The 288,358-nt window shown below is 35.6% G+C and overlaps 2 long non-coding RNA genes across 9 annotated transcripts; one reads left to right on the top strand and one right to left on the bottom strand.

Annotated features, from left to right (window-relative positions):
- Positions 1-117,897: 117,897 nt before the first annotated feature.
- LOC144579402 (uncharacterized) lies at positions 117,898-257,796 on the bottom strand. Its single transcript, XR_013526838.1, has 3 exons — positions 257,492-257,796; positions 162,219-162,323; positions 117,898-124,943 (listed from the first exon to the last, which is right to left on the bottom strand). It is a non-coding gene; the product is annotated as an uncharacterized LOC144579402 (long non-coding RNA).
- Positions 142,843-176,793, top strand: LOC118155321 (uncharacterized). Of its 8 annotated transcripts, none has more exons than XR_008481889.2 (11): positions 142,843-142,927; positions 146,260-146,316; positions 154,681-154,797; positions 160,203-160,259; positions 161,404-161,519; positions 161,631-161,653; positions 161,753-161,867; positions 163,687-166,362; positions 168,233-168,424; positions 171,505-171,658; positions 172,184-176,793. It is a non-coding gene; the product is annotated as an uncharacterized LOC118155321 (long non-coding RNA). The 8 variants fall into 8 exon arrangements; XR_008481891.2 differs by lacking the exon at positions 161,631-161,653 and adding an exon at positions 145,429-145,470 and having other exon boundaries at positions 172,184-176,792; XR_004745674.3 differs by lacking the exon at positions 161,631-161,653 and having other exon boundaries at positions 166,286-166,362.
- Positions 257,797-288,358: the final 30,562 nt, after the last annotated feature.

Genomic DNA, 288,358 nt, shown 5'->3' with positions numbered 1-288,358 from the left:
AAGGTGTCAGGAAGGGGTCCAGTTTCTGCTTTCTGCACATGGCTAGCCATTTTTCCCAACACCATTAATTAAACAGGGAATCCTTTCCCCATTGCTTGTTTTTGTCAGGTTTATCAAAGATTGTATGGTTGTAGATATGTTGTGTTGCCTCCGGTGCCTCTGTTTTGTTCCATTGGTCTATATCTCTGCTTTGGTACCAGTACCATGTTGTTTTGATTACTGTGGCCTTGTAGTATAGTTTGAAATCTGGTAGTGTGATGCCCCCACTGTGTTCTTTTTGCTTAGAATTGACTTGGCTATGCAGGATCTCTTTTGGTTCCATATGAAGTTCATGGTGATTTTTTCCAGTTCTGTGAAGAAAGTCAATAGTAGCTTGATGGGGATAGCGTTGATTCTGTAAATTACTTGGGCAGTATAGCCATTTTCACAATATTAACTCTTTCTAAACATGACCATGGAATGTTTCTCCATCTGTTTGTTTCCTCTCTGATTTCGTTGAGCAGTGGTTTGTAGTTTTCCTTGAAGAGGTCCCTTACATGACTTGTGAGTTGTATTCCTAGGTATTTTATTCTTTTTGTAGCAATTGTGAATGGCAGTTTGTTCTTGATTTGGCTTTCTTTAAGTCTGCTATTGGTGTATAGGAATGCTTGTCATTTTTGCACATTGATTTTATATCCTGAGACTTTGCTGAAGTTGCTTATCAGTTTCAGGAGGTTTGGGCTGAGGCGATGGGCTCTTCTAGGTATACTATCAAGTCATCTGCAAATAGAGACAATTTGGCTTCCATCTTTCCTATTTGAATACCCTTGATTTCTTTTTCTTGCCTGATTGGTCTGGCTAGAACTTCCAGTACTATATTGAATAAGAGTGGTGAAAGAGGGCATCCTCATCTAATTCCATATTTCAAAGGGAATGCTTCTAGTTTTTGCCCATTCAGTATGATATTGGCTGTTGGTTTGTCATAGATAGCTTTTATTACTTTGAGATATGTTCAATCGATACCGAGTTTATTGAGGGTTTTTAGCATACAGGGCTGTTGAATTATTTTGAATGCCTTCTCTGCGTCAATTGAGATGATCATGTGGTTTTTGTTTTTGGTTCTGTTTATGTGGTGAATTACATTTATACATACTTGCATATGCTGAACCAGCCTTGCATCCCTGGATGAATCCTAATTGATCATGATGGATAAGTTTTTTGATTTGCTGTTACAATCAGCTTGTCAATATTTTATTGAAGATTTTTGCATCTATGTTCATCATGGATATTGGCCTGAAGTTCTCTTTTCTTGTTGGGTCTCTGCCAGGTTTTGGTATTAGGATGATGTTGGTTTCATAAAATGATTTGGGAAGGATTCCCTCTGTTTGGATTATTTGGAATAGTTTCAGAAGGAATGGTACCAGCTCCTCTTTGTGTGTCTGGTAGAATTCGGCTGTGAACCCATCCGGACCTGGGCTTTTTTTGTGTGGTAGGCTCTTAATTGCTGCCTCGACTTCTGCCCTTGTTATTGGTCTATTCATGGTTTCAGCTTCCTCCTGGTTTATGCTTTGGAGGACACAGGAGTCCAGGAATTTATCCATTTCTTCCAGGTTTACTAGTTTATGTGCATAGAGTTGTTTGTCATATTCTCTGATGATGGTTTGTATTTCTATGAAATCTGTGGAGATTTCCCCTTTATTATTTTTTATTGCATCTATTTGGTTGTTCTCCCTTTTCTTTTTTATCAGTCTGGCTAGTGGTCTGTCTATTTTGTTGATCTTTTCAAAAAACCAGCTCTTGGATTTATTGATTTTTTGAAGGGTTTTTCGTGTCTCTATCTCCTTCAGTTCTGCTCTGATCTTAGTTATTTCTTGTCTTCTGCTAGGTTTTGAAGTTTTTTGATCTTGCTCCTCTAGGTCTTTCAATTTTGATGATAGAGTGTCAATTTTGGATCTCTCCATTCTCCTCATGTGGGCACTTATTGCTATATACTTTCCTCTAGAGACTGCTTTAAATGTGTCCCAGAGATTCTGGCATGTTGTGTTTTCGTTCTCATTGGTTTTGAAGAACTTCTTTATTTCTGCCTTCATTTCGTTGTTTATCCAGTCAACATTCAAGAGCCAGTTGTTCAGTTTCCATGAAGCTGTGTGGTTCTGGGTTGGTTTCTGAATTCTGAGTTCTAACTTGATTGCACTATGGTCTGAGAGACTGTTTGTTATGATTTCAGTTGTTTTGCATTTGCTGAGGAGTGCTTTACTTCCAATTATGTGTTCAATTTTAGAGTAGGTGTGACATGGTGCTGAGAAGGATGTATATTCTGTGGATTTGGGGTGGAGAGTTCTGTAAATGTCTATCAGGTTTGCTTGTTCCAGGTCTGAGTTCAAGCCCTGGATATCCTTGTTGATTTTCTGTCTGGTTGATCTGTCTAATATTGACAGTGGAGTGTTAAAGCCTCCCACTATTATTGTGTGGGAGTCTAAGTCTCTTTGTAAGTCATTAAGAACTTGCCTTATGTATCTGATTGCTCCTGTATTGGATCCATATATGTTTAGGATCGTTAGCTCTTCTTGTTGTATCGATCCTTTTACCATTATGTAATGACCTTCTTTGTCTCTTTTGATCTTTGTTGCTTTAAAATCTATTTTATCAGAGATGAGAATCACAACTCCTGATTTTTTTTGCTCTCCATTTGCTTGGTAAATCTTCCTCCATCTTTTTATTTTGAGCCTTTGTGTATCCTTGCATGTGAGGTGGGTTTCCTGGATACAGCACACTGATGGGTTGTGGTTTTTTATCCAATTTGCCAGTCTGTGTCTTTTGATTGATGCATTTAACCCATTTACATTTAGGGTTAATATTGTTATGTGTGAATTTGATACCGACATTTTGATGCTAGCTGGCTGTTTTTCCCGTTAGTTGATGTAGATTCTTCATTATGTTGATGCTATTTAGCATTTAGTGTGATTTTGGAATGGCTGGTACTGGTTGTTCCTTTCTATGTGTAGTGCCTCTTTCAGGAGCTCTTGTAAAGCAGGCCTGGTGGTGACAAAATCTCTGAGTACTTGGTTGTTCACAAAGGATTTTATTTTTCCTTCAGTTATGAAGCTCAGTTTGGCTGGATATGAAATTCTGGATTGAAAGTTATTTTCTTTGAGAATGCTGAATATTGGCCCCCACTCTCTTCTGGCTTGTAGAGTTTCTGCTGAGAGATCTGCTGTGAGTCTGATGGGCTTCCCTTTGTGGGTGACCCGACCTTTCTCTCCTGCTGCCCTTAGTAGTTTCTCCTTTATTTCAACCTGGTGAATCTGACAATTATGTGCCTTGGGGTTGGTCTTCTTGCAGAATATCTTTGTGGTGTTCTCTGCATTTCCTGCATTTGAGTGTTGGCCTGTCTTGCTAGGTGGGGGAAATTTTCCTGGATAATATCCTAAAGAGTATTTTCCAGCTTGGATTCATTCTTGTCACATTCTGGTACACCTATCAAATGTAGGTTCGGTCTAATCACATAGTCCCACATTTCTTGGAGAGTTTGTTCATTCCTTTTTGTGCTTTTTTTCTCTAATCTTGGTTTCTCGTTTTATTTCATTGAGTTGATCTTCGACTTCTGATATTCTTTCTTCTGCTTGGTCAATTTGGCTGTTGAAACCTGTGCATGCTTCGCAAAGTTCTCGTGTTGTGTTTTTCAGCCTCTTCAATTCATTGATATTCCTCTCTAAGTTATATATTCATATTATCATTTCCTCGAATCTGTTTTCAAATCTTTGTTCTAGGTTCTTAGTTTCTTTGCATTGATTTAAAACATGTTCTTTTAGGTCACAAAAGTTTTTCATTATCCACCTTCTGAAGTCTAATTCCGTCATTTTGTCACAGTCATTCTCCGTCCAGCTTTGTTCCCTTGCTGGTGAGGAGTTTTGGTCCTTTCTAGGAGGCGAGCTGTTCTGGTTTCGGGTGTTTTCCTCCTTTTTGTGCTGGTTTCTTCCCATCTTTGTGGATTTATCCACCTGTTGTCTGAGTAGTTGCTGACTTTTCAATTGGGTCTCTGAGTGGATGCCCAGATTGCTGATGATGAAGTATTTCTGTTACTTTGTTTTTAGCTTCCAGTCTAGCCCCTCCACTGTATGACTGCTGAGGTCCACTCCAGGCCCTGGTTGTCTGTGGTGCACCTATAGCAGCTGCGGAACAGTGAGGGAGGCTACCAGGTTTTTCTTTTGCTATGTTTGTCCCAGAATGATGCCTGCCAAATGTCAGCCTTTTGGATATAGAGGGGTCAGGGAGATGCTTGAGGAGACAGTCTGTACTTTATAGGAGCTCAGGTGCTGAGCTGTGAGCTCTGTTGTTCATTTAGGGCTGTTAGGCTGCTACATTTAATTCTGCTGCAGCAGAACTCATAAAGAAAAACCCTTTTTTTCTCAGATGCTCTGTCTCGGGGGGTTGGGGCTTTCATTGTGAGTGTCCGTTGCACTGTCCTGCCCAGCTAGGAGTCAGTCTAGTCACTATTTGCCTGCCGAGGCTCCGCCCTGCTGGTGTGAGGTCTGCCCTGTTGCTGTAGGCTCTGCCCTGCTGCTGCAGTCTCCACCCTACTGCCATGGGCTATGCCCTGTGGTGGAGTCTCTCTGTTGTGGCGGGTTGCCTCGGCAATGGCTGGCTGCATCAGCAATGGAAGTGTACCTCAGTAGGGGTGGGTTGCCTTGGTAATGGCAGACGCCCCTCCCCCACGGAGCTGCACCATCCTGGGTTCTGCTGTGCTCGCAGTGAAACTCTCCACCCGGAGCACTTGGAATCACCGTTTTCTTTGTCCCACTGTGCTGGCCCAAATGCCATTTCCCTGGAATCTCCTGGTCTGCCTCACTGTCCAAGTCCCGTTCAATCAGATGGATATGCCAATCTGCCCTCCCAAGTCTCAGATTGCCGGTTCAGCAGGGCACCCAGACCAGTGCACTTTGTGCGGAGCACTGTGGAGTGCCACTGCTCTGCGGCGCCAGCCGCCGGCTGCATCAGCCAAAACCACTGCGCTGGCATCCCGCGTCTCTCCTATACCTCGGAATTTCTCCGTTCTGTGGGCAACAAAGATCCGTCTGGAAATCCGGCCCTGACTCACCCTCCGCATGTTCACTGAAAGCTTCAATCCGGGGTTGTTCTCACTGCACCATCTTGAGTCCTATTCTTAGTTTTTCTTCTAATGATTTCATAGTTTCAAAGTTGCTTTTAAGCCTTTAGTTTATTTTGAGTCCATTTTTTAATGTAGAAGATGAAGTTCTAGTTTTATTCTTCTACATATAGATATCTAGTTTTCCCAGCACAGTTTGTTAAAAACACTGTCCTGCATTGGGCACAGTGGCTCAAGCCTGTAATCCCAGCACTTTGGGAAGCCGAGGCGGGTGGATCATGAGGTCAAGAGATTGAGACCATCCTGGTCAACATGGTGAAATCCCATCTCTACTAAAAATGCAAAAAATTAGCTGGGCATGATGGCACGTGCCTGTAATCCCAGCTATTCAGGAGGCTGAGGCAGGAGAATTGCCTGAACCCAGGAGGCGAAGGTTGCAGTGAGCTGAGATCGTGCCATTGCACTCCAGCCTGGGTAACAAGAGCAAAACTCCATCTCAAAAACAAAAACAAACAAACAAACAAAAAAACACTGCCCTTTCCCTGCTGTATGTTCTTAGTACTTTTGTTGAAGTGAGTTTTCTGTAGGTGCATGGCTTTATTTCTGCATTCTCTATCCTGTTATATGTTTCTATATGTCTGCTTTTATGCCAGTACCATTTTTGTTTTGGTTACTATTGCTTTGGAGTCAATAGTGTGCTGCCTCCAGTTTTGTTTTTTTGTTCAGTATTTCATTAGCTATTCAGGGTCTTTTATGGTTCCATACAAATATTAGTATTTTTCTTCAATTTCTGTGAAGAATGTCATTGGCATTTTGTTAGGGATTGCATTGAATATGTAGCTTGTTTTGAGTAGTATACATATCTTAAAAATAGAATGTTTAATTTCACTGGCTTACAAAATGTATTCTTCCCTCTTTCAACTACCAATGCATGTTTTCTTCTTCGTAGGGGAGGTGGTTTCTTTCATGATTTCAATTGAATTGGGATGGGGATTAATGATAGTAATTAGAATTAAATGTTTAGACCAAATTACTAATTATAAACAAGTAACTTATAACCAAAGTCTTCTTAATGGCTTGTATTGATTAATATAGCTAATCTAATGCATCAAGCATATTCATCTTACATATTTTGTTGCAATTTTAATATATTCACAAAACATATTTTACTATAGAAATCATATCCGTTTCAAAGTTCTTACTACCTGATACACTGATAACATGTGGACATCATTAAGTTGGTTATGTGAAGCAGCAGCTCTCCACCCCCAATGAAAAGAAAAGAAAGATGTTTTATTTTTTGCATTCATGCTTATTCAATTGCAGGAACAGGGAAATGTTTACAAGCTTAGTTGCTGTAATAAGGCACGTATGAGTTTGAAGCTTGTCTCTCCCTCTCATTAATTATCAAATATGCTAAGCTTCTATTTTATCTGAAGTAAAGGGAAGATCATAATTGAGCTCTTCTATAGAATTATTAAAAGAAAAAACAGAAAGAAAAGAAATAGGGGGAGAAGATTATAATAGTAATCATGCTCTATTTGCACATATGAATGTTATCCACAATGTGTTCCAAGCATTATCAATAATGTGCTTCTCATTCCTACTTATAGCTAAGTAAGAAGCTGTGGCCCATATTCCCAGTGAGTCATCTTGTTGCACATGTAGAGGTGAGAAGATTAGGGACCAGTTGAATGGACTACTACAAAAGCAAAGTTTTTCTGACATCTCATGATTTTACTTCTCTTTGTGTATCATGGTTTTATCTAAAATAATTGATTTGATGTTTGATTAAGAATGTACTTTTATTCTTATTTTTCACTAAGAACCATTTCCCCAGGAAGAAAGAAAAACAAATGAAGTATCATTTGACTCAAATATAAGCCAAAGAATCTGAGTTTTCAAAACAAGTTCCTCATTCTCCATGAAAAATAAGGCAAGGACTGCAGGAAAGTAACAAAAACAGAAGGGTTAATACACAAGAGAAAGGATAGAACAAAAAATAAGAGGAATATCTGAGATGAACAGACGTTTTAGTCAGTATTCTCTCAAGAAACAGAATATATTATAGATTGATAATCAGAAATTTACTATGATGCATTAAATGGCTCACATGATTACAGAGGCTGAGGAGTCTTGTGATTTTATACCTGTAAGCTGGAGGCTCAGGAAAACCAGTGGTATAGTTTCAGTCCAAACCCAAAGGCCTGAGAACCAGGGAAGCCAACAGTGTAAGTCCTAGTCCAAACCTAAAAATCCAAGCACAAGGAGCACCAATGTTCAAGAACAGATAAAGATGAAATCCCAATCCAACAGAGAGGAAATTTGCTCTCCTCACCCTTGGGTTCTATTCAGGTCCTCAGTGGATTGGATGAAGTGATGTCTGCCCAGATTAGTGAGGGAAATCTTCTTTACTCGGTCTTCTGACTCCAATTCTTCTGGATACAGTCTCACAAAACGTACTCCATAATAATATTTTACCAGCTATCCGGGCATCTCTTATCCCAGACAAGTTGACATATGAAATTCACCATCACTGAAGTAATACTGCCCAACTTGATGATCACTGATAGAAGTGCTAGATATGGGCTGGGCATGGTGGCTCAAGCCTGTAACCCCTGCACTTTGGGAGGCCAAGGCAGGTGGATCACGAGGTCAAGAGATCGAGACCATCCTGGTCAACATGGTGAAACCCCGTCTCTACTAAAAATACAAAAAATTAGCTGGGCATGGTGATGCATGCCTGTAATCCCAGCTACTCAGGAGGCTGAGGCAGGAGAATTGCCTGAACCCAGGAGGCGGAGGTTGTAGTGAGCCGAGATCATGCCATTGCACTCCAGCCTAGGTAACAAGAGTGAAACTCCGCCTAAAAAAAAAAAAAAAGAAATGCCAGATGTGGGTGAAGGGGAGGAAGACAGCAAATCACACTGCCATGTGTGTACCTATGCAACTATCTTGCATGTCCTGCACATGTACCCCAAAACTTAAAATGCAATAAAAATAAATAAATAAATCCCACAGTCCACCCTTTGGAACATACGTATACTAAAAGTTGGCCCCACACATAGGTGGGTTTGCATCCCACAGAGGTTTTATTTGCTTGGTTGAAAAAAAATATGAGTATAAATAGACCTATGTAATTGAAACCTGTGTTGTTCAAGGGTTATCTGTATATTTATTACTATCTTTATTTTACTGTAATCATTTGATTAAATGTTTAAATTGGGAAGACCTTGATCTGAATTCTCTGTCTCATTTTCTGCAAATTGGGATGCTAACATTTATCTCATGGAAATTTTCAGAAATAAAAGGGATAAAATGTAAAAAAAAAGAAAGAAAAAAAGAAAACAACTCTGGAAAATAAGGTTTCTCAAACATGAACTCTGACCAGCAGCACCGCTAAATAACCATGGAGGACTTGTCAGTGTACCTGTCACCAACTCTCACCCTTTTACCCTCAAACAAAAATGTCTGAAGGCTTATACATTTTGTGTATATTGGGACATGAGTTGAGAAACACCTCATTGAACAGAAGAGAAATAAGAAAAACAAGTGTTCATCTCCTGAGTGGAACAGTGGATACTCTGTACCCTGGTACTGTAATGGACATTCATTATGTATGCACTTTTCCCTTTTCCTATCCTTTCTGTTTGAAAAGGAGAAACTGATGGTAACTTTTCATTAACATTCTACATGCTCTATCCTGGTATCTGGATACCAGGTACAAGTACTAAAATACACTACCACTTCGGCTTCATTGGCTCAATTAAATGAATTAAATATTAATATGTCAGGCAAGTTATGTTGCCTTTTTGATTTTCAGATCTGATTCTATTCTGGGCCTTGCCTCCCACAGTAGTCTGTCTTCCTGCTTTTTGTGTATAAATCCTATAATCTGGTAGAAATATTAAAATTTTATTGTTCTGTGTTTATGCCCTGCTGGCAGGAATGTAAATTAGTTCAACTATTGCAGAAAGCAATTTGGCAATTTCAGAAAGAACTTAAAATAGAATTACCATTTGACCCATCAATCCCATTATTGGGTATATACCCAGAGGAAAACAAAGTCATTCTACAGTAAAGACACATGCACTCATATGTTCACTGCAGCATTATTCACAAAAGCAAAAATATGGAATCAACTTAAATACCCAACAACAGTAGACTGGATAAAGAAAATGTGGTACATATATACCATGGAATACCATGCAGCCATAAAAAATAATTAGATCATGTCCTTTATAGCAACATGGATAAATCTGGAGGCCATTATCCTAAGCAAACTAATACAGGAACAGAAAACCAGACACTACATGTTCTCACTTATAAGTGGGAGCTAAACATTAAGTACATACAGACAAAAAAAGGAAACAACAGACACTGAGGCCTACTTGAATGATGAGACCGAAAAGAAGGTGAGGATCCAGCACGAGTACTAACACTTACCTAGTGGGTACTATACTTATTACCTAGGTGATGAAATAATCTGTACATCAAATCCTAAGACATGCATGTTACCTACATGACAAACCTGCACATGTACTCCTGAACCTAAAAGTTCAGAAAAAATTTTTGTTCTGGCATAATCAGAATCTCCCTATTTTTCTTCTTATATGGACCATAGTAAAAATGGAAAATTTCTTTATGATCTTAGATCCAATGCAGCCATTATGCTTATAACTTAAAGAACAGAAACTTGATACCTAGAAGTCTAGGTATATTCTCTGGATTACTCTAAGATTGTTCATCTATAGAGTGTTGCCATTGAAATTTAGACAAATATTCTGCTTTGGACAATATTGGAAACCAAATAATAAAAAAGATCTGCACATACTAGGAATGTATAATCTGCATAGAAATGGTATAATCTGCATAGTAGCTCTTGTAAGTCAGCAACAGAGTTCATTTTTCATAAGGCCAGAGTAGTTTATATAGGAATAACCTCCCCAAATAAAATAAAATAATAAACTAAAAGTTTTAATAACATATAAAAGTTATTTGAAGCACTGTGGAATTATGAAAACTAAGCAGAAAACCATGTAAGGGAGTTGTCTTAGAAAGAAGGGAATGTGTTTTCTATGGTAATACAACAAATTACCACAAACTTAGCAGCTTAAAAAAATCCATTTATAATTTCATGTTTCTGGAGGTCAGAGTTCTGAGCAAAACATGACTGAGTTCTCTTTTCAGGTTCTCACAAGACTGATCTCAAGATGTCGTCGGCCAGCTATGTTATCTTCTGAAGGTCAGTGCCCTCTTTCAGGTCTATGTCGATACCGTTCCATTTCTTGCTAGCTGTCATCTGAAAACTCCTCTGAGCTTCAAATGCTGCCTTATGTCCCTTCCACAGAAATCCCTTCATCTTGAAGACAATGTCGAGCATTTTGTACATAAAATCCTACATACACATCAAATCTGTTTCTCTAGGAAAAGCTCAAGTCTTTTTAAAAGATTCACCTGATTAGGTTATGCCCTCCAAGATAAATAATCCTCTCTTAAAGTTAGCAATACTATGTAACATAACCTAAGCACAGAAGTGATATACGATGATAGCTTCTGTGCCAGGTACAACGCAGGGCATATACACAATGGGGCAAGAATCTTGGGAGCCATCTCAAGTCTGCCGATCACAGAACCACTCTGTATAAATGCTCATTTATACAGTTCCTCTTTTTTTCCCCCATGAGAGTAATGTATAGAACCCAAAAATGTTGGGTAGTTATATCTCAAGTAGAATATCAGATATTTTATTAGCTTGAAGTATGAAAGAACAGAGTTCAGAACTCTTTGTATGATAGATATTGAAGAAGTAATTTTCAGAAAAAAGAAAATGGCCCACAGAAAGGAGCAAAATATATACATATAAGCTCCTGTGAAATTTTTAGGTGAGCCTTTGTTTTGCCTGTTGATATGGTGAATAGTATTGATATAGATTTTCAAATGTTGGATTATCCTTTCATTCCTGTGACAGACTTCACTTGGTCATGATATATTATCAAGTTCATATATTTCTGAATTTGATTTAATAATACTGTGTTGGGGATTTTTTATGTATGATCATGAATGACACTGATCTACAGTTTTTTGAAAAATTGTATTCCATTTGGTATTATGGTAATATTGACCTCATCAAATGAGTTAGGAATTGCTTCCTGTTTGTCCATTGTCTAGAAAAGATTATGAATAATTGGTGTCATTGATTTCTTAAACTCTTGGCAGAATGTACTAATGAAGTCATATTGACCTTCGGTTTTCTTTTATAAAAAAATATTTTTAACTACAAATTCATTCAGAATGCCTCAGGTACTTAATCAGTTTTCTCAATTCTGGCTGATTGAAAATCAAATAACTTTCAGCACTGAGCCACCTATTGTAATTGCTCAGTTTATAATTCCTTAGTACTTGTTTCTTCCCCAGTCTGATAGAGTCATACACACTCAGCTTAGAATTCAGCCAACTACTCCAGGAGATTCAGATTGAGATTTCTAGGGTTCATTATTTGTGTAGCATCTTATTCTCTGATATTCTGTGAAAAATTTCTAATACCTCAGGCTCCTCAAATTCTCAACCTTGTCTCTCTAGTTCAGCAAGACCCCTGTACTCTACTTGGGATCTCTTTGCAAAGGTTGGACTTCAGTAGTTACACCCAGGTAAAAAACATGAGCCACTGTCCGATATAAACCATTTGCTTCTCTAAGTCATCATATTTCATAGTTGCTTGTTGCTCAATGTCTGAAAATATGTTTCATGTAGTTTGTCCAGAGATTTAGCTATTTATGCAAATAACTTAAATATAATACCAATTGCTATTTGATGGCCAAAAGAGAAAGTTTCTTATTGATTTGTAATATTTTCAAATAGCCTAAGTCTGTCTATTAACATAGCATTTGATAATTGTAACTATAGCATTAAATTTAAATGAATATCAAGTGGTAGTCCTGCATAGTTGAATTGAGCACCCCTCCTCTAGGCTTAAAATTAAACTTTCTATATTGAGGGCAAGATCAATGCACTCTTGCTCTTAAACCCTCATTTGGCATAATTCAGAAAGAACTCCTAGAACTTGAACCAAAGACGAGTCTTTTTCAGGCCTATGTACATCTCCTACTGTCCAAGACAATACACTACCAAGGTCAAGAGGCAGCATTTGGAGGAAAACCACTCATCCCATAGCCTTCACATCTGAAAAAGCTCCCAGCTTCCTTTAGTCCCCGCTCTGCTAACATTAGCACCAATGTTATTACTCTCTGCTATGAAATTTGCAGTATTAATCTATTCATACCCTGCTTTTCTGTTTAAATATTACCCCCTGAAACCCCAAACTCCTTTGTCAGTCCTCTTTCCCTATATTCTAATTCTCCTGTGATTCTGTAGACTATCTTTTCTGATTCATTTCCTACCCTTTGAAAATTACTGCAACTTCTCTTTCATGTTCTCTGGAACTCACAGTTTATTATTGATGAAACCCCCAATATTCTTATTTCTCTATGATCCATTTAGCTTTTCATGTTACCTGAGAGCTAGGTATTTCTTGAAGATACTGTCTCCACTATAGCCCTGCTAAGTATTCAGTATTTTTATTTCCATACCACATTTTTTCACTATATTTTAAGGTAGGAAAATGTATTATTACTCCTTATCCTCATTTTTAGCTCACATTATTGCCATCCTTTCTCAAAACTTTCCAAAGCTTTGAATTTCATGTCATGGGATTAAGATAACAAAATATTTCTAATTTTGGTCATCATTAGAATTTAGGCCCTTCTCCTCTTCCTTTTCTAAATATATTAACTCCTAAATTACAGTCACTGTCTCCTACATAACACCAGTTCTATTTCTCATGATATCAATAAATACTTAGATGATCTGTCCAATACTCTGGCCTATTTGATCCTTGAACTTCTTTCCTCCAATGATTTTATTCTCTGCCTAATTTCAGCCTTTATTTTCATGATCATACAGTGGATGGTATCATTTTCAATATCTTCAATGATTCCTCAACCTCAGTTTCCAACATTCAGTATGTGCGCACCACCTCCTCTCTATCTCAGTAGAAACACTCAACTCTACTTAAACCTGCAATGTGACCTTTTAATTCTCCCTCATCCCCTTATTTCCTCCTCCTTACAGAATTAAATTCAATAATTACATATTTCAAGGTCTTTACAAATAAAGTATTCCTCCCTGTAGTCACAGAGGATATTGTTTAAGTCTTGGAATAGGCTCAGTGCTTTCTAGCACAACACGATGGTGTCAATTGGAACATCTTTCTGTTCATGTCTTCTACCTTCTAATTTAATGTCTTTACCACTTTAATTAAACCCTTGCCACACACTGTGACCATAATGTCTTCAGTTTGTGGTGCACCAGCAAAACAAACACAGATTTGTTTCTCTTTTTCACAATTTAATGACTGCATTTGTTCTAACTGTAGATAGTAGTAATCTCAACATATGATTGTTGTTTTCTTAGTAAGTCAAGAATTTTCACAATTTCAATTAAAGAAAGCACTTCACTCAGTTTCTCTTTGGCATATCCAAATTGAAAAAGTTACCACTCTTGTGGTTTGAGGCCATTATTAGGTAAAATAGGGATTATTGGAACATAAGCACTGCAATATCACAATGGTTGATCTGACCGAGACAGCTAGTAAGTGACAAAGTAGGTAGCACAGACAATGAAGATCTGCTGGAAAAAGGAAGGATTCACATCCTGGGCAAGACAGAGAAGGATGGTGTGAGATTTTGTCTTACATTACTCATAATGGTGTACAATTTAAAGTTTATTAATTATTTCTTGAATTTTCCATTAAAAAATTTTAGACTACTGTTGTGGGTAAAGGGAAATGGAAAGTGAAACCAGACATAAGGGGGGATTACTCTATCCCCAACTCTCTTACCCTTCCCTTTCTTCATCTAACTGTGCTGACAAAACCACTTCTTGGGTTAAATCCAAATCAACAAACCATTGTAGATAAATATCCCTGGAGGAAAGCAAAAGTCATATTGACTAGTCTTGCTTTGGATTAATGAACGTGGCCTTTCTTGATAATTGCTATGGGAATAAGTGATGACCGCCAAAGATAAATTGGCTCTGCCCTGGGCAAACTGGGATGTATGGTCACTCAAACTTTTTATGATTTGTCCATGCTACTGCCTGGGTCAACTGGGCCTCTTTTGTTTAATTAACCTCACTTACTCAAGTCTTCACTGAAATAATACCTCTTCCCTTCCAGATAATTTTCCCTATATAGAAAACTGTTATTTCCAACGACCTTATGTTAGTAAATCCAATGACCAGTTATCACTGTCCTTATTGTTGTACTTATCAGCAGCATTCGACACATTGGCCATTCTCCTTTTTGAAAAACATTTTTTTCGTGTGCCATCCAGAACACTGCACACTTATGGATGTCTCCCTACCTCACTAGCTACCTTTTTTTTTTTTTTTTTCAGAATCATTTGCTAGTTCCTCTTCATCTTCCAGACTTCTCTAGTTTAGAAGTTTGCCCTATGGTCCTCTTACTTTCTCTACCAACATGCCAATATTTCATTACTTTATTCTGGTTCTTAGTGTTAAGCATAACCTAGATGTTGACAATTTCACATTGGTGCCTCCATATAAGCTCTGTCTCCTCAAATCTAAAAGCTATTCTCTCTACTAGGACGTCAAAATGGCATCAAAAGTTAACATTAATATTTTCAAAGCTGAGCTCTTGATCTTCTCAAAACTGTTATCACTCAATTCCTGTCTTTGTTAATAAAAATTTTTTATTTGTTCACACCCAAAAACTTGGTTAATGTTTAACTTTCTTTTTCCCTTTCATTCCATTTTAAAATCCATCACAAAGCCATATTCGCTCTAACTTCAAAACATATCCAGAGTGTGATCAACTATTGCCACCCACACTGTTACTATCCTGTCCTATCAGTATTATTTCTAGTCTGGATTATACCAATAGGCCATCCTGCTGCCTTCCTCTTCACGACATGGTTTATTCAACATAGAATCTTCACAATTTTTTAAACCTAAAACATTGTCAATATTCTGCTCAATATCTTTTTCTTTTTTTTATTGTACTTTAGGTTCTGGGATACATGTGCAGATCATGCAGAATTGTAGCATAGGTACACACATGACAATATGGTTTGCTGCCTCCACACCCCCATCACGTACATCTGGCATTTCTCCCCATGTTATCACTCCCTGACCTCCCCACTGCCCCGCTGTGTGATGCTCCCCTTCCTGAGTCCCTGTGTTCTCATTGTTCAATACCCACTTATGAGTGAGAATATGCAGTGTCTGATTTTCTGTTTTTGTGTCAGCTTGCTGAGAATGATGGTTTCCAGATTCATCCATGTCTTTACAAAGGACATGAACTCATCAATTTTTATGGCTGCATAGTATTCCATGGTGTATATGTGCCACGTTTTCCTGGTCCAGTCTATCATTGATGGGCATTTGGGTTGGTTCCAGGTCTTTGCTATTGTAAACAGTGCTACTGTGAACTTATGTGTGCATGTGTCTTTATAACAGAATGATTTATAACCCTTTCGATATATATACCCAGTAATGGGATTGCTGAGTCAAATGGAATTTCTATTTCTAGCTCCTTGAGGAATGGCCACACTGTCTTCCACAATGGTTGAACTAATTTACACTCCCACCAACAGTGTAAAAATCCTATTTCTCCACATCCTCTCCAGCATCTGTTGCCTCCAGATTTTTTAATAATTGCCATTCTAACTGATGTGAGGTGGTATCTCAATGTGGTTTTTATTTGCATTTCTCTAATAATCAGTAAGGATGAGCATTTTTTCATATGTTTCTTGGCCTCATATATGTCTTCTTTTGAAAAGTGTTTGTTCATATCTGTCATCCACTTTTAGATGGGTTTGTTTTTTTCTTGTAAATCTGTTTTAGTTCTTTGTGGATTCTGGATATTAGCCCTTTGTCAGATAGGTAGATTGCAAAAAATTTTTCCCATTCTGTTGGTTGCTGGTTAACTCTAATGATTGTTTCTTTTGCTGTACAGAAGCTATGGAGTTTAATTAGGTTCCATTTGTCTACATTGGCTTTTGGTGTTTTAGTCATGAAGTCCTTGCTTATGCCTGCAATATCTTTTGAAAGATTCCTTTTTGACTCAGAGCAAAAGTTGAAATCCTTAGGATTCTCAGTCATCTCCTTCAGTGGTCTTGCTGCCACCTGCCATTACCACTCTGACATTACTAATGTCCCCAGTTATTCCAGTTCAGTTACAATTGCTGTTTCCCAAACATATTCAGAATCCTTCTCCTTCACAATGCTTTCACTTGCTTTTCCCTTTACAAGGAATCATTTTCTTCCAGATATCCACATACATTTTTTTTTAAATCACCTTCCCATATTTGCTTACATTTCATTCTTTCTGGAGATACATTAAAAATATAGTTTCCTTAATAATATTTTTGCATTGTTTTATTTCCAGTAACTATTAAGTTCTTAATAAATACTCATTGAAGAAAATAAATAAATGAGTTTATTAATTCAACATTTTTCTGCCTCACTGAAAATCCTGAGAGCCTCATGATCTTATCATATAAAACAATAGTTGATCTATAATAGTCAACAACATAGTCTAAACTTAGTCGAGAATACTTAAAACGTATACTTCAGAGTCCAAACAAAAGTATGTTTTTTTGGTTATATGGGCTATTTTTTGGCTCCACATGAAATTTAAAGTAGTTTGTTTCTAATTTTGTGAAGAAGGCAATGGTAGCTTGATAGGAATAGCATTAAATCTGTAAATTACTTTGGGCAGTATGGCCATTTTCATGATACTGATTCTTCCTATCCATGAGCATGGAATGATTTTCCATTTGTTTGTGTTCTCTCCTTATTTCGTTGAGCAGTGATTTATAGTTCTCCTTGAAGAAGTCCTTTATATCCCTTGTTAGTTGTATTCCTAGGTATTTTATTCTCTTTGTAGCAATTGTGAATGGAAGTTTACTCATGACTTGGCTCTCTCTTTGTCTATTATTGGTGTATAGTAATGCTTGTGACTTTTGCACACTGATTTTGTATCCTGACACTTTGCTGAAGTTGCCTGTCAGCTGAAGATGTTTTGGGGCTAAGACAATGGGGTTTTCTAAGTATATACTCATATCATTTGCAATCAGAGATAATTTGACTTTCTTCCTATTTGAATACATGTTTTTATTCTCTTGCATGATTGCCCTTCCCAGAACATCCAATACTATGTTAAATAGGAATGGTGAGAAGGGGCATCCTTGTCTTCTACCAGTTTTCATTGGGAATGCTTCCAGCTTTTGTCCACTTAGTATGATATTAGCTGAAGTCTTGTCATACATAGCTCTTATTATTTTTACCTACATTTCATGAATACCTAGTTTATTGAGTGTTTTTAGCATGAATGTGTGTTGAATTTTCTCAGAGGTCTTTTCTGCATCTTTCGAGATAATCCTGTGGTTTTTGTCACTGGTTCTTTTAATGAGATGGGTTATGTTTGCAATCCTAAGCAAAAAGGACAAAGCCAGAGGCATTATGCTACCTAACTTCAAACTATACTACAAGTCTACAATAACCAAAACAGCATGGAACTGGTACCAAAACAGATATATAGACTGATTGAACAGAAAAGAGGCCTCAGAAATAACACCACACATCTACAACCATGTAATCTTTGACAAACCTGACAAAAACAAGTAATGGGGAAAGGATTCCCTATTTAATAAATGGTATTGGGAAAACTGGCTAGCTATATGCAGAAAACTGACACTGGACCCCTTTCTTACACCTTATACAAAAGTTAACTCCAGATGGATTAAAGATTTAAATTTAAGACTCAAAACCTTAAAAACCCCAGAAGAAAATCTAGGCAATACCATTCAGGATATAGGCATGGGCAAAGACTTCATGACTAAAACACCAAAAGCAATGGCAACAAAAGCTAAAATTGACAAATCAGATCTAATTAAACTAAAAATCTTCTGCACAGCAAAATAAACTATAATCAGAGTGAACAGGCAAACTACAGAATGGGAGACAATTTTTTCAATCTATCCATCTGACAACGGGCCAATATCCAGAATCTACATGGAACTTCAACAAATTTACAAGAAAAAAACAAACAACCCCAGTATAAAGTCAGGGAATGATATGAACAGACACTTTTCAAAAGAAGACATTTATGTGGCCAACAAACATATGGGAAAAAAATGCTGATCATCACTAATCATTAGAGAAATGCAAATCAAAACCACAATGAGATACCATCTGATGTCAGTTAGAATAAAAAGTCAGGAAACAACAGATGCTGGAGAAGATGTGGAGAAGCAGGAGCACTTTTACACTGTTGGTGGGAGTATAAATTAGTTCAACCATTGTGGAAGACAATATGGCAATTCCTCAAGGATCTAGAACCAGAAATAACATTTGACCCAGCAATCCCATTACTGAGTATATACTCAAAGAATTATAAATCATTTTACTATAAAGATACATGTACATGTATGTTTACTGCAGCAATATTCACAATAGCAAAGACTTGGAACTAACCCAAATGCCCATCAATGTTGGACTGGATAAAGAAAATGTGGCACATATACACCGTGTAATACTATGCAGCCACAAAAAGGAATGAGTTCATGTCCTTTGCAGGGAAATGAATGAAGCTGGAAACCATCATTCTCAGCCAACTAACACAGGACCAGAAAACCAAACAAAGCATGTTTTTACTCGTAAGTGGGAGTTGAACAATGCAAACATGTCAGCACAGGGAGGGGAACATCACACATCAGGGTCTATTGGGGGTAAGGGGAGGGATAGCATTAGGAGAAACACCTAATGTAGATGATGGGTTGATGAGTGCAGCAAACCACCCTGGTATGTGTATATCTGTGTAGCAAACCTGCGCATTCTGCATATATATCCCATAAGTTAAAGTCTAGTTTTTTTTTAAAAAAAAGAGCATAATACTAAAAATAAACATACTGACTTTGTGTATAAGATCATGAACCTAATGAATCTCAGAAAATAGTAACTTTTTATATTAACAAATATTTCCCCCCTCAAAAAAATGTTTTACTTTTGGAGGGATTGGAACAAAGAAGTTTTATTGGAGGTGACAGTCTATTGTTTAACATAGCTCTTACTTGTTTTCTCCTATCTTCATCAGATAAAAAATCAAGGGTCAAATTTCAAATATAAGGCTTATACCCAATGCAAATCAGATCTGATGACTGTGTTTGATCCATTTTAAGTTCTGAACCAAAATTGAATGAATAGAGCATTTACTTATAATATATGAATGCCAGATTAAGCAACCATAATGCCAGGCATTCTCATTGTTAATTGCACAAGAATCCTTTTTTTGGTTATTCAAAATTTGGATTTTCTGATGCCACCTCTAAGGAATTTACTCAGTCAATTTTAAGCAGAGACCAGTAATCTACATTTCCAACAATCAACTCAGTTACTTCTGATAAGCCAAAGAGTACAACAATCAAGAAAGTCTGTCATAAGGGTTTGAAAATAGAATCCAATACCAATAAATAGTAATTATTTAGTGAGTACGTCTTTTATTGTTCTAAAGAATCCATGGTTATAGCACACAGCTAGTTAAAGACAAAGAAATTGTTTGCTCATCCTTGTATTTTCTATTAGAGACATGTTTGGCAATAACATGATACATAATTGCCAAGAAAAATGTTAATTTTCTTCATTATCATTTATTTATTTAATGACTAATAATAATTAAAAATCAAATCAACCCACTTTTCTAAAGTGATATTTCTATATAGCAGCTCCACTCAAAAGTATAGCACTTAGTCTGAAGCACAACGAGCCATATACCATTCAATTATCCAATGGGGTAATATTACACTGAATTAGAAAGTGGGGTATTATTGATAATCAAAAAGATTATTTTGTAGTAGTAAACTATTGAGATTCAATATGGAATATCAAAAAAATAAGGAGCTTCAATTAGTAGTGTTGGTTTTGACACTGACATTTTCTCTGTAAAATCAATAAGCTTGACTAAATATTTCCTAAGATTCCATCCTTATTCAAGGATTTGTCTTCAATATAATATGTTTACAAACCAAGAAAATAGATTCATGAAAAATTTTATCAAAATAATAGAATAAACACTGGTATATAGAAGAAATAGTTTTAAAAATCCAAAGGATTATTTCTCAGGAAGTTTCATTTCATTCCTTATAATTCTGAGTACAGAAGACCTCATGATATAATTATACAAACAAATTAATAGTATAAGCTTATATTCTTCATAATTATAGACATTTTCCAGAGAAATAAAATGTATAATAACCTTTCTGATATTTCCAGCAACCTAGCATTGATTCTGAGAGACCGTAAACCCTTTGAATCAAAATGTTTAAATATATTTCACTTCAGAACCAAATCAGTCCCTGTTTATTTTAGAAAGCCTGATCTGTGTACTTGACCTTTAGATAAGAACTTGTAAAAATCTGTTCAACTGATTGCATTAAAAAATAAAACAGAGGAAATCAATAACCCTAACTACATCAAACCTGAATCAACATATAGTTTATGCTAATATGATTCCTATGTATATATTGAACATAAAATTTAAGAAAATCTCTATGTGAGTCTCCTTAAAATAATATATTGCATTTTTATTTTTCACTTCTAAATTCCTAATGACTCTACTAGGCAATTATTAATGGTGATTATGCATTAATGAATTAGTATCCAATAACCACCAAGGACCATTATTTTCCCTTTTTCGAAACAAAGAATTTTTGGCAAAATTGTCAGAATTTGGAGCTTTTCCTTCTCTCAGCACTCTCTGACATATGAGTTGGTGAGGTAATTTGGAAATAATTGGAATGTGATATCTAAAAATCTATAAGACATCAGTTTCTAATTGTTCCCAAAGTAAAAATTTGTAAAAGCAGTGTTGAGTTGGCAGGGTGCAGTGGCTCACATCTGTAATCCCAGCACTTTGGGAGGCCAATGCAGGTGGATCACAAGGTCAAGAGATAGAGACCATCCTGGCCAACATGGTGAAACCCTATCTATACTAGAAATACAAAATTTAGCTGGGCATGGTGGTACATGCCTGTAGTTCCATCTGCTTGGGAGGCTGAGGCAAGAGAATTGCTTGAATCCGGGAGGCAGAGGTTGCAGTGAGCTGAGATTGCGTCACTGCACTCCAGCCTGACAACAGAGGGAGACTCCATCCTAAAAAAAAAAAAAAGAAAGAAAAGTAGTGCTGAAGTAATCCAGGTGGCCCTAATTATTTCATGATTTCCTTTAGAGTTCTAAAGCAATTTGGAAACTATAGTGAATTTAAAGAACTCATCTTCCTATGAGTTATCTGAACTTTTGCTATCATTCCACATGCCAAAAGCTGTTTCTGGAGTCCTGACAGCAATGAGCTTCATTATCAATGAGGCCTCCTCCTTTCTGTTACAACTACATAATCATTCAGTAACTAAACAGATATTGATCATAATTTAATTGAGATGCCCATAACATGTGTAAAGGTTAATTAACTCTGATACTTACAATTGAGGAAGCATGATTAGATTTTTATTATAAATTATATAATACAATACTATGTCTCAAAAAATTGCTTCGAATAAATTCATTGCTAGTTTAGAGATAGGAATTACACATTTCTCTGGGAATATTTGCCTAAGGCATAGCAAGAATTTGACTCAGGTCTTAAAAGATGAGTACATTTTGAACTCATTAGAATTGGGTGAGAGGTAGGTCAAAAAGAACAGACAGCAAAGTAGAAAAATAAGAGAATAAAGAGCAGTTATGTATAGAATAATAGAAAAAAATAAGGAAAATCATGAAAATGCAGTGCAATTTCAGTTGAATGTTTGAAAAAAATTGAAAAGTCACAACAGGGCAATATCAAGCAAAGAAGTTCCATGAATGGCAGAGTAAGAAGAAACTTGAGATTTGTGCAATTAGTGACCTGAGATTTAACAATTTGTGTCCAAATTCAAGAATTCAAGTGGCCTGTTTATCCCATATGTCCCTATCTTTTTACTTCTTGTCATTATAAAGAATCAAACCAAGATATGTCAGTTTGTCATGATTACAACTGCTACAAACAATTTGGCCTATTTACTTGGCTGTCATGTCAAAACTTAGAAACACTGATTTGCTTTATAAATGTCCACTGAAGAATGGAAAAGGTGAAAAATATAGAATTGATAGTTTTCAGTTTCTCATACTTCTTGTAGCTCAAGAGCAGCTTGTTATTTTTGTTGTTGTTGTTGTTGTTTGAAACATTTGCTTCATGCTGTGAACTGACAGGCAGTCTTCAAAGTGCAATTCTTCTTAGATTAGGACAATTCAAGATATTTCTCCTTTTGGCAAGGAATCAATAGTGCATTAAATTCTAGAATGTGCTTTCTGTTAGGAAACCATTAAATTTTATTGTACTAATTTAGTTTTATGGCAATATCTAAAATCTGCAGGGATGAGATGTCTTCTGTCTTAAATTAGGCAAAATTAAGAGATTTAATCTAGCTTTAGAAATGGATAATCCTGTTCTTAGTTTACCTATCCCTGAAAAGTCTGGAAATTCCAGAGATCATTAAGAAGCTACCTCAGGATCTGTGTGTGTGTGTGTGTGTGTGTCTTATCTAGGAGGAAAATATCACTAATAAAATAGAAAAAAATATTGGGATATCTATTTGTTGCTTACCTTGCTGAATGAGGAGGTATGGAGAAAGGACAAGCAGGCTGTTAATATCTATGCCATCTATGTCTCTTGTTATGGGTAACAGAAAAGGGTTTTCTTAACAGGCTCTGTTGGGAGCCCTCCCGTGTGAAATCTTGCAAAGTGAGTTTCACAATACGGGAGGTTTGATCCCAGACACAGAGTCTCCATGAAGAAGGAACTTGAGATTAGAGGATCAGGACTGCAAAGGAGAATCTAGTTAAAAGATAACCATATGGAGGAACAAGGATCTGATAAATGGAAGTTCATGAAATCATGAGGTACAATGCTTTACGATCACCTATTGTTTACCTGTCATCTATATTGTGAATGGTATGTGATTTATCTACCTGTTTTTCTTCTTGCAATGACGTAAATAAGAGTCTGGAAAATGGATATATTCCGAACCTCTGAGAAATAAAGTTGTTGGAGCACTGACTCCTCAACCCTCCTGACCCTGCTTGTCTGTCTCCTTTTCTTCTTGTGTACCCCCAACTCAGGTTGGAATCCTCTTGCTGGTTGAGAGTTCTCAGCAAGGCACTTTGTATTTTAGGTGCTGTCTTGAAAAGAAACCTTACTCCGACAATTTAGGTGAGAGAAAGACATTGAGAAAAGAGGGGATAGGTCAGGTGGCTCATGCCTGTAATCCCAGTACTTTGGGAGGCTGAGGCAGGCAGATCACTTGATGTCAGGAGTTCAAGACCAGCCTGGTCAACATGGAAAAACCCTGTCTTTACTAAAAATACAAAATTTAGTCTGATATGGTGGCTGGCACCTGTAATCCCAGTTACTCAGGAGACCTAGGCAGGAGAATCACTTGCACCCTGGAAACTGGTTGCAGTGAGCTGAGATTGCACCATTGCAGTCCAGCCTAGTCAAAGAAGCAAGACTTCATCTATCTCAAAAAAAGGGGGGCCTAGAGAGTGGCTCTTTGAGGTCAAAGCTAGAATACATCAAAACTAAAAAATGGAAATATTCGTGGAAGTGAAATAGACCTTTAGAGAATTGGAGAAGACAATAATTACATGTTTAACTTACCATAGCAGGAAAGACAAGTGTGAAGTGTGGCTCAGGTACACATTTGCAGACACCTGGGAGATGGTGTGAATGAGGATTTATATAGGAATTATAAGCCAATGTCTGATTGATAAGGCTGTTAAATATTTGGGTCTATCACACTTGCCACCATCCTTCCCTTTGTCTTTCATATAAGCATAGTGAAAAAGGCATATTATAGTCTCCCTATGCAGAACAATAGGGTACAATACTATAGATAAAATAAATTAGACTAACAGATGCTTAAAATGACATGAAAAATGTTCTAAAACTCTAGATTGACTATATATCTCATGTTCATATATGAGACTCTCATATTTTTTTTACTCCTTTTCAATTTTCATGTTAGTTAACAAACTTCTCCCCTAAAGGTTATTTTATCAATTTTAGTCTTTTGTTTTTGGTTGTAAAAATGCATGCATGTAGGTCAATAATTTGTTAGTTTCTGGGCAATATATTGATCTTTTTATTTGATTTTTTTTGTCTTTGTCTGTCTTCCAATATTCACTCATGTACTTGCATAACATTTTCTGGAGTAAATGAATATGCTCTAACAAGAGTTTAATTATATCTATGTTAAATAATGGTTTGGGCAGTTTATCTGCTTGAACTCAAAGTGACTCTGAACCTTTAAAGCTCTTGTTGAGACCATATTGCTGATGAAAGTAGAAATATGCATCTCTTGCTAATCATTAAAAACAAAGCAAGCATTTTTAAAAATCATAACTAGAAATTCATAATCAAAAAGCTCATTAAAATCCCTATGTATAGTGTCAACATGACTATTAATGGTATAATATCCTAAAAATTCAAGTCCTTTTAAAAACACCACAGTGCTTCACAGATAGAGTAACTTAGAAAAAAAGGATCTTTTAAAATTAGAAATAAATTAATTACAAAACTTTACACAGGGTAATTTTTGTAATTAAATCCTGTTGGTTCCAATTTATTAATGGATCTACATACAAAGAGAAAAAGAACTGTACCATTCTGGTAATGGTGGGGAATAGCTAGCTATTATTAGGCTAATAGCGCTTCATACAGCAATTTAAAAACCTAGAAGAAAAGCTTCTTTGAAACCACCAGAAAATAAGCAAAAGCAAGCAGAAATTGGAAGGAATCTGAATCAGAGAAAAGGAACCACACTTGTAAAAGCCACATTTACACACATTTTTAACTGAGGGAAATCATAACATCGATGGGGTACTTTAGCCATAGCATTCAAATCAATGGCTGCTGTTATATAGGTTCTCTTACATCAGCGGAGATTGGGACTGTCTAAAAATTGGCACTGCTTAAATCAGGATGAGAACAAAGCTGTAGCACATAGCTAGGTTAAACTATCATCATATCACTAGAGTCGTTAACACTTAAAATAATAATACTTAAAGTAGAAACTTACCATCACAAAGGTAATTGGTCACAAATTCTATTAAAATTGAAGTATTAAAATTAGAAGCTGAAGTGACACAAGACATTCCATGGACATACCTACTGTGCACAAATAAAAGCCGTATTACTGTAAAATTCAAAGTTATCACCCCTTCTTGACATAAATTCACATAAGAACATAGAATAATATAATGTCTCTTAATTTGTTTCATTCCAGTTTCTACTGGAATGAAGCTACACTGGTCCATCAGAGAATCAGCTAGCTTATTTACACAATCATTCACTTAGATAAAAATTCAAAAGTGGCAGAAATGATTATAACTGTCATACACTTCTTTGTTGAAAATATTGACTTTCAAAACTGCTTTGAACAAATCTGATTAGGATATGGTTTTTTATATGCTATTCCTTTAACACATGGTAGGGTAAAGCAAAATTTCCAATCTTCTCAAGTGAGTAAAATTATTAGTGTATAAAATACGCAGTTCCCAAATTTAATAATAAATAAGAAATCCAATTAAAATTATCTATTGAGTAAAGAGGACACACATAAACCTTATTCTAGTAAGAAATCATATTATAAAGCAAAAACATGATTTTTAGTCTTTCTGTTCATTACTTCAAAAGCTCAGTGACTCCATCTTAGATAACCATCTACAGCAGAAAATTACACATTTTCACTGCTCATTCTCAAACATACAAAATATGTATTCCATTTCCTTTTACAGAAACAGATTTTAATAATTATGGGATAGTTTCAAAAACTCAAAAATAAACATTATTTTCTCCTAGTTTACATATAAGCAATATGACATTTCACAGCTCAAAGTTACATTGTACTATACAGTGTTGTTGAAATTTTCTTTCATTTTTGGTTAAACCATTAAAAAAGTAAGCAGAAGTAGGCCAACTTTTGATAGAATGTAAGGATCTGCATTAACTTTGAGTAGTAAGTATTTATGTTGCATTTACCCTTAAAAGTGGGTGGTAACAAGACAATAATGTATTTATTAAATAAACATGCCAGAGATATGAGTAACCTTATCACTTCTATACATTGCTCTTCTTTATAAAGTCCATATTTTTAAAGACCTCAAATTGTATAACTGTTTTATGTGTATGTAATTTATTGAGCACTGATAGGAGTTTCACTGACATATTAAGTAAAGAAGAGAGAGAGAGCCAAGAAAGGAAGGTATATATATGATAATGATAGAGACAGGAGTCAGAGAAACTCTAGGCAGACAAGGGTGAGTCCCTGGCAAAATTCCACTTTTGAGCCAAAATGCCTGGAACCAGCAGCCCATGGTGAGAACTTTCATCCGTGTATGCCCACTCTTTCCTGATTAGTTCTTTCTGAATAATGTCTTTTTAAAAATTAAATATTGTCTTTTCCAACACTATCTATGACCTGCCTTGTACTCAATCTTGTGCCTATAAAGACCCTAGACTCAGCCAGTAGAGAGGAGAAGCAGCTAGATGATGGGAAGAAGTGGCTAGATGAGAAGAAGTGGCTTGACTCCAGAGACAACAGCTGGACATTGGAGAGAGACGATCTTATTTCAGTGGAGAGCAACCTTCCCTTCCAGTCCCCTTTTCAGCTCCCCTACCTGCTGAGAGCCACTTTCATTGCTCAAGAAAATTATCTGCATTTACCATCTTCTAATTTGTTCATATGACCTTATTCTTTTTAGGCATCGAACAAGAATTCAGGACCCACCAAATGTGGGTACCCAGAAAGGCTGTCACACTGTCCCTTTGCCCTCACTGGCAGAGGGCATCTGCCTCACTCAACAAGGCAAAGGGATCATTGAACTGATAACACACTGCTGTCCATGGACCACAGGGGTAAAAGAGCACTGTAATATGCCTCTGAGGCCTTGGAGTTGCGGGCACCCTAACCTGGATGCTGCAGCAGTGCCTGCACAGAGTTTGCTCCTGCCAGCACTAACATACCTGGCTGGTTCCTGCACTTGTTCATCTCTGTGCTCCCTCCTGAAATGGGGTGAGCAGGGGAGGCTGAGTAAATCAGGCCCACCTATTGTGAGTCCCACAAAGGGGTCAAGAAAATATGCTGCATCACTAGAGTAAGTGAAAAATCATTAAACCATGATCCTCAATCTGGAACACTAAATGAAAAGTCTCCAAATACAGACATTCTTCTGAGAGTGGGATGACTGTATTATTTATATTTAATCAGGTGGTGCTACATCCCTTCGACGTTCATAATCCTAGAGGAGTATGTGAAAAAGATTGTGCCTGTAGGAAGATTAACAAGACACACTCCATTTGGAGTGTTCTACTACAAGGACAGTGATGAAAAGAAAGAAAATAACAGCCACAACAAATAGAAAACATCCTGCATCTTGTAGCTGATGATGCTGCATGTTCACTCTCAATGCAGTCAGCTGAAAGTTGATTCAGTGAGTAGCTGCCATGTGAAATTGGGCCTAAGGATATTAAGGCAAGGGTGAAAAGAAAATCTTCAAATTACTTAAAGCTAGTGGTTTCATACCAGATGAAATGCTGTTTGATTCTTAGAGAGTTTCCTTATACAATCAGAATATGGCATACCATGGGGGGGGGCTACTGATAATTAGGTGGAGTTAATATTCAGAGAAACATTTTTATCTTAAAGACAACTGCATCATGGATTTTAGTTAAAAGAAAATGGGACTTTGGGTGGATCGCAGTCCTGTTTTAAAAATGTGTTATCCTGCCTGGAATGGTGACCCATGCCTGTAATCCCAGCATTTTGGGAGGCATTTGAGGTCAGGAGTTTGAGACTAGCCTGGCCAACATGGCAAAATCCTGTCTCTACTAAAAATACCAAAATTAGCCAGGCATGGTAGCAGGTGCCTGCAATTCCAGCTACTCAGGGAGTTGAGGGAGGAGAATCACCTGAACCCAGGAAGTACAGGTTGCAGTGAGCCAAGATTGTGCCACTGCACTCCAGCCTGGAGGACAGAATAAGATGCCATCTCAAAAAATAAAAATGAAACAAAAATGTGTTTCCTAAAAATCTTGGTACTTCTGAGGTGAGAAGCCACTCTGTGTAGGATACACAGTAGTAGAGTACACATACTATGGGCCTATTCCAAATCTAATGACTGCTTGACAACAAATTACAAAATGCCTACTTTTTGCTAATGTCATGACTTGTATTTTCAATATAGATCCTTGCCACCTTTTTTTTTCCTTCTATGTATAATGCTTCATCACCCATAATTTATAGGAGTTTTGTTTTATTTAACTTTCTTGAAAATCCTGAGCTGGTGAAGGCTTAATTTTCTTCTAATTCCTGGAGAAATTTACAAATATTCTTTTCATCAGTTACTATTACTATTATTAATTATGTTCATTATTTGAGTATAAATTTGTGTATGCCTAATCATTTTTGAATTCAGAGTTATGTAGTCAGTCCTATTTCTTATCCAGAAATATTAAGAGTATATATTGCTTTGTTCTGGTTCAGTTTCTTTAATCCAGGAACTATGTTTCATATAATCTCCTTCCTAGTACAGATCTATATTGAAGTTGGACACCAGAGGAATTTGCATTAATATGGAGTTTGAAAGTGAAATAATGCCTTATACTCTCTGAAGTTGACCTCCCTTACTTTCTGTGTAGTCAGACATGGTAGCAGACAGATGTGCTCAGTGGTGTTTGCTTTCTCTCTTCTACTCTGCATCCAGTTTTTCCAAAATACTAGCAACTGCTCTCATTTTCTGTGTTCCCCTGCCCAGGCCACCTCTCTACAAAGGTGGAAGCTATGGAGGGAACCATATTTCAGAAATCTGTCTAGAAACTTTCTATTCACAACTCCAATTCAGGGGTGACTTGCCTGGCTTCTCAGATAAATAGTTGGTGACTCTTCTTATCCTTCAGCAACTCCTCAGGGACCTTTGCTTTCTAAGATCCTCTTACAATTTGTGTGTGTTCTATTTTCTGTAATAAATCTTTTATTCCTACACAATATAGTGCTTTCTCCCTACTTACTAAACACTGGTCAGTACAGAGTACAATTTTCTTTACCATATTTGTTTTCTTCTGAGCAATATTTGAATTCTGGTTTTTGTAAAATGGGTATAAAATGACTCCCTTCTACTATTCTGTCTACCTGATAGTGGATAGCAATAGCCTCAAAATTGTATCTCTGAATTTCTTGATACTATTTTCCTGGTAAGCAATTAATGTGAGTTGAAAATGTGCTTCCATTTGTTTTTCTCAATTTTCACTTAGCTGAACACATTAATGATAAACTGAGTTACTGCGGTGGTTCTTCATTAAATATGAGTGTGTATAAAATCAAAGTCGAAGCTAGTTAAAAATAAAGACTAGTAGGCCCAATGCTTATGATTCTGTAAACTTTAAATTCAGTTCATCTCTATATGTTATCAGTTTTGAATGAAAATTTAAGTCAAAAGAATAAAAATGGTATAAACTGTCATATTGCTATTTTTAAACTTGTTCTATCCATCTTAGCTGGGGAAGTAGGCCCCACATGTGCCCCACATGTCTCCAGAACTTACCCATAAATCCAGTTTCAATCACAGGGAATCTCAGAACCCATCTACATTCATCTAAGCTTTTAAATTAATATAGATTTATTATAAGTGTGTAATATAATCATTTCAATGGCTAGAATAATGCCATTAACATCAAAATGTCTCTCATTATTTAAAACTCATGATAGAAAATATAACAAACTAATGAGAGACACAAAATTTAAACTATAGCTTGAAAGAAATGTGTATTTAAAGAAAATTATATTATTTACATTTATAATGTAATTTGAACATAAATTTTTTTATTTCACAGCATAGGAATAGTTTAAATATTGCTATAGACATTATTAGAAATGCTTTTCTTACTGAAAACGAAGAAATGGTGCTGTTATAAAAACACTGATAGTCCTTCTATTAGGCCATTCTTGTGTTGCTATAAGAAATACCTGAGACTGGGTAATTTATAAGAAAAGAGGCTTAATTCACTCACAGTTCTGGGGGTTGTACAAAAAGCATGGTAACCAGCATCTGTTTGGCTTCTGATGAAGCCTCAGGAAATTTACAGTAATGGAGGAAGGTGCAAGATGAGCCAGCATATCACATAGTGAAAGTGCAAGCAAAATAGAGAGAGAGTGGGGAAGTGCCACACACTTTTAAACAAGGAGATCTTAGGAGAAATCACAATCACAAAGACAATATCAAAGGGATAATGCTAAGGCATTCATGAGGGATACAACCCCATTATTCAAACACCTCCCACCAGGCCCCACCTGAAGCAATGGGCATTACATTTCAACATCAGATTTGGCAGGGATGCAGATTCAAACCATATCAAACCTACGGAACAAAATAAATATTTTGTGTATATATTATTAGCATATATTAATATTACCCAATAAGTACTGCTGTAAGAATGGTTTAAATATTTGCCAATAATCATGTTGAATTCACTAGAAAACAGATTAATTCAAAAATTGGAAAAATAAGTTTATACATATATTTAAAAGTATGTGCATATAAACTAACTCAAATTTCAGAGAAATTGGACTGGTTTTTGATAATATTTCTTTTATTGTTACAGTTCTTAAAGTAAAACATAATCATCTTAGAGATGAGATAACTGAGGTTCACAGAGACTTTTTCCAAGCTATCTAGCAAGTAAGTGGGATAGGTAATATTACAATCTAGTTCTACAGAACTTACTCATGCAGGTTTTTTCTACTGTATAATTCCATTGACCAAAATATTTTTAATAGTTTATGCTTATTATATAGATGGTTGCTAAATATGAATATTTGAGGTAAAATATTGTGTAGAGCTAAAAGCTGTCAAACTTCTGATGTACTTTACTGATTTTTTGAATTCAATACTTAAATATTTTCCATATACATTTCACAGAATTGTTTTGTAGATATCAATGTATATTAAGTACAGTACTGTTGTAGACACCATAGTTTTAAATTTGTAACAGCCACAATTAATATTTGGAGTAATTTTTAAAATGGACACTTAGGAGGAAATTACATATTTATGAGTTTGTTTACCATAAATTCAAAATTTCTGTTTCCACCTAAGTAGAAGTAGAATGAATATTTACCCAGATGGAAAAAAAAAATCTTTCCTCTCATTACTGCAGCTAATGTTGAGAAATATTCTTTACTTCTTTGTATAGAACTGCTCTGGCCAATGAGTCTACTGAACACTTAAAATGTGGCTAGTCTGAATTGTGTGGTAATTGCAAAATAAACAGAAAATTCTGAATAATAGAAAAAATTACATTAACAGATGTTATATTGTTTACATGTTGAAATAGTAATACTTTATAGAGTGACCTAAATTAAGTACATTTATAATTAATTTTATTTATTTCAATATTTATTTTTCTGAAGCAAGCTCTCACTTTGTCACCCAGGCTAGAGTACAGTGGCATGATGATAGCTTTGACCCTACAGGCTCAGGTAATTCTTTTACATCAGCCTCCCATTAGCTAGGACCACAGGTGCACTGAGCCACAAAATCACAATAATTTGTGTATTATTTGTAGAGATGGGGTCTCACTGAGTTGCCTAGGCTGGTCTATAACTCCTGGGCTCAAGGGATCCACCCGCCTCAGCCTTCCAAAATGCTGAGATTACAGATGAGCCCCAGAAACTACCCTAAAAATCAATTTTACTTCTTTATTTTATTTTTTAGTTTTCTAATGCAACTACTTAGAAATTTCAAATTAGATATGTAAATCACATATATAGTATGATGGCTCATAATATTGTTCTAATGCATTAACACACTCATCCTTATAATATTTTATTATTTATGTATGAATATGATGTCTTATAGATAACATTTTCATCTCTGATAGATATCTGAATTTATTAAAAACTGCATTATTTAATATGGCTAGTTGTATTTTAAGTCTGCTCATGATCAATGCTGCATCTCATTTTTCTTGCATATTGTGTAATAGAATTATTTAAAATTTATATATGTACACATATGTATACATATTTAAGATTTATATATGTATATATATTTAAAATTTATGTTACAGATGTATAAATAGTAATATATACACACATACATATGTATATATATTATATATGTATACATATATAAACATGTACGTAAAAATTTATACCTGTATACATATGTATACTTAGTAGCAATATATACATGCATACATGCAAATATATAAATAATATATACACATATGTGTGTTATGTATACATAACATAAAATGATGCACAAAAACAAGTGTTTGGCATTTTTTGAAGGAAAACCCATTTTAGTTGCCAATTTTGAATACACAGAAGTCAGATATAATTAGACAGTACAACAAAGACAAATCTATGCAGATGAAATAAGTAAATTAGTAAAGAAAATCTAAGACACTAGTAATCTAGTAAATAAAGAAAAAATTATAGTTTAAAAACTCATTGAATAACTCAATATTTAAACGTGTAAAGGGTTCCTGAGTCTGAAACATTTGATAAGTATTCATCTAAACCTTTAATCCCATGCCTTACTCTGTTCTACAACATTTAACACGTTTTAGCAATTTCTGCCAAATTCTTTCTCTCAGAGTTTTATAGGTTGTAGTCTGCATGGAGACAGGGTTTGGGCTTCCATCTAGGTGATATTGCTACAGCACAGTGGCTGCTGCTAAGCATGTGACCCATAAATGCTCATTCTTGTTTCCTTACAGCAGGGAGAACACATAACCTATTATATCACAACAAATGTCTAAGTAGCACTCAAAAGCAACTACTTTGGTGGCTAGACAAAATCAACATCAGAGAGAAGCAAAACTTTCAGAGAGAAAGCCAAATGATTTAATTAGAAAAGAAGACCATACATGTGTCCATCTGCAACTACCACTATGACTCGCTAGGTTTCTCAGGTGAGCTTCCTGTATGCAGATCAAAGAAGCCTGCAGAAAATTACGCTGGTGTAGGTAAAACACTGAGTGACATCTGGAGCCCTTCAATGCCTAAATGGTTGGTGTGCACAGAAATGTTGCTGTAGCTTCAAGGGCAACAAATTAAACTGCAAGGATGACATTATGAGGAACAGTGACAAGATATAAATGTTTGTTGGAAAAACATATTCATTGGTTTATTAACAGAGCACTCAAATGTTGACATAGGGTTGGTAATGTACCACATAAAGTAATCTAATATTTCAAGATGCATGATTTGCTATAATAATTGTATTTAGTTAAAAAAAATATTTAGCTCAAAAGCCATTTGTATATACTGTATTACTTTATATATTTATATAAGTGAATGTCATGATATGTACTGGTCATTAAGTTAGTTTTTTTAATTTATAAGTATAGCATAGATCTTGTATTTACTGGTCATGTAACATATTCCATGAATTAAATAATTTTTTTAAAAAATCCTGAGGTGTGAGAAATTACACATAGTTTTACATAAGATAGTATTATAATAAACTTCATAACTGTCACTAAGTCAACAAATATTACTAAGTTAAGTCATTTTTATAAAGTAGCTCTAATATTAAACCCAAATTTTTCTATTTAAGTCACAGTTTCATATATTTCATATATTTAGTATTATGATTCCCAACACATAATTCTAAGATACAGCCTTCCTAATGTAAGACTTATGAAAGAAAGGTGTGTGTGTGTGTGTGTGTGTGTGTGTGTGTGTGTTCACATTTAAGGAGCACAGTAGAATTCGGCATTATGCTCTATTTTTCACATGCAATGTGTTGTCTAATCTTCATGTAAAATCCTTAATTAAAGGAGGTGCAGTTATTAAAGGAAGAGAGCCAGAATTTATTCTGGGAATTCAGACTCTGTATCTATCTCTGTCTTGCTAGACTTCTTCCTGAGAACATTGATGTCTCTACCCAACAATAATATTAGTATCTGCTAAAAGAAATATCAATCTTTTCTTATAATATGATAAATACATCAAATTATCACCCCACAAATATTTGTTGAATGTATTCATGCTAGGAACTGTAAATATGATGCTCTTGAGCAGAAAGTGATGGACAAGTCCTGTCTCTAGTCATATACCAGTGATTATGCTTATTGAAATAATGGCATAAAAGGGGACAAAGAACCATCCCTTTTAAAATCCCACACCTGAGTTGGAGGGTTTCCAGTATATGTAGTAAAGCTAATAAGAACAACTGCTTTATTCCTTGTATCTGCATCCAGTACCACATTAAAAACAAAATGAAACAGAACATAAACTACCAATTATGTTATTTATTTAATTATAGCATTACCTCTAGCAGTGTGAACAATTTAAGGCATGTTACCTGTGTAAAGATGTAAAACTTGATTGAACAAGAGGTTTTTCTGATACATAATTTGTTTGTAATTTAAAAGAACAAAAGCACTCTCATTAGACTTAGAATACTGCTTAGGACTCCTGGTCTCTTCCATGGCCAATTTTTGTTGATTCACAACTCATTCATGCTACTGAAAACTCACATTCAGCCTTGCAGTTTTTAGAAATTCTACATAACAGGTCTAATTAAAATAGATTGACTTATATGGTTAGCATGTTTCTATTAGTCCATGTATTTACTTAAAAACAAAATTTTCCTTTCCTGTGTGAGTATTTCAACAGCTCTCTTTGATCATCTGGAAAACACTGATATTGGTATTCTTTTGTTTCTATTGATTGTATGATTCCTAGCTCAGATGAACAACATTTATTCTCACATGATAGTTCTGTTCTCTGTAGACTGAAGTTGGGAAGAGAGAAAATTAAATATTCTCCTAGCCAATTTTTTTTTAATTTTAAAGAAAAATGTCATGATACCCTGAGGCTATGAATCCATCTTCCATGAGGGAAAGTCCAGAATGTTTTTCTAATAATTGAATGTATTAAATTGGTAAAGTTTGTGATATCAGTAAAGACAGTCAACTCAATCATGGTCATGGAACCCACTGAAAAATCTATAGAGTGTCCTTTATTTCCAAAGACCTAGCAGTAGGTAAGTTAAAAAGTTGCACCAGAAAAATTTACATATAGATGCGTATTCCAATCATGAACAACTAGAAGAGGGCTAAAAACATCACAAATCTCATTTCTAGCAAAATGAATTGGAAATGACCTGAGAGAATAGCACATAGTGAGATAAAAATGAACAAACCGGTATAAATTGCCACCAACTTTGATATTAAGGCTAATGTGATTTCTTTCTAAACTGCTTTTATTTCATAAAAAAATCAGTTTTATTTAGTAAAATAAGTGCTTCTTTGGTGTTTTTTTGAAAATCCAATTTGCCATCAATATTGATCCCATTTACTGGCTGCCCCTAAAATCACATGAATAAATGCCAGAGGATTTGGAATTGAATTGCATCATTTTGCAAAGTGCACATAGTTCAAAGCAAGTTCTTTTCAAAGCTCTTTGCTAGCTCCTTGAAGTTCTTTCTAATTCTGATACTTTGGAACTTCAATGCTTTCTCATAGCTGACCCTTTTGCATCAATTTTATATCACAAAACGTATGTATTACCTCACATCAGTCACAAATCTTTTAAACCTCGTTCTTATTTGTATCCCTCTTATGTTTTGTACACCACAACAATATTTCATTCCCACCTTCACAAATAAAAGTCAACATCTTATAAGTCAGCTTGTCCTTTCATCTTTTAATTCTGCAGTCCTGTATAACAAGTTAGACGCTTGTACATATAAAATATGTTTCCACCAATTCTCCCACTCCACAACTACCACTGCTATATCAACTAATGATTGTCAATTTAAAGCAGAAAATTATATTTGCATATAATTATTAGTTAAAATATTCAAAATGACTCTGTAGTATATGATCTCGGTGATTGATTTATGTGACGTTATTGGTTAGTAGTAATAGCAAGGATAATTTTTTTTCCTGAACATAGACCAAATAACCTTTAATTATTTGGGTCACAGGAAAATTAGGTACATGTGATGGTTAATTCAAATAAAACTAATCAACATTATTGGTAACAATCAGTGTATACATTTATAGACATATAAGCCAGACCTAAACTATATTTACTCTTCTCATCTGTTGTTTCTACAGTATCACACCAGCTGGATGTCAAATACATTCTGGAATGCTTCTATGTAAAGTGATCTTAATACATCTTCAAACAGTCTATTTTAGAGAGTTCAAATCTATTACAAAATCCCTGATCATCTGAGAGCCAAAACACATAATACTTTAAAAGAACTCATTTTTTCACTAACGAGCTTTTAATTTAAGAAAACAATTCAAAATAAATAACCAAATCTCCAAATAGTAAGTTTATTTATAAATCACCCAGGTTAAACAAACATAAAAGAGAGAATTTAACAAGTACATTTCTATAAGTGGAAAACAGGAAAACCATAAGTTTGAACAAGAGGCATTTAAACCTAGATGAAAAAACCCAGAGATATGAAAAAATGATGTTGAGAGAATATCTAGTACTAATTTTAGAATTTAAATAAGAAATTGAATAAAATAATTAAATGGGGAGAGTAAACAAATCTCCCATGTAGGAGAATTTTAAATAATTTAAAAAGATATTTCAGCCTAGGGAATGAAGAGCATAACTCCCTATTCATTAACTTAGTGTGGGTTTCACACAGTGACTTTTTCCAAAGAGTGTAGCATGAAAATAGAGAAAATAAAAATTAATTTTATAGGAAAAAAAGTCTGATGAACACTATCTTAGGTAATCAAGTAGTCAAGTTAATAGTATGAGCCTACATGGCTCCATTGTGTCTCCCCAAATTTGTATGTTGAAAACATAAGCCCCAGGACCTAAGTATACCACTGTAATTGGAGATACAGCTTTAAAGAGGTGGTCAATTTAAACAGTGGCCCTTCAGGTGGGCCTTATTTCAATCTGTCTGTTGTCCTTATAAGAAGAGAAATTTATGGACCAGGTGCCGTGGCTCATGTCTGTAATCCCAGCACCTTGGGAGGCAAGGTGGGCAGATCACGAGGTCAAGAGATCAAGACCCTCCTGGCCAACATGATAAAACCCCGTCTCTACTAGAAATACAAAAATTAACTGGGTGAGGTGGCCCACGCCTGTTGTCCCAGCCTGTTGAACCCAGGAGGCAGAGGTTGCAGTGAGCCGAGATCGGCCACTGTACTCCAGCCTGGGAACAGAGTGAGACTCTATCTCGTGAAAGAAAAAAAAAAAAGAGGGAAGAGAAAATTTGGACAAAGAAGTCAAAGCAGCTCAGGGATGCACACGCACGGAGAACAACCATTTGAAGACAAAGGAAGAAGAAAGTCTCCATCTTGCTCATACCTTGATCTCAAACTTCTAGCCTCCAGAACTACATGAAAATACATTTCCATGATTTCAGTCACCAGTCTACAGTATTTTGTTACAGCATGCCTAACAACTCAAAGTCCATGATATGGTTTGATATGGTATGATGAAAATGATGTTTTGCCATTATGGTCTTCCTTTAAAAACCCATGACCACAGCCAGACTGTGTGAAACACATTAGGAAATTCCAAATCAAGAAAAATTCTACCAAATACCTGACCAGTAATCCTCAAAACTATCAAGTTAATCAAATAAAGTCACAGCCAGCCAAAAAGAATGTATTGCAACATGATAACTAAATACATTTTAGATGGAAAAGAAAAGAAAAAGGACATGAGGTTTAAAAGAAAAAGGACATGAGGTTTTTTTAAAAAGTAAAAAAAAAAAGCTAAATAAATTATAGACATTAGTTAAAAGTAATGTATCAATATCAGCTCCTGATCTGTAATAAATGCATCATACTTATGTAGATGTCAATAATAAAGAAAATCAAGTTGAGGTATATAAGAATTTTCTGTACCATCTTCACAATTTGTTTTATAAACCTAAAACTGAAATAAATACTGTATTAAAGACATTAATCTAGATTAAAAAGTATGAACAGATATAGCTGATTGGTGTAATGAGTGAAACATGATTGGATCATGAATTTAAAAGAAAGTTCTCAAGATATTTTTAAATTTAAAAGGAGTTACATTTAGGTATACCATATAGCAAATGATATTATTTATTTTTAAATTTCAACTTATATTTTAGATATGGGGGGTACATGTACAGATTTATCACATGAGTATATTGAACCCAGGTAGCAAGCATTGTAGGTAGTTTTTTAACCCACACTCTCATCTCTCCCTCCCTGCTCTTGTAGTCTATAGTGTCAAAAAACATCATAATTTCTTAGGTGAAATGTTTATGTAGAAGATAAATTTTTATGTGGAAGAATATCCTTATTAAGAGATGCACATTTAAATTTTTAGGGTAAATGTGACTGCAACTTACTTTCAAATGATCTATCTATCTATCTATCTATCTATCTATATATATATATGTATATATAAAATATGTATATATATAATTTTTTCTTTTTTTTTTTTTCACAGGGAGTCTTGCTCTGTCACCAGGCTTGAGTGCAGTGGCGCAATCTCGGCTCACTGCAACCTGTGTCTCCTGGATTCAAGCAATTCTTGTGCCTCAGCCTCCTGAGTAGCTAGGATTACAGGCACGTGCCACCATATCCAGACAACTTTTTTTTTTGTATTTTTAATAGAGACAGGGTTTCACCATGCTGGTCAGAATCGTCTCAACCTCTTGACCTTGTTATCTGCCTTGGTCTCCCAAAGTACTGGGATTGTAAGCTACCACGTCAGGCTTATTTTTAAACTAGGTATTGAGTTATACATACATGGCAAAATATAATCAACTATTAAATCTAAGTGAAGAATAAATGGGTATTCACTGAACTGTTCTTTCAACTTTACTGTGGACTATACAATTTTGAAAAATAAGAATAAATAATTAAATTAAGCAGGGAAGTTCTGAAATATTTCTTATTTTTGAAATAGGCTCCCCTGTGACTTTTCTTCATTTCAAAGTCCTTAATATCTAGAGAGGCAAAATGTTTTAATAAAAACTTCAAAATACCCGAAACCTTACCAGCCTGTGATCACTGCTCTGCAGAAATGTTTAGTCCTTCTAGAAATTGTCACATAAAAAGACACAACTATTTTGGGGCCAGAAGTGATGGCTCAGGCCTGTAATCCCAGCACTTTGGGAGGCCAAGGTGGGCGGATCATAGGTGAGGGGTTTGAAACCAGCCAGCCTGGCCAACATGGTGAAATCTTGTCTCTACTAAAAATACAAAAATTAGCCAGGTGTGGTGGCAAGTGCCTATAATCCTAGATACTGGGAAGACTGAGGCAGAAGAATCGCTTGAATCCAGGAGGCAGAAGCTGCAGTGGGCTGGGATCACACAACTACACTCCAGTCTGGGCAACAGAGCAAGACTCAGTCTCAAATTAAAAAAAAAAAGCACCACTATTTTAAAAATCAGCATAATAGGAGACTTGTTTGTTTAAGTGCCCAGTATTCTGTAAATATGTGTAATGTATACTGTTTGTTTCTTTTAACTTTAATTCACTGAAGAATCTGCCACTTGAGAATTAGGTTGAATTACTTAATGTCTTTGCAGGTCAAAATCTCCTTATACAAATCTTACTGGAGACAAGTTTTATTTGCTGTCAACATTAATACTTGGCTACCTAACTGCTAAGAGATCCCCAAAACATTGAAACTAAAGCTAAGATTACATCCATCTATGCCATTTTTCCTAGTAGTTTGCTTGGCTTTACCCCTTCCATTCTGGAAAGGTGCTCAGCCCCAATCCCCTGCCAAGTCTTCACTTAGCCTTGTAGTTAACCTCCCTTTTTTGACTTACAGAACCTACCCAGGATTACAGAAGAGTATCCACCTAATAAGATAGACTGGCAGTTTCCTAGTTTTGTATCTTTGGTTCAATAGAAATATCTGAAAGTGGTTAAGTAACCATTTGATGCAGAGTCTGGGTTTCTCTATAATAAATCCCTTTGCCAAATTCATGAGTTGCAGACTTGCTACTGGCAAGAGTGAAGCAAGTGGGTGAGTAAAACTATTTTGATGTGGGAGCATTTTTGGATAGGAGTTTAATCTTGATGAAAGTGTCCATGCAGGAATTGGACTCCGAGGAGGGTTACAGTATCTCCTAATGGGATATGCCACCCACATCTGGGCAATAATGTTGGCATTTGAGGTTTGGGTGACTAGCTGAGCTAGACAGGGGAAGTTGAATGATTAAATCGGATTTTTTTATTTGATCATTTAATCATTGGATTAAATGATTCTTGGTAAACCAAAGATTTTATTTGGGAACCAAAAACCTTATAAAATAGTCTTTTCATCGCTGATCTGTATATTTCCCCTGAAAAGTATATATTTTTCCTCAGCAAAATTGTGTTGGGGTTATGTTACTGAAGAATGAACAGAGATGAATAAGTGGAGGTGTTATGTAAAGGCATCCTGTACTCGAAATCTGAAGACCTGCTGCAGATTTAAATTCCAACACTTGTTATAACTGTTTAAAAGACTGTGACAATATCAAAATTTACATGAATCAAGTTTTAATATACTGTATGATGGGTGGATGAAGCTGTCCATTGTACCACCTGTTTGAATTCTCAGGTATGGGTTGGCAGTGCAAAAGCTCTGTAACATTAACAAATTCAATAAAAAGTAAATATATGGGGAAAAAACCCTCCTTTTTCTTTCAGTCCCCTTATTTCAGATGCTTTCCAGAGTTCTACAATATCTTATAAGCTATGGCACTCTTCAAAGTGTTTTTAAGTTTCTAAAGAACATTCTAGAATGCTCTCACTTGCAGGAGACTCAAATACTTCTTCCAGATATTATTTTGCTACTTTTATAAGATGGCATGACGTTTTCTTGCTCCTGCATATATGACTCTCTTGACCTTTTCAGCAACAACATCATTCTGAATCCTGGACACGAGTTGCTGTTTTTATTTTTCAGCTCATCTCACAGCTTACTGTCTGCCTCATGGGTATATTTAGACCCTTCTACTTATTTTTTTCTCACCATATTTGTATGTGTTTTTAAAATTTCCTTTTTATACCTCCTATTCAATAACCACTTTTTCCTTCAGAAGAATGCAAGATGTATTTGTGTGTGTATATATATATACATGTGTATACATAAACTGTTTTTGAGAAGAATATACATATATTATATACATTTTTCAGAAGAATACAAAGAATAGTGAGATGCCTACAACTCCTTTTTACTTTTTAGTCCCACTTGGATATTACATTTTCAAACCTTGGTTGCTGTAAGTTTAAATCATGAATCAAGTATTTTGTTTTGCAATGCCAAGGAAAACTAAAAAAAGCACATGTTTCAAAACAGGTAGACCTGAATATGAGTCCAGCTCTGCCACTTGAGAATTTGGTTGAATCACTGACTTTTTCTTCTGTATACCCTGTATCATTAGACCTGAAAGTAAGATAGATTACATTCTTATTCCTCATTTCTACTTCCACAACATTTCCCTTCTTCCTCTCAAGTCTTAGAGCTTTAATTCGCACTTTTTCAGATGTTACTCCTTCCTCTCTGTTCTGGGTGTCTAAATACCCCAAAAGGTGTTCAATTTTTTGTTATTTCTTGAATACTTTAGCAGCTGAGTCACTCTCAGTCTTCACTCTTGTCTGTATAATTATTTTTATTTAAAACTCATGCTCTATCTAATGAATACTCTTGTCTTCATTTTCGGTGATTTTCATATCCACTTTGATGAGGCTTCCAATATGCCAAACTTTAATGTTAGGAACTTGTCCTGCAATGACTTCGTTTTGTTCTCTACATTAATCACTCTCATTTATGGTTACAACTCACCATTTTCTTACTATTAAAACCAATAACCTGCCAATATACTAGTTCGTGCACAACAGTTTTATTTTCATGTAATACTTCCCATCTCCCTAGCTGACTACCTCTTGTCCTATAACATGAATAATTTACAAACAGCATTTAGTCTCATCATTCATTATCCAACTGTCTTGTCTTCCCCTTTGGAAATAACACATATTTACATTCTTTATCTTTCTAGTGTTTTTAGTTTCTTCCTTAAACTGTTTCAAATATATTGTCCTTAACTAAAATCACTCTTTTGCATATATATTCAAAATTTATGTTCTATTCTGGCTTTGTCACAACCAACTTTGTCAGGAACAGCTCTCCAGATCTTATGCATCTACCTTAACAGCTGAATATAGGTGGAGAGTAAAATACAATCATATGGATTGCCCCTTCTTTTAACTGATGACAAATGACACCAAATGGGCCTTATTTCTGCAAAACATTCACAATACATTTCCTTCTAGTGAAAGGATATGAAGGATATGATTATTTTAGTCGTGGATGACTATTTAATAGTATTTCACAGAGCCATAGTGTTTACCAAGGCTGTATGACATAGTTGCTAATATTCTAGATGTCTATTTAAAACATTCACTTGAAGGTCTACTACCCAGTTTGAGGTTTTCATCTACCAAAATTAACTCATCATCTTCTCCTCCAAACTAGTTTCTTTCTTTACATCTTACTAAAGGCCCAGATGGCCAGCCTGCCTTTCCCACACTGAGGACATTTCTATCATGTGCTCACTTTCCTCTACTCAGGCTAGACTGCTTGCTTTTCACAAACATCAGCTTGATCCTAGGGGCAACTGGTATTGCTGGTCTTTCACATTAAAACATTCTTCTCCAAAATATTACTTTTCATTTTCAGGTCTCAGTCAAATATCACCTTACATAGAACTTCCATGATCATTCTATTAAAAATTGAATAACATCCTTCCTGCCCAGCTTAAAATACCCACACCCTTAAAAATACATTATTTTTCTTCATGGCACTATCACCATTTGACATAGTGTACAGGTTATCTATTTTACAATAATTACTTTCTGTCTTTTTCACTAACATGTAACCTATAGGCTAGAACTTCACTGACTATTTTGTTTATTGCTGCATTCCCAAGAACTAAAAGAACAATAGACTAACAGCAGTGCTCAATTCATACTTGTTAATTAAATAAATGAGTGAAATGACACACATGGATACTAAAAGAAATTTCTTTATCCTATAGTTAAAGCTATAGAAAGCATGAAACTCATACCAAATTCTAGACATATTAATATGAAACCTCATTATGTATTCAATACAATGTTCACTATTTATAATTGTTTTAAAATTCATATTCCACAGGATTGGAAAATGGTATATAAAGTTACTAGGATTGTGTCTACTGATATCCAACCAAATTGATGATATCTCTATCTTCTTTGATTTTTCATAGAGTAGGTGATATGGTTTGGATCTGCAGCTCTACCCAAAACTCCTGTTCAATTGTAATCCTCAATGTTGGAGGTGGGGCCTGGTGACAGGTGACTGGATCATGGGCATGGATCCCTCATGAATTATTTAGCACCATCCTTTTGTTGTTTTCATGATGGTGAGTGGGTTCCCATGAGAGCCGATTGTTTAAAAGTGTATAGCACCTCCGGCCTCTTCTTCCTCCTTCTCTGACCATGTGAAGTGTTGGCCCTGCTTTGCCTTCCACTATGATTGTAAGCTCCCTGAGACTTCCCCAAAAGCTATGCCACCATGCTTCCTGTACAGCCTGCAGAACTGTGAGCCAATTAAAACTCTTTTTTTAAAAAAATAAGTTTCACAGTCTCGGTTGTTTCTTCATAGAAGTATGAGCATGGACAAATACAGTAGGTAAGCCTAGGATCTACCACCAAACTTAAACTTATAACTTATGAAGCCTGGGGTGAAATCAAAGCAGTCTCAGTCAATTATTTAATGTGTTAACATTATAAGAAATCACCTCTTTTAAACTGCAAGAACCTATAAAACTTTTACATTAATGTGAACACAACTCAATTTTCAAGTCTCAAATTGTATCTTAACTATACATATAATATATAACTTCTGAATAATTTCTTGAGAAATATTTTTCAGGACTGTATTGTGGGTGACATTACCAGGCAAGATGTTTGCCAGAAAATATCCTCTAAGCAAGAAAAGAGCAAATGATTGTCAAGGGAAGATCTAAAGCCAGAGATACCAAAACTGAAAGAGTATCCATGAGAAAGAATCAACTTAAGACCAGACAGACAACAAAGGAGGGCAAAAGAATCTTAATACAAAATCATGGTATAGTTGAGTTTAAATTATTTGATATAGGATCTAAATTAAAAAAAAGATGGCATACAATGGTTGTTACTTTTATACAGGACTAGGTTTACCTTTTCATTATTGATAGAAAACCTAGAAAGGAATAACTAGGCTACTTATTATGTATCATACAGAGATAAAATAAAGATTCAGGAACTAATTTAGACATTAAGTGAACATTATATCAGTGTACATTTACCTGAAAATGATACCAAAAGGATCATTTTAAGCATTATCATTAGTAGAGGTAAGTTATTGTTTTTGTAGTTTTCAGAGAGATAAAAACTACTGAATAGTACCAATCTGACAAAGGTAATCATGTATGGAGCTAGAAAAGGGGTTATGAATTTAGATATGAGGATCAGTCCTCCTAAATGCCCTCCAGTGCTGAATTTCTAAACAGAATCACAGAAACAAAGGAATGATCCAATGATCAAAAATACACACAGTGGTTATGCACACAACGTTATCATGAAAATTAATGAAGCAATATATAGAATCTGAAGCTTGAGAAAAAAATTTGCAAAAATTTGAATTTTGCTTGTAATAATCTTACCTTTCTAACTTCCGGGGGAAAATCCAACATAAATTGTTTGGATCAGTCAACATATTTACTGAAAGCTTATTTTTGTACATTTCATTCCCATTTAATTAATGTTCTAAGAATATCACTTCCTTGTGACTTACAGAGACAGAGTTTAAATATTGGCTGATAAATTAAATTCTGTTATTTTCAGATCTCAAGTAGAGATTACAATGTGCTGCAGAGGCTGATAATACTGCTTCTTACATCCAATACAGAGGTGAGAATAGTGAAGTTAGCTCTAAACATGTTAAATAATATTTTCATTTTTCATAGGCCTCTTTCCCTTTGTAATATTTTTGCACTGTATCAACCACCACTTCTTTACCACTTGGCATCTACTGCTGCTGTTTGAGTCTTTATCTTATGAATAAGTGTATGTAAAGGCCACTTAATTGGTCATCTTTTGTCTAGCCCAGTATTTTCTTAACTATTTCACATCACAGACAAATTCCAAAGTGTGATGCGACTAACGTACCTGTGGCACAATCTCTGAGCCCTATAGCTTCTTTCTCTGCCATTTAAATACTCAGTATCCTAGTTTCAGTTAAAAGTACACTTCTTCTAATCAACTTCTCCAAATTAATATACATTTTCCCTTCCAGAAATATATTATTTATGAATATTAATGTTCTACAGATCATTGAGCAAATCATGTGCTCCATGTGCCTTAGACTCATTATATGTGTGTAATAGGGCATAGGAACGATGCTTGCCTCCAGGGTTGTTGGTAAATAAAGACAACACATGTGAAATGCTTAAATGAGTGCTTGGCTCACGGAAATTTCAAAACTGATTAGTTACTCTTGTCATTATTATTAATATATTAGAATCACCTGAATGGTCTTTGAATACTTTAGCCTTTATTTCTTTGTGCCAATAATTCCACAAACAGGGAACATTCTCACCATTTCTTTCTGCCTATCCAAATTTTACTTCTCCTTTAAAAACTGGCTTAATTGCATGCATAGATAGCATGATGAGTATAATTAATAATAGTAAAGTATATCAAATATTCAAGTGCACTTGAAATTTGCTAGAAGAGTAGATCTTAGATATTCTTACCACGAAAGCATGTGAGGTAAAAAATACGTTAACCTTGAATCACGTTGTAAAGCTTGAATATATGCAATTTGTATTTGTAAATTACCCTCAATAAAGCTGAAGAAAACAATGGGTTTAATTTCTAGCATTTCTGCTAATAGTTCTCTAATTTATTTCACATAATACCAGGATTACTCTCAGTAAACTCTGTACCATTTTATTACATTTCTTTTTTAGTTGGTTTCGTTCATGATTGTAAATTGATGTTTTTATTTTCTTCTGTTGCCTTTGTTCATGACTGTGAATTTTAATAGACTTACTGTATTATTTTTATTTATTGGACTTTAAACTTATTAATTTTAGTATCACCTATTTTTCTCATCTGTATTCTTCTCAGTTTCCTTAATGTTAAACTAACTTATCTCCTCCACCTGTGGCTTCATAGCCAGTACTCAGGCCAAATTAGCAATAAAAATCAGCCAATATTAAACAACTCGCATCCATCACTGTTTCTATGTGCACATGGAGTCAAATGCACACATATGCACAGTTGGAAAAGGCATCTTAGGTTGGGTTCCCCAGAAACAGACAAGGATTTGTGTTTCAGAAATATTAAGAAGCTGCTCTCTGGAGAAACCTGTGAAAAAGAAGAAGAGAAGAGGGCACACAGATCAAGCAAGGGTGTGTTTTCAGGGTATGTACGAGTCTGATATCAAAAGGGAGCTCTGTAGTATACATTATACCTCAGTGTTTTCTCAATTGGACTTAAGAATGTTGAGCTTTCACTTTGCCACCCATCAGTCCTTGTTAAGGTCCTACAATAATTTCACAGGTATTTTTGCCACTTAGTCAGAAGAGCAAAGTGGCTTTAACAGATTGAGAACAGTTCTCTGAGATGCTGGAGAATGTGATTAGACTTCAACATACACGAGTACTCATGAAGCAACATATAGAAATAGCAAATAGGTTACTAGGTTCCTTAGTATGAGCGCCAACCATGTCCACTCCAGTGGAGACTTTACTCAAACATTGGATTTTCTTTCTCAAAAAGAACCTCTTAGGTTCTTAAAACTCAGATCAAATCACACCTTTTCCCATTCTCATGTTAAACAACCTCTCACTATCAAGTAAAACCTACTAACGTACTGCATATTTTCATTTTCTTCTTATCACTTATTGATCACTGAAAGTATAATATATCTTCACTAGAAAAATGGTAAACCTGGATCAATCATGATAGACATCATTTCTACAGCTTTTCAAACTCATGTTAAAATGCACTAGGCGGAGATATTTTTTAAATGTTTTACCAAACCTTTAAATTGAAGATAAATTTCTTTTTCAGAGAAGAGGAAAAGAAGATAGCTACCTGAAGCTAGTTTTCCACTTTGCTGGTTTTCTACTTCACAGCTACTCCCACTTTTCTCCTTATAGACAGAGGCAAGATTTTATCTGCATAACATCATTTTCCCACCCAAAGGTAAATCTTTACTTTTCTAACCCAATCATGACATTCCTAATACGCTAGTCAATATCTGGTTTAGGGATAAGCATGATGAGACAAGAGACAATCCGCTGGGGTTTCTGGTAAAGGTTTCCTTGATATTTAATTTTAAATGAATTATAAATAGCTCCTCTGCTGCTACGGGCTTTTGTGTCTACATGTAAATTTTGAAACAGTGGCATCCATATTGTGATAAAAAATGAAACAGCTGAAAGTTGAAAAGAACTTGGGTCTTTGAAGATTTTAGTGAGCTGTAGATTTAATTATACCTACTGCTTACCCTTTCTTTGGAGTTGTATAATAAATATCTTCCTCATTATTTAAGCAAGTCGTATTGGGGTTTTGTTTATTCATAAGCACATCTTGACTTCTATCCATGAATGTTTCTGTGATTGTCAAGCAATGGTGTACTAGTAAATGTTTAACAACTGGCTCTCAAAAAACAATAATAACAAAGCTTTGATTTGTAGAATGCATTGATTTTGATGGTGTGAATATTCCCCCCATGGTTGATTTCAAATTATTAAAATAACCTCACTAAATACAGAGTTACAAAGAGATATACCTTGTGGGATCTTGCAAATTAGTAAGAGCTGGCTCCTGCACACCACTGCACAAGGTTCTTATTTGCAAAAAAGAAAAACTCAGATAATGTAGAATAAAATACATTTATTAAAGGGCTGTCAGGTGGACCATTAGAGTTCATCTGGAGGCTGTGCATATAGAAGCAATACTCAAAATACCAGTGATTGTTGATGACACTTTAGTCACCAACTCTACCTGCAGAGTTCATTGCTTCATTTAGGTAGCACTGGTTATTTATGGTCTGGCATCCCTTAAAATTAATCTGTGCTTTTGTGACCTGTTAAATATGTAAGTATAGTTGTATAAATGCTGATAATAAAAACATTGGACAATGGACACTGCCTTAATTATGTTACCAACAGTAACCCAAGAATTCAATCTTACAGCAATTCTTGACCTTGGCAGTGAATGATATTTCTCATAACCTGAACCCCATGACTTTGAGGGGTAAAGAAGTAATTTAAAGAATGTAAATAGCATGCCCATAGACTTTATGAGAAAGTGAGAGAGAGCAGGAATATTTGGCAAACTCAGCTTCTACAGTAAGAGGTCTTTCTAATAAGACACATGAGGATATAGAGTTTCTCAAATTAAATTAATGCTGAAAGTATCTCTACAATGAGGCTAGCAAAAACTTGATATAAAAACTAGAGGAGATCAGTGTAAACAAGACATAAATGGAGGGAGATTAATTTTTTTACATATCACTTAAAAATAATGCAAAATGATTAGTATATTAATAAAAATTTATAGCATTAAAACTACAATTAAGTACATACTGGTAAATGCTCAATGTTAATGTAATTAACACATTTCAACATACTAAGTGACTGAAGGACAAAAATATAATTACCTTAATATAGGAACAAATTCCAAAAATGTTTATTAGTCATTTAACGAGATCAAGTTTACATCAGTAACCAGACAAAGAAGTTGTTTGGATCCAACAGGAATGTCATTCTTAATAAAGAAAACATTAAAGGTGGCTTATTAAAGTAAACTATGAGGCAGAAATACACTACATCAACTTCTGTTCAACGCTGCACTGACTATTCTATCAAATTGAATACAATTAAGAAATTTTAAATTTTATGCAAATTGGCAAAGTAAAATGCAAATTTATTTTTATATAACAATAATTGGAAGGGGTAAATTTACTAAGTTAGATATAAATTAACATAAATATATAAAAGTGCCTAACTCCCACAAATATAAATTCCTATTATATATATAAAAACCAACCAACAGGTTCTAACTGTCAGGAGGAAGTCAAATTGTCTCTATTTGCAGATGACATGATTGTATACTTAGAAGACCCTATCATCTCTGCCCAAAATCTCGTTAAACTGATAAACAACTTTAGCAAAGTCTCGGGATACAAAATCAATGTGCAGAAATCAAGCATTTGTATACACCAATAACAGACTAACACAGAGCCAAATCATGAGTGAACTCCCATTCACAATTGCTACAAAGAGAATAAAATACCTAGGAATACAACTAACAAAGGATGTAAAGGACTTCTTCAAGGACAACTGCAAACCACTGCTGAAGGAAATAAGAGAGGACACAGATGGAGAAACATTCCATGCTCATGGTTAGGAAGAATCAATATCCAGAAAATGGCCATACTGCCCAAAGTAATTTACAGATTCAGTGCTATCCCCATCAAGCTACCAATGACTTTCCTCATAGAACTAGGAAAAAACCACCTTAAACTTCATATGGAATGAAAAGAGAGCCCACATAGCCAAGGCAATCCTAAGCAAAAAGAACAAACCTGGAGGCATCACTCTACCTGATTTCAAACTGTACTAAAAGACTATGGTAATTAAAACAGCATGGTACTGGTACCAAAACAGAGATATACACCAATGTAAAAGAACAGAGGCCCTGGAGGCAGCACAACACATGTACAGCCATCTGATATTTAACAAACCTGACAAAAACAAGCAATGGGGAAAGGATTCCCTGTTTAATAAATGGTGTTGGGAAAACTGGCTAGTAGTGTGCAGAAAGCAGAAACTGGACCCCTTCCTGACACCTTACACTAAAATTAATGCCAGATGGATTAAAGACTTAAACATAAGACTTAGCACCATAAAAGCCCTAGAAGAAAACCATTGGCAAAAACCATTCAGGACACAGGCATAGGCAAGGACTTCATGAATAAAACACGAAAAGCATTGGCAACAAAAGCCAAAATACACAAATGGGACCTAATTAAACTTCAGAGCTTCTGTACTAAAAAAACAATCATTAGAGTGAACCAGCAACCAACAGAATGGGGAAAAATGTTTGCAATCTACTCATCTAACAAAGGGCTAATATACAGAATCTAAAAAGAACTTAAACAGTTACAAGAAAAAAATGAAGAAAACCATCCAAAAGTGGGTGAAGGATAAGAACAGTCACTTTTCAAAAGAAGACATATATGAGGCCAACAAATATATGAAAAAATGCTCATCATCACTGATTATTACAGAAATGCAAATCAAAACTATATTGAGATATCACCTCTTGCCAGTTAGAATGGCAATTATTAAAAAATTTGGAGACAACAGATACTGGAAAGGATGTGGATAAATAGGAACACTTTTACACTGTTGGTGGGAGTGTAAATTAGTTCAACCATTGTGGAAGACAGTGAGGCACTTCCTCAAGGACCTAGAAATAGAAATTCCACTTGACCCAGAAATCCCATTACTGCATATATACCCAAAGGATTATAAATTGTTCTACTATAAAGACACATGTACACATATGTTCATAGTGGCACTGTTTACAATAGCAAAGACCTGGAACCAATGCAAATGTCCATCGACAATAAACTAGACAAGTAAAATGTGGCATATATACACCATGAAATACTATGAAGCTATAAAAAATGATGAGTTCATGTCCTTTGTAGGAACATGGATGAACCTGGAAACCATCCTCAGCAAACTGACATAAGAACAGAAAATCAAACACTGAATGTTCTCACCCATAGGCGGGTGTTGAACAATGAGAACACATGGACACAGGGAGGTGAGCATTACACACTGGGGTCTGTTGGAGTGAGGCAAGGGACAGCAGGGGGTGGGGAGGTTGGAGAGGGATAACATGGGGAGAAATGCCAGATGTAGGTGACAGGGGCATTGAGGCAGCAAACCACATAGCCAGGTGTATATCTATGCAACAATCCTGTATGATCTTCACATGTACCACAGAACCTAAAGTACAATAAAAAAAAAATTAGAATCAAAATGCTGTAAATTATCAAAACAATTATAAGATCAATGAAGTAAAACTGTAAAGTGCTGCTGAAAGAGATTTAAAAATACTTAGATGAACAGAGAGAACTTTCATGTTCACAGGTTGTGAGATTCAGTGTAATTAAGATTGCGGTTCTTTCCAAATTTTTTTATCTTTCAATGTAAACTTTATTAAATACCTAGCAGGCTTTTATTTCTTTCAGAAATTGAGAAGTAAATTCTAAAATTTATATGAAAAAGCAAAGACCACAGAATAGCCAAAATAATATTAAAGAAGAACAAAATTGGAAGAGTCACACTTCCCAATTTCAACTTACTATAAAGTTACTATAATCAATAAAGTGTGGGGCTGATACAAGATAGACATGTATTAATAGATAATGGAACAGAATTGAGAACCCAGAGATAAACTCTTATGTTTATTGTCACTCAACTTTCAAAATAAGTTGAGAGGCATTAACTTAACGGGAAAATAATAGTCTTTTAAATAAATACTGGTGGGACAACTGATATTCACATACAAAAAGATGAGTTTAAAAGTTCTAAAAATCATACTCAAAATATATCTGAGATCTAAGTGAAAGAGCTAAAACTATTAAATAAACAAAGGGAACAAAGCTGTAATTGATTTAGAAAATATTACTTAAATACTATAAAGAAGCACCATGTATAAGAGAAAAATATGTTATATCAGACTTGGTCAAAACTACAAACATCTATACTTCAAGGGACATCTTTGAGAAAATTAAAAGACAAGATACAAGCTGGGAGAAATCACTTGCAAGTCGTATATCTGACAAAGGATTTGTATTCAAAATTTATTCTGGTTATTGACTTATAACTCAATAACCAGAAGACAAAATTGCTCACTTTAAAAATGGGCGTAAGTTTCCAAGAGAAATTTCAGGATGGTCCAAGTGGTTCCATGCCTATAATACCAGCACTCTAGGAGACAGGCAGGAGAATCACTTAAGGCCGGGTATTCCAGATCAGACTGGGCAATATACTGAGACCCCATCTCTATAAAAAATATGAAAAGTTAGCCAAAAATGGTGCCTCATATCTATAGCCCTGGTTTTTCAGGAAGCTAAGACAGGATGATTGCTTGAGCCCAGAAATTTGATACTGCAGTGAGCTATGATTGAACCACTGTAGTCTAGGCTTGGTGACAGGACAAGACCCTGTCACACACATACACACAAATAGACATTTCAACAAAAAGATGTGCATTGACCAATTAGCATGGGAAAAGACATTAAGCACCATAATTAGGAGAATGCAGATTAGAACAAAAATGTCATATTACATAATACCCACTAGAATAGTTCTAATTTTTTAAAAAAGACAGACACCTATACATATTGGGGAAAGAGTGAAAAAACTGATATCCTTATGCATTACAGGAGGGAAAGTAAAATGATACAGTGCCTTTGTAAAACATTTGGTACTGTCTTTAAACTTAAACGTAAATGTAACTCATGACTTAGGTATACCACTTATAGGAATCTACAGAAGAGAAATGAAAATACATGCCTACTTTTATGTGATGTTTATAGCAGCATAACCCATAATACACCAAAACTGAAAACCAACATCTATCAACCAGCAAGTGAAGAGGAAGATATGGTACATCCATACAGTGGAATAACTATTCAATGATAAAAAGAAGCAAAGTACTGATACCTGCCACACAAATGACTCTCAACAAAATTATACTACAAAAATAATCCAAGCACAAAAATCCTCTCACACATTTTATGATTGAATGTATATAAAGTGTGCATTAAAAAATCAGAAAGTAGATTGATGGTTGCCTGCAACTGAAGTTGGCTATACAAAGTACTTGGAAAAGAAACGAGGGATGTTTTTGGAATGATGAAAATATTTTGAAATTGGGTTGTTGTGATAGTTGTACAACCCTGTACTTTTACTAAAAACTATATTGTACACTTAAGACAGGTACATTTTATAGGATGTAAATTATGTATGAATAAATTTTTTGAAAACAAAATGAAACTTGCAGAGGCCTCTTCCTCTTTCACTGTTGTTACCATAGTTACTTGCTGATAACAGTTCCTCTAAATTTTCCACTGAGTATCCATTGGCAACTTCGGTGTTCCTGTACTCTTCAAGTTGGTGAAGTTCCTCTTTCTCAACCCTACCACCTATGCACTGCTGGTAAACCTGGGTTCTTTCCTTGTGGTGCCTAGAGTTCTATATGGCTTTATCTCACACCCTCCTTTAATCGTTCCTGGAGATTCCTTGTCATGTCACTTTATAAATGTGTGATACATGTAATATTTATTTTCCTATCCTGGTTGCCCTGCTCGTTTTTCTTAGGGGATTTGAAGAGTGGACTAATTTAAAGCTGCATTGCTATCATTATCCTTTCCCATAAGGGAGTCTGAATTATTTTCTCAAGTCATAAAGCAAAACTTATGCCAAGAACCAGAGACAACAAACATGATAGCATTCATGATGCTAGATAGGCCTGTAGTACAGAGACTCAAAATGTTGTTATGAATGTCAAGTGAAGGAATCAGAAAATAGTTACACAAATATTTATGATGAAGTTCTATAGTTCCTTTATAGATAAACAGACATGCTTACATGTCTGTACATTAACACTGTAGCAGGCCTCAGATCAACTGAATAATTCCTACCCATTTTTAAGACCTAATGTAGAATCTACCTTTATGTCCAGAAAAACCTCCCCTGATTCACAAAATGTGAGTTAGCTAGGCCTTTATTTATAGTCTTGTCTTTCTTTTTAAACTTACCAAATTTATTTTAAGTCACTGTTTACTTATCTCTTTCTTCCACTAAAGTGTGAGTGATAAAAAGCCAGTGGCTATGTTATCCTCATTTATCTTTTAAAACGCAGCAGCTCAACATATGTTTATTGAATTACTTAACCATCTAATTATTTCTTCATTAGTGAGTCTCCATATCTGTAAATCTCATATATCTTCATTTTAATTATATTCTGTATGGTTCTTTTTGCCTTTAACATTTCGCAGCTCAAATTTTTGCTTTATAATTTTATATAAACTTCTGGTTCAAATTTAGACTTATTAAATTTACATAAACTGATTAATTTTGATATTTTCCTTCCTTCTTTGAATGTCCATAGCATATTGCCTGTATCTCTGTAGGATAATTTATTTTATTCCATTATGCATAATGGTTGTCTGTTTCTCTCATCCTAGCTACTAAATTTTAAACCATCTGTGGAAACAATTGGGACTTTCTCACTCTAGCCTCCTTGCTATATTTTGCATAAAAATAGTGTAACATCTGCAACCGATTGATTTAGAATGATTTAGGCTTATTGATGATATACTATGTGGTAAACTTGTGCTAAACATGCAGGCACAGTGTAGATATGCTATCAATTGCTTGTTCTATTTTGCAAAATATGAGGAAACCACTGGGTAACAATTTAAAGTCTTGACTTCTTCCAGTTATAGAATATCAGAAAACCTATTAGGACATAAATCTTCTGATTTATCATGTCCATTCATTTTTAACTCAAGAATCTTTTATCTGAGTTCTATGCTTTTTACTTCTTAAGAAACTACCTGGAGATACATAAATGCATCCACTGATGCTCATTTTAAAAGTCACATACTAAATATTGTTCAATACACTGAGCCTCTTAACATGTTTTATCATAGGGCCTCAATATATATTTGTACCAGTCAAGTTTTTTATCTGGTAAATATATGTAACCTCATTGAAATTTTCCTCCCATATTTAATGTGTGGTAGGACTATTTATTGCTTGCTTTAGCCTAGTTGTGCATTGTATCTTCCAAGCTTTACTGATAATCTTCAGATGAATAAAAAGATGCTCTACTTGCCCACTTGAAAAGCGTTGGTAATTAATTTTATAATTTTTTTCCAGTCAGAATAAAACAAGAAAATTTCTCCCAATTCAGTTTATATAGATGTTACAAAACTCATTCCAAAATTTGACAGTGATAGCAAAAAATAAAAGAAATGTATAGTTCTATATTATTTATAAAATAGATGTAAGAATTCTAAATTGAAGGCAACAAATACAATTCAGAACTGTGTTAATTAATTACTATATAAAAATACTTAACATGGACTTATTCCAGAAAAAATACAAATAACTAAACCTTAAGAAAAATACATATATAAATGTATACACATGAGGTTAATTCACATGTATATCTGTGAGTTGTTTATTAAATCTCATATATTGACAATAAAGTTAACCTAAAAGCATATAACACAATAGCATAGGCTGAAAGAATTGAGAAAAATATTGACTAATATAGTGTATCCTTCAAATACATCTTAAAATACAGAAAAATTACTTACTCTATACCTTGAAGAGACTATATAAAAATTGTTTACAAAGTATTGAGAACTACTAACAGCCTGTTATAAAAATTGACAATGGCAATGAATTGAACATTAAAAAAAAAAACAATAACATGACAAAATTTACACTATGTAGAATAAAAGACATTCTGAATAATGTTATAATTGTTATTCCATACTGGGAAAGTGATGATTCAGTCAAATCTTTCAGCCTGACTTATTTTCAATCATTGGCTTAAAGATGTTTCATCCACAGATGAAATTTTCATTAAAGTTTATATTTTAATGAGTATCTTGAACCAGATAAAATAGTTGGGTTAATAAAACATGAATATGTGAATTTTAGCTCTAACTATGGGACTTTAAGAAGACAAAATAAACCAATTGAAAATGATTACAGTCTTAACAATTTAAAATGAGAGAGATGGAAAATAGGTAGCAAGTCCTCAATTATTAGCACAAAGCAAAAAGGGGACTATAAGAATGCTGAGTCATTCGCAGATGCTGATCTGACCCTTCCACCTGAGAAAGAGATAGTCAGGCACCACAGACAACTCTTCACAGTCCAAGGACAGCTATTAGCCTCATTCATGCATGCTATTGGACACACGAGGATGCACCAGAGGTAAATGTCAACTAACTTCTGAATACAGATTTTGAAAAACAGTGACTTGAACTGCTTTCTGTTTTGTTCACTGCAACTTAGCAGCTTTTTATGTTTTCTTTTTTGAGACAGGGTCTCACTCCGTTGCCCAGGATGGAGGATAAAGTGCAGTGGCATGATCATAGCTCACTGCAGCCTCAAATGTCTGGGCTCAAGTGATGCTCCTGCCTCAGCCTCCCAAGTAGCTGGGATTACAGGCATATGCCACCACACCCAGCTATTGTTTTAATTATTATTTTATTTTTTGGAGAGATGGTGGGGGGGTCTCACTTTGTTGCCCAGGTTTGTCTGGAACTCCTGGCCTCAAGCAATCCTCCCACCTCAGCCTTCCAAGCTATTTCCAATATGGAAGAAAATGTGTTTCTATGAGCTTGGCCAGCTCTAGCTAAATGAGTTCAATAGAATCGTATGTCAGGAATGTTAATGTGGGTCTGTAAGATAATTAGAAATAACAGCAGATATTATAAAGTTTGCAAACCCTCTCTTTCCCTTCCTCTGACTTTCTCTCTTCCTTCTCTCCTTCCTCCTCTTATTCTCCCTCTCCCACCTCTCCTCTCTCTCTCTCTGTCTCTGTCTCTGATACACACACACATACACACATCATATGCACATGTGCATATGTGAACACACATGCACACAACAGTTAATGGAGAAAGCAGAAAGTGAGCAAGAAAGGAGCCAAAGACCTATTTTCTGGAAATATGCTCACCTGGGATAAATAATGTTAAATTAAACCAAGTTCAGAGTTTGCATTATTATATTGATCTAAACATTGTATTTATAGAATTGGCATTTTGTTTTCTCACTTCAAAGTGATTGGAGTTATGATCTGTTACCTAAAAGGAACGGATATCATAGTAAGCTAAAATAGTGATTCAAGGAAAGAGGAAGATTTTCTTTATTCTAAAATTGTAAGGAAGAATGAGAGACTAAAATATACTTCATATTTTGTACAAAATAAACACTCAATTACATCTTATAAGTAGATGTGCCTATGGGGAAACACTGCAATTCTCCAGCATTTCCTGTGCCTGGATGGGCTAATTTTATCCTGGGATATGATACTGGAACAAAGTCATATTTCAAAGTTAAGTCATGCCCTACAGCCTAGTTTAGCAGTGAGAGAGCTGAAATAATTTTCTCATACTATTTACCTTTATGCCTTACTTGGAAACAAATGGATTCTATTTTGTTATGCTCCCTGAATTGCAACAAATATTCATTTATCCATTTGTTTGTTTTTAAACAGCTTAATTTAATATCCAGTTTGTATATGCTCATAATCAGGAGAAATTTGGTGCTGAGCATATTTTCAACAGGAAAAAATTGGCCTTACCATTTAACTTCGTAAAATGATGACTATCACATAAAATGATGATGATGATACATCCTATGATAATATTATTGAAAACAACTTCCTTTTTTCTGTTTGTTTATTTTATAGCACTTATGGCTACGTACTTACATACATACATGCATACACATATACATATGTACATGTTATAACATATGCATGTATATTACATATCTGTGTGTATACACACATATATATGCCCATTTCTTTTCCTAATGTAAGCTTCATAGATATAGCAATTGTCTAGTTTGCACTGTAATACCCAGTACTAGATCATGTTTAGAATCATGGTAGAAATATTGTACATATGCAAGTAATAAATATGATATATAAATATGATATTTATACATATTATATACATATATTCAAGCCAGTATAATTGATCCAAAAATAAAATGAAACTCATGTAGTTAACCCAGGAGAAACAAAGCTTTTAATCTTAACAGTTAAAATCTTATCCCTTTCCATGCATTATCAACATCTAACTTCTTTGATAACCATAATTTACTTATTCAATTAAAAATAATTACCATAACTTGAAGTTTAAAAAGCTAAACAAAGTTCATTTAACTTACTTATTATTGCCACTGTTAAGGTGACAACACCTTATTTCATGTTATATTAAAATGTTTTTTACTACATTTCTAGTATGGCCACACCTAATTCAGGGTAATCTCCTAATAGTCACTAATGTCAAATTTGCACCCAAAGCAGGCAAAAAGCAATTCTCTTCCGAGTAAAAGTTCACTTCCATAAATGCTACAGGTAATATATTTAATCAATATTTTTAGTTTAAATAAATTTGCTCTGACAAAGGTTTGGCATTAGCCATTTCACAAACATTAAACCAGTTCTCAAACAAATTTAAAAAGAAATCGGTGTTGACATATAGCTCTTTCTTATCACATCTACCTGTTTTACTTTAATTGGCCTCAGTCTCTAAATCCATTTCAGTCCAAATCAGTTTTTAAATAAGCGTTTACAGTGCTTTTTCTTACCTATTTTCATTTTGCATGTTCTAAAAATATTTTTGTAATATTTAACTCAAATATTTCCTCAAATAAAATGGACTTGAAATTAGTTATGAAATTGAATTTTTACATACTCTAAAAGTAATGGTGCAGCTACTATGGAAAACAGTATGAAGATTCCTTAAAAAGTTATCAATCGAACTACCACATGATCCAGTAATCACACTTCTGGGTATATATTGAGAAGAATTGATTCGTTATCTCAAATAGATAGCTGCATTTCCATATTCATCCAGCATTATTCACCATAGCCAAGATATGAAAACAATCCAAATATCTATAGATAGATGAATGAATAAAGAAAATTTGGTACATACATAGATTATTATTCAGCCGCTAACAAGAAGGAAATTCTACCTTCCTACAACATGGATGAACCTGGACAATATTAAGCTAAGTAAAATAAGCCAGTCTCAGAAGACAAATACTGTGTGATTCTACTTATGTGAGGTATTTAAAGCAGTCAAAGTCATAGAAGCACTGAATAGAACGGTGGCTTCCAGGGAGGGGAAAACGGGGAATTGTTAAATAGTTATAAAGTTTCAGTTATGCAAGATAAATAAATTTTAGAGATACTCTGTATAACATAGTCCTTATTATTAACAACATGGCATTTTCTACTTAAAACTTTGTTAAGAAGGTAAATCACATGTCAACATTTTTACTCCCCACCCAAAAGGGAGTGACACACAAGGAAACTTTTGAAGAATATGTGAATTACCTCAACTGTGATAGTATCAAGAGTATATACATATGTTCAAACTCATCAAATTGCATATAATAAACATGAGCAGGGATTTTGTACATCAATTATACCTCAAAAAAGGTGTTAAAAATGTGAAGAATCTCTATAATATAAAAAATACAACTCTAAAGAAAATGATATACTGGGCAGTTGGATAAATGCTTTTAGGAATTTTTGGATCTCTACACAAATATATTGCAGGCTTTCTTCAAAAATCATAAACCAATGATATCACACCCACTTTGATATTGAAGATGTCACATACCAAAAGAAATTTTACTACTTTGAATCTGACTCTAGCCTTTCCTTGTGCTATGTAAACACACTTGAGAGAAGACATTAATAATATTCTATTATTTGTAACAATCTTCAAGTAAGTAAAACTTTTTTCCAGAATGATCAAATGATGACATCTGTTCATAAAAATATTAAAATTTTCAGGTTGAATTTAAAGACCAATCCAAATGAACACATTCACAGATCCCTAATTCTTGATGACAGAGATCATTGTGTTTTACTTGTTTATTTTTTAAAGAGCACAATGTAACAGGAAATATATGGAAGTATGAGCAATATTTATATAGTTTTTTTGAAATTCTTTAAAGAAAGGAGAATCACTTTTCTATGCAAGGAAGTAAACAAAACAAAAAAATACATTCTACCATTGTGATCTATTGATAACTATTCTTACATCATTGAACTACTTCGATTCTTCAGAGAAGTTCAGGTCATAAGAAGCTAATCACATTATTAATTGGAGTACCATTTTGCAAGACTTAAAAATAATTTAAAACATTGTATAAGTTTAAAAAGTATTTCCTGCTAACCATAGAAAATTATGAAGAACAAACTAATTGTAGAATACATGCCAAATATTTAGAGTTGTTAGGAACATAGATTCTGATACCTTATTACTTGGATGAGAATTCCAGATTACCCTGACTAGCTATATGCCTTTTATTAAACGTATGTACCTGTCCTTTAGTTTATTTTTATGCAAAAAGTGAATAGTAAAACAAATACCTCAGGACTGTGAGAATAAAATGAGATAATAGAATGTCAGCTTACATACCACACATACACAAACACAGCTGTATTATTTGATAAAATATACATAAGGTTTTTTCTTCAAAAATAAAACTTGACTGTATGCTTTTCTCAACATTGATTTATTTTTCATTTTAACATATTATGACTTCCTTATTACTATGCTAACTTATCTCATAGGAAGCATTCTTGTTTCAAAATTTTATGAATTCTTTAATTCCAACTTCATGTCATTACAGAAAATGCAAAAAGTTGATCAGTGGTTACCATGGCAGGAAAAAAGCCTGATTACTAAGAGGCATTGGATAATTTTTGCAGTAGTTCCACCATTATATAACTTGTTTGTAGTGATAGATACTCAACTTTTGTCTGTGTAATGAAACATGTAACTTCAGAAGTTATACATTTAGATCACTATTGTATGCTTAAATAACTAGTGGATTTTTAAATTTGTTTTTCTAATTTTCATATTTTCATGCCTTTCTACAATTACTTGGATTACTTTAAAAACCAGGAGAAAACAATATTCTCTTTTCCCTCAATTCTGCATTTAGAGTTTGAAATTGTAAAAAAAAGAAAATAATTTCCCAATATTTACCTACATATGAAAATGAATATGCTATTGTTAACACAAAGATAAATATTTTTAATATGAGACATTTTAATCTTATTCATCTACATTATGTTGTGTGCAGAATAAAAATAAAATGCTACCTACAGGGAATTTTGATGAAAGCTTAGATGGAAAACTGAAAAGTATCTACAGAATATAACTAATATGGTAGTACCAGAGGCAAAGAAGTTACACTGCTATGAACATTTAGTCTTGCAATTTGCCAGAGAGACCCTGTGGTAGGGTATAAAGACCATGGAAGGCAGAAGGATTTTCCTTCAGTTCTGGAATTTTTAGTAACAAATTGGCCAAGCAATTTTTCTGGAATTTGGTTTCCTACTATCTAAAATAAGATATTCAGATGATTTCTAGTTATTACTCAAAGCTTAACAATGTGCAGTATTGAGACTGTGGTAAAACTAGAAACACAGGTAAATATTTTGCTAAAAATGTGCCCTTAAAGAAAAAGCATGGCAGTTTCCAAAGACAATTAGACTCTCCTTTTAACTGGATCTGAATTAAAGATGGCACAGGTTTCTAGAAGTTTCTATGAGTTCTGTTGGTGGGAGATGTTTATTTGGACTAATTTATTGTTTCTCCTGTGAACAAGCCAATAATTTATTAAGGAGATTTTATTCTATTTTATTTTTCAAATTTTAATAAAGGAATAAAGCAAAAGGAAGCCTAGCTAATGAAGATTTTAGAGTCAGTCCTCAGTATCTGTGATGGATTGGTTCCAGGACACGTACAGATACCAAAATCCACTGATGCTCAAGTCCTAGATATAAAATGGTGTAGTTTTTTAATATTACCTGTACTTATCCTCTCTTATACTTTAAATCATTTATGTATTACTTGTAATACTTAATTCAATGTAAATGCTGTGTAAATATGTTATACCATATTGTTTATGGAATAACAAGAAGTCTGTATACATTCAATACAGATGCAGCCATTCACTTTTTCTTCTAAATATTTTTAATCCATGGTTTGTAGTTTTGTAAATCCAGAGATGCGGACCCATGAATATGGAGGGCTGACTGTATTGATTTACAAGGATTTTTTTTCAGGAAGTCCTACGTTTTTGAATAGGTTTCTGTTTAGACTATTTTTGTACCAGTCAACGCACTCTTCCATTTTATTAAATAATTCTCCCATGTTCTGGAACAAGTACAATAGAATAAATCAAAAGTAATTATTCACTTTCCACATTATCTCTTGGTTGCCACTTCTGTAGGGCCATATACCAAGTTGCTCCTCTGAGGAAAAAGTGCCTCATGTCATGGGCTTCTGACTGTAGCCATGTGTTGTACATTCTATATTAGCTGTGTCTTGGGAATTTTTGTATATTTACCCAAATGTTCAGTTATATTTCTGGGACACTTGCAAATGAAGTGATGTATGCAAATGTTATAGGCCTATGAGTTTATGCAAAATGCAGTGTTGTCAAGTATAAAAGAAGAAACACAATAACATTTTAACCAAAAAAAAAGAGAAACATTTATCAATAGGCTGCTGAAATAGATGAATTCTATTAAACTTGGACTTTATATAAATTGTGTAATAATTTCCCAAAATTTGTTTAAGGAAACTTACTGCTAATAATGTGCTGCACTATCCAATAAAATTACTGGAAAAAAGTAATAACTTGTGCTTTAGGAACTCACGCAAGCAACTTTCACATTTATAGGTGAAGACGCAAGTGGATTCAGAATTGTAGACAGGGTTAAGAGTAAAACATTCAACTAAGTGGAGAAATATACTGTTAAACCAAGAAAAAGTCTTGGTTGCTGAAATGCTTCATTTGTTTATGAAAAGTAACCTAACAAAAGCATCTTCCAGTATAATTACTACTGTTATCACAATCGTTTTGTTTGATTCTGCTTGTGTTTTCTTTGTTTACTTGCTTTTAGATACAAACTTCTTTGTGGGTTATTTTTCCAGTTTTTGGAGGTTTGCATGTTTTGCTTTTATATTAGTCTGATCTCATGTTGCTATGAAGAAATATCTGAGATTGCGTAATTTATTTTGAAAAGATCTTTAAATGACTCATATTTCACATGGCTGGGGAGGCCTCAGGAAACTTACAATAATGGTGGAAAATATCTCTTCACAAGATGACAGGAAAGACAAGTGCCAGCACGGGAAATGTCAGATGCTTATAAAACCATCAGATCTTGTAAGAACTAACTATCATGAGAAGAGAATGGAGGAAACCAACCCATGGTTCAGTTACCTCTCATCTGATCATTCCCATTATATGTGGGGCTTATGGGAACTACAATTCAAGATGAGATTTGGGTAGGAACACAGTCAAACCATATCAGCATTGTTTGCTGGAATTTTTTTTTTTACTAATTTATCATTTTTTTATTTTTTAAAGAGGTACTATGATAATGACTACAACTGTTTCATTATGATTTCTGACTTTCATACTACGATTTCCTGTAACCATTCTTTCTAGTTTTCTGAAAAGCCAATAAAAATGTAATATTAGGTATCAGTGTCAAGTTATCTCATGGCACTTACAGTTAGCAAATAGTCTCAGCTCTGATACAATTCTTTTTCTCTTCTTTATAACACTCAGTTCTTTTCAGTTAATCCTGAAAAGAACTGGCCTGCCTAGTAAATTTACTGGCCTCCCTAGTAAATTTCTAAATCCTTAGGCAAAAACTATTTAAATACTTCATAATTTATTTCAATGCATTTGGCAAGACTTATATAAAATTTACCTTATGAGACTTAGACTCCACCCAAAATTTTTTAAGTTAAATTTCTTCAAAATTTCTGCTATTTGTGACATTATATCTAAACTATCAGTGACTTTAACATACTTTTCTGAATTCACTCATTTATTTACTCATTCAAGAAATATTGAGGCAGTCCATGTCTTTAAAAAAGAAAAATAAATAAAATATAAAAAATTAAAATTAAAAAAATTTATTTTATTGTTATAAGAATACTTAACATAAGATTTCTCTTAACAAATTATAAGTGCACAATACAGTACACTGTTAACTATAAGCACAGTGTTGTAGAACAGATCTATAGAATCTGTCTTATAAACAAAACTTTCTGTCCAATTTGTATAAAATATTCATTCAATACTGATATCATTTAGCTGCATTCCCACCCAAATCTCATCTAGAAATGTAATCTCCAAGTGTTGAGGGAGAGACCTGTAATCCCTAGGTGTGGAGGGAAGGAAGTGATTAAATCATAGGGGTGGTTTCCCCCAGGTTGTTCTCTGATAGTGAGTGAATTCTCACAAATATGATGATCCTACAATGGTCTAGCCTTTCCCCTGCTTGCAGTCCTCTCTGCTACCACCATGTGAAAAGGGTTCTTTCCATCACCTTTGCCTTCAGTCATGATTATAAGTTTCCTGAGGCCTCCCCAACTATGTGGAACTGTGAGAGTCAATTAAACCCTTTTCCTATATTAATTACCCAGTTCCAGGTATTTTTTTATAGCATTGTGAATAGGTATTTCCCAGGAAATCAAATGGGCATAACCACTGATATTTTTTCTTCCAACTCAGAATGTATTGTAATACAAAAGCTTTGTGTGGTGAGATTACTGGCAATTTTTAAAAAACTGTAATAGTTGAAAAAGGCCATAAAATATTTCAGGCACAAGGGAGCATTTTCATGAGAATGTAGCACAATTTACAATAAGGAAGCAACCTTAACAAAATGTGTATATGCCTCAACTTCAAGACAGTCTTGAGTTATATTTAATTTGTCTATCAAAACTGAGACATACTCACCTTGTCAATCCAAAATAATAAAAATAAAATCTATGGACAATGAAATAGATGTTCATGAAGTCAAATTCTTTTGATATATTTTATTTTGCTACTTAGAAGAGTTGCTGACAACTAAAACAGTGCTTTTGCAAGATAAAATTATTATTCCATAACCACTGACCTTATTTAATTATCTTAAATGGATTGCATATGATTGTAAGGTTTGGCTCTGTATTCCTACCCAAATCTCAGGTTGAGTTACAATCCCCGGTGTTGGAGGAGGGGGCTGAGGGAGGTGATTAAATCACAGGTGATTGAATTATAGGGGCAAACTTCGACCAGCTCCCTTTGACAAAATCTAGACAAATTGAAAATCAATCGTTTTTTTTTTTTGAGACAGAGTCTTGCCCTGTCACCCAGGCTGGAGTGCAATGGCATGATCCCAGCTCACTGCAACCTCCACCTCCCAGGTTCAAACCATTCTCCTGCCTCAGCCTCCAGAGTATCTGGGATTACAGGCACCTGCCACTACATCCAGCTAACGTTTTGTATTTCTAGTAGAGACAACGTTTCACCATGTTGGTCAGACTGGTCTCAAACTCCTGACCACAGCTGATCCACCTGCCTCAGCCTCCCAAAGTGCTAGGATTACAGGCATGACCCACTTCGCTCAGCCTCGATTTTCTTAGATCAAGCAGAGCACTGAGGTAGGAAAAACTGCCATCCCCAAATCTGAAGAGACAGGTGTACCTAGACTAACAAAGTTTACATCTGCTTGTCTGAAACAGAAGTCATTTTTTATCTGTTATATTATATACCAGAACAAAGAGGTATATTGAAATCCTAACTGCAAGTATCTGTCAAAGTGGTATTATTTTGGAAGAGAGTCTTTGCAAATATAATCAATTTAAAATGAAATCATTAAGGCTAACTTTTAATCCCATATGACTGGATTATAAGAGAGAAATAAATGACATGAAAACACAGACAAAGGAAAGGCGGTCATATAGAGACAGTTAGAGATTGCAGTCATGCTGCGCTAACCCAGTGGAATTCCTTGAGCTGTCAGGATCTAGAAGAAGCAATGATGGATCATTTTCAAAAGGCTTCAGAGAGGGAGGATGAGCTGCCAACACCTCTATATCATCCTTCCATTCTCCAGAACTGTGAGAGAACTAGTTTCCATTGTCATATAATTTATGCCAAGTGTTAAGGCAGCCTTAAAAACACATAAATAGCAATTTTGGCAAATAGCTGGCGGCCGAAGGTAGACTAACATGGAAGTGACGAACTTTGCAGAGTCAGTCTTAGGGGATCCCTTCACTGTTTTGGGCTTTAGCTCAAGGAGTCTGATTTGAACTTAGAAACATTTCAACTTTTTCTAAAACCACAATTACATCCATAAAAGTTTGTACACTTTAAACTTATTTAAAAATTATGGAGGATAGCTTTGAGTTGCTCATTATGTTTCTGTATTCATTATAAGAGCATTATTGATTCATTTAATGCAGTGTAAAATTCCAGGATTGCAGTAAAAGTATTTGCAATCTTGTAAGGAGAATCCTAGAAATTTTTTGCTGTAGATCTGGTTGGGAGAAAGAAACAGTAGTCATTGTGAAATACACCCACAGCCTTGTTCATAAGAAAGGTCCACCCTTCAAGAGAAAAACTTTGGCAAATTCTTATTCCAGCTGAAGGAAGGTGATTCCTCACGCTGAGTCATCCTCATGTAATCATCCTGTCTCATCTAAAGCAGAGAAATGAATAATCAACACGGATTGGTGCTTTCCAGAAATAAACTGGAAATGCTGCAGCAAGGAAAGAAAGTACAGAGAAAACTGAGATAAGTGCTACTCCACTGGAAAAACACTTGTGAAGAGTATAGTCCCAAGACATGGGGCCACTCAGAGGCCAATTATTTAGAAAATAATAGAATGCCCTCCCCTCACACAGACACCTAACAGAGATAATAGAAGGCTTTAGTATATTATTAGATGACAGTCGACAGGGATGGATGGCACTGACTTCTCTGAGGAGTACTTGCAGAAACCCAAAGTTTAGAAGACAAAAACAAAAACAGTAGAGGGACTGAAAGCCTCTGTGGGAACTTTGGCTATAACATATATTAAACAGAGCCTGACTCTTAGAGTAAAACCATTCATCACATTAAAGTCCTATATACCTCCTTTTACCTGGTACAACATTTGTCTTTCAACAGAATATTGCAAGCATGACAAAAGGCAGTCATGACGAAGTCAAAACAGTATGGAGAGAAATAACAATCATCAAACTTCCAAAATGGATGAAAGTAGACATAACTATGTATTGTCTACATTTCAGTTCTTGATTAATCTATTTTGATGTTTTATTATCAAATACATAAATGTTTACAATAGTTATATTGACTTGAATAATCAATTTCTGTATTATTTTTAGTTCCTTATTTACCCCAACTAAAATTCATTCTAAAGTGTATTTGTCTGAATTTAACACAGCTATGCTAGATTCTATTTTATTATTGTTAGCATGGTACAACTACCTTCATGATTTTCCTTTTAATCTACCAGTCTTTATATTTAAGTAGGTTCAAAAGCTGGAGTGGAAATAATAATAGAAAAATTCACCATTATAATTGAAAATTTCAACACCTGTCAGTAATTGATAGATCATACAGGCAAAAAAAATCAATAAGGATATAAATGATATGAATAGCACCATCAGTCAACTTGATCCAATTGACATTTGTAGAATATTCCATCCAACAAAAGCTGAATACATATTCTTTTCAAATATTCATAAAACATGGCCTAATGCAGAAACATTGCCAACCATAAACACAACTTAACACTTTTAAAATAATTGAAGTAATATAAATTATGTTCTTAGACCACAATTGAATTAAACTACTAATGAATAAAAGATATCTGGGAAACCTCTAAATATTTGCAAGTTAAAACACACACTTAAAAAAATAATAAAAACTTCTTTTTTTTATTTTTATTTTTTATTGCATTTTAGGTTTTGGAGTACATGTGCAGAGCATGCAATACAGTTGCATAGGTACACACATGGCAGTGTGTTTTGTTTGCTTTCTCCCCTTCACCCACATTTGGCATTTCTCCCCAGGCTATCCCTCCCCACCTCCCCCTCCCACTGGCCCTCCCCTTTTCCCCCCAATAGACCCCAGTGTTTAGTACTCCCCTTTCTGTGTCCATGTGTTCTCATTTTTCATCACCCGCCTATGAGTGAGAATATGCAGTGTTTCATTTTCTGTTCTTGTGTCAGTTTGCTGAGGATGATGTTCTCCAGATTCATCCATGTCCCTACAAATGACACGAACTCATCACTTCTGATTGCTGCATAATATTCCATGGTGTATATGTGCCACATTTTCCCAATCCAGTCTATCATCAGTGGGCATTTGGGTTGATTCCAGGTCTTTGCTATTGTAAACAGTGCTGCAGTGAACATTCGTGTGCATGTGTCCATATAGTAGAATGATTTATAGTCCTTTGGATATATACCCAGTAATGGGATTGCTGGGTCAAATGGAATTTCTATTTCTAAGGCCTTGAGGAATCACCACACTTTCTTCCACAATGGTTGGACTAATTTACACTCCCACCAACAGTGTAAAAGCGTTCCTTTTTCTCCACATCCTCTCCAGCATCTGTTGTCTCCAGATTTTTTAATGATCGCCATTCTAACTGGCGTGAGATGGTATCTCAATGTGGTTTTGATTTGCATCTCTCTGATGACCAGTGACGATGAGCATTTTTTCATATGATTGTTGGCCTCATATATGTCTTCTTTCGTAAAGTGTCTGTTCATATCCTTTGCCCATTTTTGAATGGGCTTGTTTGATTTTTTCCTGTAAATCTGTTTGAGTTCTTTGTAAATTCTGGATATCAGCCCTTTGTCAGATGGGTAAACTGCAAAAACTTTTTCCCATTCTGTTGGTTGCCGATTCACACTAGAGACTGTTTCTTTTGCCGTGCAGAAGCTGTGGAGTTTCATTAGGTCCCATTTGTCTATTTTGGCTTTTGTTGCCAATGCTTTTGGTGTTTTGTTCATGAAGTCCTTGCCTACTCCTATGTTCTGGATGGTTTTGCCTAGATTTCCTTCTAGGGTTTTTATGGTGCCAGGTCTTATGTTTAAGTCTTTAATCCATCTGGAGTTAATTTTGGTGTAAGGTGTCAGGAAGGGGTCCAGTTTCTGCTTTCTGCACATGGCTAGCCAGTTTTCCCAGCACCATTTGTTGAACAGGGAATCCTTTCCCCATTGCTTATTTTTGTCAGGTTTATCAAAGATTGTATGGTTGTAGATATGTTGTGTTGCCTCCGATGCCTCTGTTCTGTTTCATTGGTCTATATCTCTGTTTTGGTACCAGTACCATGCTGTTGTGATTACTGTAGCCTTGCAGTATAGTTTGAAATCTGGTATCGTGATGCCTCCCGCTGTGTTCTTTTTGCTTAGAATTGACTTGGCTATGCGGGCTCTCTTTTGGTTCCATATGAAGTTCATGGTGGTTTTTTCCAGTTCTGTGAAGAAAGTCAATGGTAGCTTGGTGGGTATAGCATTGATTCTGTAAATTACTTTGGGCAGTATAGCCATTTTTACGATATTAATTCTTCCTAACCATGAACATGGAATGTTTCTCCATCTGTTTGTGTCCTCTCTGATTTTGTTGAGCAGTGGTTTGTAGTTTTCCTTGAAGAGGTTCCTTACATTACTTCTGAGTTGTATTCCAAGGTATTTTATTTTTTTTGTAGCAATTGTGAATGGCAGTTTGTTCTTGATTTGGCTTTCTTTAAGTCTGTTATTAGTGTAGAGGAATGCTTATGATTTTTGCACATTGATTTTATATCCTGAGACTTTGCTGAAGTTGCTTATCAGTTTCAGGAGGTTTTGGGGTGAGAAGATGGGGTCTTCTAGATATACTATCATGTCGTCTGCAAATAGAGACAATTTGGCTTCCACCTTTCCTATTTGAATACCCTTTATTTCTTTTTCTTGCCTGATTGCTCTGGCTAGAACTTCCAGTACTATATTGAATAGGAGTGATGACAGAGGGCATCCTTGTCTAGTGCTGGATTTCAAAGGGAATGCTTCCAATTTTTGCCCATTCAGTATGATATTGGCTGTTGGTTTGTCATAAATAGCTTTTATTACTTTGAGATACGTTCCATCGATACCGAGTTTATTGAGGGTTTTTAGCATAAAGGGCTGTTGAATTTTGTCAAATGCCTTCTCTGCATCAATTGCGATAATCATGTGGTTTTTGTTTTTGGTTCTGTTTATGTGGTGAATTACGTTTTTAGACTTGCATATGTTGAACTAGTCTTGCATCCCCGGGATGAATCCTACTTGATCATGGTGAATAAGTTTTTTGATGTGCTGTTGCAATCGGCTTGCCAATATTTTATTGAAGATTTTTGCATCTATGTTCATCAGGGATATTGGCCTGAAGTTTTCTTTTCTCGTTGGGTCTCTGCCGGGTTTTGTATCAGAATGATATTGGTCTCACAGAATGATTTGGGAAGGATTCCTTCTTTTTGGATTATTTGAAATAGTTTCAGAAGAAATGGTACCAGCTCCTCTTTGTGTGTAATAAAAACTTCTAAGGTTAACTTCACTATGAAAAAGCTAAAAAATCATTACTCTCATCCTTACAAGGAAAAGATGAAAAAAAATGAAAAACAATGTGTTTTCTTGGAGGTGTCAGAAAACTGTGGCAGAGCAAACTGTCACCCTAAAATCAAGCAAAACAGAGTAACTTCCTGCCATTTCCACAGCATTTGTAAACTGCTCAGGCACTGGTGGGAGTGTAGCAGTGAGGACAACCAGAGGTTACTCTCCTCACCATTTTGGGTTTGGTGGGTTTTGACTGGCTCCTTTTCTACAATCCGTTTTATCAGCAAGGTCTATATGACCTATATTTTGTGCTGACCTTTGATCTCATCCTGTCACTTAGAATGACCTAACTGTCTGGGAATGCAGCTTGGTAGGTTTCAGCCTCATTTTACCTGACTCTTATTTAAGATAGAGTTGCTCCAGTTTACATGCCTCTGACATTTCCGCCTTTACTTTTATAAGAGAACCCTAAATCCTAAGAGTGTACTGTCACATGGTAAAAAGGTCAAGCTACTGAGGACTATAACAGGGTGGAGACTTCATGCAGTATTTTCGTTTGTTTCACAGACTGGCTGCCAAGTTCCTTACTGACCAGCTTCCTGGGTCACCTTGAAGAGCAGTCCTACAGGTATTCTAAGCTCATGTTTATTCTGCAATACTCCTTGACATAGAAAAACGAATTCATAGCACAAATACACAAGCCTAAGACTAGCCTTAGAATTCTTTTTTGCATTAATCACAACTTTACAGAGGAGAAAAACACTGATTTTTTTTTAACCATTCATTCAAACATATTCAGAGAAAGAGAGAGAGAAGCCAGAAATCTGACTGGTAAGAAATTCTTACCATTTTGCCTGCATGCCAGGCTTCCAGGTTTCCTTTCCCTGAGCAGCCCTAGTGATCTGGCTTGAGGCACCATTGTCCTGGGGGCCAAGCAGCATTATAAAGGAAAATTATTTTTTTGTTCTGGCCAGAGAAAAATATGATATGTGTGATGAAACATAGACATTAGCCAGTCTGCTTAGAATCCAATATCAAACTGGCAAGGCTTAAATGTGCCCCCAGTTAGGCCCCATCATCTTTAATTCAACCTCCAACTTGGAGTTTCAACACATGGTCTTTGAGAAAGATGATTGCCCTGAGTGGCAGAAAAGATAGCAAAAGGAAAGGAGAGAACAAAAGTATTGCCTGTGGCAGGGTAGGGAAGGTGAAGAACTTAGGGAGGCGGGAGAAAAGACCACTCATTACAGCTGACAATGAAAAGTTAGAGCGTCCCACTTGTTGGTAGCACAGGGATCTTTTCCAGCAGTCCTGTCAGCTCTCAAGTTTCCCCTGTTAGTGAGGAAAAAGCTTCCCAGGTCCCACGATCCTGTATATGCCTAACCCTGTCACCCACAGCCATCAGCAAAGAGTACAAGGCAGATTAATCCAAAAAGAATAGCGGCTAACATTCCACAGTGTCAAACCTGTTCTTAGCCGAGAGTGACTTTACGGAGTGGGGCCTCTAACCCCCTAAATCTTAGAAGAGACTTTAACCCTCCTAAGTCAGGCCTCTAACCCGAGGTCTGTCAAGCGTACTTGTCTTTTATTAAGAGAGGCTTCTAACCCACTCGGTCTTAGAAGAGACTAACTCCTCTAAGTTGGGTCTCTAACCCAAACCTATTCTTTACCCTGGTACCCCACAACTTACCCAAAGTCGTCCAATTAGTGTTGTAGTATATTTCCTTTGGGTTGAGAGGGGTCTCTTCAGTATTGTTTCTTTTGTGGTTCACAAGAAAATTGTTACCAGACCTCACCACTTACTCAAAGTTAGCCTTTGGGTTGGGGGTTTACACAGTATAGTTACTTCTGTGGTCGCCAGATATATGTTACAGGACCCCAACATTTACCCAAAGGTAGCTGTTGGGAAACGTTTTCTGCATTATCGTCCCTTTACGGTTGCCAGAAAAATGTTACAGGAAAGGGGTCCAGATCCAGACCCCAAGAAAGGGTTCTGAGATCCCATGCAAGAAAGAATTTAGGGCAGGGCCGGGCACGGTGGCTCAAGCCTGTAATCCCAGCACTTTGGGAGGCCGAGACGGGTGGATCACGAGGTCAACCGATCGAGACCATCCTGGTCAACATGGTGAAACCCCGTTTCTACTAAAAACACAAAAAATTAGCTGGGCATGGTGGCGCATGCCTGTAATCACAGCTACTCGGGAGGCTGAGGCAGAATTGCCTGAACGCAGGAGGCGGAGGTTGCGGTGAGCCGAGATTGCGCCATTGCACTCCAGCCTGGGTAATAAGAGCGAAACTCCGTCTCAAAAAAAGAATTTAGGGCAAATCTGCAGTACAAAGTGAAAGCAAGTTTATTAAGAAGAAAGGAGTAAAAACAATGACTACGCTATAGATCATAGGCAGAGCAGCCCCGATGGCTACTGGCTGCCCATTTTTATGATTATTTCTTGATGATATGCTAAACAAGGAGTAGATCATTCATGTCTCTCCTTTTTAGACCCTATAATATAACTTCCTGCCATTGCCATGGCATTTGTAAAGTGCCATGGCACTGGTTAGAGTGTGGCAGTGAGGATGATCTGAGGTCACTCTTGTCATCATTTTGATTTTGGTGGGTTTTGGCCGACTCCATAAAATGCAGCCTGTTTTGTCAGCAAGGTTTTTATGACCTTTATTTTGTGCTGACTTCCTATCTTATCCTGTGCCTTAGAATTCTTTAACTGTCTGGGAAGGCAGGCCAGTAGGTTTCAGTCTCATTTTACCCAGCTCCTATTTAAGATGGAGTTTCAAGACACCTTCAATGCCTTTGCAGAACGCATGAACAAATTAAGTTTCTCAATGTACTTGTGTAAAGTAAATTTCCACAATTACCAAAGTATACTTAGTGTGGAGGGAATAATAAAAACTTCAAACTATGAAAAAATAAAGTCCTAGAAGTAAAAGTACTTTTTTATTGTTGTTTCAATCCATATTTTATATTTAAAAACATCTTTTTCCAGTTCAACACTGACAAAACTTCTATCTTCCCTTATGTAATAATAAGAAAAGCCAGAAAATAATTTGTACTACTGCACACACAAGCACACACACATACACCAGTCTCCAGTAGGAAAGAAGAATGCCAGCATATATAAAACTTTGTTTCCCAGTTAAGCATGAGCCACAAGATTTCATTTTCCCTTGGATCTTTATCATTAATGCAATTAATTCTCACCATTGGGGAATTCCATATTTACGAAGTCACCTAATCAATAAAATGTATTTGTAACCTCCACAGCTATTTGAAGACATGCTGAGAGTCGGGGTAAATTTGATCATTCTATGCACACCTTCCCAGATGAGGTTGACAAGGTGACATTTGCCTTTTTTGTTTGAGCTCTCACATTGTAATTATGTGTCCTTTCTGTAGCCACTGAATAGTGTCATGTTTTCACATTTTTGTGCTTTTTGTTGGTGATTTTGCTGTTTACAGTGGCCCCAAAGGATAGTGCTGAAGTGCTATCTGGTTTTTCTAGCATAAGCCGGAGTGATGTGATTTACAGAGAAAACGTGTATTCAATAAACTTTGTTCAGGCATGAGTGATAGTGCTATGGTCTGTGCATTCAATGCTAATGCCTCAGCAGTGTGATACAACCAGAGAAAGGAAGAGAAAATTTGCTAATCTCTATGTGGGACTGCTTAAAAAGTGCTAAAGTAACATTTACAGTATGTGGAGAATTATGGAAAATATGAAAAAATGGCTAAATTTGTGGATGCATGAGATAATGAGATACTGATTTTTTTTTAAAGCATATTTGGACAGCATTATTGTGAGACCGAAAGCCAAATAATTCATGGTCACCTTACCCAGAGTCAGGAAAATAGTAACCCTTTATCTACTAGGGAAGGATGGTTTACACATTTTGAAAGGCAATATGGTGTGAAAAATGTTAAACTTGCAGGTGAGACAGGTTCTGCAGATCAGGGAACAGCGGAGAATTTTTAATACCTGTTTGCTGTTATACAGGAAGAGGGTTTTGTGAAAGAGCAGCCCAGTTTGTTTTACAAGGATGTTGGCAACCAAACCTATATAATGCAAATGGTGTTTCAGCTGACAAAACTGTTGTTACAGTAGGTAGCAAGTCAGATATGAGCTGGGGAAGAAAGGGAGCCCCTGCTTTTAAAATAATAGTTGGTTCCAGCCAGCACCAGAGAAAGGCAGTCTCCCAGTAAACAAAAACACCTGAAACGGATGAATGCCAGCTTCCCAATAAGATCTAAGAGTTGGGCAAGTAGGCTCCAGAACGTGCATTAAGAGATAAAATGGCAGAGTTTAACTGGGTATATGACTTTCTAGGAACATTTGACTGGTAAGGGAAGTGAGCATGCATACAACTCCAGAAACACACAGTAGATATACCCCTCCCAACTGCTAGCAGGCCACTGCACATGCAGACAGCCCATCCAAAGGGAAGAATTAGGGTAGAAGGAATGCAAAACCCCAGAAACATGCCAGCATATAAAACCCAAGTCAAAAGGTTAAACTGTGCACTTGATCCCTCAAGTCGCCCCCTTGGCCCTCTTCCAAGTATACTTTACTTCCTTTTATTCCTGCTCTAAAGCTTTTTAACAAAATTTCACTCCTGCTCTAAAACTTACCTTGGTCTCTCCTTCTGCCCTATGTCCCTCAGTTGAAATCTTTCTTCTGTGAAGGGAAGAATTGAGGTTGTTGAAGACCTGTACAGATTCACCACTGCTAACAATGTGACCAGAGGCCTACAAGAACATAACCCTGTATTTCCCCTTAGAGCAATAGTTCAATATTCACGAATTCAGTGTTCATGGTGACTTTACAAGCCACGAATTCTGCAAATAACAAGATGCAGAGGTAAATATATTGGCTGCATTTAATCCTATGTAGTATTGACAATAAAATAACCTCTGTCCTTTAATCAGAGACTTGATGTTTTCCATGATTAACTGTTCGATTACCCTAACTGAAGCAAACTTTACATCTAAAAAATTGTATTTTGCTGGGCACAATGGTTCACACCTGTAATCCCAGTACTTTGGAAGGCCAAGGCAGGCAGATCATGAGGTCAGGAGATCAAGGCCAGCCTGGCCAACATAGTGAAAACTCATCTCTACTAAAAATACAAAAAATTAGGCAGGAGTGGTGGCAGGTGCCTGTAATCCCAATTACTTGGGAGGCTGAGGCAGAAGAATCACTTGAATCTGGGAGGCAAAAATTGCAGTGAGCCAAGACTGCACCATTGCACTTCAGCCTGAGTGACAATGAGAGACTCCATCTCAAAAAAAAAAAAAAAAAAAAGGATTGTATTTATTAGACTTTTTGTTGAAAAAAATTAAATAACTGTATAATTTTTCAGAGCTAAACTACCTGTAACAAAATATTTCTAGTATTCAACTTGATAATAATAGCATTTCCCTGCTGCTACATTTAGTGCTATATCACATTCATGAGTACTCAATTATTATCAATTATATTGAGTTAGTACTGTAATGAGGTCTACCAGTAAAATTGGGGACAAAGCAAGGGGAATGTAAGGCTTTGTGCTTTGTGAAATAGAAAAGCAAAGTCTACCAGATCTTAACTATTCAGAGTTGACACTTGATTTTTCAGATTTCTATAGAAATAGATGATCAACCATGATTTCAATATGCATGTTTTTCCTGTTCTGATTTTTAAAATAAAATACTTTTGTGTTTTCTAATAGAGATCTATATTTTCTCACTTAATCATTTATTTTGCATTATGTATTCAAGGCTTTCTAATTCTTATGATTTATGAACCCTACTCTAAATTAAAGCTATTTATTTGAAACATACCCTGTCTTCCAGAAAAATTAATCATGTCTCCAAAAAAAGAAATAAATTTGATACAAAGATCCCTTTTTTTTCTCTTAACATCTCCAGCGTATTGAATCAATTTTCCAGACTGTGTAAAGAATAAAGAGCAATGTGCAAGTAGAGAAACAATTTTTAACACTAGCTTTTCTGCCAATTCAGAAATTTTTTAGAAACTCCTCATCATCAGAAGGAAACAGGCACATCTGAGAATATTTCCCTCCATGATAGAATTTGCCTTAATAAAATCCAAACTCATGAAAGCAAGGACTTTCTACTTTTCAAGAAGTGGTGAAGTAGGAAACTAAGAAGAATATATGTACATCAATCTCAAAGTAAAATATCAATAATTTGGGGGAATATTTTCTCAAAAAAATAAGGGGGAAAACAGAATTGATATCATAATTTTGTTAGCACACTATGAATAAGTGTTTCTAACTCTTAGAATATTTCAGAATGGACAGGGAACTCATCCTAAGAACATACATGTTTGTGAGGAGGTGAGAGGAATGAGGGGTAGGGAGAACGATTGTTAGAAAAATTTTAATATATTTTTACTATTACTTTCAAAAATAAGATTATTATATTTCTCATGTAACAATGGCTTGTTTATACCATAACCTCCTTCAAGGACTTAATACAACAGTATAATTATAGTCACTTACTTTTGCTGAACAAGTACAGATACATTATGCCATTCATGATCATTGATGGCTCCATTCACAGGGATAAATAGTTACTATTGATAAATGGGGATATGAAACATGAGTAGTACATTATTGGCTGTATTTGTTAGGATTCACTCAGAGACACAGACTCCTAGGCATGACCCAGTAGACTACAAGGAGGTATTAGACCTTACGTGATTATGGGAGCTGGTTAAGCACTCTGGGTCTCTCTGTTGCATCTGTCTGGTACAAAGCCTGAGGTAGCAGGGCTGGCAGTTGGGAATAGACAGATGTGAGGAAAAAGTAAGATAAAATAGAACAAAATAGAATCTACAGGGATAAATGAACCCATGAAAAAATAACTGAAACCCACACCTTTCTCTGGAATAAGAATCAGTCACTAGTTACCTCCAGGTCTTCAACTTGAATGACACAGGTAACCAACAGAAAAGCTGGTACTCTCCATCATGGAACTACACAGGAACCTAGCCTGGGACTCTGGAAAGTAGAAGTAGGAGATCTGCAGTTTCTGTAGGGGCTGCAAGCCCCAGCTGCCAAAAGTGGGAGCTGGCACATCATCGACCCTTTGTGTTAGCTGCAGTATCATCTAAACCTACATTGACCCTGTAAAAGAATATGATACTGTTTCCATTTTATGTTTCAAATGTGGGGAAAATTCTTCATTTTTCACCCAGACTTACTTAAGAAAAAAAATCCTAGCAAATGAATTTCCAGTTTACCTAAACTGATATAATATAAAGGCATCACAATAGACTCTTGGTTCTCAAATTTTATAACATACCACATTCAGCCTAATTTTTCCTATCTTCATCTAGTATTGTCAAAATATTATTCAAGATACTTTGAGTCATTGTATTTATGACTTAATAAAACATTTACAGTTACTAATTGTATTAAAAATACTTTGGTTACTCTTGCTCAGCCATTAAAAGCTCATTTCTTTCTATATACAAAAATTTTACAAATAACATGTGTCTGTTTTTTGGCAAAATTAGTAAGTATTTAAACCCATAGTTAGGGATCTTCTTTTTCACTTGAAAATTATGTTGTAGTAACTATTTTCCATAAAATAAAATAACTTAAACTCATGGCTTAATACTCTCTATTTTATTTCATAACTACATAGCATTGTTTTCTTAACAAATTCTGGAAATTTGGAGTATTTTCAATGTTTAACATTATAATCAATTATATCATGGATAGATTTTTGCACAGATATGCACAAGTTTGAATCTTTAGTTATTAACTTAAAATACCTTTGAAAATGTTAAATTACTGGACTAAACAGTCTTGAAAATATTATTTTTGTCACACTCGATAGGTGCTTTAGAGGGTCCTGTTAAGCATTCTTTTGATCAATATAATCATGTCTTTCCCTGAAAGGACTGTCTATACAAAGTGACCCCCAAATGCCAGAGGAGCCAAGAAAGCAAAGAATGAGACAGACAAATCCAGTTTGTTAGTGTTGAGTGACTTATTAAGCGGAAATTACAGACAGAAACATGTTCTTGGGTAGCTGCAAGACTACAGATCTCTGTACCACAACCCCCCCAGACACAGGATTTATATTTGAGCAAAAAAGTATCCATGCTATGGAAAGAATGTGTAGGTGGCTGAAAGAATGACACAGGTGTGAAAAGTTCTGAACTTTTTTTCCTCATTTTCTGCCATACTTAGAAAAACTTTGTTCACACTTAGGCAAATTAAAAATAAAAGGAAAAAAGGAGAAAACAATCTGTATTTCTTTGTAACTATATATACTTATTTTTTAAATTCAATATTCTGAAGCATGTGATTCTTTTGTAATATAGAATACGTAAGCTGGCTGTTAGACTCAAGTGCTAAAGTAGGAAGCACAAACTTCTTCACTTTCGTTATTTAGGTGCTCGGGGTTAATCTATGTCAGGAGTCGAAAAAGGCAGAGCAGCAGCTGTTTTTCTTATTCCCAAGTGGTCTGAATTAGAGTTAGTGAAATTTATTTTCAGATTCTGAAAACATTTTAAAATTCATTTCTTATTTCCCCTCTGTATTTTACAGGTTTTGGAGTAAGTCCAGAGAATATCAGTCAAAATCCCAGTAGTTTGAACTACTAATCAAATTCTGTATAAGTACTTTTAGCTTCTTCCATTATAAGACCTCATAAATGTGACGATTTATTTCTTACTCTGACAGGTCATAGGAAATCTCTAAACAATGGTTTACAAGCCGCATTATGTAAAGGAGCTAGAATAAAACAATAAAAACAAATGTAGATGCTATAATTTCTGCTAAGGTCAGGGTGCCCTTTTAAAAGTAACACATGTATTTAGTATAAAAGTAGGACACATTTGTTGTAGAAAATCTCTAAAAAGACACGAAACTAAAGATATGACTCAAAATTCCACTTCCCAACAAACATACAAATACTGATAAAATATATATTTTATTATAAAAGGATGTGCAAACATGAGAAAATTTGGAAATACCAACGAAGTCAAAGCAAGTAATTTCCAACTTTGTGTACATTTATAGATCTCTATACGTATATATATGACGGATCAGTCCTCAAATATGTTTTACATTAAATATTATATTTTCTCTGATGTATTTTCTCTTATTCAATGTAAATTTTACACTAACTCATTTGCGAATATTCTAGACTTTTGTCTCATAATTACACTAACTCATTTGCTAACATTCTAAAATTCTTGTCCCACTGTTTATTGTTGTTACCTCCATTTAAATATGTGCAAGTCTCTTGTGTCTTTAAAGACTAAGTCCTCCTTTCCATTTCTATCCCAGTTACTAGCTTGTCTTGCTTCTTCCTGTTATAGCCAGATTTCTAGAAGGGTCATACTTACACCATTCACATTTTTTAAATGGTTTACTAGTAAGTAATGCCAGGAAAGACTTTAGCTACAAAGAAGCAATGTTTCTTAGCCTTTATCCCACCCCCTTGGCATAAGGATTCTGAAAAAGTGAAAGAATATAAATGTTGAGGCAATTCACTGTTGAACTCAGCCTTTTCTTTCTTTCACCTATTTTATGACGCTGAATCACTGAGTTGTTAATCTGGAATTTTAACATCTATATCTCCATATTAAAATCTTTGAGGAAGACACTAACATCCTAGTCAAAAGCATGTTTTCTAAAAAAAGTCTTGTGAAAATATTTTGAAGAATATGGCAGACATATATCAACCTTTCTTTTCAAACAAGAATGTGTCAGTAGAGAACCTAAACATAGGAATATGTGGAAAGGATTCCTATATAGAATTAAACTATGGAAAAATGATTAAATTAAGGGAAAAAAAGAAGTAAGGGTATATTATTGAAAAATATTATTGAAAAGAGATTCCAGTCTTAAACAATATTTGTTTTATGTCCTCAGAGATTTTAACTAAACACCATACTCAAGATCAAGGGAGAGTACTATATCCATATTTATATCTATGTATCCTATACCTGTATCTCTAACTAAACTATTTCTATATGTGTACTTCTCTCTATCTTCTCTCTCTCTCTGTGTCTGTTTCTCATTATATATCTAAAAAGTTAAGAAAAGAATGTAAGAAAACCAAAATAAGGTGGCATTGGAGGAAGGAATTCATATTTAAAGCTTCTGATTAAAATCTACATAGAAGAAGAGATAGAGCATGAGATAACAAGTAAAGCAACAGAGACAAAACATCGAAACAAAACTAAGAATTCCAGGCTTTGACTCTAAATGGGAAGTAACCATTGATCTTTTTGGATTACCTCATTAACAGAACAGATGAAGACAGTTTTGACTTTGTGCTTGTTAAAATAGAAAATACAATTTTACAGAACAAAGAAACAATAACTCTAACCTGTTTGATTTAACATGTTTTCTAAAATAACACCATGAAATGGACACTTTTTAAAAATGTAATTCACATCACAAAATATATAGGAGGCATGTACAACAGAAAATGTAAAAATAGTTAAGTAAATCTTGAGATGTTGCATACAAAGGACAAAGATGTAAACTCATTTAAAGAAAATAGTTACGAAATTTAGACTATGCATGTTCATTATTTGGATAAAAAGTATGGAATAAGAGAATAAATAGGAAGTCATTTAGAAGTTGTAGTAATAGAACCCTTTTCTAGGCTGAAGGCGGGAGTCTCTATATTACATACACTTGTAATTTTTTATGAGCAACTGACATGTGGAAGAACATTTTTTTCTACTTTTCTGTTTTTTTTTGGGTATTTTAAAAATAAAGAATCCAATAAACATCAATGATTTTAAAATCTATTAATAATCATCCATGTTATCTATAAATATAAGTAGAATTAGGTTTCACAGAATTATTATCTATAATATTGAATCTCAGCAAATAAATGAGCAATAATTAGAAAGCTGTATATTAAACTAAATGGTCCTACAGTCTCTAATGATCCCATCTGTCTTTTACTTATCAAGGCAACTGAACGGTTTCTCAGTTATGCAAGTACTCAAAGGGATGCCAGCCACAGTTCTTCTCTAAACATTTATGACAAGAAAATACTGTCAAAATATATCTAAATGAAGTCAAATTATCTGCTTTTTCTACCAAACCAAAGCTTCCTCCTGAGAAGATGAAGATTGGGGTGAAGAGCAAAATCTGGAATTGAGTGGAAATGAGGTTGACTGGGCACCAGAGTGAGAAATCACTTGGGGGCTGCATAATTCCTTGTTGTGCAAGCTGTGTATTTTTATATTTTGACAACTTTTCCAACTCTCGATTTGCATTAGTTTGAGAGAAATAATTTAATGAAAAAGCATATTTAATCTTTCAAAAGAAGAAAAAAAAGCAGTATTTATTTTTATTTTTCCATTCAAATATCACAGAGTCTTCAGTGGCTAGAATCCAAATGAATATTTTAAGTAAAGAATACTGTAAATCTTTCAATCAATATGAGTTCTTTAGATCTTTAAGATAAGGAGTGTGGTTTCCAGAATTGGTGATGTACACTTATGCTGCACTTGCAAAAAAGTAACTCATTTTCTTCCAAGATGTTGGATGAGCTTCTACTTTATGCAATAATATTTGTGCTGTGTTCCTCACAGATTCACTGGGGAAATTCATTGGAGTAGTAGCTATCAGAATATTTGAGTTGTGTGTGTATGTATTTGCTGTTTTATTACATTATGTTTTTTAATCTTTCTTAAAAAGTTTTCTGAGATATAATACTCAGTATGTTAATTACTTATATTGTTATTGATGCTACCACTAATATTTTCTTGATTGTTTTTCTTTCCATGTATATTTTGAAAGCCATATCTCAACTCAAAATTTAAAATACAGCCATCTTTTCTTCTATCCTTTAATGTTTAATGCTAATATTTAATTTCTCAAACAACCCTATTGTGGAAAAACTCATTAATTTTTAGAGACAAATAAATATAATAAAATAACAATTATATTTATTACTTGCTCATTATTTTCTCTGTTTAAAACTTTGCATGAATTATCTCAGTCAACCATGTCTGAAGTTATTATTGTTATTAGCCCTACTTTACAAACAATATTCTGTGGTTTACAAAGGGCAAATAATTACCCAAAGCCGCAATGAAAGAGTCAGAACCTTACCAAAGACTATTTGCTTATTCCTGTCATTTTTTAATCACTAGCTTCTTTATTTTGACACTGATTTACTAACATATTTTCTTATTTTATTTACAACTATATTTACTTAAATAATTCAAAATGTCAAGATAGTAACTACATTTACTTTTACAATTACAAAATGATATTTAGGTAACAAAACAGCAACAATTGAATAAGTTGTGTCAAAGACAACTGAAAATGTAAAATAAAATCTCCACGTGTATTAGTCCATTTTTGTATTGCTATGATAAAATACCTGAGACTGGGTAATTTATAAAGAAAAAGAGGTTTGATGGATTTACAGTTCTATGTGGCTGTGAGGTCTCACAATCATGGTGGAAGGCAAAGGAAAACAAAATCACATTTACATGGTGGCAGACAAGATAGCATGTGCAGGGAAACTGCCATTTATGAAGCCATCAGATTTCATGAGACTTTTTCCCTATCCGGAGAACAACATGAGAAAAATTCACCCCCATGATTCAATTACCTGCCACTGAGTCCCTCCTACTACACATGGGGATTATGGAAGCTACAATTCAAGATGAGATCTAGGTGGGGATCCAGTCAAGCCATATCAAAATATAATCATTTTGTTCTGTTTAGACACAAAAATGTTTTAAATATTCATGCTATTTCCACTGAAGATAATCTACCAGGCAAAGTAAGTGGCTATTTAATATCTCACCTGGCCAGAACTATTTATAGACATATTCAGTAGCAATTTATATATAAATATTTTATATAATTTTGGAATTCAACATTTTATTTTCCTTTAATAGGAGAGAGTTAAATTCCTTATAGACAGGAAAAAGAATGCACTGGGACCAACCCAGTTGACATTATAATTACTTTCTTCTTCCTCTTATTTTCTTCATCTAATATATACTCACCCTTTTTTTTCCTTGTATTTTTCAGCTTTGGCAACACTGTTTACTTTTAGATCATATTTTGCTCTAGTCTGTCATACACTCAAATATTTTTTCATGTTTTTTCTTTGTTAAAGCAGCCTCTTTCAGAATGAGGCTGCATACCATCTACAGAAGTAGTTTCTCTGCAGCGTAGCCATTGACCACAATGCCATCTCTTAATTTGGGGATGATACTAAAAACGAAATGAGAAAATGGTTAAAAAATGCTTATTGGAAGCATTTGAATCCTAGCAGTTCCTTCCTGTTTCTTGTTCAAGTGGAATGTAGATTTTCACTTCACTTCACTGTTCCAAATAGTCTGTGTCCACTTTTGCCTAGTCCCAGTTTACTTTTCTTTAGCAACCCTGGTTTTCTAGAATGCATATGATGAGGTTTGCCTCCTGGTTACATAACATCTCTTTGACCACTTTTATTCATTTATATGAAATTTTAATGCCTATATAATAAAATTAAGAAGTTATGTTTTCTGTAATAAGTGGACAGAAATACTAATTGTTACCTTTATAATTTATAAATACCATATTTGAATTAGATACTTTCTTAAAATGGGAACGTATCCCCTGAAAACTAATATATCTTTGAAAGCCTGTACTAGAGATACTAACCAAGGTTTATTTCCAATTCATAACTTCTTTTCCTTAAAACTCATAAATTATTGATTCTATAAGAGGAATGTGGCACATGCACACTGCTACAAAACAATCATATATAAGAACACTCTGAGAGAGTTGAGATCCACAGGGCTTGCTGGAGAAAAAGAGCCCAACCCAGGAGATAACAATGATTGAAAAGGAAAAAGAGAATATGACAGAAACCACCAGGCCAGTGGAGAATTCAGGGAAAAGATAAATAAATCTCATAATCCAGTCAAACTAGGAGGAAAAAAGTGATGGTTATAGAATAGAGATGATTAGAAATAGAACCTGTAATATTTAGTCATCTCTAGTACCCAATAGGATGGGCTAAAGGCTCAATTTCATCAAACTATAAGATGCCAGTCCAAGGATGGGAGTACCATGGCCAGGACCTGCCCCAGGATGCTAGGAGTGGAGGAAACCAGGAAGCAATCATGCAGGTCTAAAGGGGTCAGGGAACTGATGACTGAGAAAGTATCAGAGAAGGCAAGAAGGTGGCAGGAGGCAGGCCCTCGGAGCCCAGGCTCCACCCATCAAGCACATACCCACATATTCTTATCCAATTGGATTTCACTTACAAATTTCAAATTCAAAGAGAAAATTATTAAGTATTTGGAAGTGAAATCTGCAGGACCTTAAGCCCTAAGTACAAAGGCCCTTCTGAGCTTGGGGTCCTGTGCAACTGCACTGGGTGGATAGCCATGAAGTCCTGGTGCTGGACAGTGTGCTAGGTGATATATTATTAACCAATAAATGACAAAAAAATAACCCTCATCAGAACGAAGCTTATAATTTCCTTATTGGCCATAGCTTCCACAAAATCAATATATTTCTAATAAGTTAGAAGATGGAAAGTTCCATGAAGAAAAATAAATCAGGGAAGATATGAAGTGAAGGAGCTAGCAATTTTAAATAGGTTGATATAGGGAAAGGTCTTACTAAGTAGTTGGCATTGTGTAAAACCTTAAGGCCGTGAAGGAGGTGAGTCTTTGGATATCTTGAAGAATGTATCAGGTACATGGAAGAACAAATGCAGGGCTAGAGCAGACATGAATTGTTTGAGAAGAAGAATAGGGCTGGTGTACTAGAGGAGAATAAATAAGGTGAAAAATAGGAGAGTACCTAAAGATATGACCCAAATTTTTGAAGAGTCCAAGCTGCATAGCCCTGTAGACCATTAAAAAGACATTAGCTTTTACTTTAAATGAGCAAGATAGACACTGGAGAGTTTTTAAAAGGATAAAATGACTGGTGTACCTTTTAAAGGAATCTTTCTGGCTGATACATTGAAAACAGACTGTACTGGTACAAGAATAGAAGCAGAAAACCAACACCAAGCTACTGTAATAGCATGATAGAAAGGCCACCACTTGAGATCCAGCTATTGTACCCACTTTTGGGCATCAGTAATCTAGGAGTAGGGTAAGCAGGTCATGTCCCTTCAACTATTAAGACAGTTTTGTCACAATACAATAATATAAGAAGAGCCAGAGTAAGAAATTTTTATGCAGTGATTAGAAGTAATGAAATTTTTCCAAACCTTTCCACATACAAGAACAGTCTATTTAGTTCCTACAACCATTAGGGTATGGGATCCTGCCATTTTTTTTTCTGACTCTCATGAGGTTCAGTGACCAATCAGAACATAGATTTGGAAATATCCAGGTAAAATCTTCATATTTTCACATCCCTCAAGAAGGGCTTTCTAGTTTTTTGTGGGTTATTTTTTTTCCAAATTAAAGATAGCATAACATTTTAGAATATAAATAGAAAACTTTGTGTTAAGTCACATATATGTGATTAAGATGGAAATTAAAGAGAACTGAATTTCTTAATGAAATACAGTTATCAGAATAAGGCCTGAAACCCCACTCTAAACAGACATCCTTCTTATACTAATTCCTGTCAAGCTGTCTAAATCAGAAGTCACTCATCAACAACCCTGTCTAGAAATGCTAAACACTATCTGGTAACTCAATTCCTTATTTTAAAAAAAAGTTTTCTTGCTTTTCTCCCATAACTACATTCATTTTGTTAAAATAACTTAAAAGTTATAAGTGATATTATACGATCAGTCTAAGCATGTACTTAACAGCTATACCAATATTAGCATTAGCAAACCATATGGTTTGCCATACGGGATTTGAAGCTCCTGTCTGCATGCACCTAAGTCTATAGGTAAAGTATATGTTGGATGTTAGTGAAAACCCTTTGGTCTTTCCAGAAATCTCGCAAAGTACCAGAGAAATAGCTTAACTTTACTTAGGTATCTCCTTTATCAACTTCATTAACAACTTTAATCAAGTAAAGCCCCATTATCTCCTAAAGTAACATTATAGGAAAAGTTAATTAAACATATTCTTCCACACAGTACCTATTTCCCAGATTGACCTTTACTTCAAAAATAACACTATACCCCCATATCACAAACCTCAAAATCAGTGAGTATCTTTGGAGACATTCTTAGTGTGATGAAGAAGTTTTTACAAATTTATTCAAAGCACGAAGTCAGACTGACCAGGTTTGAATAGCTGCCCTTCATTTTCTACACTTGCAAACTTGTGAATGAACTTGTTTTATCCATTAAAGGAAGCATGTTACAATTGTATGTAGACATTTTTTTTGCTGGATTATAATAATGTCTAATCTTTACTGAAAAAATGAGGAATGGTATAAAAAAGAAGATTTTTAAAAATTGCCTTTAACTCAAGCAGTTATTAACATCTGGGGTCTTACCATTATTTAAATCCATCCTTGGCTGGACACGGTGGCTCACACCTGTAATCCCAGCACTTTGGGAGGCCAAGACAGGTGAATCACCTGAGGTCAGGAGTTTGAGACCAGCCTGGCCAACATGCCAAAACCCTGTCTCTATTAAAAATACAAAACTTAGCTGAGTGTGGTGGCACAGGACTATAATCCCAGATATTCAGGAGGTTGAGGCAGGAGAATCGCTTGAACCCAGGAAACAGAGGCCGCAATGAGTGGCAATCATGCCACTGCACTCCAACCTGGGAGACAGAGCAAGACTCCATTTCAAAAAAGAAAGAAATAAGATAAATAAATAAGTCATCATCAAGGATAAGATTTTTCTTTTCCTTAAGTTCTCTGAAAGTTAAATTCAAATTTCTGTGTCTGCAGTTTCATTGGTTCTCTAGGAACACACAAAACTTAATATCTTATCTTCAGAGAAAGCTTTGATCTATGGGTTACCTTAGACATCTATTTATAGTTCTAAAAATGAAGACTGGTTTGAAATAACAACCTGTATGCCTAAAGGATAAATTTCTATTTCTACCAAAGAGGTCAGATCTCATAGCTCCATGACAAATTAAACCGATGATTATTTTTTCTGTGGTTTTGGTGATTTCCTGTCCTTTAAATTTTTATCTCTACAGGAATTCTACTTTCAACTATTAGGACTGTGGTTTATGCTTTAGAAACCCAAAAACTATAACAGCAACTAATTAAAGTTCAATTATTCAGTATTTATTATAATTAAATATAAATGAAAGCTTGTGTCAAAACCAAGATAATCTCAGTATATGCAGATTGTTTGAAACATCTCTACTGTTATTGAATCCTGTTTATTCAATCCCACTCTAAAACGTTGTGTTCTTATAGCGATTGGAAAGGTTCTGAATCTGTATTTTAAATAAGAACCTCCAGTTGATTCTGATGCAGGTAGTATGTAAAATTGCTTTCAGGAGTCACTGGCTTAATCTAACTAAATTTGGTTTTTAGTTGTTTATAAAATTTCTTATCATTTCACCGTGCAGTGAATTGTTTGAAGCAAAATTTTAGATATTGGTTACTATGTTAATGGCTACAGTAGCCTATTTCATATTGGGAAATGTATAGCAAATGTAAGGAAGAACCATGAACTGAGGCAGTGATTCTCAAATTTTTTCATAGAGAACCAAGAATTTTAAAGGTACATATTCTGAACTCTATTTTCAGAGACGATGATTTTTCAGATATTGACACAGCAATTTATAATTGTAATAAATATCCAAGGGATCCTTATGTAGTATGATGTTGAGAAACACTGGACCAGATAATATTTAGTTTGCATTGGGTGATAAATTTAAGACTTTTAGGAAGCATGCTTCATTTATTATTAATATTTAACTCAAGATTACATAAAAAAGGGTAAAGTAGCAATATACTCTGGTGTTTATAATATCTATTACCACATTAATTCAACACACCTTTGAGGTGACATTATACCTAGATATAGAGAGAGTCATGATGATATGTAGATATATGATAAGTGAAATGATAGGTAATGAATAGACAGACTTAAGAGTATGTGTGTGTGTGTGTGTGTGTGTGTAGAAAGAGAGAGACAAAGACAAAACAAAGACAGAGAGGAGAACACCTGTACTAAAAATTAGTTGTTTGCATTTTCTCTCTCTGTTTTATAAATTAGACTATAACAGAGCTGTTTTTTTCCAACAGATTTTTTTTTCAAGTTTGTTTTACTTCATTAATTTCTCTACTCAATCATATCAAAGAGAAGAGTCCTTGAAAAGACTTTTAACTTTATAAGCAAGTCTTTGGAGCCAACTCTTGGAAAAAAAATAGCTCTTGGATTGATTTTTCTATCATGCTTTGAAATAGTATTAATATTGATTGCCAAAGAAAGGTGGCATAAAAACAATAATAGAAGAACAGTAACATAAAAACAGGTTTTTTTTAAAATCCTGATAGTATTAAGTAAATCATAGTGCTATAGTGTGGAATAATTTGAAATCACTGTATAGAGCCCTGCTTTGGATCACTTTTATTGTATGTAATATCAAATAAAAGAAAACTACTTTGCAGACAATATCAAATAAAGGACAAGCAAACTGCCTAATGATATAATGTTTATGCATATGTTTAATTTTTTTTTTTTTTGGAGACGGAGTTTCTCTCTTGTTACCCAGGCTGGAGGGCAATGGTGCAATCTCGGCTCACTGCAACCTTCACCTCCTGGGTTCAGGCAATTCTCCTGCCTCAGCCTTCTGAGTAGCTGGGACTACAGGCATATGCCACCATGCCCCGCTAATTTTTTGTATTTTTAGTAGAGACGGGGTTTCATCATGTTGACCAGGATGGTCTCGATCTCTTGACCTCGTGATCCACCCACCTCGGCCTCCCAAAGTGCTGGGATTACAGGCGTGAGCCACCGCGCCTGACCACATATATTTAATTTTTAACATTTTTAATGCTTTCTGGCAGTTTATGACTTTTTTCAATTATGTTTCCTTTAATGTAGTGGAATATGTTTGAGCTTTCTGTCATTAGATAATAAATGAGCGCGTTTCCTAAGTAGGACCAGGGTACACTAGAAACTATGAAAACATATACTCTGTCCTCCTCTCCTCCAGAGACATAGTGTCCCTGTTTCCATTCATCTACATCTCTGTATAAATTGATGTCAGAAGTAGCTGGCATTACTGTGCCCTCCAAATAACAAAGGCATAATGAGCCTTGATGTGTTATCACACAATGAGTATTTGCATAATTTGCTTAATATTTTTACTCAGATTTATTTATTATAGTATTATTTAATATGTCAAGTAAAACAACAAGACGTTTTTATGAAAACAGTTCTTCTCATTACCCCTTTCTCTTCCTTAGAAGGCACCTCTCTCAATTATTTTAGCTAATAATTTGGCATTTGTCTGTATGTTTCTAAATAAGATATTTGCACAGCTATTTCTTGGTTTTCACGTTCCAAAAATATCTGGCCTGGATGTAGCTGGTTTCTTACATAACAAATTCAAAAACATGTTTCCCATTCCTCCACGTTTTCAACAGCATTATGTAATCATGGTCGTTAAAGGAAGTGGTTGGTGTCGATTTATTTATTACACAAATAAAACTTATTGCTAAAGCACATCATGATTCCATTTGTTTCTGGATACAATTTATTTTCTTGAAGTAATAATTATTTTTGTTTCATTTACATAGTTCTTTGTATCTTAATGTACCAATAACTGATTCCTAAGCTGCCCTTCATAATTATGAAGTTTATCTTAAAAAATTAAAAACCATCACATAGCCTATTAGATGTGTTTGTTTGAAAATGTTCCTCCTGGAATCTTCTATCTTCTGCTCAAGTCTTAGCTGCTGTTTTTTCCAAACTCATTGCCAGGCTATTATCTCGTTCTTCATTTTCCTTGTTTGGAGATTCTCTCCCAAGTTGTAGCTCTAGCCCCTTGTGTATGATAATACATTTTCCTCTTTTAATTCATTATCTCACTTTGATGAAGTGCCTCTTTCAGATGCATCCTTGGAAAGTGTGTAAGGAAACCTAATTGAACATTTTGAATATCTACAAATGTCTCCAACCTGCTCCTACAACTATTTCTTTCAGGTCAAGTACAGAATTCTAGGTTCAAAATAAATTGCAATTAATTGTTCCATTGTCTTCTAGTTTCTAATATGGCTTCTGAAGATACTCAGGACCATTATCATACGGCTTGTTAATCAATTCTCTAGACATTTAATTTCAAACTGAAAGTGCATGCTCTCGGTTCTTCAAAAAATTTTAAAAATATTTGAGAAGTGTCCCGCTTCCATTTTCTCAGTTCTCTCTGGAACTTATATTTTTCAGATGCTAGGCCTCTTTATTTATTTCCTGATTTCATTTTTCTCCTTTTACTCTCTACCTCTTTGCTCATTTTTCCACTCTAGGAAAAAAATCTCATTTTTATTTCTAATTATTTTACATTTTAGTTGTTCCAAGTCAATTCTCTCTAGTTTGTTGATACGGTGAACTTTCTTTTGCAGGTATTGAAAACGATTAGTTGCCACCTGTACCAAATGTAAAATGGAATCAGGTAACAAACAACATCTACAAATTTTCAAAAAACCTTCTCCATCTGCATTTCCACCTGCAGTAATCCCTGTTGTCTTCTGTATCTGAACGTTTCTATGACCAGGTAGTGGGTTATCTGTTTTCTGCATTCCTCTGACTGCTAGTTTAGACTTCACACTTCTCTAGTGTTTTAAATCACTGAATACTTACCTGTTTTTCCAGTTCCACAAATGTGTTGCAGTCATACCCTCTCCCATTCTCTTGTTCTTTATGGGTCTGTTCTTTTACTGTAGTAATTTCAGTGAGTATTTGGAGAAAGCAAAGGTAAAAACATGAATTCAATTCTTTGTGTTCCATAGAATGTCGTGGTACTTAAGTCTGCCTATTTTTGGAATTTAGAAATAATTCCTCAGATAAAATAACTATGTTGCAGATCCAAGATGAATGGCTAGAAGCAGCTAGTGCATGCCTCTCTCATAGAGAGGAAACAAGATAGCAAGTACTTATTAACTCTTCCAGTGGATCATTTAAGAGATCATGCTGGGCTTCAAGAGCGAAACAATGGGAACCCTGGAGAGCAGAGAGGAGTGAAGCTAGGCAGCTGCTGACCCAGGACAAGCACAGAGCTGGGGAGGCTCCTTAATGTGAGGAAAGGGTGAGTGAGTGAGAGATGCTCAGGAATCCACACCTCCACCACAGACCGTATCAATCCTAGGCACAGGAGAGCTCCCCAGATGTCCCATGGGCCTCTAGACCAACACCGAGAGCTACCTAGAGATGGCATACAGGCACCATTCAGGCCTACATGGAACACCACAATTTTTTGTTCCCTGAGTAGCCCAGTACCAGCGGCCACCTTGCCAAAAAGAGAGGCCAGTCACTCATGCACTTTCATGCACCCTCAGGACAGAGGCCACAGACAAGGGACTGAGGAGCAGCCAGACTGTATACCAGGTGACCCCCAGCCTCCACTGCTCCCTGCCAAATGGGGCTTGCTGGCTTGGGACCCCAGTACACCTGCTCCAGCCCCTCCTGAACACTGCTCAGTGTTCCTCTGAGAATACAACTCTAAGAGGTCGCTGACAAGGCCTTTGCAATTTTGGCCACAGCCATTGCCTCCACTCCTGCCATTCCTGGCCCAGGAAGGGAACAGGGAGGCTGAACACTTTTGCATGGCCCCAGTATAGATGCTGCAGCTGAGATATAGAGAAGGAGTGGACCGACTGCATGCCCCATGATATCCTGCCCCCACTGCTGCCTGGCAAATGGGGTTTGCTGACTTCAGTCACAGGTCTTCAATCCATTCTATCAGTCCATGCCTGAATTATATGAACACAGCTTGGCATTCCTCTGAAAGACCAACTCCTGGAGGTTAGCAACAAGCCTTTCCCAGGCTTGGTAGGTGCCCCTACCCACCCCAGACCAGGGAGGGAATGGGGAGACCTGGCACCTTTGCATATCCTCAGCAGCAAAATCAGTGCCACTTCTGCAGAGGGGAAATGTGAGCATGCCATATGCCCCTCAAGCTGTCAGTCTTTATTGCCCCAGCTAAGGGATCCTGCCCACCAGGGCAAGTCCCACAGCACAGGTGCCCTTTCCCCACCTGAATATTTCCATGCGAATCCAACCCCCACAGACCTGTGATCTTTCTTAGGCCCTTCTCTTCAGCCTCCATGTTCTGACTGCCCCTGCCTTAGAGTTCTACTTGTGACCCAAAGAGCAGCCCCTTTCCTCCTCACAGCCAGCACCTGAACTATGGGCTATCTGGTGTTAGTCCACTTGTGTCACTATAAAGGAATACCTGAGACTGGGTAATTCAAAAAGAAAAGAAGTTTATATTATATTATGGGTTTGCAGGCTGTCCAGTAAGCATGGTGCCAGCATCTCTTTCTGGTGAGGGCCTCAGGAATCTTACAATAATGGTGAAAAGTAAAGAAGCTGGCATACCACAAAGTGAGAGCAGGGACAAGAGAGAGAAGGGAGAGGGGGCACACTCTTTGAAACCAACAGATCTCACAAGAACTCATTATTGCCACAGGGAGGGAACCAAGACATTCATGAGTGATCTGCCTCTCAGACCCAAACACCTTCCACCAGGCCCCACCTCCAACGTTGGGGAATACAGTTCAACATGTGATCTGGAGGGGACAAACATCCAAACTATTATTATAGCTGTACCCCAATGCAGCCCCATCAAGACTCATATATGCTATCCAATGGGCCATCTGGGGGCCTGGGAACTGGAGCACTACCCAGCGTAGTCCAACACTGCTGGTACATAACCACTTCCCCAGGGCAGGAGATTAGGCTGACCCAAACAGCTGACAACATCACAACCAACACCCACCTAGTGGACCAAAAAGCAGTCTCCCCACAACATGAAGCAGCAGCACTACTGTACTGGAGAACAGGTGAGCCATACATTGTCTATCAGGCTAAGCGAAAATGTTCTGCCCTCAAAACAGTCCCATGCCAACAAGCATTTTCTGTGGCTCTTAGCTACATTGTGGTCTGGAAACAGACTACAGTCTACATCTTACCTGAGATTCATGAGCCCAGGCACAGGGTAGTGATAGGAGAACAACTTACATTTCTATCTAGAACATGGGGCTGGTGCAGCTCACTTACTTTCACAGAGATCTCAGCATATTTCACCAGAACTCCCTGAGGATACCCTCATCAGAGCTGTTACCTGTACTTGTCACTGGAGTCCATCTATGCCCAGAATTTGAGTTTTTGTTTTTTTCTTTAGTTTTTGTTTTGTTTTTATAGTTATTTTATTTCCATAGGTTATTGGGGAACAGGTGGTGTTTTGTTACTTGAGTAAGATCTTTGGTGGTGATTTGTGAGATTTTGGTGTACTGATCATCTGCTAGAATACACCACTCAATTCGTAGTCTTTTATCCCTCACCCACTTCCCAGGCTTTTCCCCTGAGTCCCCAAAATCCATTCTGCCTTTCTTATGCCTTTACATCCTCATAGCTTACTTCCCACATATAAGTGAGAAGATACAATATTTGGTTTTCCATTCCTGAGTTATTTCACTTAGACTAATAGCCTCCACCTCCAATCTCATCCAGGTTGCTGCGAATGTCATTAATTTATTCTTTTTTATGGCAGAGTAGAATGTCATTAATTTATTCTTTCTATGGTTGAGTAGTATTCCATCATATATATGTATCATGATATATATATATAGTAGTATATATAATAGTATTCTATTAATGATACATATATAGAATACTACTCAGCCATAAAAAGAATAAATATCATCTATATATTATGATACATATATATGATAGACTACTATGATATATATATATGATAGAATACTACTCAGCCATAAAAGTATATATATGTGTATATATATATGTATATGTACACACACACACACACACACACATATGCAACTGTTATATATATATCACAGTTTCTTTATCCAGTAGTTGATTGATGGGCATTTGGGTTGGTTCCACACTTTTGCAAGGTGCATTGTGCTGACATAAACATGCATGTGCAGTATCTTTTTCATATAATAACTTCTGTCCTCTGGGTAGATACCCAGTAGTGGGATTGCTGGATCAAATGGTAGTTCTACTTTTAGTTCTTTAAGGAATCTCCAAACTGTTTTAAATAGTGGTTATACTAGTTTATACTTGCAAAGGCAGTATAGAAGTGTTCCCTGTTCACTGCTCCAGGGCAACATCTATTATTTTTTTATTTTTTGATTATGGCCATACTTGCAGGAGTAAAGTGGTATTGCATTGTGGTTTTGATTCACATTTTCCTGATCCTTAGTGATGTTGAACATTTTTTCATGTTTGTTGGCTTTTTTGTGTTTGTTTGTCATTTGTATATATTCTTTTAAGAATTGTCTATTCATGTCCTTTGCCCACTTTCTGATGGGATGGTTTTTTTTTAATTGCTAATTTGGTTGAAGTCATTGTAGATTCTGAAATTAGTCTTTTGACAGATGTATAGATTGTGAAGATTTTCTCCCACTCCTTTGGTTGTCTGATTTCTCTGTTGACACTTCCTTTTTCCCTACAAAAGCTCTTTATTTTAATTAAGTCCCAGCTACTTATTTTGCTTGTATTGCATTTGCTTTTGGGTTCTCGGTTATGAAATCCTTGCCTAAGCCAATATGTAGAAGAGCTTTTCTGATGTTATCTTCTAGAATTTTTAAAGTTCCAGGTCTTAGATTTAAGTCTTTGATCCATCTTGAGTTGACTTTTGTATAAAGTGAGAGATGAATATCCAGTTTCATTCGTCCTACATCTGGCTAGCCAGTTATCCCAGCACCATTTGTTGAATAGGGCATTGTTTCTCTACTTTATGTTTTTGTTTGCTTTGTTAAAGGTCAGTTGGCTGCATTTCAGTTTATTTCTGGGTTCTCTATTCTGTTCCATTGGTCTATGTGCCTATTTTTATACCACTATCATGCTGTTTTGGAGACTATGGCTTTATAGTATAATTCAAAATCAGGTAATGTGATGCCTCCAGATTTGTTCTTATTGCTTAGTCTTGCTTTAGCTATGTGGGATTTTTTTGGTTTTATATGAATTTTAGGATTATCTTTTAATGATGGTGATATTTTGATGGGAATTGAATTGAACTGAATTTGTAGATTGCTTTTAGCAATGTGGTCATTTTCATAACATTGATTCTACCCATGCATGAGCATCGGATGTGTTTCCATTTGTTTGTGTGGTTTGTGATTTCTTTCAGCGGTGTTTTGTAGTTTTCCTTGTAGAGGTCTTTTACCTCCTCGGTTAGGTATACTCCTAAATATTTCAGTATTTTTTTTTGCTGCCATTGTAGAAGGGGTTAAATTCTTGATTTGCTTTTCAGCTTAGTTGCTGTTGGTGTATAGCAGAGCTACTGATCTATGTACATTAATTTTGTATCTGGAAACTTTGCTGAAGTCTTTTATCCATTCCAGGAACTTTTTGGAGGAGACATTAGGGTATACAATCATATCAACAGCAAACAGAAACAGTTTGACTTCCTTTTTACAGATTTAGATGTCCTTTAGTTATTTCTTTTGTCTGGTTGCTCTGGCTAAGACCTCCAGTACTATGTTGAAGAGAAGTGTGAAGAGTGGGCATCCTTGTATTGTTCCAGTTCTAAGAGGGAATGATTTCACCTTTTCCCCAATCAGCATTATGTTGGCTGTGAGTTTGTCATAGATGTCTTCTGTAATATTGAGGCATGTCCTTTGTATGCCAGTTTTGCTGAGCGTTTTAATCATAAAGCGATGCTGCGTTTTGACAAATGCTCTTTCTGCATCTATTGAGATGATCATGTGATTTTTGTTTTAAATTCTGTTTATGTGGTGTATTTATTGACTTGCATAGTTTAAACCAACCTTGTATCCCTGGTATGAAACCCAGTTGATTATGATGGATTATCTTCTTGATATGTTGTTGGATTCAGTTGGCTAGTATTTTGTTAAGAATTTCAACATAATGATGAATATCTATGTTCATCAAGGATATTGGTTTTCAGTTTTCTCTTTTAGTTATGTCCTTTCCTGGTTTTAATATTACAGTGATACTGGCTTTATAGAATGATTTAAGGAGAATTCCCTTTTCCTCTGTCTTGTGGAATAGTGCCAGTAGGATTGATACCAATTATTTTTTGAATGTCTAGTAGAATTCAGCTGTGAATCCATCTGGTCCTGAATTTTTTTGTTGGTAATCTCTTTTATTGTCATTTCAAACTTGCTGCTTGTTATTGGTCTGTTCATTAACCTTAAATCAGGTTAATTCCTCCTGATTTAAGCTGGAAGGGTTGTATGTTTCCAGGAATTTATCCATCTCCTCTAGTAGGTTTCTTAGTTTATGTGGATAAAGGTGTCCATAGTAACCTTGAAAAATCTTTTTTATTTCTGTGGTGTCAGTTGTAGTATCTCCTGTTTTGTTTTTTATTGAGCTTATTTGAATTTCTTCTTTTCTTGGTTAATTTTGTTAATGGTCTATCAATTTTGTTTATCTTTTGAATGAACCAGTTTTTTTTTTTGTTTTAATTTCATTTAGTTCCACTCTGACATTGGTCATTTCCTTTTATGTTTTTTCTTTTGCTGGGTTTGGGTTTGGTTTGTTCTTGTTTCTCTAGTTTCTTGAGGTGTGACCTTACAGTGTCTGTTTGTGCTCTTTCAGACTTTTTAATGTAGGCATTTAGGGCTATGAACTTTCCTCTTAGCAATTCCTTTGCTGTATCTCAGAGGTTTTGATAGGTTGTGTCACTACTGTCATTCAGTTGAAAGAATTTTTTAAATTTCCATTTTGATTTTATTTTTGACCCAGTGATCATTCAAGAACAGGTTATTTAATTTCCATGTGTTTGAATGGTTTCAAAGGTTCTTTCTGGAGATGATTTCCAGTTTTATTCCACTGTGATCTGAGTGAGTACTTGATATAATTTTAGTTTTCTTAAATTTCTTGAAGCTCATTTTGTGGCCTATCATATGGTCTATCTTGGATAAAATTATATATATTGATGAATGTATGTTTTGCAGTTGTTGGGTAGAATGTTCTGTAAATACCTGTTAAGTCCATTTGTTCTAGCATATAGCTTAAATCCATTGGTTTTTTTTTTTTTTTGGTTGACTTTCTGTCTAGATAACCTCTTTACTGCTTTCAGTGGAGTATTGAAGACCCCCACTATTATTGTGATGCTGTTTTTCTCATTTCTTACAACCATTAGTAATTGTTTTATAAATTTGAGAGCTCCAGTGTTACGAGCATCTATATCTAGGATTGTGATATTTTTCTGTTGAAAAAGACCTATCATTACATAATGTTTCTCTTTGTGTTTCTCACTGACGTTGCTTTAAAGTTTGTTTCATCTGCTACAAGAATATCTACTCTTGCTTTCTTTTGGTGTCCAATTGCATGAAATGTATTTTCTACCACTTTTCCCTAAGTTCATGTGAGTCCTTAAGTGTTAGGTGAGTCTCCTGAAGGCAGCAGATGGGTGGTTGGTGAATTACTATCCATTCTTCTATTCTGTATCTTTTAAGTGTATCATTTAGGCCATTTATATTCAATTTTAGTATTGAGATGTGAAGTAACATTCCATTCATCATGCTATTTGTTGCCTATATAACTTGTTTGGGGTTTTTTTATATTGTATTTTTGTTTTACATATCCTGTGAGATTTATGCTTAAAAGAGGTTCTATTTTGATATCTATCCAGCATTTGTTTCAAGATTTAGAGCTCCTTTTAGCAGTTCTTGTAGTGCTGGCTTGGCATTGGTGAATTTTCTCAGCATTTGTTTTTCTGAAAAATATTGTATTTTTCCTTCATTTATGAAGGTTAGTTTCACTGGATACAACATTCTTGGCTAATAATTGTTTTGTTTAAGAAGGCTGAAAGTAGAGCACTAATCCTTTCTAGCTTGTAAGGTTTCTGCTGAGAAATCTGGTGTTAATCTGATAGATTTTCCTTTATAGGTTATCTGGTACTTTTGCCTCACAGTTCTTAAGATTCTTTCCTTCACCTTAGGTTTAGATAACTGATGACAATGTGCCTAGGTGATAATCTTTTTCCATTAATCTCCCAGGTGTTCTCTGAACTTTTTGTATTTGGATGTCTAGGTCTCTAGCCAGGCTGGGGAAATTTTCCTCAATTATTCCCCCAAATATGTTTTCCAAACTTCTGAATTTCTCTTCCTCAGGAACACAACTTATTCTAAGGTTTGGTCATTTAACAAAATCCCAGACGATTTGGGGAGGGGCTTTATTTATATATTCTTATTTTTTTTTTCTTTGTATTCGTTGGATTGGGTTAATTTGAAAACCTTACCTTTGAACTCTGAATTCTTTCTCCTGCTTGTTCAATTCTATTGCTGAGACTTTCTGAAGCATTTTGCATTTCTACAAGTGTGTCCATTGTTTTCTGAAGTTTTAATTATTTTTATTTATGGTATGTATTTCACTGAAGATTTCTCTCTTCATTTCTTGTGTCATTTTTTTGATTTCCTTAAACTGGGCTTCACCTTTCTCTGTTGCTTCCTTGGTTAACTTAATAACTGACCTCCTGAACTCTTTTTCAGGTAAGTTAGGGATTTCTTCTTTGTTTGGATCCATTGCTGGTGAGATGGTATGATTTTTGGAGAGTGTTAAAGAACCTCATTTCATCATATTACCAGAGTTGAACTATAGCTTTTCTCTGTAACGGGGCCTACCCAACTGGTTTTTTCTCTTTTGGATAGGCTCTGTTAGGGAGAAGTTCTATAGTTCAAGGCTGTCATTCAGTTTCTTTTGTCTCAAAGGGGTTCTCTTGACATGGTACTTTCCCCCTTTTCCTAGGGATGTGGCTTCCTGAGTACTGAGTTGTAGGTATTGTTATCTCTCTTCAGGATCTAGCCACCTAGCAAGTCTGTGAGGCTCCAGGCTGGTAGTGGGGGTTATCTGCATAGACTACCATGATATGAACTGTCTGTAGGTTTCTCAGCCATGGATACCAGCACCTACTCCAGTGGAGATGGCAGGGGGTAACATGGACTCTGTTAGAATCTTTAGTTTTGGTTGTTTGATGCTGGTATATTTGTGCTGGTTGGCCTCTGGCTGGGAGGTGGCATTTTCAAGAGAACCTCAGCTGTAGATATGCCTAGGTTTTTCCTCTTAATTCTCAATGTATAGGAAACCCAGGAAACCAATTACACCATGTCTAGTACATCATCTGAAATAATAGATACCACCCTGCAGTAAACAAGAATCAAAGACATATCCAACTACTTGTGCTATGGCTGATCCTTACCTGAATGTATCACTTACTTGCCAGCATGTCTACCTACACAGCCCAATATGAAACCTGCTGGCAAAAGTGCACATGGTTATAGAAGCAAAACCAAAAGATGCACCCAACATGTTCTAGATCCAGACACCTAGGGATTAGAGAGAAAGGAAAAGAAAAATGTCCTATCTACACAAAAATAATTTCAAAATTTAGAAGTGGCAGCCTCTCTAAATAAGAGGAAACCCTTGTAAGATTTGGCCTCTGTGAAATATCTCAGTGTTGTGATATCACCAAAGCATCACACTAGTTCCCTAGCAATGAACCCTAACCAAACAAAAACCCAAAAATAACAGGCAAAGAATTCAAATTATGAATTGTAAGGAAGTTCAACAAAATCAAAGACAAGATTGAAAATTAAAATAAAAAATAATGAAAGAAATTTAAGACATGAAGGAAGAGATAAATATCTAAAAACAAATAAGCAAATAAAAAAAACAGGACTTCTGGAAATGAAAAATTCATTTAAAGAATTTAAAATACAATTGAAAGCTTTATCAATAGACTAAACCAAATAAAAGATAAAATTTTCAGAGCTTTCAGAATGGTCTTTTAAAATAACCCAGTCAGATAAAAATAAAGTAAAAAGAATTTAAAGTTAAAAAAAACCTCTTTGGGAAATATGTGATTATGTAATGACTTATTAGCATTTCTGAAAGGATAATTTATTGGTATTCCTGAGAGAGAAGAAAGAAAAGTAAGCAACCTGGAAAATATATTTGCAGGAATAATTTAATAAATTTTCCCTAATCTTGCTAGAGAGGTAGACATCTAGATACAGAAAATAGAGAATATTACAAGTTACTATACAAGATAAACAACACCAAGGAATATAGTCACCAGGTTATTGAAGGCCTACTGAAAGCATCTTAAGGCAGTCAAAAATGAAGGTCAAATCACTAGAAAGGAAAGCCAGTCAGACTCACAGTGGACTTCTCAACAGAAATCTACAAGTCAGAAGTGATGGGGTGGGGTGGGGTGGGGGGGACTATTTTAACCTTCTAAAGAAAAAGAAAGAGGAAAGCAGCCAATAATCTTATATTCTACTAAACCAAGCTTCATAAATAAAGAATAGTCTTTCTCAGACAAGCAATTACAAAGAAAGCTATATATATACTGGTCCTATAAGAAATGCTCAAAGAAGTTCTAAATATGAGGGGAAAAAGGATGATACTTGCCATCAGGTAAGAATAAATAAGTACAATGCTCAGGATCCTGTAAAGCAACTACACAACTGAAACTCTAAAACAACTAGCTAATAACACTACATCAGAAACAAAAAGTCAAACATTAATATTATTGAATACAAGTGGCCTAAGTGTCCCGCTTAAAAGATACGTAGTGAAAACTTGGATAAAAATTTAGGACCCAGTCATCTATTGTGTACTCGAGAGCTACCTACTGGCTAGAGAAACATTCAGACAGAGTCATAGGATGGAAAAATACATTATGCAAATGGAAAACAAAAGCAAACAGGTGCAGCCATCTTCATATCAAATAAAAAAGACTTTAAACCAACAGCAGTAAAAAGAAAAGAAACAAAGAAAGACATTTTATAATGACTTATATAATAAAGGCATTATATAATGGCTCAATACAAGATGATTTAACTATCCTAAATATATATGCACCCAGCATGGGAGCACCCAGATACATAAAACCAATACTACTAGACTTAAGAAAAGAAGTAGATACCAATACAATAATAGCGGGGGACTTTAACATCCTACTGACATCACTAGATAGATCATCAAGGGAAAATATAGATCAATTGGACTACTAAGCATCTAAAGAACATTCAACTGTAGGATATGCATTTTTCTCTTTTGTGCATGATTCTTTTTCCAAAATCAACCATATGCTTGGCCATAAGGCAAGTCTCCATAAATTCAATAAAAATCAAAATTACATTAAATATCTTTTCTGATCACAATGGAATAAAATTATTAGAAATAAATACCAAGAGCAATTCTAAAACTACTCAAGTATATGGAAACTAAACAATTTGCTCCTGAATGACTTTTAGGTAAGCAGCAATATTAAAGCATAAGTCAAAAAAATTATCTGAAATGAACAAAAATAGAGAACAGAATTATAACATGCCAAAACTTCTTGTATAAAAAAAGCATTGCTAAGAGTAACGTTTACATCACAAAATGCCTACATAAAAAGATAGAACTCTCTCAAATTAGCACCTAATACAGTGCATAAAAGTACTAGGAATACAAGAACAAGCCAAACAAAAAGCTATGAGAAGAAAGGAAACAAGAAAAGCCAGAACAGAACTAAATGTGATTGAGATTTTTTTTATTGCATTTTAGGTTTTGGGGTACATGTGAAGAACATAAAAGATAGTTGCATAGGTACACACGTGGCAGTGTGATTTGCTGCCTTCCACCCCTTCACATATATCTGGCATTCCTCTCCATGCTATCTCTCCCCAACTCCCCACCCCCTGCTGCCCCTCCCCTTTTCCCCCCAATAGACCCCAGTGTTTAGTGCTCCCCTCCCTGAGTCCATGTGTTCTCATTGTTCAACATCTACCTATGAGTGAGAACATGTGGTATTTTATTTTCTGTTCTTGTGTCAGTTTGCTGAGAATTATGTTCTCCAGGTCCATCCATGTCCCTACAAAGGACATGCACTCATCATTTTTGATTGCTTCATAATATTCCATAGTGTATATGTGCCACATTTTCCCAGTCCAGTCTATCATCGATGGGTATTTGGGCTGATTCCAGGTCTTTGCTAATGTAAACAGTGCTGCAATGAACATTCGTGTGCATGTGTCCTTATAATAGAACGATTTATAATCCTTCAGCTATATACCCAGTAATGGGATTGCTGGGTCAAATGGAATTTCTATTTCTAGGTCCTTGAGGAATCGCCACACTGTCTTCCACAATGGTTGAACTAATTTACACTCCCACCAGCAGTGTAAGTGTTCCTATTACACCACATCCTCTCCAGCATCTGTTGTCTCCAGATTTTTTAATGATTGCCATTCTAATTGGCTTGAGGTGGTATCTCAATATAGTTTTGATTTGCATTTCTCTAATGACCAGTGATGATCAGCATTTTTTCACATGTTTGTTGGCCTCGTGTATGTCTTCTTTTGTAAAGTGTCTGTTCATATCCTTTGCCCATTTTTGAATGGGCTTGTTTGTTTTTTCTTGTAAATTTGTTTGAGTTCTTTGTAAATTCTGGATATCAGCCCTTTGTCAGATGGGTAAACTGCAAAAATGTTTTCCCATTCTGTTGGTTACTGATTCACTCTAATGACTGTTTCTTTTGCCATGCAGAAACTGTGGAGTTTGATTAGGTCCCATTTGTCTGTTTTGGCTTTTGTTGCCAATGCTTATGGTGTTTTGGTCATGAAGTCCTTGCCTACTCCTATGCCCTGAATGGCTTTGCCTAGATTTTCTTCTAGGGTTTTTATGGTGTTAGGTCTTATGTTTAAGTCTTTAATCCATCTGGAGTAAATTTTAGTGTAAGGTGTCAGGAAGGGGTCCAGTTTCTGCTTTCTGCAAATAGCTAGCCAGTTTTCCCAACACCATTTGTTAAACAGGGAATCCTTTCCCCATTGCTTGTTTTTGTCAGGTTCATCAAAGATCGTCTGGTTGTAGATATGTTGTGTTGCCTCCAATGCCTCTGTTCTGTTCCATTGGTCTCTATCTCTGTTTTGGTACCAGTACCATGCTGTTTTGACTACTGTAGCCTTGTAGTATAGAGTGAAGTCTGGCAGTGTGATGCCTCCCCCTGTGTTCTTTTTACTTAGAATTGACTTGGCTATGCGGGCTCTCTTTTGGTCCCATATGAAGTTTAAGGTAGTTTTTTCCAGTTCTGTGAAGAAGGTCATTGGTAGCTTGATGGTGATAGTGTTGAATCTGTAAATTACTTGGGACAGTATGGCCATTTTAACGATATTGATTCTTCTTAACCATGAACATGGAATGTTTCTCCATCTGTTTTTGTCTGCTTTTATTTCGTTGAGCAGTGGTTTGTAGTTCTTCTTGAAGAGGTCCTTTACATTTCTTGTTAGTTGTATTCCTAGGTATTTTATTCTCTTTGTAGCAATTTCGAATGGCAGTTCATTCTTGATTTGGCTCTCTTTAAGTCTGTTATCGCTGTATAGGAATGCTTGTGATTTTTGCACATTGATTTTGTATCCTGTGACTTTACTGAAGTTGCTTATCAGTTTCAGGAGTTTTTGGGCTGAGAAGATGGGGTCTTCTAGATATACTATCATGGCATCTGCAAATAGAGACAATTTGGCTTCCTCCTTTCCTATTTGAATACCCTTTATTTCTTTTTCTTGCCTGATTGCTCTGGCTAGAACTTCCAGTACTATATTGAATAGGCATGGTGGGAGAGATCATCCTTGTCTAGTGCCGGATTTCAAAGGGAATGCTTCCAGTTTTTGCCTGTTCAGTACGGTATTGGCTGTTGGTTTGTCATAAACAGCTTTTATTATTTTGAGATACGTTCCGTCAATACCGAGTTTATTGAGGGTTTTTAGCATAAAAGGCTGTTGAATTTTGTCAAAGGCCTTCTCTGCATCAATTGAGATAATCATGTGGTTTTTATTTTTGGTTCTGTTTATGTGGGGAATTATGTTTATAGACTTGTGTATGTTGAACCAGCCTTGCATCCCTGGGATGAATCCTACTTGATCATGGTGGATAAGCTTTTTGATGTGCTGTTGCAATCAGCTTGCCAGTATTTTATTGAAGATTTTTGCATCTATATTCATCATGAATATTGGCCTGAAGTTTCCTTTTCTTGTTGGGTCTCTGCCGGGTTTTGGTATCAGAATGATGTTGGTCTCATTAAATGATTTGAGAAGGATTCCCTCTTTTTGGATTATTTGGAATAGTTTCAGGAGGTATGGTAACAGTTCATCTTTGTATGTCTGGTAGAATTTGGTTGTGAACCCATCTGGACCCGGGCTTTTTTTGGTGTGGTAGGCTTTTAATTGCTGTCTCAACTTCAGATCTTGTTATTGGTCTATTCATGGTTTTGACTTCTTCCTGGTTTAGGCTTGGGAGGTTGCAAGTGTCCAGGAATTTATCCATTTCTTCCCAGTTTACTAGTTTATGTGCGTAGAGTTGTTTGTAATATTCTCTGATGATGGTTTGAATTTCTGTGGAATCTGTGATGATTTCCCCTTTTTCATGTTTTATTGCATCTATTTGGTTGTTCTCTCTCTTTTTTTAAAATTAATCTGACTAGTGTTCTGTCTATTTTGTTAATCTTCTGAAAAAACCAGCTGCTGGATTTATTGATTTTTTGAAGGTTTTTTTTTGTGTCTCTATCTCCTTCAGTTCTGTTCTGATTTTAGTTATTTCTTATCTTCTGCTAGGTTTAGAGTTTTTTTTTTCATCTTACTCCTCTAGCTCTTTCAGTTTTGATGATAGGGTGTCAATTTTGGATCTCTCCACTCTTCTCATGTGGGCACTTATTGCTATCTATATTCCTCTAGAGACTGCTTTAAATGCATCCCAGAGATTCTGGTATGTTATGTCTTTGTTTTCGTTGGTTTCAAAGAACTTCTTTATTTCTGCCTTCATTTCATTGTTTATCCAGTCAACAATCAAGAGCCAGTTGTTCAGTTTCCATGAAGCTGTGTGGTTCTGAGTTAGTTTCTGAATTCTGAGTTCTAACTTGATTGCACTATGGTCTGAGAGGCTGTTTGTTATAATTTCCATTCTTTTGCATTTGCTGAGGAGTGATTTACTTCCAATTATGTGGTCAATTTTAGAATAGGTATGATGTGGTGTGGAGAAGAATGTATATTTTATGGATTTGAGGTGGAGAGTTCTGTAAATGTCTATCAGGTTTGCTTGTTCCAGGTCTGAGTTCAGGTCCTGGAAATCCTTGTTAAATTTCTGTCTGGTTGATCTGTCTAATATTGACAGTGGAGTGTTAAAGTCCCCCATTATTATTGTGTGGGAGTCTAAGTCTCTTTGTAAGTCATTAAGAACTTGCTTTATGTATCTGGTTGCTCATGTCTTAGTTTCGTATATATTTAGAATCGTTAGCTCTTCTTGCTGTATCAATCCTTTTGCCATTATGTAATGGTCTTCTTTGTCTCTTTTGATCTTTGCTGCTTTAAAGTCTATTTTATCAGAGATGATAATTGCAACTCCTGCTTTTTTTTTTTTTTTTTTTTTTTTGCTCTCCATTTGCTTGGCAAATCTTCCTCCATTCCTTTATTTTGAGCCTTTGTGTATCCTTGCATGTGAGATGGGTTTCCTGGATACAGTACACTGATGGGTTTTGGCTTCTTATCCTATTTACCAGTCTGTGTCTTTTGATTGGTGCATTTAGCCCATTTACATTTAGGGTTAATATTGTTATGTGTGAATTTGATCCTGGCATTTTAATGCTAGCTGGCTGTTTTGCCCATTAGTTTGTGCAGATTCTTCATTTTGTTGATGCTCTTTACCATTTGGTATGTTTTTGGAGTGGCTGGTACTTGTTTTCCTTTCTATGTGTAGTGCCTCTTTCAGGAGCACTTGTAAAGCAGGCCTGGTGGTGACAAAATCTCCGAGTACTTGCTTCTTCGCAAAGGATTTTATTTATTCCTTCACTTATGAAGCTCAGTTTGGCTGGATATGAAATTCTGGGTTGAAAGTTCTTTTCTTTAAGGATGTTGAATATTGGCCCCCACTCTCTTCTGGCTTATAGGTTTTCTGCCGAGAGATCTGCTGTGAGTCTGATGGGCTTCCCTTTGTGGGTGACCTGACCTTTCTCTTTGGCTGCCCTTGGTATTTTCTCCTTTATTTCAACCCTGGTGAATCTGACGATTATGGGCCTTGGGGTTGCTCTTCTTGCAGAATATCTTTGTGGTGTTCTCTGTATTTCCTGCACTTGAATATTGGCCTGACTTGCTAGGTTGGGGAAGTTTTCCTGGATAATATCCAGAAGAGTATTTTCCAGCTTGGATTCATTCTCTTCCTTACATTCAGTTACACCTATCAAATGTAGATTAGGTCTCTTCACATAGTCTCACATCTCTTGGAGACTTTGTTTATTCCTTTTTGTGGTTTTTTCTCTAATCTTGCCTTCTCGTTTTATTTCATTGAGTTGATCTTCGACTTCTGATATTCTTTCTTCTGCTTGATCAATTCAGCTGTTGAAACTTGTGCATGCTTCACAAATTCTCGTATTGTGTTTTTCAGCTCCATCAATTCACTCATATTCCTCTCTAAGTTGTCCATTCTTGTTATCATTTCCTGAAATATTTTTTCAAGGTTCTTAGTTTCTTTGCATTGAGTTAGAACATGTTCTTTCAGCTCACAGAAGTTTCTCATTACCCACCTTGTGAAGTCTGATTCTGTCAATTCATCACACTCATTCTCCGTCCAGCTTTGTTCCCTTGCTTCTGAGGAATTGTGATCCCTTGTAGGAGGAGAGGTGTTCTGGTTTCGGGTGTTTTCCTCCTTTTTGCACTGGTTTCGTTCCATCTTTGTGGATTTATCCTCCTGTCATCTGTGTAGTTGCTGATTTTCAGATTGGGTCTCTGAGGGGACATCCAGGTTGTTAATGATAAATTATTTCTGTTTCTTAATTTTTCTTCTAACAGTTTGGCCCCTCTCCTGTAGGAGTGCTAAGCTCCACTCCAGGCCCTGCTTGCCTGGGGATCACCTGTAGCAGATGCAGAGCAGTATGGATTGCTACCAGTTTCTCCTTCTGCTATCTTTGTCCCAGAATGACGCCTGCCAAATGTCAGTCTGATCAGTCTTTTGTGAGGTGACTCTTTGGATGTACAGGGGTCAGGGAGCTGCTTGAGGAGACAGTGTGTTCTTTATAGGAGCTCAAGTGTTGAGCTGTGAGCTCCATTGTTCTTTCAGAGCTGCTATGCAGAACGTTTAAGTCTGCTGCAGCAGAACTCATAAACAGCCTTTTTTTCCCCGTGTGCTTTGCCCTGGGGAGTTAGGGCTTTATTTATGAGTGTCCGTTGTGCTGCTGCCTTTTTTTTTTTCTGGGCTGCCCTACCCAGCAGGGAGGCAGCCTAGTCACTGTCTGCCTTGAGATTTTTTTTTAATGATACAAAGGAAATAAATCAAAATAAAGAAAAAGGTAGGTTTTCTTTAAAGAATAATCTATATTGATAGACCACTAGCTAGACTAACCAAGAAAAAAGAGGAAATCAAATAAGCACAATGAAATAATAAACGTAACATCACAAGTGATACCAGAGGAATAAAAGAAATCATCAGAGATGACTGTAGATATCTCTATGCTCACAAAGTAAAAAACTACAGCAAATGGATAAATTCTTAGGAACAAAACCTCCTAGGTTGAACCAGGAAGAAACAGAAACCCTAAACAGACTAATAACTAGTAATGAAATTTAAGTCGGTAATTTAAAAAAACCTCATAAAAATAATAATTTTTAAAAAAGCCCAAGACAAGATGGATTCATAGCTGAATATTACCAGATATACAAAGGAGAGCTGGTGCCAATTCTACTGAAACTAGCTTTAAAAATCATGGAGGAGGGATCTTCCCCTAACCTATTTTATGAAACCAGTATCACCCAATACCCAAAATTAGACAAAGACAAAACAACCAAAAAAAAAATTACAGAACAATGTTCTAAAGAACATAGATGCAAAAGTCCTCAACAAAATGCTAGTGAATGCTAACAAGTGGTTTTTGATATGCTGTTTGATCATAACTTATCATGATCAAGTGGGCTTTATTCCAGAGATGCAAGGGCAGTTCAACATATGCAAATCAATAAATGTAACCTACCACATAAAGAGAACTAAGAGCCAAACCTTATGATCATCTTAATAGATGCAAAAAAAAGCATTTAATAAAATCCAACATCCCTTCATGATACATACCCTCAACAGACTTGAAGATGGAACATATCTCAACATAATAAAAACCATAAATGACAAACCAACATCCAACATAATATCGCATTTGGAAAGATGAAAACATTTTTTCTAAGAACTGGGACAAGACCAGATGCCCACTCTCACCACTCCTATTGAAGGTTGTATTAGAAGCCTGAGCAATTAGGCAAGAAAACAACAACAACAAAAGGAAAAGAAGAAGTCAAATTATCTCTATTTACTGATGATATAATGATATAATTATAAACCCCTAAAGACTCCTATAGAAGACTCCTAGCCTTGATAGGCAACTTCAGTAGTCTCAGGATACAAAATTAACACACAAAATTCAATAGCATTCCTATGCACTAATAACATTCAAGCTGAGAACCAATTAAGAACTCAACCTCATTTACAATAGCCACATAGAAAATAAAATACCTGGAAGTATCATTAACCAAGGAGGTAAAAGATCTCTACAAAGAGAACTGTAAAACACCTATAAAAAAATTGTAGATGGTACAAATGAAAAACACATCCCATGCTCATTGATTAGGTGAATAAATATTATTATATTGACTATATTACTGAAAGCAATCTAGAAATTGAATGCAATTCTATCCATTACCAACATAATTTTCACAGAATTAGAAAAAATAATTCTACAGTTTATATAGAATTTTTTAAGCCCAAATAGCCAAAGCACTCCTAAGTAAATGAACAGATCTGGAAGCATCATACCAAGTCACTTCAGATTGCTATAGTAACAGCATGATACTGGTACAAAAAGAGACACATAGCCTCAGTGGAATAGAAGAGAAAACCAAGAAATAAAGCCACATACCTATGACTGATTTGTTTTTGGCTAAATTGACAAAAATAAACAATGATCAACACATTATTCAATAAATGGTGTTAGAATAGCCACTTGCAGAAGAGTAAAACTGGACCTGTGTCTTTGGCCTTGTACAAAACTTGACACGAATGGATTAAATAACTAAACAGAAAACCTGAACCATAAAAATCTCAGAAGAAAACCTAGGAAAAACTCATCTGGACCTTGGTCTAAACAAATAATTTATGACAAAGTACCCAAAAGCAAATGCAACCACAAAAAAAATTGACCAATGGAACTTAATTGAACTCAAAAGCTTTCGCACAGGTAAGAAAATTAATCAACAGAACAAACAGACAAACACAGAATAGAATAAACTACTTATTATTCCTCCAACAAAAAACTAATATCTGGAATCTACACAGAACTCAAGCAAACAAACAATAAACAATTGCATTAAAAATTGGGTAAAGGACATTTTATTAGTCTGGGTTCTCTAGAGGGACATAATTAATAGGACAGATGCATATATGAAGGAGAGTTTATTAAAGAGTATTTACTCACACACCAAAAGGTGAAGTCCCACAAAAGGCCATCTGCAAGCTGAGGAACAAAGAAGCCAGTCCAAATCCCAAAACCTCAAAAGGAGAGAAGCTGACAGTGAAGTTTTCATTCTGTGGCTAAACGCTGAGAGTCCCTGGCAAACCACTGGTGTAAGCCCAAGAGCACAAAAGTTGAAGAACTTGGATTCCGATGTTTGAGGGCAGGAAGCATTCAGCATGGGAGAAAGATGAAGGCCAGACAACTCAGCAAGTCTTTTCTTTCCAACTTCTGCCTGCTTTACTGTGCTAGCAGCTGATTAAACAGTGCCCACGCAGACTGAGGGTTGGTCTGCTTCTTCCAGTCCACTGACTCAAACGTTAATCTCTTTTGGCAACACCCTTACAGACACACCCAAGAACAGTACTTTCATTTCTTCAATCCAATCAAGTTGACATTCAATATGAACCATCACAAGCCCACCCCTTGTCAACTTGAGCCCATAAACATCTTCTGAAATCATACATAATCCTCAATAAAGACAATAATAAAGTCATAATTATGCCTAACATAATACAGCTATCCTTCATACTACTGGAAGTGCACTAATCCTTAACCTAAATGCTATAACAGAAAGCTAATAACACTTAAATGCTGAGGTCAACAAATCTTATGTCACATGATAAACAACAACAAAAAAATAAAGTGAAGATATTTTATTAGTACAAGTGTATACATGCACAAATATGTTCTTAACAAAATAAGTAGGAAATACTCATGACAATTACAGTCCTCATTTCTGCAACTGATCACATGGTCATATCTGGTATTGATGACTACCTTCTTCAGTTACATACTCTGTATTCCCTTTGCCTTCAGCAAGCACCACAGCAGGTCATGGATTTTTACCTGATGGAGTAACCCAAACCTTTATTCTTGAAGGGTCTGGGCCATTTGCAGTCTGCCTAGATTGGGCTGTTGTAGTTTCCCATTGACCTTAACTATGGGGCATGGTAATATTTACACCTCTTGATTCCTCGACCCATGATTCCTGGCTATGGGAGAAACACTACTATATAATGGACACTGATTCAGAGCATATACAGCCTTTGGAGAACTTTGCCCCAGGTCTGCAAAGTACTGTCATCTAGTTGGTGTTGTAATTGTGACTTCAAAAGTTCATTCCATCATTCTATCAACCCAGCTGCTTCAGACTGATGGAGAACATGGTAAGACCAATGAATTCCATGAGCATAAGTCCACTGCTGCACTTCTTTAGCTATAAAGTGAGTGCCTTGGTCAGAGGCAATGCTGTGTGGAATATCATGACAGTGGATATTTCCTGAGTCCATGGATGTTAGTCTTGGCAAAAGGATTGTGTACAGGATAGGCAAATTCATATCTGGAGTAAGTGTCTATTCTTATGAGGACAAACCACTGCCTTTTCCATGACGGAAGAGGCCCAATATAATCAACCTGCCACCAAGTAGCTGGCTAATCACCCTGAGGAATGGTGCCTTATTGAGGGCTCGGTTTTGGTCTCTGGTGCTGGCAAATTGGACACTCAGCAGTGGCTGTATCCAGGTTAGCATTTGTGAGTGGAAGTCCATGTTGCTGAGCTCTGACATAGCCTCCAACCCTGGCACAATGGCTGCTTTGTTCATGGGCCCGTTGGGCAATGACAGGGTTGGCTAGGGAAAGAGGCTGATGTTTGTGGAAATCACCCTATCTGCTTATTAAAACACTCCTTCCTGAAGTCACCCTTTGGTGAGCACTGACATGAGATACAAATATCTTCACAGTTTTTGACCACTCAGAAAGTTCTATATACATTCCTCTTCCCCAAATACCTTCATTGCCAATTTTATAATTATGCTTCTTCTAAGTCTCTTACCATCCAGTGAAACCATTGGCTGCAGCCCATGAATTGGTGTATAATCACATATTTGGCCATTTTTCCTTGTAAGTGAAGTGCCCAGTGAGGGGCACTGCTCAAAGTTCTGCTCCTGGGAAAATTTCCCTTTGCCACTGACCTAGAAAGGGACTGCAGTTCGGATTGAAAATCTGAACTCAAGAACACTGCTGCTGGTTGACCAGAATCCATATTGCAGTGATCAACAAGAACATGAGATGTGAATTCAGAATTTAATAGTTTTTAGTAACTTACTGAGTATTCTAATGACAAATATTGATCATCTCAATCCATCATAATAATAAAAAATTGACAAACTTTATATGCAAATGATCATATGATCAAAGCTATTAGGCTCAGAACTTTGTTTCATTCCTGTAGGGTCTTTTCTAGTTGCCTTTGTTCTGACATAGCACTTTTAGACAGCAAAAAATACAAGTCAGCTTAATGAGGGTAAATTATAAAGCAGTTGCTTAAAAAGTGTAGTAAGTAGGTAGGATCTATGACAAAGGAGATTTTTGTCTGAGACCCTTAGATCATTGTGTACTGCAAATGACTCAGCAATGAATTGTTGAAGAAATTAAAAATTTGAATGATCACATATTTAAAGGTATCAAATAAAATAACTAATTAATGAGCAAAAACTCTAAAGTGCCACCCATCATTGGGTCTAAGCCCACAATCTACAAGGCAGGATACCTTTCTCTGGATAACAGTCTGCATGATGTTTTTCTCTGCTGTAAGAATCCCAAAGCAATAAAAATCTCAGATTTCGGCAACACAGGGTTGGTGTGGCATCATCAAGGAGCTGGAGCTCTGTCTATTACTCTACTATCCTGCCCTGGCTTGGCATCTGTGCTCAAGTATATTTCATGGGGCAAGAGAGTTTCTTAAGCTCTCCACTCCATCCAAATTTCCAGAAGAAGGACCAAGAAAGAGGGAGGGACAAAGGATGCTTCTCCCAGCTAAAAGGTCTCCCTGAAAGCCACTTTTATGGTTTCCTTATATATGTTCAAATTTTGTCTCAATGTCATGCCTACATTAAGAAAGGCTGGGAAGTATTGTCATTTAGCTGAAACATCAAGTCCCTAAGAAATATTAAGGATCTGCTACTAAAGAAGAAGGAAATTGATATTATGTGATGACTATTATAGCAGCTTTAGAAGATGTTTGCTTCCTTCACCTTTTTCTACTGATTGCTAATATGTATACCTTCATATCTTTGCCCTCTTATTTTCTGCCTCTATGGCTTCCCCTTCCTGCCTTATCATCATAATCTTTCCACTACCTAACTATAATATAAAACCAATGTATCTTTTATGTTATTTACTATAACTTCTTTTATGTTTCTATTAACTTTGAAAGTAGTGAGACTGATTATTTCATGATTTTTCTTCTAAGGAACTTGACAAACTTAATGATGATGCCATTGCTTTATATAATTATCTTGCCTTTTGTCCCTACTTTGGGTTAGGCTAGCTATAAAATAAAGAAAATCTCTGATTTCTTGGTAAGAAATATCTGGCTTCTTCTCCTTCATTCCCTTTCCATATGTAACTTTGATCCACTGTGTTCATAGCTGTGAATCTTCTTTGTTCTTTAAAGTGATAATTACTGTTGGTGAATTCTAACACTTAATCATATGTTAAATAAAATGTATCTTTCCACACTTGAGCTTTGTCTGTATGATTACGCTATTACACTAATTATATGCTTCTGAAAATATCTTTCAAAAATTGTAAGGAATGCAGAGTAGTAATGTATTATCTGCAATTTCAGAGAAAATAAAAACAAATTTTGTGTTATTTTCATCATATGTAATTAAAAATTAGCGGCTGGGTAAAGCATCTAGAAAATTATATTCAATCATCCCTTCCTATAGCTGTGGTTGTCAAACTATAATGTGGATAATACTTATTTAGAGTTCTTGATAAAAATGGAGATTCATAGGCTTCATCACTAGAGACTCTGATTTGGTAGATGTAATGTGGGGGCCCCTAAAACTGCATTTTAAAGAAATACGCCAAGATTTGCAGATAGAATGCCAGATGTGATCTAAGGGAAAACAGAAGGTGGAGTGATAGATCAAAGCTATAGGTGCTAAAACCAAATAAACAACAGAAAAAGAAAGGATGAATACATCTATGTTAAAACCCTCTGTTGTTTAAGAGAATATACATGAGAGGAAAAGTGATTATAAAATAACTTTCTAATTTTCAGATGAGATTTAAAAAAAAAGAAGATGATTATGATTATTTTCTAAGAGAGAAATTAAAACCACAATACAGCTGGGCACAGTAGCTCATGCCTATAATCCCAGCACTTTGGGAAGCCAATGTGGGTGGATCACCTGAGGTCAGGAGTCTGAGACCAGCCTGGCCAACATGGTGAAACCCCATCTCTACTAAAAAAAAAGGTTAGCCATGCATGGTAGTGGGCAACTGTAATCCCAGCTACATGGGAGGCTGGGGCAGGAGAATTGCTTGAACCTGGAAGGTGGAGGTTACAATGAGCTGAGATCATGTCACTGCATGTGGAGACAAGAGCAAGACTCAGCCTCAAAAATTAATATTAAAATTAAAAAAATAAAACCACAATACTATCATTAATATGTCAAAGGTTAACTTATACCAGTATAATATTTGGCAGACATTGATATCATATAACAAATCATAAACTATGAGTAAGTGATTACTATCAAATAAGAACAATATAATGATTAAGTTGATAACACAGCAAGATAATGGTTAGGTTGATGATCATCAGAAGACTATGCATTTATTTTTATACTATGTAAATAAAAGCTTATTTGTTAAGATTTCTACCTCTGGAGTCAGTTTCAATATCAACTAGCTATATTAATTTTAATAAAGTCTAGTTTTCATCTATTTCTTTCATGGATTGTGCCTTTGTTGTTGTCTGTAAAAATTCATCTCTATAAACAAGGTCATATAGGCCTTCCCCTATCTTATCTTACAGAAATTTCACAACTTTACATTTTACATTTAAGTCTCTAATCCATCTTGAGTTAATTATTTTTCACTATTTTTTTCTTTTTTATTGTAATTTAGGTTCTGGGGTGCATGTGCAGATCATGCAGGATTGTAGCATAGGTACACACATGGCAATGTGGTTTGCTCCCTCCATCCCCTCGTCACCTATATCTAGCATTTCTCCCCATTATCCCTCCCTGACCTTTCCATGCCTCTGCTGTCCCTCCCTTCCACCCCCCAACAGACCCCACTCTGTGATGCTCGCCTCCCTGTGTCCATGTGTTCTCATTGTTCATCACCCGCCTATGAGTGACAACATGCGGTGTTTGATTTTCTATTCTTGTGTCAGCTTGCTGAGAATGATGATTTCTAGATTCATCCATGTCCCTACAAAGAACATAAACTCATCATTTTTTATGGCTGCATAGTATTCCATGGAGTATATGTGCCACATTTTCCTTGTCCAGTCTATCATCCATGGGCATTTGGGATGGCTCCAGGTCTTTGCTATTGTAAACAGTGCCTCTATGAACATATATGCTTATGGGTCTTTATAATAGAATGATTTATAATCCTTTGGTTATATACCCAGTAATGGGATTGCTGGGTCAAATGGAATTTCTCTTTCTAGGTACTTGAGGAAGTGCCACACTGTCTTCCATAATGGTTGAACTACTTTACAGTCCCACCAACAGTGTAAAAGTGTTCCTATTTTGCCACATTCTCTCCAGCATCTGTTGTCTCCAGATTTTTTAATGATCACCATTCTAACTGACCTGAGGTGGTATCTCAATGTGGTTTTGTTTTGCATTTCTCTAATAATCAGTGATGGAGAGCATTTTTTTCATATGTTTGTTGGATTCATACATGTCTTCTTTTGAAAAGTGTGTGTTCATAGCCTTCACCTACTTTTGGACAGATTTGTTTGTTTTTTTCTTGTAAATCTGTTTAAGTTCTTTGTAGATTCCGGATATTAGCCCTTTATCAGATGGGTAGATTTTAAAAATTTTTTCTTATTCTGTTGGTTGCCAGTTCATGCTAATGATTGTTTCTTTGTCTGTACAGAAGCTCTGGAGTTTAATTAGGTTCCATTTTTCTATATTGGCTTTTGTTGCCATTGCTTTTTGTGTTTTAGCCATGAAGTCCTTGCCTATGCCTATGTCCTTAATGGTTTTACCTAGGTTTTTTTCTAGGGTTTTTATGGTGTTAGGTCTTATGTTTAAGTCTTTAGCCCATCTGGAGTTAATTTTAGTGTAAGGTGTCAAGAATGGGTCCATTTTCTGCTTTCTGCACACTGCTAGCCAGCTTTCCCAACACTATTTATTAAACAGGGAATCCTTTCCCCATTGCTTGTTTTTGTCAGGGTTGTCAAAGATTAGATGGTTGCAGATGTGTGGCATTGCTACCAGGGACTCTGTTCTTTTCCATTGGTCTATATCTCTGTTTTGGTACCAGTACCATGCTGTTTTGATTACTGTAGCCTTTTAGTACAGTTTGAAATCAAGTAGCGTGATGCCTAAGGCTTTGCTCTTTTTGCTTAGGAATTGTTTTGCCTGTGGTGGCTCTATTTTGGTTCCATATGAAGTTTAAGGTGGTTTTTTCCAGTTCTGTGAAGAAGGCTATTGGTAGCTTGATGGAGATAGCACTGAATCTATGAATTACTTTGGGCAGTATGGCCATTTTCTGGATATTAATTCTTCCTAACCATGAGCATGGAATGTTTCTCCATCTGTCTGTGTCCTCTCTTATTTCCTTGAGCAGTGGTTTGTAGTTCTCCCTGAAGAGGTCCTTTACATCCTTTGTTAGTTGTATTACTAGGTATTTTATTCTCTTTATAGCAATTGTGAATGGGAGTTTGCTCATGAGGAAACTCTGTTAATCTCTTATTGGAATATAGAAATGCTTGTAATTTCTGCACATTCATTTTGTATCCTGAGACTTTCTTGAAGTTGTTTATCAGTTTAAGGAGTTTTCGGGCTGAGATGATAGGGTCTTCTAAATATACAATCATGTCGTCTGTAAATAGAGACAATTTGACTTGCTCTTTTCCTAATTGAATACCCTTTATTTTTTTTCTTGCCTAACTGCTCTGGCTAGAACTTCCAATATTATATTGAATAGGAGTGGTGAGAGAGTGCATCCTTGTCTAGTGTGAGATTTCAAAGGGATTGCTTCCAGTTTTTTCTCTTTCAGTATGATATTGGCTGTAGGTTTGTCATAAATAGCTTTTATTGTTTTGAGATATGTTCCTTGGATACCTAGTTTATTGAGAGTTTTTAGCATAAAGGGCTGTTGAATTTTGTTGAAGGCCTTCTCTGCATCTAAGGAGATAATCATGTGGTTTTGTCTTTGGTTCTGTTTATGTGGTGGATTATGTTTATGGACTTGCATATGCCGAACCAGCCTTGCATCTCCAAGATGAAGCCTACTTGATCGTGATGGATAAGCTTTTTGATGTGCTTTTGCAATTGCTTGCCTGTATTTAATTGAAGATTTTTGCATCTATGTTCATCAAGGAAATTTTCTTTTTTTGTTGAGTCTCTGCTGGGTTTTGGTATCAGCATGTTGTTGGTTTTATAAAATAATTTGGGAATGATTCCCTCTTTTTGGATTGTTTGGAATAGTTTCAGAAGGAATGGTACCAGCTCCTCTTTGTACATCTAGTAGAATTCAGCTGTGAACCCATCTGGACATGAACTTGTTTTTGGTTGGTAGGCTATTAATTGCTACCTCAGCTTCAGCCCTTGTTATTGGTCTATTCAAGGTTTCACCTTCTTCCTGGTTTAGGCTAGGGAGGGTGCAAGTGTCCAGGAATTTATCAATTTCTTCCAGGTTTACTGGTTTAAGTGCTTATAGTTGTTTTTAGTAATCTGTGATTGTAGTTTGTATTTCTGTGGAGTCAGTGGTGATATCCCCTTTATCGTTGTTTTTTTTTTTTTTTTTTTTTTTGCATTTATTTGATACTTCTCCCTTTTCTTTTTTATTAATCTTGCTAGTGGTCTGTCTATTTTGTTGATCTTTTCAAAAAACCAGCTCATGGATTTATTGACTTTTTTAAAGGGTTTTCATGTCTCTATCTCTTTCAGTTCTGCTCTGATCTTAGCTATTTCTTGTCTTCTGCTAGCTTTTGAGGTTTTTTGGTCTTGTTTCTCTAGCTCTTTCAATTTTGATGATAGGATGTCAATTTTAGAACTTTTCTCACTTCTCCAGTGGGCATTTATTGCTATAAATTTCCCTCCAGACACTGCTGTAAATGTGTCCCAGAGATTCTGGTATGTTGTGTCTTCATTCTCATTGGTTTCAAAGAACATCTTTATTTCTACCTTCATTTCATTGTTTATACAGAGGACATTCACAAGCAAGTTGTTTAGTTTCCATGAAGCTGTGCGGTTCTGAGATAGTTTCTTAATTCCAAGTTCTAATTTGATTGCTCTGTGGTCTGAGAGACTATTTGTCATTATTTCCATTCTTTTGCATTTGCTGAGGAGTGATTTACTTCCAATTATATGTTCCATTTTAGAGTAGGTGCAATGGGGTGCTGAGGAGAACGTATACTCTGTGGATTTGGGGTGGAGATTTCTGTAGATGTCTATTAGGTCCACTTGATACAGATCTGAGTTCAAGTCCTGGATATGCTTGTTAATTTTCTGTCTCATTGATCTACCTAATATTGACTGTGGAGTGTTAAAATCTCCCACTATTATTGTGTGGGAGTCTAAGTCTCTTTGTTGGTCATTAAGAACTTGTTTTTTGTACCTGGATGCTCCTGTATTAGGTGTATACATATTTAGAATTATTAGCTTTTCTTGATGCACTGATCCTTTTACCATTATGTAATGCCCTTCTTTGTCTCTTATGATCTTTATTGGTTTAAATTCCATTTTATCAGAGACTAGGATTGCAACTCCTGCTTTTTTTTGCTCTGGATTTGCTTGGTAAATCTTCCTCCATCCCTTCATTTTAAGCCTATATGTGTCCCTGCATGTGAGATGGGTTTTCTGAATACAGCACTCCGACAAGTCTTGTTCTCTTTATATCCAATTTGCCAGTCTGTGTCTTTTGATTGGGGCATTTAGTCCATTTACATTTAAGGTTAATATTGTTATGTGTGAATTTGATCCTACCATTTTGATGCTATCTTGATGCATTTTTTTTCATTGTGTCAATGGTCATTACCATTTGGTACGTTTTTGGAGTGGCTGGTACTGATTGTTCCTTTCCTTGTTTAGTGCTTCTTTCAGGAGCTCTTGTAAGGTAGGCCTGGTGGTGATTAACTCTCTCAGCAATTGCTCTTCCATAAAGAATTTTCTTTCTCCTTCACTTATGAAGCTTAGTTTGGCTGGATATGAAATTCTAGTTTAAAATTTCTTAAAGGGATCTTGAATATTGGCCCCCACTCTTCTCCAGCTTGTTGGGTTTCTGCTGAGAGATCTGCTGTGAGTCTGATGGGCTTCCCTTTGTGGGTAACCGACCTTACTCTCTGGCTGCCCTTAGCATTTTTTTCTTCATTTCAACCCTGGTGAATCTGACAAGTATGTGCCTTGGGATTGCTCTTCTTGAGGAATATCTTTGTGGTGTTCTCTGTATTTCCTGGACTTGAACATTGGCCTGCATTGCTAGGTTGGGGAAGTTCTCCTGGATAATATCCTGAAGAGTGTTTTCCAGCTTGGATTCATTCTCTCCATCACATTCAGGTATACCTATCGAACGTAGATTAGGTCTTTTCACTTAATTCCATATTTCTTGGAGGGTTTATTCATTTCTTTTTACTCTTTTTTCTTTATTCTTGCCTTCTCATTTTATTTCATTGAGTTGATCTTCTATCTCTGATATCCTTTCTTCTGCTTGGTCGATTCGGCTATTGAAACTTGTGTATGCTTTGTGAAGTTCTCGTGCTGTGTTTTTTAGCTCCATCAAGTTGTTTATATTCTTCTCTAAGTTGTTTATTCTAATTAGCATATCACCTAACCTTTTTTTCTAGGTTCTTAGTTTCTTTGAATTGGGTTAGCACATGTTCTTCCAGCTCAGGAAGTTTGTTATTCCCCACCTTCTGAAGCCTATTTCTGTCAAATCACCAGATTCATTCTGCATCCTTCTTTGATCCCTAGCTGGTGAGGAGTTGTGATCCTTTGGAGAAGGAGAGGCATTCTGGTTTTTGGTGTTTTAATCCATTCACACTGGTTTCTTCCCATCTTAGTGGCTTTATCTACCCATGGTCTTTGGAGTTGGTGACTTTCAGATGGGGTCTCTGAGTGGACATCCTTTTTGTTGATGTTGAAGCTATTTCTTTCTGTTTTTTAGTTTTCCTTCTAACAGTCAGGCCCCTCTGCTGCAGGACTGCTGGAGGTCCTGCTTGAGTGGGGATCACCCACAGGGGCTGCAGAAAAGTAAGTGTTGATGCTGGTTTCTTCTTCTGTTATCTTCGTCCCAGAAGTGTACCTGCCAGATGTCGGCCTTAGCTCTCCTTTACGAGGTGTCTCTTTGGGTATACCAGGGTCAAGGAGCTGCTTGAGGAGACAGTCTGACCCTTATAGGAGCTCAAGTGCTGTGCTGGGAGCTCTGCTGTTCTGTGCAGAAATGCTGGGCAGGTACTTTAAAGTCTGCTACAGTGGAACTCATATCTGCCTCTTTTCCCAGGTGCTCTGTCCTAGGAAGGTTGGCTTTATTTATAAGTTCCTGTCATTCTGCTGCCTTTTTTCATACATGCCCTGCTCCACACAGAGTAATCTAGTCACAGTTTGCCAGCAGAGGACTGGTTGAGCTGCCACGGGCTCTTCCCAGCTGCTCTGTGAACTGCCTGCGTAGTGGTGGACTGCCTCGGTAGTGGCAGACACCCATCCCCACACTGAACTGGACTGTCCTGGGTCCAGCTGTGCTTGCTGAGAAACTCTCAATCCAGAGTGTTTCAGATTGCTTGTTTTGTGGAGGTGGTACCCTCTGAGCCAGACTGCCTGGCTCCCTTTCTCTGCCCCCTCCCATTCAGTTGAATGTGGGGCTCTGTTGCCCAGGTGTTCCAGGCCCAGATTTGTGTGAGTTTCTGTGTGCCAACGCAGTACTGGCTGAAACCGCTGTGCTGAAAACTCATGGCACTTTTTGTCCCAGGAATCTCCTTGTCTTTGGGCAGTGAAAATTTGCTTAGAAATGTGGTGGGCACTCACCCTCAATGTTGTTTGTGCTGGGAACTGCAGTCCGAAGCTGTTCCTATTCGGCCATCTGGGATCCTCCCCGAGTTGATTTTTGTTAATGGTATAAGGTTTGCATCTAGATTTTTTTTTAATTTTTGCATATGAATGTCTGGTTGTTTCAGTAATATTTGTGAAAAACAAAAACATCTTTGCTCCATTATATTGCCTCTGCTGCTTTATGAAAGATCAGTTGACTATATTTGTGTGGATCTATTTAGGGACTCTGTATTGTGTTCCATTAATTTGTCTATACTTACAAAAGGACTATATTGTTTTGATTACCATAGTTTTATAATAGGTATTGAAGTCAGGTAGAGTTAGTCTTACAATTTTATTCTTCTTCCATTTTGTGCTGGCTATTTTATGTTATTTGTTTCCCCATATAAAATATAAAATTATTTCATCAAGATCACAAAATAACTTGCTGCAATTTTTATAGGATTGAATCTATAGATCAAGTTGGGAAGAAGTCACACCTAAAAAATATTTAGTCTTTCTAGTAGTTTTATTATAACAGAGAATTTCTACAAGTCTCAGTTGTTTCGACCATAAAATCAGGATTAAGTTGTTAATAGGTGCATAAGGTTATGATGATGACTAAAAAAGACAATGTAGGTAATGTGTGTCTACTGCCTGAATGTTCACTGTTATTATATGTACAACATACTCCTTCATATTGCCAAAGGTTGTGACTAAGAAATAAATAAGGGTACACTCAAACAATAAATTCTCATGGTCTACAGCTATTAGGTCAGGGAAGGATTGCTGAACAATCCTGTGCAAAGAACATTTACCCCCAAAGGGATGCATTTTCCCTCAAATCTTGAATGTCTTGAAAATTTATCTGGAGTGAAACACATGTGGAAATAAATTAAATCCTCTGACCCTGGATTGCCAAGATTGCCTTCCCTGCAGTTACTTACTGGGAATTGCAAACTGTCACTCTTTCATATATATGATATCCCCAAGAAGAAGAAAAAAGTTTAGATCTCTTTCAAAGGAAAATCCTCCACTCCTGCATCTATTTATCTGATCCCCAACATTGTCATGGATTTCCTTGGACCTGGGAAAATTAACTGAACAATTATGTCCCTAATTATTACCTGCCTACAAACTTGGATTCAAGAGTAAGAGAGAATATGTATTATTTTATCTCATAGCTGATCTGTAGCTATTAATCAACTGAATCTAGTTTACTTGTCTTCTTCAAGCATGTACAAATTATCCTATCCAGTTTCATTTTATGTTTCATAATTGAATGTCAATTAACTAGTTGCTAGAAGAAGGTAGCAAAAACTGGAATAGCAGATCCATCTGGTTCATTCAGTGTAGAATCTATATAAAGTCATAAAAATTCAACAGCTGTAATTGTCATCCCTCTGCTGGTGGCAACCAAATCGGTATTTCCAGCCCAACTATCTCTCCTGAGTTTAAAATCAACAGATTGAATTGCCTCCTGGACTTCAAACTGCTACTCAATTTATCATTCAACCTCCTCCAGAGATGCTTCTTCCACATTGGTTTTGAACACATGGTATGGTGATGACCAGTTACCAAGCCCTACACTTATTCTTTGTCTACTCTTTAATATCTGCACTGGCAGTCCTATTGTGGTCCCCTTCACCTCTTGCCCTGATTACTAAAGCTTCCTCTCAAATTATTTCCTTTCAAATTTTTGCCTATTCCAACTAATTTTCTATATTACCAGTAGAATGATGTTTTAAACCATTCCAAAATTCTCCTTCCTACAGTTTACATCTTCCCATGACTGTCCAAAGAAGATAAAATTAAATGCTATTTCCTTGGTATTATATATTTTAGTGTGATCTTCGTGATGTCACTCCAGCCTCAATATCCAATTTCATCTGCAGCTATCATCAAAGCCCACTAACCAATGGCCACCACACAACTTTAGTCAAAGCTATTTAGGTTTATTGAATCTTCCTGTAGCAAGGGACAATACACATCAGAGGAGCACAGTGTCTGTGTCAAAGAAAGTTAGGAGAGGCTTATGATAATATCTGGACATATGCAGAGGGATTGTAAAGCAAATTCAGAGAAATGCAGACAATTCTGGATAGAATGCTGTCAGGTAGCAGGAATAAGTCAATTACTGCATATCCTTACTTTTTTTTTTTTAATCTAGAAGACAAGAAATTCAAAGTGGAGCTAACATTATCTCTACTAAAGAAACAGTAGTCACTTTTGCTTGCCTTTGGAAGGGTATGTTTAGTTACTCTGTGATGGCAAGGTAGGTGTCCCTTCTTTGTCTTATTCTATTGTATCACAGAGTGGTCTTGCCTCAGTATTAATTCTATTCTAAGAAAGTTGCTTATGTTTAGTCGGGATGATTAAGGCAAACTGTCAGCTTCTAGCAGTGAGCTGCTAGGATTGTTTTTCACTTTCTTACTACCCATGTCTAGTTCTACATCCGGGTCTACTAAACAATTTTCGGCCCCTTGAAAGACTTGTGTTCTTTCTAATTTATGAGTCTTTACAGAAGCAGTTTGGAGAGCTTGAAAAACATCCACTGCACCTTTTTCCAGGATTTCCTCCTACTCATTATTTAGAAATCTTTCCCTCCTCTTAGGCGTACATATATGCATTAATATATTCAAGAAAAATACAAATACATTCACATTATTTTTGAAGGAAAAATACATGATTTAAGTAAAATAAAATGACCTTTAATTCATTGATAAGCCATTTCATCCTTCTTCCCAGATTTAATCACTCATATTGCTTATATAATTATAGTCTTCTTTTGCCTATACACACTTATGCATAAATGTAATTTTACTCACTCAGTAACATACACATTTAAATGCATGGAATACATTTTCTAATGTGGTTTAGCATGCTTTTTTAGTAGCCCTTAAGAATGTTTTGAAAGTGTCTGTATGTTTATCTATATCATTCCCTCATCAAAACGTAATATCCTGGGTATCCTCAGTGCCTGATGAATCTCAATAATGCCTACACAATGCCAGACACAAAGTAAGTCCTCTTGATAAACATATAGGGAAGTGTAATAGAATTCTATAAACTACTTTCATAGGAAACCAAATTATTAGAAATCTCCTCTTATAAGCATGATCTCAGAATCAAGGGAGTTTGTTTCAGAAATCAACTAATATAGCTTGAAGCACTCCCATTCATTTTGACATTAGTATTAAAATTTGTTTCACAAAGATTCCTCTCCCCCTAAACATTCTAGAATCAGCATTTCCAGTGCTCCTCTCCATATCAAATCCTCTATGGAGCGTTTGAGGCTAGCAGGCCTCCTACAGTATGTATTGGCTTACTTTATATTGGATATGAAACAACAGCTTAGGGATCCAATTGTTCAATCACAATCTTGTTATAGAGTTTACTCCTTTGATTATTTCAAAATTTATCTTTTTGAGTTTAGGAATATACTCAAATTTTTCAGGCAGAAAGTGAAAAAATATAAAGAAATGTGCTACAATTTAACATGTCTTCTATTGTGACATTTAACATATTAATTGGTTCAGTTGAGGCCGGGCTCACACCTGTAATTTCAGCACTTTGGGAAGAAGAGGAGGGTGTCACTTGAGGACAGTAGTTCGAGACCAGCCTGGCCAACATGACAAAACCTTGTCTCTACTAAAAATACAAAAATTAGCCAGGCATGGTGGCATGTGTGTGTGATCCCATCTATTCCAGAAGCTGAAGCAGGAGAATCACTTGAACCCGAGAGGCAGAGGTTGCAGTGAGAAGAGATGGCACCACTGCACTCCAGATTGGGTGACAAAGAAAGACTCCACCTAAAACAACAATAACAACAAAAACAACAACCATTAATTGGTTCAACTGAAATTTTGATCAGAACCAAAAATAGGCAGCTAGAGATAACCTCTTTGACGTACAGATATTCAGTAGTACTGCCTTTTTAGAGGTTCACATTTTTTAATACTAGACATAAAACAATAAGGACTTTTAACATTAATTACACATTTTATACTATTTAACCTGAACGAATCAATGTGTGACTGGTGTAAATAAAGGCACATACCAAATTCTGATATGGAAATCAATAAATTTGTTTATATAATTGAGCAAGGCTGTTCAGAATTTGAAACTCTAGAATATACAGAAAAAAACAAATGAATTGGAATGAGGGGTGTGTGTGTGTGTGTGTGTGTGTGAGTTTGTGTGTGTTCACAGACAGTAAACATATGAAACAAATACTATCAATGTAAATTCATTCATTTACATTAATGAATTCACCTGCATTATAGAAACACTGACCTTAGAAAATAATTTTCTTCAAATTAAATTAATTGAGCTATTAGATAAAATTGTTTGAATTATCCAGATAAAATGTTCCACGTGAAATAATTCAAGCAATTTTAGTTTGAGATAAGATGATACTGAATACTAACATGTGTCAAGAATTCCTCAGTAATTTTTTTATCCCCTTAAAGCATATAAATCTCCAAATGCATTCTGAGTTTGGGGAACAGAATTGAATTTTATTGGAAGTTTGAAGAAACTTTGTATCTTAAATTATGATGGGGAATGAACTACATCTTGCTGTAAGTAATTTGCTGAGGACATAGGATAAAGTCATATCCACTAAAGGAAGATTACATAATCACTGAAATATAAAAGGACTTTCTCTTGTTAGTTATGAAAAACCAAGATTAGAATAGCAAAATGTTCTATGCAAATTGTGTCACATGCTGAAGAGCAAGCTAATGAATTGTGGGATAATTATGCATACTTTTATAAAGAATGTGAGATATTAAAGGCTGGAATGTGATTAGAATATATTTTTTTCAGATTTTAAAATGTTGTAATTTTAATCTTTAAGTTGTTCTACCAATCTTCTAGATTTCAAACATGTATTTCAGAAGCAAAAGAAACAATTGTTTCCAAATAAGAAGAGGATTATTATTTTCAAGGCTAATACCTTGAAAATATGATAACGCATCAACAATACAGAGAATCTTTTTCATTTTGCTAGGAATGAACTTATAACCAATAAATCTAAAAGTATTTATTTGGAATTCAGAGGGTTTAATAATATATTTAACAGTATTAAGCTATTTTTATCCACATATCTTTTCTGGAGACCTATTTAAAGAAGAAATTATTTTACTAGTTCAATTTTTCTACAGATAAGACTTTAAAATAACTAACCTTGACTTTGAAATCACATTCTCCAAATATATGAGAAAATAAAATATTCTTAAATAAGGCAAAACATTTCTACTAATTATAATAGCTGGGATAAATGGATTAGGTCATACAATGTTATTCATAAAATAAAATTCACCAGAATACTACTGGCAGCACAGTAAAATCCAAACTATCTTGCAGTGCTTTAAACTGTACTAAAGAACCCTATTCCCCAATCCAAAATCTCAAGAAATCTCACAATCACTTGCTAATTTAGTCAATATAATGTCATTTTGGCAAACTCTAAAAAGAGTGGTAAAATTATGACAATAATTATCATAAAAACCTTAGATTAGGGCATAGAGAATGAGCTACATTCTCTCACTTATAAGTCTATTAACAGAAATCTTTAAAACTTAAGAGGTTAAAAGTAAATTAACAACAGAAGAAAGGCCAGCCAAATGAGGCTTTGAAATGTAGGCATAGCTCACTTTCCTCAAACAAAACTCTGTATTAGTCTGTTTTCATATTGCTAAAAAGAACTGACTGAGACTGGGTAATTTATAAAAGAATGAGGTTTAACTGACTCACAGTTCAGCATGGCTGGGGAGACCTCAGGAAACTTACAATCATGGCAGAAGGAGAAGGGAAATCAAGGCACCTTTTTCACAACGTGGCAGGAAGGAGAAGTGCTGAACGAAGGAGGAAGAAAACCAAGAGATCTCATGATAACTCACTCAGTATCATGAAAGCAGGATGGGGAAAACTGCCCTCATGTTTCAATTACCCTCCACCTGGTCTCTCCCTTGACACATGAGGATTATGGGGATTATGGGGATTATAATTCAAGATGAGATTTGGGTGGGAACACAAATCTTAACCATATTATTCTGCCCCTGGCTTCTTTGAAATCTCATGTCCTTTCACATTTCAAAACCAGTCAAGCCTTCCCATTAGTCCCCCAAAGTGTTAATTTATTTTAGAATTAATCCAAAGTCCAAACCCAAAGTCTTATCTGAAATAAGGCAAGTCCCTTTCACCCATGAACTTGTAAAATAAAAAGCAAGTTTGTTACTCCCAAGATACAATGGAGGTACAGGCATTCGGTAAATGCTCCAATTCCAAAATGAAGAAATTGGCCAAATTGAAGGGGCTACAGATCCCATGTAAGTCCAACATCTAATGGGGCAGTCATTAAATCTTAAAACTCCAAAATAATCTCCTCTGACTCCATGTCTTACATCCAGGTCAAGCTGATGCAATAAGTGGACTCCCATGGCATTGGGAAGCGCTGCCTTATAGGTTTGCAGTCAGCATCCTCCTGCCTGCTTTCACAGGTTGATGATTATCTGCTGCTTTTCCAGGCACATATTGCAAGTTTTCAGTGAATCTGTTGCTCTGGGGTCTGGAAGACAGGGGCTGTAGTCTCACAGCTTCAGTAGGCAGTGCCCCAGTGGGGACTCTGCATGAGAGCTCCAAGTCCAAATTTTGTTTCCACATTGCCCTAGTAAAGGTTCTCCACAAGGGTTCCATCACTACAGCAAAGTTCTGCCTAGACAGCCAGGCATGTCCATACATCCTCTGAAATCTAGACAGAAGTTCCCAAACCTAAATTCTTGACTTCTGTGCACCTGCAGGCCCAACACCAGGCGTAAGCCGGCAAAGCTTGGGGGTTGTGCTCTCTGAAGTAATAGCTTGCATTATACATTTGCCCCTTTCAGCCATGGCTGCACAGCTGGGGCATGAGGCACCAAGTTCCAAAACTACACAAAGGCGCAAAGCCCTGGCCCACCTCATGAAACCATTTTTCTTTTTAGGCCTCCAGGCCTGTGAAGGGGTGGGGAGGGGAGTTCCATGAAGACCTCTGATACACCCTGGAGACATATTTTCCCATTGTCTTGGTGATTTAGCATTTTACTTATGCAAATTTCTGAACAGGCTTGAATTTCTCCTCAGAAAATGGGTTTCTGCTACATCATCAGATTGCAAATTATCCAGACTTATTCTCTGCTTTCCTTTTAAACATGTTACAATTTAAACTATATCTTTATGAATGCATAAAACTGAATACTTTCAAGAGCAACCAGGCCACACCTTGAAAACTTTGCTGCTTAGAAATTTCTTCTGTCAGATAACCTAAATCATCTCTCTCAAATTAAAAGTTCCACAGATTTCTAGGCCAGGTGCAAATTGCCACCAGCCTTTTTGCTAAAGCATAGCAAGAGTCACCTTTATTCTAGTTTCCAGCAAGTTTCTCATCTCCATGTGAGACCATCTCAGCTTGGATTTTATTGTTTATATCACTATCAGCATTTTGGTCAAAGCCATTCAACATGGCTCTAGGAAGTCCCAAACTTTCCCACATCTTCCTCTCTTCTGAGCCTTCCAAGTCTCTGGGAAATTCTAAACTTTCCCACATTTTCCTGTTTTATTCTGATCCCTCTGTTGCAACCTCTGCCTGTTACTCAGTTCCAAAGTCACTTCCACATTTCGGCAAATCTTTATAGCAGTATGGAACCAATTTACTGTATTAGGCCATTGTCTATAAAAAACCTGTGCTATAAAAAACTGTGCTTTTTTAGTGCTATAAAAAAACTGTCTGACACTGGGCAATTCATGAAGGAAAGAGGTTTAATTGACTCACAATTCAGCATGGCTGATGAGACCCCAGGCAACTTACAATTGTGGCAGAAGGCAAAGGGGAGGCAACACACCTTCTTCACAGGCAGCAGAAATGAGAAGTGCTGATAAAGGGTGAATAGTCCCTTACAAAACTATCAGCTCTCATGAGAACTCTCTCACTATTATGAGTATAGGATGGGGCAAACTGCCCCCATGGCCCAATTACCCTCCACCTGGTCTCTCTCTGTATGTGTAGCGATTATGGAGATTATAGTTGAGATTTGGGTAGGGACACGAAACCAATCATATCAAAATCCAACATAATATGAATAGTACAAAATAAGTAATATGTATCTAAAAAATTAATATTATAATACAGTAAGCATATTACAAAGTCATTGGGCAAACTGAAGGACAATTTAAATTTAAGTGCAAAGCATGCAGCTGGGGATTTGAAACTAAGCTTGAAGCCACTTGAACCAATCCTAGCTCAAATAAATCATATACAATTCTTGCTAATAAAGCAAGGAAAACTATCACTAATAATTATGCCAAATTATTCCATATGGTAAGGAACAGAGAAATCTAATTTAGATTTTAAAGAGTATAACAAAGAAAAAATAAAACATAAAATTATCATAAAAGGATAGTATATTTGTATACTTTTGCATAATGAATTAACTAGAACATTATAGAGAATTTTTACTTAAGACACAGAATACAGAGAAGCTACTTGTAAATAGTTAATTAGGAAAAATTCTCCTCTGTGAAAAAATAATGAGAAGGATTTATAGCTAGAGCTAAAAGCTGGCTATCCAAAGCAGAATTTAAGGTCAACTTTAAATTTACCTTTAATGTAAATTTAAATGTTAATCAGGATATGTACAAGTCGTTTGAAACAGGACAAAACCTTCCTTGGAGAGCAATTGCTCATGAAATTATAATTGGCTTAAGAGAAGCTTCAATTTCTCATGCATTCTATTCAATTATAAGTAAATACCAATAAGCAAAATCACCTCCTAATATCGTTTTAAACCATGTGTGCAGAGAAAAAATTAACATAAGCAATAAGAAATACTTTTTTATATAAGCTCTCACAAAAATGAATAAGCCATTGATAGCAAATAGCAAATAGATTGAAAAAAACCCAGAAAGTATTAGATTAATATACTATTAACCTAAATATAAATGTAATAAGATTAAAAGGAATAAATGAAATTTAATAAACAGTTATCTTCCCTATACTTACTAAAAAACTTAATTTGTTAATTGAATGTAAAAATGTATTGTCTAATTGGCTAAATAATCATGATCTGAATTAATTATTTTGGTTGAGGTGACCTGAGAACATAGTAAGCCTCCCAATCAAAGCTAGACTAATCACTCAAATACATGATCGTTATTAGTCAACTCAGGTTTTTTGGTTGATAATCCACTTTATTGACGAAAACATTTTTCAATTGGTAATAATGAAATTCTACTTTAGAGGTCAAATTGATGATTAAGTTTATGATTTTCTTGTTGCATGCACACATCCTAAATATGTGACTTGTACTTAAGGTTCTTTACTGCCGCAATTAAAGTTCTATGTTACCTGAGTTTGTATCAGAGCAATTTCATTTGGTGATTCTTTATTCAAAGTTATCTCACAGTATGAAAGGGCTTTAAAAATAAGGTCCACTCTACGAAAGGGCCTAATATTAATTTGACATTCATCTAAATACAATAAATTATTTAAATCCTAGTCTAAGAGAGAGGTGGAAAAAGATGGTGGAATAAACCCTCCAGCAATCCCCACTCTCCCATGCCCCACTCCACCCCGCCATTCTACCCACACTGTAGCTGCTTACCCAAGGAAACATCAGCTTAAACAACTATCCACCCAAGAAAACATCGTCTTACAAGAGGTAACTAAATCTGGTGATAAATCACAGCACTGAGTTATAGCATAATAACAAGAAATAATATGTTAAAGATGAAAGAAAGAAGTCTTAAATTGTCTCCACCACCCCATGCAGCAGTGCACAGGAAATCTGTCTGCTTGGGAGAGGAAGAGAAAAGTGTGTATGGGACTTTCCACTGGAACTTAGTATCAGCTTCCCGAACACAGTGAAACACAGTGCCAGACAGAAACCCATGGCCCCCTTCACCAGTCTGGTGCCTATGTAGGGAGCATTTAGACTCTCTCCAGGCAAGAAGAGAATCTGCTGCCTTGGCAGGAGGAAACTGAGTCCCGATCTTCTTTTTTTTTTTTTATTTTTTTGAGACGGAGTTTTGCTCGTTACCCAGGCTGGAGTGCAATGGCGTGATCTCGGCTCACCGCAACCTCTGCCTCCTGGGTTCAGGCAATTCTCCTCCTCAGTCTCCTGAGTAGCTGGGATTACAGGCACGTGCCACCATGCCCAGCTAAATTTTTTGTATTTTTAGTAGAGACAGGGTTTCACCATGTTGACCAGGATGGTCTCGATCTCTTGACCTCGTGATCCACCCGCCTCAGTCTCCCAAAGTGCTGGGATTACAGGCTTGAGCCACTGCGCCCGGCCCCGATATTCTTTACTACCAGCTGACTAAAGTGGCCTTTGGCCCCAAATAAATTGACCCAATGGCCCTCATTTTAGTCACAGGAAGGTCATAGTGACCACTCTCCTTGGGTGAGCACTGTACTTCAGATGGTCTGGAAGGCCATAAGCTTCAGATACGACCCAGTGCGACATCAGCTGCAGCAGCCACAGGAGTGCCCATGCCACCTCTCTGCCAACTCTAGGCAGTGCAGCTTTGAGAGAGACTTCTCAGGGGAAGAAGAGTGAAGTGTGCAGGAGACTCTGCCCTGAGATCTAGTACCAGCTCTGCCACAGTAAAACAGCCCTGAACAGAAAACCGCAGGCCCTTATTTTTGGCCAGTGCTTCCAGATAGCGCTTCTATCTCACCCCTACCCAAAATGGAATCTGCTGCCCTGGCATGATAGACAGGAGTGTCCCATCCAGGCATCAGCATTGACTGTACACACACACACACACACACACACACCACACACACACCACACACACACACACAGAATGGCATTTCACACAATCGAATGCCATTTGTGTGTGTGTGTGTGTGTGTGTGTATTTATATACATGATACACAATGGAATACCATTCAGCCATAAAACAAAATGAAATCCTATGATTTGCTGCAACATGCATGAATCTGGAGGATGTTATTAAGTGAAACAAGCCAGGCACAGAAAGACAAACACCGTGTGATCCCACTCACAAGTGGAATCTAAAAAGTTGATTCCATAGAAGTAGAAAGTAGAATGGTGGTTACTAAAGGCTGGGGAGGAAAAAGGACAGGAAAAGACAGGACGAGGTTGTTCAATGGGTACTGTTACAGTTATACAGAAAGAATAAGTTCTGTTCTATTATAAAGCAGGGTGACTGCAACAAATAATGATGTAGTGTATATTTCAATATACCTATGAGATTTTGAACTTCAGCTCAAATCAATGTAAATTTTTAAAGTGACAGATTAATCCAATTTGATTATCATACAATGCATGCATGCATTGAAACATCGCACTCATAAATATGTATAAGTATTATGTGTTCATTATAAATTTGGAAAAATAACGAATGAAAAAGCTTCTAGAAATCAGGCCCATTGAGATAATAGAACCCAGTAATAATGTAAATTTAAAACTGTGTTTTCAGAGGCTCATTTTTTTTTTTCTGAGATGGAGTTTGGCTCTTGTTGCCCAGGCTGGAGTACAATGGCAGGATCTCAGCTCACCTCAGGTTCAAGCGAGTCTCCTGCCTCAGCCTTCCAAGTAGCTGGGATTACAGGCATGCACCATCACACTCGGCTAATTTTGCATTTTTAGTAGAGGTGGGGTTTCTCCATATTAGTGAGGCTGGTCTTGAACACCTGACCTCAGGTGATCCACCTGCCTCAGCCTCCCCAAGTGCTGCAATTAGAAGCATGAGTCACCACATCCAGCCTCATTGTTAATTTTTAACAAGCATTTTCCTAAGTAATTTATAATTACTATTCTCTATCGTATTAGATTAGGCCTTCTGAAGGCTTATCAAATAAAAAATTGGGTCATTGAATTAAAAAAAAATTCAACCAATTGCAGATGCCATAAAATGATGTATCAAAGAACCATAAAAACCACTTTGATCTTTAATGCTATTAATACTAATATAGATTATTGCACCTGTTATGGTCCTGACCTTGCTTTAACAATCTGAGTGTCTACTCTAACATTATATCTGTTAATAGGTTTGTCTTAGTTCATTTCGTGTTGCTATAACAGAATAGCACTGACTGGGTAATTTATAAAGATATGAAATTGATTTCTTAGAGGCCTTGAAGTTGGAAAGTCCCACAGACCCACATCCACTTAGGATCTTCTTGAAGCAACATCCCATAGTAGAAGGTGGAAGAGACAGAGATTGCAGGAGTGTAAGGAAGAACCAATCGCTTTTATAACAAGCCCACACTCATGATAATTTACTTATTCCCATGATAACATTAATGCATTCATGAGGGCTCTGCACTCACGGCCTAATTACCTCTTAAAATTCCCACCTTTCAGTACTATTGCACTGAGGATTAAATGTCCAACACATAAAATTAGCTGGAGAAATTCAAACCATAATAAGATTTAAAGCAAGAGCTACTATTTGTCTTATCTATATGATGCTTACTTAACAGTGCAGTCACTCAAGCTTATATGTACAGAGCTTGACTAATCCAGAGTCCTTTGAGCAGAAACAAAACTTATGAATTTCACGTTGGGTCACCTAGGCAATTATTCTGTGATGTGTGTGGGGGGGCGGGGGTATATATGTCATTTACATTAAGTGCTAACTTCCTTAAATAGTTTGTTTTTATCTACTTTTAACTTTTGAGGCAAGGCAGAAGCAGCACAGAAAATGTTTTAGCTGTTTCTTTGTATTTGCAACTCAGTATATAAGTTAAACTTCCCAGCTTAATAAATAAGGAATTATCCTCTTTCTTTATATTTTTTGTAAAATGACTATTCTCATATATATTTATCTACCCTTGACTATTCTCAACAAATCACAAAGTGGTCACTACTCTATATACATGATGCTAAAACTTGAATAGTGGAGATAGCCCTTAACTTGCTAACTTAGGGTGATTTTAAGCAATGTGGAGTTTTATTAGGAGATGTTCAGATTTATAACTGGTTGTTACTGCATATGTCTTAGTAATAATTTTCTTTACCATAATACCATCATGATTGAAAGATTTTGAAACTCATGAAGGCTCTTAATTATAGGTGCTGCAGATAGAGCATTCTAATAAATAAATAGGCTTTTGATTATTGCCCCATGATTCCTTTTACTGCTTGCAGCATCAACAGAAGGAGCAAGGCAGGACTAGAGTGAACAGTGTGCCCTCTGTCCACTGGAAGTCTAACACCTGCAGGTACTATAGATTCTTTATCATCCTCCTCATCTAGCAGGGTTTCATCAATTTTAGGTGCCGTTAATTTTCTTCCTGCAATTAATTAAAATAAAACCACCTTTTACATCCCAATACCAGAGACCACTAATTCCATTTTCAGTATTATTGCAACATTTTTAATAATTGCCATAGAAATTGCTGTTAACAAAACAGAATCTAAGTATTACCTTTTTAAATCTAGCAGAAAGCAGAGACCCAATTTAATATCAACATTTGTGGTGAAGCATTGGACATCCTGAAGTACACATGCTTTGGAATAACTTCACATACTTTAACATAACATTCAGGAAACAATTCTTCAGTTGCATAAAAACTAATCTGAGTAGCACAACCAATTGGAATTTTAGGATTTATTGTATACCATGTTATAATTTAACCCTGTAGGGTCTGCATTTTTATGTCTCTCCAAAATTAATGTGTTAAAATCCTCACCCTTAAGGTGATGATATCAGGACATGGGGCTTTGGGGAATGATTAGTTCATGAGGGCTCTACCCTCATAATAAGATTAATAGCCTCATATGAGAGGCTGGAGAGAGCCCCTTTACCTTCCTTTTTGTAAGGACACAGCAAGAAGGCAGTGTCTATAAGGAAGTGGGCCTTCAACAGAACCTGGAACTGATGGCTACTTGATCTTGGACTTCCCAGTCTTTATCACTGTGAAAAATAAATTTCTCTGGTTTATGAGCCACCTAGTCTACTATGCCTTGTTACAGTAGTTCAGACAGGCTAAAATGTACCCTGAATGTTGAGGTAGATGTGCAAGTATATCCAATTTCTGCTGCCATAATTATTACTATTGTACCAGAGATAAAAGTCTTTAACAAGCTGTATTACAAGAATAAAATAAGTGATCACCAGTTACATTCTGACTCTTGGGTTTTATTTACCCCATGAGTACTCTGTATGGGCTAACCGGAGTTGTTTTATCTAAATGCATCATTAGTTATTACTCTATAGATACATATTATGTAGTTGCCCATTTCTATCACATCTATCTATAGAAGACCACTTCTATAACTCTCATAGGGGGCTTTGTTTACCAATTCCTGTTATTTTTAAGATAAACATTATATCTTATATGAGGCAAGGCTCAACCACTATGTGTAGATAATAATGTAACTTGCTTTTCCCAACATTTTTTTGGCCTTTCTGGAATGTAGCAATAATAATCAGCCTACACAGGGGTTGAAACAAGATAAAAACTCATCTATGAAGCCACTAGTTCACTAATAGCAGCGATAATAAAATTATTTATAAGATATTGGTAAAAATCATCAATAATTTTTGCTTAATTTTATCAAACTTAAATTTTCTGTGTCTTTTAGCATATCAATTCAAACTAGGTTTTCAATTCTATATTTTTCATTTTAGGGAAATGTTACCATTTCCATGTCTTACAATAGTATTTATAATTAGGTCTTTGGTATTTGATATTATATATATCTAATATTAAACACAAAATTAACCCACAAAAGCACCACAGATGCTTAAGAATTAGAAACAGTATGCACCATCTTACCTTTAATTATTTTAATTCTAATTGTTCTTCCATTATTATGAAATATTTAAATATGGAACAAAAACTCATTCCTTTTGTTGAGACAAGGTCTTGCTTTATCACCCAGGCTTGAGTGCAATGGCATGATCTTGGCTCATGGCACCCTCACAAGTTCAGGCATTTCTCCTACTTCACCCTCCTGAGTAGCTGAGACTACAGGCACATGCTACCACACCCAACTAATCTTTGTATTTTTTGTAAAGACAAAGTTTCACCATGTTGCCAAGGCCAGCCTCAAATGGTTGAGCTCAAGGGATCCATCCACCTTGGTCTCCCATTGTGCTGAAATTGCAGGCCTGGACCACTGAGTCTAGCCTCCATAACCCTTTCCTACCTGCAGAAACAACAAGATGACAATTAATTGAATTTATAATATAAAGACTATGAAATTTTAAATTTTGATCCATACTAAGAGAATTATGTCTATAGAAATTGATAGTCATGTAGTAATTCCTCACAAAACTGCCATCTGAACACTAACCTTATCAGAAGATGTGCTTCACTTATGAGCTGCTCCTTCTTTACATTTAAAACAGCTGCTATTCCAGGGCAAATAAAGTGAGAAGTATTACTGTTTACTAGACTTGACATTAAAACAATGCTTTTAAATTATGTAACTCAAATTATACCTTCATGGACTTTGTGCTTGAGGTAGTAATTTAGAATAGTTTGAAAACCGACCCTTATCAGTGCTATAAATTCATGGGGGAGATAAATTATCATTAATTATTAAAGTTAAAGATGAAGAACTTAAATCTTTTGCAAATGAAATGCCACAATTAGATATGGCACTATAAACTATTAATATATTATAAATAATTCTAGTGATATTTTTCAAATGAAAATTTTTATGATTATAGTTTTGAACTATCACCCTCAGACATAACACTTGAAACACCAATATTGAGTAACAAAGTAAGCGATACTTTTTATCTTCCTCTATCCTTCAGCAATAGTAGGACTAGGTAATGTAAACTTAATTATTACTTTTTCAATAAATGCATTTTTTTCACCAAACCATCTTATTACAGGTTATAATTAGATGGTAACAGTAGATAATCTTAAAATAGCAAGTGTTAACTCACAGAGACTCAGCACAGCTTTTATCTCTAACATCAATTTAATCTCATTCTATTTATTGGAGCTTCAGTCCTGTTAGTACGCATAGCTCACACAGTTACCAGAGCCACTTAATTCACATTAAATTTAGGAATGGCCATCTCACTATGGGAAGAAACAATTATTGTTGGTTTTCACCATAAAAATGAAGCCTTATCAGTGTATTTTATATCCCAAGCAAACCTACTTTATGTATGCCTATCTTTGTAATCATGATCATGCCTAGAATATTTAACAAATAGTTTTAGTAGTGTGGTTTGAAGCAAGCACTACAGTTTGCCACTTGTTAAGTCACCTAGTTAAGAGAAGCTGCTTTAGCCCTATTACCAATTAGCCCATTCGTAGCCTCAATCATGTTTATTGTTTTAGTACCTCTTAAAATTTTAGAGTTCAGAGTTACTAGAATTCAATCATATATCTTCACCTCTTCAGGAAGCCTATATTTACAAATAATACCTAATAACTAACATGCTAATCATATAATAAAATTAAGCCCTTAGCACTAAGAGGAGCCTTATCTGCTGAAGACTCCATTTAATTAGTCATTTCTAGCAATACTCATAAGCAGGCTGATAATAAAGAGATAGTGTTTAAGATACTACTTTCACAGGTCTCTACAGATCAGTTGTAGAAAACAACTTACATATGAAATAATCACCTTCAACATGCTAGAAATATTTTTTATTGCAGGGCATTTTTAATTTTTCACTCAAATATAACCCCATACCAAAACTTGGTAGAGTCTGCACACCAGTATGTATTAAAACACTAAACTACTATAATCATCAGTAGTATCATTTCTTAACATTTTTATCATTCTAGTTGCTGGAGTATCCATCACTTGAACCACCCCACACCCCCACAGTCTGAAAAAAATCAAAACTAAACATTACGAGAACAATTTATCAACACTACACTAGAGGTTTACATTATGACAAACTTCAGATTTAGTATGATACATTATACACTAAGTCTAATGACCTCTGTGACTCAATATTATCTTTGACAAAATGGATTTCATAGATTGTGCGTAATTACTGGTAAAATTTTAATTATATGTTTTTTATGTCAAATAAAATTTTACTTCACTTGTAATCATTTCAGTTTCAAAACTGATCCTAACACTCATCCTCTAATTGTCATATAACTATTTCCTTTTTTAATGTTTGTGGATATATAGTGGGTGTATATATTTATGAGGTACATGAGATATTTTGATATAGGCATGTAATGTGTAATAATTACATCATAAAAAAGGGTATCCATTCTCTCAAGTATCTATCTTTTGTGTAACAAAGAATCCAATTATTGTCTTGTAGTTATTATAAAATGTACAATTGAGTAATTGACTATAGTCACCCTGTTGTGCTATCAGATACTAGGTACTAATAATAATCACATCATGGAGAATGAGGAATCCATCCCCTCAAGGTTTTACCCTTCTTGTAAACAACCCAATTCTAGTTCTTTAGTTATTTAAAAATGTGCAATGAAGTCATTGCCTATAGTCACCCTGTTGTGCTATCAAAGAATAGGTCTTATTCATTCTTTCTATATTTTTTGTACCCATTAACCATTCCTACCTGTCCCCTCACCCTCATCCCCACCCACTACCCTCCCAGCATCTGGCAACCATCCTTCTAACCTCTGTGTCCATGGGTTCAATTGTTTTGATATTTAGATTCCACAAATTAGTGAGAACCTACAATGTTTATCTGTTCCTGGCTTTTATCTCTTAACATACTGATCTCCAGTTTTATCCAAGTTGTTGCAAATGACAAGATCTCATTCTTTTTATGGCCGAATAGTCTTCATTGTATATATGTACCATATTTTCCTTATCTCCTGTTGAACACTTGGGTTGTTTCAAATCTTGGCTATTAGGAACAGTGCTGTAGCAAACATGGGAATGCAGCTATCTCTTCTATATATTGATTTCCTTTCTTTTTGGTAGATTCCGAGGAAAAGGATTGCTGGATCTTATGGTAGCTCTGCTTTTATTATTTTGAGAACCCTCCAAACTGTTCTCCATAATTGTTGTACTAATTGACATTCCCACCAACAGTATACAAGGATTCCTTTCCTCCACATCCTTACCAGCATATTATTTCCTGTCTTTTCTTTTTCTCCAGGCCCATGGAGAGTACTGGAAGACTAATGGCAGTGTTCCCTTAAGGCCCAGGTGATCTTCAGTCAGCTTGCTGTGAATACTACCTGGCTTGGGACTAACCATCAAGGTCACTGGGCTCCCCTCTGGCTCGGGGACAGTCTAGAAATGGCATCTAAAAATCAAGCTCTGGAACTGGGGACCCCAATAGTCCATGTGGTAATTTACCCAACTGTGGCTGAACTGGCACCTAAAGTGCAAGACAAAGTCCCCTTTATTCTTCCTTCTGCTATTCTCAAGCAGGAGTCTCATCCCATAGCCCCCACAGCTGGGAAAGAGCTGAGTCTCACCCAAAGCCAGCAAGTCCCAGAGCCCTACTTAAGGCCTTCCACATAGCATCTGGGTACTGCTGCTGGTTATTCAGGGCCCATGAGCTTTTTAGTTGGCAGGTGATAAATCCTACCAGGACTTGGTCCTTCTCTTTAAGGCAGCAGGTGTCCTTCTGGCACAGAGAGTGTCTAAAAATGTCAGTCAGGACCTAGGGCCTGGATAGTGAGCCTGGCATCTCTGACCAGTGCCCTGTCCTGCTGTGACTGATCTGATCTCCAAGATGCAAGACAAAGTCCTTCATTCTCTTCCCTCTTGACTCCTTAGGTGGAAAGAAGGGGTTCTTCTGGAACTGGGCAGCCTGGGTTGTGGGAGAGGTTATGCCAGCACTTCCTTAGCTGTCCTAGCTGTTGTCTCAGTAGGTCATGTGCCCCCCTCCCCAGATCTGGTTCTGGGCCCTCTCATGTAAAAGTTGCAGTACTTGAGGCCTAGACTGCCTTTTAAGTTTTTTAAGAACTCCAAAGCAGTTTAGCTCCAGGTGGCAAGGTTTTAAAAACTCAAGCTGGGACAACTGGGATCAATGGTTCGCCTCTTGCTAGAACTGCTTTAAATGCTCACTTATTAGGTGGGAATCGGCTGAGTTTGGTCTGTTTTTTCTTTCTGCTGTAACAAGGCAGCATTGAGTTCAATGGTTCAAAATTGCTTGTCTCTCCCTCCTCCAGCATACAGAAATGTTCTCAGCATTATATTAGGGGTATCAGGGATTGGGAAGTGGGGTTAGTGATTCAAGACTATTTTTTCTACTTTTTTCAGTGCCTCCTTCAGTAATACAAAGGTAAAACCACATATTGCGAGTGGTCACCTAATTTCTGGTTCTTACATATAGTAAGATTCTTGTTAGATTCTTATGGCTCTAATAAATTATTTAAGTACTGATTAATTTTAAATGTGCTAAGTAGCTTATTTTATCTACTCTTGGGAGAAAAGCCCAAACATTTCTTCTGAATTTCTATAATTCTGGGCTATAATTAATGAAATTTGTAGATATACACAGTAATCCTTCCCTCATCTCAACAATCTTCCATAAAAATGGGTATTATTAATACCCATTTTTAGAATAAAGCAATATTCTCATTCTCTCTCCCTCTTTTTCTTCCTCTTTCTTCCTCTCCTTGACTCCTTTTTTTCTTTTTCTTCCTTCATTTCAAAAAAAAAAAAAAGAAAGAAAAAGAAAAAGGAGGAAAAGAAGAAAGAAAGAAAAAGAAATATTCCAAAATTGATGAAAAAACCCAAACAGAGAGTTTGGATTACTTTCAGCTTGATATAATTTTATGGTCTTGCCCTTCAAAATCTTTCAGAATTTTAGAAGATTATCCATGTTTTTCTCTGATAATATCATCTGTGTACTAATAAACATTTTCAAGCAGAAGAGAAGCTGAATATTTTTTTCAAATTTAACAAGTAGATTAATCAGACTTTTAGGATTGAGTCTTTCCTGGATTTCCAAGTGATATTGACATCTTTTTCAAGCAATTTTCTGAAGTTGGAGTTAGGATTAAGAGCACATAGAAATTATTGGCAATAATTTGACTTAAAATGTATACATCATACAATTTTTACTTATAATTTAAATATATATACTAATTAGACAAAAAATCTTCCAATTGATTTACTGTTTATATATTTACAAATAAAATGATCAATGTATAATTCTATAGGAGAATCAAACTTTCTATTTTTTTCTTTATTCCTTGGGTAAGAAAATTTGAATAAGTATTTGTCACCAAAATCAGTTATTTAAATTATTAAATAAAGTATCTTGTTCTCTTAGCCCAGCTTCTGTTCACCTTGAATTCATTAGGATTCTGATCTCTGCTATGGGGAACACAAGTGCCAATAAATATCATAGAGCCATGTTTTTAAATAAAACCTTTACTTCTATCACCTGAGTATCCCTAATTGTTCTTTTCCATACCTACACTTATTTGTACAGCAAAAATAAAAAATATTCCCTCTTATTTGGACTCTTTTCTTTTATGATTTTCCAAATGTGCCTAATCAATCACCATGCAGGTAAAACTCTCCAGTGAATTCATTGACTCTAAATATGAAAGAACATTTTCCTAATATTAATGACCCCATTCCTGTTCCAAATCAGTCATAATTGTGAATCAGAACAAAAAGGGAAGAACAAGAGATGGATTAATACTTGATGTGAATATTGGAGAGATTGACTAAACATAATGGAGATTGTGCATGCAAGATTTTAAGAAATTTTTCAAAAGGACTGTTATGCTTTTTAGTCTGGTAATATTATACAAGTATTTACTTGTTTTTGAACTAACAATAAAGCTTTACTAAGGGTTATAAATAACTAAAACTCACTTATCACTCTTGCTAAGGCAATTCTTATCAATCTCCCCAACTGTAAAACTCTTATACTTTATATCAATTGAGTGTTGTATTTTTATACTTACTTTCCCTGTCTAAAAATGTTACATTATCTTTTTTTCAAATCATTCCAATTTTTTAAAATTACTGAATTGTCCAAATTAAATTGAAAGGGTTAAAATTAAGAAATAAATACGCTGTGTGCCCAACATTAAAGTGCGCATACTACTTTTTAACGGTCAGAATTTCTAGGAAACCTCAAACTTGAATTTCTATACATTTTACCTACAACTGAAACAAAGGGCATGCAAGACTTTGGTAGTGTGTTGGTTTTTCTGTTCTAACATGGAGATTTTTGACAATTCCATCCAATATGCTAGATCCTATTTCATCATTATATGCTGTTAATTTATTTATTCCTTAGTTTTTTTTTTTTTTACCCATAGTACATATATGCATCCAATATTGAAGGCAGATAGGAAAACCTTTAGAGGTTTGTAGCTGATGAAGTAGCTGTTTTTCTCTTTACAGCTAATGTAATACTTACTGTGTCCTATATTTTCTTCTAACAGAAAAAAAAGGCAATAAAAACAAAATAATGTAAACAAATCAACAGGATCCTAAGTCTGTGAATAAGACAACAATTAAGGGATGTGAGACATCACATACATGTTAGAGGGAAGGATGCTATATAACTTGGGCATATCAGCTCACTCAGTTCCACTTCCCAGTAAAGAAGCTTGGCAATATGGTTTGGCTATATCTGTCTCCACCTAAATCTCATCTTGAATGTAACTCCCATAATTCCCACATGTCTTGGGATGGACCCAGTGGGAGGTAATTGAATCCTGGGTGTGGGTTTTTCTCATGCTGTTGTCATAATAGTCTCATAATACCTGATGGTTTCATAAAGGGGAGTTTTCCTACACAAGCTCTCTTGCCTGCCACCATGTAAGATGTGGCTTTGCTTCTCCTTGCCTTCTGCCATGATTGTGAGGCCTCTCCAGCCATGTGAAACTGTGAGTCCATTACACTTCTTTCCCTTATAAATTACCCAGTCTCAGGTAAGGCTTTATTAGCAGCATAGGAATAGACTAATACAGTTGGGAACTCCTCCTGAGTACTGTAATCCAGTTAGTTAGTAATTCGTTATTCCTCACTGTGATTCTTTGGTGAATGTCACCTATGATCTCCTTGAAGTTCACCATAAAGGAACTTATTTTTATCAAATTTACTCTTCCCTACTTAGTTACCACTTATGCCTCTAAAGCACCAGATTATGTCCTCTCCCAAATTTCAAACCCACTTTGCATCATAATAGTTGTTAAAATTATTTTTACATGGTTAGTATACTTGTAATTACATTTATTGAAGATAATTTAAAATTATAGACATGCAGATTATAAAAATCATTTACTAGATTCAAAATCAATTATATTAGAGATAGTTTCTGACTTGTTCATAGTTTTATGCACTAATCCCAAAACAGGTTGGTACATACAAATAAACATATATAAAAATGCCACCACTTAAAGACACTCACTACAAAATGTCATGTCACAGACTACCTTTCTTTACATTTTCATCTCTCATCACCCAATCTGCCTAGACATTTATTGACAGACACAAATTAATTGCTACACAATGGGGTATTGGTTAAATAAATTACAGTACGTTTACACAGTTGACGACTAAACAATCACTAAAAAAGTTATAAAATATTTTATTGATCTGATGATTTTTGTTTGACAGTCCAGAAAAGCCCATTCACATTCATTGTTTACAACTAGTGTCACAGGTAGAAAATGGAAGAGTGCATAGTGGACCAGGAATCCTAATGGAGGAAATATTTCAAGGAGGAGAATGTGATTGATTATGTCAATGCTACTAATAAATTATGTAAAAAAAAGCTTAGCACTGACCTTTGGATGTACTATATAACACTTGTCACTGGCCTTCACAAGGGCTCTTTCAGTAAAGCATAAGAATAAAAACTCAAAGCTAGTCAAGAGAGAATGGGAGGGGAAGAATTGGAGACTGCAGATACATATAATCCTTTTCAAGAGGTTTCTTAAAAGGGAAAGATAAATGGAAAACATTTGAAGATGAATATGGGGAAAAAAGCAAATGCAATGGTAAAATTAACAGCATGTTTTTAGGCTAATTAGCATGAGTCAGTTTATAAAAAGAAAAAGAAAAACTTGTTTATTGAGGAAAGAAAGGAAATAGTTGCTGGGGTCATTTTGTTGAGTAAGAGGGAATGCATTCTAGTGTGTCAGAGGAAGGGTTGATAGTAGCTAAAATACATTTCTCTTTCTTAATAACAAAATAGGAGAGAAATATGCCACAGATGTAGATAAGTGAGTTTAATCTTATAAAAATGAGTCTGGTGACAAACTGAGAAGCTTAGTTTCTTAGTTTAACAAACTTAGAAGCTTAGGAAAGAGGAGAGTGCTTAGAGACTTGAAGAGATTCGAGAAGGCAGAAAATGATAGTTTAAGAGAAAGAATAAAAATGGGAAAAGAAATGTGATACGATTATGATTCTATTTTCTCATTTGTGGGTGTTGAACAATGAGAAAACATGATCACAGAGAGGAAAACATCACACACTGGGGCCTGTTGGGTGACTGGGGGGCTAGGGGAAGGATAGCAGGGGCTGGGTGACTGGGGAGGGATAACATTAGGAGAAATATCTAATGTTGGTGATGAGAGGGATGGATACAGCAAACCACTATGGCATGTGTATACCTATGTAACAATTCTGCACGATCTGCACATGTATCCCAGAACTTAAAGTATAATTTTTTTTAAAAAAGTAAACTCTTAGAGTAGTCAATAATGTGGGCTGTCGTAGCTGGGGAAATCTCTTTCTGCTTTCTCTCTCACTAATTCTGTTTTAAGTATGATCATGGTAAAAGTCCACAAGATGGACTCCAGTAATTATTACTTTCTTATTTTGATAAACTTGTCTAATCCCCTCCCACATAGAAGTAGGAGTGATATCTGTGACCAATAGATATCATGGAAGTGTGATTTCCATTAATAAAAGGCATTGCCATTTCCGCTTTGGCCTTTAGGATTTCTTACTGTGGGGGAAGCCCATCCTGTTGTGAGGACATTTAAGCAGACCCATTGAGACGCTTTCATGAAAAGGAACTGAAGTTTCCTGGTAACATCTAGCACTAATTTGCCTGGTTTGTAGCGGAATGCCCTGAAAGTGAACCCTTCGGCTTCAATCAAATTTTCAGGTGGCTGCAGCCCAAGCCAATACCTGACTACACCCTCAGGAGATAGCCCGAGTCAAAAATTCCCAGACAAATCTCTTTAAAATTCCTGACCCAGGGAAACTGTGAGAGATATTAAGTTACTATGGTTGGATTAAGGTAGTAATCTTTGCAAAAGATATGTTATGAGGTATTAGATAACTAATAAAATTATTCCATTGGAGAGGTATCTAACAAGGTAAAATTTTGTGGTAAGAAAATCCATATAGCTCACTGATTTTCTCTTTTCTTCAGGGTGGAAGCATTCCTATAAGAATTAGTTGGAATTTGATCTGGGTAGGTTGGAGCCAAATTCCCACCAACTCTTATTTTTAAATTTTCTCTTCCTCTTAAATTTTCACAATATTTTCCCCTGCCTCATGTTTATTTGATGGCTCACTTTAGACAAGGAGAGTTTTCTTAGTTCCTGTCTTAGTCTTTTTGGGCTGCTATAATGAAATATTATAAACTTGGTACTTCATAAACACCAGAAATTTATTTCTCACAGTTGAGAGATCCCAGATTAAGATACTTGAAGATTCAGTGTCTTTCAAGGGCCTGCTTCCTCATAGATTGTGCCTTCTTGCTGCATCCTCATGTGGTAGAAGGGGCAAATAAGCTTCCTCAGAGTCTCTTTTTAAATAAGGGCACTACTCCCATTTATAAGGGCTCCCCACTCATGACCTAATCAGCTCCCAAAGTTTTACCTCCTAATACCATCACTCTGGAAGTGAGGATTTCAACATACACATTTGAGGGAGTGGACACAAACATCTGGATGATAGCAGTCTCCTTAGCATAAATTCTGCATTTCAAATTGCATTAAAGTGTCTTGCTATTATCAGTATAAATATACCAAATAGAACATATTTGTAAATAATAGCAAATAACCATCACAAATACAAATAGTCTATCACTACTTGAAAAGTTAGAATTAGGGAGAAAATAAAATACAGATACATTTTTTAAAAAAACAAGGCATATTTCAGCACTGCGCAAAGAACATCAAGTCACTTCAGATCTACTAGAAGTCTAAGATTGTCAAATAGTGTGAACTGATAAAATCATGCACTTTCCTAATTTCAGATACACCTTAAGGGAATCATCAGCTGAACAAAAGTAAGCCAGAAAGAGAAAGTAAAGGTAAAAGAAAGATTGAAATGAGTAAATATTAATATAATATCATTTTTTAAATATCAAGGTAATATTTTTCATTTTCTTAGAAAGCTTCATCTAACATTTTCATAATAAATAGCTTGATATATTTATCATCTTCTCTTTTATTTTACCATTGAGTATTTCTGAAATCTATTAATTCTATCAATAAATATTTACCGAGCACCTACTCTATGCCAGACACTATTGTAAGCACTGGGGATAGAGTAGTGAAGAAAAAAGACATAGCTTCGTCTTCATGGAGCTTAAAACTAGTTAAGGATAAAAGCAGTAAGGAAACATTGCAATATCAGATAGTAGTAAGTGCTATGCTATCTTAAGAAAAATGAAAAGATAAGATGAAACAAAATTAAAGATTCATGGTTTAAGAGAGCATGATCAAGAGTCTAGCAGAGTGAGATATTCTTAAATGTTAAATAAGCACAAATTTATTTCTCAGCACTTGAGTGCATGAACTGTTTCTTCATGTTCCAAAGCTGAGTTCAATTTGGTTTCAATGGCTTATCTCTCCCCTCTTTTGAATATTTAGTGAGAAATTTAACATTAGTCGTTTTCCAGAAGGACCTATCCTTTCCTTAGAGTCATGCAAGACTCCGTACTTACTAACTTTGGAAAACTTAAAGAAATACAACAAATTTATACATCATGGACCACACAAAGATACTCATTGTCCAAGACTACATTGGTTATTCAAAGGCCTACAGCACTGATTCTGTGGCCATAGTCCCTTTCTCATTGCTATAATTCCCAAGGTGCTACATTTACACTTCAGTCCCTAGAAACCGAAATGCTGCTTTAATTGTTCCCACCATTCCCAGGTTAGTGTGGAAGAGGGAAGTACGGATGTGTCTCAGTTCTCAAAGCAGACAATTTATAAGAGTTAGGGAACTCACATAATCCTAAGGGTGACCTCTCTCCTTTTCTCAAAACCTAGAATCCAGCCAGTCTCAGACAATTCACCTGTACTTCCCTTAGCCTCTTGTCTATTCCATGTCAGTAAAGAAAATTAGAGTCCCCATGGAAAGAGGCAAAAATTACCTATCATTCTTTTCTGAAAAGTCCATAGGAAAGTACTGTAGCAACTTTTAAAATTATCTGACACAGACAATAGGATTAAAAAGTGTTAAATCAGCTTCCTCCATTTTTAATAGAGTTATACTGTCAGATTTGAGGATCTGACTATTAAACATTACCATGAATGTGCATCCAAACAGAATAAACTGCAAAAAAAAAAAAAAATGGGACATGGTGCAAGACTTATATATTCAGTGTAAAGGTAAGCTAATTTGGGTTGGTTTTGCCTGTTGTAAGAGATACAGAAATCTCCCTGTTTATTGAGGTAAATATTTGAAAGTGGGGAATGAAATGAAGTATCAAAGATTCTCAATATTCTGAGTAGAGCCAACCAGGGAAAACCCAGACAGCCAAATATATGGTCTCTAGGTATGCTAAAAAAATAAAAGAAAATTACAAGAAGCACTGGCTTGGGATAAGAGGTAAGACTACTAGTTTTAGGAAAGGAAATTGGTAAGAATAATATATGAATTTCAAAGCAGATTATTGGCAAAAAAAGTTTGTTTTTCGTTTTTTTTAAAAAAGCAACAATCAAATCAACATGGGTTGCTTTTCATGAAGTACAAGATAGAATATAGTAATAGGCCTTGACATTTCTGACATGGTGCATACAAGCAAATAATACTATGTATCATGGCATGGTTAAGGGTACCCTATAGTAAGGAATTCTATAAACTCCAGGTTATGGAGGGTAGACACATAGTCTACTGTTCTCTCATCTTATCAAGCCACAGAGAGACAGATGAAGACCAGGTGCAGCTGGAGGAGATACCATGTAGTACTGCTCCATGGAAGGGCCCTGTCTACTGTAACAGATCTTTGAATAGTACAAGTATATGAATAGCCTTGAAAGGGAGGTATAAAAAGAAAGGACCTGTTCAGAGTCTAAATATAATTAACTGCACAAAGTTACCTGAGAAAATGTATTTAAGCTATTAAAGCATTACTCCTTATCCATTTTATTTTTATTATTGTCCCTTCAGGGACTTTTGTTGACATTCTTCCTAATAACACAACTGATGAAAATGTAATACCCCAAACAGACTGTATTTGTTAACATACTCCATGCATATCTGTGCTCCATACTTAAAAAGAGTAAGTTTTTTTCAACACCCTCATTGCAAGATTCAAATTTTACTCCCTTGAGAATGCTATCACCCAAGTTAAGCATACACATATTAGAGAAAGAAAGGGAGTCTCTCCCATCTGAAAGTGAGGTTGGGTGCAATCCCTCCCATCAGGAAAAGGATTCCTGCTTGTGATTCAACTGTCATGAGGCAACCAGAACTTCTGTGGTTATCCATACAACAATCCTCCTTTTTTTTCTGTATTAAATCAAATAAATTAATGAAAAAAAAAATCAGACTTAAGACTGTAGATATAAAAGTCAAATAATTGATTCTGAGTTATTACAAGAGTTTGAACTCTCATTGCCTGTCCAGTGGTGGCCATAAAATACTTCAGCAACTACTGAAAATATTAACATTGCAGTTCATAAATAAGTTAAACACCCATTCTGTGACACAAAATACCATTTTTAGGTTTCTCAAGAAACTAATTTTCTATACAAGAATGTTTAAACCAATTGTAATAATATTAGCTTCAAATTAGAAATAGCCCAAATGTCCACCAATAGCAGAATTATTAGATATATTAAGGATATTCATGGAATAGAAAACTACCCATCCATTAGCAAAAAATGAACTACTGATAAATGTAAACACATGGATAAATCTTAAAATATTATGTTGAACGAAATATTCATAAAAGATACATAATATATGATACATGTAGAAAATATTTATAATGTATGATGTATGGTTTCATTTATATGAAGTTTGAGTCCGTGAAACATTAATCAATGTGATAGAAATCAGAACAGCAATTGCCTAGAACAGGGGGCAAATTGATAGAAAAGATCCATAAGGGACCTTTATTAGGTGATAAAAATATTCCATATCTTGATGTCAACATTTTTGCTGTTCACTTAAGATTTGTGCATTTTACTGTATAAAATTGTACCTCAAACCACATGATCATTTTAACTGATGCAGAAAACGTATTTGACAAAATTCAGCAATTTTTCTTAATAGAAATTCTTAATAGCTTAATAATAGAATGAAAGTTCTTCAGCATAATAAAGGCCATTTATGAAAAACCCACATCACAATCCATGGGAAACAGCTGAAAGTGTTTCCACTACTGAAACTACTAATATCTGGTATAAGGCAGATATGTCTGTTCTCACCACTTCTATTCAACATAGCATTTTTTTCCTGAATGATTAGGAAGAGCGAATCCTTCAAGATAAAAAGAGAGGCATCCAAATAAGAAAGTAATAACTGAAATTATCTCTTTGCTGAGACATGATCCCATATGTAGAAAATTCAAAATATTTCACATTCCCAAAAAAACCTGTTAGAAATAATAAATGAATTTGGTAAAGTTGTAGGATACAAATCAATGTACAAAAATCAGTTGCATTTTCACATATTTACACACAAATACTGACCTACTTGAAAAAGAAATCAAGAAAACAATTTCATTTATGATAGTATCAAAAATGAATACCTACAAATAAATTTAACCAGGAGAAGAAGATTTGTACACTGAAAACTATGAAACATTAATAAAAGCAATTAAAGAAAACCCAAATAAATGAAAAGATAGATATCTCATGCACATAGATGGGAAGAATTAATACTGTTAAAATATTCATAATGCTCAAAGCAGTATATAGATTTATTGCAATTTCTGTCAAAATTCCAATAGTATTCTTTATCAAAATAGAAAAAATTCTTAAAGTTTGCATGAACACATGCACACACACACACATACACACATACATACACACACATACACACACAGCCAAAGAAATACAGAGAAAAAAAATACCGAGGAAAAAAAACAAAACTGGAGTCATTACATTTCTTGATTTAAAATGCTATTAGAAAGCTACATTAATCAAAATAGCATGGTATTGCCATAAAAACAGAAACATAAAGAAAGGAAAAGAATAAAGAGCCCAGAAAAAATCCAAACATATATAGTCAATCAATTTTCACCTAGGACACCACCAAATATGTGGTTCACAAATATTTATTTTCCAATCTGTAGATTGTCATTTTGTTTTGTTGATTATTTCCTTAGCTGTCTGCATTAGTCATTCTTACATTGCTATAAAGAACTACCTGAAACTGGGTAATTTATAAGGACAAGAGGTTTAATTGACAAACAGTTTCACAGGCTGTACAGGAAGCACAGATTAGGAGACCTCAGGAAACTTACAATCACAGCAGAAGGGGGCAGGAAAACAGGCACATCATACATGGCCAGAGAAGGAGAAAAAGAGAAATGCTGGAAGTGCTACACACCTTTAAATAACCAAATCATGTGAGAACTCACTATCACAGGAACAGCAAGGGGGAAGTCCACCCCCATGATCCAATCACCTTCCACCACGTTCCCCCTCCAACACTGGGGATTACAATTCAACATGAGATTTTAGCAGGACACAACTGCAAGCCATCTCACTATCTGTAAACTTTTTAGTATGGTGTAGTCCCATCTGTTTATTTTTGCTTTGTAATCTGACCTTTTAGTGTGATATTCAAGGAATCATTGAAAGGCCAATGTCAAGGAGTTTTTCCTGCATGTTGTTTTCTAGATATTTCATGGTCTTTCATTTAGGTCTTACATTTCATGGTCCTACACTTAGGCCTTACATTTAGGTCTTGTATACATTTTCCAATGATTTTTGTGCATGATGTGTAAGATAAGAGTCCAATTTCATACTGTTGCATATAGAAATCTAGTTTTCTCATTTAATGTAACAATCATTTTATTACTTTCTTTTAAATTGGTTCATGTAATTTTAATGAATATTTTCATGTCTACAGTGAAGAACCTTTGTAGTCATAGCTGCAGATTTACCTGGACTAAATTCACCTACCTATTAATTCTAGCTAGATGTACTAAAGAGTACCTTTTAAATCACAAAACATAGAACTTCTCACTGAAATTCATACTGGCCTGAGAACTACAATAAAACTGAAGGAGAAGGTAGATTAATAAGCAGAGACAGTGAAGTTTGTGGGACTGATTTGTAATTTAAGAAAGCCTTGGTCAGTTCTGCACCTAATTTGATAAGACATTAATAACAAAATTATATCTAGATTTGAATGTGCCTTCTTAGCATATTACAAGCGAAATAAAAGGTGATGGAGAAAAAGAATTATATTACTACAGTTTCTATCACATTAAAATAGGAAACCATTAGAAATACTTACATGTCATCATTTTATAATGAATACATTTAATGTGTGTATGTTGCTTAACATTTCACTCTGATTTTTATTCTTTTCTTAGTTAACATAAAATGAAAACTGATTATTTTCCTGTAACAAACAGGCTTTCCCAAATTTGATCTAGTGGGCAAAACTAATATTTTCATAAAGAGAAACTCCACCTGTCAAGGCTTTGGGAAACCCATGTGTACACCAGGACGTGTGTGTGGTGTGTGTTTAATAACAACCAATTTTAAAGCCTGCCTAATAGGTTGCTCAATACTTAGCTGCCCAAATTTGTGTGAAAATATAATGTAGCTGGAAATAAAAGAGTACACAGATACAAGAGATTTTTGATTAACATTTTCTTCATAGCAAGTAATGATAAATGCTTTATTATAAAAGAAATGGTTCTCTGTTCTTTCCATTACTGTTTAGGAACCTTGATGGTAAATTCCTTAAACATGAGACCATCAGTGTTCCAGGTAGTATTCAAAGTAATAGTATATTAGAGAGCAAAACATGTAGACATGAGGAACAATAATTTTATCCTTTTTATTTCCTGGAGCCATATTTGTAGGAATAGCCTATCGGCAGTGGGTCCAGAAAACATACCTTTTTTTTCACCATAGCTGGAGATAATAAAAAGTCAAGAAAAATCTTAGAATATTTTTTCCAGGTATAAAAAGCATTCCATTAAGAAATAATAATATTACTTTATCAAGAAGTAAGCACTCAACTAAATAAAGCTGAAAAACCAGTATTTCTCAAGTAATGATGCATGTATATTTTCTGTGATACTTATATTTGTACAAAAATGTGGAACATTCACACATTCAGTTATTTGAATTTTGTGCCAGTAGAAAACAAAGCCAAAAAAACGTTGAGAGTTTCAAAGTAGGACACATATCTAAAACAATACGTGGTGAAAGCACCTAACTTTGCAGATGGCTGAGAGTGAAATTACAAAGTGGTGCAGTGAGACATTTGATTAAAAAAAGCAATGATAAGCTGTCGTCTAATGCATTATTAATTGCTCTAAAAACTCCCACTTACCAAAATATAGTGAAAGGCAAAATATTTTGCACATAAATATGTGTTAAAGCTGTTTCATAGTCACTCCCAAAGAGGATGGTTTTTTCCAATGCACTAGGTTAGAAATCTCAAATATTAGGCTTCATAATGTTTCCACATAATTATTTGTAAACTATTACACAAAAGCAATTCTTCTGACAGTGTTTAAAGAATGCTTACATAATGAAAATAAAAAATGAAGCAACAGGGATTCTAAACCTAAGATTTCTTCACCTAAACGGAGAACATTTGTCATGGAAAGTAGAATGGGGATTACCTTCCATCTTTTCATAATGCAGCAGTTTTTTCAATCAACAAATTAGCATTCTAATAATATGCTATCAGTTCCTCTCACAGGTAATTCCTAACCTGAAGAGTTCTTCACTGCTCAAACCTTTAACTATATAAAAACTACCTTAACTTCACTATATGAGCCATGAACATTTCAAAAACATATTATATGACACTACGGAAGCCACACGTAGATGTCTCTTACTGGCAACATTTAGTGCTCCTGTTCTCAAATATGCTCCAGATTCACATACCTCATTTGAGATTCCAAATGTTGACAGCCCACAGGACCTTTTTGCACTGTGCTTTCCACCCTGATTCCTAATATCAGCATTGTTACCTAGGTTTGTGCCTTTGCAGAATTATTTCTTTCATTCCTTGACGTCTTTAGAGGAAATGCATATAGGCCTGCCTTGAAAAGTTTATTTGAAAGACTTTTCCAGGGGATTGCTAGCCTTACTTAAGTTTAAAGAACTTCTTGGTTTTGTCACTTCCTCAGTATTTCAAGGTGTTGCAACAGACACGGAGCCTTTATGTCAGACCATCATCCTCTTCAACCTCTGCTTAATATTTTGGTTTTGTTTTACTTTTTTATAACCTGGTTATTCCTTGAGTAAGGAGAAGAATCTTGATGGCCTTAGTGGCCCACTCTGTTCTCTCCTTGCAAAGCCTGGGGAGACATTAACTCATCAGGTCTGAGAGAGTTGCATTGCCTCAGGAAAGATAACGGGTGCTAGTTTTGCAAAGAATAAGCTTTTGAACAGGGTTACCAGATAAAATACAGAATTGCAATTGAAATTTTTATTTAGGGTAAACAATAAGTACTATTTTGGGGTAAGTAGGTCTCAATATTGTATGGGGGCATATATATTAAAAAATACAAGAAAAGATTATACTTATACTAAAAACAAATTTACTAGTGATCTGAAATTCAAATTTACCTGTGTGGTCTGTTCTTTTCTCCACCCCTAAATCTGGCATCCTTAAGCTGGACACTCACTTTTTCCTCTATTTTGGTGATTTAGATGAAAACTCAGCAGATCCAACATAACTTCATGGAAATGTCCACTTGAAAAAAAGATAAACTTAAGAGAGAACTCTGTGCTTCATCTGACAGGCACAGCTTTGAGACGGTTCCATTGCTTTCGATTCTGAAACATATTTCCTTACATGCCTACAATGACAGCTTGTATCCCAATGAAATGCTTTAAAAATTCAGTTTATATATTTCTGTTATAAAGATAATTTATGCTCATTCTACAGAAACTGAAAATTCAGAAATGCATCAAGTCAATCACCTTTAGTGCTTCTGCTCAATATGGTAATGATACTATTATTAGTTTACAGTTATTTATTTCATGCGCTCATTCAGTTCTCACAGTAAAAGCATATGACAGGTTGTATTGCATAATCGACTTTTACTGATAAAGTTGGATCTCAGAAAGAACTTGTTAAAGAGCATAAAACTGGTAAAGACGAGAGCAAAGGTCTAAGCCACAGTCTCCCTAACTCTAGAGTCCTCTTCTCTATGCTCCCTATATTCTGTTAACATGTTGCTACATTTCATCTCAGGCTTCTTTTTTTTTCTCTCTCTCTTCTGAGACAGCATTGCTCTTGTTGCCCAGGCTGCAGTGGAATGGTATGATCTCAGCTCACCACAACTTCCACCTCCTGAGTTCAAGCGATTCTCCTGCCTCAGCCTCCCGAGTACCTGGGACTACAGGTGTGTGCCATCATGCCCTGCTAATGTTTTTGTAGAGATGAGGTTTCACCATGTTAGCCAGGATGGTCTTGATCTCCTGACCTCATGATCCACCCACCTCGGCCTCCCAAAGGGCTGGGATTACAGGCGTGAGCCACCGTGCCTGGCCTCAGGCTTCTTTTTAAGGGTTATTTTGCATAGTACTAATCATAATGAATATTCATGTTCCAAAACAGGATATTTTTAAAAACATCTTTTATGTGAGGTATAATTTTGCATAGAATAAAATGCCCCAGGCTCTGTCACGACAATTTACTTGATTCCCTTGGCAACCCTGACTTCTCTCCCTCAATATGGCTAATGTGCAAACTTTACTTTCAACATGTAATTCATACTATCCTAGAAGACAATATTGTGCTGTAATTCCCCATGTGTCCACACATAGAGATGAGCACAAAGCAAGGTAAATATTATGATGAGGAAATTGAGACTCAGAGAGATTAACTAGCACCCTCAGGGTGCATAGTACCTTTGTGGGAATGAGAAAAAGGCTTCCCTACCTCTAGGCAGAAGCAGGTCTGAGCATCCCTTGGCAAGATCACTGACTGAATTCTCACTGGCGAAAGGAATTTGGACAGTGCACAACCTACAAAACCATAGATGGCAGTTCTGTTCAATATGACACAGCCAGTAAATAGTAAATGAGATTGAAAGTCAAATTGTCTGACACGCAAACACATACGTATCTACTGTATTCTATGCACTCTCTGAATCTCTGGTTCCTCACATTTCTGTATAAAACGTGATATATCAGTTTGGAGACATCACTGGACCCACTATACCAACTTTCCTCCTATGAATTCTCACAGGTCTCCAACTCCAACTCCAGATTCAGTGTCAACACCTATATCTTGTCTCATCTGCCCCTGAGTAAAATTATGGTTCATGCTTCAGGGAGAATAACATCTTGGCATCAGAAATACTTATATTAAGTAGTAATTAAACCCATTAGTCTTTGGTTGAAAGTATATTGTCTTATTGGTGAGGAATGCATAAAAAGCTGGGCAATTTTAATTCTTGACATATACCTTCATATTTTAATTGTTCTTAGGGTCTTTCAATTTAAGATACTCATATTAGACTCATATTAAAATGAAAGGCACTTGTGTAAATGAAAACATCACTATCTAGGGTAGGCCATGGGCATGCCTGCCTGAGGAACTCTTGAGAGTGTTGAATTGTGCAGCAAGAAGCCAACTGGCTAACTGTATGGCTGTGGTTATGGTAGTGAAGAAGGTCCTTTTCCGATTCTCATGTTAGGTAGTAAAATAAGCAGCTCTCCCAGAATCTAACATGGAAGATTTTGTACTTCAGGTGAATACCTACATTTTAGCCATGTCTTCATGGAGAACTAAAAATATTGAAGCCATATCTGCCTCTGCCATCACTTGTTTTTGCATTTGTGTAGAATCCTGTCCATAGCTTGTTTGCCAGTGAAGTTATTATTCTTACCAGTATTCAAACCTAATCCAGCTTTTACATCTTGTCTGTCACACAATATTTTACCTTATTTGTGCATCAAGTTTACCCTATTTAAATTTGCTTACCCTTAAGTTCACTGAAAATAATTCCAAACATATTTATGAAATAGATAATAAAATGCACATATAGAAGCACAGCCTCTTAGAGTGAAAGGGACTTTTTACAGAATCTAGGCCAATTTTTGAAATACATGATCAGTGCCATTGCTAGGATGTGTGGTGCCCTGAGCAAATATTTTCTGTGAGGCTCTCATTTCTACAAACGATTCAATTAAAGATGGAGTAGGAAGCTCGTGGATGCCTACTAAATGTAGTAATTTATTGGTGATGAGGTCACATAATGGGGAAAACAGAGGCACTTACATATTTATTTATTGTTCAGTCAGTGGACATGAAGATTCTTTACAGTGCCCAAACCCTCTCTTCCTCTTCCAGTTTATAAATTCTCTCTTATGTTCTGTATTGTGAAATATACTATCTCTGTCTAATTTTACATCTCAAGAAAATGATTCCAAACATATTTATGAGAAAAACATAACACTGTTGTTATTCATAATGTCATGACTTTATAGAACCTGCTCATAATAAAATATTATAAAAATTCTTATCTTTATAGTTCTCACAACCATTTATTTAATGCTAATTACATAATTTCTTTTTAAGTTTTATTTATTTATTTTTTAAAGTTTTATTTTAGGTTTGGTGGTACATGTGAAGGTTTGCTACATAGGTAAACATCATGGCTGTTTCTTGAACAGATTATTTCATCACCCAAGTATTAAGTCCAGACCCAATAGTTGTATTTTCTGCTTCTCTCCCTTCTCCCACCCTCCACCCTCAAGTAAACCCCTGAATCCGTTGTTTTTCTTTGTGTTCACAAGTTCTTATCATTTAGCTTCCACTTATAAGTGAGAACCTGCAGTATTTGATTTATTGTTCTTGTATTCATTTTTAAGGATAATGGCTTCCAGCTTTATCCATGTTCCCACAAAAGACATAATCTTGTTCTTTTTACGACTGCATAGTATTTCATGTTGTATACATGTCACATTTCTTCATCCATTCTGTCTGGTTGATTCCATGTTTTATAATGCTGCAGTATCTAATGTGTTACCCATGAATACTGACTTCTATTGACTCTCTCAGAAGTTATTATTGAGCATTGTTGACAATGACTACAAATTCGGATTTTATCCAGATAAAATAGTAAAACATAAGTGATAATTCATTTTCTGATAAAGTTAAATCTACTGTTTATAATTTTATGTTACATAAAAGCCAACATATTAAAATAATATATTCTCTTAAACTCTAGGTCTTGACCACTGCTTTCTTAGAACATAATGTATTTCAATGTTAACCATACCTCTGCTTTTCACACACAATCAACAGTGGAAAAAACAGGCAAGGGATCCATGATCAGAGTAATAAGCAGTGTCATTCACAGCAGAAATGTCTGTTCTTTAAGACTAACCTGGGAAAGAACACGGTTACTGCATCAATTGGATAAAAGAGAAAATGTCAACTGGACAGTCTTATTGCATTTGAGGAGCAAATCTTGAAAGTCCTTGGAAAATATAGGCTCTACCACTGCACAGAGAATGTGAACAGAGACTGTTTACATGGTGAGGTGGCCACCTTCAGTGCCAGTAACAGAAGGTGCACAGGGTAAAGGATGCCTGCCGCCAGCACTGCTGTTCTTGGTTGCTACATATTGGAGGTTAAACTGCGGTTGAAATATGAATGAGTGGGAACTTACACATGAAGCCACATACATGACTTATGCCCAAGGTTTCACAGTGGACCACTAGTAATCCAGATCCTAACCTCATCATGTGTCTAGCAGGAGTAACAATCAGGATGGCAGTACAGTTTAGAAGGACATATCTCATTCAGTTTGTCCAAAGAAATATCAAGCTGGCCAACAATCAACTTGCCAGGTCTGGGCTCAAACACAGAACCCTTAGAAAACTACATACTTGTTGGTCCTGGTGCTCATTGGAGCATCTGTTTCATCTTGTCCATGGAGGTAGAGCTCAGAGAGAATCCAGAAGTAAATTAAAGAGTGGGGCCCACACAGCCCCCTACAATCATTTGGGGAACTCTACTGGGCACTGCTGGTTCTGAGTAGTCCCAGGCAACTGCAGGCAAACATCAACTTTTGAATAGAAGTGCTCATAGGTGTGGTTGCCCCTGAGCACCTGGCTGGATCTAAGGTTGATATTGCAGACAATAAAACATTGCTGAATGATGTGACCAAAGTCCCTCAAAGATGTCTAAAAGAATTAATTCTATATCTCAGGTCTTTTGCCATACACAGCTCTGATCCTGCTAATGCATATACCACTGAATTCAAGAATTTGAAAGTAATCTAAAGTTTATTTGTCAATCCCCCAAAAAATGTATTTGCATCTGTGCCATCTCCACTAAGCATCTTCTATCTGTATATATCTCTCCTCTGTGCATTTCTAGTAATGGGAATCTTACCACTTTCCAGCACAGCACACTTGCTCTCCAAAGACTGAGTCAGAAAAGGGGCTGAAAGAAATCTGTTCCCATGACTCCCACTTTGCAACTGTATAGCATGAAGTTGAAATACACTGCAATATGATGTTTCTTTGAATACTGAGAAAAATAAAAAGTCTTGTTGTAGTCTCCTTTTTCCTAGGTTAAAGACACTGTTTTGTTAGTGAGATATGATATGCTTTTCAGCTCTGCCAGCATTCTGATTGTTCCACCTTGTAAATACTCTGATCTTCTAAAATATGAGCAGGCCTATTGCATTAGATCTGAAGCTTTCATTTTCAAATGTATTTACCAATATTTTATTATAATGAAGTTCTTATTATTTCATTAAATATCATATTTGATCAAAAGTAAATTTTTAGAATTACCTAAGGTTTAACTTGCCCAATAGATGGTCATTGTTTTCTAGATGGCATATTAGTAACACAGAGCTGTATGTTCCTGCTGAATGAACTTTACAAAGCAACTAATAAAGAAACAAACATAACTGCTTCAGGCCCAAATGTAATATATGCTAAACATTATATAGGAACTCTATAAGATAGCCAATGAACATAAAATGACACTGACAAAAGATAAAGAAAAAAAAATCAGGACACTTTATGTCCTGATTATATCATAAAAAGACTCTAAGAACTGGTACTCATATAAGCTAGTTATATAAACAATATTTCAGGTTAAAAAAAACCTGAATTTTGTCAAACAGTGTCTGAAACAATTATAAAACAAGCACATATGGCTTCTCTTAAGTCATTTTCTTTCTAGCAGCTGCGAATGAAATCCTAAGAGAGTTCACTCCAGGCAAGTATGCCTTAATACGGAAATCAGCCTCAATATAGCCACAATTCTCTCTGAAGGTCATGGAAAAGTTTATTGCCAAGTTATAGGCTTCATGTACTTCAATTCCTTTGTACATTTTTTCAACCAGTGAGTCCATTGCATGGAAAGGGAAAAAGTGAAGGATAGTCTCTGTTACGATCCTAAGACACTTTGTCTATCAAGAAAAGCATAGATAATACAAAAATAATTTAAATAATCTGTACCAAGTTCTTAAAATAAGTAGCAAAAGTTTCTAGGTCATGCTCTACTTACTGGAAGTTTTGATAGGCCAAAGTATTTTTGACCCACCAATTTGAGCCAACAAAATAAAGAATGATTTTATTTGAAGAGGGTGGACATCATTATCTTGTCTAGTTTCTTTTGCAGCACATGAATTGTGAAAAAGAATTATGGCTATAGGCCCTTGAGTCAGACTGTCTGGGTTCTAATTCTCCCACATAACAGCTGTATAACTCTGAGCCAGTAACATGAAAATGTTAATATACATCTAATAATAGTAATTTTTTATGTATTTTACAGTTCAGAAGATGTTTTCATATATGTTATTTGTTCTCATGCCTGTCTTGGAATGACAGGGTAAGTATTCTTTCTTCAACATGTATTCATTGAGAATCTACTTTGTTTCTGGATATAATGTACTAAGAAAGATAGTCTGTGCTTTCATAGAGGTGTCAGTCTATAAAAGAGAACAGACATCATCAAGTAAACAGAGTGATACCTAAGACAATTTTAGACAATAACTGTAAAGAAGCAAATAAAGATGGGGATAATTCAGGTTTATTGAGGGTAAACAGTGAAGACCTTCTTTGAAAAGGTCCTATTTAAGATGAAAATTTCAATGAAGAGAGGAAGTCAGTCAGAAGAAGATCACATTGAGTAGGGGGAAAGGAGGTTTTCCCAAGAAAATGTCCTACAGAATAAAGTATTAGGTAGGTTTCCCCAAATGAAAAAGTCAGCAGAAGGGGAGTGGGGTCAGGGAGGATAGAAAGATAGGGGCCAGTATCCCTCTGCAGCTGTAGAAAGCAGAATCATAATAACTAAGAGACCTTTCCAAAGTCACACAAGAGCCAGGAGTAATGCCTGGATATTTTCACTCCATATATACTGCTCTTTTCCTTTGCAAGATTTCTTGCTTCGCAAACCAGACTGCTAGATAGAACCCAACAAAGAACACTTGTTCACTTTAGAATGTCTTTGTAGAAAAACATTCATATTTCCCTATAAATTAATAATCTTACTATCACCATCAACTATTATTAAGCTCCTTAAATGCAGCAGGCACTCAGCTGCCTTTTAAAATTACTTTTTTTCCAATAATACTGAGATGATAATTTAGTTCATATTTTAATTATGAAACTTCAAGTTAGCACTATTTAGAAACTTATCTAAATACTTTTAATGTTATCTCTGTTGACATTAAAAATGGGTAGGCAGAGACTTTATTCTTTAAGCTTGAACAAATATGTTAAAAATGGTTCAGACTGCTAAGGCTACCTGGATATAATTGTTGGAAGTATGTGTATGTTGGATAGTGTTACAGGTAGTTAGGCATGAGCCGGGCAGGAGAGGGCTCTTCCTCACTCACCAGGAATGTCAGGTTGGACAATTATCACACTGCCTTTCCAAAAATGATAATTCCACAGCAGTAGCCAGGTCACAGGGAGAGACAATCTCCTGACGATCCACAGCTATTAGCCTTAAAAGTGTTAATTGAATGCAGATACCAGGGAGAAGAACTACCATGACCTACTGGGGACACTCCACCAAAAAAGGAAGAAAGCCTCAGATGGGCATGAGGACAACTTTCTCAACACACTGCATGCTCAATTCTCAAGGGTAAGGAGGGCACTACACATGCTGGAAGCCCTCCCTAAGGGAAGGATCATGGAAAAGAGGTGGGCCCATAAAGTCCTTGTATCAATGTTAAACAATCTCTTTGACCTTCAGGTGCCCATTTGGGTCTCTTCCAAGTAAGTTTTCCTTTTTTTTCTGGTCTAAAGACTTTTTAAAAATAAACTTCTCCTCTTGCTTCGAAACTCATGTCAAGCTCTTCTGTTTATGTCCCTTAGTCAAATTCTCTTTCTTCTGAGAAGACAAGAACTGAAGCTTCTGTAGACCTATACGAATACACTACTGGGAACTCAGGATAATTTGGATACCTGGCACTGGTAACGATAGGATAAGGTGGGGATACACAGTAGTGATGAAGCTTATCTTGTGTTGCATAGCTGATATTAATTTGGAGCAAGCACTTATAAGGATATTTGTCTTTTTGAAAATTAGATGTGAATTTATGAAGCAAACACAAGGACATTCAACTGCTTTCACATTTTGTAGCATAATGGTTACCTTTACAGACCTAGAGTCAGCTTATCTGGGTTCAAATTCCAGTTCTTCTATTTAAGAGTTGTGTAACTTTAGGCAAATTGTCAAAGTACAATGTGCCTTGGTTCCCTCCTTTTCAATTGAAAATAATAGTACCTAGTTTGTTAAATAACTCATAAGAATAAATAATATTATGCACATAAAACATACCTAATGATGTCCGACACAGCCACAGATCGATGCCAAAAAGGTTGTGGTTGTTGTCATCATGATCATCATTCTTACAGTACTTTAGAAAGTCTATTTTTCTGGCCACTGTAGAGATTAAAGCAGAGACAACAGGCATTTTTGTCTGTTTTCAGTTTAACAAAATTTTATTGTAAACTGTGTATGTGCTAGGCACTGTTTGGCTTTGCATCACAGAAATAAATGATAGAGAGTCCCCAAGCTTTACAAAGCTTCAGATTTTTTCTCCTTTCCTGTTGGATTTTTCTGTTGCTCTCTTATGCCTATTTGCATTTTAACAAAAATGCAAAGCAACTCATAAGTCAGTTCTGTCATGAGGTAGTTCAACAGTCACCAGAATAGCAAAATAAAATGGACAAAATTGCTTAAAACTCCCCTTGACTTAGAGGCACAGACTTAGTATCGTATAAGTTCCTCTTTGGAAATGTGTGCAAGTGACAGTATCTAAATATAATTTCTGGCCATTTTTTTAAAGACAAAATATATGGCAAATGCTGTTTATACCCTCTCCATAACTTTTAATTCTCCATGTAATTTGATAAGCTCTTCCCACGGTTCAAATTCAGAGATTACAGTGATTCACCTAAAATCATTTACAGCAGGGGCAGAGCCAGAGGTAGAAACCCTATTTTCTGATTCTGACACCCTTACGGTTCCCACAATACTGTGCCTCCATTGTCACGGGCTTATTCATGTCTTTCCCAGTGTTTTCTCTCTTGATGCAGCAGTTAATGCAAGGAGTTTCTGAAGACTGAGATTATATTCATGAGATTTTAGATTACATAACATAACAAACTCCTCCCAGATAGTGAACATGTATTATTCTTGTTTATATTGCCACATCTGAGTTGCTATTTAGAAAAATTAACACAACACACCTCCTGAATGATTCAACTAGTGAACCAATACATACAGAAGAGAAGCTGAGATAAAGATCTTACTTCTGGATAGAAAAGAAACTGCCTACCATTTTAAAAAGGCATTTTAAAGCCGTTATTGGACATCTTTTAACACCTAAAAGCAGGTGACCTCTTGTTTAATGTATTTGTGGAACTTTTACAGGAATTGTATTGAAAGCTGTCATAATACAGAGAGACAATAACAAAGTAGAATGATGTAAGGCCCTCAAACACTTGTCATAACTAGGATTTGCTGCAAAACTTTCCCATGGCTGGTAAATAGAATATGTAGCACACAGTGAAGCAGGAGAAGTCAGCAAAACTCACAAGTCCCGATGGAATCTCAATAGTATGAAATACATCTTTTTTCTTAAGCCAAAAAAGTAATAGATATTGAATTTACCCAAGACAAATAAATGTGTCTAGAGATTCAATGGGAAAATACAATGAAACTTGTTTTCATGTGAAAATTCATCTAATAATAAATGACAAGTCCATTTAAAAAATATTTCTTTTCTTTTCTTTTTTGACAGAGTCTCACTTTATCACCTGGCTGGAGTGCAGTGGCGTGATCATGGCTCACTGCAACCTCTGCCTTCCGGGTTCAAGCAATTGTCACTGCCTCAAACTCCAGAGTAGCTGGGATTAGTTGCCCGTCACCATGCCCCACTAATTTTTCTATTTTTAATATAGACAGGGTTTCACCATATTGGCCAGGCTGGTCTTGAATTCCTAACCTCAGGTGATCCGCCTGCCTCAGCCTCCCAAAATGCTAGGATTACAGTTGTGGGCCACCACACCCAGCTTAAAAACAAAATATTTCATTTGGTGTTTAGTCTTAAAACATACCTTGAAGAAAAATCAACAAAACTGGACCCTTGCAAAAGAGATAAACTCTTCTACAGTGCTTGTTCTCCAGGCTGAACCTAGACAAATTCTGAGCTGTTTGGACCTGACAGGCAAGAAGCACTGGGAACTGACTGTTCTCCATGCCCTCCCCAGGATGGCAGAAAGCTTATAATGTATAAAAGCAATCCCTGATAAATATAGCTCTCTGTGAGAACGCTGACAAATTCACTCCCTCATTTAATGAAAAGCTGCCAAGTGTGATGATATTTCTAGGAATGGTGCAAATGAGCCACTGCAGGAATATAAAAAGAAAAGTCCAGGACAGACACTTTTCTATTTAGAAACAGAAAGCAGCACATTTGTAAGAGCTATAGGACTGATGAGCTTCTTTCAGATATGCACCCTTGTTTTTAGCAAAGAGCTGAAAGTATCATTTCAAGAACATCAATCAAATACAATGCTTTAAATTCAAGTGCTTAAAAAACACACAGATCTTCCCTTGCTGAAGTTGAAGAAGCACTATTCATCTTGAGCTATTATGCCGATCACATAGGTGTAACATGGCAACACTATTTTTCATTTAAACCCCCGAGGAAATGGAAGCATGCTCATAATAAAAGGGGAGAGAAGCAAGGAATTTTAGGAGCACAATTTAATTCTTGTTATAAACAATAAACTGAAGTAGGAGACTGGATGCAATAACTCATGTCATAAATAGTATACCAGTGTTGTCTTTACTAAAATTCAGATTAAAATATCCAAAAAGATTTTTAGTAGTCCAATCAACCATTTTGTGATGTGGATCATTTAGCAGAGGTTATGTATCAGCTCAGTACCCACTAGGCCAATAGATTGCTTTTGTTCTGATAGATTCACATGTAAGACTCACCCTAAAGGCTAGATGAGAAAGGGCAGCAGCTGCCTTCTGGTTGCTTCATCATAGCTAAGGCAGATAACCATAGCTTGAAACTCCACCTGTTTTGCAAGTATGTGTGGCTTTTAACAGGGAGAGCGGTCCAGAGATGGGCCCACAAATTCTCCAGTGTTATTAGAAAAACATTATTGTGAAATGATCTTATATGACTAATAAGAGTATTTCAATTTACCCAATGTTAAGCTCTTTGAAATGAAAGCCTCCGTGGAGTTTATCTAAAACTGTTATGAGTTTCATAGAGTGAGGTAAGAATTCTGTTTTCCAGAAAATAAACACAATATGAACAAATAGAGCAGCAGAAATCACAACTCTATCCTAAGTCAAACAAAATATCATATCAGTTCTCTAACTTACTGAGAGCAAGAGACCTCACAGGGGCCTAGATTTAGAACGATTTTCTTCAGTCTGACAGGAAGTGTTTTCCTATTGGTAATCACGTTTAGGGAAAAGTGCTGCTGGGTAGCTGATCACAAGACTAAATGGATCAGGATCAGATAAAAATTTCAAAATGATTTTTTCTCTCCTATTTGATCTTCTCTCTGAAAATATCTAACTTAAGAACAAATATATTACAAATGTGCTATTTTTGAGGACAGATAGATAAGTAATAATCACAGGGTAATATCTGTTTGCTTCCAAACACACAAACACACATACAGTGAAATAAGGTTCTTATTCCATTTTTACTATTTTTTCAACAAATACAAGATCAGAGTTATGACATTTCTCTTCTTTATAAGACTCCTAGAAATGTTTGTATATTTTCAACTTGCTAAAACAGAAAATAAATTCATACTGCATTTACCTTTTGAAAAAAACAAGCAAGAGTATAGACTAGAGTATAATTTCAAATTATGATTATGCTGTCAATAAGTAAAAATTATTATATAACACCTGAAAAGGTAGTGATAGTATTTGAGCTTATACTTGGAAAAGAAATCAAAAATCAAAAATAAATTTATGTGAGAAGTAACATGAGAAACTCAAACATTTATAAATATGTGCAGTTGAATGAGTTTTATGAGTTGTCGTAAATAAAACACTCCTTAAAATTGTACAGTATATATTTTAAAAGTAATTTATTTCATGCATTTATTATTTATTTGTTGCATTTTAAAACATGTTTAAAATGAAAAGTTGGCTATAAAGTTTTCTGTTTGGTTAACTTGTAGAAGACTGAATTTGTGTTATATAAGTATTAGCAACCCATTGTGTGTTGTAGTATCATACTGTGCCCATGGTATAATCTGTTCTGTGGAACTCTGTTAGTCAAGATAGCTGTGCATAGTTAGAGGTGAGGGATCCAATTAGAAAATCAGAGTAGTGCTTCCTTCTCTTCTTCCTTTTAGGTTGCTCTGTAGCAATAACCATTCCAGGGTGAGCTCCCACTGATGGAGAAGGCCGGGTCAGCTTTGTTTTCTTATTTGTAAGTTCATCTTGCCAACCACTACATAGAATAAGAGTGATATTGTGTAGTTTAGAAAGTGGAAGAGAAACTGTGTATGTCTACATAGCCCAGTTCAGTAGAAACCTCTGCTTGGGAATTTAATTTTAGGAGAATTTTTTTTTTAAATACGCATATATATAATACGTTACTTGGATTTCCATGACATTATGACACTATCTGTTGTGCATGTTCCTTAACACAGACTTCACAGGGACATTTCATGGGCTCAGGCAAGGACAAATTAAGATAAAATCAAATACAGTCATATCCTGATTAATATTAGTAAATATTAGTAAATTAACAATTTCTAATAATTAATAAATACTTAATTTAGTACACTGCTTATGGAAATTAAATATTCTGCCAGAAATCACTAACTTAGAGCTTATTTCCATTATGTCAGGAAGGAAAAACATTACACTGCTTTATACTACTGCTACAAACCTCTAACCCAATTTCCCCAAATATAACCAAAACAAAGTAGACTGCCTATATAAAGGAACCACCTTACAACTAAACAGTAAACAAAGCATCACTTTCTGATTACCAAGTAATATGGTTAAAAACAGACTTTTAAATTTTTTTATGCAGTAATAGTGGTTTGTATGGCTTATATTTACAATTTAGCATGCTGAGAAAAAAATAGCAAATAGATTTGATTTAAAAATGCAAATATTTTACAATAAAATACAAGGCAATCTACTTGTCTAAGCTTCTTACTTTGTGAAAGTCCGAAATATAATCAAGGAGGTTGAAGTACATTTTTTTCTTTTTTTTTTTTTTGTAGAGATGAGTTCTCCCTATGTTGCCCAGTGATCCTCCCAAAGCACGGGGATTACAGACGTAAACCACCATGCCTGGTCTATTTTTTCTGTAATTTATCTATGTTGTTGCATATATCAGATCCTTTTGGTGTATTTGTTTCTTTTAATTATGGAATATAATTGCATTCTGTGACTGTATTACAATTTGTTCATTCATTCTCTTGTTGATAAACATATGAATACTTTCCAGTGTTTTGCTATGAATAGAGTGCAACAGTCATTTTGTACCTTGTTTTGTGCTTTTATATGTTTTGCATAAATACCAGAAGTATAATTGCTGAATCATAAGGTAAGTACACATTTAATTCTATAAGAAACTGTAAAATGGTTTTCCACAGAAGTTGTTTTATATGCTCCCACAAGCAACATATGAAAGTTGTTTATATAATCCCACCAGTTATTTTCCATTCTCTCTAATATTTGAGTTATTAGTCTTTTTACTGTTAGCATGAGTAGTTAGCCCTAGAGTATGACAGGGGAAATGAGATTTATAGCACAATCCATTTGGTTTGGATTTCAATAGGAAAAGGATGTTTTTATTAGAAAAGGAGGGTAGGTGGTAATGTAATTACATATGAAGGTAAATTTGTTTATTTAGTGGTAGAAATGGGATAGTTCCTCTGGATTGCATTTGTTCTATTAATAAAATATTTCATCAGCTAACTGAAAAAAAAAGATGTGGTTTTGTTTGAGAAAGTTTGAAAGAGTCATCTTGTAAAATGAGAAAATTCATATATTAAGGAAAAATGAAGTGTGTGGGAATTGTGAGCAATGATTTCCAAAAATTGATTATTTAAGAAAAATGGCTGCATCTTGTTAAAAATTATGCAGTTTGTTGTGTCTTCATTACCCTAATCCCCTCCAAATGTCCCTGCCCAGCCCCAACAGACAACCTTGAAAACGAATAGGCCCAAAGTGAGGATGAAAACCAACACTCAAACAGCCACTGCAATGTGCAGAGTAAATTTAATGCTCCTCCAAAATCTGAGTCCTAGATAACTGTTACTATATGATTCATTTCGCAGTTCCCTGGAAAATCTTGGTTGCAAGATTTAACTCTATTTGACCAGACTCAGACTTCACAAATTACAGCCTTTTTTCCTTCCTTGTGGGATTGGAGGTGAGGTCATCTTACTTCTGTATGAAGAAAAATCTACCCCTTCTTCATGGCAGATAATGCCCTATACCAAGGTGTGCTGACTGGTGAGCTAACACAGGTTGGTTTTTTCAATCTCCAAACTTTAAGATTTCTGATTTTTATGACTGGGTATGGTAATGCCATTCATGAAGCAAGAAAATACAAGAGGAAATACTTGTGTGGCCAAAGTTTTTGAGCTCAGTTCCAAGATACTAAATTTGTTATACTGGTGTGGTCAACAAAGAAAAAGAAAAATCAGGGGAAAACCCTATCACAAAACAAAAGGAGGTAGCAGTTTTTGAAATAAAAGAGCCATGTCCATAACTACAGCTGCAGAGATCAAGTAAGGCAAGGACTGCCGGGCACCTAGTTATTTTAGCAAACTTATCACTGATAACCTTATCATAACCATTTCTTCCTGATCAAAGGGAGATCTCATCTTCCCCAGTTTGAAGGGTAAAATGGTGTTCTCATAAAAAGAATAATTTTACTTTCAAAAGAGATTACTAGACTCCATAGTTTTATTTTACATGTAGAAGCTGACACCTAAAAGCATCTTGGATAGTTTGCTCAAGAGCAAATACCCGTGTCAGAAATTCTGATTCCCACTGCAATGACCCAGCAACATTATGCTTTCAAGCAATTGGAATTTCATTTAATTAATTGTGCTGCATTTAATTGTGTTTACTATTTAAGATATTCATAATTACATTAGTTTGAATGTCAGTTTGAACAAAACAAAATGATGAGGTGTAGACATAATTTAATAATACTCTATACACATATGTTAAACACTTGAACTAACAGCAAAATAGTCTCCAGTAGACATTACATGAATTTCATTTACTATAAGGAGTGATGTTTCATTTATAATTACAAATACATTGCATCAAGTGATGTTATATTTAAATATTGTGGGAGAGCCAGGCACGGTGGGATGAGCCTGTAAGCTCAGCTACTTGGGAGGCTGAGGTAGGAATATCAGGTGAGTCCAGGAGTTTAAGTCCAGCCCAGGCAACATAAAGAGACTGTTTGAAAACAATAAAAAAGGAAAAAAAAAACAAATTAAAAATAAATGGGCAATCATACAACATTTTAAACTTTTATTTTACTTTATATTCCTGAGAGTCATATGAAACTAAAACATGTGCAAATTTATGTACACTTCCTAGATGTGAATGAGCCTACTAAAGGCATGCGGGCTGATCAAACTTGCAGTGTGACACTGTGACACAAGACACTGTCCGGCTTATTTCATAAGAGTCTAAATAATAAGGATTCATAATCTTCATATTCTAAATTTTTTACTTTATTTTTCCTTTGAAAATAGATAATATGACTTCCATTTAAGTTAATTTATTCTAAAAATAATAATAACATGATAAATACAGGCAGTAGAATTTTATAGTTTTGCAAACTATTTGACCTTCTTTAGTCTTGATACAAACTTATTTAATAGCAATAGCTTTAAACACATGATAGTACTTGAGGATAAAGAGGTTGCTTCCTAGTAATATATCTACAATTTAAATATCAAATTTATGAATATTATTTAATGCAAAGTCTGCTTAGATCTGCTCTTACCCCATCGTAGGGACTATTTCTTGGAAAGGATTTGGTAAAACTTAATGTAAAATCCCACATACTGTCACTACATTAGAATCACTTATCCCTGCAGAATAATACAAATTTTTGAAGCTTTATCCTTCAAAAAAATTAGGTATGAACATTTAAATGCACTGCTACCTTCATTTAAATTTAGTATTCACATCCTAAAGGACAATTATAATTTTGACCAAGTGATTAAATTTCCTTTCAGTTTCTCTATGATGGAAATTTTATTAACTATCCTCATAGACTACAAGTTCTATTCTGTAAAATAACCAAATACCTTTTCTCAACTACTTATTTAAAATTCCAGCTAGACGGAAATACATTAAGATATAATTGGGCACTGGAAAATTGGTGCTTTTATTCCAGTTTTTTTGACCCAAAATCAGACATTTGAACCAAATGATTAATATTTAATATGTGAGAAAGATTGAATCTTTGGAATTAAACTATATTTTAGCTATAATATTTGCATAATGCTCTTTGTATAACTCATTATGAATTATTTTTTAATATATTTGAAAACTGAGTGTATAGCACAATTATGAGCACTTGAAACTGTCTCATTGCAGGAGGAAAATAGTTTTCCATACATCACTGACATATTAAATGTTATCTCTAGAGAGGTGTTGAAATTTGAAACATGTATGAATTTGCAACAGGTAGGGATATTTTGTCAGGAGCATTACGGTGTGCTATGCAAAGGCCCTATGCCATAGACCCGGAGGTATTTTACATATTTATTTTTTCCTCATTCAACAGACATTTAATACTATAAGTACTTCCTCTTTTTTTCAGACAAATTGTTTTATTTGAACTAACAGCAAAATAGTCTCCAGTAGACATTACATCAATTTCATTTACTATAATGAAAATGTTGGGGGGGCATTTGAAAGTCACACAGAGTATGAACCAAATATTCCTAGTCTGGCATTTCCCTACGCATTATGAGACATCTAGCAGCACACATCAATAGCATTTAAAAATTTCAAATCGTTGCTACAGGCAAACATGCTCATAAAAGTTGCCAAAATTCCTCCCAGACTTGTACAATCTTTATTATGACTTCCTATCAGTATACGGCAATGAAAAAGGCTTCGGTTAAGTGCAGTTGCACTGTCATCTTTTCAAATCTGCTATAATGAATTAGTATAATTACTTTCTTGGTGCCCAGTTTTGTGTAAGGATCTGGGATGGAGGGTGAAATGGTCACCACTTATACAAAGATCTGTAAGAGAGAATACAAGACGATGAAAGTAAGACAGAGAGAAGCCACTGCTTTAGGAATTAGAATATGGGCCTGTAGTAAAATAAGACTATGGGCCTTTAGTAAAAATGAAAATTCCTTCACTTTCTACTCCTCTTCATTTCTTTTGTTTTTTGATATCGAGTCTCACACTGTTGCTCAGACTGGAGTGCAGTGGTGCGATCTTGGCTCACTGCAACCTCCGCCTCCTGGGTTCAAGCAATTCTCCTGCCTCAGCTGCCCAAATAGCTGGGACTACAGGCCTGTGCCACCACGCCCAGCTAATTTTTTTATACTTTTAGTAGAGACAGGTTTTCACCATGTTGGCCAGGATGGTGTCGATCTACTGACCTCGTGATCCACCCGCCTCAGCCTCCCAAAGTGCTGGGATTACAGGCCTAAGACACCACGCCCGGCCTCCTCGTCATTTCTACCACAGTCAGCACAGGATCAAAGGTAATAAAAAACCTTTACATAGTATAATATATAGTACTTTTTTTCTGTAAGAAAAGACTATATATAAGAATATATAGATACATTTGCTTGCATTTGCCTAAAGAAACACTAGAAGCATCATAAAACCATACAAATATAAAAAATAGTTATTTCTAAACATAAATGGAGACAAGATGGGGCAAGCCTTCCTTGAATAATTTTTTTAATATAATGTTTGACTCTCGGGTTATGTAATTATATTCTTTCAAAAACCAGTAATTTGTAAGTACACATAAATAAAGTATGTTTAGACCTTGATGAAATGGCAAGTGTGCTGGCAGTTACTCAAAATAAAATATATTGTTTCTATTATATGTGTTAACATATACCCTGCAGCTATCCAACCTCTTGGTGCTGGTGTCTGGGATGCAATAACAGCTGGTATTTATTCAGGGCAATCTCTACACCAAGACACACAATAGTGTTTTATGTAAGGCATTCAGCAAGTTTTTAAATGTTTTTATTACTTCTTTTTTCCCCCTTCAGATTCACACCAAAGCAATGACTTTATTCCCCTAAAGGACATATTTCCTGGGACCGTGCGTGTTTTTCTCAGGCAACACCTATAAAGAGCTGGCTCCCAACTTCTGACTTCCAGGAGACAAAATCAACAGAATATTCTTCCACAGACAAGGCTGATTTTTGTAATCCTCTAAACACAGCCCCACACCCACCCATTCTAATCCCCCAAAAGAAAGTTAAACTCATGGAGATAAAGTCTCTTTCTTCTGGAACATAGGCCTAAATTTGGAGTCCAGCAACATGCCCTAGTCCCCACTTTGCTTTCATGTCAGATATGTGACAGGAGATCTGTGTCTTCTTTTGTTTTCTTGTGGACTCTGGTCTGATGTGTTTGTCCTTTCTACCTACCTAACACTCCTTTAACCCATGTTGTGTAATGTTTTAGACTCTGGTTCTAATCTAAAACTGTGGCGGGTAGAACAAGATGAACCTACCTCAAATGATAACTCACAAGTAATGTGTACCAGCCTTGTTTCATACCCAGGCTGAGCAACAGCGTCCACTGGGTTGACCAGCACTGTCAGGGTGGGTGCATAACCAGAGTCTCCATGTCTGACCCTGCCAGGAAATGTTGAATGGGCTCTGCAGAGTAGATGCTTACAGTCTCTGTGCCCTTTTAGCCTTCTACTTTTAAAAACAGGGTAATATCAATACTTAAGTTACTAAAACTCCAGTTATTGGTGTTAAAACATTATAACATAATTCACTGGAGGTCAGGCTAGAAGAGATGTGGCCACCTTAAATCCAGGTCTACTATAGTGAAAGATACAATTTAATGGACTTCTTCCAAATGCCAGATTCCATGCTAAATCTTTTACAAATTTAATTTATAACTGTCACCACTACTGTAAAATATCATTACTTCTTTTTACAGATGAAGAAAACAAATCTTTCCCAGCTAACACTGCTTCTCCCAAGTGACCTGTTAGTTACCAATTGGTTGGACAAGAAATCAATTCATAGTGTGCCAGATTTCAAAGCCTATGTTTTTAGCTATAATCTCAGACTGTTATTTATTTAGAAGAGGAAGAAATCCAAAAAAGTGTTACTAAACAGTAAATCTGGAATCAGTCATAGGGAAGAGCAGCCAATGAAAGTATTCTGAGTATCACTTGAAATGCAAGCTAAACAAACACTGATTTCATAAAACAGTGCTTATCTCATAAATTCTGAATCTCAGTAGGGATGCTAATAATCTCCAAAAGGCTCACAGAAGCAACATGCTGAGAATGACACATTGAATGAAGGTTCTGATCAGTTAATATGAGTCCCAGAGGAAGTCAAACTGTACTATGCAGTTTCTATAAAATCAATAATGATTATTGGAGTTATAAATACAGTGTTTCATTTGGGAAAGGGACAGAGAGATATAATAAACATCATCAAAAATTTTAAAGTAGTGTATTGGAAAGAGTCTATGGATATTCTATTTTATTCCAGAACAGCATTTGCTCATTGAAGTGGCTCAGTACTAGCATGTGAAGAGTTCTTTAAACATTCCCACATGTAAGCCGAATCCTAAAGAGTTGTATTTAAATGGTTTGGGGTACAGTTCCAGCTTTTGAAAGGTGGTCTAACTTGAAGCCAGACTCATAGCCAGTGTACTGGAGAGGAGAGAACCAACAGTTAATGGTAACAATTAGGTAGGTTTCAGCAATACCAACATTGAAGTCAAACAATAATTTCGAATATCTAACAAAGGCATAGGGGTAAACATATGAATGTGGCATAGCCTTTCACAGTCCTTATTCACATAAAACTTATAAAGTATCTTTACATGGAATTTTAATGCAATGTATACTGTAAGAATTGTGCTACTTTGTTCAATGAATATAACAAGAATCAATGAACTAACAAGACACCCTACATATGTTTAAATAAGTTCATAGAACAGTTAAGCTGGAATAATAATATTAATATAAGGCTTAAAAATAAAACACTGATATAATGTAATCAATTCAACAATGTAAAATTACAACACTGTAAATTACAACAATGTAAAAGCACCTCAAGAAACAAGGTGCCTTCAGCCAATGAAAATAATAAAAAATGTAGAACTTTTTGTTATATATGCAAAAGAGGTTTCTGCATTGGATGAGAAATCAGACTATACAGCTGTATCAATCATTATTTTACAGAGGGAAAAGAATCAGTAGGAGAAGAATCTCTAGATATAAAATGATATATGATAGATTAGATAGATAGATAGATAGATAGATAGATAGATAGATAGATAGATGAGATTTGTTTTAAGTAATTGGCTGCAATCGTGGAGACTAGCAAGTCTGAAATCTGCCAACAGGCAGCAGGTAGAAGCTGGAGATACAGTCTTCAGGCAAAATTTCTTCTTCAGTAAACATCAGTGTTTCTCTTAAGGGCTTTCAACTGATTGGATGAGACCCACCTATATTTTTGAGGATAATCCCCTTTACTTAATGTCAAGTGATTGTGTATATTAACCACATCTATAAAATAGAATCACAGTAACACCTAAGTAACACTTAAGTAACACACAGTAACACCTACGTAAGGATTTTAATCTTGTCAAATTGACACACAAAACTAACCATGATAGCAACCTATAATTGTCTTTTCAACTGTAGGATTTTATTATTCCAAATAGAAAATAGAAAAGTGATGAGAGACTCTCCTTTACACCTGTAAATAGTCTGCTCCTATATAGTAGTTACAGCTGTCATGTTCACTACCTACTACCACATTCTAAATGATTATTATTGTTTCCTACTATCACTATACCTTGTAATACCTTTCACAATCTCAAGACCTTTTACATATATGACAAAAGGTCAGAAGTCTAGGTCTGCCCATAGACTACCCTATCCAATACATTTTAACTTCTCTCTAATACTGCCAATGCTGGTGTCATCATTCCAAAACAGTATTTGGTTAAGAGTAGGTTTTAATGCCTTACAGCAGATATTTAAGTAGGGTTTCCTACCTCTTTCTAAACCTTACATTGCAAATTGAATCTTGGATTCTTATGCTCCTTTGGCTGTCTGCACAGAATAAGAACTTGAAACACAGAAGAGCAATTGAAACTTGAGTGTGCTGTGACCACTCTACCAGTTGGGAAAGACTTGAGTTGACTTTGTTACCCAGGCATATGTGGGAGAAAGTGAAAGAGAATAAGTTTGGTATGAGTTTACGGAACATTTTTTTTTTTCCAAACAGACACAACATATGAGTCTGGCTCAGGAAGGAAATTAAATTCTGCTCATCCATATTAATACTTTCTCCTCCCTTACTGTGATGGTCAATTTTATGTGTCAATAGAGGAGGGCACAGAATACCCAGATAGTTGGTAAAACATTATTTCTAGGAGTGTTTGAGAGTGTGTGTCTGGAAGAGAGTGTTTCTGGAAGAGATTAGGTTAGCATTCGCATTCGTAGACTGAGCAAAGGAAACCATGATACCAATATGGGTGGGTATCATCTAATCCACTGAGGGCTCTAATGGAACAAAGGCAGAGGAAAAGCAAATGTTTGAGTCTGGACATCATCTTTTTATGCCCTCAGACACTGGTACCCCCATTCTTAGACATTATATTGCTGAAGCACAGGTAATATAATGAGGTTCATCAGACCTAGACTGAGACTTACACCATTAGCTTCCTTATATCCCTAGCCTTCAGATTTGGACTGAATTACGCCACTCGTTTTCCTAGTTTTCCAGCTTGCAGATGAAAGATAGTGAGATGTGGCTTCCAAAATTAAATCAACCAATTCCTATAATAAATCTCTTACTCTCTCTCTGTTGTGTGTATATGTGGTGACTGTTAAGAGGGTAGTAGGCCATGAGAGCTTGACATTCATGAATGTATTGATGCTGTTATCAAAAGAGTAGGTTTGTTCTGAAGAGATCTCCTTATTAAAGGGAAAGTTCCTCTCCCCACTCTCCCCTTCTGCCCAACACCAAGAGTGATGTAGCAAGAAAGTCCTTACCAGATGCTTTCCCCTTGATCTTAGACTTCCCAGCCCCCAAAACCATAAGCCAATAAATGTCTATTCATTATAAATTACCCAATATGTGGTATTTTTATTATAGCAGCACAAAGCAGACTAAGACACCATCCTATTGGTTCTGTTTCTCGGAGGAACCCTGACTAATACACTAACATAAAGGAATACTAAAAGGGAGGGGTGGAATGAGACAATAGCTACACTGCAAAAAGAAAAGGACCTGGGATGCCCTCGCTCGTCTCACCGATAGCTCCAATGGAAAAAATGAAAAAAGCTACTACGCATGTTCTAAATAAAAGGAAAATACTGCCAGATATGTGTTTAGGTTTGGGTTTAGGTGTAGCTATGTGATAGGTTATGATGTGCTTCAGGTAATATTAATAGCCATAATAAGGAGTACACTAATTGGCTTCCCAGGTAGATAATATAAGCTAAATACTCCCTTGATCATACAGCTACAGCATAATATTATCATCTGGAGCTTAGATTCGTTCCAACTTTACAGAATAAAAGAAATGGGCTTTTCCATCTGTTTTTAATTACTGACGATGTCAATTTTTTGTTTTAGCCACAACCTTCAAAATGTTAGGAAAAAAATGAGTAAGTTTCATTACAGTGATATTTAAATATTATCAAAATATTTAATCTAATAGATGATCTAATATTTAATCTAATAGGTGAGATGAGTGAGGGTATCCCAGGTCCTTTTCAGATTTAGCACTCACTAGCAGAGATATTCTGAAATATATTCCTTTAATAGTGAGTTTTAAATATTATAATTGTCTTTATTATTGCAAATGTCAATTCTTAAAATATTTTTAATTTCCAAAAACAAACTTAAAATACTGTCTTTAAAGTGAGTAATAAACTTTGCCAAATGTTTTATCACCCACTGTGCCTACACTGAAAGTATATACTTTCATAAAAAGGTATAACGTACAGCTTATTTTAAATTTTTTTATTCATTGTACAACATGTAAATAGACTGAATTGAGGATGTTGACTGTTCATCAGCAAGCTGGCTAGTGCTTTACTAAAGTAATGGAATAATTAGTTAAAAATTAACTGTGAAAAACAGAAACAGAAAAATTAAATGAAATGTGAAACATTAAATTTTAAAGCAATGCATTTAGAAAGTCAAGTACAAAAGTGAACATAATCAATAGATTCTCCTATAGTTTCACATAGAATGCTATGTAAAGACACCGACTAGAACTTTTCGAAGTCATTTTGAAGACAGCCACTTTAGGACATCTGTAATTAATCAAATAGCAAATAACTTTATTAAGTTACAATTAAGAATAACGTTCTTCAAAATCTGTTCTATAGTAAGTTCTATTTTAATATGTGCATTGTTTCTTTTTTATTTCATTTGACTGAAATTATGAAGAATAAAAATTTAAATAGTTCACATAAACATATCTGGTTTTGAAAAGAAAATGGTGCAAATATGAAACTCAGAAGATGTAAGGAGAACAAAAGGCAATTTAAAGTAGAATGAGTACAGATATGGTATCTGGGGGCTATATTCCAGACCTGGCTCTTCCACTAACTGGTTGAATGAAAATGGATAAGTCATTGAGCATCTGGAGCTTTAATTTCTTTCTATGCAAGTTGAGGGAATGAATGACATCTGTAAGATTCCTATTTCTAAACTACGATAAATCTTTGACCTTTAAATAAACCCAAATACAGATTATAAGTAATATTTATATAGATTCTGAGCACAAACCTCCCCTAATATATGTTGTTTGAAGAGTATCCCTAGACCTTACAACAAAGCCTGTAATATGGGATACCTATCATCAATTCACTACTATAAGGCACTCCTATTTCTTTCGTAGTTTATTGTCCATTGCACTAAGTTCCAAGAATGTTGAACTGCTCATATTTTCTCTTATGCCCAGGTTTTATCTCTAGATTTATTCAACAAACTTTAAAGAGTCCAAGCTAAATTGTTTTAGTAAGTGAAGCAGCTTACAGTGGACAAATAAAAGGATCTGAATTTGTAGTTCTTATTGTTGGTGGGGATTATTTTGTGTCCATAAACAAATCTTTGAGCTTCTCCTCTAGCAAAGAGAGGTTCAAAGTATGAATAAATGACTGATTTCCCCTAAACAATAACCACCAAAGGCTTATTGAATCTAATCCCCATCTTATGGAAGCATTAAGGGATTTAGGTAAAGCAGTAATCCCTATGATAGATGTTGAGCGTAGAGGTGGTAAAAAGGGAACTTTTACTCTTCTGGTGGGAATGTAAACTAGTGCAACCACTATGGAAAACAGTATAGAGCTTTCTTAAAGAACTAAAAGTAGAACTACCACTCAATCCAGCAATTTTACTACTGGGTATCTACCCAAAGGAAAATAAGTCATTATATGGAAAAGACACATGCACACACATGTTTAGAGGATCAAAATTTGCAATTACAAAAATATGAAACCAACCTAAATACACATCAATCAATAAGTGGCTAAAAAATGTGGTATATATACACCATGGCATACTATAATAAAAGAAAAAAAAAATGCCATTCAGAGCAACCCAGATGGAGCTGAAGACCATTATCATAAGTGAAGTAACTCAGGAAAGAAAAAACAAATACTGTATGTTCTCACTTGTAAGTGGGAGCTAAGCTATGAGGATGCAAAGACATAAATGCTCTAATGGACTTGTGGACTCAGGGAGAAGAGTCTCCAAGGGAGAGGGCTGAAGAATAAAAGACTACACGTTGAGTACAGCATATACTGCTCAAGTGATGAGTTTACCAAAATATCATAAATCACCACTAAAAAACTTATCCTTGTAACCAAAAACCACCTATTCACCAAAAACTATTGAAATAATAAAATAAAATAAAATAAAATGTATTATAATTGTTTTCTGTGACATAATAGAAGTTACATAAAAGAAATTTCCTGCTACAGAAATTCCTTTCCATGCTTTCAGGAATTATGTGGGCTCAAAGAAGAGTGAATATGATTATCCTAGTAACAGTATTCCTGGAATTTAGTGAAATCAAGAATAAGCTAGAAAAGAGGACACAAACAAATGGAAAAACATTTTATACTCAATGATAGAAAGAATTAATATTGTGAAAATGGCCATACTCCCCAAGGAAATTTATAAATTAAATGCTATGCCCATTAAACTACCATTCACATTCTTCACAGAACCAAAAAATTATTTTAAAGTGTATGTGAAACAAAAAAAGAGTCTAAAGAGCCAAGGCAATCCTAAACAAAAGGAACAAAGCTGGAAGCATCATGTTATCCAACTTCAAACTATACTACAGGGCTACAATAACCAAAACAGTATGACATTTGTATAAAAACAGAAAAATAGACTAGTGAAACAGTACAGGGGCCCAAAGATAAGGCTGTACATTTACAATCAGTTGATCTCTAACAAAACTGACAAAAGCAAGCAATGGGAAAAGGACTCCCTATTCAATAAATGGTGCTGGGATAACTGGTTAGCCATATGTATAAGGTTAAAATTGGATCCTTTCCTTAAAATATATACAAAAATCATTGCCAGAGGGATTAAAGACTTAAGTACAAAATTCAAAACTATAAAACCTCTGGAAGACAACCTAGGCAATACAATTTACAATGAAGACACAGGCAAAGATTTCATAATGAAAGCAGCAAAAGCAATTGCAGCAAAGCAAAAATTGACAAATGCGATCTAATTACTCTAAAGGTCTTCTGCACAGTTAAAGAAACTATCAGCAGAATAAACAGACAACCTACAAAATGTAAGAGAATTTTTGCAAACTATGCATCTGACAAAGACTTAGTATCCAGCATCTATAAGAAACTTAAACCTATGTACAAGAAAAAAAAAACAGTAAAAAATGGGCAAAGGATATGAGCAGACATTTCTCAAAAGAAGACGTGCATGTGGCCAAAAACATGAGAAATTGCTCAGTGTCACTGATCATTAGAGAAATGTAAATCAAAACTACAATGAAATACCATCTCACAATATTCGGAATGGGTATTATTAGAAAGTCAAAAAATAACAGATGCTGGCAAGGTTACAGTAAAAAATGGAACACAGTAAAAAATGAAGACTATTGGTGGGAGTGTAAATTAGTCAAACCATTGTGGAAGACAGTGTGGTAATTCCTCAAAAACCCAAAAACAGGACTGCCATTCAACTTATCAGTCCACTACTGGGTATATACACAAAAGAATGGAAATTGTTCTATCATTAAGCCACATGCATGCATATGTTCATTGCAGCACTATTCACAATAGCAAAGACATTGAATCAACCTAAATGCCCATCAGTGGTAGTCTAAATAAGGAAAATGTGGTACATATACAGCATGGAATACTATGCAACTAGAAAAAAAAAGAATAACATATATTTGCAGGAACATGGCTGGAGCTGGAGGTCATTATCCTTAGCCAATTAACACAGGAATAGAGAACACATGGATGGGAGGAAGAAGAGCATCAGGAGAAATAAATAATAGTTACTAGGCTTAATACCTGAGTGACAAAATAATCTGTACAAGAAACCCCCAGGACACGAGTTTACCTATACAATAACTGTGCACCTGGAACCTAAAATAAAAGTTCAAATAAAAAGACATAGGAGTGATGTATAGTGGATAATTGATTGATAATAGGTATCCCCAGTTACAGGCTTTATTGTAAAGACACTGCAGATTCTTTGAACAACTTTTAACAGGGTTCCACAAGCTGAATTGAGCATAAAGACACCAGGCATTGAACTGTGAAATATAGTCTTCCCACTAGTTAAAAGCCTAGAAATTCTCCTACATCTGAGAAATGTAAAACATAACCCCAAATACACAAAGTCCCAGATATCTAGGATGAAGTCTGGGTAGGGGAAATACTTAAAGCTCTTCTGTAGTAATAAGGAATAAAGTGGAAAAATGTTCTCTGCAAACTTTTAAGAGTCTGAAGCACAGTCAAGCTCTCAGTTACCAAATGGAACTTCAGTTCTACCATTTTCAAAGGATGATTTTCGTTACTTAAATCTTTTTGTAAAGCATTATGATAAAAGCAGTTGTTTGGGGGAAAAGATATATCAGAGTTGAGTTCAATTTTGTATTTTTTTAGAATGAAGCATGATTAAATGAACTGAAATATCTAAATAAATGGTTTACTTAACAGCTAACACTTACCAAAAATACTATTTCCTAAGTGCTATACATATTCAGTGCTTACAACAAATCTGTGAGGTAGTTATTATTATCTTCATTTTAGAGATGAAATATTTGAAACATAGCAAGGTTAAATAAAGAAATTCTGTGCTCTTAGATATTATGCCCCTGGAATAACTCTAACTGTATTTTCCAGGCAAACTTATTGCTCTAACACCTGAAATCTCAATGGTTCAAGTTAGACACATTACTGACTCATATCAAAATCGTGTGTGTGTGCGTGTGTGTGTGTGTGTGTATGTGTGTGTGTGTGTTGGGAGGAGACAGAAGAGAGACCTGAGCCATCATTTCCAACTTATGACCTGTCATTTATTATTTTTTCTTCCAGAGTCTCTAGAGAAGAAAAAAATAAAGTAGAATTGTGTGAAGATGATTTTTATTAAAAGTTGAACATATACCCATTTTTTTCACTGGCCTAACTTTAAGGGGCTAAGGAAGCACATAACTGTGAACCCAGAGAAGCAGATATATCCATCTCTGTCCCAAGACATGGGCTACATAGTGAAGAAGTTAAAATAAGTGATACCAACTCTTAGCATTGTTATTCACTGAGAATGTCTCTTTACTATGAAAAATCCATTTCATGCTTGTCTACTTTGGTAAATCACAAAATTGAGTTTTAAATTGGTTAAAAATGAGAGTGATCACAAGGAAACTGAAAGGCATTTGATGTTGATAATCAGAGGCTGGCATTTGCCCAGATGTTAACATAATCTAATTCTAGTTTAGATCATAATCTGTGCAATTTCTCTTCTTGGAGAACGGGTGCTGATTTCTTGCAAGCTGCTGTCCTAATAAATGCCAAAGTGTTTGGTTTTAGTTTTCCAAACATACAGAAAGACCCATAAGATATACTATTGTCAACTATATTCTCTAATATCTAGCACAAACTAAGATATATATCACAAAATACAAGAGAAAAAATACATGCTATAACACCTGAATCCCAAAAACTTGGCAACCACTCAGTAGACCTACTTGAAGAGTTGCCTTTATTCTCACCACTGAACAGAATCATTTGAAAATGGAGATAAATGTAAAGTTTATTGAGTTTCACAAATGTTATACTAAAATAAATTTCTCATTCATAAGAATTTACATTCATATTCAACAATATAAGAAAGTATTCTGCTGTCTATTATTGTTATTAAGTAATAAATGAACCATTACATATTCTCTTATTCATAAAATTTGTTTATATTTAGTGGCATCATTCAATAGATCACTATAATATATTAACTGTAAATAATTTTTTAAACTTAAATCTAGGAGACTGTGATTTTTAGAAATTGTCAGGCTAGAGACAAGAAACTAGAAGAGAAGAGTGAATTAAGAGACAAAAGCAAGCCCTGGAAAAGAAGTATACATCAGGACCAACATTTGCTTTTATTATTCTATTTTTTAGTAACAAAAGTCCAAAGACTATGAACACAAGGCAAATACTAGGATAGATAATATTGATTCTTCTTTCTTCCAATATGGGAGGATGAGGAGTAATTTTCAGTTTGGGGTATATTTTAATTTTTACAAAACATTCAATTATAATATACAACATAATGATGGAACAAAGATATATTTATTGAAAAATTAAATTTGTGATCTTCCACATATTGGTTGTATAACCTTTCAGATTTTACTGAATCTCTCAGGAATTCAATTTACTGTCTCTAAAGATAGGGATAAGAATAAAGACTTAAAAGTAAGACCTAACACCATAAAAACCCTAGAAAAAAATCTAGGCAAAACCATTCAGGACATAGGCATAGGCAAGGACTTCATTACTGAAACACCAAAAGCATTGGCAACAAAAGCCAAAATAGACAAATGGGACATAATCACATTCCACTGCTCTGCACAGCCAAAGAAACAGTCATCAGAGTGAATTGGCAACCAACAGAATGGGATTAAATTTTTGCAGTTTACCCATCTGACAAAGGGCTAATATCCAGAATTTACAACGAACTAAAACAGATTTACAAGAAAAAAAAAAAGCCCATTCAAAAGTGGACAAAGGATACAAACAGACACTTTATGAAAGAAGACATATATGAGGCCAACAAACATGAAAAAATGCTCATCATCACTGGTCATTAGAGAAATGCAAATCAAAACCACATTGAGATACCATCTCACACCAGTAAGAATGACGATCATTACAAAATCTGGAGACAACAGATGCTGGAGAGGATGTGGAGAAATAGGAACACTTTTACACTGTTGGTGGGAGTGTAAATTAGTTCAACCATTGTGGAAGACAGTAGGGCCATTCCTCTAGGACCTGGAAATAGAAATTCCATTTGATCCAGCAATCCCATTACTGGGTATATATCCAAAGGATTATAAATCGTTCTGCTATAAGAACACATGCATACGTATGTTCACTGCAGCACTGTTTACAATAGCAAAGACCTGGAATCAACCCAAATGCCCATTGATGATAGACTGGACAGGGAAAATGTAGCGCATATGCAACATGGAATACTATGCAGCCATAAAAAAACAATGAGTTCCTGTCCTTTGTAGGGACATGGATGAACCTGGAGACCATTATTCTCAGCAAACTGACACAAGAACAGAAAATCAAACAGCACATGTTCTCACTCATAGTCGGGTGTTGAAAAATGAGAACACATGGACACAGGGAGGGGAGCATCACACACTGGGGTCTGTCAGGGGAAATTGGGGAGGGACAGTGGAAGGTGGGGAGTTGGGGAGAGATAGCATGGGGAGAAATGCCAGATATAGGTGATGGGGAGGAAGGCAGCAAATCACACTGCTATGTGTGTACCTATGCAACAATCTTGCATATTCTTCACATATACTCCAAAACCTAAAATGCAATTAAAAAATAGGAATAAGAAAAATCACTAAGTTATGAAAGTGTTGTGCATCTCAACTGAAACAATACATATAAAGCATTTGTAACATAGCAGGGTTATGACTTCAGTGAATTTATGCTATGAATATTATTACATGAGTTATTGTCACCCCAAAACATTAATTGCTTTTATCTTTCCAGCTGCCTCTTTTTGCTGTATATTTGTTCACATACTATTAAAGCAGAAATCTACTTTATTTAAAACAAAAGGTGATGAGAAGTCAAAAGTCATGTATCTGAGTGGTCTCTGGAGAAAGCCAGGTTGTGTTCCCTTTGGTTTTATGTCACAGCTAGTGACTAGTATGAGCTGCAGGAAGGAATATACAAAATGCATGCGATACTTTCAAACAATATTAAATCTAAAATAGTTTAAGAAAAACTGTAATTGAGAAAACTCAACTGAAATGATGCAAATGTCTCAGAACTCTGAGTCCTACATAACAAAACCATTCTGCTGAGAAGGATGCAAACTATGTCTCTAGGGATGCATAAATACTAACAGATATTCAATGAGCAGAGAAGACAGAAAACATTATTACTGAGTAATTCCTTGGAGTATTACTGGAATACAAATTAAATGTGAATTTTAATTGAAACATAAGAGCTACAAAGAGTGATATAAAATGTTAAATGCTTAATAACAATGAAGTGGTTGTTTCAGTTGAAACAACTGAGGGGATTGGTGATTACATGATTATGAGTAACTCTGCTGACAGCAATAACCATATAGATATAAATCTCATAGGTTTGACTCTTTTAGGAGGGATAGGGAAAGGAACCAGTTGAAGGCAGAGTCCCAGTTCACTAATATTTTCATTGGGAGAATGTCAAGAACCACTCTTCGTTGAAGGAAGAAAGCATATAGTGGAGAATCAAACAAGGGGATTAAGGGAAAGCAAGTTTAGGATGAGTAGTAAAGGAAGCCTTCTCGACAACAAGACTACCAAGGAAATGTAGTGCCTCTTTTCTGATAAGAAAACACTTTATAGTATATAAAAATGATGAAAACAAGAAAAACAGCATATATGTGATTGTAAGCTATTTCATAATGGCAGTTTTGATCATTATAAAGATGCCAATACTGGACTTCTGGGTTAAGATACTGACAGGCAAGAAGAATTGGCTTTGCTTTCTTCGGTAGTCTCAATTAAGTATTTTAATTTTGGTATTTCACGTCTCCTTTCCATTGTTTTTGCTGTGGCCATAGCTACTACCTAACGCAAGTAGCTTTCCTTATTACCTTCCTTGTTTCCTTTTTTGCTTTATTGTTCTCTAACTCCAACGCAAGTTACTCAATATGGCCTAACACAGTAACTTTACTTCCTTGTCACTCATCTGTGTGAGAGCGAAAATAAAATGTAGAGACAAATCTCTAAAATTTAACATTTTATGGAAAAATCACATAATTGCAATATGGGGCATACACACAGACCAAGTGGTCTTCAGTATGTTTGACGAACAAAGAGAAAGCTGGATTTCACAAAAAGAGAGAATTATTGTGTGTTGTTTTGAAAAGAAGTTCATTGGAACTAGTAAAGTTTTGAGGATTTGGCAAACTCTGATTTGTGTGTGATGGCAGTATATAAAAGCTAGTCTTAGTCTTAGTCTCCCAGAGGGTCATTTCAGCAGCTATTAGGCAAAAGTAATCTTAGGGTTATACCCGGCAGTTTCAGCAATCTGGCTTGCAGAAAATTACATTCTTGGAGCAATTTTATGTGCCCCCAGTACTGTTGACCCTGGCCTCTTGATTCTGATTTAGTTGAGTATGGTGAAAACGACTTAATCTGTATGAACACTTTCACATCTTTTTAATGGCTCCCAATTACCTACAGATTCCTCAAGATAGAAAAAGAAAGGTCATATTAGTGCTGAGATTGTGTCAAGCATTAAGCCAGGTACTTTTAATCTCATTGTCTTAAAACTTATTAGAGCCATAGATGGGTATTATTTGTCCTACTTTGCAGAAGAAGGTAACATACCTTTAGTAGCAAAAGAAAAATAAAAAAAGCTATTCTATCTTATGGCATTATGACTTTAAAATTTATGTTTCTACCACCACTATATTATATTAGCATGTATTTATTATCCTTATAGTACTGAGATGATCAATATTTTTAATAATAATAATCCACATTTATTAAGCCATTAGAGCATGATTCTGAGTGCTTTGCATACTTTAACCTTCACCTTTTCAAATCAAATCTTCACCTTAACACAATGTCCACTTCTGTACCAATACTTGCTGTATATGACAGTAATTCAGAAATTGCATTTTAAAAAAGTTTTAACATAACTTTTGTACCTTCTCTGTAACAGTACAGGAAATAAAACATTGGGTTCCATGAGTCTAACCGACATTGCTTAGATATGCCTAGGGTGGAAGGAACTTTAAATTATAACTTGGTTATAATCAGCATATAGTAAAGTTGAGCTTCCAGATAAGATATTCGTTAAACCCTCGGTGCTTTATTAACTTATAAAATTCCTATTTATATATTCCTTAAATAACCAAGTAATTGAAAATGTCATCAGTGTAGACATATGTAGACATATTCATAAAACTCAAGAATGTTATCTACTAACCAAAATACCAATGGTTAACTTCAGAACAATAAATAAGACCAAGGAGGAGAGAAATAGATGTTCACATGCTTGCCCACCTCAATACCTCAGAGACCAAGGACTCAATCACGAAAAGGAGGAGAGAAACTATGTTCCTGCATAATACAAAGTGGTAGAGCATCTAGGCTCTCTGTTGGTTGCTGTTAGGGTTGCGCTTTCTGAATCCACCTCTGCATTTATTTTAGGGATTATAATATCCCATAATACAGCACAGGGAAATGCAAAATGCAACAGGTGCTACAAAAACCACATCATGTAGAATAAAAGAATTCATATGATCAAGAACAAGGGGATATTTGTGGGCAGATGTATTCAGAGGGCTTTAGAAGTCTTTAATTGTTTGTTTCTCAAGCACTGTTTCCTGTAAAGGAATAATTACAGATGTTCTACCATTGTGGGTATAATAATTTCCTATCTACATCCTCAGATTACTAAGAGAGAAACTGGAGAAGATTCCTCTTCTCTCATGTAGAATTACACTAGAAATGCAAAAGTATTTAGTTATCAGTTGTACACAAATACAGGCAGTTTCTGGCTTATGACATGAGAGAAGAATGAAGAATTCTTACCAAAATTAGATAGAAATTAACTGAAATACATAGTGACAAATTTACCCTGCTTATGAGAATAAATAGGGTAGCAGGTGAATGATATTATCTTAGACAGGTAGAGTTTTACAGGTAGAGGGTGGTTTTATATACGTATATGTGTGTATACTATGATTAAGCGGTATGTTTCAGTCATTTATTTTGACTTTGATGTTTTGAGTGTATCAAGAGCATTGTAATGTTATTTCATCAATGTTAAATGATCCTACCAAAACTAGTGTTAGGATGCTGTCTCTCTCAGAAGCATAAAAGGGAATGGCTGGGGTATCTGACCAGGCCTTTCTAGCTTTGTCTTTCCTGTTTTTTCTACAAGTTGCCTCCTGGTTCTCATTTCTCAATTTCTCTTCTCCCTCATTTCACATGAATGCTCCATCAGGTTCATTTCACTCAAAGATTATTATTCAATGTAAAAAAGTATTCAGACATTATCAGTTCACATATCCAATTCACTGGGTTTTCAAAATTCTTGTTAGTTAAAGTTCAGTAACTAATAAGTATAGACCTCCAAGCCCCTGGCTCTGCCCACTTACATGTAACAGAGTGGCCTAACATAACCAAGAAAATGCTTATTTTTCCCCCTTAGAAGGCAGGTCCTCAGTGATGTAGGTCCATGATATTAACATGTTGTTGTTGCCTGATTTCCTGAGTCTGTGAACTTGTGATCTCTTGCTTTAATTAGAATCTTGACAGATCTCTACTTCCTGAAATGTTCTTCTAATCAAACGTTTGAAGATTCAAGTCTCCTATTTGTATTTGATAGCTGTCTTTTTTTCTGTTTATTTATTTATTTTAAGTTCTGGGGTACATGTGCAGAATGTGTAGATTTGTTAAATAGGCATACATGTGCCATGGTGGTTTGCTTCATCCATCATCCTATCACCTACATTAGGTATTTGTCCTAAGGCTATCCTTCCCCAATACCCCCACCCCCTGCTATCCTTCCTCTAGCCCCCTCTCCCCTAACAGGCCCCAGTGCTGAGAATGATGGTTTCCAGATTCATTCATGTCCCTGCAAATGACATGAACTCATCTTTTATATGGCTGCATAGTATTCCATGGTGTATATGTGCCACATTTTCTTTATCCAGTCTATCATTGATGGGCATCTGGGTGGTTCCAAGTCTTTGCTATTATGAACAGTGCCACAGTGAACATATGTGTGCATGTGTCTTTATAAAAGAGTGATTTATAAACCCTTGGGTAATGAGATTGTTGGGTCAAATGGTATTTCTATTTCTAGATTATTGAGGAATTGCCACACTCTCTTCCACAATTGTTGAACTAATTTACACTCCCACCAACAGTATAAAGGTGTTACTATTACAGCTGTCTTATGCTTGCCCGTCACCCATCTTGAACTGTCTCTCAAACTTCTTTGACATGTCCCATCTTTTAACATTTGGGTAGTATACACAGATCCTAATGACCTTTTGTCATTCTTTGGGATAAGGGAATATTTCCTAAACAGCATTAAAAAAACAGTAAATAAATTTAAAATATAAAATTGAACACGTTAACAATACAATCTTCTATTGGTCAAATGGCATAATTAAAGGAGGACAACACAAACTACATAGAATGGAAAAAGGACTACTTTCCACACAGATAAATGAAAATTATCTCATATCCAAAACATACAAAGAACTATAAATCAACAAACAAAATGAAGGCAAAAAAAATTATAGCAAAGTGTCAGGAACATGCTAATCCCATTATCAAAACAACTGTCTATAGCTTCAATAAATACATAATATGCACACATTCATTAATAATCAAGAAAATGCAAAGAAAAAATTATAATGAAATGACATTATAAATAAAAAAAGAACAGGATAAATTAAAATGACTGCTATGTTCTGAATGTTTGTGTACCCCCCAAATTTGTATATTAGAATTCTAACCCCAAAGGTAATGGTAAAGGAAGTAGGGCCTTTGGGAGGTTTATAGGTCATGAGGGCAGAGTGGTCATGAGTGAGTTAGCATCCTTCCAAAAGAGCCCCTAGAAAGTGCATTTGCCCTTCTTCTGCCATGTTAGGATACAGATTACAGATATCAATAAACCAATAATCAGGCCTTCCCAAGACAGTGAATTGCTGACACCTTAATCTGGATTTCCCAGCCTCCAGAAGTAGAAGAATAAACTATTGCATATAAGCCATCCAGTTTATGGTACTTTGTTATAGTAGCCAGAGCAGTCTAAGACGATGACTGATAAGGAGATAGGCAATGGGAATTCTCTTACATTGCTAATGGAGATGTAAATTGGTACAAATATTTGGAAAGGTCTTTGGCATCATCTACTATCAAACCCAGTGTCCTGCAGATTAAATTTTGGACAAAACTAATTTTCATGAATATCCATAACAAAAGTAATGTAACAGTATAGTGTTGATGGTATAGTGGTGAGCATAGCTGCCTTCAAAAAGATTTGTAACATACATAAAAATATTTATGATATTTTATCACCATCAAAACCAACTATAAACAACATTAAGTCTATCAACATTAGAATTTACAAATTAATTCTGATATTTTCTATAAAATAATATGCAATAAGCAATAAAATTAAAATGTACATCCAAAAATATGGAAGAATCACAAACATAATTTTAGCAACAAACCCAGTTATAATAGAATATATGTCATATGATTCTATATGCATAATTTCAAAAAAATCAAGTTAAATTAATCTCTAAGTAGTTAGGATAGTGGTTTCTTTTAAATAATATGTAGGAGTTAGATTTTGGCAGAGACGCAGAGACAGCTTTTGGGCTACTGCTAAAATACGAAAGTCATTGTATGTGTATATTTACTCTGTGATAATTCTTCAAACTGTGTCCTTATGAATTCTGTAATTTTGGGTGTCCATAACTGAAAGGGAAAATAAAATAATTCTCATTGGGATCGAATATGTTTTATTTGACTACTGGACCTAGATATAAAAAAGAATGTGTTAAATTCACTTTTTATCAGCATGTCTATTTTTAATAATTAATTGCTCCAGGCATAGTGGCTCATGCTCACAATCCCAGCATTTTGGAATGCCAATGCAGGAGGATCACCTGAGGTCAGGACTTTGAGACCAGCCTGGGCAACCCAAGAAAGAGTCCATCTCTACAAAAGTTAAAATAAAATAATTAGTTGAGCATGGGTGGCACATATGTGTAGTCTCAACTACTTGGGAGACTGAGGCAGAAGGATTAACTCAGGAGGTTAAGGCTGCAAGAAACCATGATCTTGCCACTGCATTTCAGCTGGGGTGATGGTGTGAGATCCTGTATCAAAAATAATAATCATAATAATAATTGTCATAAAAGATAGGGTAGTTGAAAGTTTTGAAGATTTTCTAATTCTGGAAGTCATATCTCTACTATAGAAATATGAATATCAAAAATAAAATGCATTATACAATGTCTTTTTTCTTTTTCAAAATGCAAATTATTTGAAGGGTAAAAGTCATCAATAATTCATTTTAATAATCTAGCTCTGGTTGGAAGTTAATTTATTTTAGTGATACATAATATTTGTACATATTTCTGTACATGTGATATTTCCTCACATGTATAGAATGTGGTATGCATACTCAATATATACAAATAACATGATATTTGTTATTTAGGGTATCCATCACCTCAAGTATTTATCATTTATATGTTTTGGGAACACTTCAAGTCCTCTTTCTAACTATTTAAATATATAATATATTGTTGCTAAATATACTCACCCTACTCCATTATCAAACCTAAGAACTTATTTCTTCTACCTATCTCTATGTTCATATCTATTAATCAACCTCTCTTCATTCTCCCACCCCCATCTATACAGCCTTATCAGCCATTGGTATCCATCATTCTCCTCTCTACTTCCATGAGATCAAATTTTTTAGCTCATGCATCTTAATACATGTGACATTTGTCTTTCTGTGCCTGGCTTAATTTACTTAACTTAATGACCTCCAGTTCTATTTGTGTTGCTGTAAATGACATGGTTTCATTCTTTTTTATGGCCAAGTAGTATTCCATTGTGTATACATACCACATTTTCTGTATTCATTCATCTGTTGATGGACACAAATTGATTAGATATATTTGCTATTGTGAATAGTGCTACAGTAATCATGGGGGTGCAGATATCCTTCTGATATACTGAATTCTTTTCCTTTGGATAAATATCTAGCAGTGGGATTACTGGAATGCAAGGTTGTTCTATTTTTAGTTTTGGGAGAAATCACCATAATGTTTTTCATGATGGCTATACTAATTTACATTGCCACTAATGGTATAGAAGCCCCACATCCTCATCAGCATCTTTTATATTTTATCCTTTAATAATAGCAATGCTAACTGGGTGTGATGATAACTTATAAGTTCTTCGGTTTAATAATGGAGTAGGGTGAGTATAGTTAACAACAATATATTATATATTTCCCTGATGGTTAGTGATGCTGAAAATATTTTCATATATACATTGGCCACTTGCATGCCTTTTTCCTGAGAAATGTCTATTCACATTCTTTGCCCATTTTCTTTTTCTCCTTCCCTTTTTTTTTTTTTTTTTTTTTTTTTGGAGATGGAGTCTTGCTTTGTTGCTCAGGCTGGAGTGCAGTAGCATAATCTTGGCTCACTGTAATCTCTGTCTCCAAGTTCAGGCAATTCTACTGCCTCACTCAGCCTTCCAGGTAGCAGGGATTACAGGTGCATGCCACTTCACCTGGTTAGTTTTTGTATTTTTAGTAGAGATGAGTTTCACCATGTTGGTCAGGCTGATCTCAAACTCCTGACCTCAAGTGATCCACCTGCCTCAGCCTCCCAAAGTGCTGGGATTTCACCACACTCAGTCCCTTTGTGGTTGGGATTATTTGTTTTCTTACTGTTGTTTTAGTTTCTTGTATATTCTGGATATTAGTCCCTTGTCAGATGAATAGTTAGCAGATATTTTCTCCCAATCGACAAGTTTTCTCTTAATTGTTTTCTTTTCTGTGTAGATTTTAGTTTACTGTAGTTTTGTTCATCTATTTTTGCTTGGTTTTTATTGCCTATTTTTGGTATCACAGCCATAAAGTCATGCCTAGACCAAAATACTGAAATGTTTCCCCTGTATTTTCTTCAAGTAGTTTTATAGTTTGAGATCTCATGTTTAAGTCTCTAATCATCTTGAGTAGTTTTTTTTTAATGGTGAGAGAGACAGGAGTACATGTTCATTCATCTGCATATGGAGATCTAAATTTCCAAGCATGATTTATTGAAGAGTGTGTTCTTTCTCCATTGTACATTCTTGGTGTCTTTTTACAAAATCAGTTTGCTGTAAGTACATGGATTTATTTCTGGATTTCCTACTCTGTTCCATTGATCTATGTGTCTATTTTCATGCCAATATCATAGTGCTTTTGTTATGATAGCCTTAGAATACATTTTATAGTCAGGCAGTATGATGCATCTAATTGATACTCTAATATTTTCCATGTGCATAAGCATTCATTCCACATTTGCTGAATTATACTCATAATGCTATGTGGCTTTCTGCACTGTGGCTTAAGACATTCTTTTAAGTTTGGCTTCCCTTTTGGTTATTACCTTTGAATCTGGAAACAGAGATAATTTCTCCATTTCCGCTTTGTCAGCCCTAAGTCATTTTTTTTTAATTCATGAGAAAATCATGTTTTTTTTTTCTGTTCCACTGCTTTTTGAAATAATATATTGGTTTAGAAACAAACTTGCCAAGACCTAAGTGTTCAGCCTCTGTGCCACTTATACTTTAGCAATATTTAGCTAAAACTGCCATTCTAGGCACCTCCTTCTCAAATGTGAAAACAAACATCAATGTATGCTAATAAAATATATGAATATTGGTAATCGTTATTACTCCTAAAATAATTACTCTTTAGACATATTATATGTCTTATATTAATTAAAATGGTAACTATTGACAAAAAGGCTTGCTGAAAATATTAGCAAACCTTCCCAGCTACAAGTTTGACTCAATAGATATAAGATATTCATGTTACATGAGTCCTCACTCCTCTTCTGAGAAGTGACATGATTGGGCAACATGTAGCTGACTATATAACAAGTTCTAGAACCAAATATCCTCCTGAGTTCTCTGTATAAAATACATATAGGTGTAGCCTTGTAAGCTAATATCAACATTCTGTGTTTGAGCATCAAATCCTCTGGGTTTAGAAATGTCAGATGTCCAGAGGAATGCTGAAAACACCAGTTTCCCAACTCCTGGTGATCTTGCAAGAGCTCAGCTCATGTACTTCACCTTCCAAATGTGGGAGGAAGAGGGATTGGCAACTCTCGGCTCATTTCTAGGCAACAAGAGAACTTTTATTCAGCAGATAATGGTGATCAGCCCTCAACAGCAGGGAACAATTGGTAAGCAATGTCTTTGTTCCAGGCCTCTTCTAGCTGCCTTATTTATGCAACTGGAGCAGGTAACAGTATAGTCTGAAGGCAAATAATGTCTTTGGTGTTATCACAAAAGGCAGAGTCTGTGTTAGCATGCCTAGAATAGACACAATTTTGGTCTAATCCTCAGTCTCTTGCTACAGTCCTCACTCTTGCCACAAATATACAAGCTGGCTTGAGCTGACTCATGCTAAAAGATGGGGAAGAAATATGTCTCACTCTTTCTTATGATGCTGTGCTGAAGCCAGTTGAGAATTTTCATGCCAGTCAGGCTGAAGAACCAGTTGTTTCCAGCAACGAATTGCTTATCCAGTGGCAACTATGTCTAGTAGCTAGTAATGCAGTGTGGAGGGAGGGCATAATTATATTCACATCCTCCTGCTGAGGCTTCAGAAAGTTTCTCCAAAAAAATTTGACATCACTTTCAGTGTAATGCTCAATGAAGTTCCTTCACCAAAGGAGTCCAAGGCCCTTTGAAAGAATATGTCACATTACCCACACCCAACTCTATTACCTTCACCACTCTGCACTCTCAGACTCTGCAGTGAAGAAGCAATTTCTGTAGAAACTTGCTATATCCCTTGGGAAAACATTATTTCTAGTTAGGAGAGAGCTATGGATGAAAATGTGACTAGATAAACTCCCTTCCCCTAATGCTGCCACTGGTGTGAATACAGATTCCTCCCCGATCATAATTATTTTTAAGGGAGAACAAATATATTCTTTTTTTAGTTTAAAGGGCTTTATTTAGTTAAAAGGGCTTTATTCCTAACTTCATAGGACGTCATTATAAAGTAATAACTTTAAACTCACTCACGAAGTCACGTACTAGGATTTGATTATACTGCAACAGGTTTTACCATCCACCTCTTAAAAACACGCAACATTTTTTCTCTTCCTTTCTTATTAATGTGGTCCTAGAACCCAAATCACAGAGAGTCATGGAAAAATTGTTTTGGAGAGGCTTTGTTTTTATTATCATGGGTCTTGATGCATGTCACACATGCATATCCAAATAAAATTTGCTATCTCTGAATCTGGACACAGAAGGGATATATTTTCTCAATCAAGTTTCTAACAGAAGTACCCTGGTATCCCTAAGCAAAATGATACATGTCATGTTCAAAGCTAAGTATTAAATGTAAGTTATTAAGAAAAAAAGCCTTTATTGACTTCCAGTGGAAAAAATAAGAGGTCCTTTGTCTTAGCCCATTTGTGCTACTCTAACAGAACCCCCAAGACTAGATAATGTATAAAGAATAGTTTTATCTTTACACAGTTCTGGTGGCTGGAACATCTAAGATCAAGGTGCCAGTATCTTGCAAGGGCTCTCTTGCAGCACTGTCACAGGGCAGACAGTAGAAAGGCAAAAGAGGCAATAGAACGTTGAGCCCACCATTTCATAAGGGCACTAATCCCACCCATGCAGGCAGAGCCCTCAGGTCCTAATCACCTCTCAAGGGGCCCACCGCTTAATACTGTTACAATGGCAATTACTTTTCAACATGAGTTTTAGAGGAGATTTATTTATATCACTACGAAAAAAACACTCTTCTCTTCCCTCCTATTTGAAAATTTCTATTATCTATAGAAGCCAGCCCTGGGAAGCCTTGACAAATTATTTAGGAAGCCATAGATAAGGAATTAGTTAAAAACAACTTAAAGTTATACCTTAGTAGGCACTCCACTGTACCTGTATTAACTCCCCCCAAAATCTCTAGTCATTACTCTCGTTCCAAGACAGTTTTAATTAATATAGTATATCAAGAGGATTTTTTAGTTTAGTTTTATTGTTCTTTTTAACTTTTTCTTTCTCAGTTGGCATTGACATATTCTTCTTACAGCTCAGATAACTTACAAAAATTATCTGCAATACTGCAAACTGAAAGTATAAACTCAGAGGAGGAATGATGATTTTTTCTAATTTCTAAAAAATTCTGATATTGGCTGCTATTTTAGATTTGCTCCTTTGGGGAGAAAGAACAGCAACTTTTTCTAATAATTCTGATTCAGACAGTAAAGGCTTTAATTTAATAACCAATAGACTTCTCATTCTTTACAGGAGAGGAAAATAGTCTCGAAATCTGTGGTTGCTCATTTTAAATAGTTAGAAGAGGTAAAATCAGAACAAGGGGCTACAAAACTTTGTGAACTTAACTGGATTGTTGGAATACAATCTACTGGGCTGAGGCACTTGGAATAACAGCATAGTAGGATATAGTTATTATGAATACTTGATAATATATAGGCTGAAATATTTACTTAAGCTTTTATTAGGTATGTCTTCTACATACTAGACTCTTAGCTATACGTTTGTATATATTTACTCCATGGGTTGGTCACTTTGTAATGAAATTAACCTGAATCCCAGAAATGCCATAAGACATATTTTAAAACTATATTATCCACATATTAGTGATGTCTCAGTAACTGGAGATCAACTGATTCCAAGTTGATTAATGCATCTCTCATCATCATTAATCAATCAAAAGTATGTACTAAGGGTACTGTCACCATCAATTGACCAAATTGTTCCAAATTAATGCAAAAAAATGGACAAATTCTCAAAGGCCAATCTATTTATTTTCATATACCATGTGTTGGAATGACCTCTCCTCACCTCAAAAAAAAAAAAAAAAAAAAAAAAAGCGGTTGTCTTAGTTCATTTTCTGTTGCTATAATAAAATATTGTAGACATTTACAAACAATGAAAGTTTATTTAGTTCATGGTTCTGGAGGCTGAGAAGTCCAAGAATATGGCACTGGCATCTAATAAGAGCCTTTTGCTGCATTATAACATGACAGAGGACATTATATGGCAAGAGAGAACAAGAGTATATGTGCTCAGGTCTTTCTTTCTCTTCCTACAAAGCCACCATCACTACCATGGAGCCCCACCCTGATGACTTTATCTAATCTTAATTACCTCTCAAAGGCCCAGCCTCTACATACCATCAATATATGAATTTGGGGAATAAATTTTCAACACATAAAATTTTCAGGACAAATTTCAAACTATATTAGTGGTTCTGTGTGGTTTTAAAATCTTGGATTATTTTCTCGATTAGTTCTTATGCTTTTACCTCACACTATTTATTAAAGAAATTTTATGTTTATTGCCATATTACAGCATCATGTGCATATATCACAACTATCACAGCATGTATTCCCTGGGCATAGAATATAAAATAAGGGCTGTGGGATGGGTTTGATATCCCACACCTGTAATCCCAGCACTTTGGGAGGCTAAGGCAGGTGGATCACTTGAGTTCGAGACCAGCCTAGCCATGATGAAAATCCATCATTACTAAAAATACAAAAGAAGAAAAAAATTAGCTGGGTGTGCTGGTGTCTGCAATCCCACCTATTCAAGAGGCTGAGGCACAAGAATCAACTGATCCCAGGAGGCAGAGGTTGCAGCGAGCCTGGGGTGAACCATTGCACTCCAGCCTGAGTGACAGAACAACACTTTGTCTCAAAAAAAAAAAATCTGTCTAGAGATATAAGTTAATTGAAAAGTGGCCCCAGAAGGCAAGAGCAAAGAACTAAAATACTGAAAAGATGAAGGCAAGAAAGGCAGGTAAGCCAATACACAAAGGTTTTCTTGAACTGGCTATATCTGTGACTAAAGTGTTGGATATAATAAGGTCCCTTTCTTGGGAGACTATAGAATATGCTATAGATTCATCTATCATTTCCTACCCTTGCCATTGCATTGTTTGGGTTGCTGATGGCATATTAGTTCCCTGAATTTTGAGTCCGTACATACATGAATGCATGTTTTCATTGTCAGAATCACGGACAGCTCTGGAAGGAAAAGAGGCTTCATAAATATGAGGCCAAATGCTTAGTACTAAAAAAGACTGAAGCCCACTGAGACCATTACAGCAATGACTGGGCTAAGCAGACAGACCAAAATACTATTAAGCTGTGCCCAAAAGGTATCCAAATCAAAAACATAGCCAGGGACATTGATAAGTGTTTGATGTTTACACTGTCACAGAGCAAATCTTACTGTTGCTTATATTACAAATTGTCTTTAGCTTATCCCACATACTATCCCGCTTTATTTTGTATGTGTTCTCTACTCTCCCTTCTTGTCTAAAATATATTATTTCTAACATAATGAAGAAAGAAATGCACAGGTCCTCTTTCTCACTGCTCCACTCCTGTATTTAATGCTACACTTGTGTTGCATTGACAGTAAACAGCAACTTAGACAAAATTTTGATATATCTGCCTAAATTTTCCCTCAGAAATATGTATTCTTTTTGGCTAAATTATTCAGTCTTTAATGAACAACTATTCTATAAATATACAGCCAATGTGGAGAAAGGAATTGGCACACTGTGATAAAATCATACGATATCAACTGAATATAGATTTGATGCCTGAATTGACCAATAATTACTAATTCTGTTTCCTCTTGCATTATGTGAGGTTTGGTGGTGTCCCCATCCAAACTCTCATCTTGAATTATAGCTCCTGTAATTCCCACGTGTTGTGGGAGAGAATCAGTGGGAGGTAATTCAGTCATGGAGGCAAGTCTTTCACGTGTTGTTCTCTGATAGTGAAAAAGTATCACGAGATCTGATGGTTTTATAAAAGGGGGTTCCCTACACAAGCTCTCTTGCCTGCTGCCATGTAAAATGTGACTTTCCTCCTCCTTTGCCTTACACCATAATTGTGAGGCCCCCCCAGCCATGTGGAACTGTGAGTCCATGAAACCTCTTATTCTTTATAAATTGCCCAGTCTCAGGAATGTCTTTATCAGCAGCATGAAAATGGGTTAATAAATTTACCTAAATATTATCCTGAGGATTAATACATGTAGGTATCTTTAAAGATAAACTATCTTTGTGTATTTACATATATATTGTGTATTTACATATACAATACATGTAAATTTTATTTTATTGTACTTAATTTAAAACATGCATAGTGTATGTATAAGTGGCATACATGACATTTTGTAAATTACTAGGTGTGAGAAAAGTTCCTGGTCAACCCAAATAGTTACTGTATTCATTGCCTAATATTTTCAGAGATTCTGATTTATCCAGGGAACATTTACATGCAGACTATAACAAGTAAGCAAAGCTTTGTCACTCTTCTGATTAAAGGAATTGATTTGACTTTAGGAAGAGTGACTTTAATTAGCTGTGCAAATGCCATTAATTCCAATTAATCTTCTCAGACTGTCAAGACAAAAATCCTGGGAGAAGATAAATTGCAGCAAATCAATATAGCCCTTGTTTTTACCAGGAACAGGTGCTTGAGGAAAGAGGAATGTCATTAATAGGTGTCTATATCAAGAAGTATTTATACAAGACAGTAATTCAATGTGAATAGCTTTTAGATGATTTCTTATATCCTATTTATGTATCCATTAATTGTCTTAAATCAAATAGGAAGTGTTTACCATAGGGTTTTGAAAAGTTATTATTATAATTCCATGGAGAACTATGCTACAAATTCAAATAATCTTATTTACAGTAGAAAATATAAAGATTAAAAACTATGCTCAAATGCATTTTACTTTCCATGTGTTATTTAGTTCAAAGAAAGAAAGGTATTCTGGTCAACATGGTAGCAATGATTAATAGTTACTATACAGAACCAAAACACCACAGTAAAATACCAATGAGTATAAAGATAAAGTAAAAGATTTTCATATGCTAAAGTGAAAGAGATTGTTCACATTAATAAGTGATATTGAAAAAAAAACACATATTAGTCCAACTTTATATATATATATGTAAACATATACGTAGTCCAATTATATATGTGTGTGTATATATATATTAGTTGGACTATATATATATACAAAGTCTAACTATGTATATAAACATATATGCAGTCATTTATATACATATATAGTCCAACTATATAAACATATATGTAGTCATCTAAGCTGCCTCCCTCATGCAATTGTTCAGCCTCATGTCTTACCTTTGATTCATTGCCCCATATTTGTCAATCAGCTTCCTTGCCTCCCACTGTTCCTCTGCTTCAGGCACTCTGGCCTCCTCCTCTGCCTTCCCACTGAAGTGAGTGTTACCATTTATATATAGATTACTACATATATGTTTATGTACCTATAAATGATGACATATGTGTTCATGTATCTATAAATGACTACATATATATAATTTTTAGTATCCCTTTTTTCATATGTGGAAACATATATATGTAGTCCAACTACATATATATGTGCAATATTTTCTAAGCTCTGGTTTCAATTCTAACAAATTACCCTCTTGTTAATTTACTATCTAGTCAATTTGTTTTTTTCTCTATATGCTAAATATGGTAAACTTATTGTCACCCTTAGGGCCTTTAAATTTGCTAATCTTCCATCCATATTTTGCATGTTCTTTCCAGCAAGATTTCTCTCCATGAAGCCCATACCATATAAAGGGTCCCATCTCAGTCTGTTTCTTGGTGAGTTTGTATTTACTGTTTAGCATTTATCATACTTGAGATTGTTTATATTTTGCTTAATTTGTTACCTCTGTGCTTCTCCAAGCTCTATGAGTGGAGACATAGGCTCACTACCCTATATTCTCTACCTAGCACAGGGCCTGGACCTTACTGGGCACTTCGTCAATCAATAAATAATAAAGAATTCACTAAGCCATGAAAAATAAACACCTCTTTAAAAATAGGAAATGATGTTGATTTATTTATAATCAATATTTATTATGTGGGTTGTGTGTCCCTGAGGCCACCTTCATGCTCTAGGATTTGCTAGAACTCATAGGACTTGAGATAGCTATTATACTCAGGGTAACTGCTTTTTATTAACAATGGCAGAACAAAAATTAAAATCATCAAAGGGAAAATGTACATGGGGTGAAGTCCAGGAGAAAGGAGGGGCAAACTTCAGGTGTTCCTCCAGCGGAGACACACAGGGACATACAATTCTCCCAGAAGGGATGTGTGACAACCATGGTCAAAATGATGCCAGTTGAGGGAAGCTCACCGAAGCTAAGCCCCAAGGTCTACATGCATGTAAGACTCACATGAACTGACCTCAGCCCCTCAGACCCCAGCACTCAAAACAAAAATATGTGTTCACTATATATCATATTATTAGGATAAACATATCTAGCCACACTTTTCAGGCATTCAAAAACATTCTTAGCAAGGAGCATTGTATTTTCTAAGGGCTCAAAGGTTATCTCCCAGTAGCCAGTCCTAAGGACAGGGCTTTTCCTGAAATGTGCAATGTTTCAGCAACCTAGGCCTGCTAAGTTAACCCTTTCCTGTATGGCTTGCTTGGCATATCTGCTCCTAACTGGCTCAGAATTCTTTCTGATTATCTAAAATATCCTCTTGTAGAGTCCCTAATATCCTCATTTGTTGAAGTTTAATGAAGGCATCATTAGACACATCAGACTCTGGGCCCCAAGGAAATAAGGTCCCAGGGAAGTGGGCCTTCTATTTTGTTACTAAGAGAAGTCAACTTCCCAGTCTACCCCCAACCTATTTTGTTTATGTTCATCTCTATCAGCCCCTGACATTTTATGCTTTGTTTGTTACTCCTGATTGAAACTGAGTCTTTTGCCTGGGTTTAGGATTCAGTAATTTCCCTCTACCTTAGGGACCTTCTCTATCATCAAACCTGCTTACTCTTTTCTTTTTTTTTAGCTCTCCCCCTTTCTGGTTCCTGCTTGGGATCACGTAAATTTTCAGAGCAATGTCACTAGTAAAACTAACAAAAAAGAAAAATAATGATAAACATAACAAAAACTTTTTTTTTTTTGAGACAGTCTTGCTCTGTCACCAGGCTGGAGTGCAGTGGCCTGATCACAGCTCACTGCAACCTCTGCCTCCTGGTTCAAGCAATTCTCCCGCCTCAGCCTCCTGAGTAGCTGGGACTGCAGTCACGCACCACCACACCCAGCTAATGTTTGTATTTTTAGTAGAGACTCGGTTTCACCATGTTGGCCAGGATGGTCTCGATCTCTTGACCTCCCTCGTGATCTGCTCACCTCGGCTTCCTAAAGTGCTGGGATTATGGGCGTGAGCCACTGCACCCAGCCACAAAAACTTTCTTGAGAAGTGCCTCCCTCATGCAATTGTTCAGCCTTGTGTCTTACCTTTGCATCATTTCCCCGTATTTGCTGATCAGCTTCCTTGCCTCCCACTGTTCTCTGCTTCAGGCACTCTGGCCACGTCCTCTGCCTTCCCACTAAAGTGAGTGTTACCAAATTTACCAGAATCCTCTAATTACCAAAAGTAAGAGTTAATCCCCTCTCATCTTACATAAGTTTTATTTAATGTTTTACTTTATTAACCACTCCTTCCATGAGGCTCTTTACTCCTCCAATTTCCCTCAATCCATTTTATTCTATTTCTCCCCTCTTTTCCTCCTAGCAGTGCACTACCCACACACTGCCCTTCTGCTCTAACCATTCTTCTCAACCTCCTTCTTCAGTTTCTTCATTTCTAAAACAGAGATAATAATACATATTTCATGGACTTATTGTTAGGAAATTGGGGGGTGGGGAGAAGTTCAACTCACCTAAGATGTTATTGTCCCTTGAATAATGTTTTGATTACCTGGAATCCCTTGAGGTTGTAATTGATGGCCAAACCACCCTAAATTATGTAATTTATTTAATAATCAATGTAATTTATATTTTCATTTGAAAATTTTATCTTATATAATTTTTGAAATATCAATTGTGGCCTTAATTTAAAATTAGAAAGAATGAGGCACAACAAACATGAAATTGTTTTCAGGATCACAGATCAGTAACAAAAACAGAAATATGGAATGTTGACTTTACTGGGAGCCTTATCAACTTAACTGCACTAACTGATCTTTTGAGTGACTGATTGGTTACAGTTTTAAGGTCTTCCAGGAAAAGTCATTTACATAAACCACAGAACATCTGGATAATGAACTACACTTCTGAGAAGTTGTTGGGAACACATGGTGTGTTCTTCAGGGAAGCACAGAATTCTGTGGCTGCATTTTATAAACAATGATGAAAGTTTTTCAATTCATGAGAAGACATTTTTCTTAAAGTTTAAACTTTATATTAAGAAATTTATATTTAATAACTTAGGCACAGGGAGCAGCTGCTTCATTCTTTAAGAACTTACAAAATTAAATTCATTTATTTATTATGTATTTAGTGCCTTCTAAGTTCTTAACATTAGAAGTACTATGCATTCCACTGTGAAAATACAAAGACATATCAGGATAATTATTTCTTAAGTTATATTTTTAAGGAGATCCCAACATTTGTAAAGCTCAACTTGTCTTTGATGGAAAAGCTCATACTGATCTTCCTTCAAAACTGAAGACATCTTGTCTTGTCTTCAAACAACATTGATCTTGTCTTCAAAACTGAAGACATCCATTTCAAAGTTATCAGCATATAAACAATAGCTAAACCAGGGAATTGGAAGTCACTGAAGACATAATGATAAGTGAAAGAATAATACAAATAAGATTGGGCCCCTAAACAACACTTTACTTTCTTAGACAGATTAAGACAAAATCTAAACTAAGTCAAACATGATGGCCAGAAAGCCCTACCAAGGAGAATGACCAGCAGTGTTTAATGCCCCAGAAAACCCACAAAAATGGCTCAAAGTTTTAAAACTGTTATGGCTTCTCTCATTGTTACAACTAAAATCAATCACCCATATGATCAGTTAGTGCAGTTTTATTGTTGATACTCCCAGAGACTTTTTGGTCTTTTTTTCATATTTTTAATTTTTTAAAACTGTTGTAGGTGCACAGCAGTTTGATGTATATATGGGATACATAAGATATTTTGATATGGGTATGCAATATGAAATAAGCTTATCATGGGAGATAAGGTATCCATCCCTCAAGCATTTATCCTTTGAGTTACAAGCAATCTAATTACACTTCTCAAGTTATTTTAAAATGTACAATTAACTTATTATTGATTATAGTCACACTATTATGCTATCAAGTAAGTCTTATTCATTCATTCTTTTTTTTGAATGTGTTAACCATCCCCATATCCCCCAGCTCTCCCAGCCTCTGATAACCATCTTTCCCAGCCCGATAACCATCCTTCTATTCTCTATGTCCTTAAGTTCAACTGTTTTGACTTTTAGATCCCACAAATAAGTGAGAACATGTGATGTTTGTCTTTCTGTGCCTGACTTATTTCACTTAACGTAATACTTATTTGACTTAACGTAATGATCTCCACCAGTTCCATCCATGTTTTTACAAATGACTGGATCTCATTTTTTTTTACAGCTGAATAGTATTCCATTGTGTGTAGGTATCACATTTTCTTTTTTTTTTTTATTCTTTTTTTTAATTGCATTTTAGGTTTTGGGGTACATGTGCAGAGCATGCAATACAGTTGCATAGGTACACACAGGGCAGTGTGTTTTGTTTGCTTTCTCCCCTTCACCCACATTTGGTATTTCTCCCCTGGCAATCCCTCCCCACCTCCCCCTCCCACTTGCCCTCCCCTTTTCCCACTACAGACCCCAGTGTTTAGTACTCCCCTCTCTGTGTCCACGTGTTCTCATTTTTCATCACCCGCCTATGAGTGAGAATATGCGGTGTTTCATTTTCTGTTCTTGTGTCAGTTTGCTGAGGATGATGTTTTCCAGATTCATCTATGTCCCTATAAACGATGCGAACTCATCATTTCTGATTGCTGCATAATATTCCATGGTGTATATGTGCCACATTTTCCCAATTCAGTCTATCATTGATGGGCATTTGGGTTGATTCCAGGTCTTTGCTATTGTAAACAGTGCTGCAATGAACATTCGTGTGCATGTGTCCTTGTAGTAGAACGATTTATAGTCCTTTGGATATATACCCAGTAATGGGATTGTTGGGTCAAATGGGATTTCTATTTCTAAGGCCTTGAGGAATCGCCACACCATCTTCCACAATGGTTGGACTAATTTACACTCCCACCAACAGTGTAAAAGTGTTCCTTTTCCTCCACATCCTCTCCATCATCTGTTGTCTCCAGATTTTTTAATGATCGCCATTCTAACTGGCATGAGATGGTATCTCAATGTGGTTTTGATTTGCATCTCTCTGATGACCAGTGACGATGAGCATTTTTTCATATGATTGTTGGCCTCATATATGTCTTCTTTTGTAAAGTGTCTGTTCATATCCTTTGCCCAGTTTTGAATGGGCTTGTTTGTTTTTTTCCTGTAAATCTGTTTGAGTTCTTTGTATATTCTGGATATCAGCCCTTTGTCAGATGGGTAAACTGCAAAAATTTTTTCCCATTCTGTTGGTTGCCGATTCACACTAGAGACTGTTTCTTTTGCTGTGCAGAAGCTGTGGAGTTTGATTAGGTCCCATTTGTCTATTTTGGCTTTTGTTGCCAATGCTTTTGGTGTTTTGTTCATGAAGTCCTTGCCTACTCCTATGTCCTGGATGGTTTTGCCTAGATTTCCTTCTAGGGTTTTTATGGTGCCGGGTCTTATGTTTAAGTCTTTAATCTATCTGGAGTTAATTTTAGTGTAAGGTGTCAGGAAGGGGTCCAGTTTCTGCTTTCTGCACATGGCTAGCCAGTTTTCCCAACACCATTTGTTGAACAGGGAGTCTTTCCCCATTGCTTGTTTTTGTCAGGTTTATCAAAGATTGTATGGTTGTAGCTATGTTGTGTTGCCTCTGATGCCTCTGTTCTGTTCCATTGATCTATATCTCTGTTTTGGTACAAGTACCATGCTGTTTTGATTACTCTAGCCTTATAGTATAGTTTGAAATCCGGTAGTGTGATGCCCCCCGCTGTGTTCTTTTTGCTTAGAATTGACTTGGCTATGCGGGCTCTCTTTTGGTTCCATATGAAGTTCAAGGTGGTTTTTTCCAGTTCTGTGAAGAAAGTCAATGGTAGCTTGATGGGGATAGCGTTGATTCTGTAAATTACTTTGGGCAGTATAGCCATTTTCACGATATTAATTCTTCCTAACCATGAACATGGAATGTTTCTCCATCTGCTTTTGTCCTCTCTGATTTTGTTGAGCTGTGGTTTGTAGTTTTCCCTGAAGAGGTCCCTTACGTTCCTTGTGAGTTGTATTCCAGGGTATTTTATTCTTTTTGTAGCAATTGTGAATGGCAGTTCATTCTTGATTTGGCTCTCTTTAAGTCTGTTATTGGTGTAGAGGAAGGCTTGTGATTTTTGCACATTGATTTTATATCCTGAGACTTTGCTGAAGTTGTTTATCAGTTTCAGGAGTTTTTGGGCTGAGGCGATGGGGTCTTCTAGGTATATTATCATGTCGTCTGCAAATAGAGACAATTTGGCTTCCACCTTTCCTATTTGAATACCCTTTATTTCTTTTTCTTGCCTGATTGCTGTGCCTAGAACTTCCAGTACTATACTGAATAGGAGTGGTGACAGAGGGCATCCTTGTCTAGTGCCGGATTTCAAAGGGAATGCTTCCAGTTTTTGCCCATTCAATATGATATTGGCTGTTGGTTTGTCATAAATAGCTTTTATTACTTTGAGATACGTTCCATCGATACCGAGTTTATTGAGGGTTTTTAGCATAAAGGGCTGTTGAATTTTGTCAAATGCCTTCTCTGCATCAATGGAGATAATCACGTGGTTCTTGTTTTTGGTTCTGTTTATGCGGTGAATTACGTTGATAGACTTGCATATGTTGAACCAGCCTTGCATCCCTGGGATGAATCCTACTTGATCATGATGAATAAGTTTTTTGATTTGCTGTTGCAATCGGCTTGCCAATATTTTATTGAAGATTTTTGCATCTATGTTCATCATGGAGATTGGCCTGAAGTTTTCTTTCCTTGTTGGGTCTCTGCCAGGTTTTGGTATCAGGATGATATTGGTCTCATAGAATGATTTTGGTAGGATTCCTTCTTTTTGGATTATTTGGAATAGTTTCAGAAGAAATGGTACCAGCTCCTCTTTGTGTGTCTGGTAGAATTCTGCTGTGAACCCGTCTGGACCTGGGCTTTTATTGTGTGGTAGGCTCTTAATTGCTGCCTCGACTTCTGGCCTTATTATTGGTCTATTCATAGTTTCAGCTTCCTCCTGGTTTAGGCTTGGGAGGACACAGGCGTCCAGGAATTTATCCATTTCTTCCAGGTTTACTAGTTTATGTGCATAGAGTTGTTTGTAATATTCTCTGATGATGGTTTGAATTTCTGTGGAATCTGTGGTGATTTCCCCTTTATCATTTTTTATTGCATCTACTTGGTTGTTCTCTCTTTTCTTTTTAATCAATCTGGCTAGTGGTCTGTCTATTTTGTTGATCTTTTCAAAAAACCAGCTCTTGGATTTATTGATTTTTTGGAGGTTTTTTCGTGTCTCAATCTCCTTCAGTTCAGCTCTGATCTTACTTATTTCTTGTCTTCTGCTGGGTTTTGAGTTTTTTTGATCTTGCTCCTCTAGCTCTTGCAATTTTAACGATAGGGTGTCAATTTTGGATCTCTCCATTCTTCTCATATGTGCACTTATTGCTATATACTTTCCTCTAGAGACTGCTTTAAATGTGTCCCAGAGATTCTGGCATGTTGTGTCTTCGTTCTCACTGGTTTCGAAGAACTTCTTTATTTCTGCCTTCATTTCGTTGTTTATCCAGTCGACATTCAGGAGCCAGTTGTTCAGTTTCCATGAAGCTGTGCGGTTCTGGGTTGGTTTCTGAATTCTGAGTTCTAACTTGATTGCACTATGGTCTGAGAGGCTGTTTGTTATGATTTCAGTTGTTTTGCATTTGCTGAGCAGTGCTTTACTTCCAATTATGTGGTCAATTTTAGAGTAGGTATGATGTGGTGCTGCGAAGAATGTATATTCTGTGGATTTGAGGTGGAGAGTTCTGTAAATGTCTATCAGGTTTGCTTGCTCCAGGTCTGAGTTCAAGCCCTGGATATCCTTGTTGATTTTCTGTCTGGTTGATCTGTCTAATATTGACAGTGGAGTGTTAAAGTCTCCCACTATTATTGTGTGGGAGTCTAAGTCTCTTTGTAAGTCGTTAAGAACTTGCCTTATGTATCTGGGTGCTCCTGCATTGGGTCCATATATGTTTAGGATCGTTAGCTCTTCTTGTTGTATCGATCCTTTTACCATTATGTAATGGCCTTCTTTGTCTCTTTTGATCTTTGTTGCTTTAAAGTCTATTTTATCAGAGATGAGAATTGCAACTCCTGCTTTCTTTTGCTCTCCATTTGCTTGGTAAATCTTCCTGCATTCCTTTATTTTGAGCCTTTGTGTATCCTTGCATGTGAGATGGGTTTCCTGGATACAGCACACTGCTGGGTTTTGGCTTTTTATCCAATTTACCAGTCTGTGTCTTTTGATTGGTGCATTTAGTCCATTTACACTTAGGGTTAATATTGTTATGTGTGAGTTTGACACTGCCATTTTGATGCTAGCTGGCTGTTTTGCCCGTTAGTTGTTGTAGATTCTTCATTATGTTGATGCTCTTTAGCATCTAGTGTGATTTTGGAATGGCTGGTACTGGTTGTTCCTTTCTATGTGTAGTGCCTCTTTCAGGAGTTCTTGTAAAGCAGGGCAGGTGGTGACAAAATCTCTGAGTGCTTGCTTGTTTGTAAAGGATTTTATTTTTCCTTCACTTCTGAAGCTCAGTTTGGCTGGATATGAAATTCTGGGTTGAAAGTTCTTTTCTTTAAGGATGTTGAATATTGGCCCCCACTCTCTTCTGGTTGTAGAGTTTCTACCGAGAGATCTTCTGTGAGTCTGATGGGCTTCCCTTTGTGGGTGACCCGACCTTTCTCTCTGGCTGCCCTTAGTATTTTCTCCTTTATTTCAACCTTGTTGAATCTGACGATTATGTGCCTTGGGGTTACTCTTCTTGCGGAATATCTCTGTGGTGTTCTCTGTATTTCCTGCATTTGAGTGTTGGCCTGTCTTGCTAGGTGGGGGAAATTTTCCTGGATAGTGTCCTGCAGAGTATTTTCCAGCTTGGATTCATTCTCTTCATCACATTCTGGTACGCCTATCAAATGTAGGTTAGGTCTCTTCACATAGTCCCACATTTCTTGGAGACTTTGTTCATTCCTTTTTGCGCTTTTTTCTCTGATCTTGGTTCCTCGTTTTATTTCATTGAGTTGATCCTCGACTTCTGATATTCTTTCTTCTGCTTGGTCAATTCGGCTATTGAAACTTGTGCATGTTTCGTGAAGTTCTCATATTGTGTTTTTCAGCTCCTTTAATTCATTCATATTCCTCTCTAAGGTATCCATTCTTGTTATCATTTCCTCTAATCTTTTTTCAAATCTTTTTTCAAGGTTCTTAGTTTCTTTACATTGATTTAAAACATGTTCTTTTAGCTCACAAAAGTTTCTCATTATCCACCTTCTGAAGTCTAATTCTATCATTTCGTCACAGTCATTCTCCGTCCAGCTTTGTTCCCTTGCTGGTGAGGAGTTTTGGTCCTTTCTAGGTGGTGAGGTGTTCTGGTTTCGGGTGTTTTCCTCCTTTTTGCGCTGGTTTCTTCCCATCTTTGTGGATTTATCCACCTGTCGTCTGTGTAGTTACTGACTTTTTGATTGGATCTCTGAGTAGACACCCAGATTGTTGATGATGGAGTATTTCTGTTGCTTGGTTTTCCTTCTACCAGTCTAGCCCCTTCGCTGTATGACCGCTGAGGTCCACACCAGGCCCTGCTTGTCTGGGGTGCACCTGTAGCGGCTGCGGAACAGCGAGGGATGCTACCAGTTTCTTTTTCTGTTATCTTTGTCCCAGGATGATGTCTGCCAAATGTCAATCTTATGGATATAGAGGGGTCAGGGAGTTGCTTGAGGAGACAGTCTGTAGGAGCTCAAGTGCTGAGCTGTGAGCTCTGTTGTTCATTCAGGGCTGCTAGGCTGCTATGTTTAGTTCTGCTGCAACCTAACTCGAAAGAAAACCCCTTTTTTTCCCTCAGATGCTCTGTCTGGGGTGGGGTTGGGGCTTTCCTTGTGAGTGTCCGCCTCACTGTCCTGCCCAGCTAGGAGGCAGTCTAGTCACTTTTTGCCTGCCGAGGCTCCGCCCTGCTGGTGTGAGGTTCGCCCTTTTCCTGCAGGCTCCGCCCTTCTGCTGTGGTCTCCACCCTGTTGCCTCGGGCTACGCCCTGCGGTGGAGTCTCTCTGTTGTACGGGGTTGCCTCGGCAGCGGCAGGCTGCGTCAGCAATGGGCGTGTACCTCTGTAGGGGCTGATTGCCTCGGTAATGGCTGACGCCCCTCCCCCGCGGAGCTGCGCTTTTAAAAAAAAACCTATTTACCGGGAGCGTTTGGAATCGCCGTTTTGTTTGTCGCACTGCGCTCCCCCAAACGCTGAGTCCCTGGGATTTCCTGGGCTGGGTCACAGTTCAAGACCCCTTCAGTCTCAAGTTCAGCCCTCTCGGGTCTTAGTTTGCCGGTTCAACAGGGCACCCGTAACAGTGCGCTTTTGTATGGAGCGCTGTGGAGCGCCTCTGCGCTCCGGCGGGGGCTGGAGCTGCACCGGCAGCTGGCTATGCCAGCGGAGACCTCTGCCTGGTGTCCCGTGTCTCTTTTATACCTGGGAATTTCCCCATTCTGTGGGCAGCTAAGATCCGTCTGGAAATGCTTCCCCGACTCACCCTCTCCGTGTGTCCAGCGAGAGCTTCAATCCTGGTTTGTTCTTACAGCGCCATCTTGAGTCCTCCCCCCCGGTATCACATTTTCTTTTCACATTCATTGGTTGATGGATACTTAGGTTGCTTATGACAGGAAAGGAAGCATAAAGAAATAAGTCAAATGGCAGGGATTGTATAGTGAATAGGAAATGAAGAAGTGGGTACAGAGGCTTGAATGTGAAGACAGAACATTTTGCTGGAATACATGACCAGAAGTGTGTTTTTATTATTGTCTTCATTATTGAATAATAAATGAAGAAAATCCGTGCATTTCCTCAGACTGTTATTACTTGTTTGCATTCATGCTTCCCATTGAAATGGCAAGTAACAGGTAGACATCACAGTAGCCCCACCTTGTTGTTTCATCTTGTCTCTAATAGCAGAATCATACTGCAGTTATTCCTGAGGGCTATTTGTATTGACCAGATATATTCTTTAGCTTGGGGTAACTGTTTGAAAAGCACTCTTTAGTTCACCTATTTGTGTTATAACTGTCATTCTGAACTCTTATTGTTGAGTCAGTGAAGAAGCTTTTTGGGAAGGCTTGGCAGCCATTTTATAGACAGGATCCTGGTGCACAGACTGGATGGTCCAGACAATCTCTTAGAGACCCTATGCCTGAATATGTACTAATTACACTATTCCCTTACTAGAATAATAATAATAACATCAGACAAGTATATAACACATACTGTATGGCAGGCATGCTTATCCCACTCTATCATTCATTACTTCATCACACTCTGTGAGGTGGGTGCTATCATTATCTCCACTTTACAGATGAGAAAATTGAAGTTAAATATTTGATCCATTCACATGATAAATAATAATAAATCACAGAGTTCAGATTTGAACACAGGCAATTGAATCCTGAGCCTAGTTTATGCTCTTAAATCCTCGACCACATTGTTTCAAGAGAGATTACAATGCGGCCGCTTTTAATTCTTGTGCCAGCAACACAATTTGCTTATGTAGGTCAGAAAACAAGAAAGACACTGAAATTGAAGAGCTCCATTGGAATTGCCTAACTGGGTCACGGTTGATGATGTACTCTGAGTAGTTGGAGAGAAAAACTGAAGATCTTTGAACTGATGTCACCAAGGTTTGTTGTAACATAATTCTCAAAATGTAAATGCCATATCTGACTAGCATGAATAAGTCAGTACTCGTATAAATCAGAAAACCCTCAACCAAGCTCTGTAGTCTTAGACAAATTATCTATTTTCTAAAGGCATCAGCCTTCTCATCTGTAAAATGGGAATTATAATTATGTACTTTCCACCTAGAATTGGGTTTATCATTTAATAATTTTTTATATGGAAGTACCCTGAATATTACATGAATTGGTTTTCATTTTTAATCCTTCAGTGAATTTTTTTCACCTATAATCCTTTCATGTTTCAGCTCACTACTCACTCCCTAATGTCATCATGGACTCTAAAAGTCTGAGATAATTAAGGTTAAAATGAAGACCATACGGTTACAGAATATTCTGAGATTTTACTGGCTACATAAAGACCTCCTTGCCCTGTAATTCAGACACCATTCCAGTGCAAACCTGATTCTAGTTTATAAAATAGAACTGGTTCTAAATTTAGATAGCAAAGCAAGTTCCTTTTCACCAATATCATATCCCTTTCAACACAACACCATACCCATCTATACTTAAAGAGGAAAGCCTTGGAGAGAATATCAAGAGAACTGGAAACCTCACCTCTTTTATGTTGTATTAGATAGCTTTTGGGATTGCCAGCATTTACTCATATGCATAAAGAGTATGTGCTTTAAAAGACAGATATGCATGAGAAATAAATTTCAAGCACAGCACTTTTAGGCATAGATGTGAGAGTTGGAGAGCTGTATATGAACACATTTCTAGAGATAGCCTTAACACATGTCCAAAATTTATTTAGTGGGAAAGAAAAAGAAAATAGAACCTACATAAGGCTAGTCATTAAAAAACCAATCTGATTTAGGAGATATCCTATGAGTGAAAAATTGGAGCAAATTTGAAAGGTTTTTGCACTTTCGAATTCTACAGCTAACTCAGTTTTATTATGCATCCATATCCTTAATGCTGTCATAATACTTCACAGCAAATGAAATTTTGATTCAGTTAATAAAAATCAATCAAATAAATAGACACACTTAACCCAAATCATAATTTCCCATTATCTTAAAGATGATGTTTCAGGAACATTAAGTAATAAATTATTTTTAAAATAAATATGACTTTTTAGATCATTTATAAGTTATTTTTGTAAACAAGAAATTCCTGTAAAATATATTTTTAAGAGTAAACCTAAAAAAATTGAAGATGCCCGGGTGACAGCTTGAACAGATTTGTAGGCTTCAGAAATGTGAGAAATAAATTTCTGCTAGCCTGGGTGCAGTGGCTCACACCTGTAATTCCAGCACTTTGGGATTCTGAGGCAGGTGGATCACGAGGTCAAGAGATCGAGACCATCCTGGCCAACACAGTGAAACCCTGTCTCTATTTTAAAAAGAAAGAAAGAAAGAAAGAAAGAGAGAGAGAGAGAGAGAAAGAAAAAGAAAGAAAGAAAGAAAGAAAGAAAGAAAGAAAGAAAGAAAGAAAGAAAGAAAAGAAAAGAAAAGAAAAGTCTGCTGCTGTAGTTCCCCCCCACCAAAAAAAAAAAAAAAATTAAAGATGCAGCCAGACATGGTGTTTCATGCCTGTAATGCCAGCACTTTGGGAGGCTGAGGCAGGCAGATAACCTGAGGTCAGGAGTTCGAGACCAGCCTGGTCAAAATGGTGAAACCCTGTCTCTACTAAAAATACAAAAATAGCCAAGCATGCTGGCGTGTGCCTTTAATCCTAGCTAAGGCAGGAGAATTGCTTGAGCCTATGATGTGGAGGTTGCAGTGAGCTGAGATCGTGCCATTGCACTGCAGCCTGGGCAACAAGAGCAAAACTGTGTCTCAAAAAAAAAAAAAGTTGAAGATGCATATTACAACCTAGCAATACCACATTTCCTACAGAAAAAAACTGCTCAAGCTCAAATATAAGATAGGCATAAAATCTAATCTGTACTATTTTTATTAATACTAAAACAGAAACACAACCTTACTGTGTCCCTCACACAGGAAATGTAATAAAACATTCTATGGCTACTTGGCTGAATAAATTAAATGTATGAGTATCAAAATAATAAATCTTTTAAAAAAGTTAAAGTGTGATAATATTCATGTATTTTTCCACATACAAATGTAGCTACATTAAAAAAAGCTAAAGGATAATAACATGGCCTTTTCAGAGCGTGATTCATTTTGTAGGAGAAGTTATTACTGAAAGTATTGGTGAAGGTGAAGGCTGACACTTTATCTGAATTTATAGCATGTTCTCTTTTGTATCAAAAAAAAGATAGCTCAGCCATTTTTTGGTCAAATAATATCTATTTAAATGATAGATGAGAACATGGGTACCTGTTATTTTTTATTTTTTTTTTATATTTTGCAAGTTAAATAACTATTGTGAAAATAATATAAAAGTTGCTAACAGACAGCTATTATAGCTGCTCTATTAACAAGTTATTCAATATCTGGAAGTTGACACTCTTCCAGACAGTTGTGAGGTTGGGGGACAGGGTAGACTCAGGTTGGTGGGAAGTTGTGCATAGTCACTAAGTTCGCATCAGTTTCATAAATATATTTCAAAAATATATGATTCAATGAAATAAATCTGAGAAAATCCTTTAGGTGAATTTTAGTTTTGAATAAAACAAAGTCTGCTTTGAAGTAAAATGAACATGCAAATCTAAAAGCATTGAAGCTTATGTTGGCTCTGCTGGTTTCAGGATTGTTTTATTCTCATACTGAGAAAGAAAACACACCACCACTAGTAAATGAGTGCAGTGGACCCTATCAGTACTCTGCCAAGATCCCCTGGGACCCCTTCATCTTTTCTTTTCTTTTCTTTTTTTTTTTTTTTTTTTTTTTTTACCATTTTGTACAGCTTTTTTTCTTTTTTAAAATTTTATTTTACTTTAGGTTCTGGGGTACAAGTGCAGGTCATGCAGGGTTGTTGCATAGGTGCATACTATATCTGGCATTTGCCCCCATGTTATCTATTCCCACCCTTCCCACCCCCTACTGTCCCTCCCCTAGCCCTCTCCAACTGCCCCCAGTGTGTGATGCTCCCCTCCCTGAGTCCATGTGTTCTCATTGTTCAACACCTGCCTATGAGTGAGAAGACACAGTGTTCGGTTTTCTGTTCTTCTGTCAGTTTGCTGAGAACGATGGTCTCAAGATTCATCCAATCATTACAAAGGACATGAACTCATCATTTTTTATGGCTGCGTATATTCCATAGTGTATATGTGCCATATTTTCTTTGTCCAGTCTATCATTGATGGGCATTTGGGTTGATTCCTGGTCTTTGCTATTGTAAACAGGGCTGCAATGAACATATTGTGCATGTGTTCTTATAGTAGAATGATTGGTAGTTCTGTGGGTATAGACCCAGCAATGGGATTGCTGGGTCAAATGGAATTTCTATTTCTAGATCCTTGAGAAATTGCCACACTGTCTTGCACAATGTTTGAACTAATTTACATTCCCACCAACTGTGTAAGAGTGTTCCTATTTATCCACATCCTCTCCATCATCTGTTGTCTCCAGATTTTGTAATGATCACCATTCTAATTGGTGTGAGATGGTATCTCAATGTGGTTTTGATTTTCATTTCTGTAATGACCAGTGATGATGAGCATTTTTTCATATGTTTGTTGACCTTATATATGTCTTCTTTCAAAAAGTGTTTGTTCATATCCATTGCCCACTTTTGAATGGGTTTTTTTTTTTTCTTGTATATCTGTTTTAGTTCTTTGTAGATTCTGGATATTAGCCCTTTGTCAGATGGGTAGACTGCAAAAATTTTTTCCCATTCTGTTGGTTGCTGGTTTACTCTAATGATGGTTTCTTTTGCTGTACAGAAGCTCCGGAGTTTAATTAGATCCCATTTGTCTATCTTGGCTTTTGTTGCCATTGCTTTTTGTGTTTTAGTCATGAAGTCCTTGCCTATGCTTATGTCCTGAATGGTTTTGCATATGTTTTTTCTAGTGTTTTTATGGTGTTAGGTTTTATGCTTAAATCTTTAATCCATCTGGAGTTAATTTTAGTGTAAGGTGACAGGAAGGGGTCCAGTTTCTGCTTCCTGCACATTGCTAGCCAGTTTTCACAATATCATTTATTAAACATGGAGTCCTTTCCCCATTGCTTATCTTTGTCAGGTTTGTCAAAGATCAGATGGATGTAGATGTGTGGTATTACTTCTGAGGGCTCTGTTCTATTCCATTGATCTATGTCTCTGTTTTGGTACCAGTACCATGCTGTTTTGATTACTGTAGCATTGTAGTATAATTTGAAGTTTGTCAGTGTGTTGCCTCTAGCTTTGTTCTTTCTTCTTAGGATTGTCTCGTGGGCTCTCTTGTGATTCCATATGAAGTTTAAAGTGTTTTTTTTCCAGTTCTGTGAAGAAGGTTATTGGTAGCTTGTTGGGGATAGCAATACATTACTTTGGGTAGTATGGACATTTTCACAATATTGATTCTTCCTAACCATGAGCATGGAATGTTTTTCCATCTGTTTGCGTCCTCTCTTATTTCATTGAGCCATGATTTGTAGTTCTCCTTGAAGAGGTCCTTTACATCCTTTGTTAGTTGTATTCCTAGGTATTTTATTCTCTTTGTAGCAATTGTGAATGGGAGTTCGCTCTTAATTTGGTACTCCTTGTCTGTTATTGGTATATAGGAATGTTTGTGATTTCTGCACACTGATTTTATATCCTGAGACTTTGCTTCTCTAAGCTGGTTATTCTAGTTAGCATTTCTTCTAACCTTTTTTCAAGGTTTTTTGGTTTCTTTGCATTGAGTTAGAACATGTTCCTTTGGCCTGGAAAAGCTTGTTATTATCCACCTTCTGAAGCCTGTTACTGTCAATATGTCTCACTCTTTCTCAGTCATGTTGTGTTCCCATGTTGTTGAGGAGTTGTGATCCCTTGAAGGAGAAGAGGTGTTCTGGTCTTTGATGTTTTCATGTTTCTTGTTTTTTTTCACTGGTTTTTTTCCCCATCTTTGTGAATTTTCCTAGCCGTGGTCTCAGGGAGCTGCTGGATGAGGTCGCTTGTCTGCCTGTCAAGGTGCTACTTGGTTTCTACAGACTCCTTCAGGTTGCTAGGTAAGCTTTCTCTGTCTTTTTTGTTTACACTGGGAGTTTAGGCCTGCCTCTTCCTCTGACCTGGAGGCACTGCTGGGTGGTCAAGAATGCTGTCCCATTGCAGGAGGCCTAGTTCCACCCCTTTAGTGGTGGACTATGTCCTTCCTCCACAGGGCTGGATCATTCAGGGTTCAGCTCAGACTGTAGCACTGGCTGTGCAACCCACTAGAGTTAGTGCTTCAGCCCTCTGGGTTTGTAGGGGAGGGGAGGGACCTGCCCAGCTTCACTGCCTGTCTCCCTGTTTTTAGCTCCCTCTCTCCAGTCATGGGGGAGGAGCCCACCCAGTTGCTCAGTCTGTCCTCCCACCTTCAGCTCTCTCTTTCTCCAGGCAGAGGCAGGGGGTCATAGCTTGATCTGCAGTTTCTCTCAGCCATCTTATGGGCTTATGCATTTGCCTAGATCTGTGCACCAATCTGGGACACCATGCTGGATTATTATTCAACTCTGCACTGGTAATCCCAGCGCTTGACTGGCAAAGATACCCTGTTCTGTGTATTGCTAAGGCTTTGGGGGAAGCACTGTATCTGGACCAGAGTGCCAGAGGGGGAGTCTCTGACTCAGAGGTCATATGGGGATTGCCCCTGTGAGAAGCTAACAATTTGGCCTTCACCATTAGGTGAACTTGATTCCTTACACATATTCCCTGGCTGGAGGCTGTTGAGCTATGAGAAAGAGGAAATTAAGAAGAGAATGAAAGAGGAAATTGAGAATGATTAAGCAGGACACTATTTTCAGCTTTCTTGGCCAATGAGATAATGGCTAGGTAAATGCCGAGTGGTCTCACAAGGCATTGTGTCCCCCTTTGGGGCTCCTGATCTAAACCTGTTTTATGACTTTGTTTACCAGGCATTGTTTCAGCCTGGCGACCTCCCCTGTGGTCCTTGTCTTTTGCAGATGCATGATTTACTACTGAGCTTGTGTCTTCTAGTTAATTAAAGATTGTTATCCAAGTTACTGATTGTTCTGACAATATTGATAATCAGCATCACCTATTTCCCCCTTGATCCTTTAAATCAGTATTTGTTCCCTTTGACAGTTCCTCAGAATCATCCCTCAGGAATTTTCTGTTCCTTTTATTGTTTGAGTAATGATCTGCATTGAGGTAATGATGTTAAAGAGAAAACTATATAATGGAACCTACTGCACAAATAAAGTCGCTGTTTGGACATTGTTGTTCGGGTGCTGCCTAATGAGTCCTCCAGACCTCGTCTCTCTCTCTGTCTCCTTTTTTTCCACGCACACTCTCTTCCAGGTTTGGAACCCTCTTGCTGGACGAGATTCCTGGGCTCGCGTTCAGTTCACAACAGGTCAGATGAACTTTCTGGGTGAAGCGGCACCCCTCCCTGCCTCGGTCTGCCCTGCCTGGGCTTTACTCACTGTCGGACCAGACCCATTGAAATGCACCTGGTACCTCAGTTGGAACTAGGAGATCTCTGTCTGGGTTTCTGCATCTCTCTCGATGGGTGTTGTGCGCCGGAGTTGTGTCTATTCGGCCATCTTGAATCGCTGTACAACTCAGTGCCCTCAGCTTCTCCTCCGGCTCCCTTCATCTTTTCCTGTACATCCCTCTGTGCTTTTTCTTCTAATAACAAGCATCTGTGACTGCCCTCAAACAAATGCCCCAGGCTACTTGAGCCACTGTTGCCTGCTCAGACACTGGAAAGTGCTTGGTGTTTGATTTTCCCCACCTCAGGGCAGTCGTAGCCAATGATTGATGGAAAGTGTCAGGTAATGCACACATGAGTTAGCTTAATTTAGTCACTTTACAATGTCTGCATATAGCAAAACATTATGCTATACATGATAAATATACTATTTTTATTTGCCATTTAAACAAATAAGCATTAACACATAGAAAGCCCACTGCCTCATAGAAGAAACTCTGGGGCACAGTTTGCACAACAGAGCTCCCCATGACATCAGACTGGAGCCAGGATTTTATGTAAAATCACACCCTTGTTTGGCCTCTTTCTTTTCCTGCTTCTGCTTTTTGCATTTTCTTACTGTTTTCTCCTAGAAACACTTAAATTAATAAATTATTTGCTCGCAAACCCTTATTGTAGGGTCTGCCTGAGGAGATCTGAGGCAAAACAATCAATGAATGAATGTATTCATTCTTTTAACATGACACTTTATGGATCAAATTATTTTGCAAGTTTTGTCACTCAAATATGAGCATCTCTAAGTCCTCATGAATTCATATCTACATTCTATGTAAAAACAGGGCTTTGAGTATGAAATAAACAAATTTCAGGAAAACCTTAGAAAACACAAGAGGATACTTAAGTCCCCTCTGTCAGAGTATAATGGTCAGAGAAGTAGGGTGTATTCTCCTCCATGTTATCACAGGCCACTGGATAAGTTTAAATTGTGTACCCTCTTTTCTAGCAGCTCCTCGAAAGAGATGGCAGCCATAGTGCCAGATGGTCTGCTGATGTGCCTGGCATATGATGTCAGCAGGGCTTGGCAGCATGGTGGTACTCAATGAAAGGAACAGAAGAACTCAACCATCGTGTTGACACCTGGCCAACACCGTAGTACATAAGTGGCTGTAGCACTCATGCCCAGGAGAGCAGAGCTGCCTGGTGGACAGACATTTCCTAGCATAGGTAAAAAGGCAATGCCTGACAGATGCCATATGGTAGCTGACTGGGCAGTTCTGAGAACACATGTGAGTGACTCTTTGGATAAGGATTTTGCAGAGGGCTAAAGGGTGGCCTGAAGAGTTGGAGATTAGTGCCAATGGAATGGGATGCTGTTACTATGGGTCCATTCATATGATCAGCATGGATAAATAGTCTATTGGCTTGTCATCAGAAAGGACAAAGAAAACCGTTTGAAGCCTATGGCCTCAATTACTTTTTCTAAACAATGTAAGACAAGAGACGGCATTGCTTTTAGGAAGCATTTACACTTCTGGGAATGAATGATAGGTAGGTAAATTGTACCTAGCCTTCAAAGTTTGGAATATCTAATGTGAGAAAAAGGTAAGGGAGGTAATTAGAGGACAGATATAGATGCCACACATCAAAGGCCAGGTTATAAATGTGTAAATATATCCAGTGAGCATAATGATAGATTTTCTTCATAGAAGTTAAATGTAGTATTAAAGCTATGTTTGGATTTCTTGAGGTTTATAAATGAGTAGGCACATACTGCGTAAAGATTCTTGATCACACAAAGCTTTGTTTAGGCCAAGGAACACATAGCTATAACTAAACACAACCTAACTTTTGCACAGTGAGTGTATTTTTATTTTAGACAAGAGAACAAAGTAAATTAGTCATACTGCAACTTGAATACATGAATATGACTTTCTCTTACCTTAATGGAATTTCACCTCTCCAAATTTGAATTAAACCTTAATGGAATTTCACCTCTCCAAATTTGAATTAACATTCTAGGTAATAAGAAATCATGCTCTTGGTTATTTGAATTATAGAGCATTATCTCAAAACTAAAAATAATCAGTTGTGGCATTTAAAAAATTATTTTATTCCACTTACACACTTCTGTACAGAAAATAAATAATATTCATAAAAGCATCTGTTACATTTAATACGTATTGCTTTGAAATGTACATACAAGTAGATGGTGAGTAAAACCAATTCTGGTCTAATTTCTATGATTTATCCTTCATTTTATCAGTAATTTCTCTATTTCTCTATACTATGTTTTTAATGTGTTAATATCTTACTTTCATTTTGAAATTTCCAGCATTATACAGCAATTTCAGTAGTTACGCGTGATCATCTGCAAAGTTGTTTAAAATACAAGGCTCCCTTAACTTCTCTCTTAACAAGGGATTTTAATATCCATTGGGATATACTTTCTGCAGATACGTTTTTAAAAAGTATAAAAATAGAAATTATTACTTTATCCACCAAAAATCTTAGGTCTAGGGTGTCTTTTGAAACTACCATGTTATAACTGTAAGTGCTGAGAATATATGCACTAGATTTTTAATAGTACTCTGCCAATAAAATTTTATAATGCTGCTTGCCATTCGATTATTCTTAGTGTAGGATGGGAAAGAAATTGTTACTTTAATTATTAATTATTAGAGGCCTGTGCTATTTGGAGGACAGTAATGTGGGATATTTTTATACTATACAACATCTCCCACATCATCTGAATCCATATCTAGTCCTGATGATAGAGGGCTCACCAAGAATTGCACGTTTTCAAGTGTCTTAACTTCCCATTTCCACATGTCCTCAAAACTCTGTCGCTGAAACAAAGGGTCAGACAAAATAGTTTGCATTCTAGTAGACTGAATCTTTCTTTGCTCTTTACAAGGATGGGGCAAGTTTCACTTTATTAAGTGCAGAAGTGAACTGAGGGAAGTGCCATGTTGAGAGAAAAATGTATCCTGTTGGCTAAGTGAATGCGATTTACTCTCAGACAGATGACTTGTGAATTCTTATCTTTCTACTTAGTTAACAACTTCAGCATTGCACAAATCAATAACTCCTTCACTAAATGCACCAATCCATAATGCTGTTGCACTTTTTTGCAGTCCCTGGTACCACAAAATATCATATTACATAATCACATATGTCCTAAGGAGTCAGTTTGCATAGTTGAAAGCAGGCATATTGTGATGGCTAATTTTATGTGTCAACTTGGCTGGGCATGGTGCCCAGTGATGTGGTCAAACATTCTAGACATTTATGTTAGAGTGTTTTTGAATCAGTTTAACACTGAAATTAGTGGATTTCGAGCATAGCAGATTGCTCTCCACAATGTAGGTAGACCTCATGCAGTCAACCGAAGGCCTGAATAAAACAAAAACTAACCTCCTCCCATAAGAGGTAATACTGCAGCAGATGAGCTTTGGATGTGTGTGTGTGTGTGTGTGTGTGTGTGTGTGTGTGTGTGTTCTGTTTTTCTGGAAAATACAAATACACTTTTATTTTTTCATTTAGATATTATAGGTTTAAATTCCTACTCTACTGTGCAAGTATTGTACAATGTGGCAGATTATTTAATGCCACTTAGTCTCAGTTTCATTATCTATAAAGATAATTTTTAAAAACACTAGTTACATACAATTCTCTGCACCAGTAATGAATAGCCAGCTGAAACGAAATAGTGAACACATTTCTCTTTCTGTACTCTATATTGTATATTTCTGGTTCTTATATATGAGATTATAAGGTATTTGCAGGAAAGGAAAACATGTTATACTTCTTTTTATCACTACACATTTACGACATAACTTCTAGTGGACTGAAAATAGTTAAAGAATAAAACTGTTTATGTATTAATGAAAAATGAGATTATGTGATCTGAAATCGGGCCTGATATTTAATGATTTATTTTTCCCAAACTCTATAAATCATTCTTGTTATTTGTTGAAATTCCTACAGAGCATTGCAGTTGTGCTCACAAATATTTCACAAGGACAAATTCAGAATAAAGAGGCAGGGAAATGAACTCTGTCTCAAAGGGAACTGCAATGGTATATATAGTCAAGGGGCATAGATACAGGGAGAAGTGAAGGATTGGGGCAATTGGAAATCAATTTGCCTCAACAATAACTGTATATTAGAAAGATATTTGATGGCCAAAGATAAATCTCAGACAATTAAAAGTGGTAGGGCTGTGGGAAGATAGAAGGAAGCATAGTAAAATGTATAGCCTGTGTGAAATAGAGGAATTACAAGTATTTTATGAATTTGTAATTATAAAGGTAAGCACTAAAGTATATCATAGTTCCTAAACATCTTACATATCAGAAAAACTGACTTTAAAAATGAAGAAGAAGGCCTCAGGGGTTTGAAGCTGCAGCGAGCACAGAGAGAAAGCCAAAGCAAAATTTTAAATGGAAAAAATAACATAATAGAAGATCAAACTTATTTTCATATCAATAAATTTAAATGGTGTAAATGCATTTATTAAAAATAACTTCAAATGGGTTAACAAAGCAAAGCTCTATTCATGAAATGGATGAGATACATCTAAAAGAGTGATTAATAAAATAAGGAAGAACGAAAAAAGATTCAACTTGAATAAGCAACTTTTAACAAAACTATTAGCAATAACATTATTTAAAATGCTAAGAGAAAGAATGACATGTCAAATATAAATTAATATATAATTCTGTAGAAGTATTTTTTAAATCAGTATAAAATAAAAATGTTTAAAAAATGATCAGGCAATATTGCAATCATTCATTCATTTTTTAAAAAGTTCACTGAAGTAAAGTAATTATTTTATACTACAAAGTAAGTCAAGATTGTCCAATCTAGTGTAATAATGTGCTTGTCATTTTTAAATTAATTATACTTCTGGAATCACTGGAGCCCAGAGGTTTGAGGCTAAAGTGGGCTGATTGCACCACTACTCTCCAGCCTGAGCTGGAGAACAACAAAAGCAAAATTTGATTTCAGAATAACTTACCAATTTTATTCATTCTGAACAAATTTTCTATAAATATTTGCAGTCAGAACTACATAAGAATGGCTTAGCAGAGCTCTTCCCCAGGATGAATGAGAAAAGAAGAGCAATGAAGAGAAAAAGAAGCTTTGTAGATTAAAATGTATTGTAGGAAAGTTTCTCGACTATAAAGCATGTATTATGTGTATGCATGTATGTATGCATGTGTGTATGTGTGAGTATATATATATACTCTGATATATATCTGCCTCTATAGCCAAGCTGCTTACATGACTTTTCTGGATAGTTGGTTCCATACCAATCATGAGTACAACTTGTATGTAATATCACATTTATACTAGCAGATTTCTGGTTTTCCTGCCATGATTTGTAATGTCTTCTTGAGTCATCATTTATTAAACCCTAAGTAGAATCTGAAAAACTTGTATTGATACCAGCAAGTTTCTTTTTATGTGAAAGATATTTTGAAAATTTTTTTGGAGTAGAATGTACCTCAGGTCTCACAGTTTCCTCTATAGTCCCATATTTTGAGGGAAACAAGCAGTTCTAAAGGGGAGTTGTGGTAGACCATTCTTAGTTTTGACTTTCAAGAATCTGTTACCCATTTTTGGAAACTCTACCCCAACTTCCTACTGGGACTCCACCCACTCTTGGAAGGACTCTCAGTTCCTGGATTTTGTTTAGTTCCCTTCACCTCTATTTTGAGGTATGGCGTATATGACCCAGTCCTGTGATAGTCTCTGCCTTGCATTCTCCTGCCTACATTGATTAGTTCATGGATAGTTGCATCCCTGAATCCATTGCAGAGAGCATCAAGAAAGAGAAGTCAAGGTAGAGGAATAATCTTGCAGGTAAGAGAAAAATGAGAAAAAAATGCACACAAATCCAAACAATCAATGTTTCTTATCTAATAGCTAAAGGCCTCAGGGCTTTTCCACAAGCTGTTCCCACTGCCTAGAACTTTGTTTACCAGGGAGTCATATTGCACATTCTCTCACTTCCTTCAGGAGCTTCTGCAAATGTAAATGAGAGATGCTTTTCCCTGACCTCTTTATCTTATTTTCTTACTCCAAAGCTTTCTAAGATACTGTTATGTAGCATAGCTATGTGTTACTTTATTATTGCCCTGCTCTACAAAGGAGGCTTTATTTGTTTTATTCACAGCTGTATGGCCAGTACCTATCACAAATTCTGAAATGTAGTTGAAATTTAAGTAAAATTTTTTGAATAATTTTTTTAAATCAAACAAGGATCATCTATTTAATTAATATGCTAAAATTAAACACACACAGTAGTTGCAAAAAAATACTACAAAATCAAACATATCCCTCACCTGGATTCACAATTGGTAGTATATTGCCACACCTGCTTACTCCCGGCCTCTCTATGTGTATCAACTTTCCTTTTGCCAAATAATCCAAGAGTCCACATTTTCTTTTCCAAATATTTAAGGCAATTTTACTGCTAGCTAGTGAATAACGTCATGAAAAGTAATGATAACAGTAGTTAAGTAAAAGTAACAGTAAAGTACTGCTACAAAATATTGGGATTATGCTATACAATCTCAAAAGATAAAACTAAAAATAAAATCATAGTTAAACATTTTCCCCTTCTACATACATGGATTTTTGTGAACACACCATAATAGGGAGTAAATCTGAATGAATACTCAGCTCTATATTTATTAGATAATTAAACCTGAATTAGAAAGAATGATTTTGCATAGCGAGTTATATCACTGAGTTCTTTAATATTTATCTTTATTAATTTTGTCCTGTATTTGCATATGAAGTGTTCTAGGTTAGAGACAGATTTCTTATTAAATGACTCACAGTAAATAATAAATGTGTAACTCCTCTTGCCCATTGCTCTAGTTCTTACTCTTAGGATGATGCAATGAGAGCCAGAGCAAGTATTCTATGTGAGTACCATTGGTATTGACATACCACACATGGGTAAGTCAATAGGAAAATTTATCTTTCTCTCCTTATGAACAAGAAGGAGTTCTGCCCTCCTAAAAGGGACTCCTTATACTAGCTCTTCAGCATAGCAATAGAATATCTTACTGTGATCCAGATAGCCTTATGTGTCTCCAGCTTATATGACCTAGAGATGCCTCCAAATTTTAGGGTACAATCTTTTTGACAGGCCTTTACCTAGGGATCTTGTCTACATTGAAACCATTTGGCCCTTTCTAGGAGATAACAGGAGTTTTATTATTCCTTCAGATCAGAGCAATTATCAAAGTCTGTACATCTGATACTCACATTATGTGAAGAGTCTCATGAGGCTAGGGTTTTGCATGAACACTGAGAAAGCCAGGTTCTATTTCCTCATACATAAATAAAGAATAATTTCTTCAAAATAATAAAAATTTATAAATATGATTGTTCATAATTTTAGTCAGTTTTCTGTAACAACAATAAGAACCTACATCATGACCAAGTCTCTTCTAACCTAAAAGGGGAGTCTTCATTCTCCATAAAGGGTCTAACCTGCACCTCTCTCCATCCTTTTTTTAAAAACACACACACACACACACACACACACACACACACACAAAAAAAAAACACTTTACTACTCCGTTACTATTTCTGGAGACAGGGTCTCTTGCTCTGTCACCCAGGCTATAATGCAGTGGTGCAGTCATGGCAAGCTGCAGCCTTGACCTCCCAGGCCCAAGCAATCCTCCCACATTAGTCTCCCAAGTAGCGAGGACTACAGGTACGTGCCACCAACCTGGGTAATTATTTTGCTTTAATTTTTAAACCAGAGCTGCTGCCTGACCAACATGGTGAAGCCCCATCTCTACTAAAAATGCAAAACTTAGCTGGGCCTGGTGGCAGGTGCCTGTAATCCCAGCTACTCAGGAGGCTGTGGCAGGAGAATCTCTTGAACCCAGGAAGCAGAAGTTGCAGTGAGATGAGATTGTACCACTGCACTCTAGCCTGGGTGACAGAGTGAGGTTATGTCTCAAAAAAGAGAAGAAAGAAGAAAGAAGAAAGAAAGAAGAAATAAGAAAGAAAGAAAGAAAGAAAGAAAGAAAGAAAGAAAGAAAGAAAGAAAGAAAGAAAGAGAAAGAAAGAAAGAAAGAGAGAGAGAGAGAGAAGGAAGGAAAGAGGAAGGAAGGAAGGAAGGAAGGAAGGAAGGAAGGAAGGAAGGAAGGAAGGAAGGAAGGAAGGAAGGAAAGAAGGAAGGAAGGAAGGAAGGAAAGAAAAAAAGAAAGAAAGAAAGAAAGAAAACAGAGTTGCCTCACTATGCTGCCCAAGCTGGTCTTGAACTGCTGCATTCAAGCAATTGTCTCACCTTGGCCTCCCAAACTACTGGGATTATAGGCACCAAGCTCCACCATGCCCAGCCCTTCTCCCTTGAACTGCTGCATTCAAGCAATTGTCTCACCTTGGCCTCCCAAACTACTGGGATTATAGGCACCAAGCTCCACCATGCCCAGCCCTTCTCCTCCATGCCCAGCCCTTCTCCACCCTTGAATAGCCCAATTTTTCTTAAAGTAGAGTGAGTACACTTCATACCTCTGCTTTGTAACTTGCAATAATTATTTAAAATGTCTTAATCTGGCCCCTGAACCTGCTGCTGGACTTGGAAAAAACCTCAGTAAAGTCTGTGGCAATAATCCTCAAATTGTTTAAAATTATGGTCACTTTTTGTTCAGACTTTTTTTAGACTGTATTTCAGAACTGAAATTTCAATACTTCAATATGTATTGAGGATTTATAATATATATTTTCCCACAGTATATTTGTGGAATAAGGAAATCCAGATAAAGATGAAAAAACAAAGTTAAAGTTATGTAGTGGGAATGATCACAGTGCCATGGCAGTACTGAAAGCAGCCTCCCATAGTGGGAGCAAGTCAGTACCTGGGGAAATTGTACAAGATGTGGTTAAGTGAGGAGGGACAAGTCAATCATTGGGGCACTGACTGCCTATGAAAGAATTGTAAATGTCATAGGGTCATATTAGTTATCTATGTTACATTCCTTGCACCCTACCCAAAATGCTCATATGGTAATTACATTGTTTTAATGTACATATAAATCAATATTTATTATAGATTTTTATCAATGGATGATTGATAATGGCTATAATTGAAAATAAATATCTTGCCTATTATAGGTTTTTACATTTTTAAAATGAAGCTATTGTGCAAGATTGACACCTGAAAGTCACAGACCTAAGTAAGACCTGTTTAATTCATTAGTGTGACATGTTTATGTTTACTTAATATATGTAATGAGCTGTAAATGTGCATTGCTTTCAGACTATTAAGTGGTTATTTATAATAAACATATCTTTTGGTAGTTAGTGGAAAGGGCAATGGGCTCCAATTTGAAGACCTACATTCAGGTTATAGCTCTCTGCTATATTCTATATTTATTTACTGGTATATTTAACCTTTTATGAGCCTCATCAACAAAACTGCACATATACAGCATATATAAAATCCTCATTTTAACTTTTCTCGGTATAAATGCTCTGTGCTATGCTATGGATATATTTACAATTTATATCGTCATTCACAAAATGCATTGTGAGACACAAAACTTCTATCTAAGAACTAGTTTTGGGCAAATGTTATCTGTTTCATTATGGCAATGTTTATATACAATAATATGTAGCAATGCTCTGATGAAAAGGCAGCATAAAAATCCTATTGCTAAACTATTTATATTCTAATATTCTTGATAGAGTTGCACACATGGAGAGTTTATGGTTTCTAGATTTTTTAATATTTGCGATTAATTCCACATTTTCTCACTTTATTTGAAGAAAAATAGTCAAAAATTTAATTATTTAACAGGAAATTTTCTTATGAATAATGTGTTCTCACTTTCGAGAGGTTTTAATTATAACTCATCTTTGGAAAGAAAAAGTAACTCCCAGTAAAAATCCATGTAACATAGGTATGTATTTTTTAGAACTTTTTTTCTTGATATTGTGATAGGATTGGGGTAGGTGACATTTTTGAACTTTTCTATTTCACACATTTGTAAGAGAACTCTGAACACTCAATAAACACTTGCTGACTGAGAATTTGAAAATCCTTATTCTAGCTCAGAGGAGCTTAACAATTGCTATATATCATCTTTATTTCTGAAATTATACAGTGTTGTTTCCTTTCTGTTTGGTTTACAAATCTGTGTTGAAGACAAATATACTAAGACATACTGACATATTTAGCTATAATTTTTATATTTATATGCATATGGATTGTGATAGTTATATGTTTGTGTTTGTATATGTAGTATTGAAGATGAGATGAAGAGAGAAAGGGATTGCCATTATTTGTCACTATGATGCCATATTTGAATCACCCTTTAAAAATAATTTTGCCTACATACTTCTCACCAGTATTGAGTTTCTGAGGAACTAGGATACTTATTTATATTCAGTACAAATTGTTCATTTATTCTGGATTATCAGTTTCTTATCAGAAAGTATCTGGGTTAAACTGCCTACAGTTAATCTGTATATCCCATCATGACTTTTATTGATGTCAAAAGGAATAACAAGACAGCATCACTGACATTAAGTGATGTCAGTGTAAACAGTATTACTGCATAGCTACTAAATGTAGAACTTTAACCAGTTCTGCAAAACCACTGTGAGATATTTTGCACTGTTTTCCCAGTATTGTGTTGTACACCCATATGCACCATATAATACACACGAGGCATAACACCAAATACATACAGATATACATACATGCCTTCAAAGTGTATATTGAATACTGTGTGTATGTGTGAAATTTCACTTCAGATCTATTTATAAAATATTATCTGAAAAATATAAATATTATACAAAAAATTAGAGGTGTTTCTCTGCATCTAAACTGAAACTTTACTTCCTCTGACAATCAACAATTACCAAAATAATTTCTTAAGTGCTTTTGAAATTCAGGTTTATAAATCCTATTCTCTTTTAGACTTTCTGTAAAGAAAGTTTCCTTTACTCTCATTTTTGAAAGCACAATCTGCATTCCACTTCTTAAATATTTTCTAGATAGTTTTATAGAAAGAATATGAAAGGCTTTAGGCATTTGCTCTTTATTGCTCTTTTTAGAAGGGTTCACTTTTTTCCAATTTTGCCACCTTCAAGTTGTGTGACTTTTGCCAAAATACTTAGAATACTGAGCCTGTTTCTTGCCTAAATAGAAAAGATAATGGGAATGCCTATCTCATAATATTTTTGGGAAAATTAAATCAGGTCCTGTTTCTTACATGTTCTTAGCACTAAGTGAGGATTCAATAAATGTTATCACTCATCAGTATCATCATCACCACATGTATTCAATAAATGGATTCAAATTTTCTTTTGTGATTAAATGCCAATGTAAGTTTTTAGGAAAGTTGGTGGCTGGCTCTGTAGAATTCCTCTAGTTTAAAATTAGTAGTGATATTTTTGTCACAAACTTTCTAAATCTTATTTTTCTTAAGATTTTAATCTACAAATCTTATTACATTATTTAAAATTTACCTATTTCTATGAAAAAACAAGATTTTACTTATTCTGTAGAAAAAATTTGGATTGTCTCAAGCTGAAAAGACTAAATTTTCTTAAATGTTAAACTCCATTCATAAAATTGAGTTGTTTCTTAAATATTTCAAACTTCAATTTTACATTTAAAATATTTGATTTTATTTTTTAAGCAGTTTGAAAGCTTGACAAAATTTAACCCAGAGAAGCGAAACGTTTATTAACTGTTAATCAAATCATATAAATCTAATTAATAAAAACTTATGGTAAATCAACTTATTTTGAAAATGCAAACAATGAATACATTTAGTCAGGTTTTCCTTATATTTTCTAACTTAAAATCATAAGTTTCTTTTGAGACAGAGTCTCTCTTTGTCACCCAGCTTGGAGTGCAGTGGCACAATCTTGGCTCACTGCAACCTCTGCCTCCTGGGTTCAAGTAATTCTCCTGCCTCAGCCTTCCAAGCAGCTGGGATTATAGGCATGTGCCACCATGCCTGGCTAATTTTTGTATTTTTAGTAGAGACAGGGTTTCACCATGTTGGCCAGGCTGGTAGCAAACTCCTGACCTCCAGTGATCTGCCCGTCTCGGCCTCCCAAAGTGCTGAGATTACAGGTGTGAGCTACCGCACTCGGCCTATAAGTTTAATATCGATTACACATTTCAAATTAAACTTTCAAGACTAAAATGGTGAATTTTCTCAAAAATCAACATTTCATTATACAAAAATTATGCTGATTTTATGTAAAATTAACATTCATCTTATCAGCTCTATATCAAACTTTTATCTTCCTAGAATAAAAGACTCACTTACATGATTAAGAAAACAAAATTACCATCTCAGAGGGACTAAGATTGTTTTATTTTATTTTTTAATGTAATAGTTTCAGCTTTCTATGTCATTAAGGAAAATCATAAAAGGCACAAAAAGTCACTACAATTATTTTAACCTTTAAGCAACTGTTCTCAGTTCCTTCCCAGTCCACTGGTCAATACACTGAGTTCTTTTTACAGTTGTCACATCTACAAGAGGTCACAGTGTCTAACTCTTTGCAATCTAAGATACAAAATTTTAATTGATACTATTCTACAACTATGATTGTATAGTTGTGTTCAACTAATTACTCAATAATTGGATTCTGTAGATTGTGGATCCTAGATTGTGTTCAACTAATTACTCAAGAATTGGATTGTATATTCCTTCATTACTTTTCTTTGCTGTCTAATCATAATTTGTGAGAGTTTAGTGCTTCTTTCTAAGTCAAGTTTTGGATACCTCTGCTCTTACTCTTATGTGGTTCTCTCTACAGTCTCGGTAATGACTTCTGGTATTTCAAATATTTCCAATTTTTCCTTTAGTTATACTTTATTAAACAAGGCCACCAAATGATGGTTCAAGGGCCAGATCTGGAAACCTTATTAAATTATCATATATGGCTATTTTGCAATAGTGAAGTATTTGAGTAGTATAATGAAAACTATATGGCCTACAAATCTGAAAATATTTACTCACTGGTCCTTTACAGCAAACTTAGGTGGCTTATATTTAATTTATATTAATATTAGGTATTCCTGGAATACTAACTCAAAATGTCTAGTTGTCCTAACATTTCAATACTTTTGGCTGTAGAATTGGCTCATGTTCTTGAAAATGATTCCGCTAAAACATTTCATGGAAAAGGGCAATTGTCTACACTATGTACTTAGAAATGGTAGACCTGCTCTTTCTTTCCCTTTCAGACTTTAGCTGCCTGAACTAATTTACACCCAAAGCTTAATTAGCTCCCTAACTGTATCTCCTATAAGTTGTCTTAGCAACACTTGGAAAATGCACATTTAAAACTGCTTTTGAAAGAAGCCTGTTTAGAATGAAATAAACATTTTAGTGTGAAAATACATAGAATTTTCAAACAGAATCTAGATAATTCTGACCTCTGGGAGGTTACAACTTGAATATATTGAAGAATATTCAACTCTGAAGGGAAATAAGTCTCAGATCCCTCATCATAAAGAAATGCTTACCAGTGAATATAGAATGAAGAGTAATTTTTATACTATCAAGTTATTTGATCATAAATAGTAAATATGAGGTTAATTTAACATTTTTGTAGCTGGACGCGGTGGCTCACGCCTGTAATCCCAGCACTTTGGGAGGCCGAGGTGGGTGGATCACGAGGTCAAGAGATCGAGACCATCCTGGTCAACACGGTGAAACCCCGTCTCTACTAAAAATACAAAAAATTAGCTGGGCATGGTGGCACGTGCCTGTAATCCCAGCTACTCAGGAGGCTGAGGTGGGAGAATTGCCTGAACCCAGGAGGTGGAGGTTGCAGTGAGCTGAGATGGTGCCATTGCACTCCAGCCTGGGTAACAAAAGCGAAACTCTGTCTCAAAAAAAAAAAAAAAAAGATTTTTGTATTATATCATTTTAGTTTTAAAATACTATTTACAAATATATATTAGTAAATTACTCTTTACCCCTCAGTAAGAACACTGAGTGAAATGAGCAAGATATCACGCCAATTCTAAAATATTTGTACATTTATAGAGGAGATGTGTGTTTATGAATATAATTGTCACATAGCAAACTACCCTAAGTGCCGTGAAAAATATATTTTGCACAATGGGAGCACATGAGATTCACTTAAACCAGAAAGTCTGATGGGCTTATTGAGAAAGTGGCAATAAGCTGTACCTTGAAATACGAATGTTTTCTGAAGTAGAAATAAAAGAGACAAGTTTTTCAGAACAAGGGAACATGTGCACCAAATATCCATGCTAGAGATTAATCTCTTTGGTGCTACTAATCTCCTGATATAGTATGGTTGCAAAATGTTATCATTAATAATATCCTTGTCAGTAATAAAACTATTTGGCTAGTCTTGTATTAAAATTTTAGCATTATACTTAAATGCTAGCTATTTACCATGCAAAATAAAATTGTGATTTGAAAAGCCCATTGACATTTAAAAAGAAAAAAAATATAAACAGACAATTGGTCTTTTCATGGTATAGCTTCTCAAAAGAAGATTAAACTGCTGCTGCAGCATTTTAAATATAGCATCAACAGACAGCACAATTCTTTTTCTAATTTTCTCTATTAGATTTCTTCTTATGTTCTGAATAGCATTTCATTAGAAAATACAAATATTAATATTTGAGACCACCTGCCATGAGCATCACAAAAATATTTATGTCTAAAACTCGAAAGGAGGATAGTCTTACGTTTTCGTAAATCATATTTAATAAACAACAACAAAAAAGGTACTTTTTTTTCTAGGAGGTGCTGATCTCTTTTTTTTTTTTTTAGGAGGTGCTGATCTCACACTGAATACATGTGTGGCACAATTACACACAGAGATTGCTTCTCACACAGGAAGCAAGTTGAATTGAAGGAGCACAATACCATCTAGTGTCAGCTGCACACAGCATCTACTAACTAACATGGAGAAGAATGGTAGACTAAATTAATATGGAGAAAAGAATGGAAAACAAACCCTATGTGCTCTCTTAAATAACTTGAGAAATAAGTGTATTATCTAGCATTGGGTGCTTCTTCCCCTCCCTTATCTTTTATTTACTTTTGTACCAAATTGTCAAGAAAAAAATGTCAGTTTTTTCAGTAATAGTCTTCCATTTTGCTGTTGACCCCACAAACAATAGCCCAACGGATTACTAAGCAATACTTTTTATTTGTGTGATCTATTGAGTTGAGATCATGTCAACCCATATTAATGTCATTCAGAAAATTTTCTATAGTACCATTTAGTAATAATTCATCCTTGTTTGAAACAGTTTGGCAAGTCTGCTTTCATTGATTCTTGCCTTTTGTCTTTCATTGCAGTGAAAATTTGACTTGTCCCCAAATTGGACCAAGTGAGCTGCTTTAGGAATTTGTATGTATCTGGAATTTAACTCAAATTTAAATGAGATTTCCTCCATGGTTTGTCTTTATATTTTAGGAACCATGGCACCAGAGCCCTGTCCTATGAATTTGTCTCTTCTAAAAATTGCTCTAGGGATTGGTTTTACTGATTGGACAAAAAAAACAGAAGTATTTTGAACCAACTATAACAAAACAGCTCATTTCTGTTTTATGTACATCAGGCAATGTCTTCACAATCAGATTATGAGATCTCCAATTACAGAAGATATTTATATTTTATACTAGCAAACATTTGTCCACAAAAGTTACTGAAAAACAGCTGTTATCTGGAATGTGGCTTGAAATATATCCTGTTATACTAAAATGGTATTGATGTGATTTTTAGTTGTCCTATTGGAGAGATTTTATAAGAACTCAATCCACATCTCATGTTTTGACAGCTTTGTTGACATATAAATTACACATTAAAAACTGCATGCATTTAATATGTACAATTTGAACATTTTTGGCATATCTATGCTCTAAGGAATTTTTATCATCTACATCCAAGACAATCAATACCTCCATCAGTCCCCCAAATTTTCTTCTGTCCCTATGTAATTCCTCTGCCTACCTTTCATCACTAGGTGGTATGGGCTAAATTGTGCACTGCCCACCCCTGCACCCCCCACCGCTATTTTATATATTGAAGTCCTAATCCCTAGTACCTCAAAACATGACTATGTTTGGAGATAGGCCTTCAAAGAGGTGATTAAGCTATAAGGAGGTCACTAGGATTAGCCCTAATCTGATCTGACTGGTATTCCTATGAAAAAGAAAATTTAGGCACACAAAGAGATACCAGGGTATATTTACACATAGAGAATACCTTGTGAGGTACAAAGAGAGAAGGTAGCCATCTGCAAGCCAGTGAAAGAAGCCTCAGAATGAAATCAACCTTCCAACACCTGATTTCAGATATCTAGCCTCTGAAAATGAGAGGAAATATCTTTTGTTTAAACCATCAGTCTGTGGTACTTTCTTTGAGCAGCCCTAGCAAACTATCATACCAGGCAACCACTGACTAGCCTTCTGTCACTATAGATTATATTGCATTTTCTGGAATTCTATATAAATGTATTCTTTTGGTCTGACTTATTTCATTCAGTATAAGTTATTTGAGATCCATCCATATTGAATTATATCAATATTGATTATATCAATAATTAATTCCTTTTTATTATTGAGTAATATTTTGTTGAATGCATATACCAGTTTATTCATCCATTTACTTGTTCCTGGACATTCAGGTTGTTTTCTGGTTGGACTGTTACAAATCATGCATCTATGGACATTTACTTACAAGTCTTTTATTGATACATGCTTTCTTTCATCTTGGGTAAATATCCAGAATTGAAATGGCTGGGTCATATGATAGGAGTATGTTAAGCTTTTTAAGAAACTGTTAAACTATTTTCCAAAATTGTACCATTTTACATTCACACCAGCAGTCTTTGAGAGTTCATTGCTCTGTATCTTTGCCAGAAACTAGTATGGGCCATCTTTTTTAATGTAAATGTTCTAACAGTTATATAACAGCACGCCATTATGCTATTTAAATTTACATTGTATATGACAGTGGTGTCAATGACCATCTTTCCAAGTGCTTATTTACCAAAGTACATCATTTTTGGTAAAGTGTTTAGTTTTTCTTGCATCCTTTTTTGAATTGTTTTCCATATATATATATTATTTTTTCTTTTTAAATTGCATTTTAGGTTCTGGAGTATATGTGCAGAACATGCAGGATTTTTACACAGGTACATATATGGCAATGTGGTTTGCTGCCTCCATCCCCATCACCTATATCTGGCATTTCTCCTCATGTTATCCCTCCCAACTCCCTACCCCGTGCTGTCCCTCCCCTAGTCCCCCACAACAGACCCCAGTGTGTGAGACTTGTTTTCTCATTACTGAGTTTTGGAGTTTCTAAATATATTCTGAATATAAGCCCTTTATCAAATAAATGACTTGAAAATACATTCAGTCTGTCTTTTCATTCTCTCACTAGATTCTTTTATAAAATAGACAATTTACTTTTTATTATGTCAATTTATCAATTTATTCTTTTATGGATCAACTTTTGGTATTACATTTGGAAAAATCTTTGTCTAACCAAAGGTCAAAATCTTCTCTTATGTTTTCTTCTAGAATGTTTAAAGTTTTATGATTTAAATTAGGTTTATAATTCATTTTGAATTAGTGTTTGTGTACTATTTTTATTTTTGCTTCTATATATAAAATCAATTAGGGTAATAATACTTTCTATCTTAAATGCCCTGCTAGTACACTTATCTATTCCAATACTCATTCTACCTTCCCTTCTTCCTCCCTTTTTTTTTTACATCCTTTCACCCAGACTTTAGATCCCATCTCCTTCTAAGTCCTCACACCTTTGCTGTCAATGATACTAAGGTAGTTCAGACCCTTTCTCTCCCAGTTTCTTTCCTTCATATATATGCAAGTTTAAGTCTTTCTTACTTAAAATAATAATAATGTCTTTTGAAGTTGTGTATCTTTATAACTACATAACATTAACATGTTTTGTTATTTTCCTACAAAACTATTCTCCTGAAAGACTTATCTATGCTCTCATTTCTCTCTCCTCCAACCCAACACTGCCAGGTTTCTTCCCCAGTCATTGCACTGACACGACTCTTACTATCAACATTTGTGATTTCCCTTTACCTCTTTACAGTACTCATTGCAGTTTTCATGACACAGACCTCTGTGGAAGGAATTCACACTGTGTGGATCTCTCTTACTGGTGGGAATTTCTGAACTCTGTCCAATTCTTCTACATTGTCTCTCCTCCTTCTCTTTGTTACTTAAGACATGTTTCTGCATATTTTCTCTTCTCATTCTATACATTCCACTGGTGATGACACATAAAATTAAGGATTCAAATGCCACCTTTAAAAAATAAATCTCCTGAGTAGATTTCTGGTCCAGACTTATTTACTCATACCATCGACTTTTTGCTACATATTTCCAATAGCAATGTCAAGTGCAATATATGACAAACACAATGCTATTCTTCTTTCACCCAAACAGAGCTCCTTTGTACGTCCTGTGGGAGTAGATGGCACAGCATTCACCTTGTCACATCACCAGAAACCTGAGACTCATTGCTAACAACTGTTACCTACATTCCCAGTGAAAAATAACCCAGATATTTTAGCTGCATCTCCCACATATGTGTCCAGTCTTTCATTCCTTCATTAACAATTCCTCTACACAAAATCTAACAACAGCTAGCTTCATATAGTTTCCTGAACATGGCATATTGATGCACTTCCAGGCCTCAGTTGAGTAGACAAAATTAAACTCACAAGGCAGTAATGGCATTCAATCCCTGAAAATTTTCCTGCTCTTTCTAAAAGGGTGAATATATATTCAGTCCATTATAAAGTAAATGCTGATCTTACTATTTTGTTTCTTTTCTTTATGCTAATGAAAAATAACTATGATTTAAAATATAATTTATTGTATTGCTAATAATTTGTTTTGACTTTATGGTTAATGCTTGGGTATAACTTAAAATAGAATAGAATATATAAATGTAAAAGAACCATTTATGTGCTATAAATCATTGATATGATATTCTCAAAGTACTTTGTGAAAAGCATGGATTCTAATGTATATGTAAGAAAATATAGAGATAGGTTAAAGAGTTAAAATATCATAAATCCTAAACTGTCTTACTTCCCATTATGCTTATCTTGTTGTCTGATATTAAAGGTTCTTCTTATCATAAAATTATTTGCAAGGAAATAAAACGTTGAATTCAGGACTGATGAGAGTCTTGAAAAAAAGAAGTGAAATGAAAATTCACACACTATCTTTTCCATTTCACTTAGTGTCCTGAAGCCAAACAGGGATATTTACTAGAATGAACTGTAGACACACCAAAACAGGGTACAAATCTGGATTCTACTGCTTGCTAGTTGTGTGACTTTAGGCATATCATTAACCTCTGACTCTATAAACTTGCTTATGAAGGGCAACAGTAAAAGCAAGGCTTCTTTAGTAAAAGAGTTTAATGAAATATACGTGTGAATAAGAATAGGCTGTGCCATGGCTTAAAACTCCAAGTTTTGTTTCCAACTCGTGCTCCAGCTCTGTCTTGGTTGGGCAGCTGAGGTTTCAGCTTCATATTAACTTCTCTTCAGGACACAGCTTCACAAACATCCACATCTGTAATGTTGCCACTTTTCCAAAGAATGAAATGAGAACATGGTGAGTTGGACGCTGACTTCCAAAGCTTCCACATAGAAGTAACACATGTCACTTCTGCTCATATTTCATTGATATTTCAGGAGAAGCGAGAATCATATTCCTGCCATGTGCCCCAGGGGAGATCCAGAAATATTTATATTAATATTTCATATTTAATGTATGTGACATTTTGGCACATTTAATAGTAATGAATAGATAATAATAGCTCACTGTACTGAGGGCTCACTCTGTTCAGTGCACTCTGGAAAGCGCTTTGCTTCCATCATCTTATTCAACTCTCATATTGGCCCATAAGGCAAATGACTTGATCTGCCAGGCATTGTTATTTGTCCTTCTAATATTCATTTGTCTGTTTTTTTAAATGATTAACAGAACTGAGATTCCATTTGGAGTGACAGTGTTTGAAGCTCACATTGTTCTTAGAGCAAAAGGGAAGCAGGTAAAAAAACTTCTGGCCAAACTATGGTATGTGGAATTCCATGAATAGAGCATCCCTTCTTAAAAAAAAAAGAAAGAAAGAAAGAAAAAAAAAATGAGGCAGAAGGCTGAAATAATGTCAAGAGACAATGGAGCCATTTAGAGACAATAAGGTAAAAAGCATGGCGGTATGAAGGTAACCTTGGTAATATTGACCATGGCATCAGCATGATGCTGGTCAGATACCAGCAGTCTGTCACATCTGGCCTTGCTGTATTGAGAGCTAAGCCTGTTCTTGTTTGAGCTGAATTTTAAAGCATGTCCTCTTATTTTAATTTAAATCATTCTTACCAGATTATATATATATATATATATGCATGGCTTAATAAAAAAACAAAATGAGTCATACACAGGATAGATAAACTGACCAAAATAACCAGATCCATTAATGCCAGAGCTAGAACTTGGATCTATAAAGACCTCAGTCTAAAATTTTGGTGATTAACAAAGGACTATAAAATTTCCTGAATATTCAATCAATTCGAAACAGTTCAGGGTCAAATCCTAGATACCTGATAATTTAAAATGTGATACCAAAGTCATTAATACAATTTTGGTATCACTAAGGAACTGAGCAATTCTTGATGTTTATAAATAGAGTTTGTAAAAAAGTGCTTCAGCTCAGTGGTATCAAAGTTGTATAATTAATGGAAGTTGGCAGTGTGATTTTAATGCTAGGACATATTTTTCAATAAAAGACTAACAACATGAGTGAATATCGGGTAACCAGTTTCTTCATTAGACCTCAGTTCCTTCACAAATGAACTGAAGTAGTTGATGTGGTGATACTCATTACTTTCTGATCTGTGTAATCTATTATTTTACTGTGATGATGAAAGCAGGTACATCTTAGAAATCTATCCATTCCTTTCACACTAGCCATATAGAACAGTTGATACTTATTTGTTTTAATATCTATCTTCTCCACATCTGAAAATTTCATGAGGTTACAGCCATGCCTGCCTTGATTACTTTGTGCTTCTAGCCTTTAACAAAGGATCTGCCCAAAATATGTTAATTGATGAGAAAAATGTTAAATATCATTCTGCTTAGAAAAGGGAGAAAACATAAGGAAGTGTTTTTTTCCAGTTCTGTGAAGAAGGTCATTGGTAGCTTGATGAGGATATCAGTGAATCTATAAATTACTTTGGGCAGTATGGCTATCTTCACAATATTGATTCTTCCCAATCATGAGCATGGAATGTTTTTCAATCTGTTTGTGTCCTCTCTTATTTCCTTGAGCAGTGGTTTGTAGTTCTCCTTGAAGAGATCCTTTATATCCTTTGTTAGTTGTATTCATAGGCATTTTATTTTCTTTGTAGCAAGCCCGCATAGCCAAAACAATCCTAAGCAAAAAAAGAACAAAGCCAGAGGCATCACACTGGCACACTTCAAATTATACTACAAGGCTACAGTAATCAAAACAGCATGGTACTGGTACCAAAACAAAGACATAGACCAATGGAACAGAACAGAGGCCTCAGAAGCAACACCACACATCTACAATAATCTGATCTTTTACAAACCTGACAAAAACAAGCAATGGGGAAAGGATTCCTTGTTTAATAAATGGTGTTGGGAAAACTGGCTAGCAATGCATAGAAAGCAGAAACTGAACCCTTTCCTGACACCTTACACTAAAATTAACTCTAGATGGATTAAAGACTTAAACATAAGACCTAACATCATAAAAACCCTAGAAGAAAACGTAGGCAAAACCATTCAGGACATATGCATAGGCAAGGACTTCATGACTAAAACACCAAAAGCAATGGTAACAAAAGCCAAAATAGGCAAGTGGGATCTAATTAAACTCCAGAGCTTCTGTACAGCAAAAGAAACAATCATTAGAGTGAACCAGCAACCAACAGAATGGGAAAACATTTTTGCAATCTACCCAACTGACAAAGGGCTAATATCCAGAATCTACAAAGAACTAAAACAGATTTACAAGAAAAAGACAAGCAAACCCATTCAAAAGTGGGCAAAGGCTATGAACAGACACTTTTTGAGGCCAACAAACATATGAAAAAATGCTCACCATCACTGGTCATTAGAGAAATGCAAATCAAAACCACACTGAGATACCATCTCACACCAGTTAGAATGCCGATCATTAAACAGTGTGGAGACAATAGATGCTGGAAAGGATGTGGAGAAATAGGAACACTTTTACACTGTTGCTGGGAGTATACATTAGTTCAACCATTGTGGATGACAGTGTGGCAATTCCTCAAGGACCTAGAAATAGAAATTCCATTTGACCCAGAAATCCTATTACTAAGTATATATCCAAAGGATTATAAATCATCCTATTATAAAGACACATGCACACGTATGTTCATTGCAGCACTGTTCACAATAGCAAAGACTTGAAACCAACCCAAATGTCCATCAACAATAGATTGGATAGAGAAAATGTGACACATATACACCACAGAATACTATGCAGTCATAAAAAAACAATGAGTTTGTGTCCTCTGTAGGGACATGATTGAATCTGGAAACCATCATTCTCAGCAAACTGACACAAGAACAGAAAACCAAACTGTATGTTCTCACTCATAGGCTGATGTTGAACAATGAGAACAGGTGGACACAGGGAGGGGAGAATCACACACACTGCAGTCAGTTGGGGGCATCTAGGGAAGGGACGGCGGGGAGTGGGGAGGGTGGGGAGGGATAACATGGGGAAAAATACCAGGTATAGGTGATGGGGGGATGAAGGCAGCAAATCACCTTGCAATGTATGTACCTAGGCAACAATCCTCCATGATCTGCACATATACCCCAGAACCTAAAGTACAATAAAAAAGAAAACATAAGGAAAAAAAGCATTGCTTTGAATTCATCAGATCAACTTGTATTCATTCTTTAATTTATAAGAGTGTGAACATTGCAAAAACACAAAAATAGTTTCTCTTTACTTACAGATTTTTAAAAAATTATTGATCTTGTGTTATTGTGTATTCCTAGTCTCAAAAAGTAATGAAAATAATAGTAAATATTAACCTTCAAAAATTGATTTTTTTTCTGGATTGAGAATAGAGTTTAGTAACATTGTGTTGATGATAAATAGCTTCTAAAATTTGAGTGGTTTAGCAAAATAAAATTATTATACATTTGCTCATGTCACAATCTTTTATGTGTCTTATTCAGAAGAATGGAATTCCTCCCTGAAGTAATTCTGGGATTTAGGTTCCTTCCATATCTGGTTGTATCAATTCCTTGGCCTCATCTCATTTGTAACTATGTGGCACAGAAAAAGTATGAAGAAGATTGTGTCACAGTATTTTATGGTTCAAACAGGGAACGTTTCGTATTACTAGCACAAAGATTCAATAGTAAGAACTCACATATTTGGCCTCATCTCATCCAAAGGGAGACTGGGAAATGTAGACTTAATGTTAACCCAAAGGAAGGGATAAAGATTTTCAATAGAACTTGGTTTTTGCTACTGTTGAGTTAACAATACATAATTTGCCATTCTATGGGAAATAATATAGACCATACTTCAGTGAAAAGACAAACAGCTATCCTTATATATTTACTCTAATCTTTCAACTGCCCCTTAACCATCACCAAGCACTGGCTGTTTTATCTTTATGACATTAAGGTTGGTGAAAATAAATTGAGCCTATTTTGGAAATTTCACTGTGGAAGCTGCCAGTGATATTTAAGCTGCTTGCATCACATACTCTTATTTGCTTAAAAATCTCATCAGTTGAAGATTCTGTGATGCTAATTCAATCTCAGCCTCTGTACTAATTCACATTATTTCCATTAGAAGTTCATTCACAACAGAGACTGGATAAGCAAATAAAACACAAAGTTGGAAAGACATAAAAATTAAATGTAACGAATCAGTGGCTTCTGTATTCCCCTTATTATATACCAATGCCAAATAAAACGTTCATTAAGACATTATGGCCATTGTTAGGTTTCATGATCATTTCATGTTTGCTCAAAAATCAACTGAAATAATTGCTTTCACTAAAATAATTGAAAGTCAATGCAAAGTCAAACTGATTTACTGTGTGTGTATTTTCTCTATATAAGCAATCACCTGCAAACAATTTTCAAATATTTTCTTATATTTAAGAAAAAACAAAAAGCAACATAATAAAAATGAAGGGGGAAATATTTTAAAGTTATATTACATAATTTTTGACTTCATTTCTAGAATTTAGACTAGTAAGTCAGATAGCCATTTAATGTTTTTACATGCAGGTCCTTACCTCAGTTCTTAAATTTTAAGCCATGTTTTTACCCAGTTAAAATTTAATTCTCAAGGTTCAGGGATTATGTCTTTCTGTTTCAAAATTTTATACTCTACGTATGTGCTAAGTACATTTTAGACACTTAGTAGCATTTTTTTTTTTTTTTTTTTTTTGACGGAGTCTTGCTCTATCACGAGGCTGGAGTGCAGTGGCAGGATCTCGGCTCACTGCAACCTCCGCTTCCCAGGTTCAAGGCATTCCCTGCCTCAGCCTCCTGAATAGCTGGGACTACAGGTGTGCGCCACCATGCCTGGCTAATTTTTTGTACTTTAGTAGAGACAGGGTTTGACCATGTTGGCCAGGATAGTCTCCATCTCCTGACCTCATGATCCGTCCTCCTCAGCCTACCAAAGTGCCAGGATTATAGGTGTGAGCCATCGTGCCTGGCCTCAGTAACTGATTTTAAATGTTGAATATGAATAACCCTTGATTTCAAATATCAGATTCACACTGACACACACCTACATACAACCACACAGGCATAACACACACAGAGGTTATTTTCTGAGTAATTTAGCAAAGTTAAATCTAACTTTCAATTATTTAAATTATTTCTATAAGCTAGTAGATTTGAATGATCTTTTCTCAATACCTATGCAAATATTAGAAATGTTAAATAATAGTAATACATTTTATTTATTTTTCTTTTTGAGATGGACCTTTGCTCTTGTTGCCCAGGCTGGAGTGCAATGGACTGATCTCCCTCACCGCAACCTCCACTTCCCAGGTGCAAGCGATTCTCCTGCCTCAGCCTCCCAAGTATCTGGAATTACAGGTATGTACCACCACACCTGGCTAATTTTGTATTTTTAGTAGAGACGGTGTTTCTCCATGTTGGTCAGGCTGGTCTCGAACTACTGACCTCTGGTGATCCACCTGCCTCAGCCTCCCAAAGTGCTGGGATACAGGTGTGAGCCACTGCACCTAGCCAGAGTGATACATTTTATAGACACATTAAACCTATTCTTGTTATAAATTTTACTATCAAATTTAAAAGGAAAAAATATTTACAGAGCTAACAATATACTTTAATACTTTAATAGGAACTAAACATGCCTCTTATTTTCTTGACACAGAGCTGGTATTGCTATTTTATAATTTACAAAATACATAAGATTATTTTATATGTAAAAACTCAACCACTCATTTATTTGAAACATTATAAATAAATAACATACGACTAATTAACAGCTTTATATAACTGATAATTGTGTGGGTTATCCAAAATATTTTCCAATTTCTATTTCTAATATTCCATTACACACACACACACACACACACACACACACAATCTTGGATATCCTCCTTGTTCTTCCTGCAGTGTCATTGCCTTAATTACCACCAACACCACTGCCAATATCTCTACCTACTCTCAAAAGTAAGTTTAGAGAAGAGATAAATCAGGATGTGAGTCACCAAGGATATAATCTTGACCACTCATAAGACAAAACATCCTATATTTTGAACACTTCGAGAATATTTTCAGTAGAATTGGGAAAATGACTCTTCTAATTTCTGGCCCCTTCAGGAAGGAGTTATCACATAAAATATTTAAAATCAGGACTATCTGTGAGAATCTGCCAAATATATAGCAAGTATATGAAAATATATTTTCTTCATTCCGTAAACATTCTTCATTGCATTTCAGACAAAATTCCTCTTTATAACCTTTGGGAACAAAATAATAAGACCCAGGCTGAGTCTGACATCACTTTACAGGAAATTGTATTCCTATTACTCATTCATTATATTTTAATTATTTGAAAACTTAGAGTAGATTTCTCACTCCATCCCTTTGTGTCAAGCACTCTGTAAGATCTTCCTTACATCTAAATGGAAGGCCAGATGTCAATTTTAGAGAAGCCATGTAACATGCAAAATAACTTGAATCTAAACTTGAGCTAAGTCTTCAAAAGCAATTGCAACAAAACCAATAATTAATAAGTGAGACATAATTAAACTAAAGGACTTTTTTACAGAAAAATAAACTATCAACAGAGTAAATAGACACACAAGGGAATAGAAGAAAATATTTGAAAACTATCCATTGACAAAGGTTTAGTATCCAGAATCTATAATTAATGGAAACAATTCAACAAGCAAAACACACACACACACAACAACAACAACAACAACAAACCAAATAGCTTCATTAAGAGATGGGCAAAGAACAACAAGCCCCCTTTGCAAAAGAAGACCTAAGAGGCCAGCAAACATAGGAAAAATTGCTCAACATCACTAATCCTCAGAGAAGTGCAAATCAAAATGGCAATGAGATACCACCTCACACCAGTTAGAATGGTTGTTATTAAAGAGGCAAAACACAACACAGGCCGGTGAGGCTGCAAGGAAAAGGAAATACTTCATATTGTTAGTGGGAATGTAAATTAGTTCAGTCACTGTGGAAAGCAGTTTGGAGATTTCCCAAAGAACTTAAAAGAGAACTACCATTCAAACCAGCTATTCCATTACTGAGTATATACTCAAAGGAAAATAAATCATTTTACCAAAAAGACACATACACTTGTATGTTCATATCAGCACTATTCACAATAGCAAAGACATGGAATCAACTTAGATGCCCATCAAGGGTGGATTAGATAAAGGAAATGCAGTAGATATGAACCATGGAATTCTATGAAGCTATAAAAAGAATAAAATCATGTCATTTGCAGCAACATGGATGCAGCTGGAGGCCATTATCCTCAGCAAATAAATACAGCAACAGAAAACCAAACACCACATGTTCTCATTTCTAAGCAGGACCTAAACATTGGGCACACATGGCCATAAAGATGGGAACAATAAACACTGGGGACAAATAGAAGGGGAGAGAGGGAGGGAGGCAATGCCTGAAAAACTACCTTTTGGGTATCATGCTCATTACCTGGGTGAGGGGACCATTTGTACCATGAACTTGAGCATCATGCAACATAACCATGTAACAAACCTGTACATGTACTCTGAATCCAAAATAAAAGTTGGAGTTACAAAAAGTAAAAATAAGTTTGCAAGTATCTATGGATATGCCAGCTCCCTTTCACTTTTGTAGCATTGAAATGGTCAGCAGCTGTAGAGAAGAAAAAGATTCTCACACACAACAGTTATAAAACCACTGTAAAGATGGTTTGTATTGTATTATTTGTATAGAAAACAGAAATGCATTGTATTATTTGTATAGAAAACAGAAACAACATGTATCATTTTGGTGTATAAGAGAAGTAATAATAAGGAAGCTCCTAGGTACTACTAAAAGACTCAGAACATAGAAAATCCAAGTATGAAAAAACAAACCACCATAGCAAAAGGAATTGAATTTACTTTCTCCCATAATGATGGGTATGGAATCTGTCAATACTTTGGCCACTGAAAGAAGAGAGTAAGGCAGACAGCAATGATAAAACCATCAGAGATAAGAGCACATGGAAATAAAGCCTTTATGGAGCTATGATAACGGTGGAATGAGAAGTTCCACCTTAACATGTTGATGTCAATGTCAAATTGCTCCACAAAATAGCTGTACTAAACTGCAAACCCACAAACAGCATACAAGAGTAAATTCTCCTACTTCACCTACACTACATACTGTAATATTTTAAATAATTATTAATATGATAATCTTATTTTGCTATATTTTTATATTTATGAGCTAGACTTTTCATAAATTTATTGATAATTCATAGTCATTTCTCTGTAAATTGGTAATAAAATGACAATAAATGGTGCAATAACAATAACTAATATTAAATAAGAGATTCTACCGAAGCTCCCTTGAGGAAGGTCTCAGATTGGCATACTGTTGATTCAACAAGGCTCCCATGAAGCTCACCTACTCTTTCTAGTATTTGTGATGAAGAAGTGGGAATGACCTGCTTCACACACCAGCCACCAAATTAAGTTTATCTTGCTTATTGTTTCGTGCCAACTAATGCTCTTATGTCGAGATGTTAGAGACCCAAGGAAAAAGAACAGAGTCTGATTCAGGATAACAGATTAATTTACAAAGTTTCATATCTGATTGTTTCCTTATAACAAAGGCAATAACATACATTAGAATTGCTTGCATTTTTTTTCTATAATTGCTTCAAATACATTTTGGACATTGTTACCATAACTTTTTCTTAACTGTGAATTTATCTGGAGCCAACAGTCTAGAGCCTTACTAAAATTTGTATTCCCAAGGTTTAGAAAAGTTCCTGACACAATGCAATTGTTCATTAGTATTATTAAATCTTTTCTGATTATGAAGTATAAACAAATTAAGATATTATAATAAAAATAACATATAAATGACATCTAAGAATATAAATTCCTATGAATTACACCCCCTCAAATCTATTCTGACATCTCTTTCTGTGCAGCTGAAATTCTAAAAATGTCATTCTATTGACATAGTGCTTCCTTCTTCTCATCATTCATGACAATGCATCCTTCTTTCTCATTTTATGGGTAGAAGCTACTGGCATTTTTCTATAGAAGCATTTGCAGAGCTTATACATTCTCACAATTCTCACAGTTTGCTGCATTCTTTGATAGAAAAATGTGCTGCATTGACCTGATAGTTGTAAAATACTTGAGATTTACCATCCTTCTCTCCTGTGGTTGATGAGAAAAATCTCTGCTAAATAGTAAAGAAAAATTATTTTCTACACAAATATTATCAGTCATGGCCTTTATCATCTTGATAAAGTTTATTTTCTCTTGAAGAACTTCATGAAAAGCAGGAAATTCAAAGTCAATAAATATTCAATAAATACCCTGAAAAACCATTAACCTTTATGAATCAAAAGTAAATCCTATAGGAAATATATCGTAATTTTCCTTCTTAAAAAGCATTATTTTTATTTCCAATTATGAAGGAAGCACATCTTATTTTATGTAATTAGAGACTATTTATTTCAAAAGAATTTAAAAACATATAATGTCATTACCACCCAGGGATAAAAGCTAATAACAATGTATTTTATTTCTTCCTGTATTTTTTTACATATGAGTATCTATTTATAAAGAAGATAACATTTTGTGAATACCATTTACAGGTCTGTTAAAATACAAAATTGTTATGTATTATGATTATATTCCCATGTCAATAAATACTGGCTTAAAGATATTATGGAAACTTAACTAGTTTATTTAAGCATCTCCCTACTACAGCAAATTTAAATTCTTTACAGTGCATTGAATAAATAACACATCTTTAAATAATTGACTTTATATCTAGTTCACCCTTAATTTGAAACCTAGCATCCCTGCCAACTGGTTATATCCTTTGGGTTACTATTTATTCTTCTCAAAAATAAGTAAAATAACTAAACAATTTTAAGTGCTGATTACCTAATGTCAGTTTGCTTTTCAATAAATCTGTACATATTTACATTGCCCCCTATAGTATATGAGTATACACATAAAATGTACTATTTCATTTTAATAATGATGATTCCCCCTGGAAACTCACTGACTGATCAAATTTTCAAGTAAATAACACAAGTGGACTTTGATATTATATCTTAATGAAAAGCACAAGTTTATTGCATGTACTTTTCCTCCCTAATGGCAAACATAAAGCATTTTTAAAAATAAATTAAAACCATGACTTTATATGTAAAATAAACTAAAAAATTGTTCCTGAAGCTCTAATCCCCCAATCATACTATCTAACTTACTAGAAGATATCAGTTTGTTACATCTGTGCGTAGTGTGTGTATTACACAAGTATATATGTTGTTACACACACATATACATGCACTAAATACACATACACCTATATATATACACACATACACACTCTATATGTGTTTATAAAATTAGGTTTTTTCCTTTTTCCTAAATTGGAATCATATCCAATGTGTTGTTATAATCTTGCTATTTAACATTAAACACTTTGTGGATAATTTTCTTTTTTTAAAACTCTTTTTGGAACATAAAAATTGTTTACATTGATATGTCCAGTTTACATCTCTTAATTCAGTAATTTCAATTTATCCAAAAATAAGTATTTTGAATTTTGTATAAACCCTTTCCATTTCTATCTCTGTTAGTATTATCATGAAAAACAAAATATTAAATATAATGCGAAAACACTTTTCTGGTGAAGCTACGGCTACAACACACTTTTTAAAAATCACTCTTGTTATCAACCAAATTACAGCAAAATAACTTTCTTACATAAATTATTTTCAAATAAATATAAAGGAATTTTACACTTTAGTTGTATAACTGTACTTTGCATATTGATTTGGAACAGTGTGAAGAGGTAAGTATTTTCATTTCGTCCCATCATCTGCACTGAAGAGCAGAATACTCAGATTAGATTATGAATCTTTACCTTAAAAAATGAGAATGATACAAGAACCCTTACTAATACCATTTAAAATTTTGCCAAAGGAAATAATCTATAACTTGAGGGATTATTCCTCTCAGTATATTTTGGTATAGTCTAACCCTGGTTGTTTTCAGAAAAGAGTGAAGTGGATTAACAATGTTAAACAGTTAAATTAATGTCCTTATTGTTTCTTAGAAAAATAGAGTATGGGGCTCAAATGGTTGGTGTAGAATGTGGCTTCAAAAAGAGATGACAGAGTTGAGTAGAGGAAATAAGGCTCAGGTTTGGAACAGCTTGAATAGAGTTTCAGGGAGTTTCACTGGCTAAACACATTTTATACAGAGTTTTGCTTTTGCAATTCTTCAACTTCTACAATTTTATATGCTCGAAGTATATATCAGTTTTAAATGTTAAAAGAAATGTATTTCTAGGCACCTCTGTAGTAAACTGCCAAACACAAACATGCAATCATAAAAACTGTCAGAGAAAATCAACTCATTATGTGCAAGATAATAACATTAAAAGCTGATTTTCAATCAGAAACCAGAGTTTAAAAAGCAGTGTGATAACATATCCAAAGTGCTGAAAATAAATAATAACCCAAAATTTTATATCCAGCAAAACTAACCATCAAGGATGAAGGAGATATTAAAACATATTTTTGAGTAAACACAAACTATGAAAATTCTTTACTAGCAGATCTTTGCTTTAAGAAATACTGAAAGGAGTCATTTATTCTGAAATGAAAGGACCCCAAACAGTAATTCAAATCTTTAAACAGCAACAGTGAAGGTAACAACATGTTAATATGAAATACAATATAAATTATTTTTATGTGTAAACCTTTCTTTTCTAACAGTTTTAAAAGAAAACTGCTTAAAGCAATAATTTAAAAACTGTGTTTATGGGCTTATATGTGCATAGGTATAATTTGTATAACAATGGTGAAAAATAGAGAGAAAAATAAAGCTATATAATATAATGTGTAATGCTACACAACATATTATATATTGCATAATGCAATGATATGGTATAATGCTATAATTAAGTTGGTATTAATCTGATTCTGATTGTTTTAAATTAACCTTTTAAATTTAGTCCCCAGTGCAATAATAGGAAAACAACTTAATATTATAAGAAAAGTTAAAAAGAAATTAAATTATATAAAATATTTATTTAATAAAAAGATGACAATAATGAAGAAATAAAGGTACAAATAGAATTTAAAAATATATGACATACATAGATACCATGTGACAAATACCAAATGATAGCTATAAATATTAACTTATGAGTGATTACATTAAACATAAATCAAGCACTACAAATTAAGATATTTCCAGGATAGATGAAAAAATTGTCCAACTATAAACTATCAAACACACTTTACATTAAAAAAAGAGGTTGAAAAAAATGTTACACAAATATGTAACATGAAAACAATTCCAAAAAGAGAACAAGTGGCTATAGTAATTTTACACAATATACACTTGAAGTAAAAATTGTTATTAGGGAAAAACAAAGGACATTTCATAATGCTAAAGGAGGAAATACATTATGAAAATATAACAATTACAACCTATTACTATCAATAAAATCCTAAAGTGCATAAAGCAAAAACTAACAGAATCAATGGGAGAAAAAGACAATTAAACAATACTCATTGAAAACATTTTATTTTATTTTGTTTTTTACCTCAAGACCATTAAGTATATTGGAAACTTTAATAGCCCACTTTCAGTAATGGACAGAGCCAGGCATATAATTAACAAAAAAATAGGAGACTTGAAAAACAATAAAAAACAACTAGACTTAACAGACATCTATGGAACATTCCACCCAGCAATAGCTCAATACATATTCTTCTTGAATGTACATGGATCATTCTCCAGAATACAGCATATGTCAGACTGCAGAACAAACAAACAAAAAACCTCAATGAGTTAAAATACTTGAAATCACAAAAGTGTGTGATGTAAGACATCTTCCTAGATGGCTAAATAGGAACAGCTCCAATCTGCAGTTCCCAGCAAGAGCATGCCAGAAGATGAATTATCTCTGCATTTCCAACTGAGGAACCAGGTTCATCTCACTGGGACTGATTAAATAGTGGGAATAGCCCAAGCTGGGCAAGCCAAAGCAGGGTAGGCCATTGCCTTACTTGGGAGGTGCAAGGGGCCAGAGAACTAGCTCTTCCAGCCAAGGGAAGCCATTAGGGACATGTCTGGACAGGATGACACTCAAGCTCAGATACTGTACTTTTCCCAGGGTCTACACACCCTGCAGACCAGGAGACTCCCATGGGCACCTACAACACCAAGCTAAAAGCCCACTGGCTTGAAATTCTCACAGCCAGCACAGCAGCCTGAGCTCTACCTGGGACATTTGAGCTTCATAGGGCGAGGGGTGTCTGCCATTGCTGAGGATCCAGTAGGTGGTTTCAACATTGCCTGTGTAAACAAAGCTGCCAGGAAGCTTACATAGCAGATGGGCAGAGCACACCCTGGCAGCCCAGCAAGGCCTCTGCAGACAGACTGTTATGTAGATTCCCTTCTTGCTGGTCAGGGCATCTCAGAAAAAAAAAGACAGCAGCCCATCAGGGACTTACAAAGTCCGCACCTGCCTGGGACAGAACCCCTGGGAAAAGGTGTGGTTGTGGGTTCTTCTTCAGCAGACATAAATGACCCTGCCCGGTAGCCCTGAAGGGAGCAACGGTACCCTCAGAACAGTCCTTGAGCTTCGTTAAGGGACAGGCTGCCTCCTCAAGTGGCTCCCTGACCCCCTGTGTATCCTAACTGGGACAGATGTCATACAGGAGAGCTCTGGCTGACATCTGGAAGGTACCATTGCTGAATGAAACTACCAGAGAAAGAAACAGGCAGCAATATTTGCTATTCTGCAGCCCCCACAGGTGATTCCCAGGCAAGCAGTATCTAAAGTGGACCTCAAACAAATTCCAGCAGACCTGCAGCAAAGGGGCCGATCAGAAGGAAAACTAACAAACGCAAAGAAATAGTGTCAACATCAACAGAAAGGACCTCCACTCAGAAACCTCACCCAAAAGTCACCAACTTCAAAGACAAAAGGTAGATATATCCATGAAGATGGGAAGTAACCAGCACAAAAAGGCTGAAATTGCCAAAAGCCAAAATGCCTCTTATCCTCCAAAGGATAACAACTCCTCACCAGCAAGAGAACAAAGCTGGATGGAGAATGAGTATGACAAATCCACAGAAACAGGCTTCAGAAGGTGGGTAATAACAAACTTCTCAGAGCTGAAGGAGCATGTTCTAACCCAATGCAAGGAAAGTAAGAACCTTGAAAAAAGGTTAGAAGAAATGCTGATGAAAGTAACTAGTGTGGAGAAGAACATAAATGACATGATGGAGCTGAAAAACACAGCACAATAATGTCATGAAACATACACAAGTTTCAATACCCTAATTGATCAAGTGGAAGAAAGGAAATCAGACATTGAAGATTAACTCAAGGAAATAAAGTGAGAAGGCAAGATTAGAGCAAATAAGAGTGAAAAGAAATGAGCAAAGCCTTCAAGAAATATGGGATTATATGAAAAGACCAAATCTACGTTTGATCGGTGTACCTGAAAGTGACGGGGAAAATGAAACCAAATTGGAAAACTCTATTTAGGATATTACCCCAGAGAACTTCCCCAACCTAGCAAGGCAAGCCAATATTCAAATACAAGAAATACAGAGAACACCAAAAAGGTATTCCCTTGGGAAGAGCAACCCAAGGCACATGAGTGTCAGATTCACCAGTGTTGAAATGAAGGAAAAAATGCTAAGGGCAGCCAGAGAGAAAGGTTGGGTCACCCACAAAGGGAAGCCCATCAGACTCACAGTGGATTTCTTGGCAAAAACCCTACAAGCCAGAAGAGAGTGGGGGCCAATATTCAACATCATAAAAGAAAAGAACCCAGAATTTCATATCCAGACAAACTAAGCTTCATAAGTGAAGGAGAAATAAAATCCTTTGTGGACAAGAAACTGCTGAGAGATTTCATCACCACCAGGCCTGCCCTATAAGAGCTCCTGAAGGAAGCACTAAACATGGAAAGGAACAACCAGTGCCAGCCATTGCAAAAACATACCAAACCGTGAACCCCATTGACACTGAAGAAACTGCAACTAATGTGCAAAACAAGCAGCTAGCATCAAAATGGCAGGATCAAATTCACACATGACAATATTAACCTTAAATGTAAATGGGATAAATGACCCATTCAAAAGACACAGACTGGAAAATTGTATAAAAAGTCAAGACTCATTGGTGTGCTGCATGCAGGAAACCCATCTCATGTGCAAAGACACATAGGCTCATAATAAAGGAAAGGAGGATGATATACCAAGCAAATGGCGAGCAATAAAAAAAAAATAGCAGGATTTGCAATCCTAGTCTCTGATAAAACAGACTTTAAACCAAAAATGATCAAAAGAGACAAAGAAGGGCATTACATAATGGTAAAGGGATCCATGCAACAAGAAGAGCTAAGTATTCTAAATATATACGCACCCAATACAGAAGCACCCAGATACATAAAGAAAGCTCTTAATGACCTACAAAGAGACTTAGACTCCTACACAGTAATAGCGGGAGATTTAACACCCCACTGTCAATATTAGACAGATCAATGAGACAGAAAATTAACAAGGACATCCAAGACTTGAACTCAGATCTGGACCAAGCAGACCTAATAGACATTTACAGAACTCTCCACCCCAAATCCACAGAATGTATATTCTTCTCAGCACCACATCACACTTATTCTAAAATTGACCACATTATTGATAATAAATCACTCCTCACCAAATGCAAAAGAATGGACATCATAACAAACAGTCTCTCAGACCACATTGCAATCAAATTGGTACTAAGGATTAAGAAACTCACTCAAAACTGCACAACTACATGGAAACAAAACAACTTGCTCCTGAATGACTACTGGACAAAAAATGAAATCAAGGCAAAAATAAAGATGTTCTTCAAAACCAATGAGAGCAAAGACACAACGTTTCAGCATCTCTGGGACATATTTAAAGCAGTGTGTAGAAGGAAATTTATATCACTAAATGCCCACCAGAGAAGTGAGGAAAAATACAAAATCAACACCCTAACATCACAATTAAGAGAACTAGAGGAGCAAGATCAAACAAACTCAAAAGCCAGCAGGAGGCAAGAATTAACTAGTATCAAAGCAGAAATGAAGGAGATATAAACACGAAAAACTCTTCCAAAAACCAGTAAATCCAGGAGGTAGTTTTTTGAAAAGATCAACAAAATAGACAGAACACTAGCCAGACTCAAAAAAAAAAAAAAAAAAGAGAGAGAGAGAGAAGGTTCAAATAGATGAAATTAAAAATGATAAAGGAGATATCACCACTGGCCCCACCGAAATACAAACTACCATCAGAGATTACTACAAACACCTCTATGCAAATAATCCAGTAAACCTAGAAGTAATGGATACATTCCGCACCCTCCCAACACTAAACCAGGAAGAAGTTGAATTCCTCAACAGACCAATAACAACATCTGAGGTTGAGGAAGCAATTAATAGCCTACCAACCAAAAAATGTCCAGGACCAGACAAGTTCAGAGCCAAATTCTACCAGAAGTACACAGAGGAGCTGATACCATTCCTTCTGAAACTATTCTAAACAATGCAGAAAGAGGGAATCCTCCCTAACTCATTTTATGAGACCAACATCATCCTGATACCAAAACCTGGTAGACATGCAAAAAAAAAAAATATTCAGACCAATATCCATGATGAACATTGATGCAAAAATCTTCAATAAATACTGGCAAACGAAATCCAATAGCACATCAAAAAGCTTATCATCACTATCAAGTCAGCTTCATCCCAGTGATGTAAAGCTGGTTCAACATACACAAATCTATAAACATAATCCATCACATAAACAGAACCAAAGAAAAAACCATGATTCTGATCAGACATTTTTCAAAAGAAGATATACACAAGGCCAAGAAACATGTGAAAAATGCTCATCATCACTGGTCATTAGAGAAATGAAAATCAAAACCACATTGAGATATCATCTCACACCAGTTAGAATGGTGATCATTAAAAAATCTAGAGACAACATATGCTGAAGAGGATGTGGAGAAATCGGAACACTTTTACACTGTTAGTGGGAGTGTAAATTAGTTCAATCATTGTAGAAGACAGTGTGGCAGGTGATTCCTCAAGGGTTCAGAAATAGAAATTCCATTTGACCCAGCAATTTCATTACTGGGCATATATCCAAAGGATTATAAATTGTTCTATTATAAAGACCCATGAACTCATATGTTCATAGTGGCACTGTTTACAATAGCAAAGAGCTGGGACCAACCCAAATGCCCATTGACGAAAGACTGGACAAGGAAAATGTGGCACATATACACCATGGAATACTATGCAGCCATAAAAAATGATGAGTTCATGTCCTTTGTAGGGATATGGATGGATCTGGAAACCATCATTCTCAGCAAACTGACACAAGAACAGAAAATCAAACACTGCATGTTCTCACTCATAGGCGGGTGTTGAACAATGAGAACACATGGACACAGGGAACGGAGCATCACACACTGAGGTCTGTTGCGGGGAATAGGGGAGGGACAGCTGTGGGTAGGGAGGTTCAGGAGGGGTAACATGGGGATAAATGCCAGATATAGTTGACTGGGGATGGAGGCAGCAAACCACATTGCCATGTATGTACCTATGCAACAATCCTGCATGTTCTGCACATGTACCCCAGACCCTAAATTTCAATTACATATATATAGAAAAAGACATCACAAAAAAGAGTATCACAGAGAAATATCTCTTAATAATGTAGATACCAAATTTCTTAACGTAATGCCAGCTAACTTAGCGCAGTAATGTATGTAAATGATTATATATCTTGATGCAGTAGGATATATCCCAAGAATTCAAAGGTGGTTTAACATCTGAAAATCAATCAATGTAATATAGCCTATCAATAAAATAAATGGTAAAACTCACATGATCATCTCCACAGTTACAGAAAAATTATTTGGCAAAATCTAATATTCTTTTGTTATTAAAACACCCAGAAAATTAGATTAGAAGGGGTCTTCTTTACCCTAATAAAGCATACCAATGAAGAGTTTGTACCTAACATTATACTTTGTGTGGCAAGATTGAATGTATTTTCTTAGAAAAGGAAGAAACAGGGATGTTCACGCTTGACATTTATACTTAACATTTTACTACAAGTCTTAGCCAGGGCAATTAGACAGGAACATGAAATAAAAAGCATTAAGATTAATTAAAACTATCTATATTGGCAGATAACCCAACAAAGTGCTCACAGGTAAGCATATTTCCTAAAGAATCACATACACAAAATAAAATAGAAGCATTTTTTCAAGTAGATTTTTTATATATTAAAAGAAAAAATCAAAAAATAGAATGGGCAACAGGACCACAGTTTTAAATTGAACTTTTATTACAAAATAATGCAAATGATTTGCTAAAAATACAAAAATATAGGGAGTAAAAGTGAAGTATTTCTAAGTTCCTCTTTTCAGAATTATCCTTCCTAATCATTTGTTCATACCTTTCTAGCTTTTCTTTTTACATAACACATTATTGTTTATAGAGATATCAGCCCTTTGCAAACACATTTTGCTTTATTCCTTTATTTTGTGCACATGTGCGGGGAGGTGCAACATGTTTCTATTTTCCCTTTATGAATCATAGGATTTCTGTCATGTTTTGAAAGACTTTCCTACTCCCAAGATTTTATTTTATTTTTTTAAATTTGTATGTCATAGTAGAGCAAAGGATGATAGAAAACCTTTTTAAAAATATATATAATAGGTTTTTACATTCACTGAACTCAGCTGATCACTGGGAAAAGAAAGACATTGCCTTTAATGGAGCTGAACACGTTTGCAATCATGAAGAACAAGATCAATTAACCAGCAAATTGATAGTATCATAAATTTATATAGAAGCCTCTCAATGAACCCACTTGCAATTTATGAGCACTTGGCAAGAAGGACACTTACAAAAATAATCCACACATTTTACTATTAAGTCACATTGGGTCTTAGAGATATTGTAAACTGTGCATGCACATGCACTCACACATACACACAAACACACCTCATAGAATTAAAATGTATTTTTTTTTAGAAAAACTCATATTCCAAACATACTAATTACATTAAATGTTTTATCATCATTGTACACATAATTTTTTGGCTTTATCTATTATAAACCAAACTTTCTGATGCCACTTCCCCAATAGTTTTATCATCAATTAGCAATCCTATACTTGAGGCCCCTTTCCTGGTTAACAACTTTTAACACTCCCCCACTCCATAAATTCAGAGAACTACAAAAATTTTTAGACTTCTTTCTCTATTCAAACTTCACATAATCCTGTTTTCCAATTATGTATTCTCTGAACAAGCTGATTATATGTCAGCTAGGTTGGGTACCTTATTACTTACAAGTACAATAGCATGACATATGTTTTCATTGATGAAATTGTTAGATAAAATAAGATATCAAATATTAGTTCCCTACCTTGTGATGGTAAGTTAAAGAATTATGACTTCGGCCGGGCGCGGTGGCTCAAGCCTGTAATCCCAGCACTTCGGGAGGCCGAGGCGGGTGGATCACGAGGTCAAGAGAACGAGACCATCCTGGTCAACATGGTGAAACCCCGTCTCTACTAAAAATACAAAAAACAAATTAGCTGAGCATAGTGGCGCGTGCCTGTAATCCCAGCTACTCAGGAGGCTGAGGCAGGAGAATTGCCTGAACCCAGGAGGCGGAGATGGCGGTGAGCCGAGATCGCGCCATTGCACTCCAGCCTGGGTAACAAGAGCGAAACTCCGTCTCAAAAAAAAAAAAAGAATTATGACATTATGACTTCATTCAATCACATTGAAATTCTGCCAACGTTTCTCAATGACGTCATCAAGGATAGAGTGAAAAATAATCTGTAGAAATATAGCTATTGCATACATACTGCATTCCCTAGTTTTATCAGCCCAATAACACCACCAATCTGAATGGATGAAATTAAACTTGTAATTGCCCTTGTTATTGTAGTCAAAGGTATAGAATCCTATTGTATCAGCAGGATTTATCCAAGAGGAGAATTGAGCCTCCTAGTTATCTGTTGTCTTTTAACCTTAGTTACTAGTTTTTTTGTAATTGGACAATTCAAACATGCTGAATGTAGAAATTTAAATGATATTGAAGAGCATGAAGAAAAATAATTCAATTAATAATTTCTATATCTGGAGATAATTTCTGTATTTGGATTTTATTGAATATCTATCTAAATGTATATTTATGTTTATATGTATACATATATATATTTTATTTCAAATATAGTCCTATGTCTACTAATTGATACATTGAAAATATACCAAAAAATGCAAAGAGAAGACCAACGCATAATGACATTGAAAAAAAAACTTAATCCAAATATGGAGATCTTAAAGAATATGTGCATTTAATCATCAACAGCAGCTGCTAAAGTAATTTTTTCCTTCTTTGCCAACACTTTTTATCTACATACTGGCTCTTGGAAAGTTTGGTATAGTATCAGACCTCAGTGGCTTTTCTCTCAAGATTATCTTCACATACTGGTAAATTGGTAACCCAGGAAATTACATTTATTAGAAGAGAATTAAATCTCTTCCTCTCTCTCCATTCTTAGAAATTATATATTATGTAGGTCAGCAAATCTAACCACAAGATATATTTTATTTTAATATCTGATATAATTAAGTTTTGAACCATAATCAAGCTTTTTAGGCAATGATAATTTGTCCACCACTATTAATGCAGTTAACTTTCAAGTAATAAGTCAACTGGATGAAATGTCCCTGAGGGAGATTGTTCTTTGACAATCAGGACCTAGTTTTGACGGCATAAGCTTTCAGAAATGAGTAGCACAATTAAAGGATTGGTTGAAATAGGGTACAAAGGGTGTATAGCACACAAGATAAGATGAGTAAATCCTGGCCACTATGTGAAACTGCTGAGTTGCACATTCTGCTTGCTGGGAGGCATTGAGACAAAACCATCCTCATGACTCTGGAGGAATAAACAATTTTGGTGCAATTAAGTTCTTATTTCAAAGGAGTTTGTATATAGCATTCATCAAGCACCAAATTCATTCCACAATTGTTGTATTTGGGGACTAGAAATAAGAAATTAGGAAACAGGTAATTAGTTCTTCCTTTTGTAATAATCTAGTGTAACTGAGTGTTTATCAGGTTTTGTTAAGATTGATAGAATCGAGTGTTTCCTACCACCTCACCATGGACCTAATTACTCTTTCTAACTCAGGGACTATATGAAACTATTTATATTTCTATGTTCTACAGACATTTACAAATTATTTATTAGACATTTAAGTGGAAGTGTTGAGAAGAAATGCATTTATACAAATTTGGAGTTTGGAAGAAAGACTGGAGCTAGAGATAAAAACTAGAATTTTATCAACATGTAGCTATATGCATTTATTTAAAGCCATGGAACTGGATAAGATAAACCATGTGGTGAATGTATAAAGTATACAAAGGCTGAATAAGGACACCTACCATCTTAACATTAAGAGTTGAGGAATAGTGGAGGAAACTACAGGGAAGACAAAGGAATTACAGCCAGTAACAGGAGGAAAACCAAGAAAGTGCTGTGTTTCAGGGACTCTATGCTGATTTCTGGTGCCCCTTCTCTGCACAATATCCCCTGCTACAAACTTCAGTCACACCAGTAGATCCCAACATCAAAGTTGGCTTCCTCAGCTTGCTGAACTGCTGTTTTCTTCTCAAGCTTCACTACCTTATGCTGTCATCTGTAAAGCAACCCCAGGGCAAAACTGGGACTATCACTGAGATCAGATCATATAGTTTCTCTCTCTCCAGAATTATATATATGTACCATACACTGGACAAGGTTGAAAACAATTGTCTCTTGTGTGTACTTTAGTTTTATAATTGTTTTAAGCAGAAAAGCTGGTCTGGTAAGAGTAACATCATCATGGCTAGAAGCAGAAATCTTCACAGTCTAGTATATTTTAAAAGCACAAATTGCTCCATAAGATGAGATATTAAAGTAGGTCATGAAATCAGGAAGAAAATAAGCCAAGGCCTTTTATTTAATTTTGTTTCATTTTATTTCAATTTTTGGTGGAGTCCTTCCTCTAAGTTGCCTACATTTTTTATCTATATTACAAATTATAATTTATAGATTAAATAAAACAAAATGTCACATCATTAAACTTTGCCAATTTTATTGAATTTTACTTGTTATTACCCTATTCTCAATGAAGGCTAGGTTTTCATATAATTTTTAAGGGTACATCAAAAGTCAAAGGTATTCAGCCAGAGCCAGTCAGAATAGAATTTATTTTAAAGAGTTAACTTGAAAGAGATTAGTATGTGACATTTACCTTCAGTCTCAGGGAAAAAATATGTGTAAAGAAATATTATAAAGGAAATGTTGAATTGACTCACTAGCTACATGTTGTATAGAGAGAATTTTAGACATTAATTTCTTCTCTTCCACATCGAGAATGGTATTAAAGGTACAAACTTACATAGGGTATTGAATCTTATTTAGTATTCCTCTAATTTTCATTACAGAAAAAGAAACATATTTATTGAATATCTACTGTATGCCAACAATTTTATGTACATTACTTAATTAATGATTTATATTAATTCTATAGTAATTAATTTCCCAAAGATCAAAACTAGTAGTTTTGACAAAAATAAAATATAAAATAAATAAAATAAAATTTGTTTATAGCATTAATTTTGTGTAAATGTCTCTATTAGCTCACTAAGTGCTAATCCCCCTTAATATCCATGATTGTGTATATTTTTATTAACTTTTAAGTACTTATGGAGGTGCTAGCTAACCCTCAGTTAATGTGTATTTATTAGCAAAACACAAAATTTTCTAAGATTATGTGCTATCACTATAATTGCTGTCTGTTTTCTAGAAGGACCCATTTGTAGTATGAACAAAGAAGTGTAGCTCTATGAGTAACCCTAATTATATTTCATACTAGTTTAACATAAGCTAAGATATAAGCAAAAACATAACTTGTCTAAACAATAGGGCCAGTGCTACTTAAATTCTTTGAATTTATGGAAGATGATGCATTTTCATCTCTAAAGCTAATCATTTTATATCTTTAGCAGTTATACAGTTGAACCACATATGGCTGTCCAACACTGTGAAAACTAATATGAACCACATGTGTCCTGATATACAGAAAAGAGAAATTGTTAAAATATGTTGAGAAATGTCTTTGTAGCAGAATTTTATTTCACACCTATTTTCTTGGGAAACATTTACTTGAGAAAGTATTGAGGATATGCCAAAAGCTTCTGTTTATGTTGTTGTATCTACTGATGTTACTGAATTTAAAATTTAAATGGAAATTTTTATATTTCTGAATGGATTTATCTTAAATTATCTGTATGAAGACATTAAAACATATAAAATACTTTTTTTGGAATATAATGTACAAAAAATAAATACTTTTAAATTAAAAATAACCATCTTTTTAAAAGAAAAAGTTTAGTTAGAAGAGCGACTTTTTTAATGTGTTTTTTCAAATGTCTTTAATATCTAGGTTATGAGAAGACAGCCAGATTCTCAGATCAGTTTTTGTACTTAATACATTTTAACATGTTGTTTTAGTATATAAAGAAAATCCAGCCTCAGTGAGATAAATAGCTGAAAATAGAGAAGCATTTTTAATTCCTTCAGATATTGAGTATTATTTTTGATGCTATACCCAAGCTTCGCAAGTGGTAATCCTTAAAAGTTAGTCACAATTTTGAATCTGAAATGATATTAGTGAACTTATACTTTCCTATACAAAAATCTATTGACTTTTTTGTAGTCTGAATAAATATTTTACCTGAGAATGATTTTGATCATTTGAAAAATGTTGGTACACTTAATTATACAGACAACCCAAATGTTGATTCATTTAATTATACAATATTAAAATAATCACATTTGTTAATATCACCATTTGATCTCATAAGAAAATATTCTAAGTAGTCTCATGTTGGGTTCATTTTGGCAGATGGACATTTTTCAAAATCCTATTTTTTCATTGAAATTTTGAATTTTATCTTTCCCACAAATACTTATTGTTTTTCTTGAAATGACAAGCTCCCTTTGTCCATTTTCAAAAAACATGCATCAAATATCCAAGTTTGAATGACCATATTTTCTGTTAGCCATTCTTTTAAGTAAAACTAATGTTCAGGAAGAAAAAGGGCCAAGTTCGCACCTCAATTTAAACTATCAATGTATAAATTCTTTTTCTTAAGACAACTAGAATATTTGAGAAAGTAAAAGTTCTTGCTTTATGCATATTTCTGATTTTGTCACACCATGGACTGTGCACCATCAGTACAAATGTCAACAGAGTGAAAAGGCTAAATAATGTCTTACTATTATTAAGAAAATAGTTTCCCCTGAATGGAATCCTCCAAAGAGTCTTAGGGATGTACACAGATTTGTGGGCCATACCTTGTGAACTTCTGTGTTAGACTGCATACCAAGATGTTCACAGTGTTTATTGCATGTCGTGTTTACAGGAAAACTATAAGGTAGAAATTGCAATTTTTTGCATTTTACACATTTTCTTTTACTTTACATATAAAAGTACTATACTGTATTTAGAAATATTCAGCAACTTACTCTGCTAACATGGCTCTCCCAGTATTAGACATGAATTTTACTATATAAGCTACAGTTTTCTTTGTTTTCAGATAATAATTAAATCAAATATTTTACTATTGATTATTTTCTGTGCTTGGTGTTTATATATGTTTTTTAATAGATTGTTACTCTGATGCTTATATTTTACAAACTCAATTTTCCGATTTTACACCATACTCTATCAGTTTAATCTCTCTTCCCACCCATACTACTTACCTAATTCCATGCAAAAAAATTTCCCCTCAATGCATCAGTCCACCAACCTGGACGTTTTTACTTCTGTTGCCATTGAGGTCTTGAAGATGTAATAGACAGAAAAAAAAGGGGCTTTATGATTTCCTTCTTATGTTCTAAAGTTCACACTACATGATTTTTTACATCACTGGCACTTGTCAAAATTTTCTCATATCTAGAAATGCATTCCTTATTAAATATCACATAATTTGTGTATATTAGAAATAAGGAAATATTAATGATTTTATGTATAAGGCAAAGCATTTGCAATGTTATAACTCAGTTTAGACAAAATAATAGTTGTCCAGCTGACCGCTTAACTCTTGCGCAAATGACAGCGAAGAACACAGAATAGTAGTAGAAGAGCATGAGGCCACAAAAGGCTGAGTGACCCTACATGATATTGTTTTGGTGATTCCAGATGGAGATTTTTAACCTAACAGTTCTTTAATATATATATATATATATTTGTTTGTTTTTGAGACGGAGTTTCGCTCTTTTTACCCAGGCTGGAGTGCAATGGCGCGATCTCGACTCACCGCAACCTCTACCTCCTGGGTTCAAGCAATTCTCCTGCCTCAGCCTCCCGAGTAGCTTGGACTACAGGCATGCACCACCATGCCCAGCTAATATCCTAATGGTTCTATAGTTGAATATGAACATGCACATGCATGCTCAGAACATTTCAGGGTTCGTTATAATCACATTTCTTACTGACAGTAAAGCATGATATTTTTTGCCCTGTTGATCTCACAGGTGGATACACTAGCCAGTCAGCCTGAGTTTACACTGCCACTGTTACTAAATAAAAACTTCTTATTAAATACAAAATACTGCTTAAAAATCCTCTGGCTTGTGGTTTCTTTAATTTGTTTTTCTAAATGAAGGTTAAAATGCTTACCTGATAGAGTAATTATGATAATTAAGTAAGCTAGTGAATGTAAATTTATGATTATAGTGCCTAAAGTATTATAATCACTCAAAAAAATTTAAACTAAAAATATTGTTTTTACTTTAACTTTCTGGAATTTAGTGATTATATTAAGGTTTTATAAATTATATTTATGACATAATTGTCGTCAAATACATTATGGTCTATATCTGGATGTACAACTAATAGGTAGATATTTCAAAGAGGAAAATTTTGCCTTAATTTTAGAGAGATCTTTTGACTAATTAGAATATCCCAAAAAGAATTCTCCAAAGTGCTTGAACATATCTTAGATGATCCTTTGTCTGATAACTATTAAAAAACAATTCAGATTCACTAAGTAGTTATTGTTCCTTTTCATTTATATATTGTTTCTTTCCAAATCTAAGGTTCTATGATATTATATTTAATATTCACACTTCACATGTGTGAATATAAGGTTAATTTAGGGCCGGGCGCAGTGGCTCACTGTAATCCCAGTACTTTGGGAGGCCGAGACGGGTGGATCACGAGGTCAAGAGATCAAGACCATCCTGGTCGAAATGGTGAAACCCCGTCTCTACTAAAAACACACAAAAAATTAGCCGGGCATGGTGGCGCGTGCCTGTAATCCCAGCTACTCGGGAGTCTGAGGCAGGAGAATTGCCTGAACCCAGGGGGCAGAGGTTGCGGTGAGCCGAGATCGGGCCATTGCACTCCAGCCTGCGTAACAAGAGCAAAACTCTGTCTCAAAATAAATAAATAAATAAATAAAATAAAAATAAGGTTAAGTTATGTAATATAATTATATTCTCTATCCCATTAAATTTGAGTTTGGGTTGAATACTGCCAATGTAAGGTTGGACATCAGAACATTTGAGAAACAAGATATTTCCTACATCTTATAGGAGAGAATCTTGAATAAAAGTATTTGAATATACAAGACATATTATATATGTACTTTTGTATTACATTACATAATTGAATATATTTTGAATAACTGAGAAGTTGTCATTCTTAAGTCAAACATGATCTTATCTTCCCGTTGACACATGTTTAAAAATCTGGAGAACGTCATCCTCAGCAAACTGACACAAGAACAGAAAATGAAACACCGCATATTCTCACTCATAGGCGGGTGATGAAAAATGAGAACACATGGACACAGAAAGGGGAGTACTAAACACTGGGGTCTATTCGGGGGAAAAGGGGAGGGCCAGTGGGAGGGGGAGGTGGGGAGGGATCGCCTGGGGAGAAATGCCAAATGTGGGTGAAGGGGAGAAGGAAAGAAAAGCACACTGCCATGTGTGTTCCTACGCAACTGTCTTGCATGCTCTGCTCATGTACCCCAAAACCTAAAATCCAATAAAAAATTTTAAAAAAAATAGCAAAGTCTTTAATGGATGAATAAAACATGCTTTTATCTTTTCATGACTTTAAGGCCAATACCTTTCCATAAAATGAAAAAGACTCAATGAAAAATAGAAGTTACAAGTATATTCCTTGGAAACGGCTATCATTTCAGAGGACAAAGTTATCACCGTTATAACTATTGCCATTTTGGAATAGCTACATTTTAAAAGTCACACTTTTAACAAAATAATGCTCTGTTTTCTTTTACTAGTGTGAATGAATTAATGGAAATAAAATATCATCATTACTCCCTCCACTGTTTGGAAGGTTGTGCAGGACCATCTACTAATACAAGAGACACAACCCTGCTGGAGATGTTCAGGATTTCAATTCACATACATTTGCCTTTTAGTATCAGCTAAATTATCTTTGACAGGTCCTGGAGAATCTCTTTCCCTGATCATTCCGTCTATTCTCTCAATCTGTCTACTTCCTCTCTGATGGCCTTTTTATGAATCCAGCTCTGAGACTATTATTCCAGTTTCCTGAGGACAAGTCAGTGAAATCACATTTCTGATTTTGTCCTCAGAGACAAATAAGGACCTTTACATCCTTCAGAAGGGAGAAATAAATACAATATGCTCTTGCATACATGGACCATCTGGCAAACTTCCTATGAGTTAGAGTTCAAAACTACATCATCTACACGAGTGGTAAATATATATTGAACAAACTAAATGTGGGTAAAGCCCACCCCATCACACAGGTGCCTTGAGCCCACAGGTCAATGCCAGTCTCTATAACTGCCTTGCTTTGTGAACTTGGGTGAACAATCTAAGCTGCCCTGGTACTTTTTATTTAGCCTGTGGAAAATCAATATTTCTTTTATCCACATAGGTATGTCATAAAAATAGAAAAATAATTTTTAAAATATTAATTATTTTGAGCTTCCCAGAAGAAGTGAATTATTTTAATTGGCTATCTTAATAATCATATGTATCTATCTGTTTGTATAAAAGTTAATCCCTGGTTAAGTACAGGATTAGTTATATTCATGGTCATCACTAATATATTATTACTTATAAAGTATATTTATGTACAAGTGACCAGAAACATGAATCACATTGTGATTAACAATGGGCTTATTCAAATATCATTATTTATAATAATTAATAATGACTGAGCTCATACTGCACACCAGACAGTGTTCCAGAGGCTTTACTTGTGTTGTCACGTATACAAACATTTAAACTGAGAGATAAGTTCTGTTAATACCAGTTCTGTTTTACAGATGACAAAATTGATTCATGAATAGGAAAAGTAATTTTTTTCAAAGTCATACAGTTGGCAAATTTGAACTAAATAATTTGACCACATACACTCGACTTATTACCACCATGATACACAATTCTCTCTAAAAACAAAGGGAAAATTGTAGGAGTAGTACAGAATGGATTCATCCTAGAATTAGAGTTGCTAAGCAGAGAGGAGGGGATAAAGCTTAATGTGATTCACTTTTATTTCAAAGCATGAATCAAATGACTCAATATTGCCATTAAATTCATCCAGTCCCTTGGGTATAATGTGGTTCAAGGTCTCCATTGAATAATAGCACTCTCAGCCACTTTAAAAAGTCATAAAATAAAATATCAGTTTATTAACAAGGAAGATGAGAGAGATGCAGAGAAATGAAACGCCTTGATCAAAGTCGTAGTGTCACTGAAGAGCTCAGACGACCTGCCATACACCCACTCCCAAAAGTCTCCTGATTCTAGTCCCCTACTTCTTTTACTCAATGTTCTATAGAATCTTTGGTCATAATCCAGGGGAATGATTTTCTCCCACAGAATCACAAGATATTATTAGTTCTTTATTGGCTTAGGATTAGGAATAATATTTTAACCTTAAAATACTTCCAGTCTTACTTCATCTTCCACCATCATTCTTCTGGCAAAAATAATTTAGCCTATCTACCCAAAACTTAGGAACATCTTTAAACCAGTATTATGCCCCTTTCTCTACTCTCACCACAGACTCCTGACACTCATGCCTTGATCTGGTATGACTCTCTGATCTGAGGGCTATGACAGCTAAATTGCTGCAAATTCTAATGAGTGATACCACCAATATTGCTCATTCCATTTCAAATTTCAAGAAATATTGTTTAAGCAAAATAAAAATAATAAAACAATTTTAAAGGCAAAATATGTAAATTAAAATATCATAAATTCATTGAGAAAAAAATTATTCAGTATATCAATTGCCAGAAAATCAGCCAAAAACTATCATTGAAGCAAGCAGAGACTACCCCTTCATTTTGCCATATGTTGAGTAGGCTTTTTTAAACTTGCAATTTAAAAAAATGCATTGAAAGTCAAATAGTACTTAGAGTGACAAAAGAATACGTGTGGTGTTACACATTTTTTGTTGTTAAGTATGAGGCTAAAAATAATATTCTCAGCTACTGAACTGATAGCACTTGATTTAGTGCACTGTATTTACCCTAGCAGGTTACAACCATAATCTTTTGCTACTGACATCCTGGAAAAAAAAATTCGCGCCAGGAAGAAGTAACGATGAAAGTACATCTATGTGGTTATATTTTCCAAGTTTGTGCAAATATTTCTTTAACAAGAATTCAAAAGCACATCTCTAGAAATCTAAAATAGATATAGCGAATATGCTTTATGGAGAACCTAAATTATGTTTTTAATCTTACGTCTACAATGTTTTGATTTTTAACCTTGAACAAATTTCGCTAAACTTTTGGGGCCTTAAATTATCTACCCATTCAAATAAGTTTCAAATTCCTTTTTTTCCCTTGCAGAGTAGAATTTTTCATTATTATTGTTTATTTTTCATATTCAATCTAGTTGAAAACTATGACTTGGTTGTCAATTTTATGTACATAAACAACTTTTAAATTAAAGGAAATAAGACTACCATAATATGAAAGGAAAGCAACAGTAACCTCTACTTTTTCCTATTTTCTAGTTTTTAACTTCCATCTATAAGATGGAACAACAACATTGGGTGATTTCATTTCACTGTTTTTACTAGAGCCTATTCAAAGCATGGGCACTAAATATACAAGGGTAAAGTACAAATGAGGATCTGAGTTGGATCAGGAATTAGTCCTATTTTAATAGCTTGGCAATTACAAATCTGATGGAACACTTGAAATTTTGCTTTCAATATTAGGTTCTATAATTTTAAAGACTTCCTTGAAAGGAAAATAGAGATAGCTAATTTAAAAGAAAAGACGCAGCATAAGCTACCAATAACATGAAAAGATTTGTCCTCTTATTAGTAAAGAAACTCAAATACAGACAATAAACATTCTGGGCATCCTCACTGTTATTGAGGGTATGGGGAAACTGGCACTCTTACTCTTCACAGAAGTGTCATTTGCTAAATGTGAATAAATTAGCTAGCTATTGCAGTTTATAAACTATCTCCAGATTTAGTAGCATAAAACAACAAGCATTTATAGGCTCACAATCCTGCAGGCACTCTGGGATGCTGCTAATCTGTGCCGGTATGCTCACATATTTAGAGCCTCAGCTGGGACAACGGTTCTGAATTGGCTCAGATCCACATGGCTTGCTTACTTGCTGGAGGCAGGGTCCCACGGCAGTAATCAAAAGTATGCAAGGCTTTTTGAGGCTTAAGCTCAGAGCTAGCATAGTATCAATTTCAGGGCATTATATTAGGCAAAGCAATTTGCAAAAACAAGGCCAGATTCAAAAGAGAATAGAATCCATTTACTTATGGGAGAAGTAAAGACTGTTGCCATTTCAACAGTTAGCTATAGGTAATTTAGTCTATACATATCAACATAAAAATTGTCCATACTCATATCTACAAATTCCATATCTTTTAAGAAAATATACTTTATGTGTACAAGATATTTGTGGAAGGATATTTATAGTAGTATTGATTATTTTAGCAAACATTGAAAATTTTTCACCAATAATATTTTATTGTAATAAATTTTTACACCCTTTAATGAAAATTACTGTAGGCCTTAAAGTGATATTTAAAATGATACATGTGCTAATACACGTATTTATATAGATAGCAAACTCTAAAAATATATTTTAAATGAAAAGGAGTTAATTCCAAAAATTAACATTGCTTTCCTGTGGATGGTGAGGTTATAATGGATTTTACTTTTATAACTTCTTATTTCTTAAATTTCTTTTATAAATAATTCATGTACCAATCCATTAATTTACATTTTTTCTTTGGTTTCCACAACAAAGTAGACTTTATATCTGTGATCTTAAATCTTATATTCTAACTTTGAAAACAGACATTAAACATTTTCAAAAATAATTACATGAATAGAATTCTTATATGTTCTAGAAATGAAAGATAGAGTCAGCAAAGGGAATGTGTTCCAATGAAATCTAAGCTAATTTGTTGAATTGATGGTGTCATGTTCTGGAAGAGTACCAGAGAAGGTATCTTGCCAACAGTGTCATTTTACCTGCCTTCAAAAGAGCATAGGAATGACTTAGATGTAGAGAAGCACAGGCCATTCCAGACAGAGGTAACAGAGAGAATATGAGAAGGCCAGACATAAGAAGAAAGAAAAACTGAGAGGTTAATGTTACTGTAGGGTACTGATTATTTATTTTATCAAAAATAGCATACATGCATATGGAAGAAACTGAAAATTACAAATGCAACGCACACAAAAATGTAACTTTTCCTATTACACTATATTTACTGGGAGCTACACTCAAATAACTGGAATCTAGATAACTCAGAGTCTAAAGGATCTCAGGTCTCATTTGTGCAGGCTTGGCAGCAAGTCTATGTCTCATTTCAGAACATTAGCTCAGTTGGTCCCATCTAGAGTACTCAGTTCTGGCCATCAAATATGTATAGCATGATCACCTGTCCTCTCGTTTTTCTCTGCGACCTATGAGTCATTTCTCCCCATTCATCCTCTCTAGCTGGTGTCCTTTATGATCACTTCCTCTGTACATTCCGGACTCTTGTCTTGTCACCAGAAACATCTTTAACCTTCTTACTCAATGAATATTTCATCTCTGAATCTCGATTAAAAGATATTCTCTCCAGGGACATTATTTATAACCATCTTATTTTTAGGGCAAGAGAAAGTATTTTCTTTGATTTTTATTACTTCTTTTAGACCTCTGGCTCTGGGAGCATCACTTCATACCCCTCCTCAACATCATCAATTTACAGATCTTTCCATTCTTCTCCATATTGATAAAGGGCTTTGTAAGAGGGGTATGGTTTGTCCATACCTAACTCTTATCATATTCTTGGGAGATTTCAGCGTCTTTGGGGTTGATCCAATAGATCTCAATAGAATCATTTTTAAGAATTTCTTCAATCCAATGACCTTCATTCTTATTCCATTTCAGCCTCCACTCTGTGTATACATACCAGATTTTTGTTATTATATTGTACTGCTCCTCCTCTGAAGCTCTAAACTTCAAACATCAGCCTTCTATCTTTCCAGTTTCTTTTTCTTTCCTTTTTTTTTTTTTTTTTTTTCTTTTTTTGAGACTGAGTTTCGCTCTTGTTACCCAGGCTGGAGTGCAATGGCGCGATCTCGGCTCACCGCAACCTCCGCCTCCTGGGTTCAGGCAATTCTGCCTCACCTCCTGAGTAGCTGGGATTACAGGCACGCACCACCATGCCCAGCTAATTTTTGTATTTTTAGTAGAGACGGGGTTTCACCATATTGACCAGGATGGTCTCGATCTGTTGACCTCGTGATCCACCCGCCTCAGCCTCCCAAAGTGCTGGGATTACAGGCGTGAGTCCAGTTTCTTTTTCATTCTCCTACAGTGAACGTTTTCCACTGTGCTGAGATTGCAGTCCCATGATACCTCCATTTTCTCCCAGTCTGTCAATTTCCTCTGAATTTCTTCCTCCTTTCTCACTTGAACTCTGTTGTTGGCATCCTCAGCTATTACCTCTCCTCTGCTCTCAGCTTCTTGCAGGTTGTCATGCTATTTCATCCACTCTGCAGAACTTCAGGTCAGTATTATAAAATATTTTCTATTTAAACAATTATGGAGAAAAATATGAATGCAAATATATTGGTATTGCTGTAGGTCAATGGGTTTCAATTAACCTGGTTCTGTAAATGCCACCTGATAATCCTTTAGCTTGCCTTTTGCACTTTCTCCTGATCCATGTCCATCTCTGCCTCGCCCACCTCCCATCCCAGTCACATTCACCTCACATTCTGTAGCCCAATCAATTTCAAAAGATGACTTCACTTCTTTTGAGAATGATTAGAGAGTCAAAACATCTTTAGCACTGTAAGGACTGCCTTTCTCATTGTCCAAGAATTTTTTCTACACTTGTATTTTGGTCCTTCCCAGTGATCTGTGACCCATCCAATGGTATATTTTCCCTGAGTTCCCCTGTTAAAGGGAGCTCAGAGATAGCAGTTGTTTTGCCTTTTCAGTCAAATAGACTGTCAGTTTTTGTAGATGTAGTTTGTGATGTTTATTCTTGTATATCTTCTATTTCTCTCTGATTTTTCTTTTCATGCATTTTTAAAAGCATGAAATATTTCTAATGGTGTATTTCGAAATGTTTTTAAAGTACAGAAAAAGACACAACAGACACTCATGTACCTGTTACCTAGATTTAACAATTTAAATATATGTTCATATTTTCTTCTATTTTTATTAATAAATAAAATATTACAAATAGTCCTTAATATGTTGGATATAAATATACATACTTATATAAAAATTATCCCAGGAAACTAACACATTGTCCACTGGATAGCAGATAACATTCTGCATGTTTTTAAACATTTAGATCATAATACACATACTTAAAACAATATGTAGTGTTGTTGGATGATTTTAGTCATTTCAAATAGAATGAACAATCTTTTTGATTATAGATGCATTATTCAAAGTACCTTTTTTTGTTTAAAGGTTTGTGACTTTCTTAAACAAGTGTGTATTTCTGACATATGTTTGGCATATCTAAGATTCACATTTATATTGCCACCAGAGAAAAACAGAACATCTGGCATTTTTGAAAGTGATCCTTTCTTGATTTATTTTAAGTATAATAAATGTATTTACATGGCTGTGGTTCTGCATTTCATACTAATAGACTCTAAGTCTAATGAATCTGAGAATAAGTTAAATATCTGTTCACTCCCCAGCTGCACTGAAATGACTCTCTAATCTATTTTTTTCCTTCTAGCTATTCTTCTAATGTATTGCCTAATTGCTAAGATATAAAGAGGCATTTTGCCTAAATGAAGCAGCATCAGTAAAACAAATGATGCTAGACTTTGACTATGATATTAATTCTAGTGCTTAATCATTTATTGAAAGAAGATTATCTCTAAAGGGCCCTGTTTCCTTTTCTATCTGTCTCTAAAAACACCAACATACATATTCTGGAAACATTTTATTTTATTTGAATGTTAGCAAAAACTGATTTATGTATGGGAAATTTACCAAGTTTAAAGTCATGTGGTAGATTCTTTTTTAAGTATTAAAATGCTACCTGGGCTTCATTCCCTAAATTTTTCTCTCAATGATATTTGAAAAATAGTCTTGCATGAGTAACAGAATTAGCATCACCTGCTTGTTTTTAAATGTAACACCATTTATTTAACTTCAGAAATATTTCAGCATTTTAAACATAAAAAATAGAACATTGCATGTCATATTTAAATACAGAAAGTTCATAAACTTTCATTGATAGAGTGGGGCTCCGGTTTGCTGACAATGCATTAGATGGCAATGCCTTTGAAGAATAGCTAGAAGAAAAACAGTTCTACAGTGTTTTTAAAAAGTGGTTTAAAAACTGCCACACTTAACTAACAAAACAACAACAACAAAAAGCCCTCAAACATTTCTGATCTAACTGACCCCCTTTGTCCATAACCAAGAATGGCAGCAGAATGCTATGTCACTGTACATAGAAACAAGACAACCTGAAGCTAACTGGATGCCCACTGCATAGACAACAGATCCAACCTAATGGTGCACACCCTGAGCTATGGCTCCTCCAAAAGTCATCATCCCTCACACCCTCAACACCAGGCAGGGAACATCAAGAGTTTGTCTCTGTTGCTTTGTTCTTCTTACAAACTACAGATTTATACAGTGGAGAACTCAGGATTTCTAGCCAATAACCACACAGTTAACACCATCTTAAAAATAAAAATGCCTAAGTGTATTAGGTGAATGGAAAAAAATAAAAATGCCAGAAACATCTTTAAATGCTTTGTTCCACCAGCAACAAAGTACAGAGTAAGAACACAAGAGTGCCTTTTCATTCAAAAAAAATTTAGATATACATGCAATTTTGATATAGTTTCAGGATGCTATGGGCAATCATAGCAACTTCATGTGAACCACTGGCAATTTCTAGAGGACTTTGAGAGACTGAACTATGACAGTAATCAATTTTTATAATTACACCTAGTGATGGTATCAGACACTTCTCAAATAAGGGATGTGTTGGTAACCAGTGCTCCCCTACTCTAAGGTATTCACAAGGAGACAGTTTTTTGTTTTGTTTTGTTTTTTTAATTCATAGTCCTTCTCTTCTTCCTCCTCTTCTTCATCTGACTCTTTCAGCTTTTTTTTTTAGAGGAACTGTCCTTCTGCAGCATCAAACTTTCCTTAAGACTTATAGTCAGCAACATCCTTCTCATGTTGCTGTTTCCTTCACTTCAGCTGAAGTGAAGCTGCTTCAGCTTCACTGCCTTAGTGAGGTGAGGCTGCTGTTCACTGTCATCTCAGTTATTCTGAACCTCATCCAGCTTTTGTTTGTTTGTGTGTGTGTGCCACATCTCCAATGGAGGTGTCAGGGTTTCGGGATCTGATCTTGGGGCAGAATTGTGAACAGAACAAGAAGACTCCAGACAGTGGGCCTGTTGGGGGCATTAGGGTCCTTCTTGCCTCCCGTAGCTGGTCTGTAATCCTTTATTTCCCTATCATAGCATTCTTTATCCATATTTGCCATGTTATAATTTTGACTTCTTTTTTTCAGACATTGTCTTCAGCCTCTCAGAGTACTTCTTGGAAAACTGCACAATTGACATGGATCTCTGAGATTTTCTTACGTTCTCTGCACATTTGCACAAAGGAGAAATAAGCAGACATCTTCCCCTTTGGTTTCTTGGGGTCACCTTTAGAAAGGTGACCGTTTTTGGCTGGCTGTATTGTTTGCTAGTCTCTACTTACAAAAAAAAGGTCTCACTCTGTCAGCCAGGCTGAAATGCAGTGGTGCAATCATAGCTCACTGCAGCCTCAAATTCCCAGGCTTAAGCAATCTTCCTGCCTTAGTCTCCTAATAACTGGGACTACAGGCACACAGCACCATGCCTGGCTAATTTTTTTTATCTTTTATTTTTTGTAGAGATGGGGTATTGTTCTATTGCCCAAAGTGGTCTCAAACTCTTGGGCTCAAGGAATCCTCTCACCTTGACATCTCATCATGCTGGGATTATATGTGTGAGCAACCGCACCCAGCCACAGCACCTACTTTTGCATGGAACCGAAAAATATATATATCCACAAGCTTCCAGGAGCATAAACAGTAACTCTGGCTGAATTTCACTGGATGTTTTATAGCAACGGCATTACAGGATAAAAACAATATAAACAGGTGGGTCCATACTCTCCCAAGATCAGTTTCCTATCAGTTATCACTCATTTGCTATTTAATAGAAACTTGAATTTTCTAATTCTATCCTTCTGTTACTGCACCCATCAGGGTCTTAGGAGAAAATGCAAGTAACTAATATGAGATTTTGAAGATAACTTAATGAGAAGACTAGTTACGGAAGTGTTGAGAAAAGAAAGCAATAAGAAATATTGAAGAATACTGGGACAAGTAAAAGTGGAAGGGAGTGAAAGGAACTGTAGAAATCACATTCCAGCCTCAGACTCCCTGAACAGGGCAAGTCTGCAGGAGCTCAGCTACAATCTTCCCAATGGAATTTGGGTGTCCACTGAATCTGCACAGATTATGTGCAACTTACTGGAATTTTGAAGAAAATATGAAAATACCCAATAAGTTAGAAGAAGAGAAGTAATCTCTGGCCCCAAAACAGAGGATCCTCATATTAGAAGTTATAATTCCAGACCATATGGGGAATGCCAGTCCAAAACACAGACTGTCCAGAGACTATATCAAAGACCCACCAAGATGTCTTCCTCCATATTCTATATTTCACAAGATGGGTTGGTTGTAAATATACCCTCCCTCTATTGCAGGCAGCAAGACAATTTTGTTCCTGTTGATTATGCTGCCATTAGGAGAGAATGTAAGAAGCCTTTAAAATTCTTAAACTTATATGTTGTTGTTCTGACCAATATTTCTCTCTCTCTTTAAAATAAACATAAGTTATTTGGGTATATACCCCCAAAATGTAAATCCTTCTATCATAAAGACACATGCACACATATATTTATTGTGGCACTATTCACAATAGCAAAGACTTGGAACCAACCTAAATGCCCATCAATGACAGACTGCATAAAGAATATGTGGCACATATATCCATGGAATACTATGCAGCCATAAAAAGATGGGTTCATCTCCTTTGCAGGGACATGGATAGAGCTGTAAACCATCATTCTCAGAAAACTGACACAAGAACAAAAATCTAAATACCACATGTTCTCACTCATAAGTGGGTGTTGAACAATGAGAACACATGGACACAGGTAGGGGAACATCATACATTGGGGCCTGTCAGGGGTTAGGGGGATAGGGGAGGGATGGCGGTGGGTGGGGGGATAGGGGAGGGATAGCGTCAGCAGAAATACATAATGTAAATGATGGGGTGATGGATGCAGCAAACCAGCATGGCATGTGTATACCTATGTAACAAACCTACACCAGAATTTAATGTATGATAAAAAAATTAAATAAACATAAGTGCTATATGGAAGAAAATCAATAAAAATATCCTAGATATTTATCATAAAAGAATGATAGAGGAGTAACTTGATGAGAGCTAGAGCCATAGAAGTTCCTGGAAGGAGTTATAACTTTAGAGAGAGAATCAGACCAGAATCAATGTGCCCAGGTTTAGAAGGAGGTAGGAGAAAAAGTAACTTACCCTCTGTTCTTCTGGTTCTGCTCTTCCATTGGCCACAGTCAAGTAGAATCCAGAGTCCAAACAGTCCTGGTGATGCTTCTGTAGGAGAAACATAAAAGCACAGAAGCAGGTCAGAGCATATGGGCAGAGGAGAGGCTGATGGAGAATAACCAAATAAATTACTAAAATTGTTCCCATTTTGGAAATGAAGTCACATTGTAAAGTCAAGGGTAATGCCAACTTAAAGAAATTCTGTAGTGAATCCTCATTTTAGGCAAATTTTTATGTACCTTATTTTAAGAATACTTATATGAATACATAAAGTATTTGACCTTGTAAACATCATATAAAGACAAAATAATCTTTTCAAAAAAACATTTTTATTCAAAAAAACACTTTTGAAAAACACTGGCTTTAATTTCTTCATCTGAAAATAATTTAGTGTTAAGTGCCCACTACATGTCGTTATAGAGAGACAGTTCTGATTTTATAATATTGCACTATCTTTATGCTAGCTATGTCTTCTTATTCGGGATACAGCATAGTTTTTTAAAGTCTTATGCAATGTTTAAAGCCATATGTAATACTATATAATGGAGTAGCTAAGTTAGACCTTTGTTTTTGCCCTGTGGTTCTTTCTAATTATTGAGGTATAAATTATATATATATATAAAACTACCAGATAAAAATATAGACCATAAGGCAGGATTTTACACAAGAATCTCTCAGCCCTGTTTGTAAGGGAATCATGAAAATGCAGTGTTCATTTGGGGCTGAGAAAAATGTGTCTCAGGCCTACTTCTCCTTTTCCTGCCGATTTGCTATGGTCATGCTAACATGCTCTACTTAGACATAACTCTCAGTACCCGGCTCACATCCCAACAATATAAACTGGCACAGTTGTAGTGAAAGACAAAGAGAATCACCACTTGTCAACTATCATGATAAAAATTGATGCAGAGTCAAAATATCAATAGGTCTTATAAAGTTAAAGTGCAATGAGGAATAGATAATTGTCTGTTCTCAAAATATTAATTCTACAAGATATTTATTAATTACAAAATAAAATAATAACTTTATAATGCTGAAACCCCAATTGATCAGAGATAACATCAATAATTCTTCCCAATATGCTAAACTGAGAGCACAATTCTTCTGTGGATATTCCCATCAATATTGAATAACATTAATTCACTCATGAGGAAACATCAGACAAACCTAAATTAACAGTCATTCTACAAAATATTAAGCTAGTACTCCTCAAATATGTAAATGACTTTAAAGACATAGAAATACTGAAGAACTGTGTCAGAATAAGAGAGACTAAAGAGACAGGATACCTGAATGCAATGCACGATTTGGAAACTTCCTTCACGATAAAGAATAATATTGGGAAAGTTGAAACACTCTAAGTATGTATCAATGAATTTCCCAGTTTTAATTTTTATTTTTTTTGAGATGGAGTTTCTCTTTTGTTGCCCAGGCTGGAGTACAATGGGGCAATCTTGGCTCACGCCAATCTCCACCTCCCAAGTGCAAGCCATTCTCCCGTCTCAGCCTCCCGAGTATCTGGGAATACAGGCATGCACCACAATGCCCAGCTAATATTTTTTTTTTATTTTTTATTTTATTTTTATTTTTTAGTAGAGGCGGGGTTTCTCCGTACTGGTCGGGCTGCTCTCAAACTCCAGACCTCAGGTGATCTGCCTGCCTTGGCCTCCCAAAGTGCTGGGATTACCAGTATGAGACACCACACCCAGCCCCAGTTTTCATTATTATAGTGTGGTTATGTAAGAAAACGTTCTTGTTTTTTGGAAAAACTCAGTGAACTGTACCGCATAGAGACATGACTATTCCACGTAAAGTAATGTGAATTGTATAACACAGATATAAAGATAGAAACAGATAAAGACAGAGAAAGTCATAACATTTAGAAAAATTTAATGAAAGGAGTCTGAGAATTCTTTGTACTAGTCTTGAAAATTTTCTGAAGTTATATCAAAATAAAAAGTTAAACAGAGGGTCACATACAGGAGGAGACTTAACTAGGCAAAGGAGCCCTATTACAATACAAGAAACCTAGTCCCAGTCCTAAAGCAAATAAAAGAAGAGGTGATGATTATTTTGATGAGGAGATAGAGATTTCTATTACTTCTATCACAAGGCAGAAATAAATCCTTCTATTTTAGGAAAATCAACGAAACAGGAAAACCTCAAAATAGAATGAATGAGTAATTTTGAGGGAAGCAAACTCCAGGCACAAGCATTTTTATTAATACATAGTACCTCATACTCCATGGTAAACAAGTTAAAAAACAACTGCCCCACAAAGGGTCCAGGATTGTTGCCATAATGGGTGATCTCTTTGAACAGTGAGAACTGCTTGGCTGCTGATCAAACAGCACCCTCAGGGCCTTAGCACTGCACTGAACCCTGATAGAGGGACCTTCAAGAAAGGTTGATGTTAACATTTCCTGGCAAAATGGGGACTCTGAGTCAGATTTGGGATGTTTCGATGAAAATAGAGATCCAATATTTCCACATCTTTGCCAACACCTGCCGTTGCTTATGTGAGAACAGCCATTCTAACAGGTGCAAGGTGCTATCTCATTGTGGTTTTGATTTGCCTTTCCCTAATTATTAGTGACAATCAGCATCTTTTCATAAACCTGCTGGCCACTTATATGTCTTTTTTAGAGAAATGTCTACTTAAATCCTTAGCCCATTTTTAAAATCAGGTTACTGCATTTTTGGACATTGATTAGTAGGAGTTTCTTATATATTTTTGAAATTAACTTTTTATCAGATATACGGTTTGCCATAATTTTCTCCCATTATGTGAACTGCCTTTTCATCCTGCTGATTGTTTCTTTTGCCACATGTTGGCAAGGATGTGGAGAAACTGAAATCCTTGTACAGCATTTGTGGGAGTGCAAAATGGTAAAGCTGTTAAGGAAAACACTACAAAGTCTCCTCAAAACAAAAAAAAAATTAGAATGACCACATGATCTAGCCATCCAGTTTCTGAGTATACGAAATAATTGAAACCAGGATATCAAATAGATAAATACACTCCCATGTTCATTGTAGAATTATAATTATTAACAATAGCCAATATATTAAAACAATAATATGTTCATGAACAGATTAATGGATAAAGAAAATATAGTATGTACATGCAATGGAATATTATTCAGCCTTATAAAAGAAAAACATTCTATAATATGCAATATCATGAATGGATATGGAGGACATTAAGCTAAGTGAAATAAGCTAGATACAGAAGAACAAATACTGTGTAACTCCACCTATATGAGGTATCTAAAATGGTCAAACTCATGGAAGCAAAAAGTAGAAAGGTGTATGCCAAGGGCAGGGGGAAGAAGAACATGAGGAGATGCTAATCTGTACAAAGTTTCAGTATAAAAGATAAATAAGTTCTGGAAATCTACTCTACCACATTGTGCCTATAGTTAACAATACCATATTATAAACTTAAATCTGTTAGAAGGGTAGATTTCATGTTAAGTGTTCTAACCACAATAAAATAAAAATGAAAAGATGCCGTGGGCATCTAAAGATAATACAAACATAGAAATGTGAAACATATTGGACATTCTGTGATTAATTAGAAATTAGAAATGCTCTCAACTTCTTTGTGACTCTCTCATAAGGTGGGGAGGTCTGTATTTTTATTTTTGTTTTTACTTTCTTTCTCACTGATTCTGGAATGGACCTGTGACTGCTTTGACCAATGAAATATTGGTGACAAGTACTGGCTTTCCACCCATACTTTAAAAAACCTGGCAGTTTTCACTTCCTCTTTTGGAATGCTTGTGTTGAAAACCCTGAGGTGTTTTAAGAAACTTGCTGGAGAAACTAGGTGCAGATGCCACATGAAAAGAGAAAGAACTTGAGACTACATGGCAAGAGAGGCTTGAGCAGCCCTGCCATGCCAACCAAACCGGTCTTCCTCTCTCCCCTCCCAAGCATCAGACATGTACATGATCCATCTTAAATATTCCAAACTAATGGAGACTTCAGATGGCTGTAGTCCCGGTTCACATTGCATGGAATAGAAGAAACACTCAGGTGAACCCAGTTAACATTCAGAACCACAAGAGGTCATAAAATGGTTACTGCTTTAAAGCACTAAGTTTTAGGGTAATTTGTTATAAAACAACAAGTAAGAAGGACAGACTCATATTTACTCACATGTGTAATTATCTCACTGATTCAATAATTATTTTATTAAGCCTTTATTAAAGACCCCAATGGCAGGTTCCTTGCTGTTGATTTCTGCTTAGTTGGAAAATAAATATAAAATACGTGAAACTATAACATACCCATGATGTTTGTAACTACAGTAAAATGCATGGTATGATAAAAGGAGATTGTACCCACGCAAGAGAGTCAAGGTAAAGCTGTGTCATTTGTCTGGGGAAATACCCAAGGTTTGTTTTTTTCAAGAAAATCCTCATAGCCAAGCTGAATCCCATACCTAATCAGTTAAATCCTCTTGCGTGAGACTCAGACATCACAGGTGATTCCAATGTGCAGCCAATCTCCAGGAGTGCTGTTCCTATCAGTCTATACTCCTATATAAGGAATGATGCTCCCTGACTTATTTTCTACATAGATCTTGCAGTTGTAAAGGTCAGAAAATTAATCTAGATCTTTATGCAACCAGATGCTAGTTAAAAAAATGGGAACAAAAGACCACGTCTAAGATTCATTGAATATTGCTGAAAATAGAAGACCTAATTTAAATGTCTCCATGCCTGTGTCAAATAATCCCTGATTGATGAATAACGAAATCTCTTAATCAATGAAGTCCATGTTTCAGGGCTCTGACTTCAGCCAAAAGCATCTTTACCTGATCTATCTTAGTTAATTCCTAAGTAAGTTATCCTTTTTCTAATTTCTCCCCATCAAAAATCCACATACTGTTTTATGAAATAACAGAACATCTTAAAACTTAAGCTGTATTTGTACTAATGTCATTCAAACCCCCTTGTGGCTTTCCACCAGCTACCATATAAATTACATCCTATTTGTAATAACTTTTATTACACTGTTTTTCAAACACATTTTCTCAGCAATATGATGAGCTTTGCTTACTTACAAATTAAACTTGTCCTCTCTTTCTAAAAAATTACCATGATGGCTAACTCACCCTCCATTTGATTCCACTTAACCTACTTATATAATTATTCCAAAATATACCTTTCATTTTCTTTTCTACTGCTCCTGCCAAGTTAAATGTCCCCTTCTACTTGCATCTATTATATCCTTTACTTGTCCTTTTATTTCACTTATTACACTTTCATTAAAAGTTCAATGTCTGTCTTCTCTACCAGTGTGTAAGTTCCACAAAGGAAAAGCCTGAGTTGCCACACAATCAGAATACTCTCAAAGTCCAGCAAAATGCTATGCACTTAATATAAACCCATGAAATGAGTTTATGAATGAATAAATGAGCAAATAGATGAATAAATGCCCATTGAGGGAAATAAAGACAATTTATCATTGACATTTTGTAGACATCTTAGAAAAGCTCTAATTCTGCCCAGATTCACTTCCTTTAATAGATTCAGAAGAAAAATGAGAGAGAGGAGCTGTTACTCTGGGTTTTCATCATGTTCTAAAAATTTTTCATATGTGGGACTCTTAGAATCACTCCATCATGGATTATTGTCCTGGCAGTGCCTATCACAGTACCTAGTTGGTTTGGCAACATCAAGGGTGAATACATTCCTTGAAAAATCAGTCCCAGGCCTGAATAGTTTGTATTTGTATCATAAAATATTTGATTTCCCTGCTATATTCTTGTGACACTGAATTGATGAGGATTTCTTTGGCATCATCATAAGTATATTTATATTAAAAATAAAACCACCTGCTTTCCTTCTTCTTATAGTGAGTATGCTTTTGATGATTTTGAATCTCAAGTTGTAGCTCAGTGTCACAAATGGAAGAAAAACCTTAAAAAATGCGCGGCAATCAAAGGTAAGTTTTTTATCATTATGGTATCAATAATGGTAGTAGAGGTATTAATGATATCTGTAGAAGAAACTTACATTTTAAAGTATATAGTACAGATCATTCAGTTTGCTAAAATTTTTTGTATATTACTTTTTACAACATCTTCACTGTAAGACTGTTCTATTTTTTCTCACTGTACAGATAAGGAAACAGTTTAGAAGAATTAAGAGACCACTGACCAAACAGACCATTACATGTGGCTACTAGGGTCTCAAACTGAGATCTTTTTGTTTGGCTAAAAGATCAATACTTTAATATTGGTTGGTTTCCATGGCTCCAGTTTCAGGTCCTGGTTGTGCAGAGCATACATTTATCTTTTTGTTGAGGCATCACTTCATTTGCTTCATCTCCTTTGGAAGCCTAGAGGAAGTTAACTGAATGCAACCTCACACTGACTCCCTTTTCAAAAATAGCCTAGTCAGAATCCATGTACATACTCCAAATTGGATGGATAACAATACCATTTTACACAATAATGAGAACATTGAATATATTTACAAATAATTGTCTAATATCAACCAAGATACTTAGAGAAGAGTGATAAGAAATAAGATGGAACACTGAACCAGAATGTGCAACAATACTACGTAACTGGCCAAGAGCCACTTAAGATGAACATGTTCCAAGAATCTTACTTATGAAAAAGTGAATAATGAAAACGCTGGAGTGTAGTTTGTAGAAAAAGAGCTGTGCCTACAAATAGACCAAAGAGAGGTGGTAGATGTTCAGTGGATCTATGAAATTCATTCCTGGTAGGCTCAATGCTACTTGCTCAAGCCACAGGGCCAAGCATGGTACTTCAAGAAAGAATTCAATCAAATATTTTTTTAAAAAATGAAACCACCCAAATGTCTATCAATGATAGACTGGATAAAGAAAATGTGGCACATATACACCATGGAATACTATGCAGCCATAAAGAACCATGAGTTCATGTCCTTCATAGGGACATGGATGAATCTAGAAACCATCATTCTCAGCAAACTGACACAAGAACAGAAAACCAAACACCTCATGTTCTCACTCATAAGTGGGTGTTGAAAAATTAGAACACCTGGACACAGGGAGGGGAGCATCACACACTGCAGTCAGTTGTCGGGGGCCTATGGGAGGGGCAGTGGGGGATGGGGAGGGATAACGGGAGAAATACCAGATATAGGTGATGGGGGGATAAAGGCAGCAAACCACCTTGCCATGTATATACCTATGCAACAATCCTGCATGATCTGCATATGTACCCCAGAATCAAAAGAAAAAATAAAAAATAAAAAAATGAAACTACCAGTTTAGTACAAAAGATCTCAGAAAAGAAGGATATAAGGTTCCTAAGCATAAAACAACACATACATAAATGAAAATAAACTGCACATACAAGTGTGTTGAAGAGAACAAAACTAAATCCAAACTTGTATTTAAATGCTCCCATTTAAATTGTCTAGGAAAGAAATATTTAACTTCCATAGAATGAGAGAAAGCTTGTTTGACTGCACAGCTTCTTCAATTCAGTTCTGCCTTCTGGAAACATTTACAATGGGAGAAAGGTTAATAACCTCCCCTGATGGCAGTAAGGGCATACGCACTAGAGAGGAGAAAGAATGATTATTTTTTTATTATTTCCATCCAATCTGTTTTTTCCTTTTACTCTAATGAGACAAGCCAAGTGCTCCTATTATAGTAATTTACCATAATATATATGGTGTGATGACCGTGACACCAAGCAAAGGAATGAATGTACCTTTTTAAATAATTGAAAAACAGACACGAAAACATTTTCTTTAGAAATGGACCCTTAGATTGTCAACACAGTATGCTGACTAGTGGAATACTTAAGGAACAATGACACCTATCTTTATATATTTCTAGACAGCTACATCTCACAGTATAAACTCATTTTATAGGATTGCTAAAACAGCTGCAGGAAAGAGATAAAGACATTTTATCATTTTAATTTGCAATCATCTAAACATAACAGCAGTGGAATAAAATTGCCTGGGATTATTGAAAATAATCTGTCATCAGACCTGATGGTATTTACCAAAGCAGTTTCACTAGCAAACTTCAGTCTGTTCTCAAGTTTGAAAAAATAAAAATCTATTTCATGGCGTGAGAAAATGCCCTTGGTTCTACCGGTATTTATAAATGATAATTACATCAACTACTAAAAAAAAATAACTAATTTTGGATAAAAAATAGAATTATTCATAATCACAAATAATTATCCTAGAAAGGGGTACCAGAAGAAAATATATCCAAACTGTCTGATTTAATAGAATTATCCCTTAAGACCTTTTATATCTGGGTTTAAAATGTATTTTAATTTTTGTTCATAAAAATAATCTCTATTCATTCAATTTTTAGAATTTGTTAAAAGCCAACCTTGATAGCCTCAAAAAAGAGAGAAATATAATCCAGGAGCCTTATTATCAGTTTCAAGCCATATTATTTTTATGTTGGATTTCATCAAACAAATACCTTACACCAGAGACAGACTCTCAGAGACAGACTTACGTGGGCCAGAGACAGACTCTAAAGTTGTGATGGCAACATGAAAATTAGTTTAAGTCCATCAAGGACTTACACCAGGTACTAGGTCTGGAAGTTATTGGTTTGTCTTTTCTATTAAGGTGAGAAAGCCCTTTGCTGACATTGAGATACCATCTCACACCAGTTAGAATCGCAATCATTAAAAAGTCTGAAGACAACAGATGCTGGAGAGGATGTGGAGAAATAGGAATGCTTTTACACTGTTGATGGGAGTGTAAATTAGTGCAACCATTGTGGAAGACAGTGTGGTGATTCATCAAGGACCTAGAAATAGAAATACCATTTGACCCAGCAATCCCATTACTGGGTATATACCCAAAGGATTATAAATCATTCTATTATAAAGACACATGCACATGTATGTTCATTGTGGCACTGTTTACAATAGCAAAGACTTGGAACCAACCCAATGCCCATCAATGATAGGCTGGATAAAGCTCTTTAGTTTAGTTAGATCTCACTTGTCAACTTTTGTTTCTGCTGCATTGCTTTCGGTGTTTTAGTCATCAAATATTTGCCTGTGCTAGTGTTCACAATGGTATTGTGTAGAGTTTCTCCTAGGGTTTTTACAGTTTTGGGTTTTACACTTAAGTCTTTCATCCATTTTGAGTTAATTTTTGTATAAGGTGTAAGGAAGGGGTGCAGTTTCGATTTTCTGCATATGGTTACCCAGTTCTCCCAGCACCATTTACTAAATACGGAATCCTTTCCCCATTGCTTGTTTTTGTCAGATTTGTTGAAGATCAGATGGTTGTAGGTGTGTGTCTTATTTCAGAGTTGAGTTCTCTATTCTGTTCCATTGGTCTATGTGTCTGTTTCTTTACCAGTACCATGCTGTTTTGGTTACTATACCCTTGTAGTGTAGTTTGAAGTCAGGTAGCATGATGCCTCCAGCTGTGTTCATTTTGCTTAAGATTGTCGTGGCTATTTGGGCCTGTATTGAGAATAAAGACATACCCAAGTCTGGGTAATTTATAAAGAAAAAGAGGATTAATGGACTCACAGTTCCATGTGACTGAGGAGGCCTCACAATTATGGCAGAAGGCAAAAGGCATGTCTTACCTGGTGGCATGTAAGACAGAATGAGAACCAAGTGAAAGGGGTTTCTGGTCATAAAATCATCAGATCTGGTGAGATTTCATGGCTACCAAGAGAACAGTATGGAGGAAACCACCTCATGATTCAATTATTTCCCACCAGACCCCTCCCACAACATGTGAGAATTATGGGAGCTACAATTCAAGATGAGACTTGGGTGGGAACATTGCCAAACCATAACACATCTCTTTTTGGTTCCACATGAATTTAAAAATAGTTTTATCTAATTCTGTGAGAATATCAATGGTAATTTAATGGGAATAGCATTGACCTATAAATTTGTACGGCTATTTTAATAATAATGATTCTTCCTGTCCATAAGCATGGAATGTTTTTCCACCTGTTTTAGGTCATCTTTGATTTCTTTGAGCAGTGGTTTGTAACTCTTCATAAAGAGGTCCTTCACTTTGCTTGTTAGTTGTATTTCTAGGTATTTTACTTTTTTTGTGGCAATTGTGAATGGGAGTTCATTCAAGATTTGGCTCTCGGCCTGCCTGTTGTGAGTGTATAGGACAGCTAGCAATTTTTTCACATTGATTGTATCCTGAAACTTTTCTAAAGTTGTGTATCAGTCTAAGATGCTTTTGGGTTGAGACCATAAGGTTTTTAGACATAGTATCATATCATCTGTAAACAAAGATGATTTGACTTCCTCTCTCCTATGTGAATATCCTTTATATCTTTCTCTTGCCTGACTGCCCTGGCCAGAACTTTTAATACTATGCTCAATAGTAATGGTGAGAGTGGACATCCTTGTCTTGTGTGAGTTTTCAAGGGGAATGCTTCCAGCTTTTCCCCATTCAGTATAATGTTAGCTGTGAGTTTGTCATATATGACTCATCATTTTGAAGTATGCTCCTTCAATACCTAGTTTATTGAGTGCTTTTAAAATGAAGGAATGTTGAATTCTATTGAAGGCCTTTTCTGCATCTATTGAGGTAATCATGTGGTGGTTGTCTTTAGTTCTGTTTATGTGATGAATCACATTTAATGATTTGTATATATTGAACCAACCTTGCATCATGGGGATGAAACCTACTTGATTGTGTGGTGGATAAGCTTTTTGATGTGCTGTTGGATTCAGTTTGCCAATATTTTGTTGAGGATTTTTGCATTGATGTTCATTAATGATATTGGCCTAAAATTTTTGTTGTTGTTGTTGTATTTCTGCCAGATTTTGGTATCAGGATGATGCCGGCTTCATAAAATAAGTTAGAGAAGAGTCCCTCCTTTTGCAACATGTTTTAATAGTTTCAGTAGAAATGGTACTAGCTCTTCTTTGCACCTCTGTTAGAATTCAACTGTGAATCTGTCTGGTCCTGCCCCTCTATGTTGTTGTTGCTGTTAATAGCGTATTTATATTGCCTCAGTTTCAGAACTTGTTATTGATCTAGTCAGGGATTCAGTTTCTTCCTCATTCAGTCTTGAGAGGGTGTATGTCTAAGAATTTATCCGTTTCTTCTAGATTTTCTTGTTTATGTGCAGAGAGGTGTGTACAGTATTCTCTGGTCATTGTTTGTATTTCTGTGGGGTCAGTGGCAATGTCCCCCTTACCATATCTGATTGTGTTTATATGAATCTTACCTTTTTTATTATTCTTTTATTAGATAGTAGTATATCTTATTAATTTTTTTTTTTTCAAAAAAACAGCTCCTGGATTCATTAATTTTTTGACAGTTTTTTTTTTCTCTATATCCTTCAGTTCAGCTCTGATTTTGGTTATTTCTTGTCTTTAGGTAGCTTTTGGGATTTGTTTGCTCTTAGTTATCTAGTTCTTTTGGTTGTGATGGTAGGGTGTCAATTTGAGATCTTTCTAGCTCTTTTCTGAGATCTTTTCCAGCTTTTTGATGTGGGCATTTAATGCTATAAATTTCCCTCTTAACACTGTTTTGGCAGATATTCTGGTACATGGTGTCTTTGTTCTCAGTTGTAGAATTTTTTTTTTTTTTTTAGATGGAGTCTCACTCTTTTACCCAGGCTAGAGTACAGTGGTGCGATCTTGGCTCACTGCAACCTCTGCCTCCCAGGTTCTGGTGACTTTCCTGTCTCAGCCTCCTGAACAGCTGGGATTACAGATGCATGCGACCACACTTGGCTAATTTTTATATTTTTAGTAGAGATGGGGTTTCACTATGTTGGCCAGGCTAGTCTCAAACTCCTGACCTCAAGTGGTCAACCTGCCTCAGCCTCCCAAAGTGGCAAAGAACTTCTTTATTTCTGCCATACTTATTTATCTAGTTTCCAGGCATTCAATGAATTTCACTAGAGCTCAAAAAATTACTGCAATAAATCCCATATATTGGAAAATTAGTTTCCAAACTGCCAGCTTATTTTTAGTTATTTGACTCTAAATATGTCTCCTTTGATAAGAAATTCAAATTTTCTCAGTTTGTTGCCTTTAATACCATTA

This window comes from Callithrix jacchus, chromosome 1 (genome assembly GCF_049354715.1).
Source record: "Callithrix jacchus isolate 240 chromosome 1, calJac240_pri, whole genome shotgun sequence".
NCBI lineage: Eukaryota > Metazoa > Chordata > Mammalia > Primates > Cebidae > Callithrix > Callithrix jacchus.
The sequence above is the reverse complement of the archived record's forward strand: the minus strand, read 5'-3'. Positions and strand labels throughout refer to the sequence as shown.